Here is a 264,798-nt window from a genome sequence, read left to right as displayed (position 1 = left end):
AGAGTCAGTAGTGCAGAGAATGTGAAGGAAAAACAAAAAAGAGAAAATCTAAGTGCATTAGCAACATAAAAAGAGTTTCAATGTGCAAACTTCTTTGAGCAAAAAAGCAAAAATTCTCACCTTTAAATACAACATGCTGTGCTAAATCACACGTTTGGTCCAGAGAGCCTTATTCTAACAACGTTACCCTGGTGAGGGTTGCAAACATAATAAAAAATGACTCGCTTTATTACCCACATTTCAGATGTGAGAAGTGGAAAATAAAAAGAAATGCAATTTCTTGCTTTTTGATTCCTGTCAAAATGTTGCAGAGTCTATTGCTGTGAATGTGTAGTGAGTAAAAGAAGTGTGTAAGTTGTTGTTTATTGTTACATTACAATAGTAGCCTTACAATAGCACTGCACTGTAGCTTACTGCGTTTTAGATGAAAAAACGTGTAAGAGAAAAGTAAACTGATATAGTCAAACTAATCACAATCATCATCTTTGCTTAATGAATGGATTTATTGTGGCGCAAACTAGACTGATATTTTCAGTAACACAGCATATTCAATGAACAGAAAGTCGTTCTTACTCTGCATTATTTTAAATACTGACTTCTGCATGCATTTTTTGCATTTTTTCTCATTGCTATTTGTATAATGTTCTCTGAAAGGACTCTTGCAAGATCAGTTTTCTTTGTGAATTCGGCATTAATTGATGACAATTTTGTAACTAAAATTCTGTGAATGTTTTATTTTTAAATGTAGGTGTATTAACCAATTTGATACAGATGTTTTCAGTTTGTCTGTTATGTGAGATTTTTAAGGACACATTTAGGAGAGTTGTGAAATGCAAGAGTAGTATACATCTATATTCTCATGTGAGGGCTGCCCTGCCATACAACATGTTCCCCTTCAGCCCGTCTCTTTTCTAAAGATAGCAAGGAAGGGACACACTGGATGTACCTTCTTTTTTTTTCATCCCATAGAGAGTCAGTGGGGAGAATAATGTAGTGGTCACACACACACACACACACACACACACACACACACATAGATACAAAAGCTCACAATGGCCCCAGGGGACCTGTTCACTCTCCGAATGAAGACGCTGAGGGAGGGAGGGTGGATGGGGCCCATGTGAACGATTGGCATGAACACACAAGGGCCCCGGTGGTGGTGACGGTTTGGGGGGGGGGTGGTGACACAAAGACACAGAAGGAAAGATGTGACATTTGAGTTTGTATGAGTTAATAAATATAGCCTTAAGATTTTAGACGAGAGATTTTTAGGATTTTGTTTATTTTTCTTATTTTAAGGCCACAACACATTACAGATTTTGTTAAATTTGCCCTAATTCAATTAAATTGGTTACAACAGTGCTACATTGAATTGACTACAGGAGGTGCAGCATTAAGGGACAGCAATGGCGAAGAACTAGAGAGGAAAGAAAGGGCATAGACAGGGAGAAAATGTTAGGAGGGTCGTCGTACCGCTTAGCTCATCACGACGCACATCCAGCCCCGCCCTGTCCTGTGTGGGTGTGTGTGTCTGTGTGTGTGAGCGTCTTTAGTATCACAATCAGTACCCCGGCTGAGTCTGAGCCAGAGGATCCATTAGAGCTGATTGAGGAGCACAAGGGTGCAGACGTAACCCTGAGAGAAGGTGACGAGAACACACGCGCACACACACACAGTCCAGTCACAGAACATGAGTAAAACTAGAGCTACAAGCAACTACTGTATATCACAGGCATATGAAGACTCACACGTGAGCATAAGATGGCTACAACGAAGACTATACACACCATGTGAACGCATTTAAACATGCACAAAGATGCACGAAATGCTGTGAAAAAGAACAATTTGGAGCCAAGTGTTTGGAGTCGAAAAGATTGATTTATTACCATTTATTATTTACCTCTTATATTACACGTGCACACATAGTCATTCTTTAATGAGGAGGGAGGGATGAATTTGAAAGGTTTTGTATAAGAGAAATAATGAAATGGATCTTTTGGACTCCAAACACACTCCAAATGATCACAGCAAATTCACATTTTGACTTGTTATGGCAAGTGAAGCCCAGGTGTTGCTAATGACATCAACGGTGTCTCTGTTATATTTAAGTGTCCCAATATTTGCACCTGTGCTTTTCCTACTGTGACATGTTAAAATGTCTTCAGTGAAAAAGGTTGATTGTCTTTACTTGAATTGTTCTATAAAATGAAATGTGCTGTACGATCTTCAATGAGTTTTTTTTTGGACAATTATGAGGTTTATGAGAATTGTTTTCTTTAAAAAAAAAAAAAAGAACTTAATAAACTTAACTTAAACTAAAGACAGCCCTGCAAAGCTGGGCAATCTGTGCAACATAGCACACATATAAACGTATGGAGCCTTGCTGTAATTCATGCAGTCACATGTTCCATATCCTCCAATCACATATGAAGATGTGGTGCGCAGTCAGTTAACAATAACACTGAGATCTGCTTCAAATATTTAAGTCCCTTCATCTCCCCAGGCTCCTCCTGCATTAGCACGCAGATGAACGAGAAGTGGGAACGTTTCTTTTATCATGTGTTTATGTTTGTTATATAAATATGTAGTTTAAACTGTACGCTTCAGTTATATAGTATGGTATGATCAAACAACCTTATTCAGAGGAAGGGAAGACAATAAAGTACAGAACAAAGAAGCAGATAAGATGTTTATGAGATATGGTGATGTCTCAATGTGTGTGTTTACCGGGGGTTAAGAAATAAGAAGAAGAAGTGTGTCTCTGTTGACAGAGAAGAAGAGAAGGTCTCTGCCGTTGTGTCAGACAGGAGCAGGGAGAGGATCACTGGAGAGGAGCTGAGTGAGGGCGAGAGAGGGGAGACACCACACCGGGGTGCTGTAGAGAGAGAGCACAGAGACAGTGGTGAGGAGGTCACACTCCGGCACACTGCAGAGTGACAGTGTTTGGCTGGCTGTCGCATCAAGAGGCTGCCTCATGTCAAAAGCAGGACACATGACTGTTCAGAGCCGTAACCCGGCGCTGCATACACACATGCACACACACACACACACATCACTAAAAACATGTACAACTACACGTGGATAGGTAGTGAAAAGCAAAGTCACAGCACTTCAAAATACAATGAAATATTTTCAACTTTGACTTGTATTCAGAGGGTTGCTCAGTTTAGACACATTTACAGCTGTTCTGAAATACATATCTTTCCAATCAAGGTTCTCAGTATTACAAACAAACAAAAGCAGAGTGTAAATATGTGATGCTGTTATATCTTGACTCCATTGATTTTCTGTGGATACACTGTAAGATGTTTCTAAATGGAAATAAGTTGTCTATCTTCTGACCACTAGGTGGAGCCAGGTGGACTGAGAACAGGGTTCCTTCCATAGACGGTATGGTTCCTTGTAGAGAGAGAAAATTACATCTAAATCACTCAAACGCTGTACTTAAATAAGATTTTGAGGTAGCCTACTTGCACTTAAGGTACTGTAGTTTTTTCTATTTCTGCTCAGTGGCAGTACTAAACCAACTGGAACATGGGAACCACATGCAGGGGACACATACAATGGTTTTAGGTGAACACAATTATTTCACTCCCCCATAAACCTCGACAAACGACTTCCAAGACGTTATCGCTATTAAACAGAACGTTAAGCTTAAAAAAAAGATCAAGTACACACCTGCTGCAACCGAAAAAGTGTGATTTTAGTGGTAGCCGACTGAATAACTATAGAGTTTTCATATAATTATGGATTAATGTATAGCAAAGAAATACAATTTTAGGTTTCTGCTGTGGTTGACCAAGCCTTCCCCTTTAATGTAGGTACCCGTAAGGGTAACGTGTGCACGTGACGCGGTCTGGCAGGTTTTGGTATAGGAAGTGAGGGTTAAAGAGGACCTTCGACCGGCAGGTGCCGCAGTCACAGAGACGCTGCTAGTAGTCAGCAGAGAGTGTCCACATAAGCTCCGGTTCCAGAGTAACGACTGTAAACTGTAGCTACTGTCCAAAGCTATAGTTGCCAGCTACGAGTCGGGCTAAAAGCTAATTTAGTTTGCTTTAAGAAAACCAGAGGTCTCCCAACAACGGTTTAGGGCTCTGAAGCTGGAAATCTAACACTGCTGTTATTTAACCATCATTCTACGGTTTAAGATCAGTGTCTAATATAATAGTTTTTAAATGTGTTTTAAATGCACTCGGGAGGCCGCTATGTGGCCCCACACTGTTAATGTGAAGAACCCCTAGAATGGGAAATGCCCACAGCCTTTGTCAATGGGAGCAGATGGCACAGTTGTGATGCTACGGGCTGGTTGTCTGTATGTTGCCAAGTAACCTGTCATCAGTTTCAGCGCATTAGGGATGTTCCTAATTAATTCCCCCTGCATTTAAAAGTTTATAGTTTAAACTTACACTAGCCGAGCAGTCTAAAAGTAAGATAACAATCAGAGAACAGTCAACATTTAGCACAATGGAATCTATCAGGTTAAACATTGTGTATAAGAGCCATTTGAAATCATTGATCACATTTTTTTAATAACCACATAGTATTTTAAATAAAGCTGTACCCAGTGTAGCCTCCGGTTGCCTGGTGTGTGGTGTTACATTTTGGCGCTCAGCCCTTGTTCCTCTAATGTTAATTGTCTCAGTCCAAAAGTCAAAATTGATTGAATAAAGATAAATGTAATAATTTTCAAAATTCACAACAGGTTTTTATCTTCAATCCATATTTGTTGGCATTTAGCCTTTCAAAAACGACTTTTTCACTGCGGTCTAAAAACAGTTTACTCTCCCACACGCACCTGTATTAATGGGGTGGTCTAGCATTACATTTAGCCTAACCACAATAACACAAAATTGTATTTTTCCCATTTCTTTTAGGCTTATAACACAATGCAAAACGATGACAGACATTCAAAGCTTCATTTTAAAACCTCAATAGAAGCTTCGAATATATATATACAAAGACATTTCCCGCTCATTGAGAAAGAGGAGGCGGGGGCAGATGGGGGGTCGGTAGAACTCAGCGGGGTGGAAGTGAGTCATGAGTGGCTGCGGAATTCAGATCAGAGCAGAGAGACACCACTGCAGCAGGAGGAGTGGCGGCTCTGCACAGCAACAGCTGAGACAGCATTCGTCAATATGCAATTAAAATGTGTACATTAACAGGGGCGTTTCTAAGATTCAAAGAAAGGGGGGGCTTAGCCCCAAGGGGAGTGGCATGTTCGCTCGCAATTGTTTTTGGGGCCCATATGGCGCAGCGGATATCCATTGTTTCAGACAGTTCATAGATTGGTTCAATCAGAAAGAGTGTGATTTTGCTCTGTAGTTTTGCTTGCATTCAGTATTTGTAATACGTCAAACACAAACGTAATCAGGGAGAAAATACGTTTATGGTCAAACGTAATTGAGAATGCATTTTAGTTTTGGGGGAACGTAATTTTTAGGAGACAGGACTGCCATGTGAGAAACAATAGTTTAATTTAATGACATCACCAAAAAAAAAAAAAATTATTATTTTTTTTTTTTTTAAAGCCAATAATGCCAAATTATTTGGGGGGGCTGAAGAACATTTTAGGGGGGCTTCAGCCTAACGACGCCCCTGTACGTTAATACAATTCTAATACCTTGAACCCAACAGTATTTCTGGTGCCGACCAGCAAGGGTAGCAACTTTTGATCGACTAGTCGACTAATCATGCACACCCCTACAGCACATACAAACTGGAAATAGAGAAGTAAAACAGCACATTGAGGAGAACAGCAGGATGCTCAGTCAAATGATCACATGCTCAACTGTGTGAAATTACGCAACTTTCTGGCTTTGCGTCTGTGAAAAGTAGTTGTTGCCCATTCTTACACCTAAATACTCACCACATTCCACCATACCTCTCTTTCTTCTTTCTCCCTCTAAACGACCGAAACATTGAAAGTCCAACCCCGAAATGTTACATCAACATGAAGCTTGTCATTTCTTCTGTCAGGGTCAGCAACCCTCAACACAACGTGATGTATGGCTTTAGAAATATGAACCAAAAACTACAGATAAATACATACACTGCCTCTGAGGGGAACCATATGTTGAGTAATCGAGCTGCCATATCTCTTGACCTTTATGTTCTCTAGGAAACGGCTGGAGAGATAAACTTAACACGTCCCTTTATCAAATTATCTTCTGCCAGACTTTGAGAAAATTGGCGATAACACAGACATGAGGTCGAGACTGGACGGAGGACTACGATGTGTTGGCCCTTGTGGAGTGCAGGGAGAGAGACTTGGTCATTTATTTTATAATAAAGTGTTTGTGATACACTTGTTTTTCAGTGTCACACATCTCCAATAAGCAAACATATTTCCTCTATTTTATACAGTGGGCAGAAAACACTGGGTCATTCAAAAGTTGTACACAATGTGTCTTAGCAGTACAGTAACTCCTAGTATCTCTATTTAAACACAAGAACATCAACCTGCTTCTTTGTTTGATGTCCACTAGATGTCGCTCTAATCCAAAGAATGAAATGTCTCCAGTAGGAAATGCTGGCACATTAATGTTTGTGCTCTATAACAATATTTAGTGTCTGGAAAGCAAGTTTACGAGCTTTCAGCTGCAAAAGTTGGACATGATGTTTGTTTGTATTTACAGAGTTTATGTAAACCACCATTAATCCGGGATATTAATGCTTTTTGCTTCATCAGAATCTATATCCACATTTCTGCTGTTGCATAATATTTTTGTCATCTTTGAATGAAAGCTTGCTTTACTTTCTTATCAGATTGGCTAAATATCTGCAAGATGTGTTCTATAATCCCGTTGTACAACTGTATCAACAGAAACGGTATTGCAACACCATTCTGATTGTTTATCTTCGTTCTGTATCGTGTCTCCAAGCTGCAGCTGTACAACACAACACTGTTTCTCTAACAAATAGCTGAGGCTTTTTATGCATCAAACTAAATTCAACATCTGAGCTAAGGAAGCAGTCATATGAGAGATAACATCAGTGGCAGAAGTGCTGATGTGTGGACTGAAATATGAAATGGCTAACACTGCACTTCAAGACTAGGTCACAGAGCTCCGCGGTGGAAAGCTGAAACCAATATTGGGTTAAGACTTGTGTGGATTTCAGGCGAAGTTGTTTCAGGTTTTTTGGTACATTTTGTGTACTGACCTTTGCCTGTTACTGCAGAAGTACATCTAAAGACCCAAGACACACTTAATCTAATTCACCTCAAGGTGTATTTAGTGGTTGTACCGAAGCTTTTGAGCACACTGTCAGATTGAGTTTGACCACTTTTTTAAATTATAATTTGTTTCTTATAGCACAACTTTTATGTCACACAAATGAGAATTCCTGGAACATCATGGTGCTTTATGTGAACATGATGAAGAGAGAGTTGTTTAGGTTGCCACAATAACTTATTCTTCATAACAACAGCTTGTCTGCTTCTAGTGGATTATTAATAATACCACGTGAACAGAGTCGGACCACACTGTATCTGTTTCTGCAGCCTAAAGGAACATGCTACATGGCCGTGACCTTTTTTACTGTTGTACTGTGCCGCAGGAAGACACAAACATCCTGTTACAGACATAAAGATCCTGACTTGACCTGTCATAGATGCATTAGGGCAAGCAATAAAGACATTCAGCATCCATTATGGTTACAAATAGCTTCCCATATCTTTACCACATGTCATGAAAAATGAGTAAAAAAGTAAAGCAATTGTTTTTTACGTGACCCAGTCTAATATGTGTATTATGAAGGCTTATCGTGAGTCTTATAATGCACTCTGCATCACATAAGTGATTTTTATTAAAAAAACACTACATATCTGTTAAACACACAGCACAATATTTCCCACTGAAACGTAGTGCAGAATGAAGTAGCAGAAGAAGGAAGTAGGTCTAATCAAGCAAAGCAAACTCAAAGCTCAAGTACCTAAAAATATGTACTTTATCTGGTTTGTTTAACCCGTACAAAAACTGGTGTGTAAAGATGACACATAATGATTAATTAGTGATCTTTAGAGGCGTGGCAGGTTTTATTACCTTTCGACAGAGCCAGACTAGACGGTTCCCATCAATCGTCTCATCTAACTCTTGTAAATACATTGTTTTTAGTAGTCCTACAGTATGTGTGGGGGCCTATTTGTCACTTTCTCTGCATGTGTGTTTACAAGTGGGATGTTGAGGCTTACGTCTCGCCCTTGAATGCATCATTGTGTTTTGTCAGAGCGTTCCAGTGAACAGTTAATGTCTCTGTTGGCCGTCCTCTTCCTTCTCCTCCCACACAGCCAAACCAATACAAACATTTCTGTACAGCACGGACACTCTCAAACTATCCGTCCTGTGTTAGGGCACCTACAGGGACACTACCGGGACACAAGCAACTGAGAAAAAGAGAGAGAGAGAGAGAGAGAAAGAAAGATGGCACAAACCGACAGCCAAAGTTCAACTTTCCCCGAGATTGTGGAGCTAAACGTGGGTGGGCAGGTGTATGTGACCCGACTCGAAACTCTCACGGCGGCACCCAACTCGCTCCTGTGGACCAAGTTCACCCAGAGCTCCCCGGGCGACCTGCCGAAAGACGGAAAGGGCCGCTTCTTCTTCGACCGGGACGGCTTTCTGTTCCGCTACATTTTGGATTATCTGCGGGACTCCGAGCTCTTCCTGCCCGAGTATTTCAAAGAGAGGAGGAGGCTGCAGAAAGAAGCGGACTTCTTCCGACTGCCGGAGCTGTCGAGGCGCCTGTCGACGGTCAGCAAAGACGGCTCGTACACGGAGGACAGCGGGGAGCCGGAGGAAGCCGAGCTCACCAGCCCGGTCACCTCCTGCTCCTCCTCGGACAGGACCCTGCGCTCTCCCGGGGCCGACGCCGGCTACATCACCATCGGGTACAGAGGCAGCTACACCATCGGGAGGGACATCCAGGCGGACGCGAAATTCCGCAGGGTCGCCAGAATCACCGTGTGCAGCAAGATCTCTCTGGCCAAAGAGGTCTTCGGGGAAACCTTGAACGAGAGCCGCGACCCGGACCGCCCGCCCGACAAATACACCGCCCGGTATTACCTGAAGTATAACTTTCTGGAGCAGGCGTTTGACCGGCTGGCCGAGGCTGGTTTCCACATGGTGGCCTGCAACTCCACCGGGACCTGCTCATACGGTAGCAATGACCCGGGGGAGGACAAACTGTGGACCAGTTACACCGAGTATGTTTTCTCCCGATGAACGAGCTGAAAACTGCTCTCTGGGTGCAAGAGTGCATTCATGCATACGACGTATTAACCACCACTTGGAGCGCGCCTCTGCTCCATTAGTGCTTACATTTGATGAACTCTCTAAACGGGCAGTTCAGCCGTGTCTAGTTTCAGTGTTTTGTGTGTCCTCACTCTCACGCTCTGTGCAGTGGGATCAGCCAGAGTTGACATTTTTTTCTGCCATTTTCTCCTCAGTCCTGCAAAGCAGAAGACTTCCTCCTCACCCAAACATGAATGTCATTGGTTAGTAAGGTTTGAAGACACATGGCTTCTTTTTATGTCACTGGGTCCTTAGCTCTGTGTTATTTGTGTGGCCTTGTGATTCTTTATAGCTTTTACAGAGACTGCTTTGTTCTTGATTAAATGAGTGGTTACTCTCAGAAAGGTTAGACTGGTTTTCTTTTGACCCTTTTAATTTTAATTGACTTTTTTTGTTGCTTAATTTGATTATATCAACTACGGTATCACTGCTTTCAAGATTACACATTGGGGACGTCACAATGTTTCATTATTATGTGCCATTTATGAGCTGATGTCAGTGTTTGCGCTTTAGATATGAAGCCACAGCAAATAAAGTGAGACATTGTAACATTATACACCCCGTCGTCCCTGTGAGTTCACTGTGAAAACGTATTAAAGTTGTATGTGTTAATACGCTGATGCTTCTTTTCTTGCAAGTAAGCACAAACATTTTATTTCTTCTCAGGTCGCCTAGTGTTCTTGGTGATTCCTCTGGAGGCATTTTAGAAGTTCACGAGACCATCTTATGGGCTCTTTCATAGAAAAGTTTATGTATGACCTCACTTATGGATCAGAGATCAATATCCACCCCCCTAGTGAATGAGAGATGACCTCAATAGACTGTCACCAAATAGGGTTTGACCAGAAGTTGACCTGAATTAAGTCACATCTTGTTTTTTTAAGCATTAAATGTGACATTTATCACATTCAAATGTCACTGAATCATGAAGAGAGAAATGGTGTTATATATACATTGTGTTTGAGTTGAAGTGCAGCATGAACCTATACTCAACAATTACATATTTCTCACACACAATTGTGCTGATGTCAAGTCATGTGTGTCTTTATTAAAGGCTAACATCAGTCATAGCACTAAAAAACACGAATGGTTGTCTTAATTCAAAACTGTGCGAATTTGCTGAATTCTGCATATTATAATTTAAATCAAATTTAGAAAGAGTAACGCTTTTTATTATCATTTCTACTCGTAGAGTTTTATCATATTCATGTAAATCACTCTGAATTTCATACATGTTCCCAATAGTTTCAACTAAAGCACCTCTCCTTTTGCTTCAGTACTATATTTTATGTCCAGTTCAAGCTCAAATTAAGATAAATGCCAACAAATTATAGCCTAAAGCAGAACTTGGTAGCCGGTCTGGCAGAGCATAGAAGAGTGTCCTTTTCTGCAGCACAGAAGAGCTTTGTTATCTCCCGTGGGCAGGATGGGAAGGAGGAGGAGGAGGAGGAGGGATTTATCTTGGCTGAAAAGTACAGTAATCAAATGTATGTTCCCTTGTGGGATACGGGGTCACAAATCCAAACTATCCCAGGAGTTTAATCAAATAAAGGCTTTGTGTGGGCTGTGTCTGAGTTGAACAAATTTCAACAAAAAAAAACAATTAATTTATTTGTCAGATGTCCAGAAGCACTGTAGCTGTAAAATACATTGTGATTGATTTATGCAAACAAAATCATAAGAAGATATACGCACAAAGAAAGATGCACAGACATGCAACACCCTTCCGACAGCCCAACCTCCCACACACACGCTTCTGCCACCAATTAGCTTCTTAAGAGCTTCAAAGATAGACATGTCTGCAAAAGAGATCTGGTATCTGCTGTCAGCTGATGCTGCCATCTGGACAGGAAAGGGGAAGGATAGACCGAGACTCTTCCACTAGTGCAATCTCCAGAAACAGGACGTCGTGCTCCGCTGTCCTCAGCCAAAACACAGCAACGGCGAAATCTGACACATTTGTCCTCATTGTGTGTCTCACATTTCTCCTATTATTACAATAATGGGGGAATGCCTCAAGGTGCTCTAAGGGGAATGGATGAACTCCAATATTATATCTTCTGTATTAGACTGAGACCAAATGTTAGTCAAAAGATGCATACATTCCCTCTGAGATGAGAATGAGTTTCTCTGACAAGGGGCTATTTCTAATACAGTGTTCTGTGTCCTTGATAGAAACACCTCCAAAACACATTTCACTCGGTGTATGCTTTTTTTTCTGTAAGAAAACTGAGCCAAACGATGAAAACGTGTACACACACACACACACACACACACACACCCACCTACACACACTCACACACACATAATTGAACACGCTGAGCGCGGGAGGGAGACAGATAAAGAGCCAAATTAGCCAATTTGCAGAGTTGGAGATAACAGCTTTTCTTCATATCAGCCTATATGTGCTAAATCTTTCACATTTGCTCACATGTTCTGCCTCTAGCTCACTGCGACCTGCATTTCTTTAATAATGTGTGCGTGTTTGTGTGTTTTCCAACTCTTTGATATAGACACATCACACTGTTCATAGAGAACAACACATGCATACTTATTTAATAAGATGTATTTCTCTTTGCTAAGGTGTGAGAGCAGAAAACAAAAAGAGATGGCATGTCTAGCTAAATGTAAGAACATCCTCCCTTTTTTCCCTTGTTTTCTGAAATGTCCCATTTACTGTAATGCTCCTTCACAGCTATTCATGACATCAGTGGCTGTTGCATTCATAAACACTGTGTACTGTAAGATTTTGCGAGTATAGATTAATAGATTAACAATATCAAAAGGACTGAAAGCCTCATAAAAACATATGTGAGCGAACAACGATATCTTTTTTTTGAAAATGGTGAGACTGTCTCTGATAATCATCTTATAAACGTTAGTACCATAGCCAATGAGAAGCTTACACTGTAATAGAGAGAACCAGCAAGCCAACTGCTTAATATTTCCCGATCTTTAAATTACCTTAAATATACTTAAACACCAATAAGTCTTTTTTTTTATTATTTCACTCAACATGAAAATATCCAAAGCTGTCTTCATTTGCAGACTGGATATATTTCATTCCAGCCCAGTATAGCAGGTTTTGAAATAGTGACGAAATGTCTGTTTTTTTTGTGTCGCTCAGGACGAAAACAATGCCAATAGAAAGCGTGACTTAGTGTTGTTGTGGTTTCGTTGCCTAAAACTAACATTTGTTAACTAAGTGGTTTTGTTGCCTAAACCTGACGTTCATTTTGTTGTGTAACCCTAACTGTGCAGTTATTTTAAGCCCAACCATGATGTTTTTCTTAAACTTAACTAAGTGGTTTTGTTTCCTAAATCTAACTTTGTGTTGTTCCTTAGTAGTAGTTCCGGAGTAGAAACGGAGTAGTATGGATGTAGCATTAATTTCATTGTTTTCTGTCTCGGTTGCCAGGTGATCTGGTGGTTCACTTTTACACTGTGGTCTGTAGGCTTTATCTTCTATCTTCATCTTTTTTTGCTCGTTGTCACTGCTGAAGTTAGAGTGCAGTTCTTGACGGAGCAGCAGCGGGGGGGGGCAGGGCTTAGAGAAAGGTAAATTGACAAAACAACCTAAGCTCAAGGTCCACTTACTCGCTTGTTCTGGAGCGTTTTCATGGCTCCTTATTAAAGCAAACACTTTGCTGTTTCAATAAACTCTGAGGAAATCTGCAGCCATTGACAGCTAATGAAAAGTACACATATTGTAACGGATCACAGGCTTACATTACTGCCGACTCAGACTGTTAGTGTGTGTTATCAACGTGAACATACAATTAGCCCAGTGAAGTGTTAAAAAGCAGTGAAACCATTAAGTGTTCAAACATTCCTTGAATCATTAACAGTTCTCAAAATTGCATTTAACTTAAAACATGTTGTGTGCAATTATAAGTCACCATAGTGGATATGATGTATTAGATACTTTCACAAGAAGACAAACTTCCCCTTTCACAAATCCTCTGCTGCAGCGGAAGTCTGGCAGAGCCACTAAAACGCTGTTTAAAGCCACAATCCATCATTTGAAAGCCAGGCTATGCTTTGACACTCTAATCCATAGCAATTTGATGCAGATATCTTTCATTCTGTAGAATAGTTCAAGTTTATAATCTGACAGTTTTGTTATTGTTTTTAAGGGATTGCAGCTTTATATTGCCTCATTTCCTCTTCAGTAAAAAGAAGTGACACATTGTCAGGTCAGTACATTCTATGGTTAATGTTAAATTATTTTGTGTGTGAAGGTTTGTGTTCAAGTACAGCATGAAGTCAAACCCTGGCTGTGCCGGAAAAAAGGTAAGAATCAGGAAACGAAAGCAATAATAAACTCAAATCAGAACTTCTATAGGACTCCATTAAGGCCAGTCTGACATAAGCCTGTTTCATCTTATAAAGTGAAATGCTGGCAATAAGACAGGACATACAAACCTGCACACAACAAGCTTTTGTTCTTCTGCCATCCTGTTTCTTGTATCTGATAGCAACACAAAATAAGAAATGAATAAAAACCACTAATCTGGTCACGACGACAGCATTACGCAAAACCTTCATACAATCAAGCTGTAGTCCTGCACTTTTGCAACCGCAAATTACTTTTATTAAGTACAGAACACAACCAGCTTTGTGGAAGATGCTAATTATAAACAAATATGTGTTAATGTCACGCTTTAACTTGTTTTAACAAAACTAGAGCAAAAATGAACAAAACACTGGAAGTACAGTGTTGTCTTCGGGTGATATTTTTGATTTGAGTTCTTAAATGGGTTTCAGTCAAAACAAGCAAAGCATTTCTTCGTAAACAAGGCACTTTCAATTCACACATAAGAATGCATGAAATTACATTGAGCACTTCAGTAGATTGTGGTACTTAAAATACTTTAAATGATCTGGAAATCAAATTGCTTTTGCATTCAACTTTCATGCTTTTTAAACATTATAAAGATGCATGTCACGCTATCAGACGGGGGGGGGGGGGGGGGATAAAACAGCTGCAGACAGATTAAAATCTGTGATCCTCAGTGGCCATGTTATCTGTCTCCTTCAAGGACTCAGCCTCTGTGCCTCTGACCATAAAGTTCTGTCTCCCTGTCTGTTCTGTGTAGTTTTGTTGGGTAGAGGGAGGGTGTAAATGTCGCCAGTCTCCGCTGAGCTGCTCTCAGTGCCCAGCAGCAGACCGGAGATTGGTGCAGCTCCCAGTGACAAAGCTGAGCCTAGCACTGTGCCGGTAAACTAAAACGTAAAAGGCTGCCAGCATCAATCAGCTGCAGGGAACAGAGAGGAAGAGAGGGAGCATCCTCCTCCCCTGCTGTGGCTGCAGCAGGCTTCCTTTCACAAGAAGTGCAACCCCCCTCCCTCCTCTCAGGGCTGTCTGAAAGGGCAAGATGTGGAGAAAAGTCTGTCTGTGACACCGTTACTAAGGTCATTTTAATTTGAGCTGTAATGCCATTTCATGAATAATAAGATACCGCATTATTCTGGAGAAAGTCGCTTTTACACCTTTTGAATTGACACCTTTCTTTGCCTTTGCAGCTAGTCTTGGTTTTAAAGACTGCTCCCCTTTACGTAATATTCAAAAACATTTCCGCACCCGCAACTTGGATCCAATTAATTGGCCATTTTTTAGGGAGGACGGCAAAAGGATTTGTGGTCCCCAGAGGATGAATCCTAATGACCTTTCCTGTAACGCCACCAGCAGGTTGACGCTTGTAGTTTTTGAGTGAAATACCTCAAGATCTACTGGATGGATTTACACACAACATTCATATCCCCCTGAGGATGAATTGTATTAATTGATGATCCCCTGAGTTTTCATCTTGTCCGATCATTATTTCAAAATGATGTCCAATACTTTATGGCTTTTTGTTTAAGACCAAAAATAATGACTTTTTGTTAAGTGCAAATTAGCAAATGTTATATGCAACACACAAAACTAAGACGGTGAACACGGTAAACACTATACCTGCTTAACATCAGCAGGGCTTTATGACTGTGAGCATGTTAGCATGCTGATGTTAGCAGCCCCCCCCCCTGTATAAAGCAATGTTTGTGAGCGTAGTGATGAAGTACATCTTCTTAAGTGTTGACCTTGTTTAGCCTTTGTTCATGAATTATGGCCCAAAACATAACATTCTATCATTCATAACAGTTCAAGTGAGGATTGTGAAAGCAGATTCCAGGTCATACCGCCTTGTCTGTCTCTGTCTGTCAGGGTTCCGGACAATGTTACAGCACTGATGTTGCACTGGGAGGACACAGATATCAGCGAGCCACAGACACGCCCACTTCCTCTTCACTGCTTCCTGTGTCAGTTTGTCAGCGTTTTAAAGTCAAACTGTGTTACAGACGCTCCCTCTGTTTGCAGTATTGGTAGAACACAAATGTCAATAGCCCTGAGAGGTCATTGTGGGTAAGTGTGGGTTTGCTGTGGGCAGTGTGGTTCGGGGCAAACACACAATACTCCTTTGTAGTCCCCAGTGGATTGCCCACACCTGCCTTGCGGGTTTTCTGTACAGCCCAGAGTTGTCAAACCCCTCCCGGTGTCAACAGCACAGTTAAAATAGTTTCATCATTACAGTTGCACAAAGATACTTGTGTTCATTTGAGCAAACCACCAAGAGAAAGTTACTTTGTTTATAAACTTGGATAAAGGTCAAGTGGTTATTTTACAAAGACAACTATTTAAAGTAGATAAAGATGTCTTCAACTGAGAACGGACCGGGACAGAACCATTAATCAGGGAACTTTGAACCATTGATGACAGATGTGGCCAATTTAACAGAAAACCTCCAATGGAAACTTTGTGGGAAGAATTTTGCATGAAAAACGGTTTCCTGTAAAGCAAAAGTAAAAACAAAAAGTTCCATTCCTATACACTAAGGCAGCAGACAGACAAAGACCAAGGTTATGATTTTCCACTTGGCTGCTCTGCAATCAAAAACCAGAATAAACGCACAAGAAGCTTTTAAAAACTGTCCCAGTGATGCTCAAGACCGATCTCTCTCTCTCCCATTATGTGCGTCATGGTAATGTATTACATTTACATTTGTCAGTTACACATTAAGACACGTACTGGTTTTGATTGGAGGTACAAACATTTAGCACAAAAAAAAGAATAAAAGCATTAAATCAATCTGGCTAATCTTTCAAATCTCAAGATAGACTTATAGTAACTAATGTCACTCTGTAGGAGCGGGTTACGCCCCTTTCCTTAAAGGGGCCCCGTGAATTCGGTCGTCCCCTACAACTCCATGATTAGCCTGCCCGTTCAGTTTGACCCTCTGCTGTTTCTGGCTTACTTAACTTGTGATATTTAAATGGGTCAGGCTGGAGTCACAAGAGTCATCCGAAACAGATGGAGCATGTCAGAAACTTAAAAATATATCTCTACTTGAGCCTCAAGGGAACTGAACTCCACCTTCCAAAAGACCACGTCACAGTAAACCGCAAAAACACTTCCATCCATCAGGCTGATGTCTCTCGTCCAAAGAGAGCTCAGCGTTCCAAGAACCAACAGACACATTTATTATTCTAAATGTATCATACAGTAAATTATTTCTTCCAATGTGATCACTGCCACATTAACGTCTTTGTAATATTCTTGCAGCTTCCTCTTCTCACTCGTCGGAGTTAATATGGGGCATAAAGACAGAACTGTCAGATGTGTGTGAATCTGTTGCAAATGTGTAATTTGCATTGCCACACAACTTCCTTATATGGATGAAATACTGCTTTGTGCTGTTCCAGTACTGTTTACTTACTTACTGCAGTGTAACCTTCCTTGTGATACATCTCAGAACAGACTAGAACTCGGAACCAACTTTTTTTTTTTCTCACCACAGTGGGCACAAAACCACAAACTCTTCTTTAATTCTGGACTTCAGAGCCTCAATCCACTGTTTTAGATCATAGCACTTCCCTATCGAAAGGCCCGAGGACAGAAAACTTTCTCTTCCCCTTGTCACTTTAACCTTGCTTCATCAACTTTCCGTAAAAGGTCAGTTTACCAAAATAACACAAAGCACTTTCTTACTCACCCCACACAATGGAGGTTTGGGAGAGTTGTTTTCCACTTTTCATGGGAATTGGTAGATCTAAAAATGGAGAACTAAATATATACACACATATACACAGTGGGTACGGAAAGTATTCAGACCCCTTTAAATGTTTCACTCTTTGTTTCATTGCAGCCATTTGCTAAAATTCATCTTTCCTTCAATTGCAACCAGTCGTCCTGTCCCTGCAGCTCAAAAACACCCCCATAGCATGATGCTGCCACCACCATGTTTCACTGTTGGGATTGTATTGGGCAGGTGATGAGCAGTGCCTGGTTTTCTCCACACATACCGCTTAGAATTAACGCCAAAAAGTTCAATCTTGGTCTCATCAGACCAGAGAATCTTATTTCTCATAGTCTGGGAGTCCATGTGTTTTTTGGCAAACTCTATGCGGGCTTTCATATGTCTTGCACTGAGGAGAGGCTTCCGTCGGGCCACTCTGCCATAAAGCCCCGACTGGTGGAGGGCTGCAGTGATAGTTGACTTTGTGGAACTTTCTCCCATCTCCCTACTGCATCTCTGGAGCTCAGCCACAGTGATCTTTGGGTTCTTCTTTACCTCTCTCACCAAGGCTCTTCTTCCACGATTGCTCAGTTTGGCTGGACGGCCAGGTCTAGGAAGAGTTCTGGTCGTCCCAAACTTCTTCCATTTAAGGATTATGGAGGCCACTGTGCTCTTAGGAACCTTGAGTGCTGCAGAAATTATTTTGTAACCTTGGCCAGATCTGTGCCTTGCCACAATTCTGTCTCTGAGCTCCTTGGGCAGTTCCTTCAACCTCATGATTCTCATTTGCTCTGACATGCACTGTGAGCTGTAAGGTCTTATATAGACAGGTGTGTGCCTTTCCTAATCAAGTCCAATCAGTTTAATTAAACACAGCTGGACTCCAATGAAGGAGTAGAACCATCTCAAGGAGGATCAGAAGAAATGGACAGCATGTGAGTTAAATATGAGTGTCACAGCAAAGGGTCTGAATACTTATGACCATGTGATATTTCAGTTTTTCTTTTTTAATAAATTTGCAAAAAATTCTACATTTGTTTTTTTCTGTCAAGATGGGGTGCCGAGTGTACATTAATGAGAAATAAAATGAACTTTTTTGATTTTAGCAAATGGCTGCAATGAAACAAAGTGAAAAATTTAAAGGGGTCTGAATACTTTCCGTACCCACTGTATATACACACAGTATATGTATGTATGTATATATACATGTATTCTATATTCATATGTATATATATATATATATACTGTAATATATACATTACATGTATACGTGATAGGTTGGTATATATATATAAAATAGACATTGAGAACTCCTTAGCAACCCTGAGATTAAGATTTAATTGATTAACATTTTCCAAAATTGGGTGACATCCAAAATTGAATCTCGTTAAACTGATACTGGCTTATGGCATAAACTAAGTACCATCATTATTTTATACCAATTTATGAGTTAATGAATCACAATTGAATTACTAACAGTTCCATAAATTGATATTTAATAAATCTGCTACCAGCAACAACGCTACCCATTATTCATGTCTATGTATACACAGTAATTGTAGATGTTAATTCTTAGATACTTATTACTGTCGGCTCATTGTCGTCAGCTAGGGTCATATTAAAGAAAACTAAATAAAAACACCAAGCAAACATACAGTGAACTCAATAAACATTATTTCATGTTTGAAAAGGAGTAAGACGTAGCATCAGGAACGTACACACTGGCCAGTACCTGTTCTGTCATGTAATATTTCATAACATTAAAATAGTCATATTGTACACTACAGACCCAACAGGTACTTTATAATCGTGGCATATGCAAATGACATTTCTACCCACAGTATGAGACTAACATTTCTGTTTTACCATGAGACCAATGATGCCCCCATGTGGTACACAAAGAAATAAATAGAAACCCTCAGATTATGTTCAGTGCACTTTATTTACAAAAGTGTTTCAGTTAAGATTCTTACTTATACATGCGTTATAGATACCCCTGATTTACCCCAAAGGGCACTTGGTGAGATTACAATAGAACAGAAAGTGCTTCAGTACAAGTTAAAATGTGCCTCCATACATGGGTTACATTAACATAAAATATCTTTAATGTACTATTGGACAAATATCAATTATGACACAAGGAAATGACAAATAACAAAAACATTAAAGTAAAAGCATTCATCAAACAATAATTCCCATAATTACTTTATTTCATATATTAAACCTACATTTTATTGGAAACATTAGCAGAAAACAAAAACTAAGTACCACATTTACCAAACTTAATTAAAAACAGCCATTAAATCTCTACTTTGCATGTGGATCCACAGATTGTTAGCATTTTATGTCACATCAGAGCATTTATGGTTTTACCAGCAGTTATTGTTGTAGACAAAAGGCATGGCTTGGCTGTGTGGACGATGTTGCCACTGTGTTTTCGTAGTTTTATCCAACAGAAGTTCCCAGTGATCCGGCTGCTCCCTCTATGATCTGGAGTACAGCGTGGTCACACGGAGGGGACACCAGCGGCTAAAATGGTAATAAGCTTCATTAATAATAGTTAGATTTTTACTTGACAAGCCAATTAAATTCAAGTTTCCTGGACAGCTGTTCAGTGCAGTCCAAGTACATTTGGTTCAAAGTACATGATTAGGATTCATTCCTATTTTTCACGGCAAGGAAATCGGCCATAAAAGAACAATTATATTGATTCAGAAAAAAAAGTGAGACCAATACTCACACTTGAATTGGAAATAGCAGGGATCACAGTGGGGCTTCCGGTTTCGGATTCGAACCTGGACTCCAGTCTCAGTTCCTCCAAGATGTCGGTGGCAGCCCACACACTGAGGGGAAGAGGGAGAGGTGAGAAAAAGAGAACTCCAGCTGACCTGTAATGTGGGCTTTTCGCATCTAAATAATTTCACCACATTGTTCGCCACCCAAACAAAGAACTAAGCTCAGTTTGCACATACAAACGCATAGTCTATAAATATTCTATGGGTGTTATGTGCGTCTCTAGCTCATGTGGAGCAGAGATGTAGAAGTGATTTTCACATCTACATGCTAATGAACGTAGGTCTACTAAATGCGGGGGGGGGTCCTCTGCCAGAGATTTTCACAGTAAGCATCTAAAAGCAAAGCAGGACAGCAGGCTGGCTTCTCCCGCTAAATCAGCCACATGCAGAAAACTAGAGAGCAACAGAGAAAAAGCACACAGGACTACGACACCAGACATAACCACCAGGCCAGATGCCTTACACAGATCAGGAAACACGGTTTAGGAAAGCTGGAAGTATAGAAAGCTGTCTGAAATGCTCCTGCTAGCAGATGCCTATTAGGTGGATTTGATTCCAACTACAGATACGAGACTCCTAATGACCTTGTTAAAGGTGCAGTCACATTAGTCTTCAGTCTAATGAATTTTACCCCACAATAAGAAAGAATGTCACGGTTCTGCCGTACGCAATACATATTGGGCAGCATGATCGTGGGTGTAAAGCATTCTCTAGTCTAGTTTCCATCCAAGTGTAGCAACAATATTTTTTAATCAATTTCAAAAGAATCAGCAAGAGAAAATGCAAATGAATGTGTGTTACCATTCACCACCGTTATGTGAATATTAGGAGTTGGGTGTATCCACAGCTGGCGGAGCCAATAAAAAGAATGTGGAAAACTTCATTCATATGGCCATACGTTTCATGCATTTATCTATTATTTTGTAAGAGCATATTTTGTCTATTTATTAATTCTAACACATCAATTGCATTTAAAATATCTTGGTAAAGCACTTTGGTCTCCACCATAGACTCAATACAATATGGTTGAGTCTCCGTTATGTCAACCGTAGGTTTCTGAAGAACCGTTGTGAAACTCAAACAAGTGTCTTCTGCTGTCGCCATCTTGGCAATGAGGACACAGCCTAACTTCCAGGCTAATCCAAAAACAGGCAAAGATGTGGATTGTTGGTGGAGCTGAGGCGGTGACGCAGCAGAGGAGAGAGTTAGCCGCCAGCAACTTGAGACAGCACCTACCTGTCACTCAACTTTCCCAACTTTAAGCCTTAATATAATTTAAACGGGGGGGATGGAGTAATTATTTGCAAGGATTGGAGCTACCGTGACTGCACCTTAACCTGGTCATGACCTCTCACCTGGAAACAGGCGAGGTGGAAGCAGAGACTAAGGGTCTCTATGACCATGGTTGCCCCAATACCCAGGACACGCTCACACACACAGCAAGTCCTCCTGCCACTGGACATCCTGGGGCAGCACATGTGAGGCCAAAATGAATGACAGCATAAAGAAAACAGAGAAAGGCTCTACGTTCAAATGAACTGCGTACCTGCCATGATGAGAGGAGTCAAATGCATTTCTCTGGGATAATATTGCTCCAGTGCTGTAGCGGGAGGAGGAGTTCCTACTCGGAGCACAGTAACCTGCAGCAGCAGATTGTGGACGAGGGTAACTGAATGTAGCGGTCGAGAAAGGGTACTGACGCAAAGTACCCAGGTCGTCCAGAGACTCATACCTGCAGAGCAGACGTCACAGTTCAGCAAACGTTAGTAAAGAGGCCTAAGGCAAAAAACAGTGAGGAAATGTCATAACCGAAAGATTTGAAACAGCTGCCTAAAAAAAAGGTGCGGCGGAGTCCCAATACTCCCACCTCTTCATAGGAACCCCAACATAGACTGGCTCCTTGTAAAAGCTGGTGCTGCGCTGACGTATCCAGCTGTTGTCAGTCAGAAGCTGAGTCCTTTTCTTCATCTCCTCCAATATCTGCTTCCTGTCTTTCTCAGCGTTAGACATAGACTGTCCTTTTCTTTTCCTCTCATCACCTGAACCACACAAAGCTTGGCGGGTTAGCCCAGTAATGTTACATCACCTCAACAGATGGGGGAATATCATGACAGAGAGGGTAGACTAACCTATGGCCAGTTTGTAGGGGCCGGCTAATGCTGGGGTAGACATGGACTTTGCCCTGTGGAAGGAAAAAAAGAAAGAAAATGACAAATATGATGCTTTCATTTCTTGGTTTTTAATAATTGGGCTTTCAGCATCAGCACCACGCTGGTTGCATGCTGACGTTAGCTTCCAGGTGGTTCATCTTTTCACAAGAGGTAAAGGTAGTTGTAAATAATACCCACTTTACAAAAATTACTAATCACCTTGTGTCATATTAATTGTCTTTGAGCAAATGATACTGTGCTAGGCTTGCAGACAACCAGACCGATATACTACACAGGGACATTTATGCCCAAAGCTAAATATTAAAAACTATTGGATGACAACTAGTCCTGACCTGTGTGCAAGAGACAGCTGAGCAAAACCACAGGAGTCTTTAGCCCTGAGGGACAGCCTGAGAAGCAGCGAAAGCAGAAGAAAGCCCAGCAGATTCAGCAACCGCAGCAATGTAGAAGAGATCACGACAAGTCAGGGAGGAAAAAACAAAGCAAGTCATGTTAAAGACTTTCTAAATAAAAATTCTCAATCTTTCATTCAATAGTCAGCACAGTGATTACACACACACAACACTGTTACACTCAGCAAGGATGGAAAAGAGCTGACAATGTTGGGGAGAAAAAAAATTGATTTACCAGGCGTGTTCAGAATTCTTGTCATGCTGCTCTCCTTGTGCATTACTTTGAGGTTTCGATCCCGCTTCTTTCAGCTCATCTCGGCTCTGCTCTTCTTCTCTGGTTTTGTTTGTCAATCCATTCACATAGAGCTGGGTGCTGGCAGGGCTCTCACCACCATCAGTCATCTCAAAGGTGTTCTGCTTCAAATGCATTATAGAAACAATGTAAAGCACTGATATTTGATGTGAGTCAGGGGGCTCCAACATGAATCCTGTGATATTCCGGAAAAAGGAATTGAAAGGAAACCGTGTAATAAGCAGTAAAGGTGAGGTTTAGCAGGTTGTACTTGTTGCTGTCGGCACGAGTGTCAGAGCTGCTGATTAAAACCAACTCTTACTTGAACCCAACAATGTTTAAGGAAACTAATTATGCTGCATTCACATGGAATCAGGTATCATGGCGGAGAGATAACACCTTCTGGACGGCACGGGAAAAATGCATAAGCAATTATTCTAGTTATGCATGTAGCTAAAACATGTAGGTTTCTCCTAACCCTGCGAGACAATTACCGTCTTTAACAGGCTGTAGTGGGCATAGTCTGACAGCCAGAGTGAAGATACTGTTGGCTGCTAGCTTGTCTGGAAGGGATGAACAACGCTCCAAAGTTAGGCCAAATGTTGGTGATGGAAAATGGGCATGGCAATTTTTCGAAGGGGTCCCTTGACCTCTCACCTCAAGATATCTGAATACAAAATTCCTGCATATTGGGCTCCCTAAACAGTTTTGGAATTACATAAATTGGGTTCGACTGGAAAGCCGAGACTTTCGGATTCAATGAGCCAGTTGGATTCATGTGTGATGACCTTAGTCCCCATAGAAGCCATTTCACATAGTGAGACTACTTTTTGGAACTTGACGCGTCCGTATAAAATGACCTTTGGGATAATCACAGCCTCATGAAACTTTACAACCACAAACTAGAGACATAGGTATTCCTCAGTATATTGACAATAAGGGGGTTTCTGACTGCAATACAGTCTACAGTTATCGTTATACATTCGTGGGGTAAACTTTTTCTATGGCGACTTTAGAGATGAAAATCTGATATAATATATTTCATTATCACCCAGTTATAACTAAAAATGTTGTGCCGGTTGGAAAAGGCTCAGAGGACCACTGAACATTACCCCTGACTTCCTGCATAACTCCCCCTTTGCATCTTGTTGTGCCCTCTGCCACTGTGATTCAAGCCTCTCCTGATCCCGCCGATATTGCTCCTGAAAAAACAAGCGCCAACATATTTGCATGTTGATTTCAATTTAAGATGATTAAGGTTATCAAGGAGTGTGCTGTAGTTCTGTTTGGAAACAACAACAAAAAGTCTTCACCTGTAGGAGGCGCTCCTGCTCTTCCTGCCACTTCTCCTGACGCCTTCGATCCTCCTCAGGGTCCCACGACCAGCTGGAGGAGGAGGGGCTGAGGGATGGCACCTGGAGCTGGTGATGCACAAACAGACTGTAGGCTCAAACACGATCACACTGCAGCACACAAACTCTTTCAACATACATGCATAACTTATGTTTGAACATGCATGCAAACATCCTTTGATCAAGTGGCGTGGGAACTTACATCAGATATTGCAGATTCTGAACCTCCTGTGTGGGAAAATAACAGGTCAGCAGAGAGAACACGATACAGCAGCTCCTAAAGATGATCAAGTTGTGTGTAATGCCATGAAGACCACAAACACACACCACACAAAGGTTGGGGACACATTAGAAGACTGAGAATCCAAAGCATTTTGAAAATGCAGTGGATGACACGATGGATTATCTATTTTTGCAGCATCCTCCTATGTGGCACAAAACCTTTGGCTGTAGCCGTAGCCAGAAACAGTATCAACATGAACCGTACAGATTGCATTGACTCCAGAGCTGGAGGGTTAGCAGGCCATTCATAGTAAACAAGAGTTACGTGTACAGCCGTGCTAGATGCCTAAGTGACTGCAAAACAATGTTCACTGTAGACCAAAATACAAACATGTTGGACAAAATGAACACGATTATTGTTTATCCTCTTTGTAGAGCTTGACCTGCAGGACTGGCTAAAATATTTGGTAATTAAACATCAAACGACAGCTGTGGATTAGATCGCAACTACTCTCATCTCCTCACAGACTTGAGCTGACCAAGGATCAGCTCACCTATCTGCTAACGCATCCCCAGCCTAAAGACACTGCACGGAGCTACTGAAAAAGAAACAGTCGAGCAAAAGATTTAAGCATGCCGTAGTAAATTCAAAGAACGAGTATTCACACACTGCATGGCAACACAAATCTGCTTTTGTTCATATGTTGATGTTCACTACATGCAGTGCAAACATTTACCACACAAGTAAACCCATGAGCTGAATCCTGCCGAGCCAAAAGAGAGACGCCATTGTTACAGGACACACATCAGATTCATTAACAACCACAGAGGACAGCGTCACAAATCACTCATTGAGCAGAAGACCGAGCAGTAAATGAAGCATCTGTTGCACACCATAAATTGTACGTTATAGACATGGTCCGTGCCGTCAGCTCTGTGGTTGCTAGGCAAAGTTGAGCCAAGACGGCCCCAGTTTGCAAAAGCAATTATTGATAGAAATGCTACATCTTGAATACTTCGGGTGTTTTAATTAAAACACTGTTAAAAGTACTAATTTAATTATGATGGTACCAAAGCAAAAACTCATCTAATCACTGCGCATCTTACGATTCGTTTTAAAAATCACTGGCTCCCTTCTAAAAATGAGCTTTAAATGAATACCCAACAATTAACTAAGCAAAGCACCAGCCACCAAAGCTGCTACACAAGGAGTGTAAGTTCAAACTGGAATTTTACCTTTCCGTTTGAAAAATTCTGCCCTCCTTTTCTGATTTGTCCTACTAATATTATTATAATCTATATGAAGAGGAAGGATTGATTAGGTGAGAAACTACATCAATTCATACCGTTTACAAGGAGTTATTGGCAAAATAGGTTTGTCATGTGATATTGTGCAGACTTTATTCTTGTTATTACCTTTACTTCTGGCTGTGCTGTGGTTGTCAGCGAGCTCTCCATGCATGACTTTACCTTGTAAAACCTGGGCAGGTGAAAGAACGCCAAGATTCACCCGATGAGCACCACTTATTAAGCTGCAATAACAGAAGTTCTGTGCATCCTTTTTGAACTGAAGTGATAACTGGCTAAAACATTGCTCACCTTGTCGGTCTGCCCATTCAATTTGGACACTTTCCTGACTGCGGTGTCTGTCGAGGCACCACTGTTGGCATGGAGATCGGGGGAACCTATCAGAACAGGCGCTGCGGCAGTCAGATTGAGGGTCATCCTGCTCTGGCCTGGCTGGTTGTGATGACTCCCTTCACTGGTGCCCCAATCTAATGGGAACAATCAGCCATCAAAACTAAGGCCACACTGTTTGTGACCACTGGTCAGAGGTTAAATTAGCACAAATAATCAAGGTGGTAATAATCAAGACTGTCTTCTTTGGCTCGTTATCTTACCCTTGTTGCCATAACGCCGAATGTCCATGGTCAGATTGCCGGTTTGCAGGGACGATGTCATTTTATCCTTCCACTGGTTGTAGTTCATGTGTGCCACTGCAACTCCATTAACAGCAACAATCTCATCGTCCACACACAGCTGACAAAGCTCCGCTGGACTGCCTGAGGGGGGGGGGGGGGGGGAGACAGGCATGAGGGAGGGATATGAAGACAGCGAAACATAAAAAAAACAGTAACCGCTTCAGAAATGATTTGTTTAGCACAAACTGAGACGCAGTATTGAGGACAAGGTTGCTGTTCCAAGTTGAAAAGTAGGCCAGTAAGCCGCAGTGAGTAAGTGACACCTCTCTCACTTCTAATGAAATATTCATGGTTGACTTTTAAATCACTGGCTACAATTTGTAGCTTTATGCATGTAAAGCAAATGCACACAAATTAAACATTAACATGCCATTAATCAAATTATATAAAGACTCTTCTCTTTTTTGGCATTAAAAAAATAAATAAATAAAAAAAAGTATTTTTGCTCTCTTTCCAGGCACATGAGAAGCTGCTCATCTTCGCTCTCAACAAACTGCCTCAGACACATCATTTATGTTTCAATAGTGACAATTGTTTAAGCTCCGTCTGTTCTGAAATAGGTTACGGTCTTGAACTACTGTTCTTTTTGTAGGTGCAGGATGTTAAAACAAACGTCCTCTTGAGGAAGCAAAAAAAACAACAACTTGAGAGCACAATGTGGCACTGCCACCATCGAAACAAAAATGTCTGTCTTGTTCTACAATAAGAGGTTTAAAGAGTCATCACTTTGTCAGACTAACCATTAATGGGATGTCAGTGATCCAAAATTTCAGCAATCCACAGATAAATATAGCAAGATTCTTACCAGGTTGAATGAATTTAACTCTCGCGCCTGTGGAGTCCCAATGAGTCTGGAGACCAAAGTCTGGTCTACTGTTGGGTTTAAGAGTCAGGCTCACTCTCATGTCACTGTGATCCACCTGAAACACACACACGTAAAGGTGACACCCTGTGACCCAATGTCCTGTGCTTCCTGGTGGAAACTAGATCCATATAGTAAGAAATACACACCGAGAGACCAGTTTATTATGTGCAATGCAGCGCAATCACGGCAGCCCTGCAACAAATGCCGTCTTTGGGAAGTTTATAACGTTCAGGTTTTGTTTCAGCATTATATCAAAAATCGTTTTTTCAGCCCTCATTTACTCAAATAAGGAAGGCAGAATATTAAAACCACCTCAAACATTAAGGTCCTTATTAGCTTTAGGCATTTTAGGGCTTATATCGTTGACGGCCCTGCACACCCACACAGGTGTTTTCACTTTGCTGATTAGAGGCTGATTCACCTGTGTGGGTGAAGGAAGACACCAACATAAATGTTTGCACCGTGTCTATTTACCTCATTGTTTTCCAAGTTTGACATGCTATTCCAAAAATATTAATGTTTTGGTCTACACTACAAGCTGCGCATTACATAAAGAGTAAGATATATTTAAATAATTACAATGAGTCCTGTTAATTTATTTGCCTTAATGTCTTTGCAATTGGTAGTTTATTAAGTCACAATAAATATCAGTCGACCGATTGCTGCCTCATAGTAAAAATCGCTGAAGACTACTTGGAAAAGTGATTATTTTTCTATCCATTTGCTCGATTCTTCGAATCCAACCTTGGCTCATTTAGTTTTTCTATTGATCAACGGGCCCCGTCACTGACCGATAATTGAAATTGATTTGATAATCCCTGATTATAGAAGAGTACAGTTTGATAAAAAAATAAATAAATTAAAACAAAATCCTAGAATAAAACATTACATGTTTCACCAAGTTGCATCAATATACACACAGTACAAATGCTGCATGCTGAAAAATAATCCAGCATACCTTTGGGAGGGTCGAGCTTTTGTTGTGGTGGGTCTGCGGGTTTGAATACGGCCGCGGTACCATCTTGGTTTGGGAGCAGGGCTGATAGTTGTAGCCATTGGTCTGGCTGGAGAATGTGACACCTTTCACCGCCTCCCTCTGCTCTGTGCCATTCTGCTTCACCTGGTTAGCTTCCTTCTGTGTGATTGAGGCCTGGTGCTGACCTTTCAGATGGGCGGTCGCATTCTGCCTTTTGAGTGAAGATTTGGTGGTTGGAGAAAAAGACTCTTCTTTCTCACTGTTCAAAAGCCGACCTTCGTTTTTGTCTACCTGGAGATTAACAATAACAAGATGTGCTCAAAAGGACTGTACAGATAGATTTGCCAAATGTACTCTGCAGCATTTGACATGTGCTGACGTTAAGACAGCTGGTACTGAATGTGAAAATAGAAATGTGGAATCTTGTACTGAGTTGACACCGTTCACAATGGTGCACCAGCATTTCTAATATTAATGAGGGCGATCCAAGAAAACAAAGGTAACACAAGCTCACTTACATATAGTACACACACGCAGGAAATGCTCTCATTACATTAACTAGCTTGAGCCTTCTTGGCTTACTAAACAAGTCCCTCCTGAGCACTAACCTTCCATCAAGACTGGATTATAACCTCCAGACTGCAACATAAAATCAGCAGGTGGCAAGTTCTTCTAGTTTAAAATCTTTGACACATTCATTTTAATTTTCAGAGAGAGACAAACTATCTATGGTTTATCCCAACATAGAAAGCTACACTATTACATCTATTAAAAACACATCAACAAGCCACACTGCTGCACCAGGTGACATCTTCCTCGTTTATGATGACCATGGGAGTTGTAGGTTATTTTGAGTTTATCCCACTTCCTGTCCTGTTGACTTAAATCCTTGTTAGGGCACAAATGTGCCGGCTGAAACTAGTCCCAGACAAATGCACCAAAACCCCCATTTGAGTAATGTTTGATTAAAAGTACGGTGCCCAGCTGTTTAAGGAAATTATTTTAAACTAATAAATAAGAAAAAAGTAGAATAAATACCAGACGTATTCTTTAAACCAATACAGGAAACAAGCACATAATGGTGACTTACTGTGTGGAGACTATTTGATTAAACTCCGATACATTCAAAGAGCAACAGTGAGAACCAATGAACTCACGTTGCACAGTCTCGGCAGCGAGGACACCCTCGACTGCTTGGTTCCAAAGGGTCTGGCTGTGATTGCAGAAGAGAGACGAGTTGAGCCCTCGGACCTCCGGTAGCCACGAGGAAGGCTGGCTGAGCTGGACCACGATCCTGTGCTGGACAAGTACTTGTAGGCGCCTGCAACCTGCTGGCCTCTGCCTTGCTCCACGGCTGGTTCCCAAGATGTCTTCTGGCTCTCCTCCTGGGACTTGTGGTTCAAGTCCTCCAGAGCACCAACTCCTGCCTGATAAACAGCATCGGGGCACAAAGTGGGAACACTGAATGGAGGTTCCTGGTGACTCGACATGGATTCAGTAGGATCCCTGGTGTTGGTCGACTTCATCGTCACATTTACCTGTAAAGATGTGTTCAGAGTGGAGATTTGCTTTGTGAAAACATTTTCTGGTTGTGCCACTTCTGTTGTGGGCTGGGGAGGAGCTGGGCTGCACTGCGCTTTGACTTGCGTCTGGGAGCGGAAAGGATAGTCTAGAGAAGGGGTGGTAACTCCTGCTCCATCTGAAGCCAAAGAGGCTGAGTGGGTCTCCTCTCCCAGGGTGTTCCCATCAGAGGCCAGCATGGCTCCATCTGATGATCCCTGAGGATCAATAAGTCAACATTGGAGAATTGCAATGCAAAAAATGTTCACAATAATTACACTAAAGTCAACACAACCAGGGACAATGATCAAGGTCAGGCAGGCACAACAGAACCCATCACTTGGGTGATAAGTGGAGACGTGGGGCTGAAAGATACCTCTGTGGAGTAGCTGCGGGCCTGCAGAGCCCGAGTATGTGGCCGGAGATTAGAGCTCCATGATTTTGATGGCGAGGAGGTGGAGTAAGGACGAGGGGCAGCGTAGTGCCTGCGTGGTGACTGCTGGTCTCTGGGGATTTGTCACACGAGGAAGGAGAAGCAGATGTAATAAAGGAAGCAGAAAAGATATGGGGGGGGGGGGGGGGGGGGGAGGATGTGTCATATTACATGAGTTCACTGTGGCGTACTGAACCGATATCAGGCAAGGTCGGCAGCTTTAGATAGACACTTTAAATAAATTGTCGGTAGCAACAGTATTTGGAAGCTTGAACTTAAGATTTGTTGCAGGAGCGTACCTTAGCAGTCTGCCTTGTGCTTCTTTCTTCTCAAATTGAATCATGGCCCCATTGGCCATCTGGTTAACGACATGCTCTCCATCTTGTGATTTGCTGCGGGGGTCAAACTTGCTGCTCCTGCGACGATTCTTCCACTTCGTCAAGTCCTGAAACAAAATGCACAACCCGATAACCCTGCTGCTTGTTTGCATAGACCTTCAATGCAATGTTAAATTTATTTGAAGGCTCAAAACTCACTCTTTCATCTGATCATATTTTAGAAAACATTTTTGTTGAGATTGAAAGTTCCTTTTTGACTCGTTAGGTTGGTTGACAAAACAATCTCAAATTTAACAAGATTTACTGGCATGATCATACTCAGATATAGTAATGCTAAGTCTTGCTCCGCTCATTACGATCACACATCTTCCTCAGCAGATGAAGTTGCTACATTGAAGAAAAGTGTTTTAAAAACAGAAATTCCAACACATACATACATATACATATATATAATATTCCATGAAGTGAGCAAACTTCATCTGCTGAAGAAAATGGGGAGCTTAGGAGTATATCTCACTAACCACTGCTAAATGGACTTTATAGATTATTTTGTGTAAGGCTTTTCTAGACTTACATCATGCCATTGAGCTTCACTGTCCTTGGCAGCAACACTACATTTCAGTTTGTTTTCTTGGTTGCACTCCCTTGCCATGTCCGTGTCGTGGTCCAAATCATAGATGGTTTTCCCACCAGGAACTTTACGCACAGGGTACACCATCGGAATGTCACTGAGTGATTTGCTCCTGGTTCAGACGGACAAAGAGGCAGGACATGGGAATGAATAACAGATCTACAGAGCAAACAAACAGTGTCGCAGAACGATGGCGAATAGTAGCATTGCAATGCAGCGCACACAAACAGCTGCTTTCTGTACATGCTCCATGTCAGCTCAATCACACACACAGAGCACACCGAACATCACAGGCCAGAGCGCCACAGTATTCACAGCTGCAGCACGACACATTCTGCAGCCAAACAACAGAATCCTTAGCAAAGTGCAAGCAGGAGAGTCGCATGCAAGTCAAGTAACGCAACAGATGCTGTCTGGATAACACAACAGCCATGACTTGCAACAAGTAATAGCACTGCTGTGGGCAACAGAGGGTGTCGGATGACATTCAAATAACTTACAGCAGCATTTAGCAAGCAGGTGGTATATCAAAACTGTGACACGATTTAAATGGGCAGAACCAAGACTGATTACAAACAATCCTGTAGTTTGTCATAAATTCTACTGTCAGGAAAATTGATAGTGGGAGGTATACAGAGTGCTTCATCTTTATGAAAAGGCAAATTATGTTTGCAGCACAATTTAGGTAGGTGGGTAAGCTGAACACAAACAAAAGCACACCCAGATGACGCAGCAACAAAGCAGTTATGGCGTGAGCGGTCTCAAGACACCTTTGCTTAAAACTGAGGGACTCACCAAATCCAGCCAGGGTTGACCTGAACTGGTCTCTCAGGTCTGACCTGGATTTGATATGCTCTACATAACCAAAGAAAACAGACACGCAGACTGATGAACACTATTATCTAAATATAAGGCACCATGGTTTGATAAAAGTAACACACAATGCCAGGAATGACAAGGGGCTAAAGTGAAGTAAAACCACATTACATAGAGAAGAGGCATTGTATAGATTACGAGCAGGCAACATTATTTGACAGATGCAACACATATGCCCTCAGTACCACAGCTGTAATGTAAAACATAACACAAAGATCTTGGCAGAAATAATGTGCAAAGAATGCGCAATATTTTAGTTTATTGATCCACTCAATTTATCCACACCAAAGCCAGACTCACACAGAGTGAACTGGAACACAGCGCTGGCAGAAAAAGGTGTGATAAATTACATGACTCTGTTATGGCTATCAAAGTACGACAAGGCACATGAGTCATCTGTTTAACCATTATGAACTAATGAGTCACTCCGCATGATGCTGTTAAAAAGTCCTCACATCATCAGCACTAAAAAAAAGAAATAAAAAAAAAAAAAAAGGTGCCAGATATTACACAGTGCAGTAGCTAGGAAAACAATCAGTAGCAGTACGAATTCAAAGCATGTTTAATTTTCCTGATAACTTCATGAAACATCCATGTGATAAACAGGGCAAAATTTGCATATCACAAATAAATGGTTTGCTGATGGATTAGAGATTTGCAAATGCACTTTTCCACTTTGCTACATGACGAGAAGAGAACAAGTAGGTTAGTGTTTTAGAGCTTGTGTCAACACTCTGTACAGTTTGCATTAGCTGTGGATCTTTAGGACAGTAGTGAATGTTCAGGTTTGGGAGAAAGCTTCTTAGAGATGATGGTTTGACACTCTCCAGATGTAGCAGAGATGTTTTGCACAGTAGCAGATGTCGAAAGCCGGCAAATGAAGTCAAATACTTCCACGGAGGAGCCCAAAGTTTTACGGCTACAGTCAAAGAAAAGGAATAGAAGATACATGAAATGAGTACATCATTAACAACTTAAAAAACAACACAGAAAGTCTTCGAAAGAGAAGAAATTTGATACAAATTTGAAAGATGTTGGGGGTGGCTGTTAAATCATCTTTCTTGCAAAGTCGTGCTAGCTATTTCCATGTGCCTAGCAAACTAGGATTTAGGTTGCTGCTGTAGTTAAGCTGGATTTAGTAACTTTTCTAACGCTATAGCCGAAAACAATAGTTGACAAAACATCTGACCACATGCAACACAGCAGGTTATTTTAGCACCACACACAAAATGTTTCATGTTAGATTTCACTGAACGAGGTACAGTCAACGTCACTCCAGCCATGTAATGTTTTTTGTGTAATGTGCAAATTAAAACAAAAAGCAACAGTACAAAACTGCAGCTTCAGCTTTGCCTTGTATTAGTAAATAAAGCATTTGTAAATCCTAAAGCTTCAACGCAGCTTTGCTTAAAAGAGCAGTAAAATCAGCCAACAGACCTTAAGCCTTGCATTTTACGATACCAGGGTCTTCTCTGAGAGCCGAGGTTGATCGTGCGCACACGAGTGTCCTCTTCGGGTGTCCAATATCGGGGTAAGAAGCGGTCGTAGTTTGGGTTGTTGGATGTCTGATGAAGGGTCTGCTGCACTCGCCGGAAATACAAGTCATCAAGGGCAGGGTCTGCGTCAGTATAATCATCCTCAGAGTCGTCCTCACTCTGAGCTCTCAGGAAAAGCTCCTCATCAATGGCACACTCTGAAGGACTCGCAGTGTGGCAGGGTTGAGGGGAGAGAGGGGCATCTTCAATGCTGCGGCAAAGAGCGGTATACCCACGTCTATGTCGTATCACACAGACATCACTTTTGATAAAATAGTTACACCGAGTATCACAGAAATGATCGCTGAGCTGCTCCAAAATGTTAAAAGGTGGAAGTGTGGCTGATGATTAATGCATGGAGGCAAATTCACTGCTTTTTGAGGAGACGGTTATGGTCCAAGCAGTGGAGTGGTAGGTGGTGTGGTTGAAAAATAGAGCGAAGCAGAGCACCGACAACACACTGGCCTGCCACATCAAATATTGTATATGATCATCGCTTATATTGTTGAGCAACACTTTAATGAGTATCTGTTTTTAAACTAGAGTCATAATATAAAATCGCATAATAAATTCCGAGCCAAAAATTCACCCACCTAAAAAAGTACTTTAAAAAAAAGTCCACTTGTCATATTGATAACTAGAACGTGGACCGGCTGCTGCAAACAAGTGGTAAAAACTAAAGCACATCACTCAGTCTAGATTGACAAAGTAGTTCTGATGTAATTCTCACATGAAAGACGAAATAATACAAGGTATAGATATCAGGAAATAATTACCACCGGGTAAAAGTGACCGAGTCTACTTGTGACGGCTGTGTTCATGAATGCACGTCTCTCCACATCACTGATTGGGCTTTGTGTGAAGAAAAATAAGTTAATAGAAAAAAGCAGATCAGTGCTTAACTGATTTGAAAACCTTGAAATTTGATACACAATGAGTTTCGACCAAAAACAATCCATGTCATTGTACTATTGATAGATATTATTGAACCCAGTTCTCTCATCACACCATTTTTTGCCAGATATAATATTAGAATGACAGCCGTTTCCCAAATACTGTACGTTTCGGTTTTATTCGGTTGGAATAAAATGATCTTGTCTAGGGTATGTTCAAGTCGAAATTCCACATGAAGTAAATATATGTATATCTAAATTATATGTATATCTAAATCAATTGTAAACAGTTCTTAAGCAGCTATGGATAAGCGAGTTAGTGGCAGTCAGTGAACTCTCAGTAGCCGAAACATTTGCAGTACCTGGAGAGTGGACTAGCGCAGCCCCTTCCAATATCCTCCCGTCCTTGTTTTCTCCGTAGGGGCAGCGGTGGGATAAAACCTTTGTTTTGCTGGGTTGAGGGCTGTGTGGTCTCCATCTTGAACACCTCCTCAGCTTCAGCGTCACTTCCACAACCTTGAGACCGCAAAAATACGTGGAAAATGAGGATATAAGTCTGGAGAACAGCGTGGGGAAACGCAAGCTAAACGAAAAAGAAAACCGACTAGGGCAAGAATGCATAAAGAGTGTTCCTTAGAAGAACGTTAGTGAGTGACTGAGTCTTTACACGGCTAAGTACTTTGCCCTTTCTCATCACACAAACTTTTATCACCACAGTGTGGAACTTGCCACAATCTATCACTGACGTGCACGGAGACCAAGCGCAGTAGCGAGAAGACAAATGACACATTGAGTAAGAAGATCAGAATGTTGTTGATCCAACAAAAATTTGGTTGATCAAGATGAATAACTTGGTTGCATGTGAAACAATCAACTTATTGTAATTCATGAGTTATGATGAATGCATTTCTTCTTTAGCAGACTGACAGTAACAGGTAGGTCTTCTCATGGGAAAAAAAGTGTTTGTGGATTGGATGCGATGTCTTCAACTCACTGCACCAAAATAAAGTTTGAAGCAAAAGGGAAAGAACGTGTCACTATTGGCCACAGTATTTAATTATAAAGTGATTTCAGCTAATTATATACTTTACAGTCAAACAAAAAAGGGAGTCACACTTCATTCCGGTGGTGTGGAGTGCACAGGTCATTGACTAGAATGATAAACACACCTTCACTGTTAAGGTGGAGGGCTCTGAAATCCAGAGAGTCGATGTTGTCCACAGAGTTCTGGGTCTTGTAGCTCGGTCTCATGAGACGACATTCCTCCCTCTCTGGGTACCAGCACTCTTTCACAAACACATTGCTGCCCTCATCAAGTGCCTGGATTTAGAAGGCAGAGTTAAAGTCAATAATAATAAATGAACTACAACTACGTTAAAAGCCTAGAAGAGCAGTTCACCTTGGACAAGGCCAACCCTAAGAGCCCTTCGAAGGCCTTGAAGTTCAGCTCAGGACCAGTGTAGAAAGAGTCAAGGTGAGCCTTGCGACCCAACCAGTAGATTGTGACGAGAACCTGAGAGAGTAAATGGACAACGTCACCGACCACACACACAACTTCCTTCCCCTTCCCTGCTAAAAAGGAAAGTGTAGGGTTTTTAGCAGCCTGTCTATTTTACTCACTTATTATACCCCATATATGGCCAAGGCACAAAATGAAATACCCACCCTGATCCAACTCATCTCCAGCTGAAAAGCTCACACCACAGAGAATAACTTGTTCAATAACGTAGATGTACAGTTTGGCAGTTTAGGATCCAGGCCAACATAGACAAAAACTATTTCCAGCTGTTGTAGTCAAGAGATATGACCCGACAAATCAATGAAACGTTACAATGACGATACAAAAACACAGATGTTGTGGTAAATGTATAAACTGTAGATTCTTCTCTGGGAACCATGAATGTCTGTACCAAATCATGTGCCAATTCATCAAGTAGATGTTAAGATACTTCACAGGATGAATGAAAAACCTGACCTGCTGGTGGTGCAACAGGAAAGAAAATCAAAGGATCCCCACAGTCATTAGGATTTATCCTCTGGTGACCATGAATGTCTGTACCATATTCCATTGCAATCCCTCACATATTTCTTTTTTTGGATGTTTCAGTCTGGACCAAAGTGGTGGACCGCCTGATCGACATTGCCAACAAAAATGTTGTGCAATTGTGAAGTTTCCCGCAGCATCAGCCACAAGAAATGCTGGCGAGGCACGTGGCCTTCACAAGAGCCCAAAACACCATTAATTAAGACAGTGAGAAATGGCATGGGAAATATGAACCTCTTTCTGGCATTTTGTGTTTTATTATTTGAGCTAGGAAAACGCTTCGGACACGATTTGTATCTCATTTGCCTTGAGGCGAAGGGCATTATTTGACGGACGGCCTTTCTTCAGGGCAGAGCAGCAGCCCGTGTTGCAAAGGGATCATCCACAACACTACATGGCAGAATTGTTCTGTTTGTATCTTAACAAAGTCATCATAGAGCAGTCAGCAGATTGAAAATATCCACATAGGGCCTTGAGAGATTTGAATCATTGAATAAATATTTTATAGCACAGTGCTCGATGAAAAAGACGAGGATTACGAGTGGTAATAAATACCTCTGTATGGATTCCCCATTATGCTTGATTAGTGTCTGTAGCTGCTACCTTACCGGTCCATTGAAGGCATGAACAGACATTATCTCAGCTCTAGCCATCGCAGTGGTGTACCAATACAACCTAATAGAGGGTTACTTTCATGTTTTTCAGCACAAATGACAGTCACTGTAATAAGCAATAGCAGAAACACGCATTTCTGTTGGCCATCTACTCCGGTTTAAATCATTGAAGCTACAATTGTTTTTAGTTTACCTCATTTGTATACCTTAGCGTAAACAAGCATTACGGGCTCACGCAAGTCTGAAGCACAGAGACAGGATGTGTTCATTATTCGCTAATAGCCTGCCACCAACCTCATGCAAAGCAAATCATTACACTGCACACAAGAAGGTTAAGCCTATTTAATGGTGTTATTTGCAACATATGATTTTATTTACAGTTAGTTATTTAGGCACCCTTAAATCTGTCATCAAGCCCTGTTAACGTTGGCCCTAATTCAAATCAGTGTTTGGCAATTAGCAGACACTATAGAGCAGGGATGTCAAACTCATTTTCACCCTGGGCCACATCAGCATCATGGTCGCCCTCAAAGGGCCGGTTGTAACTGCAAGACTGTATAGATGTAACTACCCCTTAACATATTGTTAAATAACCGTCTCTGCATTTGATTATTGTTTATTCAAGTGTAAAAATATTGTACATGCAGTTATATAAATGTAAAAATATATTTAAGCACATTTCTGTTATAACATGAATCCTTTTAATTTAGGGTTAAGAAACCCACATTACTCTATCAAAGATCAAACTTTTAAAGGAAATCCCCGTCGTCGTCCCGTGCATGGCAGCTACAACTAAGCGCTCCTCACTGACAGTAAAGTCTGCCTTCAGCCTCTTATAAACATTGATAGATGCGCTGTATCCGTGTTGTCTGTGCTTTCATCAACAGCTAATGAAGAAGACAAGTCACTGCTCGTCTCTTCGGCTAGCTGTGTTGTTAGATTGCCTGCTAGTTCCTGAATTTGGTCAGCGATGGTGTTTCTTCACAAACTGACATTTTAAAAGTCTATCTGGTCAGAGCACACTTGCTCACATACCTTTAAGCATGCACTGGGCTGTAACTTTTGTAAATATATTCTTCTGCGATTGCAGTCTGCCTTTTAATTCTTTATGTTTTTCTTGGAGGCTAAATTTAGCATACTTGGCTCCGTGTTTGGTGTCAAAATGCTGACGTAAATAGTATTCCTTCATCATCGACACTGCCTAATCACACAGAAGACATACCGTTTTTTTCTCCTTGAAGTACAGACATGTATTCGCTTTCACATCTTTCATTAAATTGCCTTCCCTCTGCCTCAATTTCTCTCTTTTAGGATTATTTGTCGATCATTTTCAACTCAAAATCACTAGCTGGAAAACCGCTTTACGGGCTGTTGCCTCTCCTGTCCACCTGTTGTGATCGTTTTAATGTTAGCACACAGACAACATGTTGCCATCAGTGAATAGTAGTGGTGTATAGCATGTGAACCACAGATAAATTACAGTTTACCTTCACCATCACAGTGTGAAATAAAATTGAACTATTTAACGCCTATATGGAAAAATTGCTGTCTAGCGGCAGGTTGTCGTCATTTCACAAAGTCATGCATTGTGGGAGATGTAGTTTATGGTCACTGTACACTGTAAAGCAGCATAGACTTTAATTTGAAGACAACCATATGCCTTTTATATGGAAGCCCATTTCTGGCAGCAAAAAATAAATTACAAAAAAAAGATGAAAAGTTAGACTTGATAATAAAAATATCCTCATGGCACTTTTGGTGCATCCATCTGTAACCATGACACTGAGCAGATGTTTCCAGTTGCTGTTCAATGAAGGTTGCCACCTCAGTTTCATTCTTTCTACATCAGAGCCGCTTCTTGCTGAAAATCCTTTTAAGGGTGCGTTTGCTCAGTACAATCCCATGAGAAACTGCAAGAAGTATTTCATCTGTTTTAAAGCGACGTTTAAAGTAGTCTTTTTTTTTTTGTAATTTTGTTTGCTGCCGGATTCGTGGGCCACATAAAATGATGTGGCGGCCTGGGGGCCTTGAGGTTGACACGTGCTATAGAACATGACGTAACTGTAAGAATGAAGAAAATCAATATTTGCAATATCAAACAGGCTTCACCAAGTACAGAAAACTATCCTTACTTCTTGTAAATGTTGAGGGTGCAACAGCACACGTCTACGTTAATCCACAATGCATCACTGCTGTACGTAAAAACAGTGAAGCTCAGCTCTGTATTGCAACTTCAATTGTTTATGTATCTGGTTGGAGACCTGCATGAAAACTGGGGATTTCAATAGACGCAAATTGACCCCAATTGGTTAATTCAAAGAAAAATGCTACACCCATTTCAAAGAAAGAGTGCTCTGACAAACGGCCTCATTACTGTGTCCGAGTTGTCAGCTATTGTGCGATTCAAATGAGGCTTCCCAGATAACCAAACAATCTCATAAACTTTGAAACATGTAAAATACCAGCCGTGCACACAAGCGTGTACACATACAGTACTCGTATGCGTGTGCGAGGTTTAATGCCAGATTATTGGAAAAAAATACCATGTAGACAACTAACTCAGTAAAGTGGAGTAAGACCGAGTTGCCTTTCAGGTTTTAAAACTCAACAGGCAATAGAGGGAATCAGGAAAATATATGAATCATAAAATACATTTTTATATTTATGTCGGAGCAGTCATTCTGGTCAAACTTACATTTTTGAGTCGCCGGTCGCTTTCATCTCGCCTAAAATAAAAAAAAAAGAAAGAAATTCATACAGAAGAGTGATGCTCTTAATGCCATTTAAAGCATACTGCTGTTAAGGGGGGGGGGGGGGGGGATCTACAGTGACATCTTAAGCCTTCTCATTTGCAACTAAGCTACTTATCAGCATGTACAGAGAGGCAGACAGGCTATCAACTCCTACAAAGCAGCAGCTTGTCGTCAGGCACAGCTCATACCTTTAAAAAAAAATGCAAAGCAGCCGTGAGACTCGGACTATAAACTTTTTCCAGCACAGGCATTGCAGTTAAAACCACCTCAGTGTTAAATGTGCTCCACACAGCCAAACAATGGAATCAAGCCGTCATACTAGTCAAGTGGGTTGACCTTCAGAAGTGAAAGGTGTGCATCTCTGTGCTGGCATGAGCTCCTGCAGCTTGAGGCAGTTGCACACATTGACTTAACCTGACGAGACACTGCTTCTGTGAGTCATCTGTACCTGAGTGTTGCACGAGTGGACAGGTCCTGCAGGTCTCCTGGATGAAACAGCTGAGACACATTCAGTCCCACTTTCCCGCAGCCTTTCAGGAATACATTCACATTATCCTGGAGATTAAAATGACAGAGACAGCAAAAATGAGTGCAGGTAGAAAACTGGTAGAGAATCAGAACAGCGCGTCAATGCGGTTTGAATTCATTCATTGATTATTATTATGAATTAGCCTGCAATAATTAAATTACTTGTAGATACTTTTGCACATTGAAATCCAACATTGGTGAATGGCAGGTTAAGTCAAAGCCACCGCTGATTTTAAATGTAATGTTAAAGCTTTCAATGAATGTCATGATGACCTACAGGTTTACTTTCATTGAACATTCATTTTCATTAACATTTGTTAAACCAACTATGCAACTAGATTCTCGTTTTTACTGTATTTAATGCAACCAAAAAAAGATAATGAATCTTCTAATTTTTAGGTAGTGAAAAAATTCAAGCAGGTTTAATTTGCTCTGCCGGTAACATTATGCTCGATTAAAGACAGGCTTCCTGCATTACGTAACACTAGGAAGCAGCAGCCACAATCTTAGCAAAGCAAACAACAATTAATACTTTCAGTCATTCAAAATTGAGGTGAGAAAAGCAGGATTTATCTTAACAATGGCAGCTTCTACTTATTCTTCACCATAATGTAAGCCCTTACATCACTTAGATAGAGTCAGATAAAGCTTAGGCAGCCTCTAGTGGCAAATAGAAAAAAAAAAAAAAAAAAAAAAAAAATGATATATATATATAATCCTAGTTCAAATAACCTTTTATAGATAACATAAATCACAAAAAAAACAATATAGTAGCCAATGTTATAGGTTATGTCAGCAGTAATGTAGCCTGTATTTACTTTCTAGTTGCTGGGTAAAACATGCAAAACCACAAGTGGGGTGCTTTAGGATTTCAAAGTAACTGCAGACTCTCTGCTGCATCTGCACGTCACACCTACCATCACTACCTTCAGTCCAGCATCCACTGTTGTGCTCGTTCTGTTTGTTGGCCCCTGATGGGAGGTGGAAATGCATCTTTCATGCCTTTCTCCCTTTGCTTTGGGCAGTTTTGGCAATTAAACTTGCCATCAAAAACCCAGCCTGAAGCCCAAATAAAAAAAATCTGTATTTATGCCAAATACATTAAAAAACATCAGCAGTTGGGCTGTCGCACTGAAGTGCAGTTTCAGGATCAGTTCAGACTGTGGCAACAATGTCTCTCAGTGCCTTGAACAGGAAGCCACAAAATGCATCAAAACTTCCTGGCTAGCAGGTGCCTTTTTATTTTCTTATGTACTTGCTTGACACTCAAGGCTGCTTGCGCCACTCCACCAAGCTACCCGTTACTCACACACACACACACACACACAATAACATCTAACACTCACCAGGCCAGCGATGGGAGTAGAAAGCCGGTTTACTTTCTTAATAATGCCAGGTTTCAACCGGTTGATCAAGCTATAAGAAGCAAAGACAGTTTTTGAATATTCCAGTTTGATGCTGCACATATTTAGAAAGAATATATAGTGGCATCATCAGGGTCCCATTCCACAAAATAAGCTAAATAGAGCAGGGCTAGTTAATAGAGACATTAGATTCCAACAAGAACATTTCATTAAAAAAGGAAATGCAACAAAAACTAGTTCATAAACCGGTTTGATTGTATGTTAGACAAATATCCAAGAGCTTTAAGCTAACTAGACATCTGGGCTAACCTGCATTCGTTGGCCTCATTGTTTTTTTTGCAGCTACAGGCTGATGTCATAAAGTTCAGTGGTTACTTAGAAGAGAGGGGCTCATTCTTACACTCCACAGAAGATGGTACAAAAATAGAAAGTTGGTGTGAAAAAAAAAAAATCTTATCTGATGGTTTATACAACATGTAATTTCATTCTTTGGATATGCATTGTTGTTATGCTTACCTTAAACGCAGGTTTACCGACACGGAGGCTACACCAGAGTGCAACTACGCTCTCCAACCAGAGGTTCCCTCAGTCATGTCACATTTACTGAAAGTAACACGTGACATCCTAAAAAGGTTTACTCACTCGCAAAGCAGGACTCCATTCTCCAGGGCGGCACGGAAGTCGTTGCAGCCAAACAATTTTCCAGTCACTTCCTAAAAAAATAAATAAAAAAATAAATAAAGAAATGGATCAATTCATCCATTGATTGTTGCATTTATGTTTGACCCTAATCAATGCTGTAATGACACATTCAAGTGTATCAATAGGATTTCATACTAAACATTCACCTTTATTATTGGCCAATATCTAAAAGCATACTGGTATTGGCGCATATGTTGATAGGCATCAAGAAATGTAATCACAGAAATGACAGATATGGTTGCAGAAATTACAAATAGTGCCGCCATTCCAGAGTCCACCAGAGAGCCCTGATCATTTTCAACTGTTAAACATCCCTCTCAGTACATCATTGCAATTCTTTAAAAATATATATATATAAACCCTTGAATATTAATATCAGCATCATAAATCCAACCCTGCTATATCTTATACAGGTTCCCTAATTGGCTTCACAAACTGCTTTAGTGTTAACAAAAGTCATAGTAAACATAGTACATGTACATAGCAGTATTGAACTGTAGAAAAACAATGCAGTGAGGTTTCTACATGTGTTAAAACTATTTTAATTAAAGGGCTTGGTTCACTGTTGAAGAATGACTTGGTCCTTTATGCACTTTATACACAAAGCTGTTCAGTGGCTGTTAGTGGGGAAAAAAACATAACGATGGCAAAAATTAGGAAAACAAGGTCCTGGTGGAAGTTAATTAAAGTCATTCTTCAGCCCACAGTGAAAACACTCCCCTGTTTTGTAGTTCTCAACAGTAAAATAAAGTAAAGTAAATTAAGTGAGCTGGATACAGTTAAGATTCAGCTGAAAAACCTTCCAACTACTGCACAAAAGCAAGGCTCTATACGTATAATCACAAAATATCTACAGAATAAAACAGTGGGCTCAACAAACATTCCCACAAAAAACAGCAAATATGTTTTCCATCAAAACAAAGAAAAAAAAAAAAAATGGAAACTAAATGATTTTACATGGCGGAAGCAAGCATACTGCAAAGTGGGCTTTGTAATGAGGACATAAAAATGGGGCTATTAAGGTTCAGCTCCATAACTAACAGAGGGCCCCAAAAGGCTATTCTTCTCACTAATTAGTCCCCCCGGGAATCCACAATCACAATTCATTTTGGGTAGAACTGGGCACCGAGCACGGAGCGGAGGCTTCTCAGTGGAATCAGACAAACAAAGCAGTGCCAGGTTAACACAATCAAACACAATCACTTGGTCAAGATACTGTCTGTTCTATGGCACCACAACTTTAATTGGTAATTTTATTCAATGAATTTCAACCATATGTGTGACTTGTAAACTTTGTTTTTGCTAAAAAGGGAGTTTCCCAAATGTCACAAGGATCAAAGAATTCTCTCAACTGGGATGTAAATACAGGCATCGTTACTGAATCCATGTGCTCCAGTTCCAAGACATGAGGCCTACAGATCAACGTAACATTTGGAGCTGCAGTGACCAGTCGATAAATCTGCAACTATTTTGATAACTGAATAATTATTTTTGAATGTCGCAAACATTTGTTAGTTCCAGCTTCTCAAATGTGACGATATGTCACACGGGAGATTAAAGTGGATATCTTTGGATTCCCGACAAAACAATTAATTGAGCAAATAAATCAATGTAAAGAATTGTAAGTTGCAGTCCGATAGGTAAATTAAAAAGGTAAATTGCACTACATTTACATTTAGGGATGAATTCCTCTGGTTCGGTAGTGTAGGCACTGTGCTTATCCTGTTTCAGCAGAGACTAAATTACACGTTTACATAATGTAGAAGAGGCCAATCCATTCTCATTTCTTCTCAAGTCCAGTAGGGATTGAGCAAACATTTACTTGCAATTGCCGCTGGTACTGTGCCAATGATGAACCGAAACCATTTCTGGACACTTGAATGCATGGAAGCTTATTACCCTCCAATCTGTTACACTGAACATTGGTGCCAACACGTTCCTGATGTTGTTTTGCACAAGGGAGAGTTCATGAAACCATTTACCATTTCCTTGAAAGCAGCATGCTTTGCTTCACTCACACACACACACAAACACACACCTCATCCATCCTTTCATCCGTCGGTGCAGGAGAATAGGGGTAAAATTGGCACGGGCTTTCTGCCAACAGCGCACTGGACAGGATTCCCATAATGATCCACTCAGACACAATTGACATTAATGGTCCCATTTAGAGTTGGTCAACATTCAGTGCCCACAGTCTACAAGTTGTATTCATTGGTTATGATTTTGAGGATTACAACTTCAACAATGTTTTGGCAGCAGCAGCCTGGAACAACCCAGAAAATGCATTGCCGTAAAAACCACAGTCTCCACAATGTGTGCATGGAGTAACCTGCCTGCACCACATCTCAGTTGACAAACACCATCTATTTATTTATATTTTGTATTCATGGTTTATCAGTTGGGGACAGATACAATATAAATAGACAAGCCGAAAACAGCTTTCAGATGAAAGTATCGTAGTGTTTTTAGCGGATGCTAATTTGCAACACCTGACCCTGGAAGAGCTTTTATGACACGAGGAGATTGAGACAGCGACAGTAAAGAACAAACCTCACATTACTTTATTATCTGCCTTGCTTCAATTCAATGTGCATTTCCCTCTGAGGCGCTGTGAGTGCTGCAGTCAAATCACTTATCTGTGCAACCACAGAAGATTCTCACAAAGGGCTCACTGTGTCAGGAGGCAAACTCCTACCGGAGTCTTATCGAGGCATATTTCGCATTTGAACTCAAGAGAAGTCTGTCAATGTAAGTAATGAGTCAGAGCCGTTTAGAATATCAGCATCAACTGTTTTTAGGCAGTTTAAATTCGCACGATACACGTGTTTTGTTTGTTTTTTTCGTTTTAAATGGCTGAAATGTCTGCAACTGAGTAACAGAAAACATTCCCCCTCTCCACGAGGGGTTACTTGACTGACTGGCCAAATCGTCACGGTTGTTTTGCGCGTTGATAAGCGAAGAGGAGCACAAACGCACGAATGAAACTGAAGGCGAAAGTGAACCGTGTACCTCAATCCAGCGTTGCGCCTCGTTGAACGCGTCTTCACAGCTGACACTGGTCTGCTGGCGCCACTCCATCGTTGAATCTCCTGAACAAGCAAACGGCACAACTCTGATGAAAAGGCAATAGAGGCCAAGACTTGGTTAAACACCAATTAATTAAGCAGCGACCACGCCGTGAACCGCAACAGAGCGTATCAAATAAGTTCAATTAATGTCAACAAACGTGAGGAGAAGTCATGCAAATTGTTTTGAGAAAATAACGCTGCTTGTTCAGTCACCTTGCGCCGTGTGTAGCTGCTCACCGGTGAACGCTCTCCGCTGATTGACACCCAGTTTATCGCTCCGCACTCCTGCCACCGACTTTTCTCATCACTGACAACTTTTCGCTTATTGGTTGAAGTGAAGCGGAAGGTCTCCGCCCACTTCAAAACGACAAGCAAAGTTTGGGATCTGAAGAGAAACCCAGAGGAAGATCTGCAGAGTCTCGTCGACCCCTCTGGTGGCCTGCTGGTGAAAGAGACGAACTTAGTTACTTACTTTAGTTACTCTTACTGTCTTGGCCTTAAAGTCAACTTTGAATAAATTAAAGCTGGAATTATCCCATCAAATACTTGATGATATAATGATTATTGCAAAATGTAACCAACAGCCTGCTTCTATTGTGCCTTCTGCATCTTAGAAGATAAATACAAACGGCCTGCATCCCGTTGTTGTTTGGTGAACATGCAGTGGCCCCTGCCGAGCTTCTAGTCTCCTCTCTTCTGGTTGATTCAGACGTCCGACCTCACAGCTACCATTGCGGCAGGTGAAACGTAAGAAGCCTCATGAAGGTCATGGGTGATTACCCATGACCTTCGGAGAGGATGGCGAGCATTCAAATGGCAAATGTGTGAATGAAAAATGTTCACATACAGATACAGAAACAATCTGCTTCTGTCTCTTCTTTCTTTCTTTCATGCCCACATCCTCTGTCCTTCGCTGCAGAGATAGCAGCAGCTCGATAACGTATGCAGAATATGACAGTGTGTTTCAAGGGTAGGTCTCTTCACTCTCTTGCGTTTATGTGTTGAAGTGATGAAGGATGGCCTCTGATAATTCAGTTTTCACACACCATAGGTCACTGCATATGTCTATGAATAGAAAACCGTTGTTCTTTTGTATTATTTTTACACAATTGAAATCAGGGCATAATAAGAATCTGGTGCGTACGCCTCATCTTGTATTACAGCACATGCTCACTCCAATCCAATTTCCTGCCAAATGCCCAAAGAGGTGCACTATATGGGGAACAAGGTCGGTGATGAAATCACAATATTTCAAAGTAAAATAAGGTGCAGAGGTGTAGGACACTGTGGAGAATTGAATGACATGCCTATTAAGCGCACAGAGAACATTGTGTGAATCAATAATCTTCACAGACTTTGAATTTATTATCTTAAGTGGGGAAATTAAAAATACATTTCCCGCACCATCTGGTAGTATTATTACTCCAACAGAATAGTAGGGATTCACTTTTTTTTTTCTCACTTTTCTAAGTATTTAGAGTGAGAGTGTCCTCAATGTTCTGAAATTGAATTAAAGCAGTTCGCCAAGCTGTACAAAACATCTTTAAAAAAAAAAAAAAAGCATCCAAGGACACTCTTTAACCTTTTTCCATTAAGTTATGAAAACAACAGGTAGACACTTAGACGCAGCAGGCTGCCATTTGAAACATTTTTCACAAAATCAGCCTTGTTCTGTTTCTGCACTTCTGAGTTAACTGTGCCTATCAAAGTGCAAAAGGCTCTGTTCACCCTAGTGTTTGGTATTGGCTTGAATTACCTTGGCTTGTTAGATCCCCTGGTATATTCACGTCCATATCCTCATGTGGGAGCGTGACCGCAGCTCAGTCTTCTGTGTCAGCGATGTGCTCTTTCCAAACTGAAGGAAATAGCACTCCACCGTCCCTGCACATGTGATGCTAATTGATCTTGAAACTGAAGAGTGGCACACTTGAGAAAACAGATTGATGCTCATCATCTTTATTACAAGGACGAGGGTTTGTTGCACATACTGATCTGTCGCTGATTAGATGAGGAGTGAGATTAGTCAGTATCAAGCTCATACACTACAATGATGCAAACAATATCACTGGCACCATGAAGATTCATTTCAATTCTGTACATAATATGATCTGATGGGTTTATTTTGTATTTTCAAGAAGATAGATTGATGTATAGATAGACGTATATATGCATATATGTATAGATGTATATATGTATAGATATACATCTATACATATTTGCATTACATTGACTTTGCTCATTGGCTTGTGTGATGTATTTTCAAGAAGCCATCAAAGATTGCTTTTTCTTTATCTTAGAGAGGGAACAAGTCTATCAATGAGCATGAACAGCATTAAAAAGAGGGATGGAACAGGAAACACAACAGAACAGAGATGAAATGCATTTGATTTCATTTTTGGTGAGTTTTCCTATGAATACATCATTTCATCAGAGCTAAGGAAATTATCTGTTGCATTTATTCATGACTACCAGTAGGTGTTGCTGTAACTCTGCATGTTCATGCATCATTTGGAGGGGGGGGGGGGGGGGGGGGGGGGGTTGATGGCTTGGTATTGGTTTGGGAGACTGGGGATGGTAGACTGAGTGAAATGGACAATGACGACAATCAGATTTACCTTCACATGAAGCAGTTTCCCATATTTCCCATTTGCCTGTTCCCCTGGGTCTAGTCCAGTGTGAGAAGAGTGATGTGATGCTGCTTGGAATACACAGTTTTCAATTACACTCAGTATCATTACTGTCATCAACAGCGGCAACATCAGCGGCTAATCTCCTTTCCATTAATTTCCAGAGGGAATTGAAAACAAAGAGCTTTAGACTTAAACTCTAATAACACTATATGCAAGATACATTTAGAATATTTTCACACACAGTCTTTGTATTAGAAAATGGTCAATATAAAGGTATTCAAGCATGATTATGACATCAAGTTATCTCTTATTATTTGTACTTGTTTATTGTATATCTAACCTATGTATGAATTCTGCTGTTAAACAAATCTAAACACTTATAACCCTCAAAGTTAATAATATTTTCCATTCTGGAGGTCAATTTGAACCAAGTAATTTAAACCTCTAGAAAATAATTGCAATTTAGGGCACTACATATTATAAAATCGCACGTGATAGTGACCTCAATATCAGCCAAAACAACCTCCACAAATGTGTGTAAATGTTCAGCCTGAGGTCAAATTGACCCCAAAGAACACCGATACGTAGAAAATGCGAACAACACATTGAAATATATATATCATCATGTTAACTTTATGTTTAGCCAGTTTTAATTTACAAGCATCTGTTAATTCATTACATGTATGTTCCTGAATTTTGGACAGAACACGACAACATGGTATGTAAACCAGACAGAGTAATGAACCATTAGCTTCAGTCTCACTCCAACCCCCTTCACTGTGGCATCAACCTGATATGTCTGTCTGCATAGCCAAAGTACTCTCTGTACAGTATTATATTAGCTATTTTACACAATGAGTGAGAGCTCTGTAGTAATGCAATACTTGGTGCAGAGACTGCATTAGTGAATCATTAGGGTCATGCTTCTCAGATCTAAGATCATTAGCTGCAGGGCTTGCCTACAGTGCTCCTCTGAGAGACCATAGCTACTCTAAAAAGTAGCTATGGTCATTGTTTTGCATATTTTATCCAGATAATCATGCATGATAAAAACAGACATTTGCATATTATTTCATCAATTTATGTATTTATTTGTGTAGCCTACAGGTATGTGCACTCTTACTTACCTGTTGCCTTGCGTTTCTGTCCTAAAAAAAGCAGAGAAAGATAAGAATCATAATGTTATACTAGTATAATGTGCCATTGAGGCGACTGAGTCCAATACTTTCTTTGCATTAGAGAATGGAGAAGCGATCCGATCCAAACAGCTAAAATGTTAGCATCTTGTCATTAGGGATTAGGACCATATTAATGAATAAATAGTATGCTTGACGTGGACAAAAAAAATAATTAGAAAATTGAAACCATACACTGTAGAAACAACTGCGGCTCTCCGGCTGTTAAGAACTGCTTTCCTGCTGTTGTCCTTATACGGATAGTATATCAAATCAACACAACAGGTTTAAATTGGCTACTCATCTTTCAGGGACTTTGGGCCAGCATGCCACCAGTACATTACCACCAATGAGTTTACAAATTGAAGCAAAGGAGTGTGTTACAGACAGTCAGATCATAAAATGAAAAAACAGAAAAGATGATACAATTTCCTTAATTGTCCCAGCCTTAAAGCTCAGGTTTGTAGTTCAGCTTCTTCACCTCAACTGCCCTCCCGTTCCCTCCCCAGTGGCTGGTGTGTGTTGTCCCTGCCAAGGTCTGAAACATTATCACAACAGGATGTGGGCTGGGAGAACACTGAGAGTGCTTCCTCTGCAGTGCCAGTCACCTGGGAGATTCTTCAATTATTGCATTTTAATGTAACTTCTGAGTCTGAGCGGGGGGCAACATGGGCATCAGACTTGTGGAGAAAAAAGCTGAATTGATCGTGGTTTGCCTTCTGATTGCTTTCAAAGTGGTTTTGTTGTATTGTTTGTTCAAATGTAAGGAATAGCACTCTCTGCTAATGCATGAATATACGATACATGTACATGAAGGTAGCACTGCTCTCCAAGTGGCAGTTAGAGTTACTGATTACTATTCATTACGTTAAAATTTTACTTTTCACTTTTCAGGCAGCTTCCATGCAAACAATTAAGAAAATACAAAGTAAAAGCTTAAATTAGGCATTCCAAGTTGTCAAGTGGCCACATGATAGTGCAATATTAGCCTCAAAACTGCTCTCTCTGAAGCTGAACTGATTGTATGACTTCTTTTGTGGATGTCCACATCGTTTGTTTATGGTTTTATAGCAAATTAAACTTTTTATGGCAATGTCTGTTCAGAAGGAGAAATGGTATCTCTAGAACAGCATCCCCTCTGATGCATGACACATTGGAATCAGGTATTTGACCGCAGGAACAATTCAAGTGTCTTTTGGGAGGCGTTTACCTTGAGAGACCTTTGGAAAAAAACAAGCTTTTGAGCCTTTCAGAAATGCAAAAAAATACTTCAAGGAAACAACCACAACTACAGCTTTAACAGATGTAGACTCACACTCTTGCTGCAGTCTACATCTCGGTGATGTTTCACAGCGAAAACATTTTGATTGTGATCTGTTTGCACGCACAAGCTGCTACGCTGCCTGTGCATTTCCAAGGTAATACGTTTTAAATCGTGTTATTTTGCTGCTATTTTATTGTGAATATTGTGGGTATGACAGAGATAAAGATTACCACGATCTGAGTGGACAGATGCACTACTACTTGGACTTGATTACCTCATGTTGTGCGTTCTGCAACTGTTATTTGTTCCTTGTCTGTGTTGAAGAAAATAATGTTTGCAATCCATTATGAAAAACACCCAAGTTAAAATAGTTAGCTTGTAAGCTTCTGTCTATAGAAGCTTACAAGCTTCTATAGACAGCTGACTTACAGTTATTAACTAATGAAATAGAAAAATTAGTAAAGCAAAATAATAATAAAAATATATTGTGTAAACAATATAAAGGAAAGCAGCAAACTCAAAGCCATTTTAGAGATTTAAAGAAGGCTAACTACCTTTCATCCTGGAAAACGGCTTCATACACCATCCTCCTTTTGCTTGCTTTACGCCAGGAACTCATCTTGATTTCTACATAAAATGCAAGGAAAGAAATATACAAACTGAATTGTACCAGTATCAAAAATACAGTTTGTTGTTTCAGAGCAGATCTATAGCAGATTGTTGAACTTTAATATGTGTTGCTGTTTAGTAGAAAGAACTTGCAACATGGGAATCCAGGATTGACTATGTTAAATAGAAAGCCATCAATGAAATTGAAATGCAGTGTCATACGTGTGTACATAGGACATTAAAACTAAAATTACAAAATCAATTTAATGTATCTATTTATTTCCATGTTTGCAAATTCTACATTAGTCAAAATGAAAATGAAAATGCCATTGACACGTCATTTAAAATGTACTTTTTATTTGTATTTTCAAATTGTCGGACATGGAAATCATCTCAAAGGTAATGTGATGCATCTTGTCTGTTTGGTTGCAGGGCTGTATAATTTGTGTTCTCAGCCTTCATCACTGGAAAGCAATCCTGATTGTTGATAATGTTCTTTATTGCAGGGAAGGTAATTGGCAAGTCAGAGAAACAACTTTGCGATATGTTTTTGACAGAGCTGGACAAAGGAAGGCTAAACATAAAACTGCAGATACCTCACATCACACTCAGAGTTTGAGCTGCTCCCCGTCTCGCTGTCAGTTTAGGGTCCCAAGGGCCAGACGGAAAATATATAAGAAGTCCTATTCCCTATGCCATACAGGTATTAAACACAGAAGGACTGCATTCAGGGAGCACTTGTTATATTATAAGATGATGTTCTCTCTTTTATCATTTATACATCATAGTTGCTGCTACCTGCCCATTTGCACTATTGTATATTGTATACTGTATAATTGTATATTTTTAATGGTGTGTTGTGTGTATTTTACCTTTCTTGTATTTGGGAGAAACCAAAGACAAATTTCCACTGAGGAGGACAATAAAGTCGAATCTAATCTAATCTAATCTAAATAATGATACAAATTTAAAAATAACAGTTGCATCTCAGATGAGAAATTTAATTTGTTATCCTTTGTTATACATTATGCTGTATATTACAGTGTCACATTCAGTTGACCACTGCGGCTAAAACGCTCACAGAGTACTGGTGGGACAGGGGACAACACATTACACACTTTTAATTAACATGTTTGCCTCTAACAATAATTAATTAAGTCTATGTGTCTCTCCGAATCTTCTACTCTGCAGAGCTCTTTCTAGTTGATGGTAGTGTCCATGAAGAAAGGACCCTGATAACAAGACTTTTTAATGTGCTTTTAACTATTTTTAATGTCGTATATATCTCTGATTTGTCATATTTGTCTGTAGCTAATACTGTTCTGCACTTATACATTATCCATCTATCATCCATCCATCCATCCTTCCTTCTTTTCTTGCTTACTTCCTTAAGGCTCCACTTTTGCCACAATGCATTCAGGGTGCTTTGTAAAGTAAATGCCGTATTTCTACTGTTAACTTGCCCATCTATGTTGAAAGAGAAAATGATTGCTGCAGGGATACCTTGAAAAAATTGTAAAATCTTGTCTGTGTCTCTTGTATTAAACTTTAAATTAAACTATTCATCAAGACCCCTGTGAACATTGCTTACCAAAGTTTTTGGTTTACTCATCACTTACCAGGTTGAGGAGCATATACCATAATCTCTACACTTTGTTTCTTGAAAATAATGAGTCATAATTGTGTCTTTGTCAAATCATTAAACTGACCACCACACATTCATTTATATTTGTTGTATTTATTTTCAGTATTGGTCATTCAAAGCCTTATTATGGGAATATATTCTACATGCTTGCATTGATACTGAGACATTGTGTCATAGTTGAGCATTATTCTGTGTGTGGGAGGATCATTTACTGATCATAGACAGAATGTCATGGTACAGGTAATACTGGTGAAAATGTGTTATTGGTCTAGAGACTCTAGGGGATTTAATTACTGATAATTACCACTAAGCTCCTGTACCAGCTCCTAACAGGCCACACTGAATCCCTTCGACTGCTTATCAAAAATGACATTTAGATTAATTGTTGTTTGCAATAGAAGCAAGCAAAATATTTATTGAAATTATCATTCATCATAGGGCCAAAGCGCAAAACCTCCTATCTGCAGAATTTTCTGATTGCCGGATTTCACTTTGGATGATGAGAACAAGGAAGGCTGTTCATATTCAGTCTGTTTTAAAATAATCCCGCCCTTTGTTGAAACTTAATTTAGAGCATAATTTTGTAGAACCTCTTCCAACTTGCACCAAGTGCAAAATATCCTATCTGCAAAATGATCCAGGCATTTTTCAGATAGGAGGTTTTGCTTTTCGGCCATCGAATTATGTTTTGTTACAATAAAGCATCTGAAATAAGCTGTCTATATGAAACAAAAAAAATCTAATTTCTAGCTAACAATTAAATGTCTTACATGGCCTGATGGCTGGCTTAAGTGCAGAGGAGTGTTTGTTTGTATCTCCACCTAGCATGTGGGCGGCTGCTCTGTGCTCGCTGAGAATACCATGATCCAGTGGAAAAGATACAAATATAAAAATAAAAGCAAGCAATCTGAGAGTTAATACAAGACAGGGTGCAAGAGAGCATACTAACCCCAGTAAAATATGCATAAAAGCTTTGGGTGTGATGATGCGTGTGAGCAAGCAGCATTCAAGATTTTTGAGAGGCGGGTAAACAGCGTTTGCGTGCATTTACCCTCAAATAAAGCCGCAGCTATGGTGGTTTCAATCGGAGTTATCTTTTGCTGTCACTTCTCTCTCTCTGTACTTTTTTGTCTGACTATATTATAAGGAAATATGCATCAGTGTGGAATCATTATAAATTGGAAAAGATCTTCCACTGCCTACAAGAAGAACTCAGGCCCATACTTCATTAAAGCCAATGATGCCTATGAGCTTACACATCAAATCCAAAAATGAGGCGGAGGTGAAGCCATGCAGCTCACCAAGTAACGAAAATTGTACAGTGCTACCAGAATATTGAATGTTTGCTGAAAAGTAAAAGTAGTGCATCAATAACTTGCCAATTTCATTATGCCTTAGGCTGCTGCTTCACAGCCAATACGTCATTCAGTAAAGAATGGGTTGTATTTTGCATGTGCCCAGAAATGTGATACATACAAGGGTTACATAAAGCAATACCACTGTAGTTTAGAGTTGGGTCGATTTCCGGTTTTGCCAGTCCGGTCTGATTCACAAGTTTACACAGGTTTGGTTTTATGCAAAGCCTCTGAACTGGCATATGTCATTCTGGCAAATTCAAAATGAACCTACACCAGTAACCTGCGCAGACGGTGTCAATGCACTGAATCCAGCTTGTATTGCATATGACAACGCGTGAATAACTTAATATTATGTTGGTTTATAAACGGACCAAAGAGACACTCGTGCGTCGCAACTGCCACTTGCAATTTCCTGCGGAGCCGAGGGCATCCATATAAAGGGGATCAAATGTCAGCAGAACTGGAAGGGGGGGAAGAGGTGCATGGCACACGTGTTTGTTTAAATTCCTGTGTTTTTTTCAGAAGAGTTTCCACCAGCCTGGCGGCCCATAACAGCAATGTGTGCACGGTTGAGGAGAGAGAGGGAGATGGAGAGAGCACGTGTCACGGTGAGTGTAACGTTGGTAGTAACTGTATAGCTGTAAACGTAGCTGTGTACAGTTTATGCTTTGTTGGTGAATAAATGCGACAACTCCTCAAGACCCTAGCCAAGTGATCGAGTTGTGCATACTTGATATTGTGAGGCGGTAAAAGGAGTCTGTAATTCATACCAAAGTGAAATAGAATTTTATGTCAGTAACCAAATATTTTACAAGACACTATTGGTTTAGGAGGGTAAAAGAATTGTTGTGATTTCCTCAACATTATTCAAAATGCCATTTGTCTGAAATCAATGAGCTGCAATACCCTTATAATTTAGTTTAGACACATGCCAGTAATATCTGTTTACCTGATAGCGTCTATTGATTGTCTGGGAAAGACCGAAAACAGCAGTAGAATAAATCAAGGCCTTGGAAATGGGCTCTCTTATGGCTTTGGGATATAAAACACCATGATCCGACTTCATTACACTAAAAGGAAAGTTGAAACTAAAGCAGAATGGTTGATAATGATAATGGCTTTAGCTGTAGATATTTTTTCTTCTGTAGAAATGTGTGTTAATCTAGACTGCAATGAGACAAGCAGGGACAAACTATGAAGAAAATAAAAACTCTCATGGCCATGCTGTCAAAGTGAGTGTGTCATAATGTACAATGTTCCCAATTAGTAAGGGTATGAAAACCTCAAAAGCGTCAGTAGAATTAAATTATGTAAATCAGGAATATCACAGAGCTCTTATGGCTGTAGACTCTTTGTCTTGTTATTAAGTCGTATCGTTGTCGGATTGTGATTACAGTTGGACACATTTCTCCAACTACGGTTGATATCATGTGTTTATTCGGGGTTGTTATAATATTAGTAATAATGATAATAACAATAATCATACATTTTTACATATACATATATTTACATATATGTCAGCAGCTTTCTAAATTGTAAGAAAACAAGTAGCAGTAAATATGAATGGCAGGGGTAATCCTTAAAATGGAAGCCCTGTGTTGTGCTGTGACATAAAACGTTTTCCAGTTAAAATCATTTTTGTTCAAGTGTTCATGAATAAATGCAGTATACTTGTAAGTGTAGAAGTGAGATTTTGACACTGAGAGAAAAAGCATTGCGGGGAGGAGGCGACCTCAGCTTTGAGCAAACATAAATTGCAAGCCAGCCCGAGACCGCATTAAGCCCTGTACAATAACCTCTGAATGATAACAAGTCAATCAGGAATTCAGCCTGCGGCACCATCCCATCACTTACTTCAAAGTCTTCAAAACTGAAAAAAAACAGCTTACTTTGGTTTGGAAGTTTGAAGCTATTGCTGGTCTTAAATCCAGTGCACCTTCATAAGGATCACTGTAAATAATGAAACCCATGAAACTCTTACTTTAAAGAGCAACAAATTATATTTAATTGAGTTTAAAGGCTCACATCTCTTTTAGGTGCAAATGTGCATCGCACTAGTTGTATGCCGAATTAGCTATTAGCAGTTCCTGTTTGCAATGTACCCATGGATGTACAGACAACTGTCACTGATTGCGAAGAAAACTTTAAAACGTGATGCTTCTCAGGCACATTCTGGAGTTTAAAAGGAGCATTGTCTAATTCATTTCTAGTGGATTTATGGACGTTTATTCGCTGAAATAATGATATCCTCAGGAACCACAAATCACACTGAATCAAAAAATATGTGGATCATATTGGATCAACACACACACAATTTACTGTAACTATTCTGTTTTATTAATGTTTATACATCTTACCATTAAAGAATGCTGTCTGATATGGACAATAAAACTCGGGAATGACGTGACTTCCACCTACAAAGGCAGAGAGTGGCGACACATCTGAGTTAGTGGGCAGAGATTAATGCAAGGATTTGCTGGTGAGAGAACATGCGTGGAATGGTAAGAAAGGTGCTGCTCCTGCTCCGGGACAGTGAGTTGATGCAAATTCGATATGATAATGACTGACCTGAAAAGAAGAGCAGAGGAGGCATTGAGATGCGTCAGCACCTTTGTGTCTGTCCTGCAGATGGAGGGGGAAAGCAGGGTTTAGTTAAGGTGAATCTTGAGTTTTCTGTTCCAGCTACAGTACATGATTTAATTTTGAGATGGTTCAAAAACCCTTGTTGGTCATCACCTGAGAGACAACATGAAGAGGTTTACTTTACCAGGCTCCCTGTTCTTCAGGACTGGTGTCAGGCAAGTAAACTGGAAATGAATGTGGCCAAAACAAAAGACCTTATAATACAAACCAGTACATCCTACCTCGGGCGACTGTGGCTAAGTGGAGAGCAGGGTCGTCCTTCAATCAGAGGATCGGCGGTTCGCTAGTCGCATGCCGTGTGTCCTTGAGCAAGACACTTAACCAAGACACTTAACCAAAATTGCTCCCGTAGCTGTGCCTACGGTGTATGGATGTGAATAGCCTGATAGGCAGGTGGCACATAGCCCCTGTCATCAGTGTGTGATTGGGTCAATGGGGACAAGTAGTGTGAAAGCGCTTTGAGTGGTCGGAAAGACTAGATAAGCGCTGTACAAGTACAGTCCATTTAACATTACCATTTACCTGTCACATAAATAACCTGCCTGTAGGAAAAGTAAACTATCTTGGAGTACTTTGGCACAATCATTAATCAGACCCCAACTTTTAATGATAATAATTCAGAGAGTAACTTTAATCAGGAAGCTGACGAGCTGCTTTGGCATTATGCCATGTTCACACCAATTCATCACGCCGCGTTTGGTGTGAACGCAGCATTAGTCAACACTTATCATACAGAAGCCTGGTTGAAATCATTGTATCATTTAAAATAACAGCATGGTATGACAACTTGAGTGCAAAGAGCAAAAAAAGATTGTTGATAATGTTCTTTAGTAGTATAGCAGGGAAGGTGATTGGCAAGTCATAGAAACAACTTTGCTATATGTTTTTGACAGAGCTGGACAAAGGAAGGCACCATCCCATCGCTTACTTCAAAGTCTTCAAAACTTAAAAAAACAGCTTGCTTTGGTTTGGAAGTTTGAAGCTATTGCTGGTCTTAAATCCAGTGCACCTTCATAAGGATCACTGTAAATAATGAAACCCATGAAACTCTTACTTTAAAGAGCAAAAATGTATATTTAATTGAGTTTAAAGGCTCACATCTCTTTTAGGTGCAAATGTGCATCGCACTAGTTTTAGGAGACAACAATAGATATATTTTTGTGACCTGCTACACTAACCTGTGTAGTTCTGTGTTGGAATACAAGAGAGTACAATGAAATGTTGAAGTCCTAAAATGGCATTCAGGACAAAATAAATTATAGATATATAGATGATAATTTTTACCAGGGTCCCTGTTCTTCAGGACTGGTGTCAGGCAAGTAAACTGGAAATGAATGTGGCCAAAACAAAAGACCTTATAATACAAACCAGTACATCCTACCTAGGCTGTGGCTAAGTGGAGAGCAGGGTCGTCCTTCAATCAGAGGATCGGCGGTTTGCTAGTCGCATGCCGTGTGTCCTTGAGCAAGACACTTAACCAAAATTGCACCCGTAGCTGTGCCTACGGTGTATGGATGTGAATAGCCTGATAGGCAGGTGGCACATAGCCCCTGTCATCAGTGTGTGATTGGGTCAATGGGGACAAGTAGTGTGCAAGCGCTTTGAGTGGTCGGAAAGACTAGAAAAGCGCTGTACAAGTACAGTCCATTTAATATTACCATTTACCTGTCACATAAATAACCTGCCTGTAGGAAAAGTAAACTATCTTGGAGTACTTTGGCACAATCATTAATCAGACCCCAACTTTTAATGATACTAATTCAGAGAGTAACTTTAATCAGGAAGCTGACGAGCTGCTTTGGCATGAGCCAACACTTATCATACAGAAGCCTGGTTGAAATCATTGGAGCATTTAACGTAACAGCATGGTATGACAACTTGAGTGCAAAGAGCAAAAAAAGCTCAAACTTAAGATTGTTCATAATGTTCTTTAGTAGTATTGCAGGGAAGGTGATTGGCAAGTCATAGAAACAACTTTGCTATATGTTTTTGACAGAGCTGGACAAAGGAAGGCACCATCCCATCGCTTACTTCAAAGTCTTCAAAACTTAAAAAAACAGCTTACTTTGGTTTGGAAGTTTGAAGCTATTGCTGGTCTTTAATCCAGTGCACCTTCATAAGGATCACTGTAAATAATGAAACCCATGAAACTCTTACTTTAAAGAGCAAAAATGTATATTTAATTGAGTTTAAAGGCTCACATCTCTTTTAGGTGCAAATGTGCGTCGCACTAGTTTTAGGAGACAACAATAGATATTTTTTTGTGACCTGCTACACTAACCTGTGTAGTTCTGTGTTGGAATACAAGAGAGTACAATGAAATGTTGAAGTCCTAAAATGGCATTCAGGACAAAATATATTATAGATATACTCAAATCTATGTTCTTAGAGTTTTATTATCATAGAGCAGCGTGCCTGTTTGAACCCAGAAATACCGAATTGCCCGTTTTATTTTATGTGAGCAATTCAAATGCTCAAGATGCATCATTTTGAACTCTTCATGACAACTAAGTGTGTCGCATATTTCCTATGCAACACGCTTATAAAAAAAGCTTCAGGAATAGCCAGCAATAATCAGCTGGCTGAGTATAGATCCTTGACATGAAATAAGGCGATGCCGGGGTCAGTGACTCACCTGTGTGGGCGGATGAGGAGACGGTGGAGGGTCGGCGGTAGACAGGGAGAATGATGCTGCTGCAGTCGGAATAGTACGCCCATGTGTGTGTAAAATGAAATGAGGCAAGGACAAAATGATCAGTATATCCTATTAATATTGAGTTGCTTCATGCAAGCCCGCTCTCTGTTTGGTTACTTTTGCAGAATAAAAACCAGCTGTGACAATCGGCTTCTAATACCAGTGCAACAAATGAGTGTGAATATTCACTGCACTGAATATAGTTGCATTTAAATAGAGCAAAAGGTTTTGATGTTAGAATAAAAGCTTCAGTGTTATTGGTAGACTAATAGTAGTTTTGAGTCACACGGTTCTTTGCACCAAGGAGCATCAGAATTCAGAAAAATGGGCAGGGAGATCACAGCGGAAGCAAAGAGCCATTATAAAGTGATTTACCAGACAGCTCCCTGCACTGTAGCAGGGTAATGAACAGGGCTCAGAGAAGAGATCACCCTCGGAGGAGTGCTACATTCACTACTTCCGTTGAGACAGGTGGAAAACAAAGGATTACCTAAGATTTCGCTCTGACAGGCTTCATTTTATTATATGACGCAGAAAGGAAAAGATGCATTGTCTTCTACGACAGCAAGTCGTCCTACCTAAACCACAAAATGTGTTGTCAGTGGTTTTTACAATGACCAACATTACCCCCATGGTGGTTAAAATATGTCTGTCTTTAGGAAACTTCATATACTTATTAGGATTTAGGATTATTAGGATTTAGAAAAGAAACCAATGTTGACTATTGAGCAGTCGGCACGTGAATCCTAGTATTTCAGGTCAAATTATTTATACAGTCATCTACTCCAACCTATTTTGTGCAACTTTTTTCTGTGCTTTTAGGAAGGTCACACTTTTTTCTCTCTTTGGCAAAAAAAAAAAAGACTAAAACACATAACTATTCCAACACTTTATTCAGGAAATGCTTTTAGGGAGGTTAACCAGTTGATCCTTGAACACCAGTTCTTGTCATCCTCAAAAAACTCGAGAATTTCTGTAATGCAGTTTTCTTGTACTTCTTGTCTCCCTCGGAGCTTAACTCTTCAGCAATCTACAAACCTAACAGTGACTTTTTAAGTTGTTTTACAAAGTAACCATACACTATTTGCATCTTAGAAAAAGTACAATATACTTGAAAAATACAACTAAAATGCACTTAACAAACATGTGTCCCTCCTAGCAGGGGCCTGCATCTGCCCTGGTAATAAAGTCATAAACATCCATGTTCCCCGTCCCGACTTCTCTCAAACCTGTTCCAAAATGTATCCTCAGCTCTGTTGGTGGGGATTACATCTGGAGAAGATGTGGGGTTGTCTCCCCCCTCATCCTACTGCCAGCTGTTACAAAGCCTACAGAAACCATAAAAGTTTATTTCCCTCTTTTACATTTCAATCTTTCACCCATCCTTAGTTTTACTTTTGTCTAATGTAGCCAGACATGGTGCTCACTACAGGGGCTTTCCTGTCGGAAAATGATCCGAAAAGGTGGCATATCAACCGTGACCTCCTGAACTAAGATTTATTTTATTATTTGTTTTTGTAGAAAAATAAAGTTTTGCAGCAAATTCAGCATAGACCATGACTTTGACAACCTTATTGATCTAGAATTAGAGAAATAGGAAAAATGCAGTGCTTTGGTGCTGAAACATGCCTTAAATATTTATTAAGAGAGTTCTTTTTGGAAGTCAAACAACATCTGAATGAAACAAGACTTTTTACAGGCCACTTTGTGTGCTCCACTAATAACACCCAAAGTAGATGTTTTTTTTTTGCTTAAAATGGACATTTAAATAGCACAAAAATAAGAACTGTTTGGAGGCTTTATTTTGAGGGGTTGGATCGACAAATCTGCTGTTGCAATCAGACTAATGTCTAGGGACTAAGGTCACATTCAAACTTTAGCATTGCATTTCAAAAAGGCAGCTGTCATTCATTTCAACGAGACCACTGTGTAATCTTTTGAATAAATTAAATGACAGAAAGCATCAATCTTCAGTAAAGGTAGCTAAAGCTATTACGTTATAAAATCTCATAACTTTGCAACACCATACATCCCACTGGAAAATTATATAATATTATTTATCCTCAATTATTTTAATCGGCTTTATGAAAACTGCAGTTTTAAAGGACAATCCTGATCTATAGAATTGGGATCAGGGGCAACAATTATTTATAATTTGACAAAAATGAGCAAGACCAGCACTGAGTGCATTCAGTCTCTGGTAATGTACTGTTGAATCGGTGGCATTGATCGCAGGATGGTTCACATTACACACATCTGTAAGTGCTGGGTATGGATAGACTGCTTTACATTTGTGTATATGTGAGCTGTCATTAAGTAAGAGAAAAGTTCAGCCTAAATGTGCTGTTTGATGTTTAAAACCCATCTGTGAGTGTCAGGAGAAATTCTTTGAACCGGGTGGTTGTGAAGAGGTTCAGTTACACTGGACCACAATCCATGCAATTAAAAAGAAATGAGAAAATAAAATCAATGCAGATCACTTACACTGTGGTGGCAAAAGACTCAACTGGGGACAACACAGACCTAAATCTTAATTAGCAAGAATATTGATGCAGCAGCACGAAGGGCAATCCAAAGTAGGAGCACGGATGAAAGTACCAAAAATGTGTTATAAGTTTTGATTCTAAAGTAAAAGAAAATTGATATTGTATGTTAAAATCTAATCTGAAGCATAGTATTCAGTCTGACTCAAGTAATAATTGAAAATAAAATGGTGACCAAAGGTGAAGAGGTACTCTCAGAACTCATTCGTTTTCACGTGCCCCCAAAGTGCTTTACTTGTTAGAGAAAAATCCAGAGTTGGAATCTGTCTGAGCTATCTGGGCTTGTAGGAATTTGCTGGTTGAGACTTGAATCCTTTGTCGCAGTTTAGATTCAAGATGTAAGCTCAGTATCCTGTTATGTCTTGTCAGCAGATCAGTTACCAAAAGGACGGTGTGATCGATTCGGGAGAATTGATGGTTTCGTCCATCTTCTATCCAATAATACATGTTTACAAGGAGAGAGCTATGCTGTCATTTCTGTCTCAATATGAATGAATGCACACAAGAGGATTCACACATGTATTTTGTGATTTACGTATATAAATGACTCTATCCACAATAATATTTTTAAATGGACACAAAATAGTTATTATTATATAAAATTGTAACAAAATCCTCATGTAAAAAAAGATTCACACATATATTTCTGATGGACAGACAGACATTTCTGGTTTAAAATAAATGTAGTAGAAATCCACAAATGTATTTATTTAAAAAAAACATTTTCATCAAAAACACATTTTGATGTTACATTTATATACAAACTGTTTAACCCACATTTACAAACTTCTTGCAATGTGTGAACTTAACTGCATTAACTGCTTTATATACCTAATAATTAGGCTGTTTAATACTTAATAATACAATAATAATAATACTTTGAATCTGCAAAGTAGCCTAACTAGTAAGTAATATTGTTGCTCTGAGATGTAGTGAACTAGACGTTACATAAAATAGAAATACTCAAGTAAAGTAATACTATACTTGTTTACAAGAGCACCACATTCTTAGATCTTAATTTTGCTCTCAAAGTGCATCCGAGTGATGCATTTAACTTTAAATTGTACAACATTTTCTCCAGGAGGAGTATGCCCCCACGTCCAGAAAGTCCCAGAAAGCATGTACTGTGCAGCATTGTAGGTCAAAAAAGTTTTAAAACTCCCAAATATCAATGCCAGTATCGGCCTCCAAAATCCAATATTGGTCAGCACAAAGTTTGGGCCGCACGTGTGGTTGTAACCCCCCCGCCAATAAGCAGGGTGTGCAGCCCGTTCTCACTCCCAGGTCAAACACCACCGCTTTGTCACGCCCGTCAACGTAGCGAGGCTCAGCTTATGGCACTGTTTAGCGTCTGTATGATACAAACAACGGTTGTTTCATTGCTGTGTGTTTTTGTACTTTTCTCTTCTGTCCTCTGCCGTGTGCTGATATCGGACTGTGTCAGCTGTAGGCCAGAGCAGGATGAAGCGGACCTTGGGCTGCATTCCTTCAAGATTCTGCCACTTCCCGCAGAGTTGTGTGGAGGTATGGTTGTTTATTTATGCGTTAAAACATAACCGATGCGAAACAACCAGAAAATAATTCTTTATTCTTCTGATTCACTGCTTTGTTCTCTCTAACACCGGTCCTGCTCTTCACACTTTAGCTCGTTTGACTGGCGCTGTGGTCTCTCTTCATTCGTTCAGTATACCTGTAAAGTCCTTTACAATATGGTTTCAAAATAACGGATTAGCACAGAATTTCAAATGAATATGCTCTGTGAAACAAATGGACTCATTATATGAATTGATTTGCAACACAAGGAAACCTTTTAAATATATGGTGCCGACAGTCAGGAAATAATTAACCTCTACGGTGTATAAACATACATTTAAACATGCTTAAATGGGATTTCAGTTGTCAATACCAACATTTCTGGTCACAATGCTCATATTCAGCTCCTCTACAATTCTTAATTCTAAGAGAACATCCAACACTATTCATACGTCATTCTGTAAGGCCTTGTTCAGACTGCCAGCCCAAATCTGTTTTTGGCATAAACAGATTGTATCCAGATTGATTTTAGAAAGTATGGACAGCAAAAAAACACATGAAAGCAGTTTTTGCAAATCAGATCCAAACCACATTTGGAGGTGGTTTAAAAATGCGATACCCATGGGATTTGTACAGATGCGTCTCAGTCTGGACGCTCTGGCCATGCAAATCAGATTTCAAACAGTTTTTGGTGCAGTTGCAACCACACACACACACACACACACACACACACACACACACACACACACACACACACACACACACACACACACACACACACACAAATAGTACTTTGTGGATGACACCACACCTCTCGCTGTAAAGTGCAGCACACCATGACTGCAGCATAGAACATTGCAATGTCTACTGTAGGAAATTTGGGTTTAGAACTATGTTTTAGGAAATTATAATAGAAGTGTTTAATGATTCATAAATAAGAAATCATAATTAGAAGTGTCTTGGAATACATAATTAGAAGATTCATAATTGTAGAAGTGTTTTAGAATTTGTAGTTACAAGTGATTTGTAGTTAGAAGTGTATCTTAGTAGAATTTGTAGCACCTTTAGCTCTATGCTTGTGAAACTTGTGAAGGTTTTTGCCAAAAGTTGCAAATCCTTATCTTTATATAGAATGTTTACCATAGAAGTGTTAAGCCATAAAAGACAGTCATTGAATGTTTTAAACTGTAAAGAATAGTATGTTGGGAGTAAGGGACAGATAGATTTCTAGACAGGCAATTACAGGTCATACCCGTGCGAGGGTCCTGCGAGGAGGAGCCAACTGGATTTAGCCAATAGGAACTACGGACATTATGGGAGGTTTTTTGAACGATGTAAGGCGGGGGATAAAGAAATTCCGGCCTCTTGCTCCTGTACCACTGGGTGGGTGGTAACGACTTTTGGGGTGAGCAGGTCATATTCGGTGTAACTGTAAATGATGTACTCCACTATGCAATTGTTTTAGCATGAGAGGTATTAAATGCTTTGTTTATAATTGAAACCGGTTCTCTTTGTGTAAGAGGCTGGATTACATGCGGTTTCCACACAGTCTAGAGGTTCCATGAACCTAACACTACCACCTTTCTCCGTTGTGTTGAGTTCTGCACCGTGAGTTGTTGTCAGCGTTATTGTTTGAAGGGTGAAATGGTGGATCTCTATTTGATAGATACAGGGCATTCTACTGTGTAAAGCCTTGTCTGTGAGCATGATTTGCCTGTGGCAGATGGATTTAGTCTTTAGGATTGGACCACCCAGACTGTCCTGTGTGTATCACTTTGTTAAAAAGACTCTGCGCACCAAAAAAAAGAAGGTTTAAGGTCAAGGTCATTGTGACCTCATGCCCATCCCATCCATCTATTGTCTACCACTTATCTGGGGCCAGCAGGCTACGAGGGTATTCTAGATGTCCCTTTCCCCAGCAATGCTCTCCAGCTCTTCCTGGGGAACCCTGATGCATTCCCAGGCCAAAAGATAGATATGATTCCTTCAGCATGTCCTGGGTCTACCCCAGGGCCTCTTACCAGTCTGACATGCCTGGAAAAGTACTAAAGTGATCAGATGCCTTAACTATATCAGCTGGCCTGAAGGAGCAGCGGCTTTCCTCCGGATGTCTGAGCTTTTCAGTCTATCTTTAAGGCTGAACTCAGATATCCTACGAGGTAAAGGTCAGAATGTAGATGGGCTGGCACATTTAGAGCTTTGCCTTCAGGCTCATCTCCCTCTTCACCAGAACGGTGCGGTACAACACCGCTGGCTGTTTGCTGGCTCACCAAACCGCCTGTCCATCTCACACTCCATTTTACCCTCACTCGTGAACAAGACCCCGAGATACTTCAACTCCTTAGCCTAAGCAGTGACTCACTCCCAACACGGAGGGTGCATCCATTGTTTTCCAACAGAGAACCGTGGCCTCAGACTTGGAGGTATTGATTCTCATCCCGACCGCTTCACACTCTGCTGCAAACCGCTCCAATGCGTGGTGAAAGGTCAAGTTCTGAGGTCCCCAAACGGTGAACAAGACCCCGAGATACTTCAACTCCTTAGCCTAAGCAGTGACTCACTCCCAACACGGAGGGTGCATCCATTGTTTTCCAACAGAGAACCGTGGCCTCAGACTTGGAGGTATTGATTCTCATCCCGACCGCTTCACACTCTGCTGCAAACCGCTCCAATGCGTGGTGAAAGGTCAAGTTCTGAGGTCCCCAAACGGTCCCCAAACTCCATTACATATAAAAAATGTATGTGGAATTATCCCACTGTGGCTGTGTGACATGTGATAATAACTAGCCCGAGAGCATAACAATTGGATTATCTTTTAAGTTATCTTGAAGCTCTGACATCCTAGTGGGAATGATTTATTTTCTCATATATTTCAGCATTTGCAAACCATGAAATAATTTTGAATCCTGTCTTGAGAGCAAAGAAGAAAGAAGTTATTGTAGCAAGACATGTGAGAACTTAGATGATGGCATTTCAGATAGTAATACAACTTAGACATATATTCTATTGAGCAGGAAATTCAAAGGAAGAATATAAAAGCCAGCTGTACGGAGCTACAGCAACCTCTTTTTCTGCCACCATCCATTGAGTTAGTTTTGTTTCCCTCTCCTTGCCAGGGGACATATACTGTACTGTACTGCTCAGTCTGCTGCTACTGTACTGTATTTGCAGCTTGTCAGAGATAAAATAGATTTATGTATACACTGCTGAGGAAATACTGCAAACAGAGGCTGAGGTTTAGCCTGCTGATGATGGTGGCACTGGCAAGCGAATGGCCATCCAGTCTTAGAAGCAACCAGCCCCGCTGGCTACAGACCAGCCCATATGGCTGGCAACTAGCCTGGCTGGCTAGAAATGAGTTTACCACAGTGGAAGGACTAAAGGAGTTTGTTGTTTACTTTTATTATGATGTTATGATGCTAATGTTTGTGTTTGTAATGATACTTTTGGGGGAGTGGCTTTGCAAGGAGGTCTGAAGCGTTGGGCTGTCAGAGTTGCAGACTTGCGGACTTTCTCGCTAAATTTAGCAATTTTTGTAGGTTGTGCTGCTTGCTAGTTGGAGTTAATTGGAAAAGAGTTGGCAACACTGGGTTGGGTCTTCAGTGGGATCATTTTCTCAATCTAGCGCAATGTTAAGATTACCAACCCTAGCTATAGGTAGATGTGAAGTGTAACACGACAGCATCTAGTGTGTGCGTTTAGTCCCGCCAGGCTGGCTGTCCCTTTAACAAAGTTGTTAATTGAGATTTGTGACTACCTCTGCTGGCGGCTTATCGGCAGAGCAACAATGACACCCAATCTGTGTCTGTAACTTTTTATACAACACAGCGAGGCAGAATAACAGAGTCCTGCCTTGAACAGGCTGTGCAGAAGGTGCTTTAGAGGCAGAACTCTGCCACATTACGAAGTTTAGTTTAGCTAATGAAATCATACAGAAAAACATATCCAAGTAAAAACTCTCCTTCCCCAAGCTGCGCCTGAACATCCCGTCCATGAAAATCACAAACAGGATTGGTGAGAAGGGACAACGCTTGTGAAAACCTGTTTGATTTTGATTGGGTCCCATAACTGTTCAAGTGATTGAGATATTAATATGTGACCCGTGCATTACTAGCAGTGTTTCTCATAGAAATACACTTCCACTCCCCAAATCATGCTTGGAGGAAATTGATGGAGATGAATGTCCATGTTAGTTAATTGCTGAAGTAGTAAACACTATTAGCTGTATACACACTGTGCAGTGAGTTAAATGGTGCTTTCCATAAAGAACAAGATAAAGAGAAGTGGTCTACCTTTGAGCTGTTCCATGTCGTCTCTAAGTCTTTGTTCAACTCCATTGCAATAGGTAGGTAGCAAAACCATCAGCAGAGCCTTCGTTGCCACCAACTGCGCTTTCGCAAAGACCGATAACCAATTACAGTGGACTGCTAAACGGTGGCAACGCTCCTCCCAGACTCTGGTTGCCTGAAGCAAAGATAGCAAGCTTGTTGCGTTTGTGAAGATTTTATAACATATATAGCGACTCTACAAAAGGATGGTGAAGCTGCACCCCTGTTGCATAATGTATTGTAAATACATTGTCCAATATTTACAATGTACAGTCGACAGTGATGACAACCTCATATTAATTGCATGAATAACTCGTACAATGCAGTATTTTAAATAAGAAAATATCTTATTATGATGTAATAAGATCTGTTTAGATGGGCACAGTACCACAACTCATCAAGGACAGCACATGGCTCTCAAGCACAAAAAAACCCTCTCACAGGAAAAAGAGGCTTATGTTGAAACATTTATGGTACCAAACAGTGGAAAAAAACTAAACAAGCCTTCAGTCAACACGTCCCCATATAAGTAATCCCTGTGAGACAGCCACGGCAACTTTCTTTCAACTAGTTTAAATCCAGACCTGTCTAATGAGACAAATTGCCTCAAGTTTTCCCTGAGTAATGAAAACATTCTCACATCGTCTGACACTTTGTCTCTTTCTCTCTCTCTTTCTGTCATCCATAACATTTTCCAGTCTGATGTTTTGGATTAATGCAGGTGAAACAAGCTTGTATTTCTTCTGCTTTACTGTCTTTATTGACTGTTATTGTATCATTAATTCAGTTGTATTTGCATCATTATGACATGAGTTCTCTTCAAGGTGTGCCACATTTTTTATTTTAAAGCATATAAAGTCAAGTTGCAAGAGATGTATATTGCATGAATACAGATTGCTGAAGAATTCCAGGGGTTAAATTGTATAGTACAGGTTCTTTGGGGAGAATTTGCTTCCCATTAAGCTTGACCATAGAAGTGAAGTGAAGCAAAGGTATCCTGGATACGCGAGCTACCATGTTGTGCTTTTGACGTCGTTTGACATCGTCTGCACAGCAGTGGTCGGGTGGTGCAGCCGCAGTATTTTTAAAGTATCAACTAACTGAAAGCAAACTTATCATTACAATTAACACTTGAACACACCTCAGCATGATAAGAACTACCTAAAATGACAGAAAGCATCTATGGCAATAGATGATGTCTTCCAAGATTTCTTTTTTGTTTGGCCCATGTCCCATGTGCTGACATGGAGGGGGCAGGGATTATGGCCTGTACTGCAGCCAGCCACCAGGAGATGATTTATATGTTTTGGCCTCACTTTTTGGGAGCTGTCTATCTTTACGGTTCATGGTCTGCATATTCACACAGATAATGATGACACTTTGAATTTTAAATTGATTATGGTATTAGATAACTCTTATTCTTCAGTTGTCCTAATAATTAGTCGAACATGAGGTTTAGGAACATCATATAGATGTTGTGAGCCCAGCTCTTCTTTGCTTGCTAGAGTTTAAAGCCTATGTTAATGAGGACTCTTAAAAATATTACGCTGTAAGAATTTAATTGTGCTATCCGTTCTGCTGATTTCTGTGTGAAAAATGTGTTGCCCTGCAGGTATGTTGTTGTTGACTAATACTAAAATGACTGTTTTGGTTGGATTTGGTGTTTTTATATTGCTGTGAAATATGTACACTATGAAGTTGTAGCTTCAGCCTTAATACGGTGTGCACATTCAGGTGGCTTCACCATCAATAACGGTGAGACCAGAGATACGGAGGGACATTTGGATGGAGAGCTGGTAGGCTTGACAGACATGGACAGACGGAGAGACACACAGACGGACGGATCCATATATTGGGTGCTGCAGTGCTTTATGGTTTCTATCAGCCTCTCTGGCAGGACTCTATTGAGGTCAGAACTCCTAAAAGCCTGGTGGTGCATCAATTATTGACACCTAATTTTTCTTACTTCTCTTTGCCCTTGTATGTAAAGAGAGAGAGAAATAATCTTACAGTTACCCTTTGTAATTACACATCAGTGTAATTAAAAAATCACTATAATTAATTACAGATCAATCCTTAAGCAATAGGTGATTCAGTGTCTCACTATTCAATTTGTTGGCAAACAAATTAACAAGAACTTCAAGATCTCATTATTGAATGTTTGGCATAGTCGTAAGGCAATAAAAGGGAGCAAGCTGCGATCTGGTGTTTCCTTTTAGAAGGTGTGGTGTTAGTAGCTACTGCACAGGAAAGAGGAAAGGGTTATGATCAATATTCCTCCATCAGCCTAAATGATCATTATTCTCTGTGAATTTTTTCTTGCTTCAAAAATCAATTTATACACGGGAAACAGGAGGAGTGTAAGTACTGGGCATCTTATCTTTATGTAAAATAAATGATGGGACAAGATTAAGACGTGTATCTACTGTTAAATCTACTGCAAAAATCAATGTTGAGCTTGAAATCGTTGTCTTTAAAGGGACATTGATGCCAGAAATGACTTTGCCCAGCAAGAACTGTTGGTGTATATTGTCCATATAAAGTATGAGAGCTGGTCTCAAGAGTCTAAATGCATCGGGATGTGAGGTTGAATGTGAGTTTATTAATGGGGAGCTGTCGAGACCAGCCCAGCTTGAGCAAAGGTGTGTTCAACAAGCTGTTAGTCTACACTATTTTTTAGCATCTTGGTCACTAAAAAGGGTATGGTGACATGAACCGGGATATATTTACTTTCCAGTATCCAACAAAAGCCATTATATTTCCCTAACGCTAATTAAACATGCAGAATGCAAAATGTGAATCCAGGTCTCTGGTGTCAAAGTTTTGCACTTTGTGCAGCGGATTACAAGAACGTAGCAGTTTATGGACCGTTGTTGGTGTAACACATGCAGCAAATCCATTGTACATATTACAAATAAAATGTATACAGCATAAGCAAAAGTAGACAGGGTTGCATGTCTTGTGCTCATTGTTAAATGGGGAGAAATGTATGGCTATCCAAGCCTCGATGTGCTTCAACTGCAAGTTAGTTAAATGTCACCTAGCATTTAGGAGAAAAGGAGCACGGCTTATGCCTAGCGAACCTTGGAATTTTGCAATAATAATAATAATACATTTGCATCATATGTGAGGAAACTATGCAGTATTACAGTATGTTGGTGATGGCTGTTTCTTTTAGTGTTCTGTCTCTAGATATTTTGTCAAACTCCTTTTCCTCCATCGGTTAGCTCTGGTGTAGTCAACAGAATACAACACCAGTGTGCTGGTGAACGTCGACCTAGAATTTAAGCTGTACGTGTCCTGGGCATTTGTAAGGAATGCGTTACAGCTACAAAAAATCTCAAACAGATGGAACAACAATGTACAACACAGCATCATATTGTTAGATCCAGTATTAGTCCCGGTGTTATTGTTTTTCGTCTCTTCTCCTCTTAGCACACCGACTGTGCACCTCATTAAGAATAACCATGATTAATAGATCGCAGAACGCTCTGGAAAATGTGCAAACCCAATGGGACCATGAGACCAGCAGTCTCACATGTGTAATGGGAAGGTTTACGTATGCCATCCTTATTAAGAAAAATGAACATATTTAACATCTTAGTAATTCCCAGAATGCCCTGAGGCAAAATGCATCATTTGTCAAAGTTAGCTTGTTCCTCATGAGAATGTGTGTCTGATGGCTAAGCTTGAACTGTTTTGAAGAATTTTTCAATAATTAGCAATACCATACATAATATTTGCCTCAGAAAACATACGGTACACAAATGCATTTAAGTATCCTGATTTCATTGCATTTGAAAAAGGTGTAAGTGTGTCTCAATTTAGATTTTAAATCAAAAATGGATCAAAATGAGCTTTTAAATTCCGACCCTCAAAATCAGAAGCAGTATTGATGATTCTCCCTGTATTCATTCATTTTTTAAAATCTTAACTCCTGCCTTCTAAAGGGTTCCGAAGAACATAACACTTTAAAGACCACACAGCGTAGCTTACCGGTATCGTGCAGCTGCCTTCTTCGAGACACCATGACTGACCACTGCCGTAATCGGAGAAACAACAGGACTGGAAAATCCTCCTGCTTCCCCGAAGACACCGATGTGGCAACATTTTTCCTTCCCTGTCAGTAATGTAAACAACGAACACATCGATGACAGAAAAACTACAGTTTGTAGGCTAAGCTGCACGCGGATCACCCACCATATACACCACCTCAGGCAACACAACAAATATGGCTGGACATATTCGTAGGCATCATAAACAAATCAATTTGAGTGGGGAAAGAACAGGATGTGGTGGCTTTATGATTTTATCTTTGTTACAACAGAGTATTATGCATTCCTGTGAGCTCATGATGAAAGATAATTGGACACCACGGATGGTAAAGTGACCAAACTCTATGGAAGCAGTTCATCAGTTCCATCTGTTATACTTCTGATGGCTGCTGACCAAAGGGCAGGCAATGATACATTCATCCCTGTCACACTCTCACCCCTCCACACAGCCATAATGACTAAGTATTCCTCTGAGCTCTCGCTCACACTCACTCTCTCATTTTCCCTTCTCTCTCTCTCTCTCTCTCTCTCTCTCTCTCACACACACACACACAGATACAGATTTTACTCAAACAAAGCTCGGTTCTCCATCACGTCTGATACCACACGGGTCCCAGGTTCCTGCTGCTGGCACACTGTCCACCCCTAGAGTCCAGTAAGAGGCCCTCTCTGAATCATCAATGTCAACAGAATGCCACAGTGAGCTCACACACTTTCAGAACAATTACTGCAGCAGGAAACTTGAGATGTTACATTACCCTAACTCAAGAGATGCTTGTCTTGCACTGTGGATAATATGTCAAGAGGGCCATATGTTGCATTTATTTAAGAGGCGTCTGGTCAAATAAAGCATCTTTATTGTTTTTTTCTTTTTATTTATGACAGTCTTTCACATTACAAGAACAGTGAGCAAAAAGCAAATAAGAATGAAAAAGCAAACAAATATGCCTTATTTAAGATAAAATAACACACAATGTACTGACAATAGTCATGAAAGATCTGCCTTATTGACTAAATAAGCACGCTATTTATCCACCTTTGATCTCCCAATTGCTTTTTCTAGAGATGCACCGATCAATTGGCAGCTGATCAGAACCGAACAGTTTTTAGGCGATCGGCCATGACCGGTGACCGGCTGGGAATTTGGTGACAAACAAAAAACAAAAAATAAATATATAGAAGGTACTGGATAATTTAATTTCCATTGTTCCTGTATTCATTCTTTCCCCTAAGACAGTTTGAGTAAACATCATCTGCGTTTTTGCATGCCGTGGGGTACCAGAGGGTACTTTTGTATCCCTTCTTTAGAAACATATTGTTTGTAGTCTGTGTAAATGTATCTTTATGCCTGATGCCATTTGTCCGTTTCCTTGATGGGGCGTGACAGAACTGGCCTTACTGCACTTGTAGCTCTGGACAGATAAACCATATGCGCTCCTTGAGCAAAAACTGGAAATAAAACATTTGGGACCACATTGACCAGCGACTTAATCATATCTCAAAAAGGAAAAGATAAAAAATGATTATTCAACCATGAGTGGTTCAAAAAGGAAAACTTGGTTAGCTGCTAGCATATACAAAAATAGCCCTGTTCATCTTTCCATGTCTTTTATTCAGAGAGGAATCTGTCTGGACAGCAAATAGTTTTAAAATAGTGGAAACATCTTTCCAGAAAGGCTGGTAAAATACGAGAGTTGTGCATCTTATGTGGATAATGATATCGTACAGGCGTTGCATTGAACAATACAACCTTAAGATTGAAGAAAACAGGTATGTTATTGGCAGAATTATAAATCATATAAAATTTTGTGGAAAGTGCTAAATTGCCTTGCGTGGACATGACGCGTTTGCCGGCTTGTTAAACCCTGGCATTTTTAGATGCATATTTGATGTGCAAGGGAAACTCCAGTCCAAGGAACCACTACGATGCTCAACCCCATGTTAAGGGCACTTCGGCCATTATTCCAAACAAACTTTTGGATTGGATTGCATGTACAATGTCTACAAGGATGAGGTTGCTCAACAGATGAGAAATGGTCATGAGTAGGTTATTTGATGTTGAGAGATCTTAAACATTGTCCTTTGGTGGTCCTATATGTTGGGTAAGATATGTCGTCAGGTCTTCATTGTGTGATTTTAGATGGCATTAATCGGATGGAATTTTCTCATCTCTGCTATTGGTGATACATTGGTCACAGCAAGTGTCTCGCCTCTCTCACTCGCGCACAGTGTACTGGCTGTGAGAGTGAATGTGATACATCTATGGTATGTTTGGATTGCATCATCACATTTTCTTGTATGAATATTGTGTGGCCCCACCAAGATTTCCATGCCAAAATCGCCACTGGAAAACATAGACATCCGTAATGTCACATGTGATGCATTGCATAGCTCCAAATATAATTAATTGTGTAAAAGGACTTATAACACTAGATTGTTTTTTTGCATTGTATTGCTTGTTATTGATAAGACTACATACAGTAAATATAAACTACTTTTATTTATATAATTCAGAGCATCATTTTAAGTCCATACGTTTATTAGTTTATATAATCCATTTTAAGTTGAGTGGAGAAGCTTGAGTGAGTTTCTTTGTACAATAAATTGAATAGAATAAGTGTAATAATACATTTTAACGATTAAGTCATGTGAAATCTTAAAAACCTGTTGCTGTAAGAAAACTTTTTTTGTGTATTGTTTGGAATTTTCCAACACCATGTTTTCTTGATAATTTAGAGGCAGAGGAAATATTTTGTGCAAAGATGAGCTAACTCACTTTATAAAGAGGCACTATCACACGGCATGTGAGGCAGTTGTTTAGATTGCTAAGCAGCTGTTAAATTGATCTGAACAGAAGATCCCAGCTCAGCAGATGACAGTGATTTATTGATAACAAACCTAATTTGCTTCAACGTAATTAATCACAACAGTATACTACAATGTCCGGGGAAAAAGGAAAACTTACATTTTTCCATGTTGGAAAAAATGAAGGCAAAAGGCTCAGTCAGTCACAATCAGCTTTGGATATGAGAGGAATAATTCACCTAGTGTGCAGAGAAATGCAAGCGTCGCCAGTCACACCTTAGCTGAAATTAGTTTGAAGTTTTGTTGATCAGCAGTCAGACTTTCATTTTACATAAAGCTTCATGGTGATGGCAGTTCAAAGTCAGAAATCATTAGGTTTCTGTTGATTGCATCAATGACTCTTATCAGAAGGTTATTTTAAAGTACTGCACACAGCTCCGCCTCCCGGTCTGCCCTCAAAAATATTCTAATTCACAATCTGTCACAAAGGGCTGACTATACTGTATACATATAAACACACCTAATGCATTATAAATTAAATATTATTATATTATATGATATATTCTGCAGACGTCTTTAGGGGCATTTTATTCATGGGAAGGCAAATTAAAATGAATCAAACAAACAGTCCAAAAAACAGTTAGTTTCCACCATTTTTATTATAAATTCAAGCAACTCAAAATAAATCTGAAATTGTTTTAAGGATGTCCCATTAATTTACAGAGAGGCACGGAAAAAAAAGTTTGATAAACTAATCAAACAATTGTTTTCATGCTCTGGACATTGAACCAACCTTGTATACGACAATACACACACCCTGACTTCTACCGCGGACATTCATTCACCAAACCTTTCCCCCAGTGTGCTGTTTATACTCTGACCTGATCTTAAATTAGTTTCTATTCGGCCCTCTTTTATTGTTACTCTGCAGGGTGAAGGTTGCATTCTCCGCTACCTGTTCTGGGGCTCTGCAGTTTCAAATTACTATATATTTTGGTTTGAATGCTGTAATCACAAACCACAATCTATTAATGGGGTTCCCTATCATAAATATTAAGCGTTCTCTGGCATATACTGTTTGCTCTTGTGTCCTTGATTGAGTGCTAGTGCATTGACACAGTTTATGGAATTAATACATTTGAGAGTATTGCATTAACGATGCATTTTTTACTACTGGAGGCTGTGAAAGCGTCGGGTGTCTGTCTACTGCTCAGGTTCACATGCCAGGATATATTATCAACACTTCTTCTCCTCAGTCACAGCCTTGTCGGTCATGCAACAAATGAGCAATGTGTTCATCCACACATTGAACCCGCCCACTTCCGAAGCAGCACTCAACATCACATGTCAGAAATACAGCCAACAAGCCAACCTACATGTAACACATACACTTTGGAAGAGCACGGCTCAGGCTAAAGGAGGCATGTCAGATATGGTGAGCAGCAGCATTATTCTTTAATGCAGATGCCAGAAACAAGAACTCACCTTTAATGACTTAATAGGCCTAAGCTGTAAAAAAGCTGTAGCCAAGACGACTTGTGTCAATCTTAGGGAAGTCAGTCATTTTGATGAGCTGAAAGTGGCTGAAAGCTGCAGTGAGCAGCAGGACTGAGCGTTGATTCTCAGCAGGGTTTGTTGCACAACTATTTTGCTTTTGCAATGAGTCATTTCAATCTATGTTAATATCACAAACATTGCTTAAAGTACTCTTTAACTTTAAGGCCAACTTCTGTCTGCCAGCCCATCTGGAGTTACTTCTTTAGTTGTGATAAATGATACAGGCCCATCACCTTTCCTGTTAATATTTATCAGGCAGTGTAACGGCAGATCAACCAACCTCAAGCTATCAGATTCTTGGATAACCTCGACATACTCCTCCACCAACATCTGCACCTTGAGGGCCTCCTCACCCACACAGCTTCCTCAGCATATTCTCTCTGTCTCTCTCTGTCTCTCTCTCTCTCTCTAACACTCACACAAACAAACAGCATGTTCAAAAAACTGCAGACTTATGGAACAGTTAACTGCAGTTTTGACTATCTTTTAAATAAATGTATCTATTTGTTTGTATGGGAATTAACAATACGTTATATGCATGGTTAAGAAAGAGCAGTATGGAAGTGTGCACTGGCTCATGGCGGATGAGATTTAGAGTTTATTAATACAACAAAAAGATTAGAAACACTTTGTATGTTTTGTTTCATTTCATTAAAAGCAAAACCATTTACATTAGGGGCCATACAAAACTCATCGGAGCTCATATTATGCTATAAGTAGCGTTGCAATGTGGTAGTCATTTAAAATCCATTACTATGTTAACATTCTTTGACACATTCTTTCTTAAACCGTTCCATGAATAAATCTCCTGAAAACTAATTGAAAGTCACACTCCATGTCCTCTGTAGAAGCCCTTTGGCTAAATGACAAGCAAAGGTGTGTCAGTGACGCGGGGGCACTTCAGCGGGCGACCCGGTCTCTAGTGGCAATGATACATGCACTCCCTTATAATGGATCATCCCTATATAGATTGTATTCCTGCTGTAAATATACTAGACACTGTTTTACGTGGTAAATCACTGTGAATATGACATATGTGTTATAGTCCTATGCCCCTTTGGTCTGTATGTCTTTGTAAGCAGGATGAGGGTGAAGAATGAAAGAAGCAGTTGCTGTTGTATTTTATGAAGGCTATTATACACACTATTTACATATAATAATAGTATTTAAACATCAGCATCTTGGATGTTTTCTCTAATAAGCAGTAAAGTAAGGCAGTCTTGTTTCTACAGATGTGACCTCTTGTTTTTAAGATTTTTCTTCCGATTGAAAAGCGAAGGATGGTACACGTTTGCTAATGCAATTAATTTCTGTTTGTGAACTTACACGACTCCGTATTTGGTGGAGCACCTTCCTTGAACTTACCACAGTGTAAGATTATTTTCTGCTTCAATGGGATCCATCAGCTAAGTCATTATTTCCTATTAGCATCACAAGTTTTGATTGATTTTGTGAGTTAATGTGAAAATGAAGCTTCATCACATCAGCTTGTGTAGCAGGTTTTTTTTGTCATGGTAGTCAGTTTTATCACAATTCCTCAAGGCTTAAGACACATTTTCATCAGTGTCTTTTTTCCCATAACGTCTGTTAATCTGCAGTTGGAGTGTTCCTTTTTTGAAAATAATTCCACACCTTCTGTGAAAAGTTGAGCTATATCAAAAAACTTCACACTTCAAAAACAGCTCAAACTGACAACTCTTTTTTTTTCATTGCCATATTCTAAAAACACATACAGAGCTATGTTTGTCCTAAATCATGACTAAAATGGCTTTGCCAGATGGTTACATGTTTGGCAAACTATGGAAATGACATTACTTTACGTGTTTTATCTCTTACACACACACAAGTATATAAACAAACAAATTCAAACGTAATATATCTTGGCAAAGTACCTACTGGAGGCTAGATGAGTAGTAGCATGCAGTGTTTTGTTATACAACATATAACTGGCATGATGGCAGAGCGTCCTTTTCAAACTTTTTCGTGTGAGTCATTTATGAAGAGCATTCACACGAGTCATGAAAAAAAGTGGAGATAATGCAATTTGCACCGTTTTCAGCTAAGATCCAACCTTTTCTAATCTACTCCTGTTTCTGCCCTCTGGTTCTCATCGACCTTCATTTTCTAACCTTTCAAGGATGTGTTGAGGAGAGATAATAAAACTTAATATTGAATTACCTTTACTTATATTTATTTTCAAGCAATTTCTAAGCATTGCATATACACTGTCCAACATTATACCGTTGGTTCACTCCATTCGTGATGGGAAGAGAAGTCACGTCTGTCAAAGCAGAGTTTGCTCATTAGTAGGTAGACCAGCAGATAAAAGGTTTTCATTTAAATGTAAATCAGAAGGGTAACAAATCCATTATAGTCATTTGGAAAAGGACGGCTCTCTTTGCCTTCTGTGCCATATCTTTGACTCTTATTCCCAGTCAGGGTGTTTTTACCGATTCTCATTCTGGCCAAGGAGATACCAGTGCTAAAAGCTTCAGTGACAACAAATTACAGCTGGACACTGGCGGACAATGCTGTGAAGTCTGATTCATTTGAAATTCATATTTTAATAAGCATCACTATGGATGGAGGCAGGCGCGTTATTAATCAGTTGTGGCCCAACAGCTCTGTTCCTTTAAAATGTCAATCTATGCGGAATCCATTAGTCTGCCTAGCTGCACATCTCAATAACAATTGCTTTCAACTGGGTTCAGCAAGCTTTCTGTTTGGGATATTTGCAGTGTTTATACAGACATTATCTTCTGGCTGTATAGCGTCAACCTCTGGGTATTTTCACTATTGATCATTCATTATGTTTGAATTAAAGAATTAATTTTTTAGGCTGTAAAATGTCAGAAAAGTAGTGAATAGTGCCCATCACAGTACTTCAGAGCCCATGGTGATGTGTTTAAATGCCTTGCTTCGATACGTTGGTGGTGAAATTAACTTATTGTAGTAATGTATTTGTCAAGAGATATCAGCTTATATCGACGTATATGTCTGTCAACAACTACAACAAATTCCACTATGGAAATGCCAAAGATATGTTTTTGTAGTTTAGAAATACTTATGGAAATACTTTTCTCTTCACCAGGCAGCAATGACAACGCTCTCGGGAGGGCAGTGTCTGTCGGTCAGTCTGTCCAACACTTTGGTCCAGACAGAATATCCCCTTTTAACTTAACTTTTGGATGGATTGCCATGAAATAAAGACATTCATGGTCCCCACAGGATGAATCCAAATGGTTTTGGGGATCCACTGAGTTTTCCTTTAGTGCTACCTTGAGGTCTAAACCTTTGTTTTTTGTAATATTGACAACTGTGGATGAATTGTTTTGGAATTCGATACGGCTATTCAAGTGTAAATTGTAAATCGCTTTTGATTCCCTGACTTTTAATCAGCACTAGCATTAAGTTAAAATTTTCATTTGTAGTATAGTTTAGTTTATGATCAAATTCCTGAAGAATTAATGACATTCTATCAAACTCTGCTGTACTTTGTGTTTAGCATATATTAGCTATTAGATATTGTAACAGGCCAAATTAAAATGGTGTACCTGGTGAATATTATCTGCTAAACAGCACAGGGGCATATAATACCAGACCAAACTACAAGACTTTTCTCTGTTGTTTTGGACACATGTCCATCTTTCATAATTGCATGCATTGCAACATGTTGTTGAATTGTTTCATTTAGCTGTTAATACTTTTACACACAAAGCCATACATGCTCTCATACACAGGCATGTGCACATTAAAGTGGGCACATTTATCCTGTTAAATTCTCCGACTCGCCCCTTTTAGAAGAGCCCCCTAAAGGTAGATGGAGTGTGTGTTTTCCTTTGGTTGTCTTAATAGGGTTATTGATCATTCTGGCAACTGCAACATTTCTATAAACCAAATGAAGGCCATGCTCAAAGTGTGCTGTGTCAGAGCAGAAATGCATTTAGATTACTTCATTCCACAGAGCCTCCTCAGAGATAGCTATCTCCTACATTCCCTTTGCCTCTTTTATGTCTAATATTTGAATTTTCACGATATTTTGAAGAAAAGCCTTTTCTTCAACTTAAAGTGATGCTATTTTCTTTCAAGGTTGGCTCTATCCCCTCGGAGCTGATGATATATTACAGTGCTATTAAAAATAAAGGATTCTTAATGGAACACCTAACATCAAAATGGCGTAATTATTCACTAAGGAGATGCCGTGGAGTAAGACTCTATATAATAATAATAAAATAAATTCTCAACATACCCACAAGGATCATTAAGGTTTCATCTAATGTAGCTTGAATGCACATGTCCATTAGTGTAACGATGTTTAATAAGTGCAGGCATCTAGAAAGTTTCATATGAAATACTGTGAAAAAGCGAATGTGATATTATTATTTATAGTGAATTTGCAGCTTTAATTTGACATTGCTGCATAATGTGTGTACTGTATCATACAGTAGGTTAAAGAGGGGGCTGTAAGGGACATATTTCAACTTCCGCAAAACCCAGTGTTTCTCACAGGATTTTTTGAGACTAAGGGACTAGGGGGGTCAGGACACATGCTCCCCCAGAAGAACATTTTGTACATTTTATTTGCACTTTGTGAGCAAAATTCAGAGGCTAGATCAATGAAGAACGTTTTTCGTGAGACAGGGTTAGGACCGGTCGGGTGGGTTCCCGACATCGCGTCAGAGAGGACAGTCTGCCCTGGGGAACAGTCGTGCCGGGAACAGCGGGCTCAGTCACTCCCCACAGGGAGAGAGGGCGCAGCGAGCACTAAGTTCACAGCCAGCCTCCACATGTGATTAATGGGAAACACTGGCAAAACCACATAAACAATTGACAGGGAATTAGGGAAGTAATGCACACATTAGTAAAGTCAGACTGGTCGGCGCAGAAAAAAACCATTTACTTCAACTTTTCTAAAAAAACTGGACGTAACAATTATGGCCATATAGCAAACTAGCAAGCAAGCATAGACTGTATAAAATATGGATGTAGACATTACCCACAGGTTTCTGAAGAGCTGTGTGAAGGTCAACGTGGGTGGCTCCGGCCTTCGCCATCTTGGCAGTGACGACACAGCCTAAGTCTAAAAATAGACAAGTCGGTGGAGCGGATATGGGCCGGTTGACGCAGCAGAGCAGACAGCTAGCAACCTAAGACGGCACCCACCTGTCACACAAAGCAGCCACACTCTCAATTATACCTACACATGTACCAACAAACGTTTTTGCTGTAAAGTTGGGCATTTCAACATGGGGCTGCTATGGGGATTAACTTGCTTTTGGAGCCAAACTCAAATAACAATTTGAGGAACTGCAGTTTCTTTCTTTCACATTGGCTTCATATTTCAGCACTGGAGGTTGCCTCTTGTAGGCAGTTTTTACAAAGACAGACAAAACAGCACCCAAACGTTTGTTAGAGATACCAACGTCAATGTTTGGAATTTGACCTTTTGGTCATAGTATCCGCATTAAAAAAAATCAGTGTAATTTCTTAAAGGTTGAACATGATTGTAAATATGAGTCATCCAGCCAAGTCTAGTTAGTTAAAATTAGATCAGTGGTGCCACCGAGACACTTGCTGGAATTTAACCTTAAGACAACAAACTCTTGTGCTCTCTTTATCTCTTTATCTCTTTATTGCAATTAATTAGATTCCTTGGATGACAAACGGTAACAGTGTCAATGATAAACTGACCGTTGCATCTTCCCAATTAAAAAGTGCTGATTGACAATAACTGGTTGTAATAATCACATTTGGAAATGATTCATCACAGACACATCATGTTTCCTATGAGGACATTTCACGTTTTATTTTCTTTTTTTACTCAAATACCATTGTATATGACGAACAAACAAATGTCTTTAATTTCAAGTCATTGTTGCATGAATATAACTCCGTAGACTACAATACTGTGTCTAATATGCAATTAGCGTACTTAGACAAGTCTTGCTGGTTTAAGTACTTCTGGAATATTGGATGGACTGATGGATGGTAAGGCTGACCCAAATGCTTTCTAAAAAACTGTACAAATGTTTGACTGTTTACACTGACTCTGAGAGGGTTGAAGTAAAAAAAAACAAAAAAAACGGATTACTCGATTAATCTATTAAATAACCGGTAGAATATTTGATTACTAAGATAGTCGATAGCTGCAGCCCTAAACTAAACCGACCTCTGGTAAAAACTGAAGAGGGATCATGCTGTGAAATATAAATCTCAGTTTGTCTGTCTGTATGTAAGTGGGTATGTCCTTAGCATATATCCAGAACCGGTCATCTGATATACTTCACACTTAGTTGTAGGGGTAAGAATCTTTTAGTATTTCACGATTCGATTTGATTTCTATTTTAGTTCTTGAGTTCACGATTCAATAAAAAAATCGATTGTTCGATTCAAAACGATTGAATTTGATTCTAAATTCGGAACGTACTGGTGCTAATTGCATAATCTACTCCAATAAAGATGCTGTGGCAAACTGTTGCATGAAAAAAAAGGAAATATGACATTTTTGTATTTGAAAAAGTTAAGTGAAGTTATCAACTGATTGCATAATATAAACCCAACAGCTATTCATGCTAAACTTAAACTTAAATAAACACTTTTTACAAAAACGTTCTTAGCATTCCTTAATTCTGAAGCTGTGAATTAATTCAAAATCAAGAAAAATATAAGAATCTGGATTCTTACATGAATCATTATTTCCCCCACCCTTATTTGGTTCGTGTATTGATTGGAATCCAAAGGGATTATTAACATGTGGGGGCTAAGCAACCGGCCCACTCCGAACAGGTAGGTGCTCCGTACATGCATGTGTTGTGAACGGTCACATGCTCCAAACGTTCAAGCCTCCTGACATTGTTGCAAATGGCAATACGGTAGCCAAACAATTGGCCAGCTGCCGCTGGCCCCCCCGACAACGCTGCAAGCAGCGTCACCACGGACCAAGCAATCGGCCTATTTGGAACATGAACGCACCCTAATGGGTACTGCACTAGTACAGTATAACTACCAATAAAGCAATGTATGGAACTTGTTTTAGTTTACATTTAGTCTACTTAATCAGTAAGTGTTTCACTGTGTCATTTATTCAACAATGGCAAATCCATCACTTTAATGGACAGCCCTAAAATGTTATGTCTTCCCAACAGCTGAAGTCTAAAAAAAGCTTCCAGTGAGAGCACCAGATGTGTTTCTGTTGTTGATGTTGCCTTTAGTAAGACACCAGTATCTAAAGATTGATCCGTTCAGCAGCAGGCCAAATCAATCCATTTAACAGTCAGCTGAAGTCAATAATATCAAGTCCCTGTTAACAGAGTGTCCATTAAAAGCTGTCCAGCAGACAGACTCCAGCCACTTCCTATACTAAGGCCATTGCTGCTCTGTTCCCAATGTGCTCTTGTTCCCTGTAAGCATCGACAGAGACCATGTTGACAAGAATCAAGAATCAAGAAGAAACTAAAGAATCAAAAACGGTCAAAATCAGATAGATAGAGAATAACACCACATGAACACGTTTTGAATCACTCATGGACAGTGTATAATAGCTGTTTACTACCAGTAAAACAGTGAGTAATCTCGCATATTGATTTCATCTTGTTAAAGCTGCCGCTGGTGTCGAACTGAAGTTAATTTTCCGTGTCAATAACAGCATCACTTATAATTTACCTCTGTAAACACCTTTGAAGTGTATTTCAAGATGGTTTTCTTTGAATCATCCCAGTTGATTAGCCATCTTTGAATACATTGCAGTAAGTTGTTTGTGGAGCCTTCTGAATTCTCCGATCCTCCTTTATTATCCTGCCAGAGAAGCTCAGTGTCGACCTAAAGGCAAACACAACTTTGTGTCAGCCTTTGTATTTGTTTTTTAAATGTCTTGCTGCAAGATATTTGTTCCGACAAACACTCACTGCTGTCTTTTTTAAAACAAGATATGAGAGCTGAGCCCACAATGTCACTCTTTAGTGAATGCCCAATGAAAGATATTGAAAAAGTGAAACACAATGTGCTCAACACCGTATTGATACATCTCTCTGCAGGGTGGGCTCTTTGTAGTCAGCGACTCGGAGCAGTTGCTCCTTTGTATTTTGCTGTAAAAAGGAAACTATGTGACTGAAGTATTTGACAGTGTTTCACCTAGAGCTGTAATGATTCATTATTTGCATAAGTGCATCAATAATTAATAGTGCAGCTTCACCTGCATTGATCTGCTAAAATAAATAATTGGATTGAATTTTTGGTCCTCAGCCCAAAATCTGTGTCAATAGCTTTGAAAAAAACTATTTACAAAAACTATTTACAATCTTTTAGATGTCACATTTACACAAATAGGATGTATTGTTCTGGGGGTCATTTTTTGGTAAACAGAGTTTTTATTACCAACAGGAGCTTAATTTATTGCCTAGGTTTTGCTGATTAAGGGGAGTGTTGGAGCCTGGTAGAAATTGCAAAATAGGTTTTCCTGAAGGGAAGTGTGGGTCATCACTGTTTTGGGAAACATGTGACCCTGGTAATGTGTAACCTTCTGCTCTTTCCAAGTTGTCAGGTCCAACACCTCAAAGCCTGGAAGACCTCTTGATCATCTGTCCTCACCATGACATACTTTATTCTTTGTGAAAGGAAAAAAAACAATTACAACATCTTACTAGACTGTCAAAGTTATAACTTGCATAGTGAGTGAAGATGCCAATACTTCACCCAGCATCCCAATGCTTAGCAAGTCCAGCAGGAAGCAGAGACCATGCAGGGAATGTGATCCCTGGCTCTGAGGGTGTCATCTGGCCCTGCAGCGGCAGACACACTGACTACGCATGGCGTTGGGGTTGTACTATAAAAGATGTCCGCCAGACACATTGGCAGCAGGAGAGACACAAATCGATTCCCTGCAAGAAAGCACAGAGAGCCTAAATGGGGGAGGGCCTCTTTAGCAAAGCTCTTATTAATTAATAGTGTCTCAGGAGGGGATTACATGATCTGATTCCTGCTTCTTCCTCACAGCACAGCAGCTAACGATATCTCACTCCACCCGCCAATGTATATGATCGTTACAGTGGAGTATGCAACACTAGTAGAGCATCCTCTCCGCCTTAGTATGGGTATCATATAACGAGATCTCAGTCATGTGTTTCTATTCATACTGAGACCTGAAAGACAGACTATTGCAGTGAGCCAGCTTTGCAGTCCATATCATACCATCCAAGGACTGTTTTAGAACGCGCCTATCATGTGAAAAGTCCTGTTGTTACCAACACACACAGCCGACACATATAGGCCAAAGTCGCAGTGTATACATACATTATTTCCTTTATAAGCACATGAGTCAGTATATACTTTAAGCACTTTATTTATTAGCTGCAGGAGAGCAGGAATCTTTACACAACAACTTGTCTTGCTCATATAATTTACTGCCACCAAACTGCACGTAGCCTGACATACTGTAGCCACCACACTCACCGATCAGCAAACTACACATCACAGAGCCTTACAAACTGTTTCACAATTCATTAAACTAACAATGCAAACCAGCTGGTTTTCAGCTGCTCGCCCATGACCGCTGAAGTATAGGGGGAAGGTACATTATAACTCTAACATGTGTTCAAATGTAATCTTGTAAAATGTATTTTTTGCCAATCAACTTGTTTGATGGAGATGTTTTCACAGCAATATAAAATAGATATTAGAGAAGGAATTAAGACCTGTTCCTAACACTAGCTCTAAGCAGTTCAGATTTTTTCTAATCAGAGGAAGTAAAAATACAATAATTTATTTCCTCTTCATTTGAACCAAATATGATGATAACAAAGTAAAAGGATGCCATTGTGAATTTTTGTGACTGTTTACACTGACTTTGGGACAGTAAATAATGACTGTGCTCTTTAGTCCTTTATTGTATTGAAAAAGGCCCTAACCCTGCGAACCCTCCGTCTTAATCGCTGACAATTTGTAAACTTGTCATCAGTGCATGTGCTGCCTCTAACCACATTTAACCAAATTTAATGAACTGCTGCACAATCTAAAAATGGTGTTTTGTTTTTCATTTCCCCTACCTATGTACTTTACCCCATCCATATTTCCCAGGCAGGCTAAATGAGCTGTAGCCTGCGCGCAGCAGAACACACCAGCGTTAATAAACCATGAAAAGGTCATTTACACGTCATTCTGTGAATTGTTGTGACCATTTATAATCAACCTTGTGTCAGATACACTTAAATCCCCTTACCCAAAGAATCCTTACATCATTACCAGTCCATACTCTGGTTCCTAGCACTCTTATTCTGCCAACGTCAATTAGATTCTGCCCTCCCTTGGAAATGATGCAAAAAAGAGCCTCAACTGCTGTAAACAGCTAATATTTGAACTGGATGCTGTAAATCTGACGGCCGGCGCCTCGAGCCACCTTCACCCTTGGCATGTCAATCCCGACTTGGGAGAGATCACACAAGGATCCTCCCATAGCGGCCGTCCCTGACCCACCGAGGTGAACCCCTGGGCAGACTGCATGGACCTCACACGTTGAGAAGTTATCAATGGGAAACACTGCATGATATTTTTGCGTGAGTTTGCCTTACTTGGCATCCCACATCCTGCGATGTGACTACTGCTCAATGGCACCCTGCCTTTGCACTATATTGTGCAGTCCTTGTGGATAGCATCAGTTTATCTTTTTGTTTTGCTACAAGCATTATAGTAAACTGACACAATGTTCTCTGTTTGCACAGTTGCTTGTTGGGGTCTCTTTCTCAGGCATTGCTAAATGGAGTGATTAGATCTCAGATAGTATTAAATACCAAACTTGAAATATTATTTAAAGTGTCTTAAAGCACTGACAAAAAACAAAACAAAGCTTCTTACCTTCTTGATTGCTAGTGAAAAACAAGTAAAGCAGCAGTATTTTGTGATGCACCTTTGATCTGCTGTTAGAATTGTATTTGCTAATATCACCAACATTTATAAACCTCAGAACAAATGAACAAACCTCAAATTAAAATGTTTCATTTTTTTGGAGGGTGTTGCAGTTACACTTTTGACTCTAAACTTAAAAAATAAAAAATACATTTCACCAACTCTTGCTGGGCTAATGAAATATGCATTTCAGAAAATGTTGTCCAAATACAATACAAGAGGGATGGCATATGTTGATAATGTGATCCTCCACTTCTGGGAATGTGACATCTCCCCACCACCCCACACCCTGACCCCCATAACCTCATACGAAAGCTTAACAGCCAGGTCAGGAGGATTTGATGTAATGACAGTGTCAGCTGGCTCAAAAAACATCAGGGCACCGAGGTGACAAACACATGAACAAGCAGCCGTGTGTGTACTTGTATCACTCAGACCGTAAACCATGCATGCCTTCCTTTAGGTCAGAAATATACTGATTCACTCACTCTCGAATGTCAGATGAAGAAAGAGATTCACAGTTAACTTTAATCACATTCTTTACAGTAGGTTGACAAAATAGCTTTAAGGACAGATGGGGACAGTCCTTTAGGTGAAGGTGGCTTTCAAATAGAGATGTCCCAGAGAGCGCTTCATTACGTCCGTGTTGTCTTCTACTGGGCATTGATAGAATGTATGTTGACTTGAAAACTTATCCTTTCACTTATTATGTTTTGCCTGATCAGCTCTGCTTAACATCTGTTAATGTTATGTTGATGATATTGTGCTGCCCCATATTTGTGTTGTTTGTATGTATATATATATATATATATATATATATATATATATATATATATATATATATATATATATATATATATATATATATATATATATATATGTGTGTATACCTGCATATATATACATATGTGTATATGTATATATATGAAATGACTGTGTGTGTGAACACAACGCACTTGATTTTGCAGTCGCTCCTTAACTTAATGGGTCTTTATGGTGTACCGTGTTTAGCTAATTGTTTTGGTTTCATGGCCTGCAACTTAACTGTCTTAAGCATTGTTTCTAGATGTAGCAGGCAGCTGTTTTCAGCGAAATAGCTCTTATAAACCCACTGTATGCTACTTGTCCCGCATTTTTCTCGGCAATTAGTAGGAACTTAAAAACAGGTAAGAGGTTGGGTGGCCAGGAACACAACAAATATAGTATATATAATGTTACCCGGTAACTGCTATATGTACAAATAAGCAATTATTCAATTTTTTGAGTTATGTATGTCAGTGTTTTGTTAACTGCTGATATTCACTGACCCCACGTGGCCAAAAAAGTTAGTTGATGCAGAGTTTAGGAGTCTTATAGGACTCCTTCCTGATCACTGTCTGTGTTCAAGTCTAAGTGCTCAAGATTCTTTAGCTTTCATTAAAATTTGATAATACTTTGAATGAGTGTGTACAATAATTAAACCATACATGTATAATGCTAGACTCTCCCTTATAGCCCCATTAATGTGAATGAAATCACAGCACTAGCTTAAGGGAGGCATCATTAAGTCTCCAGCTGTCAGTCATTAAGTTCACATATGAACTTCAGCGAGGTGAAGGAGATGTCAGAGGTGTCCACTGCCCTTCTCACCAACTTGTGACAATACACTGTAAATTAACTGCATGAAGAATTCTGTAGGAATACTTATAAGGTGGTCAGCATGCAGATAATCCACCCACCAAATTGTTTATTGTCATGTTTTATGTGCGTATTATTGCGGCAATTTTTCAACAGGCAGTGCAAGTTCAGAAGGTGATTTAATAAAAGATGTAAAAACGGAGATCCACATTGAGATATCCAGTTTACCCACTAAACGTTCTTCACTTGTCAATAGCCGTGATTGAGAGCAGCAATTATAAACAGCTCAATATGCCCTGTATGGCTGTCAGTTAGCATTTTTCATTGCACATTCTCTGGTCATCTGGAGTTTAAACCTTGCCAGCAACTTATCAATGCTGGGATTCTAATGCTGTAATTCCTCAATTAACTCATCGTGTGTCGATTGGTTTATATGTTGCAAGGGTCCATGGAGAATCATTGACTGTGTGATGCAATAGACCTGTTATATTTAACCTCACTAATCGTGTTGAGGATGTCTTCATTGGTCACTGCAGTGACCTGTAAAGCCTTTCATCCACCTGTTTATAGTCTCCAATGGAAACAGGTAATTATCCAATTGCACACAATCAAAGGTCTTATTGAGGAAATGTGATTGTTGCTGAAGATTAATCATCATTGATTCGAGACCTTGCGATTTGAATCCGTCCCTTCTCAAGATTAGTTAGCCATTGATCTGTGACATCAATTTCACGCCTACGATCAACCAATCGACTCAGACATAATGTGTGGCCTCTGCCGGGCTTTTTCGCCACCTCCTCATTCATCAGAGTGCCACCTGCAGTAGCATTTACCCTTCCAGTGGCCATACAGGATGAATAGATTGCATGCATCACTCCGTGCATTAGAAATGTGTTTCGTGATATGTTTACAGTGACTTATCTTTGAAGTTCTAGCAGATAACATTCCTGCAATTTTCCTTTTCCTCAGCCTGAGAGCAAAAGTTAGCGCCGGGTCTCAGCGGCTAACTTGTGGCACAAACCTCTAGACCCATTCCTGATTGAGTGAAACGTCTGCTGACATGTCTGTCAAGTGAGAAGTGTTTGTCAGACTGGGCATGTTACCTACTGAATTATGCTTATTTTCAGACGCTGTAAGAATCTCAGTAGATTCTGCTGTTAAGCAACATCTTTTCAGCAGCCTGCTTTTTTCAGCCAGTCAAATACTCTACGTCTGGTATTGTGCTTTTTTTTTTTAATTGGGAAAACATTTGAGATTTTATGAGATAAAGTTGAGTGCTCCTAGCAACCACTGTGGTTGCTTCTGTTCATCACTTACTGATCAGTTAGGGCAAAATGACACCCTCTTAAACAAAGAAATAGCTAATGTGAACACAATGTCAGATTGAATAATAAAAATGACGGTAATAGTGTCAATGCGTTGTTGATTATGAAGAGAGTCCACATACTGTACTTAAGTGTTTATCTGGGCTCTTGTTTTGATGTTAATCGATGTCTCAGAAAATTACATTTTTATATTAGTAATTTGCAGATTACAACTATAATTAGAAAAGGTGGTTGATTAACGTATTTGGCAAATTGCTAAATTTTGATACTCAATGTATCTGCAACAACATATTTCATTAATTATCCTACAGTAGAATGTCTGCTTAACTAAAACATGACGTATTTTATCTATGGTTATTTAAGGCCCTCTCAGAACTTGGTTTAAGGTTAGAGAAAACGGTCTTGGTTGAAAAAGTCAACTGTGACTTGAGGCTTTTGTTGACTAAACCGAACCACATGTGGAGATCCGGATGTGATTCACGGTCTCCTGTGTCATGAGTGCTGCGCTTTGTATGGCCCCCCTCCACCCTGACCTTCTTCCTAGACTTGCATGTGGTACAAAAACATATAGCAGCAGGAGAATGACGTACTGGTGGCACAATAGATACTAACTGACAGCTTGCATACTTATTATGGAAGACAGGCAGTAAGGCCTGATCTGCAAGCTTGGATTAGTGTCAATTTTGCACAACAGATCAAGGGAAAACGCATTGCTCCCCAAAGCCATGTTTTCCACATAAAAGCAGAGATAATTGCTGGGGAGATTTGACACATAAATGCATAATGCTCAATTTCTGTGTAAAGCAATGGTCTGTGCTGTGCAGATGGGCATGCATCATCAGAGAGAAACTAACTTTCTATTCTAAAAAACACACACTTTGTGAATGAATGAATTTAAATGAATGCATTCTTTTTCTGATTTCCATTTTTATTATAGAGCAAATTCATTCATTTTCAATACTCTCTATATTCCTCAGCTTTCTTTCCACTGACAATGAATGGAATCCTGTTACTTGGTGGCCGGTCACTGAATATGGAAGGATGGAGATCTTATACAATGTTCAAATGTAGGGAGAATCTACGTCACTATGCCAATCTCTCTCAACTTCTAATAGCATAGTATAATGGTTGTAGAACACGTAGCAATGGAAACTGGTTTATTTTGTGTGTCTAACACATGATGGGAGATATAGTTTTCCTATTTTTCAATATGTTTAATTTGCAGCTTACAAGAAATTCTTCCTAGCAAGAGGCTATATGATCAATATATCAGACAATATTAGAGCTGGGTATAGGTACCTTTTTAAGGCAAGCATTATTCGATTTAATGCAACATGTTATTGTCCGAATATTTGACGGAGTTGGCAGTTCAGCATGTCGAGATTCCGTCAAAACGTTTAAAAGTATGGCTTTACTACACGCCTGTGGTGTCTGATAAAAATGAATGTGGTGGTGGAAAAATCTTACGCAACCGAATGCTTCCATTCACACGATGGTATCGAATTAGGGTATTGGTATTGGTAATGTTACCGCCATTATTTTAAGATACCCAGCCCTTGATTACTGATACTGATACATCAGTATTGGCATTCATCAGTCAATAAGTAACAACAAATGGCAAAAATATATTTGAGGATAAATTTTCCGAGACATAGTTTGTCTACCAGAGTTGCAGTTTGTGTCTTGGTCTCAATTCTTTAATTAATAACCAAATGTAAGGGATCCTTATCCCAGATTTGTTAATGTTATCTTTTTAAGAAAATGAATATAAGCTGATGTACTGTTAGGGAATTTTTTTAACTCTCCAATATTGATATCAGTATGGACCTCTAGATGGCCTGCCCCAGAAAAAGTGCTGACCGTTCCAAAGTGTCTCAGTTTTTAAATGAATGGAACTTTATCATGATTTTGTGAGCCCATGGACATTAGGGAGTATTTTATATATGTGCTTCCTCACAGTTCTGTCCTGTTTAGAGAGTGATTTACATTATATTTTAAAATAAAAAAAGTATTCTTTTTTGTTCTTTAGGTCAGGTTCAGCCAAAGAAACTAACGTGTACTCTTAATCAAGGTGTGATAATCATACACCACTCCGTCCTGCTGTTCAGTCTTGGGGCTACTCACAGAGAATGTCAATGTAGATCTAAGTGGATTCAGACTTTTACAGCACAATGGGCTGAATGGAGTGTTGCTATGGTATTCGTTCAAGAAATGTCCTCGTTTAGACGTGCTGTATGGTTAGGGAGGTTACCTGACCATTTGTAGTTGGGATAAGCTGATTGGTCAATGAAAGATATTCACTGTATGCATCATGGCTCCGGAGATCAGTGAAGCATATTGTGTCAAAACATTAGTTGTTGCATCTGATAAAAAGTGATTAAACAGCTGTGTGCTCCAGTTTTCCACTTTGAACTCAACCACACAGACTGTGAGCTGCTAATGCGAATGCGTTATGGCCACACATGGGGGGTATTTCCCTGCGTATGCACTGATTGAGCAGCTTTCATGGAATAAATTGGCCACCATGTTTGGATTCCTCGTTCCTTGTTTAACACGTCTGTGGCTAACACCCCATTAGCAGCCTAACACTGAGCTGTGTTGTGTTTGTTTTTGAAACACTGGTGATGGCGTGCTGAATAATGTCTGCCACTGTCAGCACTGGCAAACGTTCCACGAATGTGAAGACTATACAGCCCGACGTTTTTGTTTTTTAGCATCAGCCCTTGGTGCACAGGTTGCAAATTTTGATATCTAACTGAGGAGCCCCGATAGTGCTGACATTCGCGTCTCTTTAAGTGCTTGAGCTAATTTAAGATTCACAGACTTCACAGACTGTGATAATGTGCTCCACGGCCCTGAGGTCCTGATTCAAAGCTGTCAAGGTGATAAGCTTAAAAGAATGATCTGATATGGGAGATTCTGACTATTATTCCCTATCTGCCAGATGTTTGTCATTTACACTTGACAACTACCAAGCTTGCTGCTAGCTACTTGTCGGAAAATGACTAGTAACATCATCTAAACTGTTCCTAACAATGCCAATGATGCCATCACGGGTAGCTAATGCAACATAGACATATATGACACTCTGGTTTGCAGATCAATAAATGTGTGTGAACCCTTTAAAGAGACTCTCTGAACAATTAATCCAAAATGATCAAGCACATATACACATATCGAGTTGTTTAGTATGCTTCCCACCATCTTCAGTGTTGTTAATAAAAAAAACTGGAAATGAGCTTTGGCATCCTGCTTGCTTTGCATTAAATTAAAGATCACCAAGCTCAGAAACTCATTTCATGGCACATTCCCACTTCTACTGGGTCAATATGCAACATTTATCTGTACTGCTGCTCTCAGCCCTCCTGCTTTCTCACCATTTATTATCCATACTTGACCTCTCACTTTGCTCAAGAGGCCCAAAGCACACTGCACATTGGCCTTCTCATATAGAAACATGTAGAGGGTGAATCTGGGATTTCAGAACAAAAAAGTTAGTCAGGTGTAGAAATGAGAATCTGTCTGTCCGAAGTGATGTTATTATTACCTTATGTGTTATCAAATCTGCTGTTGCAATAATATTATTTAGTGTCAATTTTCACACCCACCTTCTCTGCATGGGAGAAATTTGCATTCATCAGAAAGGCAGTAACTCATACACAACATTTACAGCATGCTTCAAAACCTAGTTATTGTGTCAGTAAATTGGCCAGTGCCACCAAAATGACACCAGTACAGCAGAACCCTTCTCCATTGCAGTTATACTCCATTACTTATATGCAAATATATGTTTTGTTCCACTCTTTTGTTGACACTGACAGCTTACTTACATACAATACAAGAATGTCAGTTTTGTCTAGCTGAATGCTGTAGTGAATCGCTTTTTAGATTAGGAGCTGCAGCTCTATCAGCGCTTTCAAAACCAACTTAAAAAGTCTGTTAAAAGCTGCTCAGCTCTGTACTCACTGACCTTGAATCTTATGATCTTTATGACTTGCTTTTATCTGACAAGCATACATTTGCGATGTGCTATTGTGTGGAGCTTTGTATTGTGTGTCCTGTGTGTTCTTTTTTGTATATCTTTGTATTATGTCTTTACCTTGTTCTGTTTGTTATTGTGCTTTCCTTGTTTTGACCTACCAAGGGACTACAGATGCGAATTAGCTTAAAGCTATAATCTGGTACGGTGCATCAAATGGTGACATTTATGTTTTAAACTGTACATGGTCCCTTTTAAATAAAATAAATAGAAAATATATATATATTATTATTTCAACAGCAGCTAAAAGTTTACTGGGAAACGTTTTTAAAAAAGTCAATACTGTACACTACTATATAACACAAAAAGGATATGCACATTTGTATACATTGAATTTATTTGTATAACAATGTGTTACATGCACTGTACACAGAAAATTCACATTTGATCTCCCCTGTAAAGTCAATACATGTCTGACAGATAGATCTATGGAATGGTTAATAGACTTACAATTATATAGCGCCTTTCTATTCTTCTGACCACTCAAAGCTCTGTAAACAACATGTCAACATTCACCCATTTACACACACATTCATACAATGAAGTACTTATTGGGCAACTTATAGACAATTTGACTTTCTCTGTTGCACACATGTGCCAAAACATGTGCAATAGTGTTTAAAAAAACAAAAACATTCTCATTCAAATATTGAGCCAAAGCAAATGAGAAAAACTGCAATGCTAATCTTGCACCTGGTGTTCTGGATGTTTTGCCAGCACATCCGCTATAACACATTTACATGATGATGTTAAATCACAGGTGTATGTCTCTCAGCTTGTTGAGTTTATCTGGCCCCAAGTAGCTAAAATAAAGCCCCACTACCCAAAACGTTCAAATGTTTAAACTCATAGGATCAAACCATGAGATAGGTTTATATGTAAGATGTTTTCTTAAGTGTGTTTACACTGACATTACTTTGCAGAAGCAAAGATTAGAACATGGTGTGTTGGATTATTCTCTCAGATCGTATGCGATATGCAACTCTATTCTTGGAGAGAAAGGTGCTCAGGCTATCCCATTATTGAGACGCATAATCACTTTCATTGTTTGCACGTAGGTGTCGAAACACTGAGCACTTGGTGAGCTCTTTCAATAAGTGGTGGCAACCTCTGTGTCTGGAAGTTGTCACTTAATTAAAGTATGTTTTTATGGGTCCATTAACGTTTTATTCACTAGACCCATCCTCAGTCAACATGGGTAGAGCCACAAAACATGCACAAATGAGAATTATTATTATTTTTTTATTCACAGTAGATTGATTTCTCACACAGAAAAATACCCTCAGTAATGTTACCGAAGAAAAGGAACACATTGAATTGTCATAGCTCATCGCATGTCTGACAGCAATTCATGAGTTAAATTGATTGAGCTCAGTCTCGCCTTCCATTGTGAGAATTCACAGAGGATATTACAGAAAGGCTGTTTTCCATCACAGAGAAGACACAGGGTCTCCTAAGCAGATGGAAATTTTAATTAACACAAAGCCACTGACTCTGTTAAAATGCCAGGAAGCCTTATGGGAGCAATCACAAAGCAGTACTCTAAATGTTGGTGATACTTGGTGATTATACAATGTATATGGTTATCTTTGTTATATTAAAGATGTACACTTTATAGCAAATAATTGTGTGTAAAATGTAATGCTTTCATGTTAAATTGTTGGAGTTGATGCATTTTAATTAGAGGAAACGGTATAACACTAACCTGAAAATAGTGTTTATCTCGTAAAGAAAGAACATAAAAACACACTGGCTGCTTGTTAATTGATGCCTGTTTCAATCAATGATTTGGGCACGTTGTGCAGACTGAGGAAGTAGTCCAGGTATGGTACAGGATGTGCTGATCCGGGGAATGAATGTTGCTCTCTGCAGTGTTAATGTTGGAAATGGTGTATTCTGACGAGGTGACGCTTGCCAACCTGCAATGGTGTGTGTCATGACAACATGGACATAGAAGGCAAAGTGTGTGGGTGGTTTGAAACACTACATATGCCATGGAGAGAATTTTGCCTTCACACAAATGGAAATTCAACCTCGAGGCATAAAAGGGATCTTTCACTTGTCCTCATAGGCACAGATTCAATTAAACCCAGACATAAGACTGAAGACACAAACATGTTATGTTGAGATAGAATGCGAGGCGAATGCGAGGCGAATACAACGGCGTGTTTGTATACAAACACACACATTCCCACACATGGCCGGTAATGTTAATGAGGCCTACTTGTTTATTGTTAAATGCAGAACACAGAGGGGCAATGGGGTGCAATAATAATGGCAGGTAGGCTATACACGAATCTTCTCCTTAATGAAAAGAAAATGATTAAGCCTGATCGAAAATTAGCAAAATAATAGTCAACAGCATCAGGGTCATTAACTAAAAAAATAAAAAAAGAATTATTTGGTCTGTTTTCCTGCTCATCACATACAGCTCTTTCTCTAAACACGGGCTGTCTGTTTCAATGCTGTGAGGTTCAAATCTAACAAATATATTTATTGACAATGCACAACAAACAACGCTGTCCATGGTTCTAAAAAGACAGTGCTGTATGTCTCAGAACCATCTCGTGGCGCTGGCCACAAAAGCGGCTGTGGCTGTTGATTGCCATCACCTGCGGTTGGCTTGTAAGTAGCGCGATAATGCACTATTGCGGTCATTGTGACAGCCCTACCGACAGTAACCATTTCTATGTAGAGATGGGTATTTAGCAGTGGGAGTATGCAACATTCACAAACTTTGTCACTGAAGGGAATTAAATAGGCTGTTTTACTGTTAAAGCCCCTCCATAATAAAGTGTTTTATCCCAAAAAAGGGTTGTCCAAATGTAAATGACTCTTGATATACAGCAACCTTTTGAAAGCCAGTAACAGTCCTTCACAGATAAGTGGTTCTAAGTAGATCCTTACTGTGACACACATTACTGATTTTCTTTCTTTTTTTTTGCACAGTTGTTTTTCACAGTTAAAGTTTTGTCTTTAAGCACAGAAAAAGTCTCATTTTAAGCGCCACAGATCTTTTCGTCTTTAGTGTTCTTTGACAGTTTGGCAGCATAATCATAATCTGCATGAGTTTTTTGTCAGCTTGATTTACCCCTTTCCAACTGGGATGGAAGTCGTTTCTCGTAGTGATTTTTTTTCTTCCTTTTCACTTTTTTTGTTTTCGTAGTTTCTATGTAAAGTATGTACAATGTATATATTTAAACACTAAACATGTACCAGATTTGTCAATCATGTTACATAAGCCTAAAACAGGCTTGCTAAACCTGATCAAAAGTGCCATATTTGGAGTGTTTACAGATGTTTATGCCAATGCCTCCCTGTACCCATGTCCCAATGTACAATCACTCACAAAGTCTCCACATTATCAAATAGTACATTTGAGGAGTAGCATAAAACCCAGCCAAACATTTAATGCTGCGTAGGTGTGTGGGGGGGCATTCAGAAACAGCATGCATGCTCAATAAACTCTCAATGGGGTAATAAAGCTTAAAACCCCTTTGCTATTCATTTTAACGAGATAATACATGCAGTTTGAATGTAGGGTTTCGTCTCCTTCTGCAACGGAGCGCTTCCTGGACGTGAGCCCGAGCCTCTCATTCACAGATGCTCGGCATGTGAGAGCTGAACAGAGGTACTCCCAACACAGAGGTAAGCTGAGGGCAATTGCTCAGTGTGAACACCGTAAAGTAACTCATCAGCAAAACAGCAACCTGCCACCCCAGGACAGCAAACTCAGTGTGCTCAGGTCACACTTTTCAAGAAAATTACAATGGAGGAGTGTGCAATCTGTGAAGAATCTGTGGAGCATAATTCTGTTCATCAACTTGAGTATCCCTGAGAACAAACTGGATCTGCCCTTGGGAGGGCAAGCTGTCAGCTGATAGCTAACTGTCGCTAACTCAGAATTGTGTGTGTGTGTGTGTGTGTTCCTAACATAATTCTAAGATGTGTTACATATACAGGCAACGCGCCAGCAGGGTTCACTGTAATAAACTGTGTTAAATCTCAATTTATGACTCTATATTTTAGACTAGCTGTCAGTTTGTACTGCACTGGGTTGACGTTTACACAGAACATCACTTATGGACACTGCAAAACGGAAGTTGGTGTCTTTATCTTCTTTAGGATGATGCATTTCCAAGTGAAATGTAAGATGTGGGCAAGGTATGGAGGCCTTTCAGTCGACATATTTAGCTGGACTGTTTGAGATACACAGCTCAAAAAGAGTTTGACATATATTTGGCATATAATAAGAGATGACTGAAGAATTACCAAAGGGACACGCAATCATGATTTTTCATTTTTTTCTGTTTAATGTGTGTGTGTGAAAATGAACCATTTCAAATTCAGTTTCCTGAAACAGACCGTAACAACCTTTGTCAAAATTGCATCAGCTGGAAATGGCCTTTATAAAGTGACCCCCAGTCAGTGTCATTTTTGTGTGTGTCTAAATGCAGTGCTATAGAGTTAGTTCCCGTACAAGGATAATGTGTCTTTTTCTGTCACAATACTGGAAGTATCTACTTTCTTCTACAGTGCTATAGTAGTCAACAACCTTCTCTTTTCAGAGTGCTTCCGATGAGAACAGGGTAAAGGCTGAGCTGTTGTAGCCTGACAGAAAGTGATTACACCACCCTCTGTTGTATAGTATTCTCTAAAAACTGATCTTGATGTTGGTCGTGTCAGCATCAGTAGGAACATTTGCTTCAAAGCTCACAGGCTTATGCAATTAAGGACATAACAAGACAGACGCAGCAGTCACATATATACATGATCTATAACCAGAGAACGTTTCTAGTTGACCCCTAACACATGGAAAATAGCACTGAAACAATTACTTGCTGACACTCAGGGGGAGGCAGTCTCATGGCCTAAGAGCCCCCACATCATTTGCATTGCAAACAAACCGGAAAACTTTTGAAACCGTTGCGACTTGAACTCTGGATAAGTTTTTCAGTCACCAAAGCAGTGTGACAACTTTTACCATGGGAGCGCAGCCTATGGGGCTGTGATGAGAGGCTCACAGTGCTCACAGGGCCCGTGCTTCTTGCAGAGAGAACACATTTCTCTTAACAGCTTGGCTGAAAATGGACCACCAGATGGCATCTCTGCATCTCTCCCGACACTTGATTAAGATCCGATGCCTGTGGTCTATCCTCTCCAGAATCAGGGCTCTCGTGTGGAGTGGAATCAATATTTGATTTCCTCTTTTAAGTTGTGTCCATTTGAATATTTCTTTCACCATAAAGACCTTTAAGGCAGACACAGATATGTATATGGTACTGAAACGCGCTGCTTGAGTGAAAGTATACGTGTATACTTTAAAAACAGGTGTGGATGAAGTCAAAGTGAAACCTTTACAACACAAGGGATTTGGATGGGAAATGACTTGTGAAATGTGTCTACTCAGCATACAGTATATCTTGGTCTTCCATGTGATGGACGAGGCTGTCTCAGAAAATAGAGGGGTAATTAGAGAAAAAATAGGGAATTATGCTTTATCACGTCTTGGCCTGAATGGTGGTTTTCTAAAAAGACATCACTTTCGTACTCAAAGCACATTTTAAATTGAAACTTGCCAGAACTTCTCTGCTTGTAATTTATAGTGGTTCGCCTAATAAGTGCCCTTTGGTTAAGGTCAAAATATTTGAATGTGCATATTGGAAACAATTTGTTTATTTTGTATTTGTATCAAGGGTGTATTTCCATGCAGCATTTTAAAGAAATCTACTTGTTAATTTTATAGCAACATCATACTCAATTTCAGTAATAGCAACCCGATGTCAATATGTAGAAATTGTTAAGAAATCTTTAAAAAAAAAAGAAAAGTATTTCTCAATTAAACAAAATGTTAGAATGCACATATAACATATAAGTGTTGGCTTTTAAAAATAATTCCAGTTTTACGGTCAATGTGTCAAAAATTGGCATAAAAATACAAAACCTTGAATACTTGAAAAGTGTTCTTTAAAAAATTACAAAAGGGAGAGCATTTAAAAATACTTAGTAAAGACCAGACAGTGTTGTGTAATAATCATCGATTACTTGAAAATATGGTCTTTACATTTTTTGAGTTGTATACCATAGTATACCTCAATTACAGTCTTCATTGGTATGTTTGTTTTTCCCTCTTGCAATGAACTTTACTTATTGATCCCAATATTTCAGGTGTTGAATAATTATGTTAACCTTTTCAACAGCCAGCTTCATGGATATGTGGGAGGGGAGATACCAATTTGTAATGATACCCGTTGAGGCAGATGACCTCAATATCGGGTCTGGGACTAAGAGCTACTGGAGCACTGTGTGTTGACAGAATTCAGTGTTAAAAGCTAAGAGAGCCAAAATAACCAATGCTTGTCAAACACTGTCATGCAAATGCTTCAACCTCGGTGTCAAACACAGCATTACTAATTAAACACTGTCGCCAAGTAAGCCAGTTACGAAATGTCAGCCAGCACATAATCATCAGTCAACAAACATTAATTTGTGGAGGGAAATAAGTAGACTGAACTTCAATCTTGAACTTTACCAAGAGTGCCTGCAATAGTCAGTTTTTGGACACAAAGACAACATGAAAAAGAAATAGCAGGTATATGGCTAACGGCCTGTGAGCCTATGGTTCAAACTAATAATAAGTAAGGTATTGCTCTCAATGATGAACCAACAAAGAATTCTCCAACTCTGAAGCTTTTTAGCTTAGTGTGTTGATTTAAAGTCATTACATGTTCTGTATGGTTCAGAATACACCACTCTCACCAACCCTGTGTCCAGCAGCAGCTGAAAACGGAGAGCAAGTTCAGATCAACCCACTGTCAGCTATCTGCCCTTCTCCAAACAGCAGACGGACGAGTTAGCAAGTAACTGGTGAAGAAAGTTGAACACCTTGCAGCTAAACACCCAGACGTTTTTCTAAGGTGTTTTTTTTTGCTCCTTGTTTGCTGGATATGTGAAAAAAGCAGTTTGCTAACATACCAAAATAACTTTGTAATTGTAGCAGCCTGTTCCTGAGTTCTTCTGCCTCAAAGTGGCAAAACAAACAAACAGTAATGCAGCTTTAAGATCAATTCCGCTTGTGCACAAACACTGTCTAACTCAGTTTATCTCGTTGACGGCTTGTCCATGTTATGATGCAGAGAATCACTGATCGTCTCAAATATTTGCGGTGCCATTTTTCTTTATCGCTCCATGCATCTCTGACTTGGACATACTGACTTGGTATCCAGGGACATGTAAACAGACAGCAGTCTTCCAGTATTGTTGAGGGCCTCTTCTACTAATCTGACTGTGTGCTTGAGAGCGACTTGAGGTCAGAGCACATTATTGACTGGTCCTTACATGTAATAGTGGAGAGTGATGGGATCAAGGAAATGAACACTTGTTGTGACTTCCACCTCCATGAGAGCTGCAGTAATGTGAAAATCCCCACTTCTCTCTTTTTCTGTCATTTCTTGAAGGCCAAATATTTGTGATGGCTGGTACCCGAGATAGAGGTCAACACATTTTGTAGGTAGGTCAGTGGAGCTGCTGTGCAGTCCACTCCCCTGTAAAGGCAGGTTTTAAAAGGGCGGATATCCTAGGACAGAGCAATTACTAATATGTCTGGTGAGTTTTGTATTTTTAGCCATGTGACAAGTCATGCCACCAAATATAGAGTACACCCTCTTGCACAAGCCTTTTCAGTTCTTGCTCGGGTGAAATCAAACATATGTGTCGCCACCCCTTCATGTGCAACTGCTATCCATAAAAGTTCTTGTTAAAATTAACTATGATCAAAACTAGAGTTGAAATTTACTTTTAGAATTGTTAATTCAGAAGCAATTCATTCTAAACTCAAGTAAAATGCAACATCCACCAGAAAGTGAATAGTTTGAGAAACATGTCATGTATGCCGCTGAATTTCCCTGGAAAAAGATGATCAAAACATGCAAAGAGTAAAAGGCAGTGAAACACTGGTTAGCTCACCAATTGCAAGTATACCAAGAGGACAACCCTCATGCACACAGGAGAACATGCAAACCCCACGCAGAAAGAACCAAGGCCAAGATTTCTACTTTATCGTTAGTGCCAACGCTTACCACAGAGTCCACTTGTTGCCCCAATTAGGAGACTGTCCTCTCAACAGGAACAGTATCAATCGTTTGATCCAAAACTATTTACGGCAATTATGACGGGAGCAAAAGGGGAAGGGGTAACAGCTGTTATTTTTTCATTTCCAAGCAACATTTAACGTTTAGTTTAAAGCATAGCCACGATCGCTTCATAAGTCAAACCACATGTTTATTATTGTAATCAAGTTACTGTTATTTTTTAACCAAACCATTCTCTTTTCCTAAACCTGAACCATTTCATTTCTGTCCCTAAAACTAAGTGAACTTTATCCATGGTGTTGAAACTGAACATCAATATATTGTAAAAGTTATTAAAGGTAACCATGCCTTAGAAATATCCCATATCTGTTGAAGATCCTTCTCAATTTGTTCTGTAGCGTAGCTGTATTTTGCCTCATGAGATATATTAATTTAAGAGATGTTATTGTTTGTATTGGAAGGTGTTACAACGTCCTATACAGCTGCGTCAATCTCCTCCAGAGCCATTGTCGCTTTTGTTTGTAATGTCTGGCTCTGGAAGATGACCTAGCCATTGTTAATACTAATGCCACAAAGCTCTGATTAGCTAAGTTGTTTTTCCAGCTGAGGAAACAACACCAGACCCATTTGACCTGAAAATATCTGAGATGCGGGCGGCATTTCAGAGGTCTCGAACCAAGCTGGAGACGCAAGTCAAAGGCTATGTGTCCACACAACAACAGGTCAATTCAATTTGAACTGGGGAAATTCAGTGCAATTCAAAGCTGGGTATTCTAGTGGTGACGTGTGATCTAAGACACATACTGTGTGATTTCCAGGGGAATGGCTGCTCTTAAATATATTTGAAAAGTTTTATTTTTCATTGTGGAAAAAGATTATAGAAGATATTTCTATGTGGAAATGAAACATATACAACATGTGGTGCAGTAGTAGGATGGAGAGACAGGATTTAACTTCGGAGACTTCGAACACATATTTTACATTTCATTGTGATCCGTGCATATTTCTCACAGTGCTGCTCATGTTGGGGGAGGATTACATTTCATATGGATTCATGTAGAGTCTCAAAAGGGTTAGTGCATTGACTTGCCAGCACCAACATATTACACCTAACATATGACATGAGTGCATTGCCAATGCATACAAGCAATTTGAGAAATGTCTTGGGCAGATCATTCAGCTTCTCATTAGGTCGTAACCTGTTAACGTGGAAGATCAAATTCAGATAATTGGAACTGTGCAGTGATGCTTCAGAATGCTCAAACGTCGCACAATAATGGTGGGGGTTGGCTCTCATGTTGCCTCAGTGTGCTGAGCAGAATCCACAGTTTAGCATGTCTCTTGAAAAAAGCTCGAGGAAAGGCTTATTTAGGCACACTGACACAGGGAGTGGAGTAGGAGGCAGAGGATAAAGAAGCTAATCTTGTCAGCCTAAAGACTGCTCCTCTTTCTGAATAACACTGCAGTTTAGTATTCTTTGTCCTGGCATTTAAATGGAAATATTATGAGACTTGGGCCTGTTAAGGAACATTTCACAGCTGCCTCTGCCCTGAGAGAAAGCAGACAATTCGGCATAAAGGATTCTGCAAATGTGCTGCATGTGTTTATCGGTTCTAATGACCTTAAGAGTATGGATATTACCAGCATACTAATCACCTGTGTATGTGTTTACGTGTGTGCGTGTGTGTGTGTGCTGTGCTGCTGTTTTGCATTCCAATAGCTACTCTGGAACAACATACATGAAGGCATTACCATTTGTTTTTATTTTTGTTCTCACTCCCACCTTTAATATGACATTGTATCGGTACCACCTCCTGCCATCATGAGAGAGAGGGTCAAATTAGGTTGATTTGCAGCGATTAAAACGTTATGTTAGTGCTTTCCAGCCACATCTTGCGGGGCACAAAAATATCACTCATACACAGTAGAAGGCAATTTAAAAACCTACAGACTGGGTTGCTGACACTTTATATGTATTTAAGTGGAAAAATATTGTCTGAATCTGCAACAAGACCACAATTTTCAATACTGTGGGGGTATTGATTCAGTCTTTTGTTCAAACTGATAGACGCTACGTGTTGCCTCAAGCACCCTTACACCCTAATCTGTCATTTTGTATACCTCCATTAATGTTATTCCACATTGACAATTGAGTTTGACATGTAAATGGAAGTTATTGGATTGCAAAATGGTAAAAGGAGCCAGTTATTTCCAAGGACTTTTGCCGTTATCGTTAGTAAATAGTCACAATTGAGACACATTCGCTATTTTACCATTTTTTTAAATTTATGTAGTTCAATATATTCTTTCTTTCCTCAGCATTTTGCACCATCACCCCTTGCAATTGTAGCAGCTCAAACTGCCACTTTATTACAACAGCCACAAACAAAAAGTGGCCAACAACACAAAGGAAAACCACAGATCCATAAAAAGAATCACTATAAAAGCAGTACCAATGGAATATTTATTAACCTCAAAGGTGTGTGCCGTAGCTATTGATACATGGGTTCATTTTAAGACACTGCAACATACCCTTTTGCCAGACATGTATTATTCATAGATTTTAGCAGCACAATAAGCAGTTTGTAGATTTCGGGCTGCCAATCATTGGCATTCTTTAAGTGGTCTGGCTGCTCATTGAGTGGGAGATACATGAGGGTGGGGTGCTCCATCACTCTTCTCCTCTTCCACTAAAAGGCTCTGACATATCTCCCTGGAGGCCTACAGCCAGCCTGGTGCTCTCTGTACACAACTTAATGGCTGCTGTCACTGCACAACTCATCCATGATAGCCTGCTCAGCAGCAACACAATTACCAGTTTTTTTGGGACAGTTTTCATATACACATTGTTACATTGTAGCAGAATTACACAATGAATGTCACCGTTTTCTCAGTTGTTGTGTGTTCAAAGCACGGATGCAAAATATAACCCCCTACATCTACATAGATAGCTCACCATATACTTTACCAACCCTGGAAATTCTGGGTGTATTTATTTGTTTTCACAAATACCTTTCGAGTGTCATCTTTCTATTGTCCTATTTAATAAGGTTATAACATGTATTCGTTGTTGTAAATTAGTTTACAAGCATAATATCTAGGAGACAGGGTTGACAGTAGTGGACTCTTAACTGGAGATAAATTCAAGACTCTATGACCAAAAGAAGGCACTCCAAGTCACAGAGTGGTCTGACTTCAGAGCAGTTTGCTGGCAAACTATCTGAATGCTGTACCCTCAAATAGCTGTCTTGGGGACTGGTCTGCACTAAATCAATATCCAGTTAATTTCAGGCCACTTCAGATCCTTCAGCAGTTGCTCATACATACACGCATCGTACAAGTACAACTGTCGATGAGCAGAGCACCTGCTGAAACCCTGCAAACAGATCAGTACCCTGGACAAACCTTATGATGCTTTGTACATCAATGAACAGGGTTTAGTCTGTCTTCTATTATTAGCAATAACTTCGCTGACCAATTGATGTTTTGACATGGAACATACCGGAATCGTTTCAGTTTACAGCAAGTTTGTGTTTGTGTCTTTTGCATCTGTAGTACCTTGTCTGTGTGAGTGTAATCCTATGAAGTGAGATGTATTGTAAACTACATTTAATACAGACTGAGGTCATACACTTCAAAAGTCACACAAAAGACCAAAAAGGCTAGAAGACTTGCTTTGTATAGACCACCTATAGTGCTACATTCAAACCCCATGTAAGTGCAACATATTTCATTATTTAAATCAATTTGTGAATCTTTGTACGAGGCCATTTGCAATGAATAGATTCAACTTCTTAAAAAGGAATCGTCTAAAATGGAGCACTCAAGCAATTACGTTTCCTTCACCATAATTAATCACTGAAATGAAATCCATTATTTCTGTCTTCACTGTGATTCACAGCGACAAAGTAATAATTGCCTTCCATAAGCTAGAGGAGCATAGGTGTTTCTGAAGGTTTTAAATGCCCTTTCTGTTCTTAAAAGGCAACTCAGCCCAACAGAGGGTCATTGTTGACGAAATCTAAAGCTTGTAATCTTTTGAAATAATGTTTATTTGAGTCGCATCTTTACAGGAAATATAGAACGACAACAAACCTGTTAAAATGTTGTTGAGTCTCAACAAGACGATTATGCCCAATATTAGAGTGAAATGTGAGAAAAACAGATTATCAGTGCAATGCAATGAGAATAATGACAGCATTTTGACATGATTCATTCCTTGCAACTAAATTCCTCACACATGGAATTTTGAAAAATTAACTATTGATTGTGTTCTGAGGCTCCAATAAGGCTGAGTAAAAACACTATTTACTTATGCCAAAATATTGAATAACTTACATGGTTTGAGTTACTTTGAACTGTATTTACAATATTGACAAATGTATAATTTTTCACCATTTTTATCATCAGGAAACTTTACTTATTTCATCTTTGGAGGGGATTGTAAAATTATTACTTTTCTTTACATACAAGATGCATTGCAAATAGAATATATGTTTTTAAATTAATTTATCATATATCAATAAAATAAAATAATAGACATAAAAAAAACAATGCAATAAAACAAGATCATCATTTCTATGGGTGGTTAAATTAACTGTAGACAATGTTAAATTCATTTTTTGTTATTGCATTTTTTCTGAATCCTATAGACAAAGTGGTTAAACACATTCTTAAAATGTGACAATAACAGATTATGTTTGCTGATATTAGATATAATTTAATATTTGTGGATTTCTATCATCTTACAAGAAAATACTGCAGCACTAGAGTGACTTTCTATTGGAAAAAGATTTTTTCTGATTAATAATCCTTGAACTAAATGCATGGTGTGACAGAGGCTAATGGGGTGAAGCGGGAAAAAAAGCAGGGTGGGGAGAAAGGGCAATAAAAAATGATGAATTTTGCCCAGCTGTTTGCCAAGGCAGGATGTTTCTGGAACTATTGCTGATATGAAGTCGACTTGGATGTCATCCATGAGAGCTTAGTGTTATTTATGACAACAGCAGGAATCACTCGCTCATCATCAGGAGGAGAAGAGTCTTCGCGAGGCAACGGAAAAATTAACTGAAGGCAAAGAGTTCAGGGGACTCCATTAATTACACTTGTATTGTCTAATAACACATCCACTTAAGCACCGTGTGTGTTTTAATATCAAACTCATATTCCTAGTGTTCGAATGTGTGGTTGCCGTACAGGTGGGAGCAGATAACAAATCATCTGTGCAGTTATATTTTCAATGTAAATGTCCTGTGTTTATCTTAATAAAAACCCATTAATATGGTTTGTTTCATACACTGACTTTAATGCAGTGTCACAAATGCACTCAACTCCAGCAAAAGAGATATTCCTCAGAGAAATGTTTGGATAAATTGGATACATTTTTGACTTTATTGCCATTAATTAAATGAATTGATTAAGGTTTCAGAACCCCCAATCCACCATGTTTTAACTTTAAAGTTAAGGTTAAGTCGGGTGCAATATTGAGAAGAATAAATGATAATGACAGAAATAACGATGTATTTGTAATGCTCGTAAAGCATTTACATTAATATCATCATGAGGACAGGAGAGATGTTTACTTATATTTACATACTTACACTCAGTTGTCAGTTTGTAATCTTAGTCCTGCAACATATCTTACCTTGATGGAGGTAGTTTGTGGTGCCTTTGAACTGTATTGCATTATACAGAGAGGTGTTTCTGTTATGTAGCCTACATTCATTGATATGAATGGGGTGGAAAAAAATCAGCATACCACAATACAATACAACAGCACCACGAACTGCAGCCTCCATGACGATTTTAAAGTTGAATCAGTTTCAACAAAAACTGAACATTATAACGTAGAAGGTAGGTAAGACCTGTACCTATTAAACTGACAACTGAGCATTGGATGCATATAACTTTGTGTGAGCATATCTAAACATTTAATAACATCTACATGTGTCTTTTAATTGATGAAGTGATTTAGTGTTATTCCACATACTCATGATATAAATGAATCACCAACACATCGTAACTTAACAGCCACATAAATGTGCATTCGCATACAACGTCTTGAAGATCGGTTAATGATATCATACTAGCTGATAGTATCTCCTGGCACAGCCAGCCTCTTAAGCACGACGCCCCCAAATTTGGGGGCTCTCGGGCTCAGAACCCCTGAAAATCAAATGCGGAAAATAGCCTGATTATTAGCCAGTAGTGTGGATGCGCCCAGTTATTTTTTTGGATGAAACAGCAACGTATCGGCAACACCATCATATAAGTCACTTCTTACACACTCCAAACACAACTATAGGCTACTCATATAAGCATATATAAATCGTGGCATAAAAGCATGAAATCCTGGCCAGAAATCGGCGTTATGAGTACCGCAAATCAATGTTTGTACCCTGATGCTAGCGGCTACGAAGGCATGCAATGCATTTAATAGCATTAGCACACGTGGCCAAACACGTAACTAACTTCGGTTTTCCGATCCGTGTGAACACTGGACAGCTGTGAGTGGTCAAACGTACCTTCGTGCTGCCCTCCGCCGAAAAAAATCGTAGGTATGTGGCCAAGTTTTATGAAAAATGAGGACAATAACGTCGCAGATTTTCCGTTTCAAAGCTGGAGTCATTGTTGCCAACTGCATACTGTTTACTTCCGACCTGTTTCCAGAATAAGAGCGGTCAAGCCAGCTTGGGCGAGTGGTCAGACTTCCTGTGAGCGGAAATTTACGCCCGGGTACACGCGTCACTTCTGGCAACTTTGTTGGTTGAAACTTTTGTCGATCAACACCAAATTCGACACAGGCCTTCCTGAGACTCTGACGCGTCGAAGGAGGGGTTATTTACTGAAATCGACCGAGGATAGGCTGAGGTCCAGCCACATACACACACATGAACTGAGAAAATCCTATAGATGACAGCCAAAAACAGGCTCTGATGATGTTATGAATCTCAAAATGATTCCTAACATCTGTATTTGGATGTATTGAATCATATGAGTGATAAAAAAAGTAAAATATATAGTTATATAGTATATAAAAGTACAATGTAAGAGCTGCAACAGCTGGTTCGAAAATGATGACCTCGCTTGACCGCTCTCTACTAAAGCCTCTTATTCTTCACTTTATTCCACTTTAACCTTTATTCAATAACTACTGATCAGTTGTGCTATGATTTGGGAAAGTTTTAGGGAGCTGGCTGCATTATTTCAATAACCTTTTATCAATGAAAGTGCTTTTTTTCCAGGCGAGCCTGATTATTTTCAATTTGAGCTGTGTAATGTCTTCATTTACTATATTAACCAGCAACATATACACAATATTACCTATCTAAACAATCTCACACGTGTTGTGATCTGATTATATCAACAAAAATTATTAAAATCGACCTTGTAGTTACAGAACTATGGTCAGTCTTGTAGGGCCATGCCATTTTCGAGCAGAGACCTACAAATAGGCTCCGAGCTTAAGAGGGTATTAATGTTCCTATTCGTCAAGTCATTGAGGGCTTGTGTTACTGGGAACAGTTAATCACACAAAAAAAAATCATTATCTACTCACTCCATGCGAGTGAAAAGACAGCACTTCTTACAGTTTCAGCACAGTTTTCCTGCCAACGCAACCAGACTTCCTCCTGGATTTATTCAGTAATGAGCACTGAGTATTAACTGACCCAAAGTCATAAAGTTATGGCCCGTAGAGAACACCTCAACAGGTCTACTTTAAGATAAAATGAGTCACAAGAATGTAGACAAACATACAACCAAAAGAAGCCAATGTTTGGATCACTGCCATTGTAAGTCACTCTGTCACACTGTGTGAAAACAAAATAGCCCTTAAATATCATGCTTGCTCAACTCAAATAACTGCCTTCATTTATACTCAGTCATGCTTTCCGATTTTAGAGATGACAGTGTAGCTGATATTTTTTCAATAAATACTTCTCTCTACTTCTCTCGCTCTCCTCGTCTCTTTATGCATCTACACTTATGTGTAGTCGCTTGCATGCAGAATTTAAAAAGACAAATTCACAGATTAAAATAGCATAACTAAAGCAGCTTTGGCATGTCCTGATGTACTGGAGTTACAGAGAAGCTCCTGGTGAAATTAGCTTGCAGAGGACCAATTTTGCAGTATGCAAACTTAAAACATCAGATCATTTCCTCATTGTTTCATGTTTTTCAAACGGCCGATACATGAGCATGGGCCATGTAAGACCTTACTTTTGTGAAACGAGTCAAATGCTCAACCCTCCCACTGTTGGAAATAAAAGCATTAGAACAATTTATTTCTATTTGCAGCACTGTTTGTTTATGTTTGCCTTGGTCCACTGATAACTGTGGTGACATACGAAACATTAAGCACCAAGGAAATTGGATTAGCTTGGCGAGTGAAAAATGCTTCCTGTTGATGGTCCTGTAGATGTATGAGTCTGATGTCCTCTGTTAAGGTCCTGTAACACAATCCTGAGTAATACAAATACACGTGGGACTATTCCCAGCAAGCTTTGTCTTATTTTGCACCATTAGTTTTTCTTTTTTGGAAGTAGTCTCTGCCTTGTGATACCTTTACTGGTGAGGGAGGTAGTTGTTTTGGCAGACACAGGGTGCATTTAATCCCCAGTTTTCTCACACATGTGGTGAATGTAGGTTTGATGTTATTACAGAACCTTTAGCAGCACTTTTAGTAGAAATAGAAAATACACACACATACATTTTTTGTAATCTATGAAGGGATTTTACTGTAAGTAGATCAGCTTTTGGAATTGTATAATACCTATAGAATTTCCTTGCAATGCTGTAAAGCTTTCATTTGTCCTTTTTTAGGTTATTTTAATTGCTTACGGCAGCAACCTCAGCATTAGCAGCCACAACTTAATCTTGTCCTTAAGCTTCGCTTCTTCAGCAGAAGTTGCCTTATATTAGCCAATGAAGATGCCCTGGAAGCTCAACTTCACTGTTGATCCGTAATAATATTGCCTTAACTAGAATTCCCTGAGAGCAGGCAATTTATTATTCTCCTTGTTGTACTTTTGCTATTACACCTCCAAATTAGACAATCACGCCTTATGTAGCTGCAAACTGGGATAACTCAATTACCTCTCGCGTGTGGGTCGCTGTGAAAGCAGCAGCCTGTGTTGCCCCCATATAGCTGTTTTTTGAGGCATTCTTGTTGCTGCTGCTGAATACCTTAACAAATTGAACTATTGTTTTGTAATTGAAGTGGAAATATTTGACAAGACTATTTTCACAAGACTGTTCTTATTTTGATTTACTGTTTCAAAGCAAAGAAGAACATGTTTGACATTTTACAAACAGACCAGCATTTTGTTGTCATGTCTGCAATGAAAAACAGGATATTTTCTATTTTTCATCAAGAAATGAAGCTTCTATTTGACACTTTCTAGAGTCATTTGTTAGAAAATCTGTTACCATGTGAGGCTACAATGTATTTTGATCGCATGTCGTTTAATCAATTCTGCTGACAGCCAATCTTTAACTGCCCAAGCATCTTTAAGAGCTCAAAGTGATGCATTTGAACTTCAAGGCAGGGTCCTTGCTTCCTCTGTTGCATCTTTAAAGGTCAGTGAAATCTCTGGAGTTCTGGAGCAGATCTGATGCATGCATTTCTTTCATTCTAAGCTTCACAGAGTAGGAAAGGCCAACCTTGTCATCGGAAAGGAGATACAAGAATGAACCCTTTCAGGTGAGACTAAATAAAGAACTGGAGATGGGCCAGGGACTGAAACTTAATCCTCTACTGGTACTGTCCCCAATTGGAGAGCAGCTGTCACAATCTTGGGTTTATTTGGTTTTGTGACTTTTCTATTTTGGTATATATCTTCTTTTTTTAGTAGCATTTAGGTTGTTAATGTGTGCTCACTGGCGTATGCCAAACATAGTGACTTATAGATGAATAGCATTTTATAGGTTTCCAAACTGATCCTGACCGGGCAGCAACCTCTGGGTCTGAGAAAGTGAAGCCAATGCTAGATAAACTTGCAGTCTTTTAAATAGCCCTCATGGGGCGACTCCTCTGGTTGTAAAAAGAAGTCTGATTGTATAGAATGGCCGGCAATAAGACTGTAATGTTTTATATATTTAGTTTAAGTATTTTAAGAAGTTTCAGGTGAGGGCCAAGACAAATTTAAGAGGCAGGAAGTTATTTTATGTCAAGGAATGAAAGGAGAGGAGAGAGAAACAAACCTAACAGGAGGATGCTCCCAAGAATTTTCTTCTTAGAATGGTTAGGGACGGGGTGACAGAGCCAAGACTAAAAGAAAATGACTGTGTAGTCTGACTGCGGGAATAAAAGATGAGCTGAAGTTAAAAAAAGCCCTACTTGTGTCATCATAATGACAACTTTAACATTTCACCGCAGCTGTCATGATCAGTATTTCATTTTCTGTCGTGAAAGAGAGCAGCATCATACAAAGAAAAACGATCTCTTGAAATGCCAGGCAAAGCAGAAATCAGTAAGTATTATTAAGTATACTGATGCATGTGACATGAAAGCCATTTCTGTACAGTGGCAATAACCCTAAACAGTATACATTTACCGTTTTAAGAGGGGAATCCACACAGATGGTGTAAGAAGTGCCAGCTGAGACCCAAGATGTTACAGTTTTCATTTTCAGCCTCGTTTCAACCTCAATGTCTAGATGTCTTCACCAGTAAACGACCAAATCAAATACTAATATGAAAGCTTTGGGTGTGCTGCCTTTGTGTTTCAGTGTCCACTGAGGAATGTCACACATATTTTAAGCAGGTCTGCAGCAATGACAATGACAATGCTGACATGCAGGTCTAATATTTACCATTTAACTTGTTAGCATGCTAACATTGGCCAAACGTGACTAAACACAAATCACAGCTATGGCTGATGGAAATGTCATTCGTTTTACAGGTAATTGGTCCAAAACCAAAGTACTGGACAAATCAAAATGTTGGAGCTAGATGGATGTGAGGGATCACCAAAGTTGTCAATATAGCATGAATTTCATATTCATATAACATTTTATATTTATTGAAATATTTCACCTGAAAAAAGTAAACTCATGGGGGGGCTAACAGAAAAGTCAGGAGATCACCAAAGTCACTAGGATTCATATTTTTACAAAATGTATTTGTATTTAATCAGCAAACATTTTTCTAACGGATTGGGTTGCAGCCTTGGTAAATATTTGGGTGCCACATTAAATCATTAATGAGTATTTCTACCTCACCTTTGCTGTATTTGATATCCTAACAAATCCCATCTCTAAACTGCACTTTTTAAGCGCTGCTTGACTCGTAGAATACAACTAATTGTATAATTAACTGCTGCCTTAATAAATTAGATGTTAATTTCACACAGATACAAGCACAAATTAGATACCGTAAGAGCAGGATCACAACCATGTCATTTGACTGGCCAGTAAGGCCCCTCAGAGATGACAGTATTGCACCAAATTCTGCCACCCAGAAAAGATGAACAGAAAAAGCAGATACGGTAGCAAGCACAAACCCTGATGTGTTTTCTAAGGCAACCAGGCAAAGTGAGATGGAAAACTGAATAATATGAAGGTGTGCATTTGGTTCAGTCTTAAATCCCCAGGAGATTTGACAAGAGTGGAGTGGCATTCTGGAGGACTAATCAACTGAACCTGACGCAGTCTTGTCGTGAGACGTATTAACAGCACTCCCTAAGAAAGATATTACCGAAGGTTGCCTCATATCTTTCCAAACTGTACCCTCACTCTATCAGACTCTGCTTTTGCCCAACTTGTTGCTTTGAATAAGAGAAGTCTCATAACCCTCAGGCGCGTTCAAACCTGCTTATGCAGAGCGTCCCAAAAGACACTTCCACACCTGAGTCATTAATTTCCATGGAGATATGGTTTACCAAGTTCTCACTTCATTCTGAGATTGCGACTTTGATCAGTGCCACCCCCCAGTTAATGAGCGGAGCCTTGCGTACGTAAATCCGAGTCATCATATTCGTCACCTCAAGTGTTGAAGTGATGAGTATGATTTGCATCTGGAAGGAAGCTGTGCATCTTCTCCTGCACTCCAGGACAGAGTGGGTTGGGCACAGAACAAATGTAGCTCGTCTTTTCTGACTTAACTCATGGTCTCAATAAAGCCCAAAGTGTACAAACTGCAGCTTAAATACTTGGCTCCTTGGACCATCTTTCAACCTGACACATTCCCCTTTATTCATTATTAAAAGCCATAAATAAATATACAGACAGAAAAATCATTTTGTGATGAATAACTGCAGGTAAGCTGTGTCGCAACTATGTACATTTACACCGCATAAGAATACAACCCAGCTGAGTCTAGGAAACCTGCAATTTTAGTGTACATTAATTTGTCTGTGTGACAAGTTAACGAGAACAAATGGCTTTGTTCATGTCTACTTGTTATTGGTACACACACAACTAAAAACAATGACAATGCTGCAGCTAAATACTTGTATAAAATCATACCAGAAGGACAAAATACAAATAGATGTAATACTTATTTTGATGGCAAAAAATAGATACTTTTAAGTCTCAAAGGCCAAACGAGCATTGACATTTATCAGCACTGATGGTCAATGACATATATAACAAATTGGACCAATATGAGTTTAGTATTGACTTAAACTTATATCAACCTGCATTTACATTTTTTAGCCTCTTGTACAGTAATTATCATTACACATTATGTAGCCTGATTAAAAGTTTCATTATTTAAATCCTACCTTCCAATCGCAGAAGCAATTCCTAAAGTCATGGGTGTGTCCCATCCTTACTCAGTCCTCCTATATTGTCTAAAGAAATCCTAAATATCTGTAAATTTGATTCGTCAATCAGCACTTGTCCTGTCATGCCCATATCTATCTTTAGAATGTACATGCGACTGCATGTATCTTTGATCAGAATGTACAGGTAGATTATTCAGGATTGACATGCCATCATATCAGTGGGTCTCACGTGTTAATGGTTAGCTAATTTGATATAATGGACAAATAAAGACGTTTAATTTAAGCTATGAGGAATCGGAGGCACTAATCATGTCGATGGAGGAGAGAAAACTCCACTTTTTAATACAATATATAAATATATATATATATATATATATATAATTAAATTAATTATCCTAAATAATTTAGGATTCCTAACTTGGGACTTCCTAACAAACGTGTGTGTGTGTCTCTCTCTCTCTCTCTCTCTCTCTCTCTCTCTCTCTCTCTCTCTCTCTCTCTCTCTGTGTGTGTTTGTGCTCCTGTTTAAAATCATTCTTCACTGATCACCTTGATAAATCTAAACTTCTGACTTAGCTGGTTATGTGAAAACGAGAAAACTGTCACATCTTCGTTTTTTACATTTCTTTTATCTTACAAACCTCTCTGGATCAGATCTTTGATTTAAACCTACAAAATGCAACTTTTTGCCCTGGGGCAGGAAGTGTGCTGCTGGTCCTGCACGCCTCCGCTGCAGTTGGTCAAATCTCTATCCCAGCGCTTGTCACTCATCTTGATGAGCTGTCGTTTCTGAAACAGCATCTGTGCTGAGGCGGCCGGCATCTATAAAGCTCACGTCAGGCGTCGGAGAAGCAACTAAATTGTCTGCGCTCACCTCCTCAGAGGCCATATGCAACAAAACAACAATGCTGTATTCACCTTTGCTTTTGCACAGCTTCCCTGCCACACATTTAGCATAGTGTTAGCTTTTTTATACTGTTGACATTGCTTTGACTTTATTGCATTTGACTGCACCAAGCTTTCCCCTTTGTATCCAAGGCACAAGATGTACGCTGAAAAACAAAAACAAAACAACAGCGGGGGATACATATTATATAGCCTTACATTGCTTTGGCAGACACCTATACCCCTGTGGTACAAAGTGGTGCATAAAGATTGAAATGATTGCTACATACCAGGCCAAAAGTGACTGTCTATCTTCTGTCCTGGAGCAGAACAGTACAGCAGAATGGATTTATTCTTTCAATAATACACAAATTCATTATTTGAGTATCCTGACGTTATATCTTAAAGCCGAGCAACAGGACAAAGAAAGACCACTTGAATTTGCTAACTTAGACTGCTGAAGTCTGAGTTGCTGTGCAGTCGCTCTACAAAGGTGCTGCTTCACAGCCGACATGGACAAGACGAATGATTATTGCAATCAACCACTCTTAGACTGTGCATATGCCATGCGAGTGCTGTGTTGAGATAGACTTGAAAAAATCGAAACATATCCTTTAAAAAAGAAGTTATCATGAGTCCTAGACTCACTCTGCGGGACGAAATTGCAGCAGAATCTACTCACATCATGGAGCATTTTTATCCTTTCCACAATTACACACTTTGCTTCTTAAAACCAGTTCCATTGTATATTAGATGGAGTACTGGCTCATAGCTGATGGAGTGTTGACGTTGGTTGTTAACATGGTACTGCATTCACTTTGCATAGGTTTAACATTGAAGATGTGGTAGCGGTAATAACCTGCATGTTGGCTATATATATATAAGTTAGTCAGTTTGAAATGAAGAAATAGTTTTAGATAGCATTTCAGTTGTCGTTCCATTTCCTTTGTGTGGATGTGTGGGATAAATAAAAATATCTATAAAAAAAGAATGGTATTAAAATATTTGTATTCCACACAGTCTTCTTCCTTGTCAAAACCTGGCACCTACATTGGCCACAATGCAACTTGAGAGATTTGGTTTTGCTCGCCTCAAGCAGAGACGAGGCTGGGGGGCTTCAAATCACACTCGATACAAATACACAACATAAAATGATCAAAACATCCTATTTAATATCTTACACATTGGACAACAGAACATCAGCTTATATCTTAAGCAACTCATTTTGATGTTATGATGATTCATTTCCATCCTCAGCCACACTGTTTGTCATCAGACCCTGTTTACAATAAGATTCAGATCCCTAATTACTAAGCCACGGGACATCATTAATTAGCTCAAAACAGTTTTCATCCCAGGAAAACAACCACCTCAAACTATTTTGAATTATGTATGATACATGAAAATGTCTCACAGTGCAACAACTTGAATAAATTACCAGGGCTTAAATGGATATCAGAGAAAGTGAAGTCTTCTGTTAAAGGAACAGTGTGTAAAATGTAGGGGGATTAATTAGTAGCAATGGAATATAATATCCATAACTATGTTTTAATTAGTGTATAATCACCTGAAATTAAGAATCATAGTTTTTTCGTTAGCTTAGAAAAAGCCATTTATATTTACATAGGGAGTGGGTTGTCTTCCACGGAGTCTGCCATGTTACACCGCCATGTTTCTACAGCAGCCAAGAACGGACACTGGCTCTAGCGAGAGCCTTTCACGTTTCACAAAGGCCGGGATACTTTCCGAAACCCGTTATTAAATGGGCCCTGGTGCTAAATCACCAAAGTATTGAAAAGCCCCGACGGTAATGGTGTTTTTATTGGTACTTTTTTAATGTAATTTATTATCACGCTGCAGCACACATTTGCTGTGCTCTGTCTGTCGGGCTCTGGTCCTTCAACTACACACACACACACAGGCGCGGGCAGACAGGCCGCTGTGGTGAAGTGAAGGATACTTGAGGCGACGACAACTACGCTAGTTACTGTACGTGCAATACAATTTTTGCAAGTAAAAAGCCAATACTTTATCAATACATCTGTCTAACAAGCACGGCCATGTAAACAAAAGTGAAACCTAATTCAATCGGCCACCGCAGTTATGTTTACACGAGCACAACACGCACGATCAGCCTTTTTATTTTTGTAAACTTCTCTGCTGCCTTAGACAAAGCAGCCAGGAGGACAGAGGGAAGGAGGGCTGACGGATGTCTTTGCTCTTCATTCTATATAAACTTCACTCAGAAGTGCTATTTATTTTATTAACATTTTACATTTGTACTAAAGTTGTAGTAAAATCCCAAAGTTAACTATCCCTACCTGAAGGCCACCGTAGTTCTCAAACACACTTTGAAAGGGAGGGGTGAGCTGAGGGGTAATTAGTTGGTTGCAATCTGCAACACACCACTGGATGCCACTGAATCTTACACACCGGGCCATTTAGGATTAGAGGAAACTCATTTACACTGCCACCGCAGCACGTTAACCTGGAACATTTGATTAGAGTAAATAAAAAGCAAAAAACAAAAAGAAGAGTTTAGTTTTATTATTTAGTTTGTTTTATGTTCCTAATACTTAAATTTACTGGTGCACTTCTCTTTTAGTGTTGGTGTTTGGTACTCTCACCCTGAGAACTTTGTTGAAATAATAGGTGAGCCTGTCTGCTTGTTTATTCTACATAATGCCTGTCAACAAAAGATTGATGCTCCTCTGACATGACCTTTCCCATGTTGTGTGGAAATGATTAAGGGCATACTGTGATTTAACATTTGAGCCAGCATGCCCTTTATTGATTGTGTCTTCACATCTGAGATCGTTAGCCAGTGCAGACGTCTTGGAATATATTTGATTCTTTTTAGATAACTTTTCATTCATCAGTGTACAATGCTTTATTACAGGCATTAATAAGATATACCATTCATGCAAATTGATAAATTGGAAATGCATATATGCAGATGTGATATAAATTAAGGTGAGAATGCATGTATACTGGTGGAAACACTAACTACGTGGCATTGATACTGCAATCATTTTGAGCTTTGGTAAACAAAGATTAAAGACCAAACTCTCACAATGCGACTGCCAGTAGCTTATTTGTTTGCCGCATTTTCAGAATTAAGAGCGGTGGTGATGGATCATGATAACGTTTGTCTTTCTTACTAGACTTTTCCACCTATTTACGTTCTACTGCAATTCACAAGGCACTCATTGCACATTGTCAGACAGCCCTCATGGCTAAATTGGGATCCACCTTTAAATTATACTATTGGAAATTATTTACTTTTTGAAAGTTCTGTTGCTAAACTCCATGGTGCATAAACACATAGAATTATGGCTTTTCTACTTTGGGTTGTGCATAAAAAGATAAGATTCTCCGTGGATCAACTGTAGAGAAGGATGAGGAGCCTTGGACTACTACAGTGCTGCTCCGTCAGTTTAAAAAGAGCCTCTTAGGATGATTTGTGCAGATGATTTGGATGTCTCAGTGACTCCTCCATGTCGAGATATTCCAGGCATATTGAACAGTAAGGAGGCCCCGGGTCACGCCAGAGGTATAATATATCAGGGACTACAGGGTCTGGGAATTTAGAGAAACATGCAAAAATGTAAACACTCATGAACATACAATTAGAGGAAAAACATATTTTTAACCCTTTTTTTAAAGTATGTTTATGTATTCTCAATCTATTTGCTTGGATATTTTGGTTTTCAATACAAGCATCAAAAAGCCAAGGCCTTCTATCTGAAAAAAGGAGCACATATTTGTCTTAAACATCCATGAATTATAAGTACACAATTAATTATTCATCCCCTTGCTTGCTGCTAATGTGAACAAAGTGACCTTATTCTTCCTCTGCTTACAGTGTACGTCACATACAAGCTTTGGCATTGCATCCCACACTGCTTAAACCACACAGCGATTCAAAACGGTAAAGTGAAACGCACCGTTCAAGCAAACACTATACAATAGTGTCACTTGTTTAATATTTAATACAATGAGTTGTGCTTTTTATCCAAATGCATTCTGTTTTGTTTTGTTTTTACATGCAGGTTGGACATAGATGATCTTTAAAGTGGAAAAATAACAACAGTTGGCCAAGGCCATGAATGAAATGCTACTTGTCCTGTTGGATCCATGTAGAACCATTAGTGAGATGTCCGTATCCATTCATTCATTCATCCATCCACAGTGTAAGATAATGGCGTCAGTCAACTGCTTGTCCTCTTGGTTGGCTCATGTGTAGATCCTCTATCTATTGATTTTGATCGATTGGTCCATCTATCTTTAGGTCTGTCTTGCTATGGATTCAAAGTTAAAATACAACTTTGGCATATTAATATCACATTAAAATGGGATTAACTCTCTTTTTCTTTTTTTTTGTGAAGCAGCAAATCTCCCTAGTGAAAGCTCAGTTTTCCCTGTGGTGCACTGAGTATGAGTCATGATGAACCCTGTGCTGACTCCTCCTGGTGAGCTATCGATCCGCTACCGGGATCACCTTCTGGGTATCATCTCTAGGCCTCATTAGCAAGGGCTTATTAGCTGAGTAGGGCTGTTACAGTGCTGTGCAGATGAAACCAATGGTGAAGGGGGAAAACACATTTGATCTTCTTTTGATCACCTTTCATGCCTCACTGGCATCGCCTTCCTAAATAGAATAGAACAGATCCCCGAAACACTGATAAGACATCTTGTCTGCCATGAAAAAAATCTGTCTATCATTTGGCCCCATCATTCCAACAAAAAGCATATCAAACAGGTTTTATAGAATAAAAGCCCCTCTCATAGACCATCTATCACTTATTATAAAAAGTATCAGTTGAACAGTGAATGTGCAGAATGTTGGTTTTCTTTTTAAATTATTTGTGATTAATTAACTAGTTATTGTGACATGTCTTTATTTATTTTTCTTAATTCTTTGTATTTAATTTAATTAATTTAATTTAATTTATAAGTAAATTTTACAATTTCACAATTTTCACAATCCCTGAGAAAAAATATATTTTACACAGAACAAAGTGGAACAATACAGAAAATAACTTCCCGAATAGAGAAAATTGAGAAATGATCTTTGTTACAATTGTGCAAAAGAAGAAAACTGAGTTCCTGAGCCATCTCTAAATTATCAACAAATGTTTAATTTCCAGTCACTGCTGCTCCTCACAATCCTCTATAGGCAAAAACAGATTTTCCATTATTTTTTTTCAAAAAAGGGCCTTATATGAAGAATAATGTGAGGCAAAATTAATTTAATTTTCCATTTCATTAAGATCACACAAATGGCTGAGTCTGTCCTTCTCTGCAGCACCGAGATAATGTCCACATCTGACACGGAAGAGTAATATCCTCTGTCTGATTTACGCCCGCAGAGATCTTTTGTTCTTGCGGTATATCTCATATAAATGTCCAAACAGAGGGCATTTCTACTCATGATTTGACTCAAGTGTGTGCTTCCTTACCTATTCATATCTGATTATTTAATCTTGAATTCACAGTCAGGTAGATATTTTATCACATTTTTCGTAATATTTCACTATATATATTCTTAAATATTTTACAAATAATGACAGTAACAGTACAATTATTAATAGTCCTTTCTTAGATTTGTTTGTGTAAAATCCAGATCTATTATAATTATCTAATATGAACAGCTCCCTTTAAACCTCGTGTAGATTTCCACAAAGTCAAACTTAACGGCCATTCTATAATTACAGGGGGAACTCTGCATCTCTGATTGGGGCTGGTTTTTAAAACCATTTTAAACTTGTTATTAATTCAATAATCTTATAGCAATATTGAATACATACTTTGAAATAACATTCTACTGCTGTGCCATTACTGAAAAAACAAGAAGAACCAAGAAGTGGCACTAACAGCACCATGTGAACTCTCAAGTACAGCACAAAAGTCCCCAAAAGATGCAGCAACAGCACATTACGATGCTGGCTCAAAGGTTACTATCTTGTTTGAAACACTTTTGAAACACAAGTGTTTTCTGACCTTACAGCTGTGGTCATCCGCAACTGGAATTTGTATATTTCAGAGTCAGGGAGTAGTCTAGCTAACATGTTGTAGCTGCACCGTTTGGTAAAATAGATATGGTGGTGTCTCACAGTTTTTAAAAAGCTCAATTAAGATGAGTCCTTTTTAGTAGAAATAATGTGTCCTTTAGGCGAGGGTGTTTTGAAAATGGGTTGGTAAAACTCAAGAAGCTCCTTCATCATGGTCCTTCTTGGAGCTCATATGGATAGTTTGTTGAGTATATGCATCTTAATGCATGTAGACGCAATCAGGCGCTCTCAAGCGGTGCTGCCAATTCTGCCGTGGCACTGTGGAAGTGAACATGTTACACCTAAATTGAACGCAGGGACTTTTGGGTTAATCACAATCAGTTTTGTAGCCTTTTTTCAATGGTATTTGAGGATTCTTTTTTCAATATGTACTGTAACAGGTTCTACAGGATTTTCCTAACTGGCTAAAGCTCTTTAAAAAAAATGTAATATATAGAAGTTGGTGCTACCGCAGTAATGGCGGCTTATCTACATCTACCTACAACCAGAGTGGTAGTGGTGATGCTCGTGGTGCATTCAGTGCATTGCCACGAAATCAGCCAATCATATTTTGCAACTGCGAAATATGATTGACTAAAGAACTGTGGAGGTTCTTGACCTCGGAAATCATACACTGTTTAAAAAACAGTAAAAGCAGTGCCAGCTAAATTTCCAAATGGATACTGTGAAATTACAGAAGAAATCCGTTCCACAACATTATATCTAATAAAGGTGTCCTGTTCCCTCTGCTGGGCCTGGGTCATTCCACCTTCATTCTGTATTCAACAGATTCATACATTGATCTACAATGGAAGAGAAGTGAAAGATTACCAGTAACAATAAAGACCTGTTGTGAGGTCCTACTCCTCCTCTCCTCGTGTCCACACTGCATCTGCTCATTTTTCATGAATCCTAGATCGAAGGCTGGTCCAAGAAATCAGTATGCTATGCCTTTTGGAAATGAAATGCTGGCCAGCAAAACAAAGCACAACAGCATAATCATATAGAGCTCTTTTCAATTCAATTTATTTTTGTATAGCCCAAAATCACAAATTACAAATTTGCCTCACAGGGCTTTACAATCTGTACACATACGACATCTTCTGTCCCAGGACCCTCACATCGGAACAGGAAAACTCCCCCAAAAACACCCTTTAACAGGGAGAAAAAAGGAAGAAACCTTAGGGAGAGCAACAGAGGAGGGATCCCTCTATCAGGATGGACAGAAGTGCAATAGATGTCATGTGTACAGAATGAACAACATAACAGAGTTACAACACATTCTATGCATATGACAGAACCACGGCAGGAGGCAAGACATTGTCCAGGTATAACCAGGATCCACGCAAGGAAAATTATAATAGATCTGTAAAAGATAAAAGAAATTCAGAAATGTACGTTAATGGTAATGGTAAATGGACTGTACTTGTATAGCGCTTTTCTAGTCTTTCCGACCACTCAAAGCGCTTGCACACAATGTGCCATCATTCACCTATTCACACACTGATGGACAGGGCTACAGGAGCAATTTTGGGGTTAAACCTCTTAATCTCGGAGCCGTTTTTGAGGTCTCTGAGCGAAAAAGCATAGCCCTACAAAACTGACCATAGCTCTGTAACTACAAGGTCGATTTTAATAATTTTTGTTGATATAATCAGATCACAACACCTGTGACATAGTTTTCATTGGTCATATTGTGAATATGTTGCTGGTTAATATAGAAAATAAGACATAACACAGCTGAAAGTGAAAATATTCAGCCTCGCCTGGGAAAAATGCACTTTCAGTGATAAAAGGTTATTGAAATAATGAAGCTAGCTCCCTGAATCTTTCCCAAGTCATAGCATAACTGATCAGTAGTTATTAAAAAAAGGTTAAAGTGGAATAAAGTGGAATAAAGTTAAGAATAAGAGGTTTTAGTCAGGCGAGGCCATCATTTTCGAACCAGCTGTTGCAGCTTACATTGTACTTTTATACACTATATAACTATATATTTCACTTTCTTTATCACTCATATGATTCAATACATCCAAATACAGATAATAGGAATCATATTCATATTCATAACATCATCAGAGCCAGTTTTGGCTGTCATCTGTAGGATTTTCTCAGTTCATGTGTGTGTGTGGCTGGATCTCAGCCTATCCTCGGTCGATTTCCAAAAACAACCCCTCCTTAGACGCGTCACAGGCTTAGGAAGACTCATGCCAAATTTGGTGGTGATCGTCAATAGATTTCGTACAATAAAGTTGCCAGAAGTGAGGCGTGTACCCCGGCGGAAATTTCCGGTCGCAGGCAGTCTGACCACTCGCCCAAGCCCCCTTGACCGCTCTTATTCTGGAAACAAGTCGGAAGTCAACAGTATGCAGTTGGCAGCAATGACTACAGCTTTGGAACGGAAATTCCGCGACGTTATTATCCATATTTTGAGAAAACTTGGGCGCATAACCACGATTTTTGTCGGCGAAGTTCAGCATGAAGGTACGTTTGATCATCCACAACGGTTTAGTGCTTCTACGGATCGTAAAACAGAAGTTAGTTACGTGTTCCGCCACGTGTGCTAATGCTAATAAATGCATTGCATGACTTGGTAGCCGTTAGCATGAGGGTACAAACATTGATTTACTGTACTCATAGCGCCGATTTCGGGCCAGGATTTGGTGCTTTTATGCCACGATATTTTTGTGCTTATATGAGTAGCCTATAGTTGTCTTTGGAGTTTATAATAAGTGACTTATATGATGTTGTTGTCCAGACGTTGCTGGTTCATCGAAAATAAAAAGTGGCCGTGTCCACACTACTGGCTAATAATCAGGCTATTTGCTGCATGTGAGTTTGAGGGGTTCTGAGCCCGAGAGCCCCCAAATTTGGGGGCGTCGTGCTTAAGAGGTTTTAAGTGTCTCGCTCAAAGACACATCGACATGCCACAGCTTTCCCTGGTATATGTGTAATTGTATCGATTATAGAAATAGTAATGTGATTAATAATACAAATTATAGTAGCAGTAGGTGTCAGCAGGGCCATGGCAGGAGGCAGGACCAGGGTCCAGATATAACCAGGATCCATGGAGACCTGTGTGGCGAGAAAGCACAAAGACTACGGGGATAAAATAAATTCAGAAATGTACGTTAATGGTAATGGTAAATGGCCTGTACTTGTATAGCGCTTTTCTAGTCTTTCCGACCACTCAAAGCGCTTGCACACAATGTGCCATCATTCACCTATTCACACACTGATGGACAGGGCTACAGGAGCAATTTTGGGGTTAAGTGTCTCGCTCAAAGAGCTCAGTGTATTCTAAGTCCCCCGGCAGTCTAGGCCTATAGCAGCATATCTAGTCTGGTCCAAGGCAAACCTGAGCCAGCCCTAACTATAAGCGTTATTAAAAAGGAAAGTCTTAAGCCTACTCTTAAATGTGGGGAGTCTTCAACTCTACGTAGAGAAAATGTGGATGTGGGTATTCTGGTTGCAAAGAGAAATCAAAGTTGGCCAGGAGGTTGTGGAGCTGCAGCTGTCTGCTCTTCTCTAGCAGACACAAGGCAAAAGCAGCAGTCACTCTTCATCAGAAGTCCACCTCAAAGCTAGCACAAGAATAATACATAAGCAGGTAACTAATACAGTACAATATTATGATATAAACTGTAAATCACTCAATATTAAATGCAAAACAAACCTTACTCACTAAAATAAGGAGTACAAGTGTCATCTAAAACAAGTATGAATTTATATTCTCAAGTTTTCAAGTAGTTAATCGGTTTCACGTTTCTCATTTTCCACAAAGCCTTCCCAAAATGATTACGTAGCATTAGACCTATGTTGTGCTCATGCCCATTGAGTCAGTCTGGCGCTTTAACAACATCCGAGGTGCAGACCCATCTATCAATGTACCTGTGCTGGGTAATTCAAGGCTGTTCACTCCTGCGGCCGACTTCCCTGCAACTGAACTGACTAGTAATGTCCGGTAAAGGTACAGTCATATTACACCTCTGTCCTGTGAGTATTTGCTTTGTCTCCCATTCACTTTACTTGAAGTCTGTACAGTACAACTGGCAAATTCACACGTTTCCTGTTTTGGTGCGATCTCCTGGCCGGCTACTGCAGACTGAGATCAGACTTCACCATTGTTCAACCTTGGTCTGCAACTTTTCACAGACAGCCTTTATTCTAGTAATGTGGCATCATGTTATCATTTAAAATATCTAACCAGACCACAAACTGACACATCAATGTCACCAAAGGCTTTTTTTGGGACTGAGTGCATGGTGGTTTCAGCGGATTGAAGGTCAATGGTACGTACACCAGTGTAGCGTAAATCTAACAATGGTTTCTTTGTGAGCAGAGGGCTTACTCTGGATTTGTAAAGATATTGACATTGAGCTGAGCTACAATTGTGATTTATTTTTGTAAATGTTTGAAGAACAAAGGACTCATTAACAGTGTGGGTGAAGGAACAATAGGGATCTGAACCTATATTACTTGAATAATACACTTGCTTCTGACAAGTCATGTACAAGGTACCTAAACTACCCACAACCACGAAATTGTTTAAACTATCTCTGACTGAAGACGGAAGTATTTATAATGCCATATATTTCGTAGTCATAGTGAGATAGGATGCTCAGGTGGTCAAGGGTTTTAAGACCTCAGGGCACCTCTTGCTGCACATCACCCCCCTCTTTCTGTCTCAGCATCTCTTGTGTCTTCTAAATCTAAATTAAATCTGAAAATATTTAAAATGAGATACTAAGAATCACTCTTCTTCATCAGGGCAGCTCTGTCTTTCAACAGAAATACATTTCACAACCCAGAATCAAGGCGAATTGCACTTTTGCAGTGGATATTAGAGCTGATTTTAACAAGCAAGCTGTAGCTCCCAATTCCACAAAAACACACCGCAGGAGTGTTACGAGGTATTATGAGATGCACTCTACTTTTATACTCAAGAGAGAATGAAGTTATAACGAGACACTGTTCTTATTAGATTGTCTTCATCATAACAAGACAACTTTTTCTCCTTCTTCAAACAAAGTTTTCTCTTTGTTGAAGAAAACATGTTTTTAATCATTAATGTTATAGTGTGACGAGCCGGTTCTGTGCTGCTAGGTAATGCCTTATTTGTGGCCGGTAAAGTTAAATTAGGTAAAATTGTCTTTATAGAAATAAAACTAGCAAACGCCTCTGCCCCATTGAAAGCATTGTGATTTTTGGACATGAGAATATGTCAACGATGTGTGGTCATTTCATAAAAATGTATACACTGTCTAACTGTCAGGATCTGACCTAAAAATGATGAAATTGAGTTAAAAAAAATAAAAATGGGAAAAGTTGCACATACTTGTTAGAGATGAAACAGCACCTAAGTGGATCACGTTATCTATGTCTGTGTTTGTTCGAGGTCAATTTGATAGCCTATATCATATTACTTCCATATGTTATTATCATCATCAAATCAGCCTGCGTTCTGAGTTTGTACTCACAAATAAAAGACAATAAAAGAACCAGGGCGATGTGTACATCTACTCCGCTAACACTACCTCCAGGTCCCCGCGCCTCCACCAACACGTGTCTCCACAGTAATGTGTTCTGGTGCGCATTACCAAGGAGGATGCGCTAAGGCAGGGGACAGTACGCGCCCCTGGATGCGAACCAGCTGAAGCCGCAGCCACTCCACTCCATGTTTTGCCCTGCCCTTGTGCGCTCTGCTCGCCGTGCAGCGTGCGTCTCCGTTGCATTTCGCTTTCCTCCCACTGACACGAACACAGGGCTGCTGCTGTGTCTGCGGGAGAAGTTGTATGCACAGAGAGCAGCACCAGGTAGCAACTGTCTTCAGACGGATCTGTCCAAGCCGGGAGCAGTCGGGCTCGCCGGGGTCTTTTTTCTTCTATCGCGGTGGAAGAGACGCAGCTTTTTGCAATGAGGTGGACGTACCAGTATCTAAAGTGAGGAGTGATTTTTTATTTTTTTTTTTACATTTTTTGTTTGAATGGACATCTGACATCCTGCTCACTGGAGGAATCCCTCAAACAGCTTATTTTCTTTTGACAATCAGTGTGTGTGCTTTTTTTTATCTGACGGAGCTCGTATTTCCCTGCAAAACATTATCAAGGATTTCACTGATGTATGCGATGTGGAGACTGCAAGTCGCCTTATGCACTCTGTCGGTGCTGTCCCTGTCATCTGCCGCTGAAAGCAAAGCGCGGAGCTGTAGCGAGGCAAGGCAGGCTTATAACGCTAAAGGATTCAGCCTCGTCAATGTGCCTCATCAGGAAATATCAGGTAGGCGAAATCGACTAATCAAGCACCGGTCGCCCCCGTTCGCCACGTGCCGTGTCTTGTTTCCCCTTCGAATGGAACATTTATGATGATGATCGCCACACACACACACAACCTGAACTATGTGATCTCCCTCAAACCTCTGAGCATTTAAGTCGCCCGGTACCGTGGTCCACCCCCCCCCCCCCCCCCCCTTTTTTTTTTTAAATCAGAAGCTCCAAATGGAGTCAAAAGTACCAGTCTGTTTTGGCAACATGCCACGTTTCATGATAGACATTGCCAAAGGATTTGTCTGAATGTAATGTAGATGCAGCCGGTATGTTTGTTGGACTTATTGCGAGCATGTCATTGCAGTAGAGTGGAACAATATCTGTTCTTCCTATTTAAAGTTCAGTATGATCCTCTCCATGTCCACAGTTGCTTGATGAGGAATCACTGCATTTCATTCATTATCTTGCATTAAGTCGACACCAAACACTGTATTTAAAATCTACAGCCAAAATGATCCACCTGTCATGTTGCACATCAAGTGTCCATCTATCCATTGCTGTAGAGTTGAAGTACATTGAAATTGGTAAAAGCACATAAACTTAATCACCCCAATGAGTTGACTTCAAGACTTGCATGTGAGCCGTCAGTACGGGATTTACTTGCAGTCCCCAGATTAGAGATCATTCACCAATACAGCTTCTTAGATGGAGACAGTGAAAGATTGACATTGCGACAGTGGAACACGAGAAGATATATTTTCAAAGTAGCTGCATACCTGTTGCTGGCATTCAACAGAAGATCATGGAGCTCTTGTTGTGTTGTACTTTGCCAAATAGTGAATGCAGTTTACCAGTAGGGGGCTCTATGCGCTCAGCACGAAATATTCCTTTTTGCTGAGGGTTCCTTTTTTTTCTTCTTTTCGATATTCCTCAAGGCTACAGCTTAGGTTTTAATTCTTGTGCTTTGGTACAGCAGAGATATGGGGTTTTATTATCTCTTGTGTGGTGGTAATCACATTTATGGTCAAAGCAGGAAAGTAGATTAGTCAGTAAACATAGTCAGCTTCATGAGAGGGAAGACGGGAAGCAGAGAGGCCTGAAGTTAATCCCTCTTTTGCCTCGTAGAGACAAAATAGAGATACCGTATCGGTAATTGGCAGTGTCAGGCAGTAATGATCATAGCCTTATTTCACTTTAACAGGGTTTTGGCTGGATGTGAATTTGATACTTTTGTTACTGGTTGGACGTTTGTGTGTTAGTCTGTGTACGAATACATCTTCTGTATTTAATCTAAGAATTAGAAGTCCATGTGGCAAATTTTCCAGATCGTGCCCTTATTGACTAGTCAGACCTTTTTCAAAATGTACTAAGTAATCACTTGATAGAATGCAGCATTGATATAATCTGCATCTAGAGCAGTGGTGAAATATGCAAAAGCAAAAAGGAAAACTTTGTTCCCACATTTATTCTGCAACAAATATTCAGCATCAACTCAGAGGGAGACATTTTCAGCTGTCTCCCTCTGGCTCAAATATGAAGGCAAAACACACTGTGGTTGAAATAATTAATGTCCAGATTTGTTTTGCATGATATCATGCAAGTGTTCAAAACTTACATCAACTGAAACAATGCTGCTGCGTTATTATTTGTATTCAATTATTTGTTTCTGATATGACAAAGCACCGCAAGCTAGACAGACGTAGTGGCTACTGATGTTACCCCCATTTCCTTTTTGTCACGGTTTGTGATCGAACGTGTCAGATAATGTTTCATGAATTATTTGGAAATACCTGGACATACTGTTATTAGATTATGTAGAGTTGTTTTTATTTTTCTATGTCATATAACACTTGTCCTCTACTTGGAACCTCAGCAAGTCAAAGTCGACGACAGAGGTCTGTGGCCACGTTATAGGATCACTATGTGTTTGGAGCTGTGATCAAATCCTAATTGCAATTCATCTACAGCCTGTGCACCGTGTGTAATTTGATTTTGTTGTCTCCAAATAACCTTTGCATAAATACAACAGGCGTAAGATATAAGCCTCAGGAGATGGGATAGTAGAAAGCACTCAATTATGCCTAATTAGCTATGCTAATACAAACGTGTGGAAAGCTGCATGTGCAGCGTTAGCGCTCATCCCTCCATCATTTGCCATGTCATGCTACTTTGCCTCTAGATGCTAAACACACAGGTTTAATACTTCTGGAGAAGTGGCTACCTCAGGTTGTAAGCCTCCATTTGCATAAGCTAATTATTTTGACAGCCACTGACAAGCTGAGCTACATTATTTAAGAGGTGACACACACAGATGTTTCCACAGATGTTAGTTTCTGCATATTTAAATACAATAGGCTAATAATTGAACACATTTTAAATTTTTGTTCATAATAAATCTTAAACAACTTGAATTAAATAAATTGGACAATTATTCTAAATATAAAAAGTATACCTTTTTTAATTACGTGCGTTTGTGTGTGGGACTTTGATGGTTTCTTTCTTTGCATTTTGGTCAGAATAAGACCATTTACACAGCTACTATCTAATTCTAAAGGCCATCCATTATTGACATTTTACAGCAGTGTTTGAATTGTTCCCATGGGCTCCAGTCAGAGTCATAAAACTTATCCAGAACATAAAGATCCTGGTTAACTATCAGAGCAGAAACCCCAAATTGATGTTTCAAGGATCGCACCAGGACGCCAGCATCTCGATTATATAACGCAACACTATCAGTTCTTGATTGGCATTTTCCTGCTCCAAACTATCGTTTTGTATCATCTTGGCAGATATTCTGCCAATACATTCCATTCAATGTGTAACTGCCCAGTATGTCGTCTTTTTTTCACTGACAGAGTGACCGAGTAATAACCCCTGAAAACTACAAATGTAGGATAGAAAGCAGAAACATTCAGTGTACAGTCTCCCGCTTCCTGCGACACAGTCAGAATTACGTATGTGGTTTTACCATGAAGAGATGTAATGCACGTTCAGCAGTATAACACATCTGTCATACTCACAGCTGGGCTTGGCAAATTGACATCATACATCGTTATATTCTGGGACTGAAATGACTGTTTGACACCGATGCAGACATACGGTTAGAGGTTCACTTCATTGATTAAAGAGTGCTACTTTCTCTTTTTTGCCTAAGGACTCTTGAGAGCCTCAGATGGCTTACAGTGCGGGAGTGATGGGAGGTAGAGGCCAGTTAGACAAATCGTACTGGTTTTAAAATAGTTTTTATAACGTTGATGTGTCTCGGAAGAGTGCCAGCACGCTGCTGAAAAATGCCTATAACTGCCTGGTGGACAGCTTCATTCAACCAGGTCAAGCTTATGATTCCTCCTCTCTCGTGTCCACGTTGTCAGCGTACATTCGCCTGCCTGGTGTTTTACACAGCAGTCAGCCAACAATACAGCTTGCCTGTGAAGATCACCCCTGTGTGCATGTGTCAGCCGTTAGTTATAGTGTCATGCACACAATGCTGCTTGATTGTCAGCCCTTTGTTCACAAACACAACGGCTCCCGAAATGCCTCAGTCAGACCCTGCCAGGGAGCTCTTGCTCCGAGGCTTTGCTGTTAATATCAACATCTAGTTACACAGAGCGGCTCGGAATCTCATGGGTGGACTCGGCTCTTTGCTTCGTCTTTGAAACAAAATCACTTGAAGTGCTGCTGTTCCTATTAATGCAGTGCCTGACTCTTATATTTCTTTTCTCAAGAATAACAATTACCTTTGGGGTTCATGGGTAGCAACTTTCAAGAATATTATTTGATCCCTCGTTAACAGAATAGTTATTACCTGCTACACAATCCGGCATCATTTGTCCTCCTGTGGATTCCTGAAGCTGCAACATCTCTCTGCTTATGACTGTGATCTGTGCTTTGCAGGTTGTCAGACGCATGCAGTCCCCCAATTCCCTTAAACGCAACCCAGGTATCAGAAATCTTTGCTGTTTGTACTGAAACGAAGGACCCTCGTGAACCTTCTGTAACAGTTAATATTGTCAACATTTGAGCTTTCTCGACAGAGATCACTTTAGCTCTTAAAATAAACCATCTTACAATACTGATTAACATCTGAATTTAAGATTCTCAAGAGGCTGACTTAGATACACATTTTCAGAACTTCAAAACAACAGAATCTTGTATTCATATGTATTTTTAAAGCAGGTTTAAGCCCTTGTTGTTCCATATTAGATAAATGTTTGAGGGTCTTTAGATTTAATTGGTTGAAATTGCAAATGATTCAAGAAGATGACACAATTTATTCATAATCAAAGCTGTAAGTACAGTTTATTTATTCCAAGTTCCCTTAAGATTCCATTGCAAGAATCAGGTTTGAAGCTTTTTAGCAATAAACTGTACAGAAATTACAAACGATCTGTCTCACCATTTCGCTGAGGATTTTTAAAATGACAGAATTTGTTGCACTGAACTATTTTGAATTACTCTACATGCCGGGCAGGTATGTGAAATAAATTTGGGGGTGATTGTAGATGTGTTCACTGCCAGATGCTTAATCACAAAATAATGGCGTGACATGAGACCTTTAGTGAAAGTGTGGGAATACCACTCTAAAAGCCCTTGCCTAGCAAACATCCATATAAATATTCTGTAGGGCATATTTTCCAAAGCCCATTAAGATGCTCTTGGCTCTGCCAAATTGGAAATAAGTCTCTTGCCAGCCTGTATAGATCTTCAGAGAAAACAGTTAATGAGATGTGAGGGAGATTAGGCTGTGTGTGTTTGTGTGTGTGTGTATATTTCTGTGTGTGTGTGTGTGTGTGTGCGTAGCAGTTTAGCAGTTGTATGCATTGAACATCCAAATGAGTTTCAATGTATGTCATCCAGCTGTGCTTTTGCACCTTTTGTCGGCTCTGGCGATTGAGAATATTTGACAGTTGTCGTCACCTGAAGAATGTGTCAGCCGTCTGCAGTCATTCATGTATGAAATGCATATGGCCTGCAAGCTTCCTGGCAGCCTTCCTCAGCACCATTTATGGTGTTTTTTGAGTAGTGTGAAAAGCCTCTGGCTAGTGTAGGAGAATGCTATAGCTTTCACCCCCCCCCCCCCCCCCCCCCAGTTTTCAATCAACCGCTGGCCTAAATCAGTAATGGAGGGTGGGATTAAGGATCTCAACACTCTCAAGCCTTAAGAGGAACTAGAAAATAACAGCAAAAAGTCTATGGATGGATGTGATTGTATGTTTATAGGGATTAGAAGTGAGAGCACAGAAAATAAGTATGAAGAGCAAATCTACTCGGTAGAAGAGAGCATATAGGCATGGAGAGCATCCTTGAGCAGCCATGTGTTGAACTCATGACTTGAGAGGTAACTCTGTGTGGGATACAAGGAGGGAGTCAGGTAGGATGTAATCCATGTGAACTTGAGGGATTAGTGATCTGGCTCGCTGTTTGTGTTGCTCAGAAGTATCGCTACGTGCTGCCTTTCATACTTGTTTCTACAAAAAGAGAGGAAACATTCAACTTTGCTTCTTTCGTTAATACATTGGTGAAAGAAAAACTGCCTCGGGAGGTAACAGAAGGGAAAGTCACATGTGGTATACCTCCACTGGGAAAAGTGATTCCCCTCGGATTCCTCTGTCAGTGGGTGAGTGTGGTGCAGGAATGATTACATCGTGGTCTTCCTATTAATGTCTGAGTAGGGGAGACCCTTAGGATTGACCTGGAGCCATATAAAGCATACTGTTTACTACACAGACAGCGCTGATCACTCTCTAAGAGGGTGTTTGTGGTTTTCCTACCATCATTTATTATAGCGTGTGTGTGTTGGAGAACCAAGGAGTTCTGTTGTGTTTCTTGCTGTGGTCTTTCTTTTTACCCACAGAGACGTTTTGCCTCTGGAGGGTATAGTCTGAATATAGAAGTCCCAAGCTTGACACCAATGATAAGGCTCAGAGAGATGAGCGCCACACAATGCTTTTGGGAAAACCCACACGGGTATGTCATATCAAGGTGTCAAGGATGCAAATACATTTCACACTGGGGACTTTTTGTTTTTGTTTTTCAGACACAGACAAGTACACATGGCTGAGGAAATTTGCTAAATAAGCTGCCCCGCAGAGACTTGGAAGTAAACAAGCATTAAGGACAGATAAACATAACGTGCCAAAATTGTCATGGAAACATCAGACGCTGTCAACAGATTCAGACAACAGTGGTGGCATTGGCGTTAAAACTTGACAATGACACTGTTGTTGTTGAGAAAAAACATAGACAGTTTCTAGACCTGAAAGGCCTTCGTTGTGGGGGGCTTTTGATGTAGCAAAATCAAAAAGAGCAGTTGCTCCAACATGCAGATATTGTTTTAGTACAAAGAATGCCACAGCAGCGCTTCAATGGCTAACTTTAAGACCTGTGAACATCATTCAGGACTCTAAATATAGTTATACTTTTGTCACTGAGTTGTTGAAGCAAAACATTGAATATTGGATACCTTCATGTAAGGTCGTGTGGGGGTGTAGTAAAGAATAAGGCTGGTAATATTCTGTCAATACTTATACTGAATTCACCAGCATGCATGTGGCTTTAAGCTACAAGCCCATTCAATCCTACTGAAAACATAAATCCTCAAAAACAGCTCATAAATATATACTTTCATTTTGAAAATGTTTAGTTATTTCCCTAAAAAAGCTGGACACTGTCTACTCACACTCTACTCAAATAGAAGTAGATATTGTATTTATTGGGGACGATTTTTAGTGGCGGATTTGTTGCCCGGTGGAGTCTTTACATTTTCAGGACAATTAAACTATTCAATGCCTGTGTTAAATGTCATACAGTGCAAAAATGTGGCTCATTTTGAAGGTTTGTGGACAAAAATGGAGCTCTATGCACTGATGAATAAGTTATGCCAGACGTGGGCTTCACAGTCTATACCTGTAAGTGGCATCAATTCATTGTTAGTTGGGATTTTTTTGTTAAAAAAGATTCACTGGTATGTCACCAGACTTATCCTTTAACACTAAATAAACTTTCTTGAATAAGTAGATATACCCTCAATTGATTGCGGTCCCGGTCTGCAGTTTCACTGCAGCAACAGTTCTTTTTCTTTCTTCCAGAAAAAATCAATTCATTTTGTTCCCTAGAGCAAAGAAAATTCTTTGACATTGCCTTGTACTCCATGACCCGAAGTATAAGGCAGTGGCACATTCTCTCCAATCTGGGCAGCACCCTACCTAGATACCGAAATCAACTTACGGCTGGGTGGAGAGTTCTGTTTCCTTCTTCTAGATATCTGGTTACTACGTGCCGTCTCTGGTGGTAACCCAGGATTAATAGAAGCCTAGTTACACATTGAGTTGAATGTATTTGCTGAAGCTGGTGTTGATTATTTATTATGTGTATATTGGAAATACAAATTGGACAGTTATGTACACAGTATGGCCTGACCAGGCTATAATATAACTGGAATACAGTGTGCGTGTAACATACTCGCTGAGATTAAGACATGCTTGGCTCTGATGCTGTGTGGGTGCTGCTTTTGTGCTGTCCTTTGCCCTGCAATAGTGGAGGCTCAGTGAGGGTTTAGTTCAGGAGATTCAGTGATAAAGTAAACAAGGACTTTGCACTCTCAGTGATCTGCATCCGTGAAGCCGTGTGTTACTCCCGCTTCTCTCATTTCTAATAAATGAGCATATGCTTTATGAGTCATATGCACTTGATCAACATTTGCAAATGGGACAACAGGGAAAACATTTCAACTTAATATTCTGTGGCAGCACGGTACAGTGTTTACCTAAATGGTGCAATCAGTAAACTGGAATTCGAGTTCAATGAATTCATGACAGCAGCGTTGCAGTGGGCGTAACAAGAGAGTTCCAACTGCATGACTGCATCTCTCAAGTGAATAGATGATACTGCCTCCGCGAGTAACAAGACAATAGCAACCACAGTGCCGAGCTTGCAACACTCCTAAAAGTCTTCAGATTTGTTATAAATTGTGTTTTCAAAGAGCGGTAGTTGTTAGCCAGGACAAGACATGCAAGGAAAGCATGTTGTCTTCGTTATAAATTGGTAAATTCATACCGATTTACAAGAGTTCATGACCCAGTTAAGTGTGATCTCGTTTGCGGCTTTGAGGTGGAGAGACTAATTGGGGATCGTTATTATTTTTATCTTAATGCAAAAATGTAGAGGGCTGATCTTAACCCCGGGACACATTTCTGGGCTCTAATTATAACGTTAAATAATAGACTTTGCAGTGAAATGCCCTGGGGGGTATAATGACACCCGCATGTGCCCTTTGTTCCTTTAACCTGTGTTGCCTCATTACCTTATTACTCCAGTTCATGCACACTGTTGCTTTTATACTCAGTGATCTGTGGGAGAAAAAATTATACTGATGTTAATGTTTTTTATGATGATTGATCCCTGCAAAAAAATTCTAAAATGTGCATAAAATAATTAACAGCACTTTGAGGGAGAAGAAGGTGAAAGAGGTTTTGCAATTGAGATAATAAAAATAGTTATTTTTCTTTTGCACCGTTTTTACAACAGTGCCTTTTATTAATAGCTTGCATAACTGGATGCATTTTGCATGTATAATAGAACCACATATTGTATTTTTTTTTTTGTATGAAATTGGCTTGTAATGAAGTTTTTTGGAAGTAGGACTAGCAAAGTTCTTCAGAACGGCAGTAGAATTCATCTGGAACTAAAGAAGAACAGCAGGGGTGAACCAACGGTTCATTGAAATCACCCATCCTTGCAGCTGATGAGAGCGTAAAGCAGTCTTGCAGTGAAAGATATCTAGGCTCACACCACTGACTTGAATGGGGCCACATAGTGCTTCTCCAGGGGGCCTCGCTGTCGTGACAAATGTGACAAGCTCATGTAACCTCACTGGCAACAGAGGACCAGTTTTAAGAACTGAGAATATTGATGAGGCTTGAGAATATCTCCAGCCTCCATAGTTCCAATTTCATTAAACGAAAGCCTGTGGGGAAGGAGGTCCAAGCATTTTGGAAAGGGTTTATTGAAATGGATGGGTTAATGAGCCTGTGTCCAGTGTTTACATATTTTTGGGCCCTCGAATCTTTTCATGTGTCAAATGAAACATCTGCCATTGTGATGCTTCTTGGCGAGTCCTCGTTCTTTTGCTCCTGGAGGGTGGTAGAATCTGAAAAGAAGCCAGCTTCGTCTCCTGCTCCCAGAACCCCGCTGATTCTTGTCCCCTGTGTAAGCTGCCGGTAAATGAGTGGGCTGGTCATCTCGTACCCTGGGGCTCTATACCTCGGGCTCTTCAGACCACCAGCTGTTGTGTTTAGGACTGAGTCACGCACCAGTTAGCATGATGAATCACAATGACCTCACCATATGTCTCCTCTTCTTCAGTCTATAGCCTCAAATATTCAGTGTGATGAACTGAAATACACTCGTACAATAGTATCAAACATCTTGAAGACAAGAGAGTGCTATATTTTTGAACTTTTGTAAGGGACATTAATGTGCACAGTTGGCGTGACCGAAATTGTGAATCCCGGGGCATTGGGTCTACTTAGTAGTAAACAAAACTCCACCAACACATCAGTGTGTTGGTTCAGAAATACTTTGATTTCAGTAGCTTAAAAGCAAGCCAAACCCTGTAATTGAGTAAATGCATTATACTGGATAATGTGAGTCAATTTATATGGCGGGCAGCGGGGCAGGTAATCTGGTAATGTTTAAAAGCTAGACTGTGACTAAAATGACAATAGCTGGTCCACCTTAAAAGGTCAGCCCACCTTAAGTTAGCCTGAGTTGGACCATTGCTTCCTTTCCATTTCACTTTCACCTGCAGGTTGCAAGCAGGACATGGGGGCTTGTCTTGGGTGTTCAGGTGTTGTAGCATTTAATCACGGACTCGAGGCTAAACTGTACACACGCAGCACTGCTACGTTCACAGCTATAATGTTACTGCTGACTTTATTACGTTACTCACAATCTTAAGTCTGTCGATAGATATCACATTCCTGTATCTTGGTATTTGTAGGCTCCAGTCCTTTCACTGATACAATAACGAGTAAGGCACCAAGAGCCTTTGTTTAGTATCATGTCTTATGTATGTCCTTCAGAAAAAGCATTAGAGTTATGAATCATATTTAATTGGTTTTGACTATTTGTTGAATAAGGACAGTTGAAGCGAGATCAGAGTTGGCAATTTCAACTGATGCCATAGTTTCATTAATATAGGATTCAGAGATCTTTTTGTGTTTGTTAAATGTATGTTCTACCTCATTGACCTCATGCTTAAATGAAACTTAAATAGCAGAAAAGCATGTTTAGTTAGTAATAAAATACTTTAGGAAGAGGTAACATAATTGTCAGGACAAAAAAAACACGAATTGAACTCCTTTATCAAATGCTTTAGTCAAGCTGGTTGTGTATTCTCAAAATATACATTTTCTTCCCTGAATTTGACATGTTTGACATGACTTATGGTGCACATGTTACCTTATCATTATGAACTTGTTTGACATAAGAGTATAAGAGAGCAAAAATAAGCTTTTAGCAGCCACAGATTGCTATAATTCAGAAACACCTTATGAGGCACTGTGTAATGCCTCCTCCCATGGGTGTGATTTAAAAATTCATATGCTATTATGTTCTTATTTTCACTTACAGGGCTCACCCTGAACACTGGTGTAAATTCTGTTTGGAAAATTTGTCACAGGCACTATCCATGACGAAGGTCTGCTTTGATATAATTCATGCATGACTGGAGCTCCACTACGATGGCTTACCTTTGACATTTAACACAAGAGCCAACCTGGAAGCACGCACATCGGTTTCAGATAATAGCTGCATAAGAAATGTAGGGGAAATTAGTCAGAATGCAGGAGTCGGATTGGACATTTGTAAAAAGCTCAACGTGAATGCTCCAACCTGTAAACCAGACGAAGTGAGAGCAGCAGATCAGATTTCAAAGAGTATTTGAAGTGGCCTGACTACAATTAATGGATACTTGGAACTTGATATTCACTGCTTGGGATGTGATTTAGTCTTGAACTATTGTGCATTGAGGATGCATTTTGTATTCAGGGTATATTTGATCTGTGTTTAAAAAGCCGTGTTCACAATCAGAAAATGTTATTTTGGTTAACAACATTGTTGGTGTCAACTTTGGGATTGACTCAAAACTTGAAGGTAACTTCTGCATTCATGTCATATTGGAGTTAACGTGATTATCACTTTCTGAATGTAAACAGCATTCATGTCAACATCCACGTCGTAATTATAACCTTTTCTGAAATCTCTGATTTAACGGAAATGCCCGATAACCAAACAAACATTGATGCCTCACAATAGCCAAAGTGTGTTGTTCTAGGCAATTAACCCCAAATTAAATAGATATAGTGTTATGTTGTCATTGCAGAGCATTTGTAACCGTCACATTTTTGCATGATCGATGACATGAATGCTTGATATTTTCCATCTCTGCTGTCCCACATGACATGAGCACAGCAGAAGACTTTGCTTACTTATGACTCACATACGTACAGTAAATCTGCTGAATTCCCTGCAATGTTGATGTCCATGCCACTAACCTACAGTCATTTATTATTTGAGAAAAATGCTATTCCCTACTCATTGTGAATGTCAATAGCATGGTATTCCTGTGATTTACATTAAGCTTTTCTTTTGACCCATCTTTCAAATATGGTTTGAGGTTCATGGCCATTCGCCTACAATTTGAGATATTGCTTTTTCATATTTCTAACTCACTAATAGCTTCTCATTTAGCCCAACTGGTCTTTCAGTTCAGAACCTGGCTGTCGCAGTTCTGTCATTGTGCAAAATGAAACGCCTCCAGCACTTATCATCTTTTGGGAAATTCTGCAAAAAACATGTTTGGAGGAAAATAGAGACAAAAAAAATGAAAAGACAACTATTTTTTTGCCCTCTGGGATTTCAATCCAAACAAAGCAACACAATTGTGTACTCTCTGTAACAATATTTATGCACACGGTAAAACACTTTTACCTAACAGGTTAACCTCAACAGGTTTATTTACACCTAGTTTGCTGCTGTCCTGTTTCAAGCACACAGGCTGCTCATCAGACTAAAAGGAGGGCTGACATCAGATTGGCAAGTGCGCCATAAAATTCTAATCTTGAGCTTGATTTCATTCAAGCTTTACCTCGATGCTCCACGCCACACCGAACCATATATTTATCTATCCATTACTGTCACGCAAGGTTTCAACACTGGAAGTTATTTCAAAGTTAGAAAACCTTTTAGCTGCCTCCAAGTGTTGTAACATATGGCTGGGGCGATTGTGGGAATTATCTGTGTCATCTTGTTTGGACATATTCAATTTGGGTCCCAAGCCCCAGTGGAAATAGTTGAAAGTGGGTGATTTGGTTGATGAAGAGGAGATCCAGATGGCAGAACAGCGGTGAGATCAATCGAGCTTGATGCATTTTTCCCACTTCAACATGCAGACAGATGTGATTTAACAGTAATTGAGTTTACCTCAAATTTTGGGATTTTTGTTGACAAGTAATAACACCTAAGACAGCATGTGCAATATTGCTTGTAAAAAAGGTTTATGTGTTCATGTGTGTTATTTTGTCATAACAATTGATTATTATTAATCGTTCCTAGATTTAACAGGCGAAGGTCCCCTGTTTAGGATTTTTAACTGAATATTACACACAAGGAATGATTGTGGCTTCATTCAGAATACAACAAATCTTCTATAGAATTAGTCCTACATATGTTAAGATTGAAGGGATTAATACCGGGGCTGCACCTAACGATTATTTTCAGTTTCCCCTCTAGTAGTTGTTTTTTTCATATATTGGCAGAACGTAGATGAGAAAAGCCTGTTATAATAGAGCCCACGGTGAAGTTATCAAAGTGCTTGTTTCATATGCCCAAAAGTCCAAAACCCAACGATAATCAGTTTACAATCATACATGAAAAAGAAAAGCAACACAATCTTTGCATTTGTGAAGCTGGAACTAGCAAATATTAACTCTTTAAAAAAAGAAAGAACAACAACATAGGGTCTAGTCTTTCAAATTGCCATACTTTGAACTTTGATTTCTTCCAGTCATTTCTAAATGAGCACAGTTACAGATATGCGGTCATTTTATTATGTTTTTTTCTTTTTTTATAAATCAGTCTAATGGTCAGTATTTCTTTCATTTCTGAACTGCATTTTTTAATAGAATGGAAGAATGGATTGCAAGTGGTGATATCATAGAAAGTAAAAACAAGTACCCAGAGAATCATCTAACAGTTGGTAGCCTACTTTTGCTTTGCATATTAAATCTGACTTATACTTCCAGAATGTATTTGAATGCAATAATCCTCCATTATACATATTTTAAAAGTTGACCTTTAAACAGAACATATTATATGGTGTAAGTATGAAAAGCATCGCTTAAGCCTCGAGAAAAGCAGATATTTTGCTCAGCATCACAATATATTGATCATAAAACGTTTTGGTCCATCCGGACCTTCGTCAAGAGTGTTTTTTCCTTTTTATATAACATTATAGAGTACTCGTACAGTCCTCCATCATTCAACAACCTTTAATTCTGTTTGTGTGATTTTGCTCCCCTTTGCCCTCTAATCTAGGTCATGTCAGCTGATAAAAGGTCCTTTTAATGGGCTGCAGCTCAAATAAAGAAAGGACAGCCATTGGTTCAAATGTGTGTGGGGCCTAAGCTGTATCAATAGATCTCAAAGATAGTGGTGTCAACCTTTCACAGGGAGCTGAGGCTCAGCCAGCCCTTTAGTCTTTACTGTCGAGTGTGCTAAACTTGGCTGAAGCATTTAGTCCAAAGAAAGTAAACTTTCAGGGACTGTCATTGAGAGAAATTCTAGACTTTGCTCCTCCTCTCCTGGTCAGATAAATCCAGTTGTCCTTTAACCGAGCTTTATTACCATAGATCTTGTGTTAATGTTAATTGATTGTACTCACATTTTTGCCACTTTTCAATGACCGAAATAGCCTTTAGTTTACAGATAGTACTATTGCTTCAACACACAACACAATCTGTTGAACCTCAAAAAGCAGTGACTGCTAATGGGTAAAATAAATAACCAGACAGGAATGTTTGATTTTGGTGTCTGATAATCCAGTGAATTGAATACCTGACAAATCAGGTTGTTTAAAAAGTGGAGACGGATTACACCTGACCAAACCCAAATATCACCGGTGCTTACGGGTGTCTCCTGATTGCCTGCAGCCACCAACATCTCGTTTGTCTGCTCATTCTGCAGACAAATGTCCAAAGATTAGATCAGTCATTAGTGTAACGTACAAAAGCACCCTGTTATTCAGGGTATTTCAGCTGACGGAAAACAAACACTTTGAAGCTGAAGATGCAAAAGCAGTAGACCAGCATCAAACAAAGTAAAAAGTGTGCATTTAATTATAAAATGTTGTACAATACAATTCATCAGACACAGATTTTAAAAGACATAAAAACTCCATTTTGATTGTGTTGAAAGAAAGCACTTGATTGTCTTTCTGTGTTTGACTGTTGTGGGGAATATGTTGTGTGTTTGCAATGGATAGCCGTGTACATGTATGTAAATCTGTAAAGGAAGTGATAGATTTTAAACATAATCAATGCGAAATACTGGGAAACTGAATTACAGAAAAACTGAATTATGGATATCATAGGAGACCTGGCTCAAGTAAACTCAATTGAATGAATTGAAATGTCAAGTATGGACTTCTGCAGGCCTCTGCCCTCATTTGAAGGCAATGAGTCTCTGTGACAGCCGGACTATAAGAGCAGAGAGGGGGCAATATTCCAGAGGCAGTTCAGTATGAGACCGGAGCTGGAATCTGCTGGTGGATCAATGATAATCAATGTGATTCATTCAAGATGGTGCTTCCCTGTTATTGAGCTTGGCTCTGTATTGTGAAAACCCCACTAACAGGCAGCAGTCTAAGATATCCTGGAAGCAGATAAAAACAAATCCAGATTCCAATCAAATCGTGGGTTACTGGAATGGTACACGCTGTGTTGCTCTTTATAATAACAGGTCTTTTAGGGAAGCACACTTGGAATAAAACTCACCAGCTCAGAGAACAATAGATGCTGCCACACTCTGCAGAAATTAATTTCATTTACTGCATCACTACACCTTTTTATGAATTTTCAGCATGGGTGAATAAAACATTTTCCTCTCTTGACTTCATGATCTGTTGGCTTGTTTGGCACGGAGCTCTGGCGAGGATGTCCTTACTTTAAAAATGGTGGCAAGAGTGGTCAAGGGACATACCAGATGGCATGCCCCATATGCAGTTTGCCCTTTGGCCAGGTAGACTAATGAATCCTTTTGGGAGTGAATCACACTGCCTGGCATCAGACCCTCCATGGGTATTGAACCTCCTCTATTCCCACAGCTGCCCTGAAATATTCTGTAGCTGTTACTTTTCCCTGGAACATATGTTTGTTGTTATGGGGGATGAAATAGAAAAATGAAAAATTCTTTAGCATTTTAAATCTCCCAAGTAGAAGATTATGGAGTAGTTGTACTACTGTATGTGTCTTTCAGTGATGGACCCTCTACAATCAGCTCTTTACTTCAGCCATGGTGCTGTTTTTGGACTGGATTTTTTTGTAAAGCTTTCTGTTTCCATATATATTAAGGTGTATATCTGATTTATGCGTTTTGCTCTCATGTGCTGTCACCAGGCCTGGGATTTCATCATTTTAGGGGCATAGCCACCTGGCCTTTGGTGTTTGGTGTGAAGTTTTTGAGGGCACAAAGGCCAAATGCAAGGGCAGCAAGGCCATCAAATAAAACAATGATTTAAAGTTCACAAATATAATGAATATAGGTTAAGGGTGACTTTATTTTGAATGCAAAGTATAACAATCAGTGAAATGAATGAATAAATAAATAATTTTGTGAAATAAAAAAAGCTGGTTGTAGTTGTTATTTCCTACTTTGTTGTGCTGTTAACAGAATAGGTTAATACCGTTAAAAGTCCAGATATGAACAAAGTGGGTCAAAGATTTGTGGCGGTATTTTAGTTGTTGAAATATATTTATCCTCTTAATTATTTCATATCTATATTTCACATACAGTGCCGGTTAGTAGAAGGACAACGCTCAGATTTATTCTCCTACTAAGGAGGGGGAGAAGGAGAAGGAGCACAGTTTTGGGTGGGTAACTTTAGCGGAGCGGAGAACAGCTTCTGGTATTCTTCAGCATTGTTGAAAGTGGCAAAGCCCCTGCAATCCTACGTCTGAAAGGTGTGGGAGTTTCAGAAGCTGTTTGACAGTCTGACATGTGGTTGTGACACAGTGTCATGGCCCCTTTACACTGACAGTGGAAGCAGAGATGTTTGCTAACATACTACTTCTGTCCGACCTCTGCGGTCTAGATGTAAAAGTGCAGTGTGGAATTAAACGCAACAGGAACTACTTGCTATTGTGGTATATTTTCAGGTCTTGCACAATACAGCGAAGACCCCAAGTGTATTTGTCTTAGATGAAAACCAGATGTGCAGGATACCAGGGGCAGAAGGGTGGATGTGTGGAATGATGAGGCCACATACATTCTCTTACGTTCCGCCCAGATGTTACATAACATGTATCCTATATAAAGATGAAGCGAGAGCCCTAAAGGGAGGACTTTCAGATTCGACTTGAGACCTCCGGGCGATCTAGACGTCCGTAATGGCATGTGTTGCTTGTTTGTAATAAACTTTATTATACCAGCAAGAACAGTGTCCACGGAGCATCCTTCCTCATCACTTCAACAGCACTGTCGCATGAAAGATACGACACTATCTTATGATTTAAATAATCAAACTCCATGATTTCTTTGCATTGCAATCTGAAGAAATGCATAGTTTGAAAACACTTTGTACTGTTGAATTTTAGCCAGGAAACTCTCCAGCTAGTGAGGGATATGCATTCTATATATGCGCCCCTGGTCGGTCCGTTGTTGGCATGCTACTCAGAAGGCAATCAAAACATGATGATTTAATGGAGATTCATGAAAATATAAGTGGTTTCATGGAGCAGAAGCTTGTGGCTATTTTCAAAGCCTCAGTTTGTTGTTGGAGCAGTTTGTTGTTGGAGCAGTTCATAACGGCGCAGCAAAAAGACCCAAGATGTAGCCCAATGGGCTCCAGCACTATTTCATTCATGACCCTGTGGCGGTTGTTATTTAGCTGTACGGAACCATGTATGTTGGTATTTGGTAAATGAAACATTCATTTCTTGTGTTGTTTCTTTTTAAATAAATGAGTATGGAATGACCCAATAGGACATTTCACACCTTCCAGAGAAAAGCTTCAGCTGAGCTGTGACAAAGGAAATGAGTGCATATTATGCCGTATGATTATGAGTGAGATGGGTTACATCCTTTATTTTTTATTATTGCATTAAATCTTCACTTAACTCGATCAACCATGTTGAAGTGGAAGCCTTAGGACCTCCTAACTTCAGCTTTGAAGCCTTATCCTCATCGTTCCCTTTGAAGCCTTATCATGAGTCTGCTGAGACCAATCGGAGTTCAGCGCTCTCTGACTATTGAGGTCTCACACCTTGCAGCGCAACAACACAATATACAGACCCACCTGCTGACAGCCATTTAGCAGGGTCAGAGTTGTATGTCCATGTGTAACACTGTACACTATCTACTTTACTATACAATGTAAACGTGTATTTGCTTTGAATTGAACCATTTGAGTCCTTATACAAACACATTTCCCTCCTTCTCCTCTTTGTTCTTGTTATTTGTTGCCTCTGCTTTCTATCTCTCGATAGTGGAAGTAGACAAACGTTTTAGCGAGCTCACCCAAGTTTTTTAAACATGCCAGTATACTGTTCAGTCCTCCCAACCCCCTGCTACTTTGCAGTATAATCATGCATGAGATTTTTCTCCAGCTGAAGCAAAAGCATTTTAGAGAAGTCTGCTTCAAGTACTTTTTTTTTTTAAATTCTACTTTATGACCCATTATCTATTATCTTGTGTTACTGTATGAAAAGGAAAAAAAACATGCCCTCCCTTTACATCCATTTGTAATAGTTGTAATTTATATAAGAATCTTTAATGCTGAGGTAATTTATCTAGTCCCAATAGCGATTAGTTTTAATATCATCGAAATTGGCCAAAGATGTCAGAAAGATATCATATTCATTACTTTAATCTCGAAAAGCCAGTATATGCTAATTTAAATCTGAGACTATTTAAATTTCTTTGCACTCCTACTTTTCTTTTATTATTTCTGCCAAAAGATTATGTATCCTGTCCTGCATATGTGTGCATGTGTGTGCATCTGTCTGTCGGTTTGTCTGTCCAAGGCTAATCTGCAGCCTAACATGTTTTGTACTCACTTGTAACTGTATGCTCATGGACCTTAAAGTGATTCACACTTTTTGGAAAAAACGAGATTTTGTTGACTGTTTAATACCATCATAGACTACTGACTCCTAACTATTCTTAACCTGGCAGGTAAAGACAGCTTGGTTGCAAAGTCAGCTGCAGTTTTGCTGCATCGAGCCGGTGCCGACAGCTGCATAGTTTACAATGAGAGCGTATCTGTTGCGTAAGACAAGTCAGTGAAAAACACCTCTGCAGTCTAGACGGGAGGCAATTGTGGTTTTAATTCATTCTATCAAACTGCACTTTTCTAGTTATCAGAATCAGAATCAGAATCAGAACCATTTATTGCCAAGGTATGTTGCACATACAAGGAATTTGACATGACGGGTGATGCATAACATTAAACAATCAACAACAATCAACACAGTGCAAAAAGTAGAAATATATTAAAATTTACAGTAAAATATAAAATAAAGTGAAATATAAAATAAAGTGCACAAACGAACAGATAACAGGACTATAAACAAGTGAGATGTACAGTAAGTGTTGAGTGTAATTAAGTAAGAAACCTAGAGGGGTTGTGCAGGGGCGTGACTGGTAGGGAATTATCCTGGGGATGTCAGAGTCAGTGGGGGTCTCGGGCTTTGTCGATGAGTCTAACTGCGGATGGGAAAAAACTGTTCATGTGCCCTGAGGTCTTGGTCCTGATGGACCGCAGCCTCCTGCCAGACGGAAGGGACTCGAACAGTTTGTGTCCAGGGTGAGAGGGGTCGGCTACAATCTTTCTTGCTCGTTCAGGGTCCTTGAGGCGAACAAGTCTTGGAGGGACGGTAGATTGCAGCCAATCACCCTCTCAGCAGAGCGAATGATGCGCTGCAGTCTGCCCTTGTCCTTGGCAGTGGCTGCAGCGTACCAGACCGTGATGGAGAAGCAGAGGATGGACTCAATGATGGCTGTGTAGAAGTGCACCATCATTGTCTTTGGCAGGTTGAATTTCTTCAGCTGCCTTAGGAAGTACATCCTCTGCTGAGCCTTCTTTGTGATGGAGCTGATGTTAAGCTCCCACTTGAGGTCCTGGGTTATGATGGAGCCCAGGAAGCGGAAGGACTCCACAGCGTCGACCGGGGAGTCACACAAGGTGATAGGGGCTGGTATGGCTGCATTCTTCCGGAAATCCACAACCATCTCCACTGTCTTTAGAGCGTTGAGGTCTAAGTTGTTCAGACCGCACCAGGTCACCAGATGGTCAATCTCCCACCTGTAGGCGGACTCATCCCCACCAGAGATGAGTCCAATGAGGGTGGTGTCATCCGCAAACTTCAGGAGCTTGACGGATGGTGACTGGAGGTGCAGCTGTTGGTGTACAGGGAGAAGAGCAGAGGGGAAATAACGCAGCCTTGGGGGGAACCGGTGCTGATGGTCTGGGAGGCTGAGACATGTTTTCACAGCTTCACGCGCTGCTTCCTGTCAGACAGAAAGTCTGTGATCCACTTGCAGGGGGTGTCGGGCACGTGCAGCTGAGAGAGCTTGTCATGCAGCAGAGACGGGATGATGGTGTTAAAGGCAGAGCTGAAGTCCACAAACAGGATCCTGGCGTTGGTTACTGAGGAGTCCAGATGCTGGAGGATGAAGTGAAGGGCCATGTTGACTGCGTCGTCTACAGACCTGTTGGCTCTGTAGGCGAACTGCAGGGGGTCCAGGAGAGGGTCGGTGAGGGTTTTTATATCAATAGTCCTTTTTTTCTCTAAATGTATTGTACACTTTCACTTATAAAGCAAATTTTAGCCTTTTTTAAGGATTGTTTTTCTTTTTAAATACAGAAAAACAAGGCATGACCGCAGTGATAACACCATGTTTAACCTCAAACAGTCTCTGGCTGCAGCTAAATCCTGCCATGGTGCATTAGTGAGAGGTGGCCAGCTACATTGTTTCAAATTTCAATTAAATATCTTTTACATATTTGGTGGGAAATACACATGAAATAGCAATACTAGGTCTTATAACCATGCGCTGCATTCAGCAGTGCACTCTTCCAGCAAATGATGTACAGATGATTTGCCAGCATCCCATGAAATAGGAATTCAATAAATGACAACCCTCTGCATGCACAGTGCATCCTCCCATCACATGTGCTGTCAACACTGCTGTACTGTCTGAGCCAAAGGACTTCATGCTTTCAGGGAAGTGTTGATTATATTACTTGAGTGAATACATTTGAGTTTTTTCAGGATATTTTAGTTAACCAGCAGATAGTACACAGTTAACACCTTCTGCTAGCTTTTGCTAGCTAGCTGTTACCATGTGAGATTAAGCATGTCAATTGAAGAGTTCACTTTGAATTCATCTCTTTACATTCATCTTTTATTGTAAGACATTTCTTCTAGAATTTAGTTGTTCGGTATAAATCCTAAGTTTCCACACATCCCACACTGTCGGCTCACATTTTCAAAGTACCCCATTAGTTATGTTGACAGCTAGATAACTCACCACATGGCACATTTCACATTGTGTGTATTTGAGAAAATAATGGATCTATTGGCCCGAATTAAAAGATTGTCTTCTTATGAGATGGTAAATGGTTAGGTTTTATTTGCATATGACATGGTAAACAGAGCCTGAGCAGACAACCCCATATATTTCCATTTTATTCTCGTTCTTTATTATTTCCCATGGAAAGTTTCCACCTTGCAACACTAATCTCACCAGGGCATCTGCTGCAATTGTTGAGCTGTAACATCACATGGCTGTCTAACAAACTGTTGGCTCTACTGCCAATTTTAATGAACCACTATTAGAAAGAAAGGATAAGAAATGTGTCATCCTTTACGTCTTCCCATTAGACATGACTGCAGCATCTGCCTGTGTATGAAACCTCAAACACGCGGAGTCCATGCTTCTTTAACATCAAGGGACATAAAGCCAAAGGGAACTGAGGCCAAATACAAGGCAACTGTGGAATAAAGCCCACCATATGACATTAGATCTTCTTAAATCTCCACACGATCATACCTCCAGGTCCATCCATTTTCTCCCAATGACTTATATTTATTTAGCAGATCAGATTGTCTGTGGTTAAACATATGTGTCACACATGATAATCTTAAATTAACATTCATAATGGGTTGGGGATCTTTCTTCTGCTGTGAAAGGAGCTGCGTCTTTGTGGCTGATTGCATGTGTCAAACGGGCTTTGTCTTGCCGTTTTTTTTCTCCAGCCGTTCATCAGCAGTGAGCCTGCCTGTGCAAGCATTCTCTGAAACTGTAGTCAGCAATTTCACCTAATTACAATGCTACGCTTCAATCAGGTTTCGCAGTCCATGAAGATTGTGATCCAGAGGAGCCAAACACATCTGTGCATCAAAGAAACTGAACAAAACAACCAATGTGTGATTGCATTTGTAAGCTGCACAATATTTATTATGCCTCACTTCCTTTTGATTAGGAAACATTTAAGCTAATGCCAGAACGTTTCACTGTAAAATCCCTGAAGAAGATTAGCATTTATCCTAATTAGCTTGACTTCTGTAATTACATACATTTAAATCTCTGATCAGCTCGTTCTGAAAGGGAAAGATGCGTACGGTGCCTCTCTGACATCTGCAGTCGAGACAGCTGCAAGGACAGAGTGGTACATTAGAAAACTAAATACATGAGCGAAGGCCTTAATCCACGCTTTTTTTTCACAGTGGTTGCATAACTATTTGCTCATAAGTCAAAGATAAACCTGTGAGCAAATAATGTTTTATGTATATGTGTATGCTGGTCTGTCTTAGCGTGTGCTGATCCATGAATTTGTGATTAGGTTCGGCGCATAATGAATCATGAATGTGGGTGGATGCGCCAGATCTAATGTTTAAGATACAGCTGTGTTGTTTAACATCTAAGTGGATGCAGGCTTTTCTCATCTGTATATGAAGAACCTGACGTGAGACTTGTATCCTCTTTAATATATTAGCACTTCTGTCACCGCAAGCTTACATCCAGTGTGTGATTCTCTGCTGCTCTACTCAGTTAAAACAAACTTTCCACTCTCACTTTCATCCTTTGCTTGTTCGTCAAAAGGCTGACAGACAGCACATGTTACCAAATAGGTAGAACCCAAAAGTGTTTTTTTAACAAATGTGCAAAAGTTTCAGCAGCAGTAAAATAATTGCTTACAGTTTTGATTTGGCAAGCCATTTTAACAGATGCTATGGATATGCTCCAACTTCCTACTTGCTGTTCTTCACCTGCAGTCAACAAAAATGTCAGCGACAAAAACAGTGTTCTGGTTTTTTGTTGTTGTTTTGTTTGCCGTAGTGCTGCACTTGCTAACAGAGCTCTGATTTGTCAAAATCCATAGCTGAGGCTATTTTCTACATAAGGATACAGTAACAGCAAGGCTTAATTGTTCAGAGTTGACTGATTGTGTTTTTTATTATTCTCAGGTACTGAGATTCCAAATTATTTTATTTTTTTATAATAATGATGTTCTTTTATTATATTTGTCATAATGGAAAGGAAGGAAATGTAGTGCAACTCTCTCACATATCTATTTCCTTTAATAGTTTTGAAACTATATATAGTAGCTATAAAATAGATCTGCACATTATGAAATCACATCGTACTGCTTTGACTAAGGTGGGAATTGGGTCTTGGTGGCTGTTAAATGGATACATTGATTATTTTTCATTACATAGTTAATTTAAACCAATGTATTGTATAAATGACCTTGATTCCTTCAGGCCGAAGGCACTCACAATTGATTTGCTTAATTTGTCTTTGTAAAATATATTTTTATAGCAACATCACTTGTGCTTCCGACCCGTACAGACGTCCCTGGGTTTCTACCGTTTCACCCTACATCGTTATTTTTGTTGGCATTATTAGTATTGAGTCGTACAAGTTTAACTCAACCTGACAGAGTCTGAGCACAACTGTGATCTTGCAAGCATACAGTGTATTGGCAGCTTGGTTTCAAATTCCATCTTGCGACCCACTAGAACGGGACATGTATGGTCCAGTGAGCCAGAATCCCATCTAGATTTGGGGACGATTATTCCCCAAGTTCACCAAGGTAGGCCTTTATGTTTGTATTGTTTTTTTGGAGTAGAGCTCACAATGTATAAACACAATGGACATAACGTGCAAGAACGTTTTATCAGTAAACATGTAGAATAGTCAAAACGACCCTAATGATGAGCAGCCCACGGACTACAGTCACCTCGCCCGGACCAGGGAAACCGGGGCACCCTCCCGGAGCCAGACCCAGGAGGGGAGCTCGTAGGCGAGCGTCTGGTGGCCGGGCCTTTGCCCATGGGGCCCGGTCGGGCTCAGCCCGAATAAACATCATGGAGCAGCCACCCTGTGGACCCACCACCCGCAGGGACACGCATTGGGGTCGGGTGCTATGCAGACCGGGCGGTAGGTCGGACGGGAGGCCCGGGCATGCCGATCGCCGGCGACATAGACTAGCTCCAGGGACGTGGAACGTCACCTCGCTAGCGGGGAAAGAGCCGGAGCTGGTGCAGGAGGTGGAGCGATACCAGCTAGAAATAGTTGGACTCACCTCCACACACAGCGTTGGCTCTGGAACCAAGCTCCTGGAGAGGGGTTGGACTTTGTCCTTTTCCGGAGTTGCCCAGGGTGAGAGGCGCCGGGCGGGAGTGGGGATACTCACGAGCCCCCGGCTGAGCGCCGCTGTGTTGGAGTTCTCCCCGGAGAGCGAGAGGGTCGCCTCCATGCGCCTACGGGTTGCGGGGAGCAAGGCTCTGACTGTGGTTTGTGCTTATGCACCAAACAGCAGTTCGGAGTATCCGGCCTTCTTGGAGTCGGTGGGAGGGGTCCTGGAAAGGGCGCCGCCTACCGACTCCATAGTTCTCCTGGGGGACTTCAACGCTCACGTGGGCAATGACAGAGAAACCTGGCGGGGGGTGATTGGGAGGAACGGCTTGACCGATCTGAACCCGAATGGTGTTTCGTTATTGGACTTCTGTGCTTGCCACGGTTTGGCCATAACGAACACTATGTTCAAACATAAGGTGGCTCATAAGTGTACCTGGTACCAGAACACCTTAGGCCGGAGATCAATGATCGACTTTGTAATCGTATCATTTGATTTGCGGCCGTATGTTTTGGACACTCGGGTGAAGAGAGGAGCAGAGCTGTCAACTGATCACCACCTGGTGGTGAGTTGGATCAGATGGCAGGGGAACCGGTTGGAAAGACCCGGTAAACCCAAACGTGTAGTGAGGGTAAACTGGGAACGTCTGGCGGAGGACCCTGTCCAGGAGGTCTTTAACTCCCACCTCCGGAAGAACTTCTCACACATCCCGAGGGAGGTTGGGGACACGGAATCCGAGTGGACCATGTTCAAAGCCTCTATTGTGGACGCGGCCGCTAGGAGCTGTGGCCGGAAGGTCATCGGTGCCTGTCGTGGCGGCAACCCGAGAACCCGGTGGTGGACACCAGAGGTGAGGGAAGCCGTCAAGCTGAAGAAGGAGACCTTCAAGGCCTGGTTTGCCCAGGGGTCTCCTGAAGCAGCTGACAGGTATCAGCAGGCCAGAAGGGCTGCAGCTGCGGTGGTCGCGAATGCTAAAACTCGGGCATGGGAGGAGTTCGGGGAGGCCATGGAGAAGGACTTTCGGTTGGCCTCAAGGAGGTTCTGGCAAACCATCCGACGGCTCAGGAAGGGAAAGCAGGGCTTACCCCAGGCTGTTCTCAGCAGGGGGGGGGAACTGCTAACCCGGACGGAAGACATCGTCGGGCGGTGGAAAGAGCACTTTGAGGAACTCCTAAACCCGACCAACATGTCCTCTGCAGAGGAGGCAGCGCCTGAGGACCTAGGGGGAGGCTCACCCATATCCCTGGCAGAGGTCGCTGAGGTAGTTAAAAAGCTCCTTGGCGGCAAGGCGCCGGGGGTGGATGAGATCCGCCCTGAGATGCTGAAGGCGCTGGACATAGTTGGGCTGTCCTGGCTGACACGCCTCTTCAATGTCGCATGGGGGTCGGGATCAGTGCCCATGGAATGGCAGACCGGGGTGGTGGTTCCCATCTTCAAAAAGGGGGACCGGAGAGTGTGCTCGAATTACCGGGGTATCACACCACTCAGCCTCCCGGGGAAGGCTTATGCCAGGGTGCTGGAAAGGAGGCTCCGACCGCTTGTCGAACCTCAGATTCAAGAGGAGCAGTGCGGATTCCGTCCCGGCCGTGGAACAGTGGACCAGCTCTTTACCCTCGCAAGACTACTGGAGGGGCTCTGGGAGTTTGCCCAACCAGTCTACATGTGCTTTGTGGACTTGGAGAAGGCTTTCGACCGGGTCCCTCGGGGGATCTTGTTGGGGGTGCTGCGGGAGTATGGGGTGCCGGACCCGTTACAACGGGCGATCCGGTCTCTGTACGACTGCAGTAGGAGCTGTGTCCGCATTCTCGGCAATAAGTCAGACACGTTCCCGGTGGGTGTTGGCCTCCGCCAGGGCTGCCCTTTGTCACCGGTCCTGTTCGTGATTTTCATGGACAGGATATCTAGGCGCAGCCTCGGGGCGGAGAACGTCAGTTTCGGGGGTCTCGGGATCGCCTCTCTGCTATTTGCAGATGATGTGGTCCTGTTAGCCTCCTCGGATCGTGACCTTCAGCATTCACTGGGACGGTTTGCAGCCGAGTGTGAAGCGGCGGGGATGAGAGTTAGCACCTCCAAATCTGAGGCAATGGTGCTCTGCCGGAAACCGGTGGATTGCTCCCTCCAGGTGGGGACGGAGTGCCTACCTCAAGCGAAGGAGTTCAAGTATCTCGGGGTCTTGTTCACGAGTGAGGGTAAGATGGAGCGGGAGATCGACAGACGGATCGGTGCAGCTGCAGCAGTAAAGCAGGCGCTGCACCGGACCGTCTTGGTGAAGAGGGAGCTGAGCCGGAAGGCAAAGCTCTCAATTTACCACTCGGTCTACGTTCCTACCCTCACCTATGGTCACGAACTCTGGGTCGTGACCGAAAGGACAAGGTCGCGGCTACAAGCGGCCGAAATGAGTTTCCTCCGTAGGGTGGCCGGGCTCAGCCTTAGAGATAGGGTAAGGAGCTCGGTCATCAGGAGGGAGCTTGGAGTCGAGCCGCTACTCCTTCGCGTCGAAAGGAGTCAGCTGAGGTGGTTCGGGCATCTAATTAGGATTAGATGCCCGAACCACGCCTCCCACTGGAGGTTTTCCAGGCACGTCCAACTGGGAAGAGACCCCGGGGAAGACCCAGAACACGCTGGAGAGATTACATCTCCCAGCTGGCCTGGGAACGCCTCGGGATCCCCCAGAATGAGCTGGAACATGTTGCCGGTGAGAGGGAGGTCTGGGTCGGCCTGCTTGCCCTGCTGCCACCGCGACCCGACCCCGGATAAGCGGTGGAAAATGGATGGATGGATGTAGAATAGTTTTGTCCTTTATTATGTTGGCATTACTGTTGTCTCTATGCTGCTGTTTATTTTGGTATCTGTATTGTGGAGAGCAGCCAGAAAAATAGATGAGTGAGAAAAGGAGAGAAGGAATAACATGTGACAAGTCACAGGATCATAAACATGCAGCTCAGACTCCTACCTGCTAATCACAAAGTCCTTTTTTACGTCGGTTGATATAACAGCAGCATCACCACTTTTCAAAATGCTGAAAGTAGCCGAATATGTCAAATTATACTTTATACAAAAACAAGACTGAAAGAGGAACAGAGGGGTGTGCAACCTTTGCAATCTAAAAGCACCATGGTTTTAGCTGTCATTTGCACTTAAGGACTTTTTATTGATTTTATTTTTTTCTCTTTCTTGCCAACCTTTAGTTGCCAACAGTAGTGTTCTACCTACTTTGAAAAGTTAAGTTAATTTGTTGCATCAACGGAAACTTCAAATTGAAATGGACTAACTTCAGAGTTCCTAATGCAGCGAGTGAACGTTATCTAAAGTTATCCATCATTGTGACAATAAACCATACTCTTGTGCCAAACTGTGGCATCGTTTCAAACAGCCGTTTCAGATCCTGGGAAACAAGGTCCACACAGCTGACCTGAGGCACTTTCTCTGACATTTGCCAACCAGCTGATGCTTGCCAATTGAAACTGACCCCAAGTCAGCCTTAAATTCCCCCACTCCTCAATGTAAACATTTTCCGCCCCAAAAAAATGTGATGGACCACGTTGCACTACACGTTTAATGAAAGGGAATGAGCGCTCAAATGTAAGCAAAACGGATACAGCACAAACCGTTCCGATGACATCGCCTGAGAAGATAAACAACAGAGATTTATGTAACGAAAAGATGGAAAAACATATCAATGAAATAATACCACTATGCTACAGTTACCACAAGCTCTCTGCCCTGCACAATATTGTTTTCTCTGCAGGCATGCGTTAAACTGACGACAGTTTGGAATGAGGATTATCACACAGGGTTGCATCTCAACAGAGCGGAAACAGCGTGTGCCAGTTGAGGAATGCTGTTGCGCTGCTAAAAGATTACAGCACTGTCGTTTACTAAAGAAACAAAAGAGTCTTAAAGAATCACCGAATGGAAATCGACTTCTGCATTTCAGCTTATTTTGTTGTTTTTAGAGAGTTTGGTCTCAGTGGCCAGGAGGCTTGTTCGTTACTCTAGAGACAATAGGCTGGTGTTGAACTGTTGATGGTGCACCTCATTACTGCAGCTTGGTGCCTCTCTAAGGACTGATTAAGGATTAAGCACATTTGAGAGTACCAACACGTACATACTGCGTCCTCCTTGTTTCATTATCCATGCAGAGCTCCTTCATCTATAGCTTACTGTATATGCATGCAGTTCAACAGTGGGACTGTCAAGACTTGCATTGTGTAGTCGAATACATAAAAAAAAGTCCCACAGTCTGAGTCTCTTCTGCACCAATCCACCACTAGTGCAGCGACAGTCATTTTCTCTGTCTCTTCCTAATAGGTAGAACTGAAAAAAACAAAACTCTCAAAACTCAAATCTTTCATTCGACTGCTGGCCAGACTTTTTCTTTTTTTAAACTAAACCTCTGATAATGATGTCTGATGCTCTCAGATGTAGAGCAGCAGAAGAAAGATTATACAGCAAATATGCAAATGTGGCACCTCTAAAATTGCTCTATTTGTATGTATCAGTAACGAGTCGAAGACAGGTAATTATTTTCCAAAGAAGTTGCACTACGGCTGCCTTTTTTTAGCAACATCTTTGCCGGCTCCGCAAATGTTGCTGTCCAGGAAATATATTTTTGAAAAAATACGTATAATGATCAGTGCACTCTCATATGTTTACACAGTAACTGCAATCTCAATCTTCAGTTTGTTTCTTTTTGCTTTTTGTTCATTGGTCTTCTCTTCTGACTGACAAGTCCATGAATGAGTCCCCAAGTCTGTCCCATACGCTCTCATGAGTCTCATGAGTTCCAGCTGCCCACAGTTATAACTTTACCGTAAAGTGCTTTTTGACAGAAATTACAACAAACTAGATCCTGTAATCTGAAATATTTTTGAATAGAACCATGTTATATATTGGTTTGTAAATGGGCCATTTTAGACCACAGGGTTCTCTGACTGTGATTGATTTTGGAAGCTCACTCACTTTCATTTTCTCATAACTGTCAGTTGTTATTTGAATTAAGTGTGTTTTACAATGCCATACAGCCCACTGGTATCTGAAAGGGGAGTCAGCCAATTGTGAGTTGTATTCATTCAATCACACAATACAGCAGTGGTCGTTGCAGACGCACCGAAGATCTGCACTCTAGTGAGTGTATTTTTCTGGTATTATACGAGAGAGCACTGGAGCATACGCGGTGATTCTGAAATTCTAATATTCCTGCTTAAAGCTGCAGTAATCCTTTTTTAAATGTATTTGAATAGTGTATTACATAGGTGCGATGACTGTAGTATGAAAGGGGTTAGCATATTGTTTACTGTTTGTTGTGTTGGTTCCAAGTGCCCAAAAAAAAAAAATAAAAATCAATGAATGCAGTTGTCCAGATATTTTTGGCACATGTCTACTATTGGTATAGCCTTCACACTTCCTAGAAACGGGAATATAGTTTCTGAATGCACTGCCATTCATGTACATGAGCTCAGTTGCTATTACTGCAGTGCTTTGAACTGATATATAGTGAAAATCCAGCATGAGGTGTATGCACTGCTATATCTACGTTTCTCTCTGTTTCACACGATAGCAGGGTACCGACAAATATTATCCTTCCCCATTTGTTACGGTCTGTCCCTCTTTGATAGCTTCGGCGATGAGAGTCCCAAAATCACAGGAGAGTTCTGATCAAAGAGTCGGCTCATCCTTTTGAAAAACCGAATCCTGCAGCAGTGATGGGTGTAAAAAAACGTCTCTGTCTCTGTCTCCCTCAGGTGAGCACCTGCGTGTCTGTCCCCAGGGATACACCTGCTGCACAGCCGAGATGGAGGACAAACTCAACCAGGAGAGCAAACTGGAGTTCGAGAACTTGGTCGATGAGAGCAGCCGCAATATGAGGACGACATTTGTCTCGAGGCATAAAAAGTTTGACGGTAAGCTATATCTGCTGACGTACATATTAATTTGTATCCCAGACACTTCGACTTTAAGTAAATATTTTCCACACAGGCACTGTCAAACTGAAAATGACTGGCTGTTATTAATGATACTGTGAGAGAATGTTTTCTTTTCATACATTTTGGTCCTCTTCTTCCTCAGTACAGTGAACTTGTTTGTGAGTTTTCTTTCCCTTGGCTCACACCACCAGCTACCTCATGCAACTTTCACAAGTCTAACTAGCTATCATTTCTGTTGTTCAACACTCACAGACTTAGACTATATTATTTTTCTGACTGACTCATGGAGCATTGCACGATGAGATGGTGCTTTGTGCTACTTGTCACAAAGGAGGCGCTGTGAATTTATTTACAAACTGACAGAACAAGACATTTGTTGAATAAATGTTATTGCCGTTCTGCATGCTTGAATGCAAAGTTGTCTGTAAAAGTAAAATCACGGTGCACATTATTAGATCAAGGTGTCACAGTGTCTTCATGCCACTCGTCATATATATATCTTTTTTATATAAATCTAAATTCTCGCAGGTTTGTATTGGTGGTGTAACAGTTAGCAGTAATTAGGTAGTGGATCTGTGACCCATACACTGGCACACATGTGAACCGCATATTAATTACACAGTTTAACAATCAGAGTATGAAATATTTTTAGCTGGAAACATTTACTCGTACGCTGTAAGCAACATGTGGTGAGGTGAGCACGTCACACATTCTTGATATGAAAGTGAAAATAATTTTAACTTTTTTCTTTTGCTAATGTAGATTGTGTAGTTGATAAAGCTTATAGTTACATTATTATATTTATAACACTATTATAACACTAGCAGCTGGTAATATTTGATACAAACTACTAATTTAACAAAATAAATATTTTTATTAATAAAATTGAAATCATTTTTGCAAATAACCACTAAAGATGACATGTTTACGACGAAAGAAAATGTGTTTCAAAGAAATAGCATAGCATCAAAGTGTCTAGTTTTGACAAAAGGTTTTTATTGACAGTGAATACCAAATTTGTCTTACATTCTGTTTCAAGAATATCAGTGAATTTGCAGCCGTGACGCTAAGTAGCAGAAAAATCAATGAGCCTTTTCTGTATCTCAGACATCTGTAACTCTACAATGTAATGTGAAGTAATATCTATGTGCAGATGATAGAGGGTTATGCAGGGCCTTCAATATGAAAAAAAGTGACGCCAATAAATGTTGAATCAGTCCTTGGCAAACTGCATGTTTAAAATCCACTCATTGTTTTTTCTCTTTATGTGATATCAAGTGTGATACAAACTGAAAACTGAGTACCGGCAGCAGGGAGGATATAGCTGGAATAAGAGAGATGAGCGTTTTACCTGGCCAGAAACAATCAACAATAGTTTCTTTCAAGTTCGTCACTACTGAGTGTTAAATGATCCATCTGTCAGGTTGGCAATCAACTGAGCACAATACCTGCATCTCCCTGGTAGAGTCGGATTCAATTGCTTTTGTTTTAAATGGCAATATTAGTTTATCAGTGGGATATTTATAGAAATGCTGAAGGGCTTGAATGGAGAATCTAGATAATACAATATATCCTATCACACTATATATGTTAAAACCTGCATTTGAATCACAAACAACAGTGTTATTTCCATTAATGTTCATGATGAATGTGAAGATGTATTCATTTACACAGAAAACTTCGAACTACGTATGTCAGAAGCATTGACTTAGTTATTTAAAACTACTTCTATTGAAATAAGAGATATATCGAAGGTAAGCATCATTGGTTTCACTGTTATGCACAGTATGCAAGGTTACTAGAGATGCCCCGAGCCAATGCTAAGGATCATCCGATATCTGCTGAAATAAAGCAGATCAAATTCTGATCCTTTCTTTTCTCCACTGTGACTTCTCCACATCTGCCTGCTAGTGTGGCAACACCGCTCTCCTTTACTGTATGTCAGCCCACGGTACAAGCATTTCCTGCATATGCAAGGGAAAATTGGAGCGTGTGAATGTAAAAGATTAAAGACACTGATGTTGGCGAAATGCTAACAAATCTCTCTTTCTCATTAGCAAAGACCAGCGTACATACTGTATATTCAGGGCGTCATTTTTAACCAGCGCAGACCGTCACTTTCACAGTTGTTAAAATGACAACCATTGCTGGTGGCAGGTCATATCAGCTGTCAGTAATTAATTCAGTGAGAAACATGAGGGCAAAATAAGTCTGTAGTCGGGTTAAAGTGCTCCGTGCAGCCGTTGTCTTCACTGGACCTCAGATGGTTTGTGTGGGAAGAAGCTCAACTCTGTAACGCAACCGTGAGTGTTTCTCTGGTTCACACAACACCAACAGACTGATCCGTCTTCTCTCTAGTTGATTGTGTCGCGGCAATTTCAGTCACATTCTGCAATAAAACTTTCATTCCCATCATATCATTAATTTAAGCTTTACAGCTTAATATTTTAGAACCAGGCTCTTCAGCATTTGGATCAAGAAGCTCATGAAAAAAATAAGGTGTGTTGGATTAAGTAGGCTACAATCGTTTAATGTGTCAGATATATATTCAGTCGGCATTTAATGAATGAAATACTGGATCGAACTCGGTATCCGCACACACTCAATATTAAAGGACTCATATTGGAATCAGGGGCAAAATAAACTTTATTGGGACATCAAAGGGTTACTGTACTAAACCTTCGGTAGTAAGAGTAATTCTGTACTGTTGTGTGACCTATTATTGTTTACCTTCAGTTGTTTTTCTTTTGTTTCTTACTGTTTTCCATCTAATTTTGACAATATGACAACCACTATCTCTTTTTCTTAAAGCCATCCTAATGGAATCCTCATTTCGAGGTAAAAGATTACAAGATTGTGTCTATTTAACGTCGAGGGAATATGTTTCTTTAAAGATTATGCTTTGAGTGGCCTCATTAAACCTAGTTTCAAAACAGAAGAGTGACGTTAGTGTAAGGCACACAGCAGAACTCCTGCAGAAGATGCAGAAGTTCAAGCGCACCATCTTTTACATTTCTGAAAGAATGTGTGGGAGTTTTGTTTTAGGTGTTCATTTCAACCCATATTCTTAAAGTTCGAAAAGTCATGTTTCTGTATGCACTCCGTCTCTCACTTGAACTAAGTTGGAATGAACGCGGAAAAAAATAGTTCTGTGCTCCCTTGCACTTCTTTTATCAGACACATGTAGACAATTGGCAACAAAAGATAAATATATAAAATTGAATCACAGTTGAAAAATTATTGAACATGAAACTTAGATCTTGGTATAGATTACATGGAATAATAAAATTGTACAGAACACACAAGGAACATTTTTTTAAGGCTTTTCTGTGGAACAGATGTAATACACAGACTTAGAAAGAAGGTTCTGCTCTAATTGGTAGCCATAGGTTATGCAAGCGTTGCCAGATTGTTTGAAATGTGCAGTAAAAGCCTATTTCTACATTGATAGCGCCATTTCAAAGACAGTGCCTCTAGAATGATGTCCATATATCTGTGCAGTTATGTAGTGACACTGGTGACACAAATCACTTGTGCAATTCCATCTTCTTCACATGCCCATATCGCCAGGCCACTCAACATCACATTCCTTCTCCTTGCGTTAAGCTCCCTCCACCTCGTGGGGTTTGAATCATCCCTCATCAATTTTACATGCCCTCATTTCTGTCCCCAGTTATTTATAGGGCCCTATTATGAAAACCTTAACTTACTTTTTGATTACTGACTGCTTCCCCTGGAGGCCTGTGGGTTTTGATGCATTATTGAGCAATCCTGAAGCTATAAATGACTGTTGCACACAAGAATTAAGGTTTGGGTTTTCTGAATGTCCAATCATTGGGCCAAGAAATCTGTGTGTGCTTTATATTCTCTCAGAGAGACTTGGAGTCTGGTCATATTCCAGTCCAATTGATGGACAGCATGGGGAAATAAACTCACAATCCAACTCTACTGTGTTGCAGGTCTGCATTTCTTTGGCTCACTATGGTTACCACCCCCAACAGGTTTATTTTATTAGTCTCTGAAAGCATTAGTCTTCTTTTCTGAGCCTAGTGGGTGACCTGAGGTAACCTGAATTAAGGAGAAGAAATTAGATAAATATTTACAATATGTATGTGAGTGAGAGAGAAAGCTGGAGAGACGAAGACGAGATGAAGTGGATTTGTGAAAGAGGCAGAGGGGGGAGAGAGTTTCGTCACATCTGTTAAAGATGAATTGCAGGAGATGCACCATGATAAAAGATGCCTCGTGCACAGTCAAGGGATTTGAGATTGAGACCTTTGAGATTGAATTTGATTGAATTAAAATTGTTTCACATCTCTTTGAATTCTGGTCTAGTATTACATATTTAAAATGTCAGTATATTCGTAAAAAGGGTTTACTCTTAAGGGCTAGTTGGCAAGTAGCCAACAAGTGTTAAATAACGTGAAGCCGTCGTCTTCAGTTATTTATGTCACCAGCCACTACTGGAAATCTTATTTCATCGAAAAGTTGATTGATTTCCCCAGCATAATCTCTCTCTCTCTCTCTCTCTCTCTCTCTCTCTCTCTCTCTATCTCTCTCTCTCTCTCTCTCTCTCTCTCTCTCCTTAATGGCTGCGATGTACATCAATTGAAGCTTCTTGTTTAGCATTTTATACATCCCTGCATTTCTGTTTATTCAGAGTTTTTGACAACTAGTAGGTGTGTGGGAGGTTAATATACTGAATTGGAGTTTGACTATCTCCAGTATAACGCTTTCTTTTTGTTCTTGTTGTATGGTAGATGCTCATTAGGTTCAGTTTGGTTGATGCTTTTCTGTGGAGACCCCGGCAAGAGATTAGTGTGTGTGGTTGGTTGACTAAAGTCTGGGTTGAGCAGCAGCCTTGGATGACTGAGCTCTTTGATCCTGCCCCAGTAGAGCTTCTCCGCTCAACGTTGAGAGCCGCAGTGCCCCTCATTCACTTCAACGATCCCTTATTCACTCTCGACTTAAACCAAGACTGACTCGAAACACAACACCCCATTCTCTCTAAGCTGCAGTCCCTACAAATTCACCAGCACCTAGTGGACTGTGTAAGCTGTCAAACACACAGGGCAGAACACTCCACTCCAGTTGTTGCATTTCACAGATTCATTCTTTATCTGTAATATTTTAGTTCAAGGTGAAGCGCCTCACAGATGGGACATTTTGACCTTTCAGGTTTCAACGGAAAATAAAATAATTCAGATGTCAGTAGTCAGACAGAGAGCAACAGACACAGCTTTTCCTGGGCTCAACATTTAATTCTATCTGGACTTTTTTTATGTCAATTGTTTAGTGCATTGAAGTTGTTTGTGTGCCATAGAATACTAAGTGAGTAATTTGAAGAAAAAGCACCGAGCACATTTTTTAATGCATGAAAGAGCAGAAAATGGGACATAAGTTATGTCATTCATTATAGTCATCTTATTGGTTCTGTGCATGATACTGTGGTGTCTTTTAAACAAAGAAGGAAAAAAGCTTTTCCATGGAATCGGAGTGTTATGAGTCACAGTCAACATAGCACTCAACATTGACCTCATTAAAAAACAACAGGGAGAACGATACAAATCTGTGAACCAACATGTTTCATAGACTAATGCACCGTTATTTATCTTTAGTTTAAACCCATTTTCTCCCCACAAAACAAAAAAATACAATAATATTAGGCCACCTTTGATTTTCTGCAGTTGGTGAATCATGAAATGCTTTTGAACTTTCATATCCAATGAACCAAACCTTGCAGCTTCAGCTTGGTGAGCGCTGCTGGTTGGTGCATAGGGCGAGGCAATATAACATGTTTACTCTAAGCCAAGAGCCCTTCAAATAAGGATTAATGAAGCACTAACATTAAACTAGAGACCTTCTATGAAATGTAATTTGCTCTGCATTATAGTAAAATAATGAAGTATATCTTCTAATTATGAGGTTGAGAAAAAGCTTAAATTGGGTTTCGGTAAGAGATGAATAGAAATGATTGTGGGTCCATTTATAGAATAAAACCATTATATTGTAAATGCTTTAGATCTAAATGTGAAGTAGGTGAAGCAGTGCTTTTTTGTTTGTTGTTTAGACAATCCAAATACATATTACAACTTACATAGCCTCCAAACCAGATCATTTATCAATAGCTTCAAAAGATTGATTGCTTTTGTGTCAGACTGACGAGGAAAATATGTTTCAGCACTATGCTACAGGTGTGGAGGTTCGGTATGACACTACACAGTGATGGATTGTCCTTTGTTCATAGCGTCTCTTTGTTTGTGACTCCTCAACTCTGCCTCAAAGAGAGACATTATGGTGTTGTCGCCTCAGTGCAGTTGTTTTTTGTTCCACGAGTATGACTTTCACAGACTAGACTTATTTAATGCTGGATGTTAACAGCAAGGCCATTTTTCTTCCAGACGTTCTAGCCTAAAGTTTCATTGGGCAGACAGTGAATAAACACAACAGAGAAAACATTCTGACTTAAAACATATTGAACTGAAAATCAGGACATCCAGAACCAGTTCTGCTCTTACATATCTCTCTATATAAAACCTCTGGTAATCTACCAATGTCCCCAGACATCACAAACTCAGATTCTTTACATTTATTATTCATGTTCGACATTCATTGAAGTACTTACCAAGTCAAATTTTGAAAATGCCCACGATTCATTGCTGACATCAAGTGGTTACATCAAAACAGGATCTCAAAGGTCCTCATTATTCTACACTCGCCCCAGTTCAGCTCTGAAGTTATAATCTACTGTAGAATTATAATTACCAATTTTGTTACTTTTAAGAAAGTAAATAATTTCTTTACTCAAAATGTTGATACATCATCCGTAATATACTCAGTGTCACAATGTATGTCTGTTTTGTTTCTGCAAACTTGAATGATAACTTGAACACTTTTAATTACTCCGTGCACAAACTCCACTTCTACAGACTGAGTACTTGAGTTTGTGGACTGATTTGTAATTCCCATTATCCTTTGTGCATAATATAATAGCCAACGTTATTAATTTATACTATGAATAAATTTAATAAAGAGGTTACACTTGATACACAGTGCAAGATTCTGATGAGATTTGGCCCCATTTAGACATTACTCTCTAGTTGAAAGTTTGGCTGCTATGACCCACTCCACACACATTTGGCAGAGGTAAACTTGCTAAATACATTATGTGCTGTGGGGGTCTCGGCGCCTATTAGTCAACAATATGGAGAGTATCTTGGTATGTAATAATACTCCTAAAATTAATTTATAAGATAAACGAGACAAAGTGTGAAGCTGCTAGTCATCCTGGTTACCATATTTGTTCATAAAGTTACGGAGCCTTGAAATGTAAAGTTTGTTCTCTGGATTTCACTGCAAAAGGAAAGCCAAAGGCTCATCAAATCAAAAGTTCTCTTGGGAACGTTGGTACACTTTCATGACAATCTGCCTATTACATCAAAGAATATTCGTTTTGCAAAGTTAACGTCTTGGTGTGAGAATGATCCCAGAGGGAACGCTAATAGAGTGTCCAAAATTACGAAATGGATGTTTTTGGCTATGTGTTCAAAAAATGTCATGGCATGCTGCCCATAAGATCTTCATAGTTTCTCTGACTGTTTGTCCGAGATGAAATGTTACGGCACCACCAAAGAAACGAGAAAGTGTCCTTTGTGACATGTCAACTCAAGTCAAATTAGTTTTATTTATGTTGGCCAAAATCACATTACCTTAAAAGGCCTAGCAATCAGTATAGCATGTGACACCCTCTATCTTTAAACCCTCAGTTTGGATAGGGAAAAACATGAATCCTTTGGTTAAGCAACAGAGGAGAGATTGCTCTTCAATGGACAGACAGACATGTAACAGAGGACGTACCTATGGACAGAAATAACAATAGTGAAATTGTCCTATAGACATGAATATTAATACAAAATAGTAACTAGTTCTGAATATTTGGTTAGTAACTCTTTTCTTTTAAGTTACAAAAAAAATGCTTAACATAAATGATGCTGTACTGAGAGGGTTTGCATCTATTGTGATATTCTTATTTTGGGCAAGGTATCATGTTGCATTTATGTCGCGAGTTACCTCATGATCCTCCTCCCAAGGTGATCCAATATCATGTTATCTACATTGTCTCATGAAATGAATTATTTCTATGACGAACCTATGAAACCAGCTGGCGTTAAAGGTGCCCGGTGGAGTTTTTGTGTCAACACAAAAGTTGTGTTTATAATGAGTGTTAGTCACATGTGTGTATCCTTGAGGTCTAACCAATGTGATGACTGTATGCTGTTCCTTTATAAAACATTTGCAAAGGCGATTTGTCTTTTAAAGTTTGAAACTTGCATTTTTTTTACATCGATGTTTACTAGAAAGCAATTGTTTGCTTTCCTGCCTTTGTTGGCGCATTGCTGCATATCTTGGCGCATTCCCTTTAGTTGTGGAAAAAAAATGGAAGAAATCGTGACATTAACCATATGACATTGAGCCATACACCTCAGAGTACAGGACCCATTACACAGGATAAAACAAATGTTCACAACTCAAAGGACACAACAGGATCCGGTAACCATCCGATGGTACAAGACCCTCATTACACAGGAGACGACACTAAATTACACACAGGGCGGGACACTGGCGAGGACAGGGCACACATTGATTTAACCCCTACAGTCCAGTGATGAAGCTGAAAGCTTCGTGACAGTCCCATGTCAATTTCTTATGAAATCTAAAACCATGTGGATACCAGTTCCTGGAAGTGTTCATAAATAAATAACCTCTGTTTTGATGTTCCTGTGTTATCCTAAGTGAATGTCAGAAAGACTGTAATTCTCTGGGGACTGAGGGAATGGGGTCTGTCCAGCAGTGCTTTGGCTGAGAGTTGGTGGCAGCTTCCATCATCTGGCACAGGCTGCCGCCCGGTGTCACTTTTGTACTTCAGGATGGATGGCTCTGTACGGCCTGGACACTGTTAACTCTGTCCCACTGGTGAGCTTCAAGGAGAGGCTATAAGAGGCACACCTTTCCACAAGCCACTGTGGCAAAAATGAGGAGGAAATCCACGGGCCTGGCTCAATGTGATTCTCCTTTCCAATATGTTTATTAAATTTAAACTTTGTGTCAGATATTGAAACATATACACTGTGAAAACTCACTTCGAAAAAAATCCTGTCTGCGGGATATTGAGTTTCCTCGGGCTACAGCTGCGATCATGCCGTCTATTGAGAAAGATGAAAAATGTTTCCCTCCTCTTGTAAAGGTGGTGATTTGCCTCCCTCGTAGATCCCCACTGTTTCATCTCCTTTTGATCTCCATGCATCATTTAAAAATTATGTAAACGTGGTGACCGCGAGGTTGGCATAATTTCTCGTCAACCACTTCACCTGTGATGAATATGTGAATTTTAAAAACCAGAATATGAGGAAGGTCAGAGTAGCTCCCTCTACGTATATATACACAGTACTTGTACAGAAGGAGCATTTTGACGTTTTAATCAAACAGTAGCAAAGAGAGAGAGTGGAATTATTGAAGTATGTCTATTAACATTTATGCTAAAAAGAAACGGACTAAATTGAAATTAAAGAGGTGTTTAAATTTGACAGCATGTGCTTAAGGGTTAAAACTTGAAATGTAGAATGCAGGGCAAATTGTGGTTTGTTTATCATATGTTATAAAAAATGGTAATTATTATTATAATACAACAAGGTAGTTATTGACAAGATAGGGTAAATCACTTCAATATAAGGTAACACTTTATAATAACTACACACTATGAAGCATTAGTTAAGTATGAGTAAACACTTAATTCATCATTTATAAAGCATTGTTCCTACATTGATAATTCATTAGTATGCAGTTCATAACAGTTAGAAATGTTTTATTCTTGATTAATAAGCTCGTCTATTATGTGTTTCATTATTGTGTTTTCATACTTTATAAATGATGGATTCCCTATTTGTAAATGAAGTATGATATATTTTACGAACCAATTATTAAGGAGTTGTAGATGATTAATACGATCATTTATAAAGTGTTAGTAAATGATGAATAACTTATTTAGATGTACATTATTCATGCATTTATATATATAATGATTTAGATATGCACTAATGGTTAGGGACTATGTTAATATATGCTTTATAAATGTGTATTAATACTGCAATTCATGATTAATTCATGATTTATTAAGGTAGTTACTACTCGTTAGTAAAGTGTTTTATGTGACCTCATCTAAAGTGAGGACTATTTATGCCTTTTAAAGCATTTATTAAGTATTTTGTGTGACCTCATCTAAAGTGAGGACTATCTATGCCTTACAAAGTATTTATAAATGACATTGAAAGGCCAGCAGTGCCTCAAAACACATTTTGAACAGAACAGGCAAATAGACACAACACAAAGTGATCAAGAACATATTAATATTTATTGCAAGATGCAAATAATAGATGAGGTCACACAAAATACTTTACTAACGAGTAATAAATCATGAATTGCAGTATTAATATGGGTTTACAAAGCATATATTAACATAGTCCCTAACCATTAGTGCATATCTAAATTATATATATATATATAAATGCATGAATAATGTACATCTAAATAAGTTATTCATCATTTACCAACACTTTATAAATTATCTTATTAATCATCTACAACTCCTTAATAATTGGTTTGTAAAATATATAATACTTCATTTACAAATGGGGAATCCATCATTTATAAAGTATGAAAACACAATAATGAAACACATAATAGATGAGCTTATTAATCAAGAATTAAACATTTCTAACTGTTATGAACTGCATACTAATGAATTATTAATGTAGGAACAATGCTTTATAAATGATGAATTAAGTGTTTACTCATACTTAACTAATGCTTCATAGTGTGTAGTTATTATAAAGTGTTACCCAATATAATATAGGGAAATTATGCAGTAATAGCTTGAGTTATTTTTCAGGGACCTACAGTCATTTTCAATAATTGAAGGTACAGATTGAAGAGCACACGATCTGTCCGTGGCCACAGCACGTCTGCATGTTAAATGGCTCTTGTCCTGAAAAAATGATACAGTTGAGAAATGAAGCTACAAAATATCTCTTTGTAGTAATATGTCTGTACAAAACATACATTTTTAATCAAAACAATAATTTCGACTGAGGAGCCTTAAATTAATGTACGCCACTTAGAGTTGTCAAGATTACATTTATTATGTTTAATGTTTTTAATAAAACAAAATAGGATAAAAATACAAATTTAGAGATGCATAATCAGGTTCTGGCTACATGGCTGCAATATTCTCATACTACGTCCTCCTAACGTCCTTGAGTGAGTAAATGAGCGACTACTGTTAGTGCAGCACGATATGTTGTGTCAGCACCGACATTGCGATATACGCATGCTTAATCGTCACATTCAGTGGCAATTCTGGTATGAAAATTTTGGTGGGGTGCAATATTCATACAAAAAAATGTGTTGATGCAATCCAAACATACCATAGATGTATCACATTGAATCATACTCTCTCAAACAATAAATTGTGCGCGAGTGATAGAGGCGAGACACTGCGATTGCTGTGACCAATGTATCACCAATAGCAGAGATGACAAAATTCCATCCGATTAATGCCATCTCTCAACATCAAACAGCCTACTCATGACCATTTCTCATCTGTTGAGCAACCTCATCCTTGTAAACATTGTACATGCAATCCAATCCAAAAGTTTGAATAGTGGCCGAAGTGCCCTTAACATAGGGTTGAGCATCGGTTCCTTGGACTGGAGTCTCCCTCGCACATCAAAATATGCATCTAAAAAAACCTTCGTTGTTCCCAGTAAGCCTAACTTGACCACATGAGATGCACAACTCTTGTGTTTTACCAGCCTTTCTGAAAGATGTTTCAAATCTTTAAATCCACTTGCTGTTCAGACCGTTTCCTTTCCGAAAAAAGACATGGAAAGCAGAACAGGGCTATTTTTATATATGTTAGGGCTATTTTTATATATGCTAGCAATTAACCAAGTTTTCCTTTTTGAACCACTCGTGGTTGAATTATCTTTTACTTTCTTTTCCTTTTTGAGATATGATTAAGTCGCAGTTCGATGTGGTCACAAACGTTTTATTTCCAGTTTTTGCTCCAGGGATAAAGTGCTAAATCGTACTGTAGTTAAATACGTGTACACCCATGCTCCATTAAAATCAACCAATGGGAGGCTTATAGGGGCCCTGGCCAACAGGCCCCATTCACGATCTCAGTTCACGGTGAACGCCCGCATACATGCACATATGGTTTGTCTGTCCAGAGCTACAAGTGCAGTAAGGCCAGTTCTGTCACGCCTCATCAAGCAGAAATGGGCAAATAGCATCAAACATAAAGATAAATTTACACACACTACAAAGCAATATGTTTCTAAGAGATTTCATTCAGAATATGATGAAAAATTGCAAAGAATTTATCAAGTAGACAAAGTTGAGTTTGTCATTATTGGGCAAGAAATAGAGAAAAGCCTATAACTTCTTACAACAGCGCCCTCTGGTGGGACCGTGCTCAACGAGTCCCTAATGCTAAAAACGGCGATGGTCACATTATGTGATTTTCACTGCGGCGTTGTGCTTCTAGCAGATATTGTTAGGTTGGCTTGAAAAGGCCCGGGGTGAAGTTAGCTCACTGCTCCGACTGTGAGCTTTATCGCACTCCTCGCCCGGCGCTTTGGGCCTATGCTTCAAGGAGGAGCAGGGCTCCAGGCGCAACTGTCCACCTGGGTGCGATGTTGGAAACCCACCTGAACCGTTTTGAAACACAGAGCCCCTCTCGTTACCCATGCTTTGTGTATGTCCCTTTTTTGTCGTGACATCACCATTCATATATATACAAACAATGTGTTTGATTAAATTGTTTACTATAACACCAAATTGTTCATAAAGCCTCCTAATTTTACTCTTAAAGTGTACCAGAATGATGAATTTAAATTTACAATGTAGCCTACAAAATTGAATGTCAATTTTCCAGATTTTTTCATATCGCAATATATTTCTCAGAAAATGAAATATTGCAATGTTGTGTAGCCCTAACAACTGTGTAGTGTCTTGGCCATGGCTGCAGTCCTGCTCCTGCCCCAACCTTCATCTCAGAAATGAGCTAGTCACAAGGACACAAACCAACAATACACAGACTGTGTTTATTCTTCTGAGAACCTCGGTGTCCTCACCCAGACTCAGGAAACACTCTGCAGGATGGATTAGTCTAACACAGCTCTGCATGGAAGCTTTCATGGGAAGAGGCACTCCAACAGCCAGGTTGAGACAAAGCTGCTTATCCACGGGGTCACAGTAATGAAATGGTGTGTGCAGCCAATTTGCTCCTTGCTACTAACGGCTGTGAATATCATCCATGGGAGGAAATCACTTTGATTTTCTGAGCCTTGCTAATTGACTTCTCCAGTGCCGCTTAACACTGAACTCAGATCTTGTAAGACACAGAGATGCTCTCAGCAAAGTTTTGTCAATATAATTACCTGAACAGTCAAGAGCTTTGCCCCCGAGTTTTGGTTCAGAGCCACGTCTGTAAGTGGCTAAGCTGTTAACTACTTTATATTTTACTACTCAGGATTAATTACGTCACTACTTTACTGGGATAATGGTTTATGCTGTGCCATTAGATTGCAAGGCATTGGCACCACTGCTGGTGAGGTTTCACAGTATTATATTTAATTATTATATTGTAGCAAGTATATTGTTGTATTCATCATTAAAAAAACAATCTACTATGTATTATGAAAGCATTGTGTAGCAAATACCAGGGTTTCTTGGAGCATTTTAGAGTGGAGGTGGCCCGCCCCGCCTAAAATAAAGAGAGAGAAAAGAATAAAGAGAGGAAATGATTGCATTTATAGAATATAATATTTGGCTTCTTAAGCAGAAGAGATAAGTTCTCCAATTAAGCATTGTATTCATATAATATTGTAAAACAGTTGAAAAATCTAAATCAATGTATCAGAGCAGCTGCAGAGGTCTGACTTCTTTCTAACTCCACACCCCCAGATTTTCAAACTTGTAGTCCCAACCGACGCTGACTCAAGTAACATCACTTGAGGTAATTTATCAGATTTTGCGCAGCTTCCTCGGGAGCCACATCTTTTTTCACATATGCACCATACCTGTAAACAGACTTTGATATGTAACGTCGGTTCAGTTCCCCTTTCAGGGAAAACAAGGCCGTGCATTTATTGAGTGAGCCAATTGTTTAAATCATCATCTACTCATCAATGACAACAAGATGCGTCTGGATCCGTCTGATTTAGCTCAGCATGTGATTACCACTTCCACTTCAAACTAATTTCCTTTGGGAATATTACTTACATTCTGTTATATTTCAGTTAAATTTCAACATCCAATATATAATATTTAATATACAGGATATCACGTACACATATCATGAGCAGTAATCATCAGTCTTCATCAGCATTCATATTTTTGAGTAAAGGGATTATTACCGGTATTTGAGGCACATCAGTATGCTCCGTATGATTTCTCATAATTGGACATTCAAAGAGCAGCTCATGCAGCATTTAAGTGAGCCATTAAAAATGACTCAACAGAACACTGTACATTGAGCTTTGTGAATGCTAACGTAGAGCACTGATCAATGTGACAGAAGAGCAATAATTACAATGCATTTTTCACAGGCATTCAAAATTCTCACACACATTTTTGTTCAGTGCCCTTTACAGTGTCATCAAACAAACATGACAAAACAAGTATACAGACATTTTCCTCTTGTCAATTTAGCATACATTTATTTATATTTCTAATAAACAGTATTTCACCTTTACTGACAGCTGGTGAGGCTCACAACCATCGTAGTTATACTGGTTGTACGACAATAAAGCCAACAGCTTTGTCATGTATTGTTATAATTACTATTAATAATTCATGTTTGTATGTTTATGCTACTTTGTCTCATGTGAGTAAACTCAACAAATACATAGTCAACTAGGTTAGGGGTTGTGTCTTGAAATCAACATTAATGATTAGTTTAAAGCTTGGAGAGGCGCCATCATCACAGGAGAAATAAGTACTGTAACCAGATTTACAAATTATAGCTTACTTAACAATACAATTAGTTCTGCATATTATTTATTCAATTTGAAAAAGAATAACCAGCATTGTAATCAAATCATTATGTAATGTAATGTAAATTGCAGGACAAAAATCAGTTTTGGCTAAATTCATTAAGCAATTTAAGGTATTCTCCACATGAAGCAAATGGGTAATTGCCTTATTATAGTAATTATGCAATAATGTAATGCTAGGACACAAACTGAAGCCTAACAAGCTTATAGGAGTACTCTTCAAATATTGATAGTTAGTGTATACTGGGTGGAGGACACTGGTAGAGCTTTGCTGTCATGATTTATCTTCAAACAACCCCCAAAAATACTTCCAGGGTTCACACTTAGTCTAGCAAGTACTGTAATACTCAACCCCGCATGCTACACAGATTTACATTATTACAAAATGATTAATTGGTACATTTATGCAAGTTGCATCTGCTGATTTGTGGGCACTGTATGTGTACAATTATTGATAAAGTAACACTAATTGGTTTCTGGCCCCATTGTTGCAAATGAACAACCAGTTTTCTGTTATCTGGTGAAGCTGACAGCCTGTTCTTGGCTCTGGGATGTCACTTGACGCAGAGATTCAGCTAAGTATTCTGCAGAGAAACAAAGTAAGATCATGAACCCATTACACTGCAGGTGTGTCAGCCAGTCAACCTCAGAACATTTATCTTTTTGATTTCTGTCCAAGTGCAGACCTCTAACTGGGCATCCAGAAAAACACACACACACACACACACACACACACACACACACACACACACACACACACACACACACACACACACACATACACACACCACATGGTGATATGACTGTGCTGTTATCGGCTTAAACAAACCTGCTCCCTATCCTGTCTTTCGCACCTCTCATTTCTTTTCTGTTTTGTTTAATTTTGAATCAGTGTGCCATGAAAACGGAAAAAGTATAAAAATACCACAACATTAACCAAGAAGAGTGGAGTTAGATTAAAAAGCCGTGCTTGGTCATGATGCGGTAGTGTGAAGGACTGCAGGTCAGGAGGCAAGGTCGAAAAATAGTGTCGGGAAATGGAGACAATCTGTTGAACTGACTAAAAAGAAAAGAAGAAACAGTCTTGAGTGAAGGCTTGAATAATGGTCAGGAGGTATAGAGTGCTGTGATAGGTTACCTGGGGCATTGTTTGCTGTTATGGTGGCTGTTTGGTCCACAATGAACAAGATAATAACAAGAAGACATCACTAAACAATACAGTTTCTGTAATCAAAATGACACAACAAACAGCATCGATAACTCCCTGAGATTTGAGTCCACACACCTGTTTGACCCAATTTCAACAGAAATCACTCAAATCACAAAGTGAGTGTAAGGCTGTATTATTGAATTGCGTTATATGGCATGGGTGTTATTGTGTTCCCCTACTTCTTTTGGCCTAGACTTGGGTACATGTTGCGTACAGTGGGGATAATACTTCTCATCTAACAACTGTCCTATGTGCACATGAACATGTAGCTTTCTAAAGGAAGAGAACACATCTTTGGGCATATATCACCCTCCTACTGTATCGGATTATTGCACTTTTCCATACATCGCTGTTAAGGTACAATATACGCTTATTCTGTTGAAGATTGTGCAGACCGCAGACTACCTCAGCATGCATTGAGCAAAAGGCGAGGAACACCCTTTATTAATATTAAATGTAGATCTTGAATTTCTCTTGGCTTCCTGTTTCTGCCTTACAGCATTTATTTTAATGCCCAGATATGCACATGATGTCTCATTAAATCTGAAGCAAAGTACGACCTTGTGCTGAAGCAGAACGGTGTCCATTTCTCACTGCAAAAGTGAGGCGTGAGAACATGCTCTACTTTTCTCATTCCTGAAACTATTCAAGCCTCATTAACTACGAAAATAAGCCAACTAGCTGCTGTGAATTGTTTGTAGCATTAGCTCTAGCCAAGAAAAGGTTCTGTACCTCGCTGAGGGAGACTGAGTCCCTGCCTGAGCAGGCAATCACTGAGGCAGACAATAATGGGAAAAGTTTGATGTATAGGTTGTGTCTTGTGTTGTAATGAATGGTAAGGTTTGTAGTTTGATACAGTGTGGGCAGTTAAAGTACATAGAGACATATATTTTGTTAAATCTGAGCCAAGCATTCCCACATGTATGGAATAGATGTACTTAGGCACAGAGGTGCTTTAAGCTAAATGCTAATGTCAGCATGGCCATGTGCTCACAGTGACATTGCTTACATGCTGACTTGTATCAGGTTTAAGTGTTTACCATGTTCACCATCTTAGTTTAGAGTGTTACCATGCTGTACTTCGCTAACTAGAATTGAACACAAAGTACAGCTGAGGCCGATGGGGATTTCTTTGCTGGGATTTTTTTGTTATAAACACTGTTTTGGATGAATAAAGATTTTAACTTATAGGACGTTTTTACAATTCATCCTGTGAGGGACATGAAGGTTTGTACCAAATAGGGGTGGGTGATATGACCACTAATTAATATCATGGTACTTTTTTTTGTTTTTATTTCATGCTATTATAATATTAAAAGGAATTCTGCACTCAAAACATGATTCTACCTCTTTGGATTGTGTTGGCAATGTAAAGGAACATATCTTCGGATGAGTAGCCTGCCCCACAATATAAATAGGATTTATTCAGAGTGAGTCACCAAGAGCCATGCTGTTGTTTTGAGTTTAGAGTGACTGTATTGCTGAGCAACCTGGATCTCGGCAATAAACAATACTTGTCCCACATATTAACTATTGTTTTATTATTTTAAAGTTTTTCAACACAGCTCAAATAAAAAAATAACATTACAATTAAAAAAAATGTACATCTTTTAAGAAACCAATAGCTGACATGACCTTTTACATCCCTTAGCCCACATGAAGAAAGAGTTTGAAAATACACAGCGTAGAAGCTGTTGGACCAGTACAGTAAAAAAAGACACATGGGCCGCGAAAACAGAATGGCGGTAGCTGGTAATTATAGACAGTACAAAGTGTGTTCCGCCCTTCCCAAGCACCATATAGTGCATGGCACTCCATATAATAACAGTTGTGGAGACATTTCACTAATAAGCATAGATATCAACCTGGCGGTAATGGAAGAAAAGTGAGGTTCTTTGCAAAGTTTTGTGTCAATCCATCTAGTAGTTGTTGACATATTTCACAAGATAAGTGAAAACTTTGACCAGTGGGTGTTGCTAGAGGAAAGGTCAGGGAATCTTCTTCGCACTGTGAACATCTTGACACAATTTTATGGCAATACATCCAACAGTTGTTGAGATATTTCAGTCACGGCACAAGTGGTGAACTGGCAGACCGACCTTGCCATCTTAAGAGCGACGACAATAGTGTAAATGAAAACTGCTCTCACATTGCAACCGACCTTATCTCTTCAATTCAGCACTTCTAACTTGACTCAACTTCTCAAAATGTATCAACAAGTGCTGCACTCTTGCAATCTTGTACCCACACACACACACACACACGGCATACAAAACCACATCTCTCACTAGACATCAACACATTTGTCTTTTATTTACTTCTAAGACCATACCCCCCCTCACCCCCGAAACAAAAGAAAATTCGTACTTGAATGTCCAAAACAGTCGGTCTCAGAGATGAACCTTAGAGAGCCAAACCAACAGTGCTCTTCTTCAGAATGCTTATCCCTCTGTGTCCTCTATGGAGTTAGCAGGCTTACATCATGTTTACAGCCTGCAGCCTTGTATATAAGCAGGCTAAATTAAGATCCGTTGCTTAATTACAGTATGTGTGATACTAGCATGCATACAAATTCAAAACAGTCCATTTATGCATTACTTAAATCAACAGTTCATGTGAATTCACATTCTAGTTTTCGAGATTGAAACTGTTTTGATGCATTTGTGACTCCAGTTATCCAGCCGGCTCTGTTGAGAGATCAGTGAGAAGTCATACGAAATCTATTGTTTGGTGGTGAAGGGAATGAGAAATGGCTCTGCATGGATAAGATGTAATGCACAAGAAAACTGAAACTCACCAAAGGTTAAACAGGCCAAAGAAATGTCATCAAAATGCCACTTAAACAGGATTTGGCCTTTTGGATTCTTTCATCGCATCAAACTTGTGCCAGCTGTGTGGCTTGAATATGAGTGAAAATGCAGTGCGGTCCTCTGAAAAGGTCGATCAAGATCTGTTTTGAAATTAAACCTGGACTTCAAGATAAATCACAGAAGAATTTTGTGCATCGGAGAGCATGTTAATTTGACCAGTTCCGCACAATTGAAGATCTAATTTGTCACTGGAAGTAGATGATGGAAGACAGTGGGGAAAAACTAAATATAAATATCCCACGTTTTTTCAATAATGCATGGATAACACAAGTTAAAATGCAAATAATCACATTCTCCAGGAGGTTATGTTATGTGTCTTACTGTTAACCTATTAATGAATACAAATACAGAACATCAGAGGTGTGACTAATGGAAGCTGGCCCTTGCAGCTAGGCAACTGAATGAGAGGCACCTAAATGACTGCCTAAGTAAATGTTCATAAATGGGATTATGCTGCCTACTCTCACTCAACTGCACTCCTGCTTCATTCTCTGCACTTTATTCCATCACCTGCTCAGGGCAATGATGTTCTAAACACCGAGTGTATGTTTGGCATCAAAAGTAGGGATGAGGGCACAAGAAAGTCACGCCAACCAAAACAAAGAAACAGAATGCTATTAAATACTGCCATTTCCTGCATTTATTTACATTTATAGCAATCTAACAAATGACATATTATGATGAAATTGGTTATTTTGCTTTTCATAATAATGGTAGTATAACAAGAAAATTGAAAGTTGTACGGAAGTGTTACATTATGAATGCTCTAACCCAGATTAAAAACACATTTAGTTTCCTAGATAGAGACCCAATACTACTTTCAGATACATAATATGTCTTTCTTTACGGCAAAGAACACTTTACTGCCTTATCTTTGGTTTATTTGCAAATCTTGCATCATTTAGGATCATATCAACTGTGAATAAAACCCAATTTCTTAGATCTGAAAAACACACATTTGGTTTCTGTGCTTTTTAAGGCTCTGATTCATGACTGCAGCCTTCCTTACCGGTAGATATGTATTATAAGATCTTACTGTATTCCAAAATGACTGCCATTTATTTGAATTAAAATTGCTGGCCAGGACATAAGCCCAAAAAAAAAGCTGCTCCTTGTTTGTTTTTCATTGTTTTTTTTATATTTTTTATATTGCACATGCATATCAGCGAATACATAATTGTAAAATAGTCATTATTGACCTTATTTGCAGCTCTAGATGTCCCTTCAACACTTTTACGGATTCACTATCTCTAATGGGAAAATACCATACTATACTGTATGTAGTAAACATTATATAGTATAAACAGTTGCCACATTTTCTGCCAAACAAAACTGGTTCTAAAAGCTCATGCCCTACTAGCTGTTTGTAACTTCAACCCCACTAATGTTCTTCCATTCGACACAGTCCGTGCTAATTAGTTTATGCCTGGCAGTCATCCCTAGCCTGCGGCCACCTTGGCTACACCTCACCTTCATTTGCCCTCGGTTACTAAACACAACAGGCACTGCAAGTGGAGGATTTCACCCCTCCATTCCTGAGCCTTAGGCTGATGGGCCCTATTCACAACAAATAAGAGGATCAAACTGCAATGGCTGTGGGTGCAGTGCAGTCGCTCAGTACATTAGGAGGGAAAAGAGGACAGTGTCCATAAGCATGTTTTCTCCCAAGTTGTGTTCAATATCTTGAAGCAGTCCAATTTGGTTTGACAACTCAAAGTGCTGTTAAAAATGGCAACCTATTCTTTTCCCCTCTTTTTAAATCTGAAATATCTGATTGTTTCAATGATTGACGTGTGTGATTATGTGAGGGTGCGTTTTTTATTGTGTTAATGGAGGTCGGTGCAGTTATGTAGCAATGTGGAGGGAAGTTTATCAGCCAATTAACATCTCGTACTAATTTCAGCTTCAAACCGGCCTTAACTTTCCTCAGACTGTTTATATGCTACAGTAACATTGAATCAGAGTTCAACAAAAGCTTTGGGATACAATATTGGTCGATTTTTTTTTAATTGCTTTGACAGTTTGTTCTGATAACGTGAATTGTCACATCCTTCATAATCTGATGTTAATCTTTGAAGTGTAAGGCAATTAGCCGTCACTGATTAATCTCCTCACATTACTAATTTTCATCTTGATGGAAACTGCTGCTTGTTTTTCAAGTTTAAGGTAAACGTGTGCGTGACTGAGATGATTTTATACTCCAATTTCAGAGGATTTCTGAAGCAGAAATAACTTCAGGGTGTCTTTGTTGTTGTTTTTTTCATTTTGTCAGGAAAGGAACAAAACTAATTATTTGTTAAACATTGTGTGCTCCGGGCAACTTTCAGTGACCCACCAATGCAACTGACTTTATTAGTCTGAAAAATGAGGGACGGTGAAAGAGACGACTGCTTCAGCTCCCATTTACTCTAAATCACTTTCCACATGGCGTGCAACAGTGCACAAAGGTAATTAATTTCCTCAAGGACAATTATTTTAGTGCTTTGAGATAATGACAATAACTCCTCAAAGTTCAATCTCTGTGTACTGTAGGTGGTTTTGAAGAAAAAATTATCCCCAAAGGCCCAATTTAGAGTCAGTATTGCGTCATCTCTGGTGATAAAGTTAATTCCCTGTGCAGCTTGGATTTATCTGAGAGAGCTTACTAGCATCTATTAACACACATAGTAAGGGTTAGGGTTAGTTTATGGGGACAATAAGCCTACTTTTCAGAGCACACTATCTTCACACAGTGCATCCAAATATACTGAGTTGCACTGAATGCTTTATTAGTATTTGTATGTCCCATTGTCAGACACTTAAACTAATTTCCTGCTGTACTGTAAAGTACATAATTAGAAAATATCAGTTATTTCATGATAATGTTAAAACAACACTAAATGTACTCTTTGACATTTTAATACTTTTTCATCTTTTAATTTCTTAATGTTCTAAATGTTATTCTTTTTTGCACATTAGCCTTTTTAGCAAAGCCTCAAGGGAATACATGTGTCAAATAATATTTTGATATCTTCAAAATATTTGCCTAGTAGAGTGAGAGCCTTTAAGCCTAAAGTTTAGGACTCAAACACACCACAGATAGGAGCATGAGAAGTAATGCTGCAATGTGCATACTGTGCAAGACAGTTTTAATATCACCAAATTTAATTTAATATGTGTGTTTACAATACAAAATGTTATTACAAGTATTCATTACTGTCCAAGTCGCCATGGTATCTGAAAAAGTCCAAGGTAATATTGTATGCAGATTTAATGGAAATATCACTTTGTCTTCAGACATTCCTTTTATTTTTACATAAAATGTCTCGTCTTAGAAATAACCAAATAATAATAACTCAGCCGCACATAATGTGAAGCACAGTGAATGACAGACAGGCAGACAAGAAGAGGTGATTATGGATGTTATTTTTGAGGAGAGAGGCTTACAACTCACCTGGGAGTGGGTTGGGATCAGGAAGAATACATTATCAGTGGGTGTTTTAAGGTCTAGCATCAATCCTGTTCTATCAGATAAGTCCCTCTCTTTCCCTAACAAAAAAAAAGCAGAGCTCTTCCGTACATGGTGTGTCGTCAGTTGTGCAATGGAGACTAGAGTTAGGAATGGCTTCTCCCAAGAGAAAACAGATGTCCTTGTCTGGGAGTTCTAAGGCGCAAATAATATTGCACCTCAAATTTGCCGCCAAGGGCAGACAATGTCCCAGTTTGAAGTTACTGAATTCACTGAGTATATTGAAATCCCTGTCACCATGTTTTCCAGGTGTAAAGTTGGCCACCAAGAGGTTCAGTTTGAAAGATATTGAATCCCCTACCAAGAGGATGTCTCCACCAGAAAAAGAAAAAAAAAACGGCTTTGGATTGTTTTCAAACACTTGAAATGACACATTTACATTTTCCTGACAAGCAGTGAGGACGTCAGGGGGGATGGTTTGTCGGACAGTCAACAGTGGTTTCTTTTCCCATTTATCTAATCTTCACCAAGAACTTTACTGCTTTTTAGGTAATTTGGGAAGGCACCGATAGACCGTTACCATTGCTTTGTTTTGGTCACTATCGGTAAACTTCCATTAAGCTCAAGAAATCTAAATTGCATTCCGTCAAAAGATAACTTCATTATATTTCAACAATGTCATGGAAGGTATGAGTAAGGCACTTAATTAGAAGCCTCTTTTAAAACAACACTTCTATTATTTGACCTCCTGAATGTAAGAGGAGACAGAAACCAAGGACATTACCAGCTGACCACCATGCATCATGGGTCCGCAGACTGCACATCTCCCGTGGTTCACAATGAAAGGCTCATGTAGCATGCGCTCTTCTGCTTCCACCCTGTCACAGGCTGCTGATGGGTGGCAGAAGTGATGAATGTGGGGTGAGATTGCCTCTCTCTTTAAAGACTGTGTATGCTGGTTGACACAGAGCGGGGAAAGATTCAAACTAGCAGAAAGGCAAGGCTAGCCTGGTCACAGCCTCGCATTCATATTACTGTGTGTCGTCTTTACTGCGCGTGCTTGTTAATAATAGGCTAACCCATTTTCTGGTTAATATTTGTACTGCTTTGTTGGTTTTCTGGTTTCCTCTTTTTGATGAGGTTGTCAGATAATGTTGATATTCTATCACTTAGATTAGATTAGACAATGTGTTAGAAGCGCTGCAGCAGTGCAAACACACACATAAGCCATTGTAAATGCCATTGACTGCATTCAAAGTTCTTGTACACATCTGCCAAGAATTCATCTTTAAAAATATATTCAGGGTAACATTTAACATCAAGCTTATTGTCCATGTAAGGGTTAATATGTTTCCTCACGCACATATATTGAGAATATTGTTTGTATCATATGTGGTAGTATTGGAGAACTATGTGAAAGTGGTGGTAAGTAGAAGAGGAGAAGTAGCTCAATGAGAGACCCGTCACAAAGGGCACTTCTTTCTTCCTCCTCTTCTTTTTATTTCATTACCATGCCAAAGCCGTGCCTTTTCGCTCCAGTCCTCTCATAAAATTTACCACCGTCCTTTATTTTAAAGGCAGCTCCCTCCTGTTTCACGCCATCATTCAGCAAGTCTTAAACTATCATAGCCCTGTCTTATCCACCTCGGGGGCAATCGCAAATCAGTGCTCTCTTTAATTGATTTAGATGTTCTTTTATTGTGTCGCCTGCTGCTTCTTATGCTGGCGCCAACATCAGACCATACGTTTAGGTACAGAGGACCGGCTCTGAATTGGAAACAGTTCCGATTTTATAATAGCAGGAATTGTAAGAAACATGCTTTTTGAAATTTTGTAACTAGATTTTGACTTTTATAGTAAAATTACTTTTGACCTACTGAGCTACCATCTACATCTGGTTACACATGCATCAACACACAAAATACCGTAGTGTATTGTTTTGGGAGAACAATATGGAAAAAAAAAATCAGTACTTCAACACCTTTCACATACCGCCAGTATCTCAACTCCATCAACATTTACAGTATTGATGACCAAGCTAGGTGATTACACTCAGATTCAATAATCTGTCATTAACCCCCTCCGGAGAGTTATTAAATCAAGAATAGTTTCTTTCCCCAGTGCTATGTATATTGTATATTTGACTCATTTAGAAATATATCTGTAATTTAGTAATCCACTCATGTACTAAGAGACGGAGAAAGGAACATAATGTATTGGAGGACAACTCCTGCACTGGTGTTGACCGTGTCACTGGAATTACCAATCATTGCCTGCCTTGAGGGAGCCAGTTTATTACAGTACCTGCTATTTGGATCATGTAGCTTCTCTGCATCACTAGCAACAACATAAAGATAAAATGAAGCAAAAAGCTTTTACTAATGCATTTCAGTGATTTGTCCTTTCTCTGAAACATGCAGTATTTCTTCCTCTGCTATGGGGGTTTAACGGTTGCTCTGTGGAATATAAATTCAGGGTAGATGGCATCAGGCTTTAATGACAGCAGTTCTTCATGTGAGAAATGACAACATGGGCCTGGCTCTACAATGATTACTGTATACCAGGGTGTGAATCTTCATATACTGCTCTTGTGATTTATTGATTTTATGTTTAAAGAGCTTCTTTAAAAAGGAATAACGAATCGTTATCCCTGAAATTCTCAGTTATACTCGATTAGTTACTTTATGTAACCCAGGGCTTGACATTAGGCTTTTAAGTCACTTGTACTTGGGCAAGTAGCTGAGATGTTTTACTCGCCCGATAGCCAACCGTACTTGTCCGAAATTAAAAATGTAGGCCTATTAAAAGATAAATACATTCAACAACAGAGATTTGGACAATTGGATAAAGAAAGGTCAACAATTCTAAATGGTATCTTTTTACTTTGTTATTGACATATGTAGTGGTTTATATTTGCATAAAAACACAATTCAAATGATAACAAATAAATTATTATATACATATATTTAAATATTTGCTTTGATTGAATATTTTTTGGGGGCATTAGTAGTTTTATTGATGTATTGTAAGCAGCTTACAGCTAGTGTAAGGAAGTTAAACAGGTCATAATTCCTTCTCTAGTATCGCTGTGAAAACATCCTCTTCTACAACTGCATTTATTCTACATTATTAAAATGTATTATTGCATCTCTCGCTAAAACTAAATTTTACAATATTACATTTGCACACATTGTGATAACATTGTAATATACCTTCGCACAATACACATTTTTACTGTTTGGAGCTTGAACGCATCATAATGCAACTGAATGGGACCTCTGTACATTAGCTGTTAGCAACGTCATAAGCACGACTGTGCTAGGGCAGAAGAGTCGGTCACTGTGATTACTCTGAGCAGCATGATGAGAATGAATTACAATAGAATAGGTCTACGTGTCTAATTAAGTAAGTTGTTCCAAATGTTACCATGCTGTTAGCTCCGTTTTTAGCCAAGCAGAACAGTGCTGCCAATTGGATGTTTACAGCTAATGTTAACTAGCTCTATTTACCGATTTCAATGGATATGTTGTACAAAATGTAGCATTGTCAGGGATCAGCGACTAGAAAGCATTAATGTCAATCTCCTGATTGCATTTTTTTTTTTACAAATATCGGCCCCTGATAAAGATTACATTTACTTGCCAGATCGGACAACAGCATGAGGCATTCCACTTGCCCGAACACAGAGTTTACTTGCCTCGGGCAAGCGTTAATATTGAGCCATGTAACCTAATTTCTTACTCTTTGAATTAATGCTTTAGAACCCCAGATTATCAAAGGCCAGGAATCGTAAATACATTGAGCAACAATAACATGGAATGGTGTCTTTGTTTACTGGTAGTACTATCTTCTTTACTCAGGTGTAGAGTGTTTGGCAAAATTGTTATGTGATAGCACTCCTTCATTACTCTTTATTGGATAGAAATTGTCTTTCAGCTAATTTACAAATCTGCAGAGAAAACTGGAATCAGTATCCACTCATCCTTTATTTACAGAGCCAGATGGTACATTTGGACACTATCAAGCATTTCCTAATACAACAGATGCTGAATTCTGAAATGTCTCTGTTTTGGCTAGCTGGCTGTGTACCAATGTGTCTAAAAGCCCATTATCCAAGGCAAATACGTGGACTACCCCCCCCCTATCTGCTGCTATCACAAAGCATCAAGTACAGGCAGAGTTATTTCTTTGAGAACAGAGAATGCAGCTTTCTACATAAAAGTCTTCTGCACTCAACCTTTCTCCCAGAGATTTCAGCAGAGATTCTCTCAGCTGTCAGAAAACAATTGCTCTTTGTGAAAGGCAGGAGCTGGTGCAACTTTAAATTTAAAGATGTTTTAAATGAGCTGCCATTGTGTGATTGATGGACTGTGTGAAACTTGCCTCCCGTTCCTCCTACAACAGAGGGCTTTAATTACGAGCCCTTTGTATTGATGCTGTCAGCTTCAGTGTGATATGCATCATGTATGGGGTGAGAATGGATTTTACCACCTGGTTGCTTCGTACAGTATCGTTGCACACAATGTCATTGGTTGAAATTGCACTGTCATCAAAGTAGAGTGATATTGTCTGGAGATCAAGGCCTTTGGTATTCATATATTCACTCATCTGTTTGCTCCCCTCAGAGTTTTAAGTGAATTTGATTTTGATTGATGAACAATCATGCATGAACTGACCTACCGTTTAATCAGTATCTACTCTATGTATATGTATTTTTCATGCAAACAGTTAATGTAATACTACCTTTGCATTTTAGGAAAACAATATTTATAAGCACTCTGAAGGCAAATTCGAATAGCTTTCTTTTTATCCATTAAAATGTACAGTTTTGAAATGCCAATAAAGACACTAAGTGAGTACAGTAAAACGTGCTTTTTGGAGAGTTAACTCAAGTGATCTAAGCTTTAAATCTGGTCGTATTGATGTTGATAAAACATCAATAACAAGGAGTGGAGTGCAATGATAATCTCCAGCTAAATTGCACTAGAGAGATGCTTTTATAGAGGTAGATAGGTAATAGAGGTACAGTGTTTATAGGTAATATACATACAATCCTCTGTGATTTATGTCACATTATCCACGTAAATTGTGATTTTAACGTTAATTCAACATGGGCTATGCACAACATATGCATTGCACCAGATGTAGCTAAAAGCTCATTTTCATCTGCAGTCCTGAAAGGTGGAGGCTGCCAGTGATATGTACATTGACAGGAACTGATTTAACTGTAACAGACAGTTGTGGTGTGTACACACTGTGTAGAGATCAGTGATCTTTCAGTACCACCAGTTATCCTAATATAATTAGAAACAATGTATCAGTTTAAGACTATGGTACAGATGTAGAAGGCTATTGATTTGATATTATACATTTTATAAAAAATCCAATTAACAGATGGGAATATCTATTCGTGGCTAATGCAGTAAATGTAATGCCCTTTTGAAATCAAGGATCTTAATCACATTGCTGCACAAATGCAATGTTGCCATAAAGCATTTTCATTGATATGTAAGGTTCACCTCAATGGCTGAATACAACCAGATTTATTGAAGAGATCAGAGTCAAATGATTTAAAAAAATCTCTGATAACTGACACATTTCTATGGTCTCATGGTAGATATTGCATAGGTAATTTGATTTTATGAAGGTGTAATACAATGTCTTTTTTTCTTTAAATATAATACTTGAATTCAACGCTTTGGTTACCATTTACCCTGGGGAGGCGGACTTTAAATGGTGCCCCTATTCCGCTGCTTTTTCCTCAGATAGCTCGTTCCAACTCACTATTCTGCAGACTTATTATGAATAGCAAAGAGGAAGAATATAAATCCTTTTATGCTGGGCACCTGAATGCTATGTTAGAAACAAAGGCAGTCACACAAGCAAGATAACGCCATATTTGTGAAGAAGAAAAGATTAAGCTGAAGAAAAATGTGTAAAGAGTGTCAGTGGCCTGTCATCGACTGTTGCTGTGGACCAATGTGTTGTGATAGCTGACTGTAATTTACATACAACTCGGAGCATGAGTAAAATGTGTGCAAACTTAACAGATCATGTGAGCTTTTATGTTCTAATTCCATGTATGCTTTTTTTTCTGGATTTAGTACGTTTTGAAAAAAAGTAGCCATATATTGTAAATGCCCATTTCGGTATTATTTATTCTGCAATCATGGACTTTTTAAATGTTATTCCCAAAAGTATCAAATCCTAAAGATTTGGACTTGAAGGGAAGTGAGATCATGGGGAGACTCACTTTCCTTCCTCTCGGTCCACAGTCTGATCTGATTTGTTCCCTTGAGTCCATCGGCTGGTGAAGAGTTTCAGTGGCGGGTATGATGTCATTGTTCCCACTTGGAACTGCGCCAGAGACTTAAACATGCCCAGTATCAATTTGGGAGAACAAACTGGTGTCTTCTCCTGTGGCCTTTAACGGTCCTCTGCATTGCTGCATTACATTTTGTTGAAAAGTCAAGGTAATCTTTTTGCTTGGTATTCTGAAAGGATATAATGCGAGTCCACCTCCTCTGAGATCTCCTGTCATCGGTTGTTCTTCTGTGAGGCAGTAATGCCTCTATCCCCTGAAGGATGAAGCTGAAGCTCTTTGTTACTTTCACCAATGCCACTGTGGTCCTCTTGATTGCAAATGTGGGTGTTCTCCACTGACTAATGTGACGTTTCTCATGCAGTGTCATTAGGATATGTTAATTCATAGTAATTAAGGTCCTGGTATCATGCTTTCCATTAATGAACGATTGGGATTCATCAACATCACCACGGATATGATTGAAAGCAGATGTTTCTGAATGTTTAAATGAATCAGGCAATAGTATTTAGTCAGGACGTTCTCATGTGCAGAAAAATGATTACATGATAGAGTACAGCATGTGTTTCTCAGAAAATTAAAATATGCAGTTAGCCATAACGTTTACGTAGTTAAGTAGGACGTATTTATAATCTGTTTTTTTTTATTTTTATAACTGTCTTGCAGCAATTCTACCCATTTAAAAATATATTTACATAATGAAGCTTTTCTCCCTTTAGCATTACTGCTGGGTGTTTTGAAATTGTTATAAGTTGAATCCACCCCCCCAAAAAAAAGAATCTCACAGTAGGGAATTTGGTGATTGGAGTTTTTCAGAAATACAACCCATGGACTGTCCTGTCCCACAAACTTGTCCAGTTCCCACAAAAACATATTTCGCAATGGAATTCATAACAGACAGTTTGGATAGATATTAAGAAAACACTGTTCTTTGGCTGAAGCATAAATATGTGTCCAAAGGGAGAGAGGAAGTCAGACAGCCAGTAAAGAGAAAGCTCACAATTGTGTGCCAGTAGTCATTCCCACTTGCCATTTTATTTCATGCATATCTTTTACGTAATACTGAACAAAACCTAATGAGGAATACAATAGCAGGGGTAGAATTGTCACACTGGCAACATATTTTGGATAAATTAGTATAGTTTGTAAAATGGGATACTATCTCTATAATACCACCATACACAGAATATTAATTACATGAAAATAATGTATTGCAAAGAAAATTGTCCACGGTAATCTTAAATTTAAAATGAAATGGAGCCTTACTTTTTTATATACAGTATAGATAATGTTAATGACTTTTGGTTTAGAGAGGAGCAACAGAACCAAAACCTGTATTAGGATTGTTTGTCCACTTTTGCAGCTAGTTCAGGGTAGCAAACAGAACAGAAAACAATATTATCACAACAGGCTGAAGAGATACACGCACACACACACACACACACACATATATTCTGTATCTTGTGCAGGTAATGAATATTGCAGAAAAGTACATCACAACAGATACTTGCAATAACTGCATGGCTTGTTTTGTTTAGAGAAGTGGTGGCTTTAAATTGTGAATAACAATGAGATGTAAATTACCGGGGACTGTTTTGCTACACAGTGCACATACTGCTAACATATACTGGGGGCCTGTGATGAAAGTTTTGGCTATATAATAAAACATACGTGCTTTATATAATTTCTATATGGAGGCCATAATTGGAGTAACGGTGAAATCAAACTTTGAAATCAAACATTTCATTGACTTTTTCTGTATTATACAGCTAAGCATCATAAATACAAAAATACGTTTTCATTTGATAGTAAACAGTATAGAAAATGTGTTACGGGTGTTTTACTATAAATTGTTTCTCATTTCTATTTGTTCATAATTGTGCACAGAATATATTTTAACTTTCATTGCAATTTTTCATTACAAATGGAAAGAAGCAGAAAAAAAGGAGTGATTGATGGGTTTGACAGAGCAAAGGAGATACGGATAAGGACAGGATGGAAAAGCATATTACAATCTGAGCATCTGATGTATATTGTATGACTGCTATAGTATTCTGCACACATGCTACATGGTGACCTGGCGCAGCACATATCCTGTGTTGGGTGTGTTAAGTTGACAGCAATCTCAAAAGATAAACATCAGATGTGCTTTTTGTCGGACTACAAAGATGTCACATGACATGTGACTTCTTAAATGTATTAATGATTTCTGGACTACTGTTCTCAGTATTTGAGAGAATGTGTTCACATTACCCAATGTCAAAATCAAATACGTTCATGTTCGGCTCAAGTACGGTAACACATTGAATAGAAGGATGGATGGAATGTGACGCCTTTGTCTTCAACCTGGAATGTGAAACACTAACCTTGTCTGTAAGAGGATCTGGATTAAAAAGGGCTGACAAGGTCAGAGATGTGGTTAGCTGCTAGTCCAGCACAATTTACTGGTCAGCCTTGAAGGTGACCAGTAAATTCTCAGTAACAATGTTACTGAGAATTTTACATGAATAACGAGAGATTGAAGAGTAGTGTATTTGTCTGCATTGAATTATATTAATGTTACAATAATAAGTTGCCAGTATACTTGTCTGATGGTCAAATAGCTCTAGAAAACCACCTCCCCGAACTCTTTTCTGATGTCGGACTAGGGGTGGCTTTGTCCGACTATTTCTGTAAATTTGTGACATTCACACGTACTTCACTCCATGATTGGACACTTGTGCAAGATGAGAAAAGAGTTAGAATTTCTCTCGCTCCAGCTCTTTTTTTCCTTCTTGACACGACCATTTCTGTCATTTTTTTTATTTCTGAACAACTGAGTACAGCACATTGAATGCCTTACGGGAGCGAAATGTGCGCCATCATCCCCAAATTTAAAATACATTGCGTCTCCCCTTCCTATGACGACCAAATGTTCACTCCGTCTGTGGGGACCATGAATGTCTGTGACAAATTTCACGGCTATCCATTCAATAGATGTTGAAATATTTCACTTAAAAACAAAAATGTTAGCCTATAAGTGGTACTAAGGAAAAGTAATCTGATCACTACAGTCAGTGTGATTCATCCTCTGTGGACCTCGAATGTCTGTACAAATGGTCGGGACAGTCCATCCAATGGTTGTTGAGGTATTTCGGTCTGGACCAAAGTGGTGGACCGACGGAACTAGAGCGATGTCTCATTTTCCCTCTCGGTCATGTTGTTCATGTGCACTGAAGTGGTTTGAGAAAATCAACTGCAATTTGAAACCATACTTTTCCCGCAGTCCCCGAGTACTCCAGTGGTGAGGAGCAGTTTACTCCGTCAACTTGCAGTTGAAGTGGTTCACTTGAGTAAGGTTGTTACAAAATCTTTCCCCCGTTGACATCTTCGAGATATGTCAATGCTGCTGTAGCTGGAACAAACTGCAGAACATAGAGGTTGAAAACAATATCAAACATAACATTGGATCGATGATAAGAGCCCTCTAAATGTAGTGGTATAGTAGATGCTTTAAATGGTGTAATTACGTGGACATAGTGTCTACTAATGTGTTTACAGGAGTTCACGGGGTCAATATGCCAAGTACTTATGAACCATATTCTGGATTATGTGGGGAAAAAAATGTGTATTAATCAGAATTGTATTCATTTTATGATATGTTTTACATCCTCTGGCCATTAGACAGAGATTGCTGGGTCTCTCTGACTCCTTTCAAAAAGCATTACCTTCCTAGGCTAAAAGATGTAAGATGTAATAATATCCAAGCTAAGCTTTACACAATGACTACCCTCAGGTCATTCAAGACTGTTGGACCATTAATTGAAATTTGGTCTTAATTAACCACACTCAGAATTAGAGATCCCATTGTTTGAGCCGGTAAGAAATGGATTTCCAAGTAGTGTGAAGTCAAATTAATGGGTGAGTGCAGTTGTTCTTTTTTAGAATAAGCGTTATTATCAGAGCAACAGAAAGGTCACCTTTATTAATCATGGTAATTATTCATAGTAATTAGGCCAGATATCAAAGGAGCACTTTTCAACTGTTCAAGAATAATTGATTCATTACGCTCAGAATTACTTCAAGGGTACTAACACGTTTTATATTTTTTTATGCAATATGAAAATAACACAGTTCAGCCTCAATTACGACTGGCACTAATGGGGTGGTTCACTTTACCACCGTTTCTGTGTTGATTATTAAGATTTTTTTTAACGTGCTATCCCCTAGGAAAAATGTGAAGGTGGCAAAATGATGCATTACAATAATAATGATCATAGGTCAGCAGCTTTATGTAACAACTTTACAGAACTTAAAGATACTTAATGTTACAAAACAAAAACAATACAATTAATCAAGACAACAAAAATAATTGTTATTATTGGATTTTTAGAGACTCTAAAAAATAAATAATTAATTTCACAAAGCCTGAAGACCTTGAGAGGATTGTTCTACACATCAAAAACTCATTAAAAATACAGTACATTGCATCACTGAGCTTGAATTTTTGTAAAACTCTTGAGTTAATCATTTGGTGATGGGATTCAGAAACCACTACACAGTTAAAGAAGAATGACTTATCTCATGAAGATAGGTACAAATTGTTTTTGTACAGTGGAAGTCAACAAATACGTGTTGCTCAGGCTGTTGAACTGTCATTGTTAAATGTGCCTTTATGTGTATTAATAAACTCAGTAAGAAGGCGTAGTTTTGTCTTCTCACATCATGAAGTTTCAAAATGTTAGCTGGTCTTTGTCCGTTCCCTGACCTCTCACTCAAACAGATTTTTATTATATCTTCATTTTACAGTTTGTTTGTACCGTAAACCAATATTACACAATCTATGTATTGTATTTTAATATATCTTAAAGTTAGTTAAATAAGCAAAAAATGACACTTTTGATAAATATTTTGGTGAACACTGTTTCATAGAGTTTGTTAAGCTCTGAAATTGAAGCCCATCCTTCTGTCTTGCAACATCCATATTGCCTTTTATTTTTTCTTCATTTCTTGAGAGATTTGGATGATTCCTAAATCTATTGTGTCAGTAAGCAGCACACACCCATGTATTGACGTGTTTCCAAGTATTAAAACCCTAAAGGCCGGATAGCTGAATGTTATCCAAGGTCAATTACTCTCAATGATAATTCCCTGGCCAAACATGCATTTTGGCCAGCAGAGAGCAGTTCACTCTTCATGAGTTGGCAAGCTGTAGCTGCTAACTGAAACTCTCAGTACAGTCTGTTCCATCAGGTAAAAGGCCTTGAAATCACATAAAGGCCCATTAGTTACGCAGAAGCAGAGTGGTGATTAATGCAGTGTACTTTAGTTCAAAGTGTGCTATTTAGTTCAAGAACTCAAGTTGAGATTATATCATTTTAAGCTTTGCTCAACTGCTTAAAGTGATATGTACTTAATGGTTATCTGAAAAAATGTCATTGCCTTAGTGGGGCCAAGAAAGACATTCTCACAAAAAAAAGTGAAAACTCATCATCGGGATGCATTGTGGATGCAAAAGCCTGACACTCTTTATGTTTCAGTCAATGACCACAATCCAACAACGTGATCGGAGCTGGTTTAAATCAACTGCATATAATCATAGAAACCCTGAATGCCATCGGTCACCACTACCTGGACATAAAACATTCTCAAAGCCATTATTTTATCAGGTTGAATTATCTAATTTTGTCTTTCATAGTGACTTCACAGTACAGTAAAAGAGTGCGTGATCTGTTCTTAATGACCTCTAATTTCACTCAACTAGCCTGTGTGAAACTTCATTTTGTGAGCTCACAATGGTCTTCCTCGCGCAATTCCTCTTAGTCAAGCCTTCTTTTACTGGTTCATTTCTTTCATGCAAATAATTGCATTGAACTTGAGAATCTTACATGGACTATGCAGACATGAAATACTCCCCGAATCTTTTTTTTTTAAACCTTTTACACAGACACAGAGAGAGTGAACTTAATTTTTGCCACTGTTTCTTTCTTAACACCCTGTAATGTCAGGTAGCCTGATTCGGTCATGATTCACATTCTCAATTAAAACGCAAAGAGTCAAATGTAGTAACTCTGGCCAAGGGTTCGTACATTTATTTAAAATGTAAACATATGTATCAATTATTTGACATATAACTACACTAAACCATATGATTATTAAAGTGTTACTTTTGTTTTGTGATATGAATTCTCTTGAGTGCCACTAAAATGGTAACACAGATACAAAATTGCATGCCCAATACACAGGGGCTTACGTGTCCTTGATTTGGGTCCAATTGGAAAAATTGAATGAAAAATCCCTGCAGGCTTTTAATATTTAAACAAATGTGGGTGTAATGGCACATTACTTAGTTGCAAAGAAACTAGAGTGAGTGACTAGGGACTGATCTACTACCTTTTTTAAGGTGCCACTAGAGACAAAAGAGGATTGGCTAAGCAAGTTGCAAATAAGGTGAGTAAAAGGGATTCCAGTGCAGTTAAGAAAGAGCTGTAACTCCCACCAGTCTTGAAAATGGAGGGGCAATCAAACCTCTGGTTTTACATTAGCATGAAGAGCCAGAGGATGCAGACGTTGTGTATTACAGGGAGTTTCTAAGGCACTCGCAATAGTGGTTTAGCCTACTTTGCAGAACTGTGGATTATCATGCAGAGGACAGAGTTTGACCCTTGAACCCAGCTGTTGTCAGAGTGTTTGTATTATCCCACTTAACATAATCACTAGTTCATTTACACATTTTCCCATCAAAACAGTTTACACAAAGCCAGAATGACCCTTGTGGTTTGATATCATTGAATGATTCACACAGTAATGAATGAGTGTGATGTACAGTGTGAGGCCATGATAGTCTGAATCATCCATATATCTTTCTACTCATGTTTTTGGTTTAAGATTACCAGCATGATAGTGTTCATTGACAATGTGATTTACAGCATTCTGTTAGTAGTAGACCATCAAATATAAAATTAAAATTAAATGAATAATAAAATGTCACTGTACCTTAATAAATGTACTTTTATACCCCACACGATTCAGTATTTCGCATGACCTCTCATCAAACTGAATACAAATTATTTCAAAGCATTTCTTATGTTTTTAAATGTTTCACACATTTCTTCGATTTTTGTTTTCCTTGATTACATACAGCACAGCCCGCCTTCACAATATACAAAATAGGCTACATGTGAACTTATTCATCGTTCCATATGGTTTAGTCTTATCAACACAGGAGAGAAATGCATTGTTAGAAGTAAATATGTAACCCATGTAGCTGTGTGACAGCAATCATAAACAACACAAAGAAGTGTCACACGGAAATACCCGACCAGGAGAAGAGTCCCTGTAGGTTTTGTTAGCAAGCATGACATGTGAAATGTCTGTGAAATGTCTGCAGCGTGTTATATTTGGCATTTGTGCATGGAGAGATGTGTTATGATCTTTCCAACATACACTGTGTACTCACGAACATGGGATCCTGATTTGCTCAGCTTCAGTGAGACTCCCCAACAAATGCTGCTTTTGTCTCTTTTTTCTTCCTTTCTTTTGGCTGTAGTGATGCTCAAGAGAGTAGGTGCTCTAATGGAAGAAAGCCACTTGGGCAAATGACAAGAAACAATAATGTAATTGCTGGGAATGAATGTCAATGGGGAATCTTATAGTTACACTTGTGCATTTTATTGTCTGTGTTTCCAGTAATTAACAATGTAAAACAATATAAATCACATATCTTACAGTCTCAGAAAAAAATGTAGAATTGTATCCTTTTATTATTAAGTATATTCAGAAATATCTCTTTCTCCTCATCGTCATTATCGTCTGCTCATGAATTCGTGGACTTCCACTGCACATCGACTTATAAATGAAATCATAAAGCTGATTTCAGAGGCATCTAGGTTTACTTAGGTATGACAGTGTACTGCGTGTATCTTTGTTATACTTTTTTGCGCATGCGGGTGAGAACCGTGACCAGTTCACACATTAATCTGATATTGGCCACATTTTAAAATAATTTGAACAGCCAAACAAAAAACTAAAATCTGCAATAAATCAGAACTGAGCTTGAGGTGTGATTGTAGCCTATGTGGGCTTGTTAAAGAAAGAGTCAGTACCGCACCACCAGAGAAGGTGTCAGTCATCCGTTGCCATGGGAAAACAAAGGTTTGAAGCTGAGACACTGTTTCCACAGAAGGTGATTTCATCCTCTTTTGGAGGGCAGAATCATTACAGTTTATTTTTCCACGACCACTGAGACGGTTTCAAATTTCAGTTTAGCTTTAAGGAAAGGTGAAAGACATTTATTATGTTTTATTTTTGAAAGACAACGTTACACAGTGTAAGGTGTGTGTACTGAATTAACGGCAAAAATAATGATAGAAATAAAACAGATGTGCTTGTCTCATTTTGTATCCTATGTTAAACATACCCTTCAGATAATTCAAAGCGAATTAAGCCTCTTTCAATATACTGTAACACTATATTCAATTATAGGTCTAGAGGCCAGTTGTCTCGGTTGACAAATAAATAGTTTCAGTGAGGAACTAATGCGTTTGGGAATAATGGTGGACCCTCCAGTTGATAATGTATACTAGTGTCTGTGTCTAAAACTTATGAATATTTTGTTACAGTATGCAATCAGAACCTTTACATTAATCATTCATAGTCCTTGTGGCCCATTATTTCTGCTACTAAATTATTAATTCTTTGGACTGACTTTCTTCACATAATCAAGTACCTATCGTTGGCTGCTATACATTAGTGCTGTATACGCAGACAGAGCCTTAAAATGAGACATTCAAGTGCAACAACACTACTCTGACTAGATTAAACGGCCCTCTTCAAAGCCTTTTGTCTGGTTTGTATTGCAGGAAAAGACATTAGATACTGTAAATATCGGCACAATAACCCAACTGTTTGTCTTTTCCATCTCTCCCTCCTCTCCCCAAACCATCCATCCATCTAGAGTTTTTCTTGGAGCTGCTGGACAATTCTGAGAAGTCTCTCAACAGTATGTTCACAAGGACGTACGGGAAGCTGTACATGCAGAACTCGGAGGTGTTCCAGGACCTGTTCACTGAGCTAAAGCGCTACTACACAGGGGGCAACGTCAACCTGGAGGAGATGCTCAATGACTTCTGGTCCAGGCTGCTAGAGCGCATGTTCCAGTTACTCAACGCCCAGTACCACTTCACAGACGACTACTTGGAGTGCGTCAGTAAATACACAGATCAGCTAAAGCCCTTTGGAGATGTGCCAAGGAAACTTAAGGCCCAGGTCACCAGGGCCTTCATCGCTGCCCGGACGTTTGTCCAGGGGCTAATGGTGGGTCGGGAGGTCGCCAACAGGGTAGCCAAGGTGAGTTTAATTTTCTCCTCATACTCATTTTGGGGTTGCTTGGCACTTAAGCAATCGTGTGCTGTTGAGCAGTGTTGCATTATGCTTTAAGATAAAATATTACGTTTGCAAATATCCTGTAAGATTTAAACTGCCTGCAATTGCATATGTCTCTACTATAACACAGGGTTGTTTCTATGAGGCCATGCATTATTCTAGTCCATATGTTGTGATTAATGTTAATTAACACAGGAGAAACATGGTTTAGTAGTTTAATTATCCGCACTGTACCGATGGTCTATCCACCTACACCTTCCTGATTCTTAAGTCTTTGAAACCTCTTCATTGGACTTAACATCATCCTCCTTTAGATTTGATTGCATCTAAATTATGTATTAAAGGCTAAGAAAAAGATTCACTTGATCTCCGGGTGCGAGGGTCAGTACGAGACATTTGTTTTTCATATGACTGGTGGAGTACACAGTGTGCTCCACATGTCAGAAGAATCCCCCGCAGAGAGCAAAGCTTTGCAAAAGAGAGAAGATTAAAGCCCATCACCCCCTGAGATTTCTGATGTGGTGTGTTTCTCTTTGCTACTCTCATTTTGTTACTTTTTAGACATAGCGTATCAGGAAAATTAGTAACATTTTCTACGCTGACATTTCATTTGGTGACATGAATAAAGTTTTCTTTTTTTTTTTTTGTCGCTAATGGTTTGGCTTGAGAAATTGGTTGATTTGATTCTGATGACTAAATATGTTTTCAGAGCATTATCAAACACTGGAGATTATAAATGCGTTTTTGAGGGCTTAGAGGATATTTTTTCTAATTCCATGTTAAACGTAGAAAGCTATGCAACAGTTTTTCATCAACCTTTAAACTGTAAACATTATATAACCAAAGCTGCTTGCTCTTGATGGTGCAGTGCATTGCTCTATGAAATCGATCAAAAACTGGCAGGAACTATTTACACACACTCACATCAAATATATGTTTTTTTATTATTATAATCTTTTTTATTTGAGATATTTTACTTACTTTTTTTTTAAGTGTTGATCCTCAGCTGATAAGCCACACCTGAGCCTGGTGTGGTTCCAGCTTTGAAGTCTCTCCACCTGAACATTGACGGTTTCTTCTTTGGCTGACAAGGCTGCTGTTTAGTTTATTTCAGACATTTCCACACATTCATTCTTTGGCCACAGCTCCACACATTAATGTTTTGGCCACAGCAGATCTTGCAAGAGGTCAGGAGGGTTCGCACCAATGGCAGTGGAAGCTTTTGTGAAAGGTCCCTTTGAAGCTTTTGAGCGTCACTGACCTCAGCTAAGAGAGTATGTAAACTAATCGCCCTTTTGGTTTATCCCAATTACTTGCTGCTCTGTGCTGATCGCAGCTTGGCCACCCTTTGACAAATTCCTCCTTTATTTTCTGGAACATAAGGAGTTCTTTCATGTCCAGGGCTTTATAGCTGGGTGCTTTTTGTCTTCCACCACATGTGGGGATAGGGAGAAATAGTTATATCTTCTTTGCCCAGTTTGTGTCTTGGCATGTTTTAGAATGCAAGGCCGCCATCAAGTACACTGAACAGCTGGTTGTGTGCTTCGGGGATGGTGTGGCCAGCTTTGTGAGTGCATCTCCCAAGCCTACAGACAGGTGGTAAGAGACCCTCCCATTATAGTACGCGCACAGTCTACATGCAGCATGGCACCGTCGGCGGCCTGTTTGGTAAGGTTACAATAAAGTAACCCTCGGTATATAACAGAAAATGCTGTTTCAACAAAAACTATACGGTCAACAGCAATAAACAAGGGCTACAACTAATTATTATTATCATTTTATTCATTAATCTGCTGATTATTTTGTTGATTAATCAATTGATAGTCTATGAATTTTTTTAAAAATGTCAAAAAAAAGTATATCCTCTACAGACTAATAGGTAATGACTTCTAATGTCTTGTTTTGTTGAAACAACAGTTCAAACCACAAAAATAAATATTGAATTAATTTATTATATTGTATTTATTTTGTAAAGCGTCTTTGGGTATTTTGAGAAGCGCTATAGAAAATTGATATATTATTATTATTATTATTATTATTTGATAAAAAATAAAAGTCCATTTTGCTTGAAAAATGAATGAAACCATTAATCGATCAACCAAATAGAGATTAATTATCTTTTGATTATTTGATCATTGCAGCTCCACAATCAAGTTTAGCAAACTTCAGTGTAAAATTTTTCCTTTTCCAGAGTTATTTAACGTGTACTCATAAGTTTAATTAAATAAAGCTTAAGTGTACACTGTCAATTTTGTCATTTTCTTACTGTATTTATATTTCATTTATATAGAAAAATACACTCTAGCAAGAGTCAATTTAACACCAACGCTCAATAGAACTTAATTATACACATTGGGTTTAGTGTTGAATTGAACTCTTAAAGCGTTTCACAAACACGGTGAACAGCCAAATATGTGACTCAGCTTAGACCAATACTTACTTTTTCATAGAAATGCCAATTACAGGAAACACTCCTGGCTGCTGTTAATCTTTATTACTTTATGAAAACATCTAATGTAGACATCTAATGTAGTGCAATGTAGTCAGTTTATGACAAAACCGTGGCCACTAAACATGACGTGAAATAGAATACTTTAAACTTAAAATCAACATTATCTTTACAAACAAAAAAAGCAGCATTCAAATTCATAATCTACTTTTTCCTCATCATTAGACCAGAACCTATACTGTGACCAACTTGTATTATTATTGTGTCTGAAACTGAACCATCAGCTTGATATATCATCACCCTCCTCCTGTAACAACAGACCTCACTTAATTATGGGGGGTTGTGGGAATTTACATCATGGTAGTGCTATATCCTCCCTGCTGTATGTACCCTGCTTCCATATATTACCTCTGAAGAGTCACTGATGGTTCATTGTTTATTATTGTCCTCCAGCTTGCCTCTGAGCAAGCCTTTCACCGTTCCTCAGTGGCATTGCAGTTATTTAAGATGAAGAGTTAAAATGAGCACCTCTATACATTTGTCCTAGGCCTAAAAGGCACCCTCACTCTGGATGAAATCACATTTTCCTTAGTTCCTCATCAATTATGAAGTGGAGCCAGGAAACAGTGTGGCATTGCTAAAGGCTGTCAGGTTGGTGAACAATCATACTGTAGAACTGGAGGTGAAAAAGTAGCTTGACATGACAAATCACCTTGACCTAAGAATCACCCTTGGTTCTTTCAGTGACAAAAAGCCACTTGCATCTCCTTAGAACACTTAAAGTACTGTACATACCAATTTCTCACTTCCTAGATGTAAGCACACCACTATATACAAGGCACTTTAAGCAACAGGGATTTATATACTTTATGGTCGAACGTGTCATTTGTGTGGTGTTATAGCTGCACTTACTCTATCTTCAGAAATCAGTGTTTTGCTGTGTTTGTGTTATTTTAGCAAATCACTTCTGGGCAAACGGTGGTCAGGCTGTAAAGCTTTGTTCAATAACCCATCTGAGAGGAAGTTGGAATACCGTGTATGACGTATTCTCATGTAGCAGTGGTGGAAGATGTAGATACTTAATTAAAAGGAATAATATCACAATGTAAAAATTACCATTATAATTAGGTATTTACATGTAGCTATGTATTAAAAGCTCTCATTATGCAGATTATGTGTGTGTGTTCAATGCGCTGCAACAGTAACTTGAGTGATCAATTACTTGATCAACAGAAAATTAATCTGCAAGTATTCTGACAAATGATTAAACGTTGAAGCAGTTTCTAAGCAAAAACAGTCCACAAAACAATACAACTGAAGACATTAATTGATTAATTGATTCTGGGAAACTGTAATGACTTTAATATGCTACATACCAAAAGATTAAACAATTAATTAAGGAAATAATCAGTGAATGAATAGGTAATGGGAATAATAGCTGTAGCCAAAGTTGAATGGGTTGTCTCATTTATAATATTGCATTATTATTATTGATGCATTGGTAGCTGCTCGTGGATTCTTATCACTCAATCTTCTGAAGCAGTTTGAGGCTCAGTTGTCATGGAATTTCAAACATTTTCATTTACTTCCTGAGCGATTTCTTGTCTTCGTCGACTTAAAAGTTTAGATTAAAAGATCCTTCTTGACCTTCCACTGCTGCAAATTGTTATCAACAATGATATCTTATCTCATTAATTATACACAAGGCACATTTTGGATCTACATAGATCAAAAACGTCTGAGTTTCTCTACTTCTTCTTACACCACAACCATCTTACCACCATTGAAAAATGAAATCAAGGCATATTTTTTCCTAATTCTGGGAGTTAAAATGCCTTCTGGCCTATGATTCGTCATAGAAAAATTGATAGAAATTTACTTCGGCATGTGTGTTGCATATTGTACATGGCCCCTAGTGAGTGGATCGTACTAGCAACCGTTAAGGCTTTAACTCAAATAACCAAATCAGTCGTGAAAACCAGAGGTTTCAAAATGACAAAATGTGCCTTTTATATGAAATGGCTGCTTTCAACCATCTGTCTGTTCAATTTCCACGTTACTTTAACACAGGATGGTGCACTGATGATGATGAGCCATACATAATTACTGGTAACCCGCAGCTCTGCATGCAGTCAAGTCGGAACAGGGGAGATATCGCTCCATAAAATGGGATTGCACTCGACTTGCACTGAACAGTTTCCTGGACCCCGATCCTGGATTAAGAGCAGAATCTCTCTGGATTACAGTTTATGATGACCATTAAGAGTTTTATCCGGGGGGTACTTAAAACACAGTCCAACCATATTAAGACCTGCTCAGAGAAGATTGCAGGGATTTGGTCCTTTTGAAAGGTTTAAACTTCAGGCATTTAGAGCACTTATCACTCACTCTGCATACGCACAGGAAGCCAGCCTAATTCATGGTGCATACTTACTCGTGATGTTGGAAGGAAGTAAGATATTTTGTACTAAGGGATTTGTTTTTCCTGATGGCTTACACTGTCATGTTGATCTTATTATACACTCATTTCCGACCACAAACTGCCAGATAATTTGACATTAAGCTCCAAGGCAGTTTCTAATCTTTACACAACATTTAGACGACATTTACCTTAAATTATTGCTCTGCCCGATTACGGAAATGTAAGAAATATCACATATCAGTTACATGTGTAAAAGTAAATGCAAAAAATGTCTGCAGCCACAGTACTCTGTAGCTCCGTATCGTGCTACATTCTAAGCTTGCCCACTTTATAGCAGCCCAATTAAATGTGAAGGATTTAATTTAAGTCCCTCTTGATACTGTACACTTTACAGAAGCTAGAGACGCTCTAGCTTCTGTTTCACTGGGTCCAGGGTAATGTTGATGACTGTTAATGACGCCGCCTACTGTAGAACTCAAATTGGGTTGGACATTTCACAATATGTTCTTACATTTTATATATGACACTATTAATAAATTAATGCAAAGAAATAATTGGCAGATTAATCAATAATGAAAAATGTAATTAAAATAAAAGTTAGTCAAGTGAAATTTTATGGTATAAATTATATTGTATAACTAAATCCCAATGAGTTGTTCATAAGCAAAGCAGTACCAATGGAATTAGTTGTGGTTTTTCTGTATGTAGAAATTCTTTCACAAATTAAAGAAACAGCATGACTGGTTGAAGAGACACAATGACAAAATGCCTTCTTTTAATCAACATAGTGAATGTATTACAGTGCCCGTTATGTGATCTTGTAGAGTCTTACTTGCGTCAGTGTTTGTATTTGTGATGAATTTGTTGCACAACCAGAAAGTGGACTAAAACAATGTGACGGCAGATTATTGGATCTCCTCCATAAGAGAGTATGGTTCATGCATGTTTCTCAGTTAAGGCCCACTTACAGATGCACTGGACAAATGTGTCCGTCTCTCTCTCCCTCCCTCCCTCTGTCTCCTGTCTCTGTCTCCTGTCTTCCTGGCTCACAGCTCACACAGCTTGCTGGGGATAAGGCCTCAGCCACAGTGCTGTGATGGCAGATGGCAACTGGCTCAAAAAAGGTTGGCACGGCATCGGGAAATGTGCTGCACCAAAGATGTCCTTTTTAATTAAAAGATTTTGATCTGTGGTGAACTGCAGAATGTTGGAAAAAATCAGAGGCATCGTGTGGTCTAAAATACAAGGACATGATATGAAAGGATAATAAAGAAATATACCATATAAATCTCTCCATGCTCTTCAATTTGACACTGAAAACTCTAAACGATAGAGACTTAGTCAGCCTGATACAGAGTGGGAGGGCATCTTCAGTTGACCAAACACAAAAGGATGGAAAATATCCATTGAATTCTAACATGTCATGATGTGAAATATGTCCGTCTTATCCAACAACTATTGAAAATATGTCGCATCAGTTGACTGTGTCAACCCAGATCACTTCGTATGACTACTTTTTTGCACCTTGACTTAAAGTGTATGGCACCACATCTTTATTTAACAAGCACTTAGAGAAGGTTGTCAGCACCGATGTTGTGACATTTGTTCAGAGGTTTCTTGACAGCCACGTGAGACCTGTGTGCCCCTGACATTCAGGCTGGTCTGTAGACTTTCAGAGTCTGACGGACACAGGGTGAGTGCTGTGCTTTAATCCAGAAGGCTCCACGGCAGATGGATAAAAATACAGTGTATGCTGATCTTGTACCCACCAGAGATACTGAATGGCTGTGCCTAGTCATCGAGCAGCACAGGCTGGCTTTTAACATGTTTGCACTTGTCTTGGTAAATTAAAGAATCAGTCTTAACTGCTGCTCCAGACATGCCACATAGCATGGTACATGTCAGGGTAGATCACCAAGTACTATTGTGTTGTGTTGTGGGGGCACAGCTGCTCACATGTGGATTATTCTGTCAGTCTCAGACATTCATTGATTTGACAGCAAGTGATTTTAGTGCAGCCTCTCCGGAATTGTCTTTGGCTCCATCTTACATTTAACATGGTGAGTGGAGGGAAACTAAAGTTCACAGAGACGCACAGAAAGGAGACGTAATTAATGAAAGTACAGTGCTACAGACCAATGACAACTTGTACACTGTCATGTGGCTGTATGTACCAAATTAATAATATGCATCTCAAGTTTACGCATTTGGTTATCTTGTCTTGTTTTATGTATGCACTTCATTTCTAATTTTGGATATGACTTGGTTCACACCACACATTTAATTGCAAACCAGAGCGTACTGGACATGTTTTAGATATGAACAAAATGGTTAAGTACGTGTGGCTAGGTTTAGGCAACTAAAAGTATTTCAATTCAATTTTGGATTCATCTTTATTTGCTAAATATCACAAATCACAAATTTGCAACATACAACATCCTCTGTCCTCGGACCCTCGCATCAGAAAAGGGAACCCCCCTCCCCCCCAAAAAAAACAACGTTAAGCACTTGGTTAAGGTCAGATTACCTTCATGGTTAATACTTTTCTGGAATGTAATATTTGTCAAATCCAATGCCTTTATTTACTTATTTATGTCCGCAAGACTTGGTAAAGTTCAAGAAGAAAGTAACTGTCAAATAATAAAAAATGATTGAAATCTTCAAATGAAATTATTTGACGTCTAGATTGAAAACGCCTCCATGCTGGTGACAGCTTGTGCCTATGTACGTCCGTCAGTCCCATTTAAATTTGCCTATAAGTCAATAAACTCAACTGTAAACTGATTAAATGTTGATGGTCTTAGGTCACTGAGACCTCAGGAAATACGTTTTGGCAATATCTATAAGAAGCATTAGCTTATGTGTAGTGTATAAAGGTTTCACTGTTACCTTCTGTGAGTTTATTCCAGCTGATGTAATACATTTTCTCCAACACATGAAATTAATTTCTGATTTTTATTGCAACAATCTTTAATGTAATCCTTCAATTAGGAAGAAATAAGTCAAGTTTTTACACAGATGTTTGTTGAGACCAGGCACATGTTTCTCTTGGTAGCAGATGGTAGCTCTGACTTGCACAGTGACAGATCACTCATATTGCCATTGACACTAATGGCTGTGGAATTGAGTGGGGACATTGGGGCACCAATGCAGTCTTACATCCATGTCCAATCAGTGCAAAGCAGCGCAGCCTGTCACAATAATTATGACGGAACTATTGAGACAATTTTTTTGGCGACAGACTCAATGTCCCACTAGTGTTCCCCTTGATTGGCCTTGGTAGCTTGCAAAGTCATTGTCATTTCTCACAACTTCATTACATTGTGGCACAAAGCAATTTCCATCTTCTGTGCTCTTCCCACTCTGTTACTCCTAAAGGGAGTTCACGCCATATGTGCATGACAACACCCTGTCGGATAGACAAGGTGATGTCTTCCAAGAGTGTCTTTTCGAGTTATCTCTCATTATGATAGTGAGCCTTGTCCTTTATTATAATGATTCAGTTATCTTGAATAATGTCTTATTGCTGAGAGTGAATTCAGGTGAGTGTAACGGCTCCCGACTGTGGCCTTTTATGGGATGAAATGAGAAGTGCTGGCTTTATTATTGCTGGGGCTCATCCGATTTATAATCTCACATTTCCAATCCTCAATAAAGTTAATGCTCACACCAGGAGTCTGGCTGAAATGCTGACTGCATCTGTAAGCTGCTCTTTTGAAGCAGCAGGCTAATGAGATGGCCGCTGTTTATTCCTTACCCCACTCTCATTTGCAGTATCCAAGTTCATTCACTTGGGTACTGCTACCCAAGTGAATGTACTTGTATAAGTAAAAGTAATTATACAAGTACTTTTACTTGTATAAGTAAAAGTACTAATACAACGATGTAAAAATACTCCATTGCAAGTAAAAGTCTGACATTTAAATGAATAAGAAAAGGTATAGCAACATGTAGTTAATGTATAAAAAGTGAAAGTACTTAGTCTACAGAATGGCCCCTTAGTTAGTTTAGGTACGAATTAAATATCAAACTAAGTAATTTTATATAAATGAACGTTTATATACATATGTATACAGAACAAATTAGCTTCACCTCGACCAACTACAACAATAAAAAGCTACTTACAAATGCTAACGTGATGATAACCCAACGATACATTATATATATAAGTCAGTTTTTCTGCATTATGAGTACCTTTGATACTTTCAATACATTGAGGTGTTTTTACATGAATGACATTTGTCATTCAAGACTTTCTAGAGATGACCCAATCGATCAGTCACATATTTCCGATTTTGTGAAGAAGACATAAAGCTTGCAATTTGTCACAACTGCAAGTCCAAAATAAGCCGCAGAGGAACAACCGTAAAATCGTTTGGAACAGCTAATTTATACACTCATTATATTATAATTCATTCCCATCAAATACGCAAAGAGTAATCACAGTGACGGCTCGTCTGCCGACAGTACGGAGCTGGACAGCTAACGTTAACTGAGGTTACATTGACTTGCAATATGTTACGTTCAAGCTCTACTCAGTTAAAATGAGTACTCAGTAAAGTCTGATTATTAAGCTATCATGATGCTTTCAAATGTAATCTTGTAAAATGTAGTTATTGGTGAGAAACTTGAACAAATACAGTTGTTTAAAGTTTTTTTCACAGCAATTAAAAAAATAGTGAGGGAATTATGACCTGTTACTCTAACCAGTTTATAATATATAATTAGAACCACTAATGCCAAAATAATTTTTTATCTAAGTAAATCTCTTATGTCCTAATTATTTGAATTGTGTTTTTATGCAAATAACCACTAAAGATGACATTACAAAAGTAAAAGGATAACATTTAGAATTTTTGACGGCTGACACTGAGTTATGGGATATGGTTCCAGGACGGTGGTGAAAAAAATTGATTCGGCAAAAAACAGAATTGGCAGGTGAGACTTTAAAGAAATCGTAATCAGCCAAGAAAGTTCAAGAAAGCATCTCTTGGACTTTCAGTTGAAATGTAATATTGTTTTCTTTGCAATATTGTTACTTTTACTTTAATAAAGGATTTAAATACTTCCTCCACACACTGACTTGCACTCAAACATATGCTCTCCACGTGGTGTTATCATAGCACTTAAACATCAGATAAGTAGATTCGTTTTTTAATCTCATTCTGGATCTAAGGCATCCTACACTCCATCCACTCAACTGTAAATAAATGCTAACAAGATTATCAGATTACCCTTCATCCAGATCATACAGTAACTGCTCAGGGCAGTAACTGCAATGATGTAAGAGTATCCCTGTAAGATAATTGCCTTAAGAGGCACTATTTTAATGCAATGTAAAGGCTCACAAAGCTCAAGGGCAGATTAAAACACTTTTCCTGTTTGCAGTATGTAATATATGTTATTTGGTTGTCACTAAAAAGTCACACTGAATGTAAAGACTGCAGTCAGAACAGGTCTATAGTTGGGAAAACTCTCCCAGTGTTTTATCCATGTCTTTTTAATAGGCTTTTCATAAACTGGGCCAAATTTAATTGAATTGACAGAAACGGATTAATCCCAGAACCTTTTTTTTTTTCTTTTTTGTTATATTCTTATGAATATATACTGCACTTCATTGTACAAGTTGGAAGAAAGAAAGAAAATAAGTAAGATGGTATTAAATTGTACAAAATGACATTTGCAATGGTTTAAGGATGATGAGTAGATGATATGGTATAGGCCTGCTATATATTCATTAGAATGCTCTGTAGTGCTGCTATAATTTATACCATAACAGTGAATTTATCAAGGGAATGTGTTCCAAAGTCATCTTGTCAACTAGTTTTTGTTTTATGATAGCGGTTTAAACTGGATTTAGTGTCCTTGCCCATGCACAGGGACTGGGTGGAGCTGAGCCAACAGTGAACACAAAGGGGACGAGCTCTCCCTCTCTCTTTCATCTGTCACCATAACAAATATATTTAAATGCAAATAAGCCTGTGAAATAAAATGATTCAAATAGCTTGATAGGAAAATGTTATATTTAATCTGTAAGGTTTGAGTTGTTGATGGGGGAGAGGGGAAGAGAAAAGAGAAGGAGATAGCTGGAGATGCATGAGCATGCGGGCGGAGGTGGAAGTGCAATTTAAAAACTGTCTCGTCCCAGTCTAAGGTACAGCAGACTGGTGAATTGCATGTAGCACTCAGATTTGACTCATGGATCTTTACGTGTGATGCGATTTTAGTCAAAACAGAAACTGTGGTGACGGCACGGAATAACCAGACTGAAATCTTAAGGTTAAAGCTGCATGTGGGCCGGATAAACACTGTAAATCAGTTAATTCATTAATGATAATTTGGTGTTGGCTGCTTTTATAATCTGCTAGCAAAATAGTGCATATATTTTAACAAAATGCATCATTGTAGAATCATAAAATGTGTATTTGCAAGGGACAAATTCTTTGGGAATTAAGAGGCAGCTCTCTCCAAAGCGAACACTGTGATTGGCATGTGCTTGGTTCTGTTTCTCTCTTCTGTTTCTGTCCAAATGTGGCGGTTCCTGCCACCTGCCTGTTCCCTCTGTTTGTCTGCTTGTGTCTTGCCCGTTTTTTTCGATCTGTTTCTTCTGTATCTGTCTTTCTGTTTTCTTCGTGTTTGTTTTTCTGCTGTTTGCTGTTCTTGTTTTGTTCTCCCTCCAGCACTGCCTGTTAATTAGAAATGTTATCAATTAAACGCTAGTTAATGTTGTGCATTAAACCAAATGATTGTGAAGGGCCCATGCAGGCTGATAGCAGACACCTGATAGCATATAGTAAATAAAAAACATAGCACAAAAAGTAAGGACATTTGTGTTTGGTAGATTATTTCCTTGTTGTAACAATGCTTCTTGCCAATGAATCTTATACCGTTGGAAAGCCTGTTTATTTCCCTTTTAAATGGTGCCACATTTGTAAGGAACATGCATTTGTGGGATGAGCAGCAGACCTGAGTATGTAGGTTGCGCCCATGAACAATTTGCCAAATTTGCTCTGCCAATGCCAAACAGCTTATTCTGCCATTGACTCTTGTTTGGTGTCGTTTGGTGGATTGGATGATTGAAGTCTGAAGAAACAAGACGTATTGTCAATTTAACAATTTATTCATTTAACAAACAGGAGCAGGAAGCGGAGGCTGATGTATAAGCAGAGAATCAATCACAATATATCAAAATGAAAATGTACCACACTCCTAGAGTGATATAAACAATGTATGCAAACACATACCAGCGGATGACATGCAGCGGTGGAATTGAGAGCTAACAACCTATTTTAATGGCCCTCTTACAAGACATCACGTGATGTCAGAAGCAGTCAGAAGCAAATGTCAAAAATGGTTAATTTGGTCCTTCTGCCAAGCAGCAATAGAAATACACTAATAGTGTACGTCTCCGTCTCTTTCTCTTCCTCTTCCTTATCTCTCATCTCACATATGCACACACAGGTGGTCTGGCCATTGTACCAATACAATCAATGGCACTCTGCAGGGGGGGACTGTGACTCATTGGTGGAGCAGGGTCATCCTTCAGTCCATGTCCACGTGTCCTTGGGCAAGACACTTAACCCCAAATTGCTCCTGCAGGCTGTTCCAGGGGTGTGTTATGAAGTTAGAGTTAGTCCTGATAGGCATGGTAGCCCCTGCCATCAGTGTAGGAATGGATGTGAATGATGACATGTAGTGTTAAAGTGCACTAATGTTTTCTTTTTTCAGGTTCTTATCACTTTTATCTTCAGCTGTAGTTATATCACCATCCTTTGTGTTAGCTGTCTTTGTTTATTTTTTTTCGTTCTTCAAACATTATGAATGTTAACAAAAGTCAAATTAACAATAATAATGATGACAAAGAAAATAGATTAAACACAAAATGAGTAATGATTAAATCGTTTGTTTGTAGGCTCTGTGCAAAGCCTACGTGTAGCCTGCACAAGTGGTCGACACATTTATGCTTTTGCGCTGGTCTGTCTGCGTCGCTCTGCAATTACACCACCAAAATGCTAGTTGGCGATAGGTTTTCTATGCAACTGTGTTGAGTTTTTTCTTGTACTTCAAACAATGGCGACTGAAACCAGACACAGTTCTTTGCTGAAACTGAGCAGATCATGTTGGAGTTGGAGCTAATAAATCTAATCAAATATGAATAAAAATGCTGTTACTGCGTTACCTATTTCTTGCCTCAAATGTTTTCAGAATCATGTTTGGTGTACTGTTTAGCTGTAATATGAGAATGTTTGTGGCTATACCGGTCGGAGAAAACCGGACCATTTGGGTTCCACCCATTTCCGCTGGATGTCTCCACCCTTACATTAATGGAGAGGTACCTGACAGGCTGCAGCGGAGGCTAAAGCACAAATCTACAGTTCACCTAAAGTGCAGCTTCAATGCAGAAGTATAAATTGGTCTTCAGAGTAAAGGGTGTTTGAGGCTCTACAACTTTTAGGGTAAATTGGTGATTTTAGACTACAAAATAAATAAAACTTGACTTGACCTGAATTAATCAGTGTTTTGCACTGATGAATGAACATAAAATTGCTCTAGAATTAGACTTAATTGATGTTATTAACTGACTCTTCAAATCATTTCCTGTGATGGGTAGATTGGTTCCTCTGCCACATCTCAAACCTTAAGTATAGAATATGGTGTCCGGTTGTATCCATCTTATGACTACCACTGACTGATCTGCCAACTTTCCCTGCACACACACACACACACACACACCAACAGAGTGTGTGCTGAAAAAAAATCTAAAGTCAAGCATGATGAATACAGAGGCTGACAGGCCAATTATCAGATGTACTCTTTGTTCTGCATCCCCTCCTCTGAAGGGAAGCAGATGTGAGAATCCTGTCGCTTTCACTCAAGCCGGTACAATGACATGGCCCAACAACAAAAGGCACAGCCTTCACAAGGAATCGAAATGGACAGAGTTGTAAACATTGTCTTGTCAAACTGTTTTATCTGGTGGGTTTTCACATTTCAAGCTTCGGAAGATGTGATCTAGTGTGGCGATGTTTGTCAAAAGTTGAAATACGTCTGACTCTCCCCGCCCCTGAACTTTCAATTGGGAATTACATTTCTTACTATTGATGCTTGGTTTCTGTGGAAGCCTCACAATATTTTGGAGAAATAAAGAAATGTCAAAAAATGTGGTGTGCAATATTACTGTTTTATGACCACTTCTCTCTCCCTTTTAGGAATCATACAGCATGTTCTAAAACAACCATTTAATGAGCTTGAAAAGACTTGACCTAACTGAGGAACTTCTCTTTGCTTCATAGGTGAATGTAATCCCAGCATGTGTCAGAGCCTTGACCAAGATGCTGTACTGTCCATACTGTCGCAGCATGCCGGGGCTGAAGCCCTGTCACAACTACTGTCACAACGTTATGAGGGGCTGTTTAGCGAACCAGGCAGACCTAGATGCTGAATGGAACCTCTTCATCGGTAAGAAATATAACATTCTGATTCAAATTGAGTGCCCTTCCACCTGCTTCTCGTTTACTCTTTGTAATTCTTTTCAAGGTTTGTGTGTCCGTCTGTCTGTCTGCCTGCCTGCCTGCCAGTGTGCACACTTGTACTTCTGAGTCTGCATGTTACTTTTCAAAGGCAGTGTCTTTGAATAGTGTCTGTGGGAATTCAGTAGGATGTGTCGGCTGTGTCGGATTCAGCTTTAAAGGATTTACAGAGACAAAACTGAAATCTTATTTGTGAAACCATTCCTTCTTTTTTTCTGTCTGAAATGTCGTTTTCTGTTGCTGGAACCATGGCATAGTGCTTAGAGCTCTGGTCCCTGCTGTTTGGGATTGATAAAGGAGAGCAGATCCTAGGCAAACACATTTTCTATAGTGTTTCCAGCTGAGCTCAGTGAGTAATATAGCACTTCGCTAAGGCTGTAAGTAGCTGGATGCTGTAAGCCCTCCTGTTAAATGGATACCAAGGAGGCACATAGTGTTCCCTCTGGATCTTGTAGGCCAATGCTTTATTCGTTATGTACCCCAATCCCATCCTCCCACCCACACTAACAGGTTTTTTTTTGTTTTTTTTTAAATGGGGCAACATTTTTTCAGAGACATCCCTGAAGACTGTGTGTCAAGTGAACTGCACTTCTAAGCTTTTGGCTGTTTTCTGACAGGCCTGTCATTTGAGAAACCATCAGATGACGTACCGCTTGTTCTCTCCGATGGCATGTCTGAAGTCTCAGATCAACACAGGCCCCCATGTACTGAAGGAGATGTCTCACAGCTTTATGACATGTGTTAAAAAGTTAGTGTCTTGTTCGGTTGTGAAGAGCCAAATCTATTGCCGCAAAGGGACGCTCTGCTTGACAGTAATGGGAAAAGCTGTTGTTGCAACAGAATGATGAATCTGGTCAGACAAAGACACCCTTGGGGTGTTAAAAAAATGGATTTTTAATTTTTAACAAATTTTTGGTGCAGACTGTGTTTTTAGGTTTGGAAAGACAATGTTGAGGGTATTATAATTAGAAATATAGAACCCAAGGAATCGTTTGTTTTCTCCATGAAAGACGAATTTTTTGATGTCTGACATTTTGTATTCATTATCTGTTGCTAAGGAACTTCGGTTTGCTTACAATGCAGCTTACAAGAAATATTGATTTACCTTTCAGAGACAACTTCTACATTTATCACAGGTCAGTTCTCGCCAGTGGAGCACATCTATGCATTATAGAAATGTATGGATTGAGCCCATACGCAGTCTGTCATTGTCATCCATTCAAATCATCACATATTAGTGAAGGTTAGATTGGAGGCACAGCGTTCATTTTTTAAGAACCCTCAATGACATCTACCTGTGGACTTTGCTCATGCTTAAATGTCATTATTGATACCATTGATTTTTAAGACCACAGTATAAAGGAAAGTCGAGGCTTTTTATTTAGTTTTAATCTTCATCAGCAAGGGACGAGATGAGTTCTGAAAATGGTCTGTAATCTTTATAAATCCGGCTGAATCAGGGACATTTATGTAACAAATAATTTTTTGGCTTTTATTAAAAACTGAAAAAAATAAGTGCAATGCCAAATTGCCTAAACTAATACTAGATACATGTGTTTCTCTCTAATGCACATAGTTGCCTCATTCTTAGTGGAAGACTGTTGCAACATCTCTTTTTGGAGAGAGATTTCTAAAGATAGGACACACTAAATAAAAGGTTGAATGATTCATACTATATTTACATTATAAATGCATGGTTACATTTAGTTAAATGTCTTAAAGTAGTAAAAACAAAACATGTTCAGTTAGTTACCTTGGATTCAAATTCAGTGTCAAACTTTTTCTCTGAATATTGCCATTCCTTCGTTCTGGTGTGAAATGACATGCTCACGCTCTCCGGTCAAACATGGAAGAAGATGTGTTGGTAGTTAGCATCGCAGGTCCATGTGTTTAGCTATTTTGTACCAAGACAATCTGACAGAATTATTTTGAAGACTGTATTAGCTTTGACTACCACAGCGCAACACGTAGCCAGCAGAAAACCCCTACAAGGTTCAAATGGATTAACTCTTATGTGTAGAAACTCACTCGTCTTGCAGAATCAGTGCTACTAACAACCCATTGCACAACGCTCACTTTTCATTTCAACGCCAGAGCTACATTCAGTTATAAGGTGCAGTATATTTACTGACCTACAGACATGCAACATTTATAGACCTTTTTTTTTAAAGAAAATGGTGGTGCAGTTATTAAATGAATACTGTTTGCTTTTAATTTAAGTAAGCCGGTTCTATGACCATTCAAAATGGCTGTATCTAATCTTAAACTCTGCATGGGGTATGTACAGCACCTCGTATGGCTACGGTTTGTTTTATGGAAATATGAGCGAGGAAAACCGAAAATGAACACTGCTAAGCTTTTTTTTACCTCTTTATTTTACACTGCTATACATTTTTTTCTGTCTCACCCTAAAGTACCGTTGACATTCACAAGTACTTATGTAAAGCTTTTTATTTATTTTTCACATTACTAGATAAAATGAAACATTAAAACATTAATTTTCCTCCATATATGATGATATATGATATACTGTATGTTGTTGTTTTTTATTTATTGTTGGAAATAACTGAATAGGAATAGAGACATAAAATCAATAAAAACAGAACATGATTTTAGTTGTAAGCATGTTAAGCCAGTGAAGTCAACTTTTTCTTCAGTGCCTTAAATGTACAAAGTCATAAAACCGTCACTTCACATAGAATATTTTTAAAAGAACAAGAGGCATTTATAAAACAAACTATAATACTAAACAAATCAAGAAAACTTACAAGCTTGAGACTGAAAGGCAATCTGACAAATTGATAACCACTGATTTGAATATACACATATAAATACCAGAACAAGGAGTGAATATGAAGATGTGAATATCACACTGCAAGTTGAACAAGCATTACTAGAAAGAGAAGAACAAATGTGCCACTGCTGTATTTATTCCTAAAATCTGTGCAACATTGAAACAATAATAACTTGGGGGAATACTTTGATGTAGCCTACATTTCATTATGCAAAAGAAGAATGATTACAGCATCCGAGTCATACATTTTCAAAGTTGCAGTCACAGTACAGTAGTTTACAGTTTGTAAAGGTTGCCGTAAGGAATTCAAGGCTTTCAGACTGAAAATGGAAGACAGACTTGTCTGTGAACAATGAGGATAAACCTGAGGAAGGATGTGATTTACCTGCTCGTACCTGAGCTTTTGTGTGTGTGTGTGTGTGCGTGTGTGTGCGTGTGTGTGTGTGTGTGTGTGTGTGTGTGTGTGTGTGTGTGTGTGTGTGTGTGTGTGTGTGTGTGTGTGTCTTTGTTTAAATGATCAGGGAAAGAATTCATTGTTTTGGCCAATGGGTGATACCAAACCATCAGTCACCTGCCATCATGACAAATTTACCCAGCTCTGCATCATGACAGACATATCATTATCATTTTTCTTGTCAGCACCTTGTTAAAATACCCTCAGAGAGCAAGGGAGAGGGAGGACACGTGCTGCTGTTCTCACAGTACTGCAGGTTTTCAGGCTTACACCATGATTACTGCCATTTTTTAATTTTTCAGCTGCATATGGGCAAAATTAATGGAAGGTTTTGATTGAGTCTTTGTAAAGCCCAAACCAAACAGTGATCTTCCAATCATAGCTTTTCAACCGTAACTGGGCACGCTGCCCTTCAGGCTGTGGATCTCTCCAAGCGATGTGCGTGTAGCTTTAGTAAGAGCAATACTTCATCGACAAAGTTTTAAGGGTTTTAATGGCGTTCCAAAAACCAAAAACACAAGAGCAGAAGTGTAAGGATTGTCTTATCTGCTCTAATTTAAGCTGCAATTGTTGACATGTCCTGCTCACTAGCTTACTACCAACAGTAGTAACTGAATGCCAAGCATTAGCATATCATTAACTAAGTTACATTACTTTGTGGGATTACAGGTTATGTAAAAGAATCTACCGTATAGTATTAACACACCGTGTAAAAACTGGTCCTGGATTCTGTCAGTTTAGGCTAACGTTAGCAGTTGTTTAGGCCTGGAATACGAAAAACAACAACGCTAGGTCTACAAGCCATGTGGTGGTCCCACTGGAACTGCTCCACATGATAAAACTGGAAACTGAGTCTCAAACATGTTCTGGGACAGGTTTGGGAAGGTGGAGGTGGATCTGTTCGCCTCATAAGAGAATACATAATGCACACTGTGGTTCTCCACCAACACACACAATCACCACTAGGAGTGGATGCATTCTCTCACCAACCCTGGCCCAAATTTCTCCTGAATGCATTTCCTGCAGTTCCTCTGATTCCTTGCCATTTGGCCGGCATTCAAGAAGAGTCATTCAGGTTGCACAAGCATATCATGGTTCTCCTCCATGGTGCAACTGCAGGGGGGCAACCGTGGCAACTCCCATGGCTCAGAGATGCATTGTCACAGCTGGACAGTGTGATCCACCACCTCCCGAAGATAGACCAGCGACTACGGGCCTAGCCACTGAACGGGCTTGGAAAGGTCAGGGCTCTCCCCTTCTACTACAGCGTGTTAAGTGGGTAGATGGTCTGCTTTTCAGCCCTGTTGTGTAGAGAATAGCTCAGGTCCCACGTCATGTCCCTTGCCTCTTGAGTTAACCTCTTCAAATGTTGGTAGAGAACAATTTTTGAAAGAGCATTATTTGTGATTCCTCTTGTGAAGTGTTTATTAAAGGGAGTCAGACAACAAAAACACGTACACTCTCTGGCACCGCAGTGGGATTTACCGATGGTGCTGCGAAAACTTGGGGGTCCCCCTTTTGAGCCTTTAGCCCAAATCTCCCTCAAGATCCTATATTTCAAGACAGCGCTCCTCCTAGCTCTGACATCGGCTAAAAGTGCGAGTGGTCAGTCTAGCTGTCGGTCTCGCCATCCACATTTCCAACAATGTGCCTTTAATCCGATCATCACTGATTAGTGGGGCTGCATGGGGACCATTAGGTACAGAATTGTCGGCCCCGCTGAATCTTACATATTTATTCTCCACACAGGGCTGTGTTAACCATGGCACAGTTTGTGCCTGTTAGCCTCTTTTACGTGTGGCATCTACTGTTTGTGAACTGGTGTATGTTGTCTGCTTGTGGACAGTGGTGTCACAATGGGGCATAGACTGCATTGGATTCGCCCTTAACTCAATAGCGACAGCTCTTAGAGGTTGAAGCCTATACAAAATAGAACGTTAGTTACCTGTTGTATCTCCAAATTCTACAAGTATAGGCATAGCCCTCGAAGCTGTGGGCCCCTCTGGTTCCACCTACTCCAGCTGAAGAAATACTGGTTTAAATTGGCAGAAGAACTATGGTTGCACGGCTATTATATGTTGCAAGTGTGGACGTGAGAGAGGCACATGCAGGGCACAAGGGCGCAAAAAAAATCTTTGCGACTGCATATGGGCGCAGGGATGAACCGAATAGCAACAGCCTGTAGAGGGTTATGCCTATAGAATGTAGAGTTGCATTGAGAAATCCACAGAAAATGTATCTGCTATTTTAAATTTATTTCCCCTTTTTCCAGCCATCTATTGTTTTCAGTTTGTAATTATTTGTTTTATACATACAACATGCCTGTGAATGCATTATTTATCCCACTTAAGATATAGGCTTGTGTTGTAGAAATCAGTCCATTGATACCACAGTGTAAGCGATCCTCATTGATTTTATTCGCTCATTTCTTTTTAATTGCATGGATTGTGTCCCAGTGTAACTGGACCTCCCCACAACCCTCCAGTTCATGACAATTCAAGGCAATATATTGTTTTGTCCTCCAAAAAAGTACTTTCTTTGGTGTCTGTGAGATTATGAAGATGAACACCCTGCTAGGGCTTTACTTTAAATGATAAAGATAGCTTGGTAGAAACTAAGCTTGCACTTTGCTTTTACTGCACAGTGTAGCCTTAAAATTGTCTACAAATGTTCTACCTTTCTCACTGTAAAATCTCTACATTGCCACTCAACATATTCAGTGGTCTTTAAGATTCCTCAAGTATGACATTAAAAAATCCTACATCTTTAAGTGAAATCAGAGACAGGTGCAAACACACACAAACACATACATACAAAGAGGCACTCATGCTGACTGAGCATCAAGCATGGTCTCAGTAACAGACATGACTGGATGAAACCACCTTCTGTAACTGGTGGGTTCCTGCCTGTCAGAGAGCTGAAGGCGGGATGACTCACTTAGCCTAGTGGAAGTGATTTTCATATCCTCAGCATAATCAAGAACCAGTATATTTTCTTTATAATTGCTACTGGCTGTGCAGAATCTGCAAGATATTGCTCTTCTGTACATGTGTCAGGAATGCTTACGCAGCTTTACTTTATATACAAGCAACATTTCATTTTCGTAATACTGTGAGTTACTCCAGCTGATGTCCAGCTATGATTTATTTAATAGTTGTATTGCCGCCACAGCAGAAGCGGTAGTGTCTCGCAGTTGCAGCAGTAAAGATAAGTCAAAAGATATGAGAGTTCATATGTGAGGAGTAACAGACATGGTAATTGAGACATAAAAGTAAATAAAACAGAAATAAAATCGTTCAAGAAATATTTGTTTGTGAGCTACAATCCAGCTTTAAGTGCGCGAGAGAATGCCTGTGTAGACTCCTAAAAGACAGACAGATATGTTGGCAAGTTAATGAGTCTTTTGCAATTGATTCCCCTCTTGCAGCTGCAAACTGGAAAACTAGTTACAGGAAAGTGACGTCAGACGTGTTTTAGCAGAGTGGTTTTGGCAGTGTTTGTGTTTCTAGGAGTGACCTGGGAGTAAAAGTGGTGTTACACAAATAATGCGCCTTATCAACGTAAACAAAAGCTTTACGTGATGTGTTAAAACGTGATGGAGCAAGGATTGAAGCTAATTTGGAGTTTCCTCACTTCGTGTCTGTCTGTTTACTTGATATGAAGTTGTTTAAGCCATTCTTTTCCTGTGGTACATAAAATAAGACAAATGAGTGACTGTACTGTAGAACATGTTGGCAGAGACAAAATGTGTTTGTAATCTCTTATTGCATGTTGCATGTGTTTTCATTCACTGGGACTGAGCCCCTCAAAGAAGGGTCAGAGAGCTCAGTGGTCTGTTGGGACAAAAATGAATCCATGGCTTTTCTACCCCAGTAAGTCTCTGTAGGGAAGTGTTAGGGCCCTGACTGCTACACAATAATCTGCACGTCTTCCATTGCTTGTGTAATAATTATGATACTTTACGTACAACTTGACTGGAAATTGTAGAATTTAGGATAGTTTATAGCTTGTCTATAATCTTATTGAAGATGTTAGGTCAAAAGTGTGTCTCCCCCCCCATGCTCCAAACAATTTATGATCGGTTGCAATTTTCTCAATGCAATTCAAAGTGACCTATATGATCATTCACAAAAGGTATTTTCTGGTCCGAGGCAAATATAAATATCTTTCTTAGACAACTCTTAGTAGTAGTATCAAAACAAATAGTTCCTCTCACGGAAAAGCACTCCATGCAACACCAGGCTGTATGTGTCTCCTTGAGGTACCATAGCCTGTAATTGACACAAAGTCAGATTAGATCAAATCTTTTTGAATCTATGACCTGAAATTTACTGTGAATTTTTATTTTGTTTTTTAACAACAACAAATTTATTAAACAACTTGACACAATTTGTAGATTCTAGAAATAAATAAAAAGCCAAAATGAAACAGAAATATGATGTTTACGTCCAAAGACTGATTCCATTAACACATTCAAGACTGATGTGTCAGTCAGCTTTCTTAATCAAGTAATAGTTTAGCTTACTCTGATTACAACTTTAAAACAAGTACAATAAACTAATTAACAGGATAGTTTCAATAATGCAAATACTGATTTTCTCTGCATATGTTTATGGGGTGGATGTAAAATGCATTGACTTGAATTAATTGTATTCTTTCTGAAGGCATTTTATGTTCTTGGAGGAAGAGAGCCTTTAACATCATGTATTAGGGAGAGACGGGGAGACTCCCTGGATGAGCCACCAGGTCATTAAGGCTAAAACAGTCATATTCAACACTCACCAATCAATATTTGGTCTCTGATCCAGTAGTTACATTTTCAGTTAAGGTCGGAAATCAAACCCAGGTCTTTCAACAATACTAAATGCAGTCATGATGCTGCCCAAAACTAGAAATGTGGAACAGTAATTTTAATTATGAAAAATAGACAAAAGAGCTAAAGTCAAATACACAAAGAATTCTTGAATTGATATTTTCTATTTTCATGTAGTTATTTGTATCTTCAACACACAAGCTCCGGTGTCTTCGTGACATGTATAAACTAATCTCTGAGTCATGCACTGTTTATACATCGTTATAAGACATTTTTTCATGGATGCAATTTGTCAGCATGTGGAGAAAACACCATGGAATGGAATATTCGTCTGTCTCCAGAAATTTATGCTGGATGTCATCAACTTATATTGTTGGATGCTTAGTGTTTGTATGCAGACATTTTCTCCAATTTGCACTGGCAGATGGTGAAAGTTATTCTCTCCCTTTTCATCACTGCAACTCAGAAGCATTGGGCAGACTCGTATTTGTGGGCACAGGGTGGTAATTCTCTTTACAATATGTTCATCATTTCCAATTCAACAGTTAACAGTTATCCCAGGATAAATTCACACCAACACCGGAAGGGCAATTGCTGCAATAAACAAACTGTTGCTGATGCTCTCCGGAAAGATACATTTACTAAGTTCAAGCAATTTCAAAATGTATTTGATAAATATTACAAAAACTGTGTCACTGCTTTGATTCACACTAAGCAATACTAGTCAGTGTTTAACACCTTTTCTACAGCCTCTTTGTCATTATAGAGAATGACATACCTTACGTGACACTGGAGCTCCCAGTTTACATCATTTGGATAGTGATATGCTATTAAATCCTAAAGACAAGGTCACACAGCATGATTTTGAACACAGTCTAATCCTGATAGGACCGGTTCTGTACTCTGGGTTTGCACAAGAACGTGACACTCTGGTCCTCCCATTGACTCCAGAGCAGTCATGCAGAGCCCAGTAGGATTTCTCATTTCACTTGGGCCAGTCTGGGCTATGTGGTGTGAAATAGTCCAAGATTTTTTCACCACAGAAATCTGAGTTATCCTAGCGATGGCCAATGAACCAGAAGACAAATCTTTATTAACTCCCACTGAAATGTGTTCTCCTTCATCCTTCAAAAGCTTTATACAAAATGATATCTCAGCAATGTGCCTGGATCAGTACACATTAGTAAAATGATGACTGAAGTGAAAGATAGCACAGACTCCCAATTTGTCAATGTTATTCTTGTCAATATTTAGTAGTTTCTCAGCAATAGGCAGGAAACCAGCAGTTATATGTTATAACTGATTTTCTCGGTACCTGCTCAGGATGGATCTAGTAGTGTGTGACAGAAATTGATCTTAGAGTAGGTGTATTTATTGAACACTCCAGCACCACTCACTGCATCAAAATTGTATTGACTAAGCAGTGACCAAGAGTAAATGAAGTCAATTTGATCTGTCAGATGGTGAAAATACCTGCGGAATAAAAAAAACATCCAAAAAGTCATAACATTATAAATCACAGGGTTAAAAATACCCTTGACAATTAGGAACCCTTGATTCATTCCTCAACATCTTCACATAAAAGTTGTTAATTTGTCATAGATTCACACATGAATGACGGCTGTGTCCCCCAAGAGACTCAGCGGGTAGTTTGTTGGTGTCTCTCCAAATCCCTCTGGGTGAGGGAAAAAAAGGAGAGTTTTCCATTAGAAAATAACCGAGCATGAAGCCTGGAGCCAAAAAAAACCACCATGCAGCCAGCAGTAAACAACCATGCCAATACAACCCCCTGTGTCAGTCAATGGATAGATGGACAGATGGATGAATGGTGCTGCAAATCGATTGTGTATCTGTTAATATCAAAGGCAAAAGACTTATTGAATCATTACAGGAAACTGATGCCATACGATGTATATCAGTCAAGTGCAATATCAGATAAAGGGGAAAAGAGAAAAGCATTTAAGAAACCATTTATAAAGAAAAGAAGGTTTTAAAACAGCAAGCACCACTTTCATTGTGTGCAAGCCTGAAAATAACATACCCTAAGTAAAGTAGTTACTTAAACACGTTCAAATAAAATCATAATCTCTTCTGAAAGGTAACTCTTTGGATTTATCCTTCACCTTCAATCCCATCATTTTTCTACATGAAAGTGTCAACGAACAATAACAGAAGTACAAACATAATATATCTTCTTGCCTGTTTTTATTTCAAAACGATTTACTCTTGTGTCTTTGATATACTCCTGTTATAAAATAAGCAATTGTTGTCACAGAGATTTGGAAATCTTAAAATGATTTCCACAAATGAAATCCTGATGAAACAGACAAAGGGTAACGGACAAGTATAAAATATGAGGCAAATATAAGAATTAATAAAAGGTGGTAGTATAAAGTAGATGTTATGAGTTAGAAACTGAACATTGTGCAGAAGTGAAACAGCACAGCCTGTGCACTATGCTACGTGCCTTTCTTTGACCTACTAATGATTTATTGTTGGAACAGATTATTCTTTAAGATACTGTTCATCGTCAACCCATCTTTTAAAAAAAAAGTGTTCCCGTATGTGACATAATTTCAGAAGTTATTTAAGCATGTAGAAGTAACAATTCCTCTTGCAATTCATATGACTGACTTATTCTCACAATCCATCAAAAATTCATTAAGCTATATGAAAAATAGGTTGTCAGAACTCAGCTGAGGATATAATTTAGCTCTTTGAGTCTTTTATAGAATGAGTTACAGATTCGCTGCCAATTTCTCCTCTACTCTCACTGTGTTCCACTGAGGCTTTATCTGCGGTAGCATTAGAGCAGTACTCTGCTAAACATAGGCAGCTGAAGACTTCACAGGACTCGGGTTGGCCCCACGCAGTGACCTCCAGCCAGCTCCTGATAGAAATCTAACCAAGCATCACGCCCAATTTGAGACTCCAGAGTAAACAAACAGGAGTGCTCTTCAAAGGTACAGCTACTAACAGACAGAGGAGTGGGGTCTGTCTGTAGCTCTGCTCACTAGTAGGCTGTAAAATGCTGCACAGGCCTGGATTACAACATGCGCAACCTAAAAAAAAGTTTTAGAATAATAAAATATAATAAATTATTTTTGTTCAAGAAGTTGGATTATTGGCAGGACTTGGGGCTGGGTTTAGGAATGCGTGATTTGTGAGGTTTAACATGTCCTCGTATCATAACTCGTATGATATAATAAACAAGGACACTTTTTACCTCATAGGTGATACACTCCTGTCTTTGTCTAATCAGTAACAGGATGCATGATATTTTCTATCAAAATTAGATTGATGTTGCAGTTATAGCAATGAGGAATGAAATTTCATCCATTCGTTTAAACAGCATAATACGGCCAATAGCTGCAATTTTGAATCCCAATGCTCAGATGCGTCATTCCTCCAGTTTTGGTCAAAATCTGTAGGAGATATTATATAGTATTGTAGCCTTGGTCATGAATTGAGTCGGCCAGCTGTCTCTGAATTATTTAGCTTCACTACATTTCACTGTGGCGATCCCAAAGAGCTGCTGTCTTGTCTCAAATTCTAGTTATCATTAGGTTCTGCTAACCTTGGATTTCTCCAAATGATCGCAGTGTACAGATGGAAGAGTGTGGATAAAACAAACACATGCAGCATTAGATCAGAAAAAGACTGTAAAATAAAAATAAAAAAACGTTGAACCTAAACAAAACAATGCTAAATCTAAGTTAAAACATACATGTATTCACTAATGCTGCAATGCATATATACCAAAAGTAGTAGGCCATACTATTTGACATCGTAAGGAGTCTACAGTGACTGCAGAAAATAATTAGTTGGTGACTTTTGTGCTCTGTTGTCTCATGATGTATAACATTTTTCAGTTGTTTGTTTATCATTAACGGTCTTCTGGGTTTGAACCCCTGAAAAAATAGCATGTTATTGTTCATGAATGTTAACGCCCAGATTTCCAACCATCAACAATAGTTGTGTCTGAAACGCATGCGTCGTTTGATCTGGTCCAATCCAGATTCAAAATCACCACCAAAATCCAATCAGCTGGTCATAGGCCAATGGTCTGTCCACCAGATTTTAGCCAATTCTGTTGTCAACTTTCCACTCATTTTCACTTCATGTACATGTGTTTAGAAATACTGTACATGCCTCTTTTTGATGCGGTTGGGTTGCAGTGAATGGTTGCACAATTCTGCTAGGGTGAAACAGGGCCCCTGGATATTATTACAACTTAATTCAATGTTAATTGGCAATACCAGGTTTGAGTATTAATCTTTATGCTTTTAATTCACCTCCCCTTAAACAGGCTAGTGCTCTCTCCTCTGTACTCAACCTGTCCTCTAAATCACTCTGCTCAGTCAAGCGGGTGAGCTTAATATGCTGCCCTGTCAATAGCCAATGAGAGGAGGCAGACTTTATGTTCCTTAGGTCTCATGACAGGCACTCTGAAATGCTGGCCTGAGGGCAGCAGCTCAAACTCATTCTGCGAAGGCTGGTCAGGACAGTCTTGAAAGGTTTTGGCTTCCTTCGGTGCTGGCCTGTTACTCTGTAATTGTGAGAGCAATACCTGACTTACTCCAATGATCTTATGTGTCAATTTCACAAGGCTCCGAAGATTTTTACACACCAGGCTACAATACACAATGTTAAACAGACTTAAGTCAAAGTCAAACAGTCACAGCAGTACAAAGTGTGCAGCTTTGACACTTGAAATGGGTCTTCATGTTCCATCTCCTACCAACAGTCACTCGTAACATAATCCTAGCTGAACCACAGGGTGGCAGATTATAAAACACTCCTGAGCATTACAGTAATGAAAGGCACTGACAAATGACCTGCTTTGTTGTTTATGTACGAGGAATACTTGCCCTGATTTTTTTGAAGTACTAAGGAGTGCTCCCAAAGTCCCACGTTGTCTCACAGCTCACTGGTGATGTTTAGAAACTGAGTTTTGAACTGTGCTGCAACAATGAAACTTCAACAGTGACAAGACGGCAACGGATAACTTTGCTGGTGACATCTTACTATATTTTCTTATTGTCAACAATTTCCTATAGCAGTGATGAATTGAGCCTATCAAGTGTTGGATGGAACAATGTAAACCTATGACTTCTGTGCCATAGACTTCCATTGTCTGATATGTTCCTTCATTAAGATGAACTAGGGCACTGCTGTTTAGTTTGAGTTGACCCCATGATGCCCAGCTGTTGATCACAATTTAAATATTTAGTGTATTTAAGATTTTAAAGATTCACATCTTCAGTAGGACCTGACCAGCTTGTGGCTGAGTGCCAAAAACAGACTTTATAAAGACGGAGTAATGCACTGTTAGTTTCGGTCTTTTCATGGAATTCATTGACAAAAACAAAGATGAAGAATATATTCAACCTCCTCTTTAAATTTCAGTAAAGCTTTAATAAATACTGTTAAACTTATTTTTTTCCCATCAGTGGTAATCAACAAGGTACACCTTGTGACAAGAATATAATTAAGTTTTGGATACAAAAAGAAGATCTTAGATTCAGTATGTATGTATTCTAACAAAAGGATCCCGGTTACAGACCATAAAGCAAGTTTGAACAAATAATAAATTAAATTAGAAAAAAAAGGGATATATTAGATATTAGACTGGCATTAAATAACAGTTTTTACTCTACATTAGTGCTTATTATGATGATATATTTGATTCACTAAATAATTTGTCAATCTTTAACAGAAGCAGTTCAGGAAATGTTTTTAGGCGGTTTTGGAGATGCAGTCACTTTGCCAATGGTTTGAGCCCTCTCTTCAACCAGCAGGGACGGGGAAAGTCTTGCTTTTTTCAGTTACAAGTCATCAGGCTTTGCCCATTAAGACTATACAGAGAGGCCAATGATCACTTCGCATCAACATTCTAGTGATCACTTTTGATTTAATGATGTCATTTTCCTACTGCTTAAGACTCAGTGGATGAGGTATTTCTGCTGCCCTTTTGCACAGAACAGCTCCTGTAGATGTAAATAGGCTTTTCCTGATTGGTGAGCATCCCTGCAAATGTCAGTGCACAGAGATGGGAGTCCTACTGAGATCACTGGTCTCGGCCATTCCCACTTAACCAGTGCTAACCCCTCAAACAAGACTTGGTGAACTTTGAATTACTTTTTGAGAGACAAGATAGACTCTAATGAAAATATCAGACACATTATTTTCATTGCTGACATTTCCCAATTTGAGACAATCCATAGAACCATATAGCATATTAATATCACATTGTTTTAATGGAGATTTAAAGGGGGCAGGTTGGTGGTTACTCTGTTTTAGGTATTGATTCAGGCCAAGACTCATGCACAGCAATAAGGTCATGATCCCTTTATTTGTTTGTTCTTTCGTTTGCTTTTGTCTGTTGCTACCTGTTTGTTAAGAGCGGAGATATTGTTTTTCATGTTTTCTAAATACATGATCAGATGTGATGTGAGGTTTTGAAAAATAAACAAGGAAACAACAAACACAACACTGCATGTATTTGATTTCATCACTTGCCTTTTGATGTGTTGCATGCTTATGGTGCCTTATGGAATTCATGTTTGACAGAAAGAACTAACTCGGTGTCTGAGATGTAATTAAAAGGTAATGATTTTATGCATTCATTGATATACTTTCACAATTTAGAAATACTAATGCAAAAAGATTAAGAAATCAGAGCTGGAGTGATAAGCATGTATGCAAGTCAATGATTTGTTTTATGTGTCAGCTATTTGTAAGTTTATCACATTGAAATTGAATTTCTACTTGATGTCGCAAATCCTCTTACAAACAGTGTCTCCCAAGATCTCTTTGTTACTCAATGTGTGTTTGTTTGTTTAGATGAAGGTACTGGCGGGTTCATTTTGTATTTGTGTTTATTGGCAGTCAACACATTTGGAGAAGGGAGCATTCTTTGTTCTCTTACTTGGAGCCATGTCATAGACACAGGATGAAGCAAAGCACCCTGGGGGTTTTGCACTGAGTACCCGCAATGCTCAGAGATGATGTGAACATATTGACGCATGTAAACAGTAGTAAAAGTAGTAAAATGTATGTGTGTGAGTGTTTAATATCTCTGAGCTGACATGTGTCCTCTGTGCTTTGACAGATGCTATGTTACTGACGGCAGACAGACTGGAGGGACCCTTCAACATTGAAGCAGTTGTAGAGCCAGTTGACATCAAGATCTCTGAGGCCATCATGACCATGCAGGACAACAGCTTGCAAGTGTCAGCCAAGGTGCTCTCTTCTGAATTATCTTTGTTCACTGTCCTATGACGTGTTTCGCTTCTAAAAGTAACATACCGTTACATAGGAAACATTGTATACATAAACTAATTTAGACTTGAATCATTTTACATTTTTTGTAATTTTTCTTATTTAATTAATTAATTAGTGCAAAACAGAGATGTACATAACACAAACCAATAGACAGGACAAGTACAATGATGCTTTGCAAAATGTGAAAAGAAAAAGAAAGGGGTAAAAAAAAACAGGTAATTCAACCAAGCAAATAATAAGCATGGTAAGTGGGTTATTTGAGTTTACCTCAATCTAATTATTTCTAGTTATTGTAGGATTATTTATCCATCTGAAATAACATGATGTTGGTGAAGATACCGTCATACTGTATGTTTATATGTAAACACAGCATGGTTGGAAGCCTTGGATAGCTCTTGGAACACACAACCCTGTCTCCTAAAATCCTCCTTTATATACTACTAATTTACAAAAGCAAGGGTTCTGAGATGATACTACATCACAGTAAGCTTTTTTCTTGTCACAAAATGGTTATACTGAATGTAAATCCTAAAATGTTTCTCGTTGTATCTTTACAATATCCACTTATTATGGCAACACCGTGTCGAAGCCTGAGACAGGATATGTTTACTCGTTGTGCGTTTAGGGGTCTAAACCTATCCACACCTGGGATGCAGGACAGGGACTCTTGTCTTTTAGTCATTAAGTAGTCTTTTAAATCGATATTAGGAGACAGTTTAAAATGCAAGAAAAGCAACTGATTTTCTCGGTAGACTTGAAATTGCTTTTCAGTTTCAAATTCCAAGCAGCACATTCAAGATGTGATCACACACAGAATAGTTTGTCATTGTCTTTCTTGTCAAAAGGCTGGTTTTTCAGTTCAACAATTCATTCAGACCCTTTGGTGTTTTCTGGCCCATCTTCATGCCAGAATTACAAAAGGTCATGTGTGAATTAGATGTCGCATTCTTTTCCATATCAAGAGGGCTGCAATTTACAACTTTTACCCATTGTCTATTCACTTGACCCTCCATCCCTGACAGGTTGTGATGGGCTGGCAGATTGCATCGAGAGATTACAACCTTTTCCCCACAGTCACATTTTAACCATGCGTACCTTCATTCCTGCTGCTCAGACCTGTTGAAAATCGGTTTGCTTGTGTGACGTACTGTACAGGATAGCGGGATTGTAATCATGGTGAAGAACTGATCAATGTTATAGAAAAGACAGCCTCTTGTCATGACAGCCATGCAGCACATTAGAGTGCTCCATCACACACTGAGCCAGGGGCCGGCAGACAGGCCGGAGAGGAATGCTAATGAGCTGTGCGGTTTGGCGGTCTGTTGTTTGGGCCCGAAGAGCCTGTGGAGACCGAGCCGTCTGAAAACAATCTATTCTCACAATGAACCACTATGATCAGCACATTGATCAGTGTAAGGTTCAGCTAATAATAGATCAGCATTTCTATTTTTGTATTAAACACAACTTCAGTTTTCATTTTGGGAGAGTTGAATAACTGTCTCTTTATGATATCCAGTGTTTGTCAAAGAGCAGAGTGTTCTCTGATATACAATTATTGTCTGAGTATCACTCAGCGATCTAAAACTAAATATTTAATGGAATACAGAAATTCCACATTTTCCAAAGCCAAAATTGTCATGGCTGTAGATTAGAATGGCATGGGTTTATTGAACATTAGAATACGTTATTGGCCACATTAAAAGCAAACACTAACTGATAGTGTTTCATACACTCAACATCACTTTTGCTCATTTTTGTGATATTTTTATGCTAACATGTTGCAGTCTGGGCCAAAAAATCCAAGGACCTAGAAATCCAGGTGAAGTTTTTATTTTGTATTTTGAAGCAGCTATGTTGTACTGTAACAATGGCTTTCAATTGCATTCGAGTGACAGCATATCAAGAGTTAAACCCTCTTTTTTGGGGGTCAGACTCGGGCACTAATAGACAACATTGGGTCTAGACGTTCTGTACAGTTTTCTATCTCAAATCACAAACCAGGAATTGTGCTGTGAGCAAAAGCTTTTGAGGGAAAGAAATGTCAGTGGTGCAAGCAAACAACAACAACAACTTTGGTGGAATCGAAATGGATGTGTATTCTACAAAGAAATTGACTGAGCCCTGGCTCAGTGTAGAGTTCATGCAGCTCTGGCCTGCTGATAACCTCGTTTCTAACTATTCAGCACTGCATTGAGAAACTCACATTTCACAATAAAGATGAAATATTGTTTTAATGTTGCACATCCAGACTATTTCCCTTAAGATACAGTAAATACTAAACACCATGTAACCTCTTTCCCTTTTCCCTTTGTGCTTGCCCCTCTCTGTGGTAATTATATCTCCCTCTGTTCATTCCAGGTTTTTCAAGGGTGTGGCCAGCCGAAGTCATCAGGAATAGGCAGGTCTGCACGCGGCATCTCAGATGTGTTCAGTCCTCGTTTCAGACCTTACACCCCCGAAGAGAGGCCAACCACAGCAGCTGGAACCAGCCTGGATAGACTGGTATGTACAGACGGGATAACCAGAACTCTACACTGCAATTGGAAAGTGTATAAAGAAATGAAAGAATAGTTTGATTCAATATAAAAAATAAAATAACTTGATTTAAACTGCCATTTTGGTTTGCATTTATAGTGTTAAATGTAAAAAGTTAACGATAGGTTCTTAGAGAAAGATAACTGTTAAGTAGAAAATAATCTAAGGTCAAATCATTTGTATGAGAAAACCAATACATTTCTAAAATAAATCTCTAATCTCACTTTGAAGATGAATTAAGTCTGAAGCAGCCAGTTCATGCTGGTTTTATTGTAGGAGCCAGAAGGTGATGCTGAACACTCTTCCTTTCTTTCTCTGTAAGACACTTTGGCAGCTCAACTGAATTTCAGAAGTGTGTTCAGAATTGTTTTAATATACTTGGTGGAGGCGGACTAAGCTTTAGGCTAACTTACCAGGGCTCAAGTCCAAAGGCCAGGAAAAAAACAAAGGCCCTCAAAGATTCCAAGAACAATCATCGTAAATCCATGTTCATCTGTGTAGATCTGTCTGTGTGTTTTGCACCCCACTGTGCTCAGAGTTTAAATATATATATTTGTTTCTTACACTCTCAGTGCCAGAGCTTGCAGAGAGAGCACATGCTTTGCACCAACCTTGCTGGACATATTGTTTTCGAACATATTCCTCAGAGTGTGTATTGTTGCACGAAAAGAGCCATTAGAACAATAAGGAAATGTACTTTACCACAAAAAAACTGTGAACTGTGCTTTATCCCAGAATGTGTACTGCTCTTAGAATCAGTTTTGAGAAGGCTAAAACTAATTTGACATCCAGCAACAAAACTTCAGGACAATGACAAATCCTAAGATATTAATTGAGGCTATAAAAACCTCCATTTTACCAGCCCGTGCCACTGAAACACAACGAGGAGGAGGCTGTCTGTGTCACGCTTCAGTATACAGCAACACAGAGGCCCTCAAGTTGACAAGGTCCTCACAAACCAAAACTCTGATGTCTGTAGCCTACAAGTACAAAAACTGTACATCTTTTCCCATTTTGCTACAAAATATGTGTTGCTGCGATGTCTCTCGGTGCTCATGAGGGCCTAATAAATATCATATATTCAATCTCATCATAATTAAATTGCAAAAGGAGTAAATTATGCTATAAACATGTTTTTCATTTTTTCTATGTCAATCTGCATCATCAATTGTTATTATTGCCTTACATGAAAGTGTCAAAAGGTGGACTGATAATTAAATTAATGAATGACCGTCATTTACATACCACCTTTCCTGCACACAATGAAGCACCAAGGGCTTAACAATCCAGCAACAAAACCATCAAAAACAAACAGGTTTAAAAACTATACACATAGACAAGTAGGAAGGAGAAAATGTGTGTTTCTATCATCTAAAAACTACAAACAGAAATTCTAAACAATTAAAAACAGACAGCTTCTATTGGCTATATTAAAAAAGATATGTTTGGAGTTGTTGTTTAAAACTCCCCACTGAGTTAACTAGTCTCTCATTTAATATTATGTTGGGGGGGGGGGGGGGGGGCTAAAAGTAGCATTGGGTGTAAGATATCTCATTTTAGTTTTTGTTCATACTCTGGCAGCAGCGTTCTACTGGTCTGTAGTTTTGCGATGGCCGATGATGATGGCTGGCCAGAATACAAAGCGTTACGGTAGTCAAGACGACTAGAAACAAAAGCATGAACAAGCTTTTCTGTATCTCGCTAGCGCACAAGAGGTCTCGCATTCACTATGTTGAGCAAATGATAAAAGTCAGTTTTGGTCAATGGATTAAAATGAGCTTTTATATTGAGGTCAGAATCTAAAATGACACCAGGCGTCTCACTTGTGGTCGTGTCTGCGAACTTCTGTGGTATAAGCGGAGATAATGAGTAACATACATTATAACATTTCAACTGTACGATACGCTGTCCTTCTAACAGTACCACACCGGATCTTGAAAAACCTTGATAGATTTTTTTTCCCTTAACAAATCCCTTATCATATGTTTCACAACATTGGTTTTATGAATAAATTACAGTGAAAAACATTTCAGTGTAATAACAACATGTCAGGCCATGGATTGGATATTATTAAACCATATTGTTTATGTCACCAATTTGTCCTTCGACCAATCCATTTAACAAATGCTTCTTTATGTAATCCTCTGTCCAATTGGCAAATCCATTTATTAAATACATTATTGCTCTTTTAAATAAAAGGCACAGTTGATAATCTTCTGCCGTACAAGTTGTTTGACAGGATTAAAATGTAAAATGTGCAGAAGTAGAGAGGCAGATTAAAAGCTACAGAATGTACTCTGTCGGTCTTTGTAAGTAGTCTATACTCTCCAAATTCTGTAGTCATAAGATATAAACATGTTAAGTGTGCTAAAATAGTTGTGTAAAAACAGGCCTTGTTTGAAGAAAAAAGAGAACTAACCAAACCAAAATGTTTGCTTCATAACACACACATCAAAAAAGTGTGAAGGGAAAAGATTACTAAAAGGCAAAACGCACATTTAGAGAAAATCCACAGGTTACGTTGCCTTTAATAATTCATCTTTACATGCTCTCAGGCCAACTTCTTGTAAAAGATGGGGAAAAAAGTCTTCTAAGAAAAATGAGTTGAGTTGCTTGAGACCTTTCACTCACCTAAATATGCCTCACTAATCTTACTCTTTATCTGCATTTCTATTCATGCATTTATGAAGCAGGTACAAATCCTGAAATGTATCTGTCAGCATTACATGATAATATATATTCAGCTGAAGTGATTGCATTGAATGAAGTAACTGCTGTTATCATTAGACTAATTCACCGTAACGCTGCTGTTTTTTATGCCGGTCCCGATCTTTGCACATTTGATGGCTGCAGATTCTTAACCAGATTTCACAGTAGGAAATAAATTGTGTATAAAGGTTTGAGGTGCTAAATCTCATAGTGAGATGAGGCTGGTGGATGGAATATTGCAGCAGCACCATTTGTCAATTAACTTTTTGCTTCACTAATAGACATTTGTTTGCTCCTATCCTCTCTATCTCTCTCTCTGTCTCCCGATTTCTCCGATGTCCAATTAAATCTCTTTCTTCTTCATTTCTCTGCTGCTCCCAGAGGGTTGTGTGGAGGACAATGCAACACAGTGTAAGCCTTTCATTCCTCCTCTTACTTTCACCGAGTCAATTGTTTTGTGGTGTTCTAATCAACCTGCCAGGCTTCTTTACCCCTATACATTATTCAAAGTTGATATTGATTGCTTGTTTGTTAGATGGCTTTTTATTTACTTTGGTTGAATTATTTTGGGTGATTTTTATTCTTGAACTAAACTAAGCTGAGCTAACTGAATTTATCCGTTTCTTGTTTTGCTTAACATAATTTAACTTTTGCAGCATGGCAGGTCAGTAGTTAGAACTGTTATTGCCTAACAGTGAAAAGTTTGAGTTTCAATTGTTCCTCATGTTTCAATTTAGCATTTTCTCTTTGGGTTTCCTTTAGGTTCCCACCATTCAAATACATGCACCTCAGGTTGATTGGAGACTTAAATAATTGGGCATATGTTAGCTTGTTTACCCTGTGATCACCTAACGAAGAATCCTGAGTGTTTCCGTGCTTTTTTCCCAAGTGCATGCTGGGATAAGCTTGTGCACCAGCTGTGATGTACAGAAAGAAACAGAGTATGCTCTCTTGTTTTTGCATGTTGTGCATGAATGTTTGTTGATTGATTATCATTATTTGATTAACATACATTTTTAATTACATCTTGAATATGCCAAATGCTTTTATGAAGGGCTTTGGCAGTACTCAGTTGATCTATCAAACAACTTGTCAGCAATCTGTTACTTTTGGCATCGGTGCAACATGAATTATTTCAGATAAAAATAACACACACATTAATACATTGTTAACATCTTCCCAAAATAGACAACAAGCTATTTATCACTGCCTGTTAAATATATTCATGATCTACATTTTATTAACATACATGTAGTGAATGCTTGAAACAGTAGCACGCTCCTATGAGTGCACTCAATACATTAGGGTAATTATAGTAGTATTTATTTGCCTATTTCTAAAGCCTTTAAACCTTGGACACAGAAGGTGATATTTATGTGAAATCACAGAGCAAAATCTTGCATGTAATTAGAGTCTGGTTTGCTAAGGCAGCAGCCAGTTACATAATCAGTGACTAGGACCAACTTCTGCACACATTCTGAGAATAGCGGAAAGGTCAAAAGCTGCTGTTCAGTGGCGGGATTTGTCTGAGATCAGCCAGTTTGATTAAAATAATTGATTGGCTTCAGGCAGAGAAATAAGGAGCAAAAGGTATAGTAAGTCTGACTGTGATTACCGTTGAGCATTGAGGTTTATGTGCTACTGTAAAGCTATCAGTCATCATCACTCCTTATATATTTACTCAAGCGTTTTCATTTCAAATGTATTTGCTGCATGTCTCAGTCTCGGTCTGGTTTCGGGTGATTTGTGCTAATGTAGGAATCTGTCTTCCTGTGGTGCCGATTCATCACTGGAACTGAATGACCTTGCCCCTCTAATTCAAAGAATTACAGTCATAAATACAGATTTTTTTGATTGTTTGTGTGCATATATTATATAGTTTGTTGTGTATTGAGTTTTGTTTTTTTTAATATATGAAATATTGATGGCAGCCCACAGAGGTTTACTTTTAAAGAGGTGAATTTTAGATCTTTTTTTTTCGTGTCAGCTACAAACCCACTGCTAAATCTAAAAGCTAAACATTGCTGCACTACGAACTGGCTGTGTTACATCAATATTGTAGCTGACCTCAGATTTTGTTACATTTTCAGCCATGGTATAGTGGCACGGCTCTACGAATAACATTATCGGTTGGTTGGTCCACTGCTAGAGTACAGACTGAAATTTCTCATCGAAAAGATTGCCATGATACTGTGTACAGACATTCATGTTCCCCAGAGGATAAAGCCAACTGACTTTGGTGATCCCCTGACTTTTCCCTTTAGAACCATCTCTTCAGTTCCATGTTTATGACCAGATTTCTGCAAAACTAATAGCATCCCCGATCCTGCCTTAGTTGTACAGTTAACATGGTAAACTAAAATGATGGACACGATAAACATTAAAGTTGGTCACTATCGGCTTGTTAGCTGACGTTAGCATTTAGCTCAAAGCCTAAGTAAAGCCTCATAGAGCTGCTAACACGGTTGTAGACCCTTAGCCTCGTTCTCTACAAAACACCACCATTCATTTGAAGACACTGCTAAATATAATGCTCAAAACAAGATGCTCGGTCCAGCCGGTAAAATGCTACATTCATATAAAGATGATAGGAAGAAACGTAACTATTCCTTCTGTTGATCACATTCTTTATTTACTGTCGAGATAAATGAAAGTGTTTAGTAAACAGTATAGTATTGGAGCATATCTTCCACTATTATAGATAGATAGATAGATGCTTTATTCATCCCGCAAGGGATTTATTTTTCCAATGATAAACAGATGCCTGATGACACACATCTGACAGAAATTATGTTGTTCTCTGTCAGCTTCAACTAACATTGCTGACAGGACAGTACTGTGAATTTCTCCATTACACAAATGCTCGCAAAAAAAATGTGATGGATGTCCTGAGGAGAATCCATTATTGATTTATTTGACAGATTTCTAAATATTTTGAGCCTCTCTAATGGGTTGTTTGTTGTTGAGCACTGTTGAAATGAGGATGCAGTTGGGAAGAAAGCAAATCGGTCATTAGCAGTGGCCAGGCCTTTCTCCACGCTCCATTTCCCGTTGTTTTAGCAGAGCGCCAGGGCCAGGAAACGATCTGGCAATGACCATTTTTCTCAGGAAGTGTAAAATAAATGATCGGTATTTTATTTCTTCAATCAATCACAGTAATCCAGTGTTGATGGGCACCACCTATACTTTAGTGTGCATGTGTTATTGTAGCCACACTATACTGAGAGGACTAAAAGGTTTTATGGACATTTAGGGAAACACACTGTGAATTTGAATGCATGGAAAGAGACACAGAGCTGAACATCCCTTAGCGTCTGAATGGGAGTAGAAATCTCTATTCCCTCATGAAAGTTTCTTCCCACCAGAGTAATCAGTCATTGAGGAAATCACTCCGCCCAGTGCAATTGCAGACACAACTGCCAATTATGACCGATGGTTACACGGCCAAATTGGTTAAATCCATGAGTCGTGCCATAAAATGGATCCAGTTACAGCTCTAATGAAATTCTGCCATGTACTGTCGATCGGTTCTCTACAGTTTTTTTCTTTGATAGACACAATTTCTGATCAGCAGACGAAAAAAGAAAAAGTGTTAACACCAGTTAATCACTCTGGTATGCTAATTCAGTATAGTGGGCATGCTGAGCTAATGTGTTAGCAGCAGTAACAACCCCAGGGTGTGTGTGCTGTTGGGGTCTCTAAACTCTACATTGTGCTGACAAAGATCTGGGGGAAAATTACGAAATCCTTTTGTTGAGTCAGAAGTTGACTATTAAATATAATGACTGTGGCTGATGGAAAATGGAAGAGTGCCACCTGAGAATTTGGTTCTGATGATGGTATGTGTTGTGCAGTTTGTAACATTATACTTTTCTACGTGATTGATTCCAAATCAATTGGTGCTCCTTTTTGTGTGAACTTACGGGTTTTGGCTTGAGAGAAGTTATGGCCAGAGATTGATGTTTGCCCCAGCTCCAACAACGCAACCAACCTGTAATAAATTTGACTGTCTGTTAAGTGGTTTTGCTGGCTATAGAAGGGAAGCAAACATGTTGTCAAGGCTTTGTGCATATAATGTTCCAATGAAGAAATTACTGTTCAGTGTTATTCATTTAACAATGTAGCTGGAGAACATACAATCTACCTACACTTTTGTTTTTTTAATCTTTAAAATCTTCACGTTAAGTCTTCATTTGATACCTCTCAATGATGAGTTTAAAATAATGGGATGTTGTGAACTGCATTGTCTCAGTTGTCACCTCCATGGCCATAATAGAGGTCGATGAATCTGTCCAGAGGTGATTCTGTCTGTCAAAAGAGATGGAAATCTGACAGAGACTGATGTGTAATCAGCCGTGTTCGCTCAACAGAGACCTGCCTGAATTAGGATTAATGTATGTGGACAGACACAACAGATCAATGTGGCCACCTTCTAACTTTTCAGAGTTTAAGGGCAGCTTCATCCCTTAACTTATTATTACATCCATGCCTTCCCCCACCTGCTTTACTTCCTCACAGTTAATTTTCACCTTTCTCATTAAACACTCTTCTTTTTAGTACTTTCATGCTTTGCTAAATAAGCACTGCACACACCAACTGATGCGTCAAGCAGAAAAATGTTCTTTTTGGTTATTGGGGGTTTTGATGCTCCAATCTCTCACAAAAACATATAATTGAGCAAAATTGTAGCATGAAAAGAAGACCAACTCGCAGCACTCTGTGTCAGCGTGTCTGTTACTGCTGAAAAAGAAAAAAAGGGCTAGACACCTATTGTAGTAGACAGCACAGTATGGTTCATGCTGCAGGGAGAGGTACTTTACAAAACCATGGTGATATTTTGTTGTTTGGTAGTTTCCAGTTAGTTTCAGGCTCTTCTCGGCTTCTGCAGCTCACTTACATATCTTACACTACAATAAGGCTGCTTGATTTATACCAACAAAATCAACAGTGTTCTGACTGATATTGGCACAAAGACTTCCTGTCAGATTTCCCATCTCATTCGCTCTGACATAATGAGCGTCAATGATAGCCTTCTTAACATCAACATCTCATGTATGTGGACTTTCAAATTTAAAGTGTGCATCTCCCTGTGCGACATAGTTTACCGTAATCCTTGCTATTGCTATTAGACATGGTAGAAACAGGTTATTTTATCTGTTGATTGTTAGCAGGCTTCTGCAGTTTGCACTTGGAATTAAAAATAGAGGTGATTTTGCTGATTTTGTGTTTCTACATAAATTTAATGATGAACAATAAACCTGGCAACCAAGGGACATGTGTTGGAGACATGCCATTTAGAATTCCTTTTGGGCCACTAAAGTACAATATTGGGAACAACAGCAAAACATATTTCCGTGGTATCTTATATTCATATAAAGTATATGGTTAATTAACATTCTGCTGCATGCGAATACCTACAGTGTGGCCAGTATGCATTGGGATGCACTGCTGTAGTAATTTCAGTGTGCTAACCTGGAGACGTTCTGATTAATTAACCAATCACTAGACTCTGTCATGTTGCAGTGAGTGACAGTTTTCTTGTCAAATCACTAACAGACAGGATCTAATAATTTCTGTTATACTTATTCACACATTTACTCAACGGAAACCTAAACTTGGTACCAGTCTTTACCCTTTTCTTCTAGCACACAGTCTTGGCACCACATTATCTTCAATTTCAGTGTAAATTAGAGTAACTTCCTATTTCAAAGCTAAATTTGGGCTCAAACTGGTCCACTGAACCTGGCTGCTTTACCATCTGAGCAGCTTGTCAGTAGGCGCTGCCAAGAAAGCCACAGCATGTACTGGGATCTTTCGCAGCTCCTACTGAACTACTCATCAGAAAGCTGTTTAGCCAACCGCTGTTCCCCATGACATAGTGTGGTTAGCACGCCTGCCTAAAGGTAGACGGTGTTTCCCTTGCTTCAACGCAGCAGAACCGTTTGAGCTAAACTCATCTATGTGGGTAGGCAAACAAGCTAAATTGAACCACAGTGTGTCCAAGGAAATCCTATTAAGTGCATTATTTAAAGCCCTGAATCACAAAATGCAGGACCATTGTGTTTGAGGTAAGCTAACCCAATTGCTATGAGACAACGAGGAACTGACCATTTTGTGCTGCTTCCCTTTGGAGTTTTTCCTACTTTTTTAGAATAAGTCTTAAGCACGCTTTATATAGTTTAAATCCCTCAGTGCAGAGAGACTGGTTCAATCCACAATACCATTAAGTGGCTTGTGTTGGTGTCCATGTGACCTAGAAAGTGGAGGAATTGTAGTGATCCTGCACACCATTCTTGCATATTTATCAAGATTACATAACTCTAAACTCTGGTTAAGATTGATCAAAACAGCTATTCTTTCCAGCAGTGCAACAGTATCTGGTCCATTTATTTGCCTTTTCTGCTTTGGTTGATAAAGGTTGTGCCAAGATTACAGAAGTTCACTTTGCTCAGTGCTTCAATACTGATGCTAGAACAGTGTTCGGTCTATTCTATCTTACTGTTGTTCATTTGGTTTGGTAGAAGTTACACAGGATTTGTTTCTTATGCAGTGTTCTTGTGTGATGTTTGGGTTGGACACTAGTGAAGAAAAAGTCCAATGGAGCAAATTACAGTCATTTATTTTCTTTTTTTGTGGGTTTTTTTGCCTTCCCAACTGTAAATTATTCAGCCATTTCCATTTCTGCTCATTACTGTTGTACTGATGAAGGGGTTTGAGTCTGTTCCAGTATGCAATGGACATTTCGCCAGTCAATTTATGGCCTAATACATGAAAACATTTGCATTTTTGACATTTAAAGTCTCCTGACTCAAGAGTTCAATGAAAAATATAATTAACACCCACATGCAAGGGATTTAAAATCATTTATACCATAAATTATAGAAGTGTGGAACTGAATATATTGTATCATAGATTTTAGATTTTTCTTCCTGCCTGAGTCCAGATGTTAATGCATCAAAACTGCAACCAATTTCTTTATAAAGTTGCTTTAGTAACTTTACCTTACAGAGAAGCATCTGTTTACAAAGCCTTTCCTCCAAACGGTGTTTACCCTTGGGATGGGACACAAAACCAGCTGTGTATGAAACATCCATCTGTGCTTACATTAGTCAGGTCACGGTTTGCTTAGCACGAATATGCAGTATTAAAACTGCACAGTACCCTTATCATTTGAGGTCCAATTTTACTGCTATAATGAGTTCAGTTGTGTCCAATAGGACAGTAATCATACTTTATCAAAGACAAAAATAATAATATAATTAAGGTTTAGCGTGCGTCTTGTATGCTGATGTAATGAAGAATCGCCTTGTTTATTTAATGACTGATGCAATATAATGTTCTCTAACGAGCGCATTCATTCAGTTGGATACAATTGCGGTTTGGGCATATACCTAGACAACATAGAAGATTTATACTTTCTTTCTCTGACTACCTTCATATGTGTGGTTTTCTACTGGACCATTGAAGAGATAGCTGAAATGAAATGTCTTCCAAGCCCATTTTGCAGCAGCAGCAGCAGGAAGTGACGCCACACAAACACAGCTGTTCACCGCTCGCTGCCCGGTTCTTGTGTTAAAAATGTCCGCTTGATAAAAAAAAAAAAACTGCGTTAACGCGCGATAAAATAATTGTCGCTGTTAATTAATGGATGCGTTTACACGATAATAACGCGTTAACTTGCCCAGCACTATTTTGTATTAAAATCATGAAGGTTATTGGGCAAAGCAGTTGTCATGGGGACTAGTTGTGAATTGCATACTAACGAAAGCTACTTCCTGTTGTTAGAATTAACAGATGTGTGGGGTATATTATTATGATTATAAAACTTCCACCAATTACATAATTAGCTGTAGACATGATCAGAAAATATTGCATTAAACTGTTCAGCTTTTGTGAGAGTTAGAAACCACCGCTTTTACAGCGCCAACAACATATTTTTACATGTAATTAAGACATAAGTTTATCTAAATCCTTGTCTGCATCAGTATAAATAGTTGTGTGTAATACCCCCTATATTGAGTAGCTGCATTAAAAGTTTATTTGGCAGTTTAGAGAGACTTCATGTGTAACTTCCTGTAAACTGCTCCCCTGATACCATCCTATCCTGTCTGAAACTCTGCCTCCTTTTAAGAACTCATACTGACCAGGGCTTGTTATTTCCCATGTCAGCAATTCTTCCACACAATTCAACATCTGGTTTTGATAACTGTTCTGGTCTATGTGGAACAAAAACTGTCCTGCCACAACACTACAGCAGCAGGGCTCAACTCTCCTCTCCATCCCCTTCACCTCTAAAAATCGAACTGCAAAACATATTTAATATTCTTGATGGCTTGGCCAGACAGGTGCAGACTCTTCGATATTTCTCTGTGCTATTACCTTGGCCATCGCTGCTACCTTGTACTTGTCATAGCTTGAGCCAGTTAAAAAAATTCAGCTTCTGAACGCTGTGAATAGCCCTAAAGTATCTCCGTCATCCTGGCCATCAGCTTTAATGATCAGTGATTCCACAGTTAGAAACATTAGATCCTACTTCTCAAATACAAACATCCAGAAGTCCCATCTTTAAAAAAGACATCAGAGTGCAAAGAGGGCTTCTGTTGTTGCTAAAAGTAAACCTTAGTTACAGACTAAAGATAGTTTTTATTTACATTTTTATTATTGTACTATAGCTATACAGTAACAGCTATGTAGTCCACCTCCGGCAGACCCGTTTTTTTATTTTATCCCACACTCATAGTCACAAGGCTGGTGTCCGCATGCAGTGTCCTCACTGACAGTTACAGGCTAATCTAGTCTGGGGTCACATGTATTTATTTTTTAAAAGGATGGCTTTCACCTTAATGCTCCAGTCATATGAATGCTAAAAGTCGATATTTTTTATCCTCTTAACCATGAAGTCTTCTGCGGTCACAGATATTTCTTTCAAAATGGATGGCTTTCACCTAAATGCTCAAGACGTATGAATGCTGAACGGCCAGACTTTAACCATTCAACAATGCTGCCCATGAAATCCAAACACATTAGCCATTTGTTCTTCAACTATCAGTTGTTGTTGCTAGAATAACTCATGTATACAAATGAACATGTAGCAATATCATTATCAATCAGAAAATAATCCAATAAACTGCTCATTTTTTAAACAGATTGTTACATTCAATTTAGGATGCATTATTTATTTGATTTATATTTTCAATTTAGTATAATATATGGGTGGTATTTGCTCTATTGATTTGAAATTGCACATCAGCTAAGCTCATACTTGAAGTCAATCGTAAATTATTGTTTTCTCTCAACTCTGAAGACGTTAAATATTTAAAACTAAATAAGCAACATCTCAATAAGCTTTAACAAAGAAAAAAACATCCTTTGGTTTTATTTATTGAAGTTTAATCCTAAAAAACATGTAATGTGCTTCATGCAACCATATGGTTATGGTTTAATCAGCTTTGATTAACAACGGCAACAATAACACAAATAACAATAACACAAATACAGAAATGTGTCGTTTCAACTCTTGCAGAAATGTGTGTCTCCATGTACAACCTTATTCAAACTCACACTCCAGTAAGAAGCTGGTGTTGTTTTTAACGCCAAACATCCAGGATACCATCATTTGTGCTTCCATTTCCCACCGTCATGATTATTGTTACTGTGTTGACATATTTTAGGTTGTGGAGTATTTATTTTAGATTGGAGCTATAGCTCTAAAATGAGGATAGAATGAGGAAACATATTATCTCTCTATTGGCCCTCTGACACTGGGTTCCTCTGAAAATCTGTATTGATTTAAATTCTATTGTTAGTATTTAAATCACGATCTGGGCTTTTAAATCAACATGAGCCCAAACACACATTGAGATCATTTTGCAAGGCCCGTGTGACTGTCTAGACTCAGATCAGGGGGCACTGGGATTTATCTATTACGGCCTGTAGACTGTGAAGGCAGAGTTCTGCCCTAGTATCCTTTTTGTTAATGTTGCTTTTATGCTTGTTTTGTTATGTTTTTTTATTAATATTCATTCTTGAGGAAATTGGGTTTCAGTTAACAAGACTGACAAGCTAGTGGTGCATGCTTGGGTTTTGATTTATGTTTACTTTGCAAATTCTGTGAGTCATAGTGGATCACTTTGCTTTTGTGAAATTGATTAAGATAGATTTTGATAATGACCCATGTGTGTTCTTAGGCAGATAATCACAGTTAACAGAGACCTAAGCAGGGGACAATCACAGTGTTTAAAACTTGCTTCAGTGAGCAATGGCTCTAATTACACTCTGTATACAACTCTTCACAGTGACAACCAGACAGAAAGCATCTGCATATACATGTATCAGCACTCATGTAAGAAAGGGCTTGTAATGTGCCAAGACAAAACAAAAAAGACTATCAAGAGAGGCTGGAGAGTTCTGATTGATTTGCTGTTGACATGTTTAATGAGTTTGGCTCACAGCTAGGTTTAAAGCAACGAGAGTCAACCCTGTGTTATTTGGAGCTGAAGCAGGTGGATATGACCTGTGAAAGCCCTAATTTAAATTACTGGACCTACATTAACATGCATTGCTGCAGGGCACCCTACGTGCTCTAATCTGGATCAACAACCACTTGACACCACGTCCAAGACTCTGCAAACCCAGGAGGAGGCGGGTTGGGATAAAGCTTTGTATTTGATCCAGGCAGTACACAAAGGAAAGGAGGAAATAGATAAGAATGGTAAAACTGTGCTTGTGTTCTTTTTGTATTTTGGCAATTGAAACTGCAAATTTGGAGGAGATGCTCTATTTTGTGTTGTCACAAGGCCCTGTTTGGTATTTTTCTGTTGGCACATAATAAAGTGGTTTTGAAAGAGTGTAGTTATAGCTCAAATGACCTGGAGTGACTCAGCCAAAAGTAAGGGGTCACTGTTATCGTCCCTCCTCTCCATGCTGTCTGTGAAATGCTCATGTTGTGCAACTACACATACAGCCAAGCCAGTGACCAACAGCCCTCTCAATTATTAGGTCAGACTTGAAAGATGAATATAGGCACAGGGACCTTTAACCAGGGGGTTGTAGTTTGTTTGCCATTACCTCTGTTTTGCAGATAGCACAGTGAGTCAAAGTGGATGTTTTTGTGAAATTGATTAAGATATGCTTTGTTAATGGACACTGTGTGTTCTAGGCAGAGACATAGGCTACATCCACACTACTCCGTTTCCATTTTAAAATCCATATCTTCTGCTACGTTTACACTGAGCGTCCACACTACTCCGGCGTCACAGCATGAGTTTTAAAACGATAACGTAGACACCCGCTTTGGCTACTTGATTGGGTCTTTTTCCAAATGAATTTCCAAATGAATCATTAATGGTTTCATTTACTTATATGTTTATAAATATAAATTTCTCCACAGTCATTTGGCTGTCGGAATAGACCACATACATTTATAAATTTGGAGGTTCAAGTATAACAACCAAGCACATTCTGATATGACCTATATTTAGTTGTCAGTGCCAGGATGCTTTGGGCCATCATGACAGCCACACCAGGATGTGTTAAACCTTACAAGCTTTGGTGTCCCCATGACAGAACTACCACATCAAATGTGAGGGCAGTCTCCTGCAGTGGCATCCTGTTGGTACAGGCCCTTTCATGTCTTGTTAAGACCCGAGGCTTCACTGTATGCACTCTCCCAAATCCCCAGTGTAGCTAGAACATGATGAGGGTCGTGTGTGCGTGTGTGGTATTTGGCTTTTTTTGGCTATTACTGGTGTCCACATGAACTTTGTATGAATAATGAGGGCTTTAACTGTAACTGGAAGGTCAAGAATAAATAAATGGGATGAGAATATATATTTTTTACATGGTTTTCAGAACTTTAAGTTTGGTGGTCTGGTGTTGTGGCCATTGACGCTGGTTTCTTCAATGGATGTAAAGAAAACTGGATAAAGCGTTGAAGGCAAGGGCCCGTTCATTCCTAAGAAAGTTGCTCATTGGCGCATAAAGAAAAAAAGAATTATGACTCCTGACTTCAGATGGAAATACTCATCCGGTGATCTTCTGCATCCTGGCAAGCCCATAGAGCAAGCACGCTAGCGTTTCCCTTAACCCCGCCGCTCAGCCATGGGCTCATTCACATGAACGGGGGAAGGAAAATAACTCTGGATATTTCTACTTGTGTATTTTGCAACTTTTAGGACCTAATCATTTAAATATGGGCTTTTTAAGTGTTCACATTGGGAAGTTGATTCACCTCAACAAAAATTGTTCCTTTTCCTTATGTGAGTCTATAAAGAATCGTCTTTCTGAGCTCAATGGCATCACATGACAGACCCGTAAATTGTACTTCCACCATTTGGCAACTATGTCAAATGTGCTTCAAGGCTGGCGCTCTTCCTGGGGGCTTGGTTTCCTCTGGTTTGAGAAACATGTTAACCAATCAGCTTAGCAGTCTGTATTAGAATGTTGACATCATTTTCCTACATAGCTAGCTAGCTATAGCTACATGCATAAAAAACTGCGACAGAAAAATGGTGACAAGAAGGCATATAAACTCAGTTTATGTACTCAAGTAAAGTTTGTTTGTTTCGGCTTTCCAGACCCACAACAGCAACGGTTCCCAACCCAGCATAAACTCTTTATTAAAGCCCAAAAAATCTAAATGAACCACAAGGTGGACCACTCCATTTCCCACCTTTACTAAATTCATTTTTAAATCTCAGTGAGGGATTGTTTTCAGAACAACAGCTGGTGCATGCAGATGTGTCAGACTGTTAAATATTTAGCATAATGGGAAAGTAGTTATATAACCTGTCAAATTCCCAGCACCCTCAAGAAAGCAGAGTTAATTTATACTGTATGAGGTGTTTACTCTATTCAGCAAAGGCTTTATTGAATGAACCACAGGCTACACCGAGATATAAAACATATTGCTGCTCACTGGGTTATTAGCTCAGGCACGGTAGAACTAACCTGATAGCTTCCAATCTCTCTCAACTGTCTCTCCACCAGCCTAAAACAGCAGAGCAGTCGGCTCCACGTCCTTCACCAACCACAAAGCACACTGCTTCAACATGCAGAGTGCCCCCAGGATTTACACCTGACGACTGACAAATTTTATCTCGTCCATAGATACATGTATGTTGACTAAAGATCTGAACCCAAGAAGCACTGTAAATTTTAAGTTGTTTTCTTTTTGACAGAACACAATAACAACCCCCTGTTGGTAATCCCATCCCCTGACTCGTCATAGCTTTATATTTTATCCCAAGTAATGTGTTTGGGGTGTAGTAAGAGTGATATTTGGCATCTAACTGCATTATCATGCCAAGGTAACTAGCTTACTACCGACAGTATTTACCTGTTTCCCCAAAGCCAAAGAGCTTTTTACTACTAGATACTAGTTACATTATTTTTAAGGGTACCAGGCTACTTTCAGAACTGACATATCCACTGCTATAACAGTGTATAACCGTGTTTTGGAGTCAATTTATCTTCTTTTTGCTTTGGGAAGTTTACATTCCAACAAACTCTGCGTTCATTTGGGCAGTCTGACGACAGATAAGATTTAGTGTACAAACCATACAGCTCAAATCTAACATCTTATTGAAATTATTGTCTATTCAGCTGATAAAATCAATGGTTGTTAGATGTTAGAAATGAGAGGCTGCTTCTGTTTACTTCTGTGTGAAAACAAAGGCATTGGGCTTTGCATTAAATCAGATGTTGTTTTTGAAATATTTGGGTATAAATTGTATGAGACAGATATTTAACAGTCTAAGCTTTTCAGAGCCTTGAAGATTGCAGCAGCTGAAATTGGTTCAAGTCCAAAACAATTTACAGAAAAAATTGCAACCCTGTTGAAAGCAATAGCAATTCACAGAGAAGGTTGTGACCCATCAACAATGTTCTTTCTTGCCAAAATATATTTTAAAAGACACCTAAACACACACACACACACACACAAAATTAATACATCAACTAGCTGTCTAATACAAGGCTCTTTGTTTTATGGATGCACGATTTAATACCTTTGGAATTTGTTTGTCTATTTGTTTCGAGTTTTTAAGCTGAACAAAACCTGCCTTTTTAGTTCCATTCAGGCTTTTTTTATTTAGCTGTAGTAATCTTCCATGCTGAATTTACTGACATTCCAGGAAGTCACTGCAGCCAACAAACAGGGCAGCTTATAACTCCGATGTAAAAATAGCATCTTGTGTTTTCTAGACTTTCTCTTTTGTATGGATCAACTAAATCAATATATTGTGTAAATGAGGGAGCTTTAAAAGGTGCTGGTCAGCGGATTTAGTTTCATTGAGACAGCGCCAGGCTAGCTGTTTCCCCCTGTTACCAGTCTTTGTGCTAAGCTAAGCTAACAGGCTGCTGGTCTAGCTTCATGCATAAAGAACGGAACGACAAAAGGGACACAATGTGCTTCTGTACACGATGAGTCCTCTTGTTTTTTGTTTTTTTCGCCTGTTTACTGGTCACCCCCTCAAACTTCTTGCTGAGTCCAGATGGAATCAGTCAGCTTGATGGCATGAGCATGACAGCTCATGCCAAATATCAAATTCTGAACCCCAAGTCTGTCTTGTATGAATCAACAATTAACACAATATGGATAGAAGTGGACAAGAAGCAAAATGGGAAGAAAAATAATCACAGTCCCAAAAGTACTTCTCTCCTGATGGAATAAAGGAACAGAAGGGGTACTGCAACTACATACACGTTTGCTGCCACATGAATGTTTAAAATCGCAATGTTTCACACTCCTATACAGAGATGTAGCTATTGGAGTCTGCTGTATTTGTGTTTGTTTTATCTCTCTTTTATGTTTTAACTGAAAGTAGTGGAATCTATTTTAAATTCTGAGAACTACGTAAATCTGTGTCACTTCTCATCCTGACTTCTCAGCCTTTAAAATACAAAATGATCAACCCTAATATATATTATATTTCTGTTTTGGTCCACGGCAGGTGATTGACATCAAAGAGAAATTGAAAGAGTCCAAGAAGTTCTGGTCCAACCTGCCAGATGACATCTGTGCCAAGGGCAAGCTCACAGAGTCTGACGAGGATCAGTGCTGGAACAGCCACACGAAGGGCAGGTGAGGACTTCTGTTACTCTTTATAACCACAGCAAAGTCACCCCACTCCACAGTTATCACATTTTGCCTGCCAGGGATTAAAATACCCACACTGTGTTCCCAGATTAACAGTCTCTGTGTAAGTACAATGGTTAGTGCTTATATGGAAAACTTCCATATAAGCTCCGAGGCTCTAATACTCAGAGGCCTGTGGAGTTTCAAACACCTCTTATCACCACTGCAGCGTGTAGAGTGTCGCCGAGCTATACAGTAGATTGGACAGTGAGTTGTTTTCTCTGACAGTGAACCGGGGACGCTGGCAGAGAAAATGTATCACCCCATCACTTTGGCCCTCTCCAAGTGACAAAATCACCAGATGGTGCAATAAAAGACATGCTAGATATCTTGTTTGTGCCAGTAACATTTGTAGGCATCGCTCTAAATCTAGAAGGTAATTTGATTGCCCAGTGATGATAAACCATCAGTATAAGTTAGACCATGTTAGTAGTGTGTTATGAATTCAGCGGATTCTCCTGTTACTTAAACATTGACTTTGCAAACTTCACTTTGTATAAAACGTATCAAATTAAATACGAATAAAATGGTTCAATGGTGACATATCAACATATGGAATTAAATGATACATATGCAGTGCATTTTTTTTTATTGCGCTTCAGTTAAAATGTTTTTGATTTACTATGTTTAACAAAATAGTAGTCATCTGTGGGCATCAGGCACAGGCTCTCTGTAGCAAAGTGCAACTACTCCCAACATGAAATAGACTATTGAGCCTGATTACACACTTGTGTTTTGCTTGATTTAAGCAGCCGTCGTTCAAAAGAGTAGCTCTTATGAATCCATCTCATTTCAGTTGGTCTACTTCAGTCAGTTCTCAGCCTGTTACACCAAGATCATAAGATATTCACACAAGTTCCACAATTTCGACAGATTATCTGTGTGTGATGTTGTGGCGATAGGATGCAAAGTACTGGTCAAACACACTTCAGTTAGTGAAAGACACAATGGCTGCATAAGGGGCTAATACTGGCAAGTGACAACAACATCCTCACCGCTTTGACACCACATATGCTGCAAACAAATAAAACACAAGCAAATGAAATAAATATGGCATAAATAGACACGTTTTATTCATTTGCGGCTATTTGTGTTTTTAAATATGAGTCGTGTTCTGTGAAGTAACACTTCTCTATTTTTATTATTATGTTTTCCTGATGATACAGTGTGTTGAACTCTGTCAGCAACCATACAGTAGATTGCCTCATATTCCGTGTCACTGATTCTGCTTGATAGATTCATCTAATTGATTTGTAGATACTGCTTTGATTTCTGACAGTTCTTGGAAGGCAAATTAAAAGGAAATCAAGCAAATATGAACAACATTGTTTTCTACATATTTTTATTTACTTAACTTTTTTTGCGGATGTATATATATATATATATATATATCTGTATATCAACCAGACGTTTTGAAATACATCTGGAAAATATTCCCATAAAGGCCCATTTAATAAAAAGTGCTTCCAGTATTTGGAGATTTTAGGTGATTCAAGTTGATGCTGTGTGATTGTGTCCAGATATTTCCCTGAAGTGGTGAAGGAGGGTCTAACCAACCAGGTAAACAACCCAGAGGTGGATGTGGATATCACCAGGCCTGACACACTGATACGACAGCAGATCATGGCTCTACGTGTCATGACCAACAAGCTAAAGAATGCTTACAATGGAAATGACATCTACTTCCAGGACTCAAGTAAGTTCTCCAATCCCTTAGGTGTTTGCAAGTGCAGGTGGAGACGAGATAATAATAATAATAATTGACAGTAAAATACAGAGAGAAAAGTTTCTGAAGGGTTTTGATTTGGACCACACTTAGACACACACACACACACACACACACACACAAAACCCCCACAGAAATATAAACTGTAAACTGTTTCGAAATAAGATCCTAGGTGTCATTCATGTAGCAACTCATCATACAACTCCACAGGGTGCATCAGTGTTGCACTGAGGCAAGTCTGACATTATTAGGAGAAGAAATCACTGTAGGTACGGTGACACAGACGTTGATGGAGAGCCACGGCTATGTTTAGGAAGATGTACATCTCCAATGCTGCCATGACAGTAACCGTTCTTTCCTCCTGATTATGGATTCCATTCAGCTGACAAGATGGAAGATTCTCTGAGCTTCAAATGAAATGTGTGACTGCACGACTACTGCAACTCCATTTTTGTTGCCGTCATGTTTGTTAGGAGTGTAGTCTTCTTCGACACTAGAAAACCCAGTACTGCTGCAACAAGATGTTTTGCATAGATTAATATCTCTGTCACCTGCAAAGACCAGGCACTTAGGATGAGAAGAAACTTTGTGAAGTCAGTTCATTTTAATACATTCTCCCCAAAAACCTTACTCAATCACCATCGTCACTGACAGTCTGGGCCCCGAACATATGCGGCCTTATTGGGCCCCCTTCTCATTAAATGCATCATTTGTCACACACTTGCAGTGGTTATTAGGGTTGTTAGTAATTAAGTTACCTTGCACAGCAGCTGGATTATTGCGTTTTCACAAGATCATGCAAGAGATGAGAAATTCCATCTTGTCAGGCTTCAAGTAATTTGTTTATGTCCGGTAAGCCAGAGCACGGACCAATCAGCATCCTGTAAGGAGCTATTGGCTTAGGTGTGTGTGTGAGACGACAGAGAGAGGCACTTCTTAGTTCAAAATAACAAAGGCGGCTACTGGTAGGTTAGCGTAGACCTGGTGAGTATTTCTTCATTGAAAGAAAAGCAAAGAACGACACTGAAGGTTTTTCTCGATGGAAAACGTGTTTTTGCTGCTCTTCACTTCGGAAAGAGTTTGATTGACAAATGGTTCATCCAATCATCTGCCACCTATATTGCGAAAGTGGTTCTGTGGAACAAACCATCTAGCAGGTCAGGTTAGCAATGAAGTGCTTATAAATCATTTGAGAAAATCTGACATCCCATCATATTGTAGCCCTCTTTTCTCACCGTATTGTGGTCCACATTAAACAGGTGGAAAGTGATTTTACTCTGGCTCCCACAGTGAGAAAAGATTAATGTATTTCAACCGAATAAGACATCTCTGGAATTGTGTTTGGAGAATTGAAGTGAATTAGTATTCAAAGAGTATATCTAGTCTGTTAAAACACAGAAGTAGCTCAATAAAACTTTACAGACTTAAAGGTACAATCCATATATGTATTTCATATATATTTATTAAGAGAGCACAAAAGATTATGAAAAGAACATAAAAGCCACAGACACAATCATGAAGTGATACCTCTGCTGCAAATAGTTTGCTGTTCAGCGTAATGACAGTGATATTTTCACTCACTGGTGTACGTATCAAAGTGTATTTGGATGGTGATACTTAGCGAATGAAAAAACTTAACAAACTACAATAACCAAATTTTAGCACCACCTATGTATGTCTCTAGGATCCGTGGGGGAGTTTTGAAGTGTCACTTTCTGGTGTAACCAGGGCTTTCTCACTTCCCCTTTGAACCAAACTAATGAACCAAACTAATGACTGCTTGTGACGATATTATTTTTATGTAAATTTCAATTTCTGTGATCTTCTTTGTTTGCCGCAGGTGACGAGGGCAGTACTTCTGGCAGTGGCAGCGGCTGCTCTGACGGCTGCACAACAGAGTTTGTTTTTGTTGGAACAGAGGCTCCTGTGATCGGAGCCGACAGAAGTGATGAACGCGCAGCAGCAGCCGCAGCCGCAGGCAAGTCATTTTCCCGCGGACCCTCCCTACTGCTGGTGATGGCCGCCCTCACACTCCCACTCCAGGCATTGCAGACTCAATGGAGATAATACACGAGTGTGGCCCGATGACTGACTTTTATACTATACGTACAGTATGTTTAACAGCAAGTTCTACTGCTGTTCCCTCACTGGACATGTAGAAGCTCTAGGAAACCTGTCGAAAATGGTTTACTGTGTGGTATGGTACCGTAGGACTGGAAGTGAGTGCAGTGCTGCAACCTGCTCGTCCCCCAAAGAATGCTCGGTGCCATCATTGAACCAGTTTTCACATCTCTGAAAAAAAGAAAATGTGGTGATTTCTCATTATTCTAAAGTGGGTTTTAGAGAACATACCTCTCTTTGAGAAAGTAAAAATCATCTGATCTGATTGTTTTTTTCTTTTTTTTTGTAAAATGGAATTGTGCAAATGAGACAACACACATTTTGCCCTATTAGTCTCCTCCGCCTCAGACAAAAGTCTTACTGTGTGCATGTGTGGAAATGATGTTAACTGACAAAAAAACATTGTTTTTAGGTTTTTTGTATGCAGGCTACACAGTTTTTGGCATTGGTTGGTACAGGATTGTGCAGTGCTAGCAGTTCACCTGGTTTCCCGTTTGGTCAGATCAGTTCAGGAAACAGCAGTTCTTACAGCCACTTTATAGTTGCACATTTAATTATCTCTAAGAAAGTGCTAATGTACTGCACTACTTTGCACAGATTATTTTTGTCGGCTTCATACGTTTATAAAGCTAGAGCAAACATCCACCCCATAGAGACAGAACATCTATATTTTCAGATCATTTAACTGTATTGTACTCATAAACAGCTGCAGTATGTATTTCACTGGGAGGTACTGTAATGTAATATTACTGGTTTAGTAGATGGCTACATTTTTATAAATGTATTATCTGTTTTTACAAGTTATATCACATATAAACATTAAGCCATTATACTATAATTGCCTGCTAACGATATTCAGTTACCGGATTTACTCATTTTCGGTTTGGGTACCTAACATCCGCTTAAACAATTCAGATTTCCTTTTTATTTCTCAGAATATATTGTGGATATTAGGTAATGCTAATGACATTGTCGTTTATTTTCTTGGTCCTCATGCTTTAATTAGTTATGGAAATGATTTATGTATATATTACATATATGTAAGACTACACATTCTAACCCTACTCATGAAAGCTCAGCCCTCTGACAGGCTCTACAGGTTTACCCACTCACATCTTATGGAGCACCACAATGAAATTTGCATGTTCTTGTTTGGCCAATCAGAACAGACCCACCACCCTGTCTGGCTGCAAGTTATACAAGTGGTCAGGTTTTCTTAAAAGGCATGTACAAAGTCAGCAACACAAAAAGAAGCAAGGTGCTGAGGTCTGACTGTGCTTTTAGAACTAGCGTTACTATTCATAACCTTCATTATACCTCTCAACAGTCATGTACCTCTAACTTGTTCTGAAAGGAGCAAGGCCAATAGTTTGCACTCCAATACAACGCCATGGACATGACCTCTGGTCACACAAAAAAAGGAGGTTCCAGAAATGATGCAGGCATTACAAAAAACAAACAAAGGAACAAATGTAGATTTTTCCACAAAGATTTAAGGCTGCCACCCTTATGATGGAGTGTGCCTGGAGGATCCAATCTCATCAGCTCATAAGCACCTGAAATTCTTTCACATAACCAATAAGTAAGTCTCCAAACGCATTGTTGTGACAAATTAACAGCTGCTGTGAACATCTCAAGGAGTCTGCACATTACACAGAGCAGAGTAAGCAAGCATAGGACACAAGAGTGATCGCATCATCAAGCTGCAACAGTCAAGACCTGTAAAACTATCTGATGTTTTAAGGCACAAATCAGGCTTTGTGGTCCCTTCAAATGAGCAAACAACTAAAGTAGATTGATATCCACATTGACAAAGTTTGCAGCAGCGACATGGTCGTCTTCACAGACAGCACCTCACAGAGAGACCCCAATCACCACAGGAACTCCCATTGCAGAACAGATGGAAACATTTCACGTCATCTCACTCCCTGCGGAAAGCCGCTTTAGGAGAAGGTGGCTGAACAGCAGCCTCCCACCAAAACCAGCAGGCTATTTAAATCCCTGAATAAAATTCAGTTAAAACCTGACTAGAAAAGGGGAAGTATAAAGATAACATAGAAATGTCATTATCAAATATCAATACCAGTATCGCAGCGATGACATAGTCACTGACGAGGAAGACAGCAGCTCAGCAGTAATACAAATATTAAAGGAATTCTCCAAACAAAAACACAGTCCAGGTAGCTAAGAGGAAGCCAAAAAGGTCTTAGACAATGGAATGGAGCAAAGGAAAAGGGTACTCATCAGCAGAGCCAGGCAGCAGCATTGGGAGAAGACCACCATGAACATAATCCGTAAAGAAATGATCACCTGTGGGAGACCTCCGTGCATCGTATCCATAGCTGGAAAAATGTATGCTTTGGTTTAGGCAACATTTGCCACTGTGGTACTGGAGCAAGAGGGAGAGGAGACCATCTTCATCTCATCGTATTTATCTCATTGGTCCCGTTGCTGTGTCAATCACAATGGTGAGGTAGATGCTAGGCCAGAATGCAATCAGCATATTTAGGATCTGGGTCAATAAATCTATTGTGATGGTCGAAAGAGTACATGCAAATTTCCGTGCATACTGCTGCGGGGTGTAAACCTGTTGAGCCTTTTCGAGGTCAAAGCCTGTATCAGAGAGAACCAGGGGAAACGAAACACATATAAACACAGTTTACCAAACTCTCAAAGTCTCAAATACTGTTTTCCCCAGAAGTTGCATGGCTTACACTGTGTCAAACTTTTGTCTTCGATATTTTGGATTGCTCGTGAGTCCTCAGCCGAATCATCTTAACATGAGCACAGAGAGCCCACCACCCTACCCTTTCAGGAAGAGTTAAAAGATGCTTCAGGCATTTACATTTCTCAGAGAATACATCAACTCTTACATTTTAGAATTTAACACAAATAGTTGTTTTGTCAGCACTTTTATTTTGGTGTCATATTGTTCCCCAAAACTAGATTAAATTGTGCAGTAACACAGTTGCATTTGGATGTTCTCTGTCATTTGGTGATTCTATAATTGATTAAAAAAGATAGAGAAACAGAGAACAGTGAAGAAAGAGAAAAGAGTCTATTAGAACTGCAAGTTAGTGGGTTATATATTGCTGCAGTCAAATACTGCCATATACATTCAGTTTTTAAGTATTAAAAAAAAACATTTGTGGAGGCAGATATTTCTGAGTCAGGGTCAGAAGTGAGTGAGAAACTTAACATTTAAGTTTTTGAAAGCGTAAAAACTCAGCAAACATCTGTAGCCACACAAAGGTATAATGCACGTGCAAGAGCCTCCACAAGATCTGTCATTGCAACAACAAGAGTTTTGGATGAGTGAGGATAAGGCAGGTCTTTACTGGTGTTCTTGAAATACAGTAAAGAAAATTAAGAAAATACTTTTTCCAAAGAGCTTGTACTGGTACAAACAACAGGCTCCTCTCATTACAAGAGGAATGTTTGCCATTTTCCACTGGCTTGTGTATTCCTCTCTCCTGACAAGCTACGTTACCCTGGTCTGACAAAGAGTATCACTGTCTGAGATGCTTCAATGCTTAACTTAAAGTCTGTGAGCCCTTTTTTGTCTCTCTCGTTCTCGCTGGCATTTGAAAAAACTGGAAAAAGTAGTAAAATCGTGGTCTGCTGAGGTTTTTTACAGAATGTTTTGATGTTAATCGTTTGCTGCACTTTTGCTGAAACATATGCTGTGAGTGTGGTACTGTTGTGATTTGCAAAATCAGATAAGGAGCACATGAAGGTTTTTGGAGCTGTCAGTGCACGCTGTTTGAAGTGTTTTGGGGGAACTGAAGTTGATGGTTATACATGCAGACATGCCTTACCATTTATAAAAGACTCAAATGGATTGCTTATTTGGCTTTTGTTACACATTCTTGTATACAGAAAATAATACAAAGGTAATAATAAACATTTTATTAAAAAAATACTTTACTCTAGTTTTCTCTATTGTGTCTATAAGTGTCACCATTTCATCATTGCTGTCCTGTGGAAACCATTTACCGGTAAGATATCAACTGATGTGTGGAAAATAAAAAGCTTGGGACTTATACATACATATGAGTTCCGTTAAATGTCAAGCATTGTCTAATCCAGTTAAAAGCCTTACCCATGTTACATTACTTCAAAGTTTAATTTAACAAGAAAATGTTAGATGTGTCATCTCGATGAGATCAATGTTACACACTGCCCAAAACTGCAAAGATCTAGAAATTTAGATGAAAACATGATCAGCAGTTGGAGGCAGAAGCAACTTTTATGATGCAGGGTTTCCAAAAACATAGCTTTTAACTTTTAAGAGAAATGCATGTGACATGAAATTACATTGTTACAATAAAAAACATGGATATGTTATACTTATGGATTGGAAGATTGAGTTCCTGTGTTAAAAAGGATGTTGGTTGAAAAAAGAAGAAAAAAAACAGCAGTCTAATGTTAAATTCAATGTTTTGTTGATCCATCGTTCCAACGCGACCTCCTCCGTACGTGGATTTTGTCACTATTCTATGGAATATCATTGAAAAAAAATGTAAAAATGGAAGTGTGATGTGACATAAAAAGGAAATAAAAATGTCATACTGTAGTGTAGTATGCCATACAATATGTTGTATAAATAATTCATACTATATTTTGCTTTAATACTGCTTAACAAACACCCCCTACTGATTAAAGCACTTAATATTTGCACAACAAGGCCTATAATCAATGTTAAGGCTTTAAGGTAAAACATCAAACTTTTAGTAAAAACTTTTAAAAATAATAAACATCGACAGATGCAATGCAAATTTGAAAATAAAGAAAATGTTCCAAGTGAGGCATAAAGGTTGATGCATAGTTCAAAACATTCTATATTTGTATATATTAATATGCATATTAATTCAAAACATTATATGTCTCATTATGGTTTATTTTCCCAAGGAAAATCACCGTTTTAGGACTAACACATTTTTGAGCAAGCTGTAGAATTAAAATCTTTTGCTTTTCTCCTAATCTAGGGTCAGGAAAAAAGGTCATGATAATCTATTCTCATTTGTTTATAATCAGGTTCGGTTTAACCAGTTCTCTAATCCTTGTCCCACTACACCATCATTCATGCATGTCAGGATGCAAGTACAAATACACAGGAGTACACTAGATGCCATTAGTATGGGAATGAGAATTTGAACCATAACTTCTCCCCACGGAACAAGATTGTCATGCAGCCAATTATCATTATTATCTGAGAGGAGTTGGAAACCTGGTTTCATTTGCAAACCTGGTTAGTATGTAGGTTATGTAGTTGATGTGATCTGCCAGAAAGGTGTCCCCTTACCAAGGGAGATAGCAATTCCCCATTTTCCACCACATAGCTGCTATTACCATGTTTGGAAGGGTCAAGCGTTGTCTGACAATAATGAGCCACGCAAGCACGACATTCTGGAGTCAGTAAACCTGTGGTCTTTGCTTATCCCTGTGTAGATGCAACACATGCTCCCACACTGTGTGCACTATTCTGATTCAGCTAAATTACAGTGGATTGATGATGCAGGCTACTCAGAATTGGATTGACAGTCGAATTGAACATATCAGACCATGATATTGGTGGCCCTTGTATGGCCAAGATTGGCTAATGCTCTCCCTTAGATTGTTAGGTACCTGAGAAATGAATACCAGGAGTTCCCCTCAATTAACTGATGAACAGATCTGGCAGAATCTTTGGTTTTGATTATTTTAAGAGCGTGTAGATCACGTTGTACAGTCCCCTTCTTTTAAGTGTATCATAATAAATCCCCTGTAATTTCCTTCTCCTTTACAATAATCGGATCTGTATATGTAATGACCACGTGCACATGTGGGCATTGATGTTGTGTATATATCTCTCTCACTGTACCTATGGGCGCACTGTGAAGGAATCAAAGTAAGACAAAGAGGAAGGGAACAGCAGTCCCACCATGCCATGGCGACAGACAACCTTGGACCCGATGGCACTCCCCAGGCTCAGGTGTCAACATCGTCCCCACACATTCCAGCCAGCTATTAAAAGGAAAGAGTGAGCAGCTGCCACGGTGGACAGAGTTCAGCCGGTGAAGACCGAGCACACAAAGACTGCACTGTTTCTCATTTAAAACTATTAAAGACTTTTAACCTCTCTGATATTTTAAAATTACCTTTTATTTGTTGGTGGTTGGTGGTTATGTTACCTAGGTGTTAGGGATTTAAATGTCACATTCAAGTTCAATACAAAAATATTCCTTGTAATTCTTTCTGTTAAAGGCTAGTCTGAGCCCTTGCTGCTCTGATTATTCACAGAGTATTGTTGTTGATCCTGGTCAGTGCCTGGTTTCCTTTGTTAGTGTCTCCGGCTCGTCCCGCAGTGTTATTGTTTTGCCATTGAGAAGGCATCCACTGGTTTAGGGATACATCTGTTGTGACTGGCGTGCACCATCGTGGTATTCTCTGCAATCTCCACCACTCCACCATGGTGAGGAGGACCTGGTATATGGTCCCTGCCAACTGGGACAACAATATATATATATATATATATATATATATATATATATATAGAGAGAGAGAGAGAGAGAGAGAGACTTTTAAATTTAAACAACAAAAAACATTCAAAACATTCAAACTGAATGTAAATAATACTGTAATTCACCAAATATTATCACAGACCACATAAATAATACATTCTGTTATATAATTACATTAATGCCAGGCTATATTTGGGTTACATTGATCCCCATATTTAAAGAACTACATTATACCTTATATTCAAATATACTGTTGGTAAATATGCATATTGTCAAATTCTATAAACTCTCTTTGTAATTAAGGTAATTAAGTTTCTAGAACCTATTTGTCCATTATGTGTTACAAGTGTTGCAGCAGATTACAGGACCTAGATCACAGAAATGTGGTGCGATGGAAATGTTCCGCGCACAAAAAAATGAAGAAGACCCCTCCCCTACCAAAAGAATACGTGAAGGAGAAAGGGACACAGGCAAGAAGCATGTAGTGTCAAGCTCAGTTGAGATTAATGTGTTATTTGCTACCTGTAATCTATAAATTGTCAAACTTGGCTCACTGTCACGTTTTGTCAGGGGAGGCATCAGAACGTCTGGCTGACAAAAAAAGACAGAGAAATAAAGCTTACTGCATTGTCACATTGCATTCATCTTAGTAGCTCCCCCAAACATCAATTTATTTATTTTCACATGACAACAGCAATGGGGACAACACGAAACAGCTTCACATGTGAACCAGAATTATTCATTATAATATCTTTTTCTGTCTGTAAAATTATTTATGTGCTTCAATAATGGAAAAGCAGTGTGAAAGGACTCCAAATGAAGTACAAAAAAAACTCACAGATTTCAAAGAGAGAGAGCTGAGTTTTTCTGCGGGATCCTCTTGATAATTTTAGATTGCTCTTGGCAAAACCCTGTGACCGTAGAAAGAATTAATTCCGTTTCACTGTATAGTTGGAGAAATACAGTATGAGTGCTGTATGTGCAGCTGAACCATCAGATCTGCTGGCATAGATTTTTATATAACTGACTCCATGTATGCTGTGTTTTATCTTTACATTCAGAATTTTTTATTGACTTTAACACAACTGGACAATTTTAGAATCCAATTAATTTCAGTAAATAGTACTTTCTGTTTCTGTTTCAGCAAATGAATACCCAAGCATGCAGGCCATAAGGCCACCAATAGACAGCAGAGATGTGTTGTGTTGGTAACTACTTTGACAGAAAGAAATACCATTTGGAAATTGATTAGTTCAACTCATATTTTATTGTCTCACTGATGATTTATGCAGCAGTTCAAATACTTTTCTTAAATTTAAACATATAAAGAGGAGTTGAGCATCTGACATATCAAAGAAGAGATGCGTGCACTTTTAGTAGGCTAATGATCTGCTGGTTGAGGAGATGTATGAGTGTGTTTAAACATAGCTGTCTCAGTAGTGCATTAAGCCAAAAAAGATCAACTGTCGGGTACAAAATTACTAATTTCTTCTGCATCCATGGGGCCCTACCGTCTCCTTTAGCAGCCCAACAGCTTGGTCTGAACGACATTAATATAACTAGGGAAATGACTCTGGATTTGTCAATCAGTGAATTTAAAATTAGGACCTAATTTTTTTTAATAAGGGCTATTTAAGTGTTTTTACTTAGAACTTGATTTATAAAAAAATGATCCATTGATTTTCACAGGGCTCAAGTTGTTTTCTACAGCCAACTCACTGACTTCATGTCAAGATTATACTTCCTGTTTACATCCCCCACAGCATCATGAGAAATGTTTTTCCATGGAAGTTGTTGGAAGGGAGGCACATGAATGTATAAAGACAATGGGGAGACAAAGTTGTATCAATTTTGAGTTTGAAAACCCTGTTTTAGTGTAAACCGGAAACCTTTGTCTTACTATAACTGTGAGGTTGTCAGGCAATACAACATGTTAATTAGTAAGCATTTAAGGTACTTCTCTGCAGATTTATATTTTGACAGAGCCAGGCTAACTGTTACCAGTATTTATTCTAAGCTAAGCGAACTGGCTACTGGCTGCAACTTCATATTTAGCATATATAAAAGAGATTGGTATCAATCTTCTCTTCCAACTCCCAGCAAGAATGTGAATAAATGTATTTCCCAAAATTACTAACTATTCATTTAAGACATAGCTTACTATATTGAGGAACACACATTGTATTAGTAGATTAGTTATCTCTTTAAACAGAGAAAACTGTAGATTACAATCGTATGTTGTTTTCCTTGCACACATTTTTAAACTTTGTCATTGCACCCGTACAATTATAGTGGTCGCACTAGTTAAATGAATGATGTGGGAGCAAAAGAGCTTGTCTTAGCGTCTCAGCATTTCTTATGCAATTAAAATACAATGGTACTAAATAAATACCTTTTGTAAAATCATAATTGCCTCAAATAGACTTCCAAACAATACAGATCTGACAATGACACCAACGTCTTTTAATTGTCCTTCACAACTCGTGAAACTCAGTGTTGCCTCTGAAAGTAGGGTGGTGACTGTAAATATTAAGGTCTGAGGACATTGTTAATGGATTCTCTGATGACACATTTCATTCACGCACCGATTGTAATTGCTTTTTACATGACAAGTAATAGTGCAAGAGCTTTGGAGACGCTGAAAAATCCCCTGAAAATAGAGACCTATGAAATTAAACCTTGGTTTTCAATTTTCACTCCCAAAAGAGTTGAGCAATTAAATGGATTTAACCCAGTACTGAATAATAAGACATAAATATATTTCAGCGTGAATCTCAAGTATGATATTTTCTTATGGACAGGCTTCATTATATACTTGGACTTTTGTATAATATACTTAATGTTTTAACAAATAAGATCAGATGCTGATGTTTTCTCTGTGTTTAGGCTTCACTAACACTCACCTGGTTCCTGTGATATTGATATGACCTTGGCCTGTGTGTATTGTCTTTGAGGGGCTCATTCGAGACCTGCAATTCAGAATGACAAGACTGTGCACTTCTTTGTATGGCACATTAAGGACATCAGAGCAAGGCTTGGGAAGGCTCAAAGGTGCAAAGTCAAAACAGTACAGCCTAAAATCAAATGGTCCGACTTTACAATAGCAATGCAAACCAGTGTTGTATGGCTTGGAATGCTGACATGAATAGAAAAAAAATAGATGCCTTCAACAATGGATGCATCTGCAACATTTCCTGGCCTGAGGCGATCTTAAATGCACAGTCAGATATACAAGAGGACTTCGTGCAACAGCCTGGTGCTGGAGATCAAACACCGCCGAATTTGATGACTAAGATGTCTTCACAATGGCCCACGATCAAATCCCAAAGGTTGCATTAGGATGGACTCTAATAGGGAAAAGGAAGCTAGGTCGGCCAAAAACAACTTGGTGATGAACTGTGACAGCTGAGTTAAAGGAGATGCACGAGGCACAACATGCAGCACAAGATAGGTCTCGAACGAGGCGGATCGTCGAAGCTGTATGTCCCATCAGGGAAGAAAAGGGTTAACTTACTAACTGCTTTGTATGAGGATGAGGAGTCTTTGTGAATATGTATTTCCATCTAGCTTCATTCGAAAAAGTGCCCCCCTTTGTCAACGTCCTAACCCCATTGCAATCATTTTCTTTTGCAAATACACTTTTTTTGTTCTTGTTTCATACATTGAAGGTTTTCAAATAATTCTCACTCTATCTCTCTCTCTCGCTCTCTCTCTCTGTTGTCTGTCTCTCCCTGGATTTAAGATAAAGACTGAATTACACAGCAGCACAGTCCTGGATAGCAGAGACAGAGATTACACTCCCTGATCTTTCTACAGACAAGAAATAGCTCAGTGCAAAACCCTCCCTGAGGGACTTGCCACCTCAGTACTGACAGACTGCGTATTAGCACGTATCAGAGAAGAGAAAGGAAATGGTTTTATCCCTTCTGACCCAGCACTTGACTTGAGAAAGAGAGAAATCTGCAGTAGATATTAGTCTTGTCACCACACTGATTTGTTCTCTGAAAAGAAGAGTTTTTGCACACTGCCATGTCAGAGGCATACAGCTCCAGTGCCAACAGGTAAATAAAGCACGCTGCCTTTTTCTTTTGACAAAAGACAGAGAAGAGAAAAAGGCTTAGCTCCCAAAACAGCCCAGATTAGTTGGCTCTGAGAATACATTTGAAGCCACGTTCAGCCTTTTGTTGGATATGTTCATGAATAAACAAATATCATTAAATTACAGACTTGCAGAGGGAGAACTGATTGTTAACTAGGTAACAGCAACGACAAATGCCACTGTATTTTAAACAGCACAAATTAGTATCAAATATTTTAAAACAAAATTCCAATTATAATGATAAGCTGGTTGGCATAGTTGAAATTGAGGCAATCACAGTTTTAATCTTGTGACTAATAAGACTGATACTGAGGTGTTAAATGTAAATATCTAAGGTTTTCCACACGTTTTTCAAAAGCCTGCAGGGTTTTTGTGCTCCAACTCGTCCAGATTAAACTCATCAATTAGTTCTCCATTAAAGGGACAGCCAAACCCAAAATCAAAATACGTATTTTTCCTCTTACCTGTAGTGCAATTTATCAATCTAGATATCCATCGCCGATATCTCCAAAAGGCAACTCACAGCAAAATCCTCTAGATTGATAAATAGCACTACAGGTGTGAGGAGCAATATGTATTTTGGATTTTGTGGTGAGCTGTCTTTTCAAGAACAATTCTACTTACTGTATCTACTACCACTTATCTTATACAAGTTTTCAGTTCATGCTTTTTTCTGACTTGGCACCATTAAGAGCAAACACTCAATCAGTTAATATAACCAGGTTATCTTCAGGTATTTTGTGTGTACTTAATGTCCTATATAATATAATTTTCCATGTGAGTTTCACACTGTATGCACTGTTATATTTGCATGTGTTCTTAAAATATTCAAGATAATATAATCGCTTGTAGTTAAAAACACCACATCCTCTCCATCTCATACAGTGCTATTTCTTATTGAGTTTGCTTTTGTATGCAGTGGCAAAAAATCATGTTGAAATTGCCATCCGAGAACTTGATCTACAAAATGTCTCACCAGTATAAGCTGCTGCTTCACTACCTAATTAAGAAGCATGAATAATGTATCGGATTGTGTCATAAATGGAAGTGGCAGTGAGAGGATGTGTCAGACCTCAGTCACGAACTGATGTTCAGAGAGACAACCACCGTGCACCAGAAAACTATGGGAAAAGAAAGTGGGAGGGAATCGGAAGAAGGGGGTTATTAGCCGACGGTGTGCAGCAGAGGAGAAATATTAGGGAAGAGATTTAAGACTTATGTGGTCTGAAAATTAGAAATTTCTAAGGTTTGGCATGTCTGGCAAATGGGTCAGTGGCCATGGGGATGGTCTTAGTAGTGGCAGCCATGCTTGTGTGAGCTGTGATAAGTAGGTCAGTAAATAAAATGGAGCTCTTCCCCCAGAACATCATTGAAAGTCATTGCATACATAAAATGACAAGTTTTTGATTTAGGACAAAGAAATTTAAAAGCATTTAGTGAATTATGTAGGAAGCTTCTTTTTTTTTGCAGTAAAGTGTAAACAAGGGGAAGTTTAATTAAGTATTTTCCTCCCTCCAAATACAAAAAGCATTGACTGCACATTAGGGATTAGGGACAGAACGTCTCACCGTGCGCCAAATTGTGCTCTACAATACTGCATTGTGTGGCCAACTGACCTTCCAAGAGCAGACATGGTGAGAAAGACTATGAAGATAACATTCTCTCCAGGCTTCTGGCACAATAGGTAGGAGTCAGTCGGTTTCTGATGTCATTTGTAACAACCTTTTTCCTCTGAAAATAAAGGGTGAATAATATTTGTTTTGGTACTTTTGCACGGAATGGTAGGTAATATTATTAAGTTCATTGAAATTGCTTTTTGTACCATTTACTCCTGTGTGTCTCCAGCCATGTCACCATTTGAGATCTGATACTAATTCAATATACGGTAGCCTATTTCTTTCTGTTAACTGTTCTTAAATTGTGTCCTTTTCTGTCACCTTCTGGTGTTTCTTAGCTCTTAGATTCTGTTCAACCAGACAGCAAGTTGACTTGACACCACAGCGGTACATCAAATTACATTTTCATAAATGTTAGACTCCTGCACACATATTTCAAGCTTATTTATTGTCACTTATCCTCACACCGGATCCCAGTTCACCTCCCATGGAGAATAAACCCAGCACTTTATATATATATATATGTATATGCCCCCTCATTAATGAACTGCAAATGCATGAGTGTGAAAAGGAAAGATTGAAAATTATGCTGAAATAGAAAAATATTGTATCATTAAACTGAACTTCACCTTAGTGGGAGACTGAGTTGCGAAACAGCGAGGAGGAAAGTCAGAGTGATGGAAAAAGAAGATGGGTGAAGAGGAAAGTCAGGGATGGAAGGGATGATAGGATTTATTGTGAAACCTGTGCTGTAGACCTGTCGGATAATCTGGAGGCAGTGGGTGGGTAGACAGCGGGAAAACACTATATTGATGTGGCTGTTTACCCCATTCTCTTTGAGAAAAAAGGCTTGAACACCGAAATCGGAGTGAGAAGGCACAGGCTGTTATCTCTAGGTGGTGGGAGGTGTGTATCTGTGTGTGTCAGTGTGTCCCATTGTATCTTCAGTCGGCCGCGTCTGAAAACACACACCAAGAAATTTTAAAAGTGCCAATAGGGCAGCGGGGTAGCTCGGTTAAGTGCTTTTTGACGTTCTCTTTCTGTCTCAAAATGAAAAATGAAATGAATTAATAGAAACGATAGAGCGAATGAATAAATGCAGGTTCTCAACCTTACTGTTGGATCATAGCTGTAATTATCCATCATGTCTCTGCATTCTTTCACTTAACGAGTCGACAGCAGCACTTGACCTGAGCTCCACCTGTTGGCATCAGTACAACGGTTCCCTACTTCAGTTTGTATCAGTAGTGTTTAGTGCATGGTAGACATGGTGTGTGTGTGTGTGTGTGGGAGGGATTTAACTAAAAGTTCACACAATGCTACACAAACGTCAGACCTGTTAGTGCTAAACACTGGAGTGAATTTCCCTACAACTGACACTTTTATGATGCACATCTTCCTGTTAAACGTGGTCTTATACAGAAAGCAAAGCAAAATTGAAAAAACGTGATAAATCACAATACATTAATGTACATGTATTTGCTGTTGATGCTATTCAAATAAAATAAAAATGGCTAAGAATCAACAGGCTGAACTAACAAGCTAAATGCTAACATCCGCGTGCCAACAGAATCACCTGACACGCTGATGTGCACCATCTTACTTTAGCATGCTAACATTTGCTGATTAGCACCAAATACAAAGTATAGCTGCATGAGCTTGATAAATATCTGTAGTTTTGCAGGAATTTACCATTAGTCATTAACCAAGGTACTCGACAAATAATGTTTTGAATGTGTCATAAGGAAATTAAGCAAATATATAGAAAAAAGGTATAAAGCATATCAAATTAATTAAAAAGATTGCTGTTTTTAATATAAGAAAATACAAAGTGCCTGTCAGGCCATATACAACTTGATCAGGAAAATGTCAATCTGTAATAACCCTTCCTTGGTTAAAAATGACCTCATTCATGTTTCACAACAACTCCTTGACTCCCTGAAAGGCATACCGTGTT

The 264,798-nt window shown here is 39.3% G+C and overlaps 3 protein-coding genes across 3 annotated transcripts; 2 read left to right on the top strand and 1 right to left on the bottom strand.

The window, feature by feature from the left end:
- Positions 1–8,268: 8,268 nt before the first annotated feature.
- On the top strand, positions 8,269–9,902 carry LOC142933668 (BTB/POZ domain-containing protein KCTD12-like). The gene has a single exon (XM_076077861.1). The coding sequence runs from the start codon at positions 8,421–8,423 to the stop codon at positions 9,219–9,221; it is 801 nt and encodes a 266-aa protein (XP_075933976.1). The 5' UTR covers positions 8,269–8,420; the 3' UTR covers positions 9,222–9,902.
- Positions 9,903–19,273: 9,371 nt separating this feature from the next.
- Positions 19,274–46,219, bottom strand: lmo7b (LIM domain 7b). Its single transcript, XM_076077954.1, has 31 exons — positions 45,947–46,219; positions 45,675–45,754; positions 42,603–42,673; positions 41,943–42,012; positions 40,517–40,623; positions 40,011–40,041; positions 36,057–36,170; positions 35,827–35,977; positions 35,020–35,173; positions 33,667–33,975; positions 31,297–31,465; positions 30,684–30,829; positions 30,328–30,457; positions 29,930–30,169; positions 29,549–29,818; positions 28,374–28,682; positions 27,356–27,470; positions 26,470–26,631; positions 26,168–26,343; positions 25,985–26,048; positions 24,549–24,574; positions 24,308–24,415; positions 24,107–24,196; positions 22,938–23,119; positions 22,643–22,699; positions 22,269–22,321; positions 22,007–22,178; positions 21,686–21,871; positions 21,495–21,603; positions 20,085–20,187; positions 19,274–19,873 (listed from the first exon to the last, which is right to left on the bottom strand). Exons 2-31 carry the CDS (start codon positions 45,741–45,743, stop codon positions 19,851–19,853), a joined length of 3,966 nt encoding a protein of 1,321 aa, XP_075934069.1. The 5' UTR covers positions 45,744–45,754; positions 45,947–46,219; the 3' UTR covers positions 19,274–19,850.
- An 81,573-nt stretch (positions 46,220–127,792) lies between these two features.
- Positions 127,793–250,569, top strand: LOC142933764 (glypican-6-like). The gene is made up of 9 exons (XM_076077981.1): positions 127,793–128,481; positions 158,136–158,294; positions 196,220–196,611; positions 210,812–210,977; positions 226,224–226,354; positions 228,755–228,898; positions 246,592–246,722; positions 248,297–248,472; positions 250,343–250,569. Exons 1-9 carry the CDS (start codon positions 127,998–128,000, stop codon positions 250,567–250,569), a joined length of 2,010 nt encoding a protein of 669 aa, XP_075934096.1. The 5' UTR covers positions 127,793–127,997.
- Positions 250,570–264,798: the final 14,229 nt, after the last annotated feature.

This window comes from Anarhichas minor, unplaced genomic scaffold, assembly GCF_050575085.1.
Source record: "Anarhichas minor isolate MPS153535 unplaced genomic scaffold, ASM5057508v1 ptg000062l, whole genome shotgun sequence".
In the NCBI taxonomy this organism is placed as follows: Eukaryota; Metazoa; Chordata; class Actinopteri; order Perciformes; family Anarhichadidae; genus Anarhichas; species Anarhichas minor.
This window is presented reverse-complemented; position numbering and strand designations above follow the sequence as displayed.

Bases quoted from the DNA above. Each gene is read 5' to 3' on its own strand.
- lmo7b (XM_076077954.1), bottom strand. From the start codon at position 45,743: ATGGAGTGGCGCCAGCAGACCAGTGTCAGCTGTGAAGACGCGTTCAAC. The intron at 22,322-22,642 runs GTCAGGACTAGT...TTCCTTCCACAG, and splicing joins CAGCTGTCTCTTGCACACAG to GGCAAAGTCCATGTCTACCC. The intron at 22,179-22,268 runs GTTAGTCTACCC...TGTGTGGTTCAG, and splicing joins CCCCTACAAACTGGCCATAG to GTGATGAGAGGAAAAGAAAA.
- LOC142933764 (XM_076077981.1), top strand. From the start codon at position 127,998: ATGCACAGAGAGCAGCACCAGGTAGCAACTGTCTTCAGACGGATCTGT. The intron at 158,295-196,219 runs GTAAGCTATATC...CCATCCATCTAG, and splicing joins GAGGCATAAAAAGTTTGACG to AGTTTTTCTTGGAGCTGCTG. The intron at 228,899-246,591 runs GTATGTACAGAC...GGTCCACGGCAG, and splicing joins GAACCAGCCTGGATAGACTG to GTGATTGACATCAAAGAGAA.
- LOC142933668 (XM_076077861.1), top strand. From the start codon at position 8,421: ATGGCACAAACCGACAGCCAAAGTTCAACTTTCCCCGAGATTGTGGAG.